Source organism: Peromyscus leucopus, chromosome 20, assembly GCF_004664715.2.
Source record: "Peromyscus leucopus breed LL Stock chromosome 20, UCI_PerLeu_2.1, whole genome shotgun sequence".
In the NCBI taxonomy this organism is placed as follows: Eukaryota; Metazoa; Chordata; class Mammalia; order Rodentia; family Cricetidae; genus Peromyscus; species Peromyscus leucopus.
Genome location: NC_051080.1, coordinates 13383038 through 13671395, shown reverse-complemented (window position 1 = coordinate 13671395; position 288358 = coordinate 13383038). Strand labels below are relative to the sequence as shown.

Sequence of the window (288358 nt, the reverse complement as noted above, 5' to 3'; positions counted from 1 at the left end):
CATGATCAGCCTGTGCTTCATGGGTGGTGCTGGGCAGGGAGTACTGTCCACATGCATAACAAAGTGCACAATCATTCTGATCCTGTATTTGCACCAGAAACATTTCCAACACCTGCTTGTAAATTCAAGTCTCTCAACCTAGGCACAGCCTAAGAGCCGCTGTTCGATGCAACATGGAGTCATTTAGAGGAAGGCATAGTCTCACCTCAACAAGCTCAATAAATAGTTTACAAATGTAAGAGAGAGAAGAGGAATTGGCACTAACACAAGTGCTGGTGGCTTGGGAAAAGCTGTATGGTGACTGGTGGTTGGTGGTTCATGCAGTTCAAGTCCGTGGAAAGAGGAAAATGGGAAGATCAACATGAAACAAGGCACTGGAACTCCGGAAACATGGAGAGTCACGGCCAGGCTGAGCAGCAGACGCTCCCCAACTTTCACTCAATTTTCTGTCCATGTACTTCTACTTGTAAGTGTGTCTCAGGCAGAACAAGACCTATTAGTTATGAAATTAACTGCTCTGCCAGTGGCCTTACATCAGAACTATGTCAGGGGTTCTGTGTGCTCTCCTGCATGTGCAATTTCCACTGCCTGAGATACACTCATCTTTTTTTACATAGCACACACACACACACACACACACACACACACACACACACACACACAGCGCCTCTGATTCAGGAGCAGTCTTCTTACTCCTGAATTTTTGTTTATTTTTTATAGTTTTCACATTTATCTCATTCGTGTTTTTAAATTTCATACACAAGTCTTACGTTTACATCTCTCAAACCCTACCTTCTCCCCCTTGTGTCTTCCCCCATTCCCTGTCAAATTCATTACCTCTTCATCTTTAATTATTGTTTTATACACACACACACACACACACACACACACACACACACACACACACACATACACATACACCACATACACATAAAACCTCTAAGTCCATTTAGTGTTGTTCATATGTTTGGGGCTGACCATTTGGGATCATTGGATAATTTGTCCCTGCAGAAGAATGATTGTCCCTCATTTAGCAAACACTGATTTCCTTAGCTCTTCGTGGAAGGGTGGGGTGTAGCTGGAGAATTCTCTCCAGGTCCCGCCAAGCCCCAGCAGTCCGACAGCCCACTTATAAAATAAACACACAGACGCTTATATTATTTAAACTGTTTGGCCTAATGGCTCAGGCTTCTATCTATCTAGTTCTTACATCTTAAATTAATCCATTTTTATAAATTTATACCTTGCCACGTGGCTCGTGGCTTACTGGCATCTTCACATACTGCTTGTTATGGCGGCTGGCAGTGTCTCTCTCCTCAGCCTTCCTGTTCCCTCAATCCTCCTCTCTGTTAGTCCTGCCTATACTTCCTGCCTGGCCCCTGGCCAATCAGTGTTTTATTTATTGACCAATCAGAGCACATACAGACCATCCCACAGCAGTGGGGCCTAAACAATAATTGAGAGTGCTGAGCTTTCCTAGGCTTATCAGACTTAAGGTGGAAGGACCAAAGTTCAATGTCTGTCAGCTACACTGTATAGTACTCAGAACGCATTCTGCTGTGGTCACCGAACAGCTTGCTTGCTGGCCCGTCCCCAGAGCTGCCCATTCCCCACCACATGAAGCGTACCTAGACAATGGTGATGCCTAAACAACCTCATGAGAGGAAAAGAAAGCAGGACCCACCCCCTTGGAGGAAGGAGTTCCCCATTCCAGTGGTGCATTGATGAGAGTGTGTCATCATCACTATGAGGAAGGAGGGAAGGAGACTTCATTCTATAACTTGCTTTAAATGTTTAAGAAAGAAAAGTAAATAAACATTTTATCTTTTTACCAGGGACCAATTTTTTTAAACAATAAATTTAGATAATCCAGATCACACCATAATTAAGTATGTTCCTATGCCCATGTGTACCTGGGCCCAACGTTCTGTTCAGTGGATAATATAGGTTCAGCGGGATGTAGGCCAGGCCTACATGTAAACAGTAAGAGAAAGTAAAACAAAAACTCACCTAATGCAGTGTACAATTTCTGTGGGTGGGTTTTCTTACCCACCCCACCCCCAAAATGAGAATCAGTACAATTTAATAAATATTTACACCTTGTAGTCCTACATACACACTACATAGTAGTTCATAGTAGAGTAGGAACAGTCACTAACTCTACCCCAACTGCTCTTTCAATCATAAGATTCAATGAAAAAGCTTCTTCATCACTGATGATATACATGTGTCACCGCATAACATAAAACTTACTTATAATTTGGTATCTTTTTGTGAATATACAACATACAGCTCTCAATATCTAAACTCCGTTTCTCAAAAGTATGCTAGTCCCAGGAATTCCATTTTTGATAAATTCATTATAATGCTTTAGAAATACTTCTAAATATGAATTAAAATAGTTTATATTTTGTAATAGTTTCCCAGATCTTCATAGGCTCCCAGACCTCAGCACAACTGACAACATGATAGAGGTACCATTCAGGCCTTGGAGCCCAGCAAGGACTGGCAGTACCACCTGGTAAAATGAGAACAAAGACCTAATCCATCAAATCCACAATTCTGGGGAGATCTCTAAGTGCACTACAATTTGGCTTCTGTAGTTCCACTTCTGCCTGACTACTCTTGTGAACTAAAGTATGTCAACCCTGGATATGGCTTTTGTATTTAAAAGCTCATCTTGAGAAAGGCTCAGGATTATGCTGGGATCCCAAATACCCACTGTAGACTTTCTGTTGGCTTAAACCTGTGTCCGAGCAGGCTTCTCTGGTTGATACCTCACAATTTGATCTTTAAAAGAAATTTACCAACCTACAGACGTAATATATTTTACAATTTTTCAGTTCCTTGATGGTACTCAAAGAAGCCAGCATATTTGTCTTTTCGCTTGTGAAGTCTATCTGATAGTTAAACTTCACCCCACTGCACATCCTAGCAAACACCACTATCCAACATTAGGAAAAAGGAAAATAGTCAAGTGTTTGGCTAAATCATAAGTGCTTATAAATGATGTATTCAATTAGGAAGTTAAATTCGGGGGTAAATTCCAGAGTATCTTATAAGAAAAGGAGAGAGAAATGATTCTATTATTAGAAACTAAAGAGATGCTAGACAAAATGGCTTTCCATGTTAGATATGGAATGTATATGAAGACACAGGTAGCCAGCCAGACATATATATTACAGCATATATATATATAACATATATACACATATACATATCTACATGCATATATACACATATATATTACATATATATTACTACACATCCTAATTTTCTTGTTCTTCTCAAGTCCCACCATATTTGGAGTACAATTATAGACAGACACTACTCTGTCTTAAGCTTATAATTCATTTCAGTATAGTCTTACTACCATGGACTGAAATCTCAGACACCACCATGAAGGCCAACGTGGACATTTAATGTCCCGAGAAACAAGAGTTAACAGTTAAGTGTTAGTGGTATGAAGGCGTGAATGAGAAATGTCCTCTAACGTCCTTTGCACTTGAACACGTGGTCCTGCTTTGTTGTGCTAACTGGAGAGGGTCAGGTCCCTGGGGTAGGCTTCGTGGTTACATACCTCACACTACTTTTAGTTTGTTCTCTCTTCTTCTCGTTTGTGTTTGAAGATGTGAGCCCTCAGCTTCCTGTTCCTGGTGTCATGCCTGCTGCTTACGACCCATGTCCTCCACTATGAGGGACTCTTGTGCCTCTGGGACCACAAGCCCAGATAAACTCCTTCTTTCACAAGTTGATCTTGGTCATGGTGACTTTGTCATAGCCACAGAAAAGTAACTAACGCCGGTGGTTAGGACTGTGTGACCCAATGATTTTAAGTGGGTAATAGTTTAAGTTCCTCATGGTGTACTGAGTCACTAACACCATACACCGACCCTGGTAGCAACCAAATGAGCAGAGTTAACACTAGGGCTTTAGGGGCTTTGAATCTCCTCTGAAACTAAATGAAGTCATGGAATTTCTTCCCAAACTTATTCTGTGGGTGTTATGCCCTAGAACCCCCAAACCCTCAAACCCTCTTACCTGCTGCCTCCTCCCTTGACTCACTCCACTAGAGAATATAATTTTAAAGGGTTCTAGTTTATTTAACTAATAAAAGTTGAACATGTTTAGGGAGTACCTTGTAATGTTCTGATGACGTATACTCAGCTAGAGAGGAGTTCAAAGGCTTTGCTGTGATATTATTCACAGTATGGTGATTATAAAAAAAAAAAACTTTTAAAATAGAAAAACTAGAATGCCAAGTTCCTTTTGGTATTTGTGATACCTAAAAGAAAAGAAGTGCATACCAGTATAGCAGAGGACCTGGGACTGGAACTCCAACATCCATGTAAAAGCCCATGTGGTGCGCACATCTGTAACCCCAGGGAGAGGCTGAGGGAAGGAGAACAGGAGGACCTCTGGAGCTCACTGACCAGACAGTCTAGCCAGAACTGTGAGCTTCATGTTCAGTGAGAGACACTGACTCGGAAAACAAGATAGAAAGTGGAGACATCCAAAATGGCTCTGGGCACAGGGAAGCTCATTCTTTGTACTTCTCACAATCATGCCTCTGTGTGTGTATGCACATATACTTGCACATACATATGTGTGCACACATGCACTAGCATGGGCACACATGCATGCAAACACATACATGCATGCAGGCACACATACACAGTTATTTCCATTTGTTATGCAGACTGACAGATAAGAAAAGATTCCATCCAAGTCCAGCTAGATGTGCTAGTTCATTGTTATTGATAGAAGCACGTGTAACACAGCACCACCAACCAGACACAATCCTGGACAGCTCACAGGCAAGTGTACCACTGCAGACTCCTACCTGGAGCATGGAGGATTTGTGTAAAACAGAACTACTTGGCCTTCCTTGGTCAGCTTACAGGCAGCTATACTACCAAAGCTGCCACTTCCAGCCAACCATCCCAGAGAGGAAAGGCTTCTAGAGAATCTTGTATACATGCCTGACCTCCATGAACCTCGTCTTTCCTTTCAAAAGGGAATATCATCAGGTTGAGCCTCATGAGAAACCCCTGCAGTTGATCACAACTGACTCACACAGCAGTGGTCATGTATAACCAGGAGGAAAAGATGACACAAAAAGAGTAATACCAATTCACTTGGTAATAAGTTCCTGTTACAAACCTACTATGTGCATTTTGATCTGATGACCTCTTCTGGCCTCTGTGAACACCAGGCACACACAGATGCTGCATATACACACATGAAGGAAAAACACATGAAATAAAGTCAATAGCAATAAAAAATACAATAAACCCCAGTAAAAGTAAATAAACTTGTCAATAAAAAAGTCAGTTGAATGAACAAAAAAATCGTGTGTAGGGATGAGTGGAGGCTGAGTGATGGTGAGGGGAACTCTCTCTACCAGTAAGACATGAAGCCACAAGAGGTATGCACCAAACTTTGGGACCAGTAGGTACAAAGTCTTAAAGCATTAGGAGGGAGATGATGTGGTTGACTTGTAACCAACAAAGCAGGTACTGGAAAAGATCAGAAAGACAGATGAACATTGTATATGACCATAACAGAAGTTGGGAACCTTCCTGGTTGCCTTTGTCTTATGTATACATATATGTTGACATGGAAGTTAATGAACTTGTGTGTAATCAATGTCAACAGTTAGCATTTTACCATATGCCTTCATCTAATTTTTTTATTCTTTTCTAACCTTTTGAGGGTATAGAATATAGTACTATTTTAAAGGAAACTCCTAAATTATGTTATTTTACCCCAAATCCTCAACTATTCTTTCTGAGTTTTGTAATTTTCTTTTTAAAAAAAATTATGGTCGATTTGTTTGGAAGAGATAGATTATATTCATGTTGCTGTTGGAGTCATTAAGTGAGAAATACAATCCGATTTTTAAAACATCCCTTGGCACTCTTGATCATGAATTACAGGAAATCACAGAGCAGTAAGAATGGAAAATGCGCAAGCTTTGTCCAGAGAAGGATGAGAAGGGCTTGAGAAAGAGGCTGATGCTGGTGGAGAAGGGGTACCACTGACTGCCCTCTGGAGAGAGCATCACAGATCCAGACTAACAGAAAAAAAAAAAAAAAAAAAAGACAACAATCAAAGACAGAACCAAGGAAAGCTGAAAACAACCAATTAGCTGTATAATAGGATGTCCAAGGCAATGTGGTTACTTCCTGCTGTGGTGTGCATAATGAAGAGGGGGGAGGTAGAAGTTAAGTTTTGGAGTTGAGAGGCAGGGACAACGATTCTCCTTGGGATGGGGAAGACTGAAGGAAGAGGAAGAGCAAGCATGCGAGTGAGAGATGGTACACACACCCGGTGCTGTCCGTTATACAGACATTCAAAGTCAGGGGATCGGAAAGTATGACAGGAAAGTGTTGACTGCTGTCTGAGGAAGGGCTGGCACTGACTTATGGGAGAGTGTGTCAGTCACCTCTTCCATCACTGGGACAAAATGGCTAAGAAAAACAGCATAAAGGGGAAAGTATCTGTGTAGGCTAATGGGTTCATAGGTTTTGGTCCATTAGCTCTTGACTGTTGATTCCAGGCCTGTGATGGGGTAGACTGTCAGTGACAGAATGGGATATCAATGGCACTCACATGGTGGCCAGGGGTCAGAGACAGAAAGGAAGGGACAATGGTACCAATATCATCTTCAAGGAATGCTCCCAGGGGCCCACTTCATCCAACTTGTTCCCATCTCCTAAGGTTTCCAGTACTTTCCCAAAATACCATCACCTGGGGACCAAGCTTTCTACACAGGAGCCTCTCAGGAGCATCACAGATCCAGACTAATAGAAAAAAAAAAGACAGCAATCAAAGACAGAACCAAGGGAAACTGAAAAAACCAATTAGCTATATAATAGGATGTCCAAGGCAATGTGGTATCAGATTTTTCTAGAAGTGACTCATTGTGTTCACATTCAATGTGAAGACTGGCTTAGAGGACATCCAAGACTGACTACTGCACTTTGTAACTTTGATTAGACATTCACACTGTGTGTGTGTGTGTGTGTGTGTGTGTGTTTATGAAAGTGTATATATTTTATGTGTACACTCATCACACACACACACACACACACACACACACACACACACACACACACACGAAACTGGAAATGTGAGAAAGTGTAGCTAGCCCGCACAGACACGTCTGGGAAGCTCTGCCACCAGGGGAAATTGTGGATTCTTAGGAGGAGTCATTTTCCTTCTGCTGAGGTAGGTGCTGGTCTTGCACATTTGTTGATAGGAACATCCTGACGCAGAGAGAAAGCCCGCTGACTCGGCCAGAAGGGAAGGCTGTGGCGAGAGTTCTTTGACAGCCAGGGGCACAGGTGCAGTTGGAGCACAGGAGGATTTCTCAGAGAGAAGCAGAGCCATTGCAGCAGAAGAAAGCCAAAACGCACGCTCCTGATGGTTGCTATGCCGATCACTTTGACGCTTGGAAAGCAACAGGGCATTTGTTTACTCGATTTTACTTTTCTTAGTAAATAATAAAGTTGTCAGCAGCTAAGTGGAAGGTGGTGTTGGGTGTTTATAGCAGATAGTGTGAAAGAGCAGCCAGCGTTACTAAGACTCCAGTTACCTAGACCTACGCACCTTGTGGAACTGTCACACAGCACAATGTGTTTGAGGTGAAATTAAACAGGTCGGTTCTCAACTCTACCAGAGCTGATTTCATCGTTTCCCTGGCACACACTTCCAACTCCATGTGCTGTATGACGGGGTTGACGGCACAAGCCTGAGAAAGTCTGCTTTGCTGTTTGTCTTGGGCTTCAATCTCTAACTCTTCACAGAACAGCTGTCACTCTCCTTTGTCTGATCCCATCACAGTGCCTGAACGAAACAAGCGTTTACTTCAGCTACAAACGAATGAAGGATAGAGGGCATCCACATCCATGGGTGATGGACACCACCCATCACCCACACTTGATGGGTGGGCAGACTGAGTCAGAAGTTCTATTGGTGGTTTGTCTGACTTAGCAATACATAACTCTTAGCCAAATAATTCCCGGACTACCACACTAACATTGGCAGTTGCCTTTTAAATCTATTTCTTTTCTTCTGAGTTTGTAGTAGTGATGAATGTTTTGCTTCCACTTTCTCAATGGCATAGCAACATCTCCTAAACCACAGGGAAGAGAGTGGAGAAGGAGGTCAGACCTGAGAACTAGCCCTGTGTGGTAGACTGCGAGCCACAACCCCAGAGGTCAGGAAGTTTAAGCTAGTGTCAAGACTCAGTTAAGATGAGAGAAAGAAAAAAAAAAAAGCAGTAGGACAATAAGGAAAATGGGCTTTTACTATCCCGGGGACCCAAAGTCACGTTCATCAGCTTTTCTGTAACATTACAGCACACATGACAAGAATTATTTCTACGATATCAACCTAAAGCAGTTAGGGCACTCACTAGACCACCTTGTTTTCAGAATTTTGTATTTTCAGAATTCCAGTCTCAATTTTTAACCACATCTCTATAACTAACCAATATGTAGTATAAGCATATTATGTGCACAGCATACAACTTAATATGTATACACAAAGAATATCTGATAAACATTTTTTCTGCTTTATACAAAAACTGCCAGCCTAATAACTAACAACCATAAATTGATTTACACTGGGATATTTCAGCTCTTTGATGATTTTCTTTTCTTTGTTTATTTGCTAGTAGAGACAGCAGTAGTGATTCCAGGCTGTACCATGTTTCATGTTATTTACTCTTTCCAGAAATACTACATGATAGACGGAAAGTATGCTGTCAGCCCTGTTTCATTTCAGAGGAGTCCAGGGTCCAACATGATATATAGCAACCACAGCCAGGTTAAAAACAGCAGGTGAAAAAATCATGGTGCAACCTGAGATCTTTTGTCTTTTGTCTCAAGTCTAACAGATCCTGTTCCCCTTTAAGCTCCACCACCAGAGTCTTCTTTCTTTCTTTTCCTTCCTTCCTTCCTTCCTTCCTTCCTTCCTTCCTTCCTTCCTTCCTTCCTTCCTGTCTTTCTTTCTTTCTTTCTTTCTTTCTTTCTTTCTTTCTTTCTTTCTTTCTTTCTTCCAGTTTTTTGAGGCAGGGTTTCTGTGTGTAGCCATAATTATCCTGGAACTCACTATGTAGACCAGGCTAGCCTCAAAAATAGAGATCCACCTAGAGTCCTTCTATTTCTCACATATTTCTTTAGAAGTGTGTATTGAGAGCTGCAAAAAAGTTAGAGACAAAGGCCTCCCCATCATTACTTTCTTCCTCCAGGCACGTTGCCTCATTCTTTCAGAACACTTGACTATAAGAACAACTTTTACTCAGTCTATTTTTTTTTCTCACCAAGTTTTACAGTTTCCCCTAGATAGAAAGCCTGTTCTCAACTAGACATTGTTTATAGGCAACAGAAGGATTCAAGTTCATAATTACAGCTTAAAAAGCCACACCTGTCCAGTATTCCCTCATCAAGGAAAAGTAAAACTATTGTGGGCTACAAATTTCCTTATTCACTGACTCTGTCCTATGAGCAAAGATGATCACCATGTCCCCTACAGGCAATTTCAGACCTGCAGTCGGTGGAGTGAAGAAGAGTTGCCCTTACACAGGAAGTTTCATCCATATCCCTCATTGCACACAAGTATTATTTGGCTCCAGGCTCTTGGCCATCTGCAAATGCAGCAAATTTACACAGAAATGCCAGAGGTGAGAACAATGCATTAAAAAAAATAGCAGCCTTCTGTCTAAGCATAAGAATCGCCTCGCACTCGCTAGGTGCTTCACTCTGTTGTCCATCGAACCTGAAATAAATCAGCCTCGAGGCAAAAGGGGAATGCCAGAAAGCTCACTTCCACACTGAGGATTTAAGAGTCCTGGGCTTGAACAATCAACAAGGGATCAAAAAATGCATCTTTAGCTTTTCTGGACTCGTCTCTTGCAGATTGTTATGAAGAACTGCATTTGCACAAAATAGGGTCAAAGCTATCAATCACTGTTTTACAAGTAGCAGGAGAAAATGTTTACAAAATTATGCAAACTTTCTACTTAAAATAATTATAGTTAGTTATAATACATTGACCAGTTATTGCATCCCAGTCAGTGTACATAAACTCACATAGACACACACACAAACACATGCAACAAACAAATAAATAATCTTAAATTATATTACTTTTCCCTTTGAGTGTACTCAGAAAAAAAAAGTATATTAACACATAATGTGGGGAATATATTTTTGGTGTGAGATGATGAAAAAAGACTGAATGTTATTCTAAATACGTGTTTCCCTACTGGTTACTCTTAGAATAGAATAAGCACAGAAAGAGAGAGAGAGAGAGAGAGAGAGAGAGAGAGAGAGAGAGAGAGAGAGAGATCAGCAGAGTAGCAGCCCTCACTTCTAACCATGAGCACAGGCCCTGCCCCTCAGTAAATGTCTAGATATTCTGATCTGGGCACCATAAAATCCCTGTAATAACACTTGACACATTTCCAAAGGCCTTTGTTTCCAAAATTGAGCTGCTTTGTGCTAAATTAATTCATAAGTCCACAAAGGAGCAGAGGATGTACTAAGGAACTGCCATTGCTATAGCAACCAAGAAGAGAATTATGACTAATTATTTTTATCCCATATGTATATTTTATAGGAAATCTGAAAGAAAGGAAGTGGAACTCTGGAAGCTCAGCCACAGACAGGAAAGTACACATGCCATGAAAGCTTTTTCCTTTCTACCAAGAAAAGGAAAAAGTCCTGGGAGCCTTTTTAGCATTGTTAATGGATGCCAATAGAAAACTTAATTCAAACTGAAATATCTCAAAGATGCTTTCACAGTAAAAATGGGTCCCATCCCCATACATTCTAATCTCATTAAGCTCTTGACCTTGAGTGCCAAATCATCCTGAGCTATTTCAAGACATTCCTAAGAGAATGCTAAGTGAACTGAGGAGTCCAAGCTTGAAATGTTGAGGAGTTTGTTTCCCGCTGTCCTAGTTAGGGTTTCTATTGCTGCGATGAAAGCATGACCCAAAGAAAATTGGGCAGGAAAGGGTTAATTTAGCTTACACTTCCATAGCATAGTCCATCATTGAAGAGACTCAGGATAGGAACTCAGACAGGGCAGGAACCTGGAGGCAGAAGCTGATGCAGAGGCCATGGAGGGATGCTGCTTACTGGTTTGTTCATCATAACTTGCTCAGCTTGCTTTCTTTTGGAACTCAGGACCAGCAGCCCAGGGATGGCCCCACCCACAATAGGCTGGGCCCTCCCCATTAATCACTAGTGAAGAAAAAAACCCTACCATCAGACCCCATGGAGACATCTTCCTAATTGAGTTTCCATCTTTTCAGGTAACTCTAGCTTTTGCCAAGTTGACATAAAATGAGCCCACACACCACAGCCACTGATAAATACCATCACCCTGGCCCAGATCTGTAGCAAGTCAAAACTTAATTAAAACCATTGTATTCCCTCCATTCACTATGTGAATATACAGATGAGAAAACCATGTACCAAAGCTAGTAGAAAGCTAAGTCCTATGTTAATTTATTATGACTTGGAATTTTGCAAACAAAATTGTGTTATCATTTTTCAACTCACATGCACACATTAACCTGTTCAGAAGGGGCATTTATCAGGAGTCCTTCTCAATGCTTTTCTTAGATCACAGAATCTTGTTAAAATTACATGCATGATGGCAGTCGAGGTGGTTCAGTGAGGGGAAGTGCTTTCTGAGAAAGCATGAGGACCTGAATTCGCAATCCCAGTACCCACAGAAAAACAAGGTATGCTGAAATATGTCTTGAACCCCAGAACTGGGATATAGAGACAAACAGATTCCTGAGGTTCACTTGCCCTGCCAGACTACCCAAAACAGCTGGCTCGGAACTCAGTGGAAGGACTTGTAGATGTATCCAATCGTCTTTTTAAAATAAAAAACACAGAGCCAATGTAAAAGAGAGAAAGCCGAGAGGTCAGAGCTCAGAGATAAAATCTTACCTCCTGCAGTGCTCCTAGCTTCCCCGAGAGAGAGCTTCTTCCTGTTTGTCTGTCTTTAAATACTCTTTCTGTCTGCCTTCTCATTGGTTGTAAACCCAACCACATGACTGCCTTGTCACTGCCTGTAAGTACCGCCCTCCAGGTCTTAAAGGCATATGTCTCCAATACTGGCTGTATCCCTGAACACACAGAAATCTACCTAGCTCTTCTAACCACCACGCTCTTGCTATGGCTCTAATAGCTCTGACCCCAGGGCAACTTTATTAACATAAAATTAAAATTACATTTCAGTACAAATAAAATATCACCATATTTCCCCTTTTCTATTTTAATAAAAAGAAAAAAAAGGCAAAAGGTTATAACTAACAAAAGAAAAACTATATACAAAAGTACAATAACTATATACAATATATACAAGTAACAAATACCTAAACGATGTCTAGTCCATTTGTATTTGACAAATCAGAGAAAATAATTCCCTTATCTATCCTATTTTAGTAAGTCCAAAATGTATCTAATTCACTTTCTATCCTAATTAATCTTCAACTATAACTAACTAATCTTCAACTCCCTCAGAGACCCAAGAAGGAAATAATATTAGCTAACAAAAATAAAAACAGGAAGTGCACAAAAGCAACTTCCAAAAATTTTGTGAGTTGACAGAAACAGCCAGCTGCCTGGACAGTCACCTGAGGTTTCTCTGCAGTGTTGGGGCATCATCTTCAGTCTATAGGCTTAGCGTATCTGACAGACTCATTTGTGAAGTAGGTTGTACACAAGGTCAACAGTTCAACCTCACATTGGGTGAGAGCAGTCCATGTACCAGAAACACCTGAATTCCACTAGTGTCATGTCATGATTCAGGATTTTAAATTCTGGAAATTGTTGATGGTTTTTGAATTCAGCTGTCCATTCTTCTTGGCTGTGTATATATGGCTTCGTCTCAGCATCCCCTTTTTCTCCACATCCCTCTATTAAATGCCAGTCTACTATTGAGAGGCATGAGCTTTCAGTTGTTGTTCCACTGCACACCAGAAGCCATCGGCCCACTGCCTGTTCAGCTGTCTTCGAAGAAAAGGACACTGTACCTTTTCTGGATTGTGAAGGCCACTTCAGGGATGGTGCCATATTGTCCTGGCCTCAGAAGATGCCTTTTGATAAAGCCATAACCACACTTGTTTTGGCAGGAATTGGTAGTCCTTTGTTTCGTGTTCTGTCTGTCCATTTTTTCCTGTTGATTCGAGGATACTTTGTTGTCCAGTGGCTAACTTTTGCCACAATGAAAATTAACTCCATATGCAGTTTCTTCAATGCCCATATTTTCTCTGAAGTAGATTGGTACTGCCAGGAGCCGACATGTCTCAAAAAAGAAAAATTTCTAAGTTATTAAAACATTTTAAATGCCATATTCGGTAGATCTCTGAAGGGTTTGAAGATGACCTGTCTAAAATATATCTGCTCAATTTTTAAAACATATCTAATATGACTGTAATTTCTATTGTAATGTCTAACTACTATCTTTCATTTCTTTATGTCCTAATAGTTGGTAATAATGTAAAGTATTTAAAACTAGTAATTGTCTTTTTCTTTTTCTTTTTTTTTTTAAACAAGAACCTTAAATCTAATCTCCTTTGCTTAGCCTTTTTCCTAACCCTTGACAACAACGTATAACCAACCCCCCTAAACAATGAAAATTATCCCAGACCCAAAACCCATTAAAAAGAACCAAAAAAACTACCCGCCCCACACCACCTCTTTGGGAATGTGGGCGTCGTATTCTTAAAATTGCTTGCTGCTGGGTATGGGCGAAGTTATCTTTATCCTGAAAGAAAAATTTAGGTTAATTGTCAAATTCTAGGAAAGGTAACTATATCCTTCATTATTATCCAGTCTGTGTATAAAGCCAAAGTTCAGGGTTTATCTCAAGTCCTTATTCAAGTAGTCTTTGAGACTGGATCATCTCAGCTAGTCATCTCAAAATTGCTCTGAGCACCTTGTAGTTCAAAGCTGATCTGTAGATGATGTTTGTCAGTTCAGTGATATTATTATTGTCCACGTGGAATTGTTGTTGTTGTTGTGGTGGGGCCCCATCTTCTTCCCGGAGACTTCAGTTGATATTAGGCCTGGTCGTGATTTCCTGCAGAAAACTGATAAGAGACTCGAACACAAAAACATATATATGCAGCTACCCTTTTTTCTAGAATTAGTTAGTACTCTATATGACCATTCATATCTTAACAAAGTTTAAAATGTATATGTATATATTAATCTTGTAAATTTTGATATAAAATTTATACTTTAAGAAAAGTTTAAAGAATCAGAATAGAATCAAAGAGTTGAGATTAGTAATAGAATAGTCCCTTAATTAATTTGGCTTTTGTCCTGTCCCATAGCAGAAAATGGCTCTTTCTAGCATGATACAGGGAGTTTGCATTTTCCTTTTAACAACATGCTTGAGTTTAAAGAAGGAGAGAGCCATTCTCCAACTCCAAAGTCAGCTTTAAATTTTAATTGAACTGGGACTATTAGAAGACCAATAGTGTTAAATCTTTAGAGAAAAGCAGAAACAAACATTTAGGAAGACATAAAAATTTTTTTAGATTATATATACCCATACGCCATTTCACTTTGTTTCCTGGGATAGATGATTTGTCCCTTTTCTTCAGTTGTCTCATTTGTCTTGTGTTCTTCAGATTCCTTAACCATCATTCTCCTAAAAGACAAAAACAAAAACCTTTCCCCAAGACTAATTTTGGGGATGTTCCTTTTTGGCAAATTATTATCTGATTAAATGAAAAGACGTGTTACTGGTACAAGTTAGTTTAAATTGGATGTTCATGCTGGTTGATGAACTATCATCTCCTCTAATTAAGAGGTTTCTCTTGTTCAAATCGAACCTTTATCAATTTTGATGGTACCCACAGCTTATCTTCTCCTGTAGAAACAAAAGCAAAACCTCGTCCCCAACGTAATACATACCCTGGTTTCCATTCTGAGGTCAGCACATCCTTAAAGTATATAGGCTGATTTAATTCTGTAGTTTTTTCTATTATCCAATGTCTCTCTGCAGCTGTTGTTCCTTTCTCATTGGCATTCAGAAAATTCAAAGTTAATAGAGCATTGTGCAGTCTATTTCTGGGGGTTTTTGTTACTCCTTTCTGTTTATTTAGCATATCCTTTAGAGTTCTGTTTGATCTTTCTATAACTGCTTGACCTGTAGGATTATGTGGTATACCTGTAATATGCTTTATTTTGTAATAATCAAAAAACTGTTTCATTTTAACAGAGACATATGATGGAGCATTGTCAGTTTTGATTTGTGCAGGTATACCCATGATGGCCATAACTTCTAGCAAATGAGTGATTACAGAATCAGCTTTTTCAGAACTCAGAGCAGTTGCCCATTGAAATCCTGAAAAAGTATCGATGGTGTGGTGTACATATTTCAATTTTCCAAATTCTGCAAAGTGAAACACGTCCATCTGCCAGATTTCATTCCTCTGAGTACCCTTTGGGTTACATCCTGCTGGTAATGGTGTTTGATTATAGAAGGAACAAGTAGGACATTTCTTTACTATTTCTTTGGCTTGTTGCCAGGTTATGGAAAAATCCTTTTTTAAACCTTTACTATTGACATGATGTTTTTTATGAAATTCTGAGGCCTCCAGCACATTTCCTATCAATAATTTATCAATCTCATCATTGCCTTGTGCTAAAGGGCCTGGCAGACCAGTATGAGATCGGATGTGAGTTATATATAAAGGATGACTCCTTTTCCTGATTGTATCTTGTAATTGAATAAATAGTGAAGTTAATTCTGAAGCATCAGGGATAAATTCTGCAGTCTCAATATGTAATACCACTCTTTCAGCATACTGAGAGTCAGTTACTATGTTGAGAGGTTCTGAAAAATCCATTAATACCAGCATAATAGCATACAATTCTGATTTTTGCACTGAATTATAAGGACTTTGTACCACTTTACTTAAATTTTCTGATTTGTAACCTGCCTTTCCTTGTTTGTTGGCATCTGTATAAAATGTACGAACTCCAGATATGGGTTTTTGCCGTACAATTCGAGGCAAGATCCAATCAGCTCTCTTTATAAAATCAATTCTGTTGCTTTTGGGATATTTGCTGTTAATTTCTCCCAAAAAAATTACTGCAAGCTCTTTGCCAAGGTTCACTTTCTGTCCATAATTTTTCAATGTCCTCCTTAGTTAAAGGTATGACAATTTCTGCTGGGTCTATTCCTGCTAATTGACGAAGTCTCAATTTTCCTTTCCAAATCAAGTCAGAGATTTTTTCTCCATAAGTTTTTAATTTTTTATTTGGTTTATTTGGTAAAAATATCCATTCCAATATAATATCTTCCCTCTGCATTAATATTCCAGTAGGGGAATGCCTAGAAGGTAAAATAACCAAAATGCAATCCAGCTTTGGATCAATACGATCCACATGCCCTTCATGTACTTTCTTTTCTACCAAGGCCAATTCTTTCTCAGCTTCAGGTGATAATTCTCTTGGACTATTTAAGTCCTTGTCACCTTCTAAGGTTTTGAACAAATTAGTCAGTTCTTCATTTTTTACCCCAACAATAGTTCGTAGGTGAGAAATATCTCCAAATAATCTTTGAAAGTCATTAAGAGTCTGTAGTCTATCTCTCCTAATTTGCACCTTTTGGGGTCTAATTTTTTGCAGCTCTATTTTATATCCTAAATAATTAATAGAATCTCCTCTTTGTATTTTTTCAGGAGCAATTTGTAATCCCCAGCAAGGCAAAATTTTCTTTACTTCTTCAAACATTCTTTCTAAAGTATCTGCATTTGAGTCAGCTAATAAAATATCATCCATATAATGATAAATTATAGATCTAGGAAATTTTTTACGTATCACTTCCAATGGCTGTTGTACAAAATATTGGCACAGAGTTGGGCTATTTAACATTCCCTGTGGGAGGACCCTCCATTGAAATCTTTTAACCGGTTGAGAATTATTATAAGTAGGCACTGTGAAAGCAAATCTTTCTTTGTCTTTTTCTTGTAAGGGTATTGAAAAGAAACAGTCTTTTAAATCAATAACTATGAGAGGCCATCCTTTTGGTAACAGAGTAGGCAAAGGAATTCCAGATTGTAGAGAGCCCATTGGCTGAATTACTTTGTTAATTGCTCTAAGGTCTGTTACCATTCTCCATTTACCAGATTTCTTTTTAATAACAAATACAGGAGAATTCCAAGGGCTGGTTGACTGTTCAATATGCTGAGCATTTAACTGTTCTTCTACCAGCTCTTCTAAAGCCTGGAGTTTCTCTGTTGTTAAAGGCCATTGCTGAACCCATACAGGCTTGTCTGTTAACCATTTTAAAGGTAGAGCTGTTGGTATTTTTGGAAGATTATCAGTTGTTGTGCCCTGTTCCTGTATAATATGGATGGCTGGTGACCACTCAAAATAATGCCTTCTAATATTTCTCTCAGCAACATGTGCTAGTTTATGATTTGTTTCTGAGATTGGAGGGATTTTAATCTGAGTATTCCATTGTTGCAACAAGTCTCGACCCCACAGGTTCATAGCTATGTTAGCCACATATGGTTTTAATTTTCCTCTTTGTCCTTCTGGACCTATACATTCCAGCCATCTTGCACTCTGTTTCACTCCAGATAATGTCCCAATTCCTAACAATTGAACGTTTACCTCCTGAAGAGACCAAGCTGGATGCCAAAATTCTGGTGCAATTATGGTAATGTCCGCACCTGTGTCTACCAGACCAGACAACAAAACACCATTTATTTTTATCGTTAATTTTGTTCTCTGTTCATTAATGGAAGTTTGCCAAAAAATTTTCTTTATGTTTTCTCCTGAATTTTCTATTCTCTCTGTTTCATCATCCTGACCAGCATGATTTATTCCAATAGTCATTTGGTTATTTAATCACTCTCCAGAGCAGGCATTTCCTCTACAGCTGCAGGAAAGGTTTGAACTGGTTTTGCTATGGGGGCCTGCATGAGGCCCCTCCGGGAGTTTCCCGAAAACTGAGGCAAAGGATTACCCTGTCTGTCCTTTGTTGATCTACATTCGTTGGTCCAGTGTTTTCCCTTACCACACCTTCTGCATACTCCAGAAGGAAGGGGCATTCTGTTGCCATTGTTCCTTGAAGAAACATTGCTTCTAGGAATGACCTGTTTACAGTCCCTTTTCAAATGTCCTTGCTTTCCACACCCAAAACATCTAACACTCCTCAAACCTTTTGAAATTACTTCTCCTACCCACGTATCATCATGCTCATCAACCTCAACATTAATTGTTTCTCTAATCCAATCTTCCAAAGGTGCAGATCTTGCCCTTAACGGCCTGATTATTCTTTTGCATGCTGCATTCGCATTCTCAAATGCCAAAGCTTCAATTATTGCCTTACTAGCTTCTGATCCTGAGACCATTCTGTTTACTGCTGAAGCCAGTCTTTCTAAAAAATCTGTGAAAGATTCTTTTGGGCCTTGCATAACCTTTGTGAATGACTCAGGTTTTTTTCCTGGTTCCTCAACTCTGTCCCATGCATTCAAGGCTGCCATTCGACATAAAATTAGGGTTTGAACATCATATAAACATTGTGTTTGTATTGAAGCATATTGGCCTTCTCCAATAAGCTGATCCTGACAAACTTGTATTCCTTTATCCCTCCATTGTTGTTCTACTTTTCTAGCTTCCTCCTTAAACCACGTTAGAAATTGAAGTCTCTGGCTGGGTTCCAGAACAGCTTGTGCAAGGTCCCGCCAGTCCTGTGGTATAATCCTATTATATGTTGACCAAGAGTTTAACATTTGCTTTACATATGGGGAATGCATGCCATAAGATACGATTGCCTCCTTAAACCTTTTAAAATCCATCAGTTCAATTGGAGCCCAGGTATTTTGTGTAGCCATTTGATCAGGCATCTGCTGTACGGTTACAGGATAAATTAAGGGTGACTGTGTGAAAACAGGCTTTCTTTCTGTAACCTTATGATCCAGACTTGAACCAACTTCACTGTTAAAATTAACAGGTTTTTCTAAAGCTGTTATCCTGGCACTTAAATCGACTATCTTTTTAAATAGTAAAATGAGAATAAGCATGGTGATAAACTGCATAATTCGATCAACATTAATCTTCTCATATAGTTGTTCCATTGTCAGACTGCCTAAAATTTCAAAAACCCAATTTTCTTCCAATGTACACAGAAAACCCATTTTTTTTAAATGTGGAAAAAAATTGTCTTTTAAATAGTTTCCTTTATGACTTACCAAATCTGCGTAGAACAGTAGAAATCAGAGCGAATTTCAAAAGAGCCACCTAGTGTCCTAGGTGTGAATCCAGAGAGAGAGAGAGAGAGAGAGAGAGAGAGAGAGAGAGAGAGAGAAACAGAGAGAGAGAAAGCAAGAGAGAAAGCAAAAGCGAAAGCGAAAGTGAAAGTGAAAGTGAAGGGGTAGCCGGCTAAAGCTTAAAGCCAGCCACTTGTTCCCTCTTGAGCCGAGTCAAGGCTTGGCTCTACAGGCAGGGGCCCTGTTTAGCAGGGCAGGCCTGAGCTGTTTGTAGCACTGGCCTTAAGCAAGCAGCTCACAGTCCGGCCTGAGCCCAAGCAGACCTGGGCCAGGGCTAGGGAGCCGGCTGCTCCGGCTAGGGAGCCGGCCCCAAGCAGTTTTTAATGGATTCTTGTCACGTTGGGCGCCAGATGTAGATGTATCCAATCGTCTTTTTAAAATAAAAAACACAGAGCCAATGTAAAAGAGAGAAAGCCGAGAGGTCAGAGCTCAGAGATAAAATCTTACCTCCTGCAGTGCTCCTAGCTTCCCCGAGAGAGAGCTTCTTCCTGTTTGTCTGTCTTTAAATACTCTTTCTGTCTGCCTTCTCATTGGTTGTAAACCCAACCACATGACTGCCTTGTCACTGCCTGTAAGTACCGCCCTCCAGGTCTTAAAGGCATATGTCTCCAATACTGGCTGTATCCCTGAACACACAGAAATCTACCTAGCTCTTCTAACCACCACGCTCTTGCTATGGCTCTAATAGCTCTGACCCCAGGGCAACTTTATTAACATAAAATTAAAATTACATTTCAGTACAAATAAAATATCACCATAAGGACTTGTCCCAAACGTAGAGAAAAGTAATAGAGGAAGGCACCCTAAATCAACCTCTGGCCTCTATGTACATACGCACAGAGGAGCATGAGCATGCACATGCAGACAAAAAGACAGAGAAACAGACAGATACACACACACACACACACACACACACACACACACACACACACGACAAAATGCATTCACAAACAACTGGAAATACTAGCAATTAAATGTGTATTTCCAGCACTTTAAATATAATAATTTTATAAATTCCTTGAGAATTTCACAAACTGTGTTTTGTGTTTTGATCATATTTGCTTCCTGCTTCTCCTCTGAATTCCTCCCAGAGTCACCCTTACCTCCCTACTACCAAAGCTTTGTGTCCCCTTAAAATATAATGCTCTGTCAAGTACAATGTATGCTGCCCATATACTCCTGGATATGTGGCTAACTACTGAAACATGATTCCCCTACCAGGGGCCAAATTCCTTTTTTCTTTTTAAAAAGTAGACTTTATTATTTAAAAAAACAACTTGCAAATAAATTTAAAAAGTCACATACCGGAATTAGCTAGCCCTAAAGTCTGTACGACTTAATGAAGTCATAGACATTTAGAAATGGCATTCAGAACGGAAGCTGTGAAACTTCCCAATTTTTACACTTTAGATATTGAATACATTCTATGCACTTATCCACCACCAAAACCATAATAATCTGCAACAGAATTACCATTGGAAAAGCAATTAGCTTCATATTCTCCAATCCCTTATGGCCTCTGTTTTTTCTTTCCCATCAATGCTCCTGTTCTTTATTTCCTGGATTCTACAGGTGTATCAAATTAAACATGCAAATCTAAAGATTCAGTGCTAAGATCCTCATAAGAGTGAAAAGGTTCAGTGTCTTTCTGAGCCTGGGCTATCTCACTCAGTATAATGTGCTCCTAGCTCAGTCCACTTACCTGCATTTTCTTTTCTAAAATATGGTGAACAGCTTTCTTCATGACTTCTATTTAGTTTATTATCTTGGTCTACAAGTAGACTCTTTTAAACTCTAAAATTAGAAAAATCATTCCTCCCACGATTTAGCACATGGTGATGATTTTAATTGAAAATGTCATGATTTCATTTTTATTTATAGCTTAATAAAATTTCATTGTATTATAGGTACCACCGTTGTATCATCCATTCATCAACTGATGAACATCTAAGTGGTTGTATCTATTTTGAAAGAGCATCCATGAACATGAGTGATCATATGCCTCTGTAGTATAAAACAGATTTCTTTGAGTATATGCCCAAGAGTGTGACAGTGGGGTCATATAGTAAATTTATTTCTAGATTTCCATAGTGGCTACACTAATTTGCACTCACACCAGAGCCAGGCTCCAACCCTGCTTTGTACCTGTGGCAGGAAAAAGACACCTGAGAGGTTGTGTCAGCGGACAGTTCGTTTATTCAGAGGGGGCAAGAGGCATTTATACCCTAGGAAAAATGGCTGGTTGGATTCATGGGGTGGTATATCATTGGTTGGGGCAAGAACATTGAGGGTGCTTCATTTGCATACTCAGGGGCAACAGTGAAGGAAGGAACCTTATAAGGTCATAGGAAGTCCCGCCTACGATGTTTTGGTAGTCAGATAAGCAGCAATCAGTGAGCCTTTGGTTGCTACTTGCCATGGGCACCTCAACACTTGGGGAAGCCTGACCGCTGGGGTCTGCTGGTACCTGGACAAAGCGGGGAGCAGCCGAACTCCTGCCGCTCTCCTGATGAGAAAACCCAGGGTTTTAGGCATGCTTTCACCCCTTCTTAGCTTCAGGCCAGCCCACATACCAGCAGTGCATAAGGGTTCTGCATTCCCCACACCCTCATCAGCATTGGCTGCCTTTTGTCTTCTTAGTCTTGGCCCTTCCAAGTGGGTTAAAATGAGATCTCAAAGTAGTTCTAATTTGCATTTCCCTGATGGCTAAAGATAATGAACACTTTAAAAAAATATCTTTTAGCCTTTTGTCTGAGAACTCTCTGTTCAGTTCCATAATCTACTTTTTAATTGAGTTGTTCTCTTGGTGTTTATCTTTTTTTTTTTAAAGTTCTTTGCACATTCTAGACAACAGTTCTTTGTCAACGTCTAGCTGCCAACAATTTTTCTTCCACTTTGTGGGCTGCCTCTTCACTTGACTGACAGTTCCCATTGCAGTAGAGAAACTTTTTCAGTTTTCCAAATCCCACTTGTTGACCATTGGTCAGCTCCAGTCCTATTCAGAAAGTCCTTAATGGAGCCTATAGCCTGAAGTAGATTCCCTACTCTTTCTTCTAGACTTTTTCAGAGTTTCAGTTCTGTAGCTCCAACTTTTGAGTAGACTCCAATATCCAGCAATGGTTCATTCTTCCAGATTACCTCTTAGGTCTGTGCATGAAGGGTAGAAAATTCTTTGCCCTAGCTTTTATACAAAATAGAAACTCAGGGAAGCATCAATTTAATATTCACAGATGTACTGAAAGATTCATAAGTAGTCATTGGCAATTACATACTTGAGCAAACTAATTTTCCTCATTGTATTAAATATGTAAAACTGTGGCCAACAAGTTGGAGGTAGCAATGCCAATATGCACAGTAATCATACCTAGCATTAAGATATTAGCTTTTTCAAAACGCTCATATATCACAGCATGATGCTCTTTTTGATCTACTGACCCCTGAAGGCATTGCCTACTTTACATTTGACCCACCTGCTATATCTAATCCACAATAGTAATCCAAACAGACTTAGAGAGTAAGGGATACCCACAGGACCATGACAACCAACGGACCTATGACAACCATTCAGGTTCCCTGCTGCTACCCCAAAAACCACTGGGTATCTATGTGGTGAATAACAATAAAACAGGCTAATTCCAATAAATTACATATTTTATGCTGAATATAGGGTAAGTAATAAAAACATATAAGGAAGGAGTAATTAGTAAAGTCAGTAGAGAGAATATAGGATGGCTTAGAGCAGTCTTGGCGTCACCCCGTCCTAACCACACAGCCTACCTTTCTCTTCCCATTAGTCTTTGCTGATGAGCTGTAGTTATACAGGTCTTTCCACCTGCTTTTCATCCCTGTTCCCGGGCCTTGAATGGATGATCTATAGGTCCTATTTAAGGCTGAGCACACAACAGTCACTTATTGCCAGGATTTTGAGAGGTTATAAATCTCTGCCTTAACCATTGCCCAATAAAAAGAGAGGCTTCTTTGACCAAGACTGAGAGGATAACTCGTCTATGAGTATCAACATAAATGTGTAGACAGCAGTTTTATTACATGTCTACTTAGCAAGTGTCAACAATTGACTTCTTAACAAGTCCTGTGGCCTCCCAGTCACATGTGTTTGACCTCCCATGGAGTGGGCCTCAAATATAATCAAGAGAAGTTGGTTACCCCCAGAATGGTCATGACACTCTTTCTCCAAATCCAGTCTTTTTAATACAAAGAAAAAAAAATCCTCCGTGATATGATTCTGGGATAAATAAAGAAGAGGAGTTGTTTAATGTTCAGTACATATCACTGGAATGCTGAGGACCCAGCTGCAGGGACAGATATTCCTGCTCAGTCTTCCTTAGGCAGCTCTGATGTCTTCAGTTACAGATCCTTGGTGCTAACTTGCCCACCCCTCTTCCTATCACATGACACCCTTGTATCTAGGGTCAAGTTATCTTTCTCGGGGGCAGTCATACTACCAATATATTTATTCATGTTCTGGGAAATACAACTCTTGCTTTCTGGCATTTTTGTCTTTGCAACAGCTTTATTGAGTATATAAACGGTGGGGCCTTGAGTTCCATAGGCCACCTGTGAACTTAAATATCTAAAGTAGAATTATTTGGGGGTCTCCTTTTGATTAGTTGATGAAAAGCCTCCCAGGAGTGAATTCAGAGAAGGGGTAAAGCTCATCCATGGGACCATTATCAGAAAACTCTGACAATGCCTCTAACTGGAGTGAACAGGTCATCAGTCAGGATGAACACCCTCAGTTTTACCTCTCCAAGGCTAGGTTGTCAACTCAGGTGTAGAAGAACCAGATGTTCTGGTTTTAAAGTTTCATTGGTTTTATATTTTTCTGGATAAAAATTGAAAGGTAGATGATTTAAAAAATTGCCATTCTTATATACTCACCATTATCAGTCCTAGAGAGATATAAAATCACAGAAGTCTTTCAAACAACCATTTTAAAGCATGAGAAAGTTTTAGGAAAGCCTCCTCAGAAGGCATAACTAATATTTACTGAGCATGGGCTATATACCACTTTCTTGCTGTGCATTGTGTAGCTGGATACTTATAAAGGATCTTTCCAGGGCTGATGGGATGCTTTGCCTAGCATGCATAATGCCATGTGTCCCACTGCCTGTACCATATAAAACCAGGCTCAGGCCTGTAATCTCATGTTATAGAGGCGGGGGCAGGATGCTAGAGTGTTCAAGGCCATTCTCAGCTACATAGCAAGTTTGAGATCATCTTTGGCTACACAAGACCCTGTCTCCAAACAAACGATAGAGTGTCTTTCCAGTGTTACAGGGAAATCTACGGCTTCAAGAAGAGAGATAACAAGACTCAGGAACAAATGTTAAAGCAGTAGGTACAGAGACAGGAAGCAAATGCAAGATTTCTTTCTAAATCACAGAATTAACAACCTTTGGTTCTGAACAAGCCAGTTTTTCTCACTTATCACAAGGTCTGGTCTGGCAGCCACAGCATTCTCCAGCTGGCTGTGTCCCATAGCCCATCAGTTCTGTTCCTTGTAAAAGGAAAGAAAAGAAGGGAAAGAAAAGAAAAGAAAGAGAAGAAACAAAGAAAAAAGAAGGAAACTTTTCAAATTAAACAATTAGTAACAAGACATATACAAGTGTCAGAATATGAACCTTTTCCAGATGCCATAGATTAAATGAAGTGGATGGGATGTAAGTATGGATAAAAGAATTTAGTGGACACAGGTTAATATACTCTAACTTAAAAAAAAAGAAAAATAAGAAGTTGCTTAGATTATCTGTTTCTTCAGTTTTACAACTTTCTGTAGTGGGTAGCCATTCCAGCTTTGATCTGGAAGTTCCAACCCCCATTGAGGCTTCGGTAACTGTCACACCTACAAGGCAGGGCCAAGAGAGGACCCTGAAGACCCGAGATCTGGATGCACCACCTCTCTTAGGTCCTGGACCCTGGATGCTGGAGGTAGACTGAGCAGAGTTCTCCAGAGAACACCGCCGGACTGCGCTACGCCTTTTCCAGACACTGCAACCTACCTATCCCTTCATTTGTGAGTTACGCCACTAAATAAACCTCCCTTTTAACTATGTGGAATGGCCTTAATAATTTCACCAATACCTTTCCAAAGCAAAGCCTGGATCTGACAAATCAAGAGTCTGAAGTTTCAGTCCTGCTGAGGCATTGGAATCCCTGGATGCACAGGCATCCTCGATCTCTCAGCGGGTGGTCTCTTGGCTGTGACACATTTGATTTGACACAACCTCATTGTCTGTCTCTGTTGTTGTGCCCTGTGCCTCACACTTTCAACCACAATAGTTCCATCTGAGCGCTGACTGTATAGTTTCAAGGCCTAGCCCTGCAGATGCAAACAACTCATGAGAAAAGATCTTTCTTTTTTCCATTTTAAATTTATTCTTTAGTAATTTCATACTTGAATATAATCCATAAGTTATAGCATATCCAATTTTCTCCATCCCATTTAAACTCCTCTCTGGCCCATCACACCCCCTTCATCCTGCTCCCAACCAAATGACTGACTCTCTCTTATTCTCTTACGGAAAATATTTGCTTCATACAATTGATTCTGATTACTGTTTCCTCTCCCTGTCCACATCTACACCAACTTCTCAGATATCCTCCCTATCTCCCCTCCCATCCAAATCCACATCCTGTCTCTCTCATTAGAAGACAAACAAGCAACTAAAGAATAATAGTAAAACAAAACAAAACCAGACAAAGAGCAGATTTAAAAATCAGTATGAAGGCTGGAGACACCTGTCAGCACTTTAAAGCTCCTGACAGTCTTTCAGAGGACTGGGGTTTGTTTCCAGTACCCACAGCAGGGTGCTTTACAACTGTGTGTATCTCTAGGCCCAGGGAACCTCGTGTCCTTGTCTGAACACTGTAAGCAAGCAAGCAAGCAAGCAAGCACGCACGCGCGCACACGCACGCACACACACACACACACACACACACACACACACACACACACACACATATACCACAGACACACAGACACAACACTCAAACATTCACATTTTAAAAGCCTAAAAATTAATATGGAGTTTGAAAATCTGGGATGAAAGTAGTTTGAATGTTTGTATTTGAAGTTCACTTTGACCTGTGTTTCAGCAGAATTTCAAAAAAGAAAAGTCAAGCATGCCACATCTATATTTTTTTATAGTAGAAGCCTAAATGCTTTTGTCTTCTCTCTTGACATGAAAAAGTTGGTCTTCAACATACTACTATTCCTCTAAATATAAAGTGTTAAAACTTATTTGTACTTAGGTTGTATAAGTTTAATTTTTTTCACAATCTGAAGTCTCTGGTATTTTTATTTATTTATTTACATATATAAAGTATATAATATACAATCTGTAAAATACACTATATAATTTATATAGGTTTTCAAGCCAGGTTTTCTCTGTGTAGCCCTAGATGTCTTAGAACTCGCTCTGTAGACTACACTGGCCTTATACTCACAGAGATCTGCCTGCCTTTGCCTCATGAGTGCTGGGATTAAAGATGTGTGCCACCACAGCATGGCTTGGAATTTTTAAATAACAATGAAAGAATGGTTATAAGGTGGATAGCTCTATTTTATAGACTGGAAACTCAAAGCAAGCTAACATCTAAATCCTTATACAAGCTTTCTATTTTTCAAATGAAACAATTAAGACTCAAAGATTATTAGAGTTTTGTAAGAAAGAAAGAAAGAAAGAGAGAAAGAGAGAAAGAAAGAAAGAAAGAAAGAAAGAAAGAAAGAAAGAAAGAAAGAAAGAAAGAAAGAAAAAGAAAGAGAGAGAGAGAAAGAAAGAAAAGAAAGAAGGAAGGAAGGAAGGAAAGAAAGAAAGAAAGAAAGAAAGAAAGAAAGAAAGAAAGAAAGAAAGAAAGAAAGAAAGAAAGAAAGAAAGAGAGAAAATAATAGACTCATGTAAATTGCCCAGTACAGTGTTTGGTAGAACAATGTCATCTGCCAGATAAAAAGGGATGACAAAGAGAGAAGCAGAGATAAAAGAAATAAAGATTAAGTCAATATGAAATACTCATCTACTAAAAATAAAAGTCATTGTAATATGAGGCAAAAGAGTCTCACTTCCATATTTTGACAAGAATCTCATTATCATATGGTGACTTACTTCCAAGTGTTGGAAGTGATGGAAATAAAGGGGAGATGGGAATGCAGTAACGCATGCCCACATGGGGGTGGGCACACAGATTAAATGCAAGGCTGAGTCCCTGCCCTCAGGTTATTGCTGGTAGACTCGTGTACCTGCATGACCATCCTCAAATGTCTGCTGCAGACTGAAAGTGCCATGGGCGTGAAAAGACTGAACTTGATCAAAATGTTGGTGAAATAGAAAATACACCTGTTGGCAGTCAGATGAGAAGCAAACAGAAAGACAAACTGACAGGCATGACGGAGACAGGTGCTGCAAGTGAGAGACTGCAGAGTGCATGTGAGCACAGGAATGGGGACCTCTGTGAGGCTCCGGAAGGTCACATGGCTAGAGCACACGCTACCCACCTGGGATAGAAGCCTTCTGTAAAGGCAGTGGTTACAGGCAGACCAGCTCTTAGCATGGGCTCTGCTGAACAAATGCTGTTTGTTTTTCCCTGAGTTTAATCTTCACATTTTAATTGACAGAACCACACACTCTTTCCTGGCCTTTTTCTGCTAAATATCTATTTCATGTTTCCTTTGAAGAAAGCTCTTAGAAACTTGGCCAATGTGACTAATTACGTATAACCTGAGCCGACGTGGGTTAGATGACCTTTATTTCTTACTCTGGTTCCGAATCAATTGTGTGCTTTCCCTTTTGATCTTCTCAACAGTCAATCTTCTCAAAAGCCAACACATTTAATTAAAGCCAAATTATAATAGCCACTCGGTCAGATAAGGAGAAACAATTAGATGATGAGTTTAACCTTAATGTAGCTTCATTACAACAAGCCATGACCAAATTCTGAGGCATCAAAGGGAAGTTGAGAGCTTGCCATGACTACCTACTTGATCTTAACCTCATCATGTTTCTCTTGCTTTACAAACCCTTGGGTTCCATTGTTGATATTAGAACAACCCTCCTGTATTGAGTGCCTGTGGCCTGGATGCTATAGGAGTTTTTATAAACTTTCTGCCAGGCATTCACTAGAACAACATGATTCAATAACACATTTTGCTTCGTTTTAACCAATAAAAAGCTGAAGCTGGGCAAACATATGTAACTTTCTATGGATTGCTCAGTCCACAAGAAGTAGAATCGTCAGCTTTGATTCCAAATCCACTAATGTTTCTGACAGGCCATGGTGCGTCCATCACAGGAGATTATAGTGGGATTTCAATCTTATTACCAATCAGCCTCAAGTAACTTTTTCATATAATCAATCTTTAACTAGTACCACGTGCCTAGGTTATTTACAGAGAAATAGGAATTACCCTTCCAAATAATTTTCCTCTATATTCAGAAAAAAGTTTGCATACCAAACTGTTTGTGGTACAAAATATGGTAAATACTGGTTGCAGTTTAATAATGATAACACTTTATCTGCTAAGCATCCTTCCTGCTTGTTCTGCTTCCATAATTTGGAATGTTTTAAGTATGGGGAAAAGTAAAGCTACTTCCTAGTGGACCATGGACTTCATTAGTACTGAGCAAGGACCTTACCTCTCCTTCCTCTTAAACAAATTAGATTCATTGTTCACCCAAAGTAGTTCTGGAGAGACGATGCACTTGACATGGGTTCAACAAAGATGTTCTGGGACCTGGAAGACTTCCTGGCTCTTTGTGTTTTCCAGTTTGCCATGTCTTGAAGCCCCTTGAAGCTGTTCTTCTTTTTCCTAGATTCGATTTGACAATGATCTGAAAGACTTAATTCATTTTTTCCCCTTTTTTGTCTTTTAACTTCAAAAGCCAAAACTTCGCAGACAGATACAGATGTCATCTTATCTCCATGGAGAGGCATGTCCTCAGTGGTAGCTGAGTGGCACTGGCATTGCTGAGAAGTGAAATGACCCATCACACAGAGCTCTTCCATTTCCATAATGCATAGTTCGTGGAGTGGTAAGGACGGTGGGGACCTGCCAGGGCCAGACTGGTGACAGTACCAAAGCCAGTCTCAGCAATGCACCGTAAGAGTTTGCCTAGGCTCTGTCTGGCAGAGGAATGCCTTGCAATTCCAAACTCAGAAGCTAAAGTGACTTTCTTTTTCCCCTAGTTTAATAGGCTATGGGGCCGGTTTGTAAAATGCATGGATTCACCCCAAGGTTTCCTTTAAATGTAAGGGCCCCTAATGAGACACAGACCTCATGACTCAAATTGTGTTATTTGCCTACATTTATTCTTAGTAAGAATGTAGGAGGAAGCTGTAAAAATCCGAGTGGATGCAATGGTCCTAATTTAGCTAAATTACATGCAAGCTTGAAAAGGCTCACCATGCATTTGTTGAAACTGGACAGAGCAGATATATCAGGGTGAATGATTTCTCCACAGACAATATCAACTACAGTTTAAGTTCAATGTGGTAATAGTTAAACCAAAAGGAAGCAAGGATTTGGGTACATGGCTGGAATTTAGAAGTTTCCTTTGAATATATAAAATATAAAAGTGTGTGAGGAAAAAAAAATCACTGGTATATTAAAGGTATCAAGAAGTTCAGGCTGAAATTACATGACCAGAGAACACAATGCCTATCCATATCAGAACACTTCAGGTCAATAGTTCCCAGCCATGCTATACTTAGGAGATGAAGGGATCAATGATGTAAGAAATTGGAATTGAAGAGAATCAATTTCTTACGAACATTTTTGTAATAAAACTAACTGAAAGTTACCTGCCTTCAACTGAATGGGGGAAGTGCCATATTAAAGTAGTGGTTTACTTAAGACAGAATTGACCACTGTCAACTGTTGGGTTTTACTACAAGCATATACAGTAGAACTATGGCCTATGGCCTCATATTCATTACCACCTCAGAACTTTTCAGAGAATTTTTTAAATATGCTTTCTTATTCCAGTGTTATTGGAATTCTGTGATGGGCCAAGTTGGGTGTCATTACCTCTGTGTGCACAGGGGAGGTCCAAAGGTCTCATCCAAATCCTACCAGTGAGAGGCAGAGTTGAGACTTCGGCCGACTTGTGCCCCCTAACTAAAGAAATGTGGTTTAAAATTGGTTCTCTGAAGTCTACCCGGATGGGATCGAGTCAGCATGTGGGATCCATCTCCATGCTTATGTGGACCTCAGCAGCAGCTCTACAGTTTTCCAAGATTCATTCCCACTGCTAAATTTGTGTTTGTTTGGAGACAGGATCTTGCTATGTGGCCCAGGCTTGCCTCAAATTCACTACTTGCTTAGTCTCTGAAGGGCTAGGATTAAAGGCAGACACCACTCTCCCAGCTAACATGTCTTAAAAGGGATTTTTATAGATCAAAAAGTACAAACACTCTCTAGTCAGCCTCCCTCTGTTTCAGAGGCATCATTTTCCTTTCTATCTGTCTGCAAAGGATGTCACTGGACTACATGATCCTTCGATAATTCTGGTTCAGGGAAAGAATAATAAAAAAAAATCTAGAAATAAGTTTGACTTGGGGAGCTAGTGACAAAGGTATAGACCTTTATATCTAACCCAGAAGTCACTGTCAGAATGAGCTGCCCAGCGGTCCTGCTTTGACCCCTGCAAACTCTGAATGTGTTAGAATTCCCCAGAGTATGTGCACTGCTCTCCCGTGCCAATCTAGGGTGGTACGATCATCTTAAAGACTGGATTTCCTCCGGGTAACTTCCAAGTCTAGGTAGGTGACGAAATTAACTCGTTCACTAGCAGCCTTGCTTTGTGTGGAGTCTATTCTCTGAAACAGGAGGCACAGGATGAAATCACTGATGGCCCCGCTGCGTCACGGGCCACTTAGTTCCTGGGAAACTCCCAAGCTGGAAAGGAAGCAGCTTATTAACAGACAAAGGCCTGTCGTTTAAATGGCAGTTTTCTGCTGCACTCCCTTCTCCCACTCACTCCTAATTTCAGAGGCACTGGCAAGCATTGGTCTGAAATGTCACTGCTAATCTGCTTGATGAAGTCTATTTGGGGCTTCTGCTTCAGAGCACCTCATGACAAGCACAGTATTGACTTTTCAAACGCCTCTCTTGGAATCTACCTTCAAAGCGTGGAGGAGTGGAGGGTGGGGTGGAGTGGGGGTGGGGTGGAAAGGGCAAGCTAACAAGTTAGGTCGAATCTCAAGTCTCAAGCTTCTTCAAAGCCAGGTCTCAAGGGCAGAATGGACACTGAGCCATACAGAAGGCATGGTACACAGCTGATAGATAAGTGACTTTTGCCAAGGACTGATGATGTATAGAGCCCAGCAATCTGGGATTTGACAAGCAGGACAACCTCACTGACATGTGCCAAAATCAGATAAGATCTCCAAATAAGCTTAGTTTCAAACTGGGGACCTTACTTTTAGAAGCTGAGTCCCTACTAATCATGCAAGACTCCATTGCTATGGTTAATTTAATAGTCAACTTGAGTGGATTTAGGATCACCATGGGAACATGCCTCTGAGTGTGTCTGTAAGGGGGTTTCCTGCAGAGGGAAGACTCACCAGGAACGTGGGAGGCACTATTTCATAGGCTGGGGCCTTGAACTGAAGATGAAGGAAAAAGTGAGCTGAGCACCAGTATTCATCTCACTCTGGTTCCTGGCTGCAGACATAATTTGGCCAACCGCCTCATCCTTCTGCACCATGATGGACACATCCTCAAGTGTAAGGCATAATAATCGCTCACATCTTACACTGTTCTGTTTTTGTCTTTATTTTTTCAGGTATTTAAACATAGCAACAAGAGAAGAAGCTATGGTAGACACTAAGGCTATGAGAGGAAAATCATAGTTCAGGGCCTATCTTTCCAGTTCCATCTGGGTCAATAGGAAAAAGTAGTAAAAACTTTGGCTCAAGATGTTGACATTGGCATTCACATAGATCTTTCTCCATACTCAGATTCCATTAAGATAAAAACCCAATATGACATCCATTCACTAATGGTGCTAAGTAAAGGCCCATGACTAAGGTATCCACCCAGTACAGAACCTAAGTGGGGATTTAGAGCCAGAAGCAAAGGATGTGCCCTTATAAACACATGGGAAGAGACAACAGTAAGAAGTGGCTGAGTTTTAACATCACATATCTTCTTAAGACAGATAGTTATGGAAATGTAAGGAAGGATGTTCTTTGGTATTTGCAAAGAGTTTATGGGACAGCGACACAATCTCCCAGAGAAGCAATAGGACTTGCTAATTTGCTCATAGGCTAACAGAATCCTTTTCTAAACAGATGGAACCCCCTCCCACAGAAGGCTCTCCAGGACTCTCCAAACACCTTGTGCCATGAAGGGATTGTGTGAAGGAAGCAGCCCTTTTTACAGTGAAGGGGAATGTTAACAGTAATTATTCTGGGTCAACAGGCATACATATGGACTACACAGGGCAAACCCTTCAGTATGACCACTCAGACACTGATGCTTTCAGCCCTGGGGAAACTGGGTACTGAAGCAATAGATCACAAGGCTCAGTCTTTGCCACAATGTGGCATCGAATATTGACATTTTCTGTGTGCTAGAAGAGAGGAAGACTGGGAACATTATGTTAATGGAAACCCTACACCCATGCTTCTGGCATATATTCTCTTTGGCTCTAGAGTATTTAAGAGAAATTAGCTTAGCATTTGGTTATCAGGAAATTGCATATAATCTTGTCAATCAAAAAAAAAAAGTTATCTGTGTGTGCCATCCCTCCATTTCCTTCCGGAACCGATCCTGTGAGGCTGCCTTGAGGCATTTTTCCCCCTGAGAAATTTCGGTTATCTTTAAAATGTGCACGTTCTAGACAGTCTATTATGTTGATGAGCCAGCACCTGTAGCTAAATCCCGCCCCCTACCTGGTGGTTGGGAGGGCACAGCTGACTCTTGCTACAAGCTGCCAGCTGAGGAAAAAGACACTTCCTTGGTGACAGGCTAGCCTTGCCTGTCATGTTTCCCTAGTCTAGAGCTCATTCTTTCAGGGAGGGAGGAAGGAGAGAAGGGGGAGGGGATCCCACAGCTCACCCACACCCTCATTTAGGAACACCATTTGCCACTCAAAAGCCTCAAGACATAAGAGAGAAACCAACAAGAAAGATATCTTACACTCCAAGAGGAACAAACCAATCAGATGGGCTTCCCCTCAGCACCTTTCCTGTGGACCCCCGGGCGGCAGGATCATCACAACACAGGGAAGCGATGGGATGTCCAGGAAGAGTACCTGTGAGGGCCCACCGTTGATGGTGTGCAGAGACCAGGGACCTCGAACCAGACCAATGATTCTTTCCAGTAAGCCCGAGCATATAAAAATGTATGGATAAAGGGGTTTACTGTGTGACTTACTATGCCACACTGCAGCTTCCATGAGATTTTCCCCTTCTTCCTCCCCCTCCCCCAACTTTTCTTCTGAAATTTATTTTGGAATTGGAAGGGAAATGGGTGGGATCAGGAGGCATGATGTGAAAGACACAAAGAATAAATAAATAAATAAATAAATAAATAAATACATAAATACATAAATAAATAAATACATAAACCAAAAACAGAACCTAGTTCAGACACAATACTTTGCCAATCAATATATCACTTAGTGTTATGAAAATAATCAATATAAGAAAATGGGCAAAGATACTTAAATGTGCCTCCCCTGGCAGAAGAAGACTAGAGGTGGGGATGAGGGAGAACTTTTTTTGTGAATCTAGAACACTGTGCAGGTTTTTTGTTATTATATACATATTGTATAACAATACAAAAAACAAAGAATACAAAGAAACTAAATAACCACTGTTTGCTAAGCTTAGAATTCTTCTCTCATATGATAACCTAAAATTCCTATCTCCAAGGAAACCATAAATTTTACCTGAACACTGAAATCAATTCTATTTTAGTTTATTTCTTTATATTTTGTGTCAAACTTCTCAAGCTGGCTGAAAGCAGATAAGTTATAGGCTTGGATTCTGGGTTTCCATCCTTGTTCTACCCATCTCAAGTGTGACCCCAGACTTCCATGCACCAGCCAGTGCACGGCCATAAGATGAGGCTGCAGCAAGGTTACCAAAAAGATCCCATGGAAAAGCAGTGGGCTGTGTCTGACACATTGAGTGCATTGATAAAAAGACAAGCAGCTTGTGTAATTGGGTGTGTGCATTTGTGTGTATGTGTGAGTGTGTTTGTGTGTTTCTGGTTGCTCAAATGATTCAAGTCTCTGACATATGTAATATTCCTTATCTGTTCTATGGTTGTTAATTAAGCACCAACTATATGCGTGCAGCTAAAATAAACCCTGCAGAGACAAACGAAGATACAAATACAAAGTATGACTGTTGCACTATCCATTTCCTTTGTTTCCTCCATGATCTTGTGTTTCTAAAGAGCTGCTCTGAGAAACTGCCACCTTGTCTGCACTGCTCTTAAGGGTCATGTCCATCTTAGTCTCTATTTTTCTGCCTATATGAATTTTAAGATTAATCATGCTCATTTTTCATATAAAATAAGTTGGTTTAAAATGTCTTATATTCTTTTGCTTTCAGATCTCAGGCACCTAGGTTAGGATAAGTTTAGGAACTAAAAATATTGACCAAAAAGAGAAAAAAACAATTCCTAGGGGCAATATTGTAAGATGTCCAGCCTCAAGAAAAGCAACTGGAAAAAAAGAAGTCCACTGAAGAATTTGGAGTTTTCTATACACAATCTGTGCACATATGCACATACACACACACACACACACACACACACACACACACACACACACACACCACATATACATAAAACCTCTAAGTCCATTTAGTGTTGTTCATATGTTTGGGGCTGACCATTTGGGATCATTGGATAATTTGTCCCTGCAGAAGAATGATTGTCCCTCATTTAGCAAACACTGATTTCCTTAGCTCTTCATGGAAGGGTAGGGTGTAGCTGGAGAATTCTCTCCAGGTTCCGCCAAGCCCCAGCAGTCCGACAGCCCACTTATAAAATAAACACATAGATGCTTATATTATTTAAACTGTTTGGCCTAATGGCTCAGGGTTCTATCTATCTAGTTCTTACATCTTAAATTAATCCATTTTTATAAATTTATACCTTGCCAGATGGCGCACACACATTAGCAAAGCAAAACAGCTCATAGCTACCAACTAGTAACAATTATAAAAAGAACAGTATCATTCCATAATCAGCATATTTCTCTTTGTTACTAATTTAATTCTGTTCTATTAATAGAAATAGGGGAGCTCTGAAATAACAGTTCCTGTGTCTTGTGTGTCCCCAGGCTTTAAAAAGGAAAAAAATAGTCTGTAATTTAAATGTCAATTGGACAACTCCAAGAGCCATCCCTGGTGAGTAACTTCTGAAGAGAAACATCAGTGTGAGAAAAAGCAAGACTCTGAAACAAGAAGAAAAAAAAGTGTCCTGCATAAAGTGAAAGTTACTCTGAGCATCCTCTGGGCCAAATGCCAGACTCTGCTACCATGGCTGAGGGTCTAAGTAGGTTGCTTGGTGAGAGCAACAAAGAAAATTGACTTTTCCACATACCTACTCTACATCACCCCAAGTTGACACATCACAATAATGGAGGCATATAGAAAAAGCAAGCCATGTACCAGTGACTGCAGAAGAACTAGGAGGTCATAAATGCGCCCTCCACCCCAACTCCCCTGTTTAAAAAAAAAAGGGGGGGGGGAAACAGGAGCACATTGTTTCTGGCCCCATTCCATCCAATCTCCTTCACCCATGTGTCCATTTCAACAGTTCAGTCTTGCCTCGTAAGTGTTTGAGCCGTGACCAATGTGCTCCGGTTGTCCTAAAGGTTACAGTGAAGTGAATCGGCTGTACCAAAACTTCATGTGACTATGTTGGTCACATGACTGGCTTTTGGGCAAGATCTCAATCAATATGATAACTGACTTTAAGCTTACGGCTTTACTACACCAATTGTTTGGCTTGCTGAGCCCCAAATTAACTGTGTGAGCCATCTAGCAAGAAACAGAAAAATTATTTCAGAAGATTCTCATGGTGTCTGTAAGTATGGGTTGTCCTATCTCAGTCAGAGGCTGGAGAGGAAGCGACAAATGCTATTGAACTGGAAAGATTTAAGTTGCAGGAAATAAGGTCTGGTAAAAAACTCCTTTCATGTCTGTGACCTGCATATTTCTGGTTGTACGGTACCAAGCAACAACTGACCCAGCTTGACCCTTTCACAAATTACAAATGGTTGCTAGTGCAAGAGACAAGAACTTATTTCAAGCCAAATAGCAAGAAAAGGTCAAGGAGCTACATGCAATAGTAGAAGCTCTATGTTGAGTATTCAGATTATACCAGTCAAATATCCTGTGCTGGAAAGACTAAAAATGAGATACACTTAAATAAAGTAAACTAGTGTTCTGAAATTATGTCCAAATTGGAATACTACACAGACAATATACTTTCAGTTTTTGTCAACACATGTGCTTAAATAACATAAGCTCAATCTCACAAGCTCAAAACTTAAGAGAATTCTTTCATTTGATCCCTTTAATAGTTTTCTCTAACCTTTCCAACTTGGGCCCAGCAGAATGGCTCCTGTAAAGAAGGGTGGCAAGAAGAAGAAGGGCCGTTCTGCCATCAACGAGGTGGTGACCCGAGAATACACCATCAACATTCACAAGCACATCCATGGAGTGGGCTTCAAGAAGCGTGCCCCTAAGGGCACTCAAAGAAATCCAGAAATCTGCCATGAAAGAGATGGGTACTCCAGATGTGTGCATTGATACCAGGCTCAATAAAGCCGTCTGGGCCAAAGGAATAAGGACTGTTCCATACCGTATCCATGTACATTTGTCCAGAAAACGTAATGAGAATGAGGACTCACCAAACAAGCTCTACACACTGGTAACTTACGTACCTTTTACCACATTCAAAAATCTACAGACAGTCAATGTGGATGAGAACTAAGCTGCAGAGTGTCAAAGTTGGAGAACTTAAAAAAAAAATAGCTTTCTCCATACAGTTGAAAAGAATACTAACACAGTTTCTGCATAACTCCCAGAATTCTTAACCAGTGGTGAGAAAAGCTAAATCACTGTTAATGTTATGCAGAAGAAAACCCACTGCATTTTTTAGGTCAGTGTAGCTTTGAAAGAAACAGTCTTTGTAATGTAGACTGCAGAAGTGTCTAGAAGATGTGAACATCCAAGTTACTTAGACTATTTTTTTTTTAAATACATGCTTCCAGGGGTTTTGCTTTTAAGATGTCAACTAACAAAAATGTTTCTGACTTAATTACAGGTTAATGATATAGGTGTGAAGAATTAGTTAAAATATTTTCAAAGGTATAACCTTTATAGGTATGTGAATATAAAAGTTCCTGAGGATGTTCCACATAGGAAAGTTCTTTCAGAGAGAGATTAAAATAGTGAAGTTAAATGAATATGCTAGAAAATCTGGAATATGTGGCCATCCACCAGCACCATTTACTATATACACAATGAGATGTAATGATAAAACATATCAAAATCAATAGGCAAAATAATTATTTTGGTGGAGACAGAAGAGAGAGGGAAAGGTATGAGTTAATAAAATTGAGGATGCATGAAAGAACCCGATGGAAACCTACTATTTTCTAAGCCTATTAAGAATATAATCAACAGATATCTGAATGGAGGCATTCTGCATGGGCGGATAATGTTATTAAATGAAAATCCCAAAACTAGGTGTAGGTCACCTCCCTATTGATCATTGGTCAGGGAAGCCTAGATTCTTCCCAATCATTAGCCAATGCCTTTGGTAGCCCAGCAGAACTAGAGTGAAAGACCCTATTGCCAAAGATATTACACAGTTGGCCTGCAGAACACTGAGAAATAAAACTGGATCGGAGGTGAGAGTTTGCTCCCTGCTGTCTTTGTTAGGGTTTTGTTGCTATGAAAAGACGCCATGACCATAGCAACTCTTACAAATGAAAACATTTCACTGAGGCTGGTTTACAGCTTCAAAGGTTTAGTCCATTGTGGTCATGTCAGGAAACATGGTGGCATGCAGGCAGGCATGGAGGTGGAGAAGGAGTTGAAATTTCTAAATCTTGATCCACAGGCAACAGGAAAAGAACTAATCCACTAGGCCTAGCTTGAGCTTCTGAGACCTCAAAGCCCACCCCTAGCAACCACACCTCCTCCAACAAAACCACACCTACTCCAATAAGTCCACACCTCCTATAACACTACTCTTTATGAGCAAGTTAGGGAGGAAAGGGTTTATTTGGCTTACATTTCGTATCACAGTTTATTATCTACGGAAGTAAGGACAGGAAGTCAAACAGGGAAGGAACTTGGAAGCAGGAGCCGATTCAGAGGCCATGTCTCAAAAGAAAGAGAGAGAGAGAGAGACAGAGAGAGAGAGAGAGAGAGGGAGGGAGGGAGGGAGGGAGGGAGGAAAAGAAACCCAGTGTGTAGGCAGGTGAAAAGTCAACGGTCCTGGAAACCAGCTTCCTTTCATTCAGCCTCATCACTCAGCAGGTCCCTCTGGATCTCAGGATTCTGGTTTGGACACCTTTCATTGTTTTCTCCTGAGCATCCCAAATGTATGAAGAAAAGCAGTACCAGGTGATTCTCTGGTTGCCATCTCACAGTTCCAGCAAGAGCTGGAATTCTGTTCTCTGGGCAGCTGATTTTCTCCCCACCCTCTCACTGTGTCTTGCATCCGAGCCAAACATTCACACAGGTGATAGCAATGCCAGTTAAAGCAGGTGTTGCGTCACTGGAGGAATGCTGTTTGGACACATGTTTGTGAGATGAAACACTTATGGTGAATCTGCACTTCTGAGTCCTGATTAGACTGGCGGGCAGCGCTCTACAGATGCTTATCTTGTGGATTTGTAAAGTTAGCCTGGTAGCATGACACCCCCAGAATCCATGTCAGACAATTCTCTACCTGAAATATTTGGAAACAGGTTAGGCAGATGGCACAGCACCCCAGAATGCTTTCAGGTGGATTTGTGCTGGGCCTTGCCCTCCCCCATTGTCTGCCAGCTTTCTAGCTAATTATCTGTAACCGCTTCAGGCCTCAGACATCCAGCCCAAACCTGGTCTCTGAGTCAAAGGAACGTTCAGTCAGCAAAGTGTCACAGGCATCTCTGGCTTCTGGGACCTGAGCATGTCTTAGAGACCTTAGCTTTTTTGAGGTCAGTGCCATTTTAAATGAACTGATGAGTACAGATTCACCAACAGAATTTAGAAATGCTGTCTTTATAAACTACATGTGAATCAGGTTAAATTCTTCTACAAATCTTGAAATCCAAGGCTGTAAACGGCATGGCAGCATTTTGAAATGTAGCGTGTTAAAGAAGCTGAGGAGACAGAGAGGTTAAGTGACTCCGACCATGACACACAGCTAATTAGAGCATCAGGAAGAGGACTGGGAGGCAATTCTCCCTGTGTCCGACCCATTGACCTTGCCACCAACAAATTATCCATCTTTAAGATCCAATTCCTTCCTTTCTATATTAATTGCAAATGGAAACTGATAATGTTTCACAGCATTTATTTGAAGAGAGACTATTGGAAGTAGCTGTCAAAACTGTAGACAGATATAGTCTGGAATCACTCATTGACCCATGCCTTTCACCTATTAGAAATGATCCTGCAGACAAAAGTACATGCTCAAAGATTTGTGAGCAAAGGTATGTGTGATGGCATTTGTGATATTCAAATCAGCTTAAATGTCACTCAAGACAGCTTTTGAAAGAATTATGTGGATCTGTGCACACGGGGATCTCCAACCCAGAGGCTAAATTAAAAACTGAAGGCACAGAAAAGAATTCTAATATGACTCCATTCATATAGAAGAGGCAGATGCAAATATATATGGACAAATCCATAGGATATGCCTGAAAGGATGTTAACTTAAAAGGAAACTTAAAAGTGAGCCTTTGAAATCACTCATCATGTACTTACTGAGAATGAGGGATGGAGTCCCATCAGCAAAACATACATGTGCAAGAAGAGAATCGACTTCCACCAGTTGCCTTCCAACCTCCACAGGCATGCCATAGCACAGGTCTCTTTTGCACATACATGTACACATAAAACAAGAGAACAAACTGCCAGCACACAAGAAGTTACAATGAGCAAATTAGAACATTGCCAAACCCTCAGTGCAAGAAACTCACATTTTTCTTTTTTTAAAAAAAAAAGAAAAGAAAGAAAGAAAGAGTCAGATACACTCTGTATTCACACACAAACTTGAGTTAGCTGTGTCAAAGCCAGGCACACAATAAGAGAAGTCACTGCAGAGTGAATATATTTCAAATGTTTCTAGACAAATTTGATGCTGAAGATTGACCTTGGCCATGTCTGTGTGGCTAAGAGGCACAGAGACTACATTAACATGACATTTTTAGGAGTCTTTGTTCAAATGGTTTCTGATTTTCAAATTCTATGCTTTTAGTATTGGGTGCTTTAATATTACTTTGTAATATTTTGGCAAGACTATTTATGTTAATTTAAATAATTTGGTGTCAGGGAGAGGCTAGTGAGATGCCCCAGTGGTAAAACCACCTGCTGAGCAAACATAGGGTTTTTCCTTTCCCAGAACCCACAGAAAAGCAGAAGGAAAGAGACAACTCCACAAACTGTCCCCTGTAGTGGGTAGCCATTCCAGCTTGGATCTGGAAGTTCCAACCCCCATTGAGACTCTGGCAACTGTCACACCTACGAGGCGGGGCGAGGGGAGGCGCCGGGGGACCCGAGAGCTGGATGGGCCAGCGCTCTCTCTGGGCGCTCTCTCGGTGCCCGGAAGCTGACCGGTGCAGTTTGACTGGGCAGAGCTCCGGAGAACACCGCTGGACTGCATTACACCTTCCCCAGACCCTGCGACCTATCCATTACTTAATTTGTGAGTTACGCCATTAAATAAATATCCTTTTAACTACGTGGAGTGGCCAAAATAATTTCTCCAATAGTCCCCTGACCTCTTGTGCATGAGGTGGCCTGTGCCAAGCCCCAAGGCACAACAATAATAAATAAAATTACTTTTTTTCCATTTTGAAACAAAATACTACATTGTAGACACTCCCTAACTCTCTTTAGTTCTAATTAATAAGCATTTAAAAGGAAAATGGCCAAATTAGCATTTAAATTGTGTATTTGCTCCTTTATAATTCAAGCAATCAAATTAGTTGAGCATGGAGGTTCTGGAGGACACCCAGAGCACTGGGATCTGTCTCTGTATGAAGGGAATAAGCTCTGTAAAGATTGCTATGTAGCTGCAGCAGCAAGAAGGGATGTTATGAGTTTTGATGGTTTATTGTCATTTTACCGTCTCACCCCCATGGAGGCCCGTAGCAATTCATAGCATCTTAAAAAAACTGATTAGTAAGTATTGTAAGGTGAATACAAACTGGTAAAATACAGTGGGTTTAAAACTTTGGACTTGTCCTTACGGTAAGCATAATCAATATGCATGCTTTCTGTGACTAATCTCTAGCACTTCATCTACTCCTCATCACCTACTTGTCTGTCAATGAGCATCCTCCTAGTATTGAGAACACACGTCCAGCTGTAACTGCTACAAGTCACTTAAGTCCATATCCACCACCTTAATTTCTGTAGAACTCCAAAAAAAAAAAAAAAAAAGGAAGCAGAAATTAGTAAAGGAAAGTAGGTTTATCCAAATGTGAGGAAGGCACAGATTACTCACCCCCACTACCACCACCTCCCAGAACCTATGGCAGTCTTGCAACTTATAGAAAGCCATGAGACAAAGACCAGAAGACACAACGGATTTAGCTGTGAGATTTCAAGGTTCACTTTCTTGGGGAGACACTGGGCTGTAGGTTCCTTCCATCTTTTTGCTCTCTTTTAGCAACTACTCATGTCTGGGGCACACAGGTAGAGCTTTGGTCTGAAGGATCCCCAGTTACTGAATGAGAAAAGCGTCTCCATGGTGATGCAGATGATAGAGAGAAGGCTTGCATCCTGTTCTGGGCCTGGCATAGTAATTCAGTCCCAGGCCCATTGCTTTGATAGGTGTGGACTGGAAGCCCATTTAATCTATTCTTTGGAGGTTGTTTTCAAGTTCCTCCCTACCTGTTAAATACATTAATTTTATAAGTGAAAAAAGGTGGTAGCTTGGTAGCCAAGGACAGGGCACAAGTGTCTGTCTCTAGAATTTGGAGTGTTGCCTCCATCCTGCAGGGCTGGGGTCCTTTTTCTCCATGGCTCACACCCATATTCTTACTGGCAACTGACTTCTGGAAAGTGCTCCATATTTGAAAGAATTTATGACATAATCAAAGAATGGATATGCCAGTCATGAACTCCACACTTTGGATGAATAAGATAGTAATCATCATTTTCATAATTGTAAAGGCAATATGAAGGCCTAAATTTGACTTTACAGACTCCATCTTAGGGAAGGGCCACCATCTTAGACCACCTGGTGACTGGTGGCCATACTCCGTTCCAGGAAGAACCTCAGGAATGTGCCAGGACAACTCGAACAGATACCCTAGAAGCAGCCAATTAAGAAACAGGGCAGTAAAGTTTAACAAGATCAGGATGCTTCTGCAGACATTGTGTCTGCGGTTTATGGCCCTTGCAGATATCCAGATAATCCTGTCAGCAGGTTGTGGTTCGCGCCAAAAGTCTAACCCAATAGTTTCAAATGTGGTTGCACTCCAAAAGTCTAGACCAATAGTTTCAAAAAATTACCTTGCTCCATATCCTTTCACCCAATCCCAAAATGCTAAGGAATGTAATTCCCGGCTTGTGGTTTTTCCCTCTAAAAACTCAACTCCTGGGCCAGCTGCCATCGCCACGTTTCCTTCTATCTGCTGGGTGGCAGCTCAGGTTCGAACCTGACAATAAAAAGACCCTTGGGTGCTTGCATCGGACACCGGCTCCTTGGTGGTCTCTGGGGGTCTCACAACATGGGCACAACATAATAAACTGGCCAGGAATAGTCAAGCTCCCAGAGACTTTCCCTTCGGCACAAGACAAGAAGCCTGGAAAGTGGAGTGACTTCCAATTCTGATTTTAAAAATCCTTCCAACTCAGCTCAATAAAAAGGGATAGCAGATGGAGTATAAAGACATATGATGGAACCGAGGAAGCATAAGCACCGTTTCCACAGTTTCATTTCATCTTTACAAGAGCCCTCAGAAGGAGACATTATCATCCCCATTTATGGAGGAAGGAACTGAGAATCAGAAAGGATAAAGCTGCATAACTTGTCTAAACAGCACATTAATAGTCGTGCCAGGAATTAGTCAATTTTACCTGCCCAAAGTTTATCAAAGTAGTTAATCTGTGGAAAGAGATGTTAAAGACAATGATGATGATGATGATGATGATGATAATAATAATAATAATAATAATATAATAATAATTACAAGATAATATGGCAACACTAGTCGGTTGTCTCAGGAAAGGAAGCTGACACTTATTCCCTTCAGAAAGTTCTGATTATTAGGAGATGGAGTTTCTTCGAGGTAGGAGGGTAAGCATTAAACAGAAAACAAGATGGGGCCTTCAAAGGAAGGAGAGCGTTCCCTTTAAGATCTGGAGAAGAGCTTTATTAAGATAGAGAGGGAGGGAAGGAGGAAGGGAGAGAGCTACCATGAGGTGTGAGGCTAGGGAGGTAGGGGGGAGACCAGAGCAATCCCCAGCACAAAGGAAATATTAGTAGTTTATAAGTATTGGAGGGTGGGAAAGAAGTTCAACATCATGTGATTTAGTTCAGCATGTCATATGGTGACTACAAGCAGGAAAGAGCCAGATACTGATGAGGACCATAAATCAGGGACCATAGCGCAGACAGTTTCGTAACCCTCAGACCCTGAGCAGGAGCTGTAGTGGGGTGCGGTCTGATTCTTTCAGGCTGTGTGACCTAACCTCTTAAGCATAAATGTTGCTGTAAAGAACAAGCCAGTGTTCTAACAGTGGGTCTGTCTTGAAATAAAAACAGCTGTGTTCAAATTAGATTTGGGGAAAGGTGGCTTATTAAAACTTAGATAAATTTCAGTTTCTTTTCTTTTCTTTTTTTCTCTTTTTGGTAGGACTTTTAAAGTTTTTAAGGAGCTTTGTATAATGTATTAGCAAGAGGGGACTTTCACACATGACATTAGGTCACCTGTTTTAGAAACCTTTAGTCCTTGCATGACTAAACATGTTCAGAGAGAGGAAGAGAGCAGAGGCCAAGGTGAGCAGGACAGCATCCACATGGTAGGGGGAAGCCATGCCATCCCTTGACCCAGCACCACCCCACAACTCCCCTGTAATCTTGTCCCTGACCCTCATCTGAAGGGTAGACAAGTGCCCCTAAACCAACCCCTAGAAGAATGCTCCTCTCACATTTGAGGGAGCCTGTTCATCAAGGTGACACTCCATCCACCCAGAGTTACAGACTTTTGGTAGCAATCATTTCTGTTTCAGTTCTCCGGGCCCTGCCTCTCGTTTAAGGACCATTTCCTGACTGCTGAAGCTTGCCCGGGTGCTAGAGAAGCAATGGGAACAAGAGGGTCCTGCAGCTCAGTGTGATTTGTGAAGGCGACATGGGAACATAGAGCACAGTCTCAGAGGTGGAGTGGGTGGAGGGGATAGGGTGCTGTGGGTGGGATGGGTAGGGTGCTGTGGGTGGGGTGGGCAGGATGCTTCAGAAGGACCAACAGTGCATTGGGCTTTCCCATGGCTCCAACAGAAAGAAGTCTCCAGTATGTATTTCTTGTGTTTGTCATTGAACGCAAGTTTTCCAGAGCTTAATAAACAAGAAAACTCGTGGAATTTTCAACCATCAGAAGCCTCTTAACATGATTCCGTTTTCATTTTTTTTTTCTATTACAAGTAGCAAAGACTGTACCTGTACTTGCCAGAGAATTTATTACAATTCCACTCGAGTTTCAAGACCTGAAATAAAATTCAAAATGCTTCTGTAGTTCTCTCTCATTAATTCACAATATCAATAGTAATCACTTGTTCAAAGACTGTACATAAGAACATTAATTAGGGGGAAAGTGCTTCTTTGGTTATTAACTCTCTGTCTTAAAGATCATATAAAATCATTAATTATACTTTTAAAATTACCCGGAGTTTAAGCTCTGAAGTGATCATTCAAAACACATATGGTTAGTGTTATGTGGAAGATATTAACTGTTAGCCTGGTGCATGCTGGTCAGACTGCATGGGCCAGGCCTGACATGGGGATCTGAAGGCCCCTGTGGTGGGCAAAACTGATTCTTTCCTGTATTTTGAGAGCTAAGTGGAGGAGGACAAAGAGCAGTATGAGGGACATGGAGCAAGCTCAGAGTAGCAGCTACTAATCCTTACGGCAGCATCTCCCTTGACCAGCAGCTATGGCCATATTGGTGCCCATCTGTCTCTAATGAATTCTCCCCAGGCCTTCAAGGAATCATTTTCTAGCTCAATTTTCCTATAAAATGTGTAGACTTAGTGGGAGGAAGAAAGCACCATTCCCGGAAACATCTTTGGGTTTAGGGATTTTTTTTCCCTTAATGTAAACAACCTAACAATTAAGTTTTACTAACACTCTATGAAAACTCCTTCGAGAAGCATTTACAGAACCTTGTCATTTCTATAAGGCAGGCAGAACCAAGGACAACTTGCAAATAGCGCATTTGTTGAGCCCCTAACCTGGTCAAGCAACCTCTGGACCATGCTGTGCCCAACTCTTTTCTAAGCAGGAATGAATCTAACCACATCCATCAAGTCCACACAAGATAGGGAGTTTGATGCAGCCAGGTTGCGGTAAATCTGTGGCCCCTGGTTGGTAGTGGCAGTGCAGTGGAACTGGCGTCCCTGATATCTCTGGTGTCCAGCTGTCTCTCCTGCTGCTGCTTCCAAGTTCCACCATGCCAAAAAAAGGATGCACCACAGCAGGGCCCAGAGCCATTGAAGCAGCCATCTACGCTAGCAAATATTCTATTTTTATTTCTCATTTGGCCTTGTAGCATTGAGTACAAAAGTACTAAAAATAGTAAAGGAAAGATAAACCTTGAATAAAAGGCCAAGTTTCATTGCTTAGTACAAAATTAACTATATTAAACATTAAAAGGAAATACTATCTTTTTATTGAATTTTATCTTCATATCTTGAATTGCTTTCATTATTTCATTCAGCTTTTGGTGGCCTTAATTTGTTCATAGCCTTTTCGAGTCCCTTAAACATAGTTTATAGTTCTTTCTTGGATTCATTGTTTTGCGCATTAATTAAGTTATTTTCTCAGGGCATGTTACAATCGGCATCCTGGTTTTTTGTTGTTGTTTTTGGAGTGTGTGTGTGTGTGTGTGTGTGTGTGTGTGTGTGTGTGTGTGTGCTGCCAAGTTGACAGAAGCTACAGTTATCTGGGAAGATGAACTTCAGCTGAGAAAACACCTCCATCAAATTGCCTGTAGGCAAATCCATAGGGCATTTTCTTGATTAGTGAGTGGTGTGGGAGGGCCAGCGCACTAAAATAGCTTCCCTACTTGGACAGGCAGTCCTGCATTGTACGAAAAGCAAGTTGAGCAATCTACAAGGAGCAAGCCAATAAGAATCATTTCTTCTTCCATGGGTTTTACTTCAGTTCCTGCCTGCAGGTTCCTGCCTTGACCTTCTGGAGTAGACTGTCTCAGGATATGTGAACCAATCTGACCTGGACTGTCTATCAATTGAGATTCCCTCAGGTGATTCTAGGCTATGTCAGGGTGACAGCTAAAGGTAACTAAGAGAAGCACAAATGAATGTTCAAGGAAAACTAAAATAATTCTAAAGCAGTTAAAGTAACAGTAGTTTTGAGCTAGGCATAATGGTACAGCACTTGTGAGGTTGAGGCAGGAGGATCAAGTTCATTAAGACAGCCTGGGCTCTGAGACCCTGTCTGAAAAGGGCAACAAATAAATAATAAACTAATTAAATGACATAAGATAAAAGTAAAATACCATATTTCTTTCAAGTATTTTATAAACTAAATACAACTAAACAGTTCAGATAAAAAAAAATCAAAGTTCATTTAAAAGTGAAGTAAACCTGCTTTTGTAATTCATGTGTTTCAAAAAAAAATAGAGTTGTTAAAGAAACAGTAAAAAGACAGACTTCAGGATGGAAGGGGAGTTAGCCAGCCATCCTTCAGACAAGCAGTTCACGTTTAGCATATGTAAAGAAATACAAGCATCAAACATCAGAAAACAGAAAAGCAAATCTGTCAGTCAGCATATAGAACAGCAGGTCATATGGTTCTCAAAAGAAGAAATACAAATGGCCAATAATTCTTTTTTTTTTAATCTTCAACATCCTTAGCCATTGGAGAAATGCAAATTAAGATTATTTTTGAGATTCCATCTTACTCTGTCAGACTGGCTCTCATGAAGAAGTTGATATCAACAAATGATGGTGATGATGTGGGAACTACTGAGGATACAGCTTGGATAAGGACCAGGGAGGCTGGACAGATGAGATGTGGGTAGGGAATATAAAAGAATCAATCAAAATTAAGTATGTAATAAAGTGGCATATGGGATCCTGCATTTTGTATGCTGGTTTAAAATTAGAGACAAAAACACAGCTCTCTCCAGTGCCATAATTATTTTTAACACTTCATATTTAGCTACCTTTCTTACTGACTCTTGCTGAACAATTAGCCAGAGATAATTATATTATGATTTCATGTGAGAAAATACTATTTTTCATTAGTGGAGTCCATCATGGTGGGAAAGTCACAGCAGCAGGGGTGTGAGGCATCTGGTCATATTGTGTCTTACTTGCTTTTCTATTGACGTGAAGAGACCCCATGACCAAGAAAACTTACAAAAGAAAGTATTTAGTTGTGGTATTTCCTTAAAGTTTTAGAGGGTGAGTCTATGACCACCATGGCTGAGCACAGGAGCAGGCAGCCAGGCTGAGAGCTTACATTCAACCCACAAACAGGAGGCAGAAAGAGAGACAGCTAACATGGGGTATCATGCGCTTCTGAAATGTCAAAGCTCACCCCCATTGACACACCTCCTCCAACAAGGCCATACCTCTTAATCTTCCCCAAACAGTCCCACCAAGTGGGGACCAATCATTCAAACATGATCCTATGGGAGCTACTTTCATGCAAACTACCATATATTGCATCCACAGGTCAGGAAGCAGAGTGATGAATGTTTGTGCTCAGCTCACTTTCTGCTTTTTTATTCAGCCTGGGATCCAAGCCCATGGAACAGTACCACTCATTTTTAGGGTGACTCTTCCCACCTCGACTCACCCAATCCAAATAATCTCTTGCAGACATGCCAAGAATTTGTTTCCATGGTGATTCAAAATCCTTTCAAATTGACAATCAATATGAACCATCATACTTGCTAAGAGTGGAAACACTTAGCAGATGTTAAATATTGAAATAGTAAGTACAATCAATGAAGTTCCTTCCTGATATGCCTCTAAGAATGTGGTGGGGGGGGGATGAGTTAATGAAAGAACAGCCATCTAACTCTGAACTGGTTATAAAACAATCTTAATCTTCTTGTTAGTGGAATAGAATGATTAACCAGAGGTCTTCCATCTTTGCTCAGTCAGTCCCCAGTGACTTCTGAAACACACACCTAGACAGATGCAGCATTGGTACTGAATGGTGTTCATGGGTGATCATTGAGGCTGCAGCTTAGCCCTCCTCACCAACTCAGGCAGGTTTTTCTCTCCCTGCATTTCTGTGTGTGACAGACAGTCCAGCTCCCAGAACCTCAGTTCAGAATGATACTGCTAACACCATCAATGTCAAGTCCAGGCAGAGAGAACCACTTCCTCTGGTCATTCTTTGCTAGATTCACTGTTTTGTTTTGTTTTTAAATAGGAAAGTATCTGTTGCATTATTTGACTCTAAAATGTTCTTCCCAAAGACTTCACTTGCAAAGAATCCTTTAAGATTTAGGAGCTGTCTGAATTTAGTCAGCAAGATGATCTGGTGGTCAAATTGAGACAAAAGAAGGTCCTTGAGCCCAGAGTTAAGCCCAGGGTTAGGTGCACATTGAAAGCAACCAGAGTGGCTTGGAAGATGAGGATGGGACACTAGAGTCAGGACACCTCACATTCTCCCGTTTCTCGGCCATTCATTTCATGCTAACTTCTGCTTCCCGTCACAGACTAATTGGGTTGCACTTGGATTTACATTACTTACTTTTTTCATTTGATTTTTATGGTTCAGGGCTCTGACTCACCCTGAGCTCTTTTTATTTAACTTCAGATTTTAATCTATGATCATACCATTTCCCATGATGGGCTCCACTAAAATCCATAAGAGCTCAGCCATGAGCAAATTTGGAATACCAGAAAACAGCATGTAAGTTAGCTCAATCAAGTTCTATTTCTGAACCTATGAAGTAAGCTGATTTCTTCAAAGCAGAGAAATTTCAAGGTCTGGAGCAATACAAACAAAATGCAATGCAATGCTATTTTTGTTCTTTTCTTTTGAGTTGGAGTACACTTGTTTTTGGGCTGCCTTGTTCTAGATGGTTGTGAGCCAGCTCTTCAGCCCAGATCCTGCCCTCCACTTCTGCAAGCGTCTCTACCAGTCATTTGCTGCTGCTGCTGCTGCTGTCCTTAAAGAGAGTGGTCTTCTAAATCTCTACTCCAAAGCATCATCATTAAATGCCACTTTACTGACTGAAAAGTAGATTCTGATGGATTCCAAGCCCTGGGGGTGAATATAAAGCATGCATACAGCATAATGTCTCACAGATCCCCAGTGGAGTGTGAGGTAAAGGCCACCTCATCACACCTCATGAGGTCCAGACTCAGTGTGTGCCATAATTTTACACATTCTGGGCATTTGCTCAAACTATTTAGTATTTCACAATTAAGAATTTCATCCAAATACCAGCAGATAAATACATTTAAATTTTTAAGTGTTTATTCTGTCTAGAAAAAAAAAACTAGTACTGGAGTCTCTAGAATCTTTTAAAAATATTTATTTGTTTGTTTATGTCAGTGTATTGGTGAAATGATTATGGCCACTCCACGTAGCTAAAAGTATATTTATTTAATGGCGTAACTCACAAATTAAGGGATAGGTAGGTCACAGGGTCTGGGGAAGGTGTATCGCAATCCAGCGGTGTTCTCTGGAGTCCTGCTCAGTCCACCTCCACCATTCAGAGTCCCGGCACAGAGAGCATGCTCGCCCATCCAGCTCTCGGGTCTCCAGATGCCTCCCCTGGCCCCACTTTGTAGGCGTGACAGTTGCCAGAGTCTCAATGAGGGTTGGAACTTCCAGATCCAAGCTGGAATGGCTACCCACTACATCTCCCCCTTTTTGTCTAAATAAGAAAGTTCTAAACTAATACAAGACTATATACAAAGGAATGGTTAACAAGTATTGACCAGGAATAATGAGGGATAATGACCTAAACTTTGAATGACTGTCCAGGCTGTCAACTGTCTCTGTCTACCCTGCAAGACTTCTGAAAGTTGCTTGCATCCTTCTCCCATTTCTCAGGTACTATTATATCCTTCTGAGGTCTTTGATGTGGTTAAAGACGAGATACTTACAATTTTCCTTAGTTATGATAAAAGATAAGTTAGATATAAAACCTTAAACTCACAAATATAAGATAGATATCTTCTTTAATATTGTAACTGTAATTCTTACGCGATAATTATTTTGTTATATGTAATTTTACTATATTGAAGTTAAAACTTTTCCTTTTTGAAAAAGAAAAAAGGGGAAGTGCTGTAGATATCACTCTATATAAATAAAACACTGATGACCAGTGACCAGACAGGAAGTATAGGCAGGACAAGGAGAGAGGAGAATTGGGGAAACAGGAAAAAGGAGAGGGAGACACTGCAGCCACCGCCAGGACAAGCAACATGTAAAGACACCGGTAAGCCACAAGCAACGTGGCAAGGTATAGATTTATAGAAATGGGTTAATTTCAGATATAAGAACAGTTAGCAAGAAGCCTGCCACAGCCATACAGTTTATAAGTAATATAAGCATCTGAGTGATTATTTTACACGTGGATTGTGGGACTGCGGAGCTTGGTGGAACCTGGAAAGAAGCCCTCCAGCAACATCAGTGTTTTGCATGCAGGTATGTCTGTGCACCATGTACATGCAGTACCTGTAGAGGCTGAAAGAAAGCATCAGACCCCTAGAACTGGAGTTACAGATGGTTGTGAGCCATCATGTGGTTGCTAGAAATTGAACTGAGGTCCTCTGGAAGAGCAGCCAGAGTGCTTAGCTGCTGTGCTATCTCTCCAGGCCCTCTAGACTCTTGATTAAAAGAATGTGAATATTTATCATTGTTATCTCATATGATTTAAGCATATCATTTACAATTGATTTGATTTTCTACCTGTTAGGATAGGTACCTTGATTTTAGATGCAATATGGTGTCCTTTAAAGACAGTTTATCATTTGTAGTTTATGTCTTTCCACTGAAAACTGGGTGCTAACTCATGCTTTACAAAAGCTATTCCAGAAAAGGAAAAGCTTTTTAAAAAGATCTGTAAATGATAAACAAAAACACAAGAGTTTTACCTTAGTCCAGATGATCTGCAATGGATCCCTTATCTATACGAACTGTGTTTCCAGCCAATGGTTGGGGCTGCATCCTGATTTAGAAACAAGAACATGGAGTGTAATCTCTTCCTCAACAGGAGATCTGTGACTGCAATTTAGAAGTGACAGCGGTTAGGAAGCTAAGAGCCACTGTATTTGTGACCTTTGATTCAGCATGAAAAGCTGAGCTCTCAGGGTATAGCAAATAAAAATAGAATATCACCTGTAGGGCAACGTGCACAGATAAACCACAGGATGGGTGGGAAAGGTTTGCTAGAAGTGCTTATTATGAGTTCTAGGAATGATATTGTGTGTATCCTAGAGCTAGTCTGAAAACTCACAAAGGGAGCTTGAAAACTTGCTGAAGGACCCCAGACAGGTCTGTCAGTCTTAAACTTTTCTTAGACACCCCTTTTCTCACCTGCAATTATTCCTGTAGCAAACCTTAGCTCGTCAATAGCTCAAACTGATTCATTTGAGACTTTTCAGCTAAAATATCCAGGTTAAGTAGGACAATTGAGATTCTCTTTCCCCAAGACAATCAATGGGTGGTTAAGAGAAACTGGATTAGACTAAAGGCTTCAACTCTTTCCTCTGCTACAATCTGTCATGTTTTAATATCTGAAACTGCATCTTCCACTGTTTCCTACTGTGCTTCAATTTCTCCTTGAGAGTTGTAGACCAAAAATCTTTTTTGTGGTGCAAAAGGGTGATGGTGAAATCTACTTCCCAGCTAATGATGGCTAGACCCTGCCTAAAAAGGATAATGGAAATCTCTCCTTATTTTGTCCATTGGTCAGAAGGGAGGCTCCATCTCAGGCTCAAGTCATTCTGGGTCAGCAGCTGGTTGGTAGCCTTGAATGTCATCATTTTTGCACACATTAATTGTTGGACTCTAAAAGACACAAATAGAGTAATTATGTTTGGGATACAGAGACCAAAAGCACAAGCTAGAATAAAAAAGTTGAGTCCTGGGCTATTATTACCCTTGTGGATGGATCCCAAAAGGGAGCCTTGCTATGACCATTGATAGATGTTAGAGTCTGGAGCTGAATATACCTTAATCATTTCCTTTAATTCTATAAAACTTGTTTAACTTTTGAATGAATTATTTATCCCCAAGTGGTATATTTCATTAAATGTTACACAAACTCCTGCTTGAACTGCCAAGATACCTAAGGCCCCATGGCACTGTGGGACAGTGTGTGCAAGAGAGTCAAGGCTCTCAAAATGTGGCTTGACAGCAACTACAGTGGCATGACATGTCCACTGTGATGCTGAGGACAAGTTTCTTGTTGAATTTTCTATGTTAAAAACTTCTATAGTTAAGAAACTCCTCAGTACAGCCAACCCACTCCTGATTGTTATGGTGCCTCAGTTTTTAGGACACTAAACTCAAGAATATTTGGTAATGCTGAGGTTATGTCTCGCCTTTTTCAGAAAGGAGGTCTTGAGAAAAGACACCAACTTGGTATTATTCCAAGAAGCTTGGATATTCCCTTTAGTAGACTTCAGTAGCCAAGGAAGGTGGGCACAACCATACATTGAACTCATCAGCTCTGGACAGAACAGAAAATATCCTTGTTCCCCATATGAAGTATCCAGAGTCCTATAAGCTCACAGTAATGGTTGGTCCTTGGAAACAAACTGCAATGGATTTAATGCATTAGAGGTTTCCTCACACAAAGCACCAAAATGTGTCAGTTCAAACACATAAATAACAGATTCAGTCGCCAATAATGTGTTGGTATCTCACTAAGGTCAGAAATCAAGGCACATCACCTTGGTGTCATTTAACCAAGAGCCAAGAGCCATCTCAGACTGAAATTCTGTACTTCCTTCTCCCTGTGTCCTCCATCATCCTCTGTCTGTCTGCTGTATCACTCTGAATCTGTACCTGCCTGAATGCTGTCTTATGAATCTGACTATCCCTGGCTCTCTCTCTCTCTCTCTCTCTCTCTCTCTCTCTCTCTCTCTCTCTCTCTCTCTCTCTCTCTCTCTCTCTGTGTGTGTGTGTGTGTGTGTGTGTGTGCACCTGTCCCTCACAGAGAGCTTTTAACTCTCTTTTATTAAACAGTGCAGAAAGCATCACATGGGGGACGGAACGAGGTATCTTGCAGAAATCTTTGATGGAGTTTTATAAGGGATTAAGTCACTGACTCCAACCAACCCCCACTGACCCAGATATCAAACAAATAAACACTATTACACAACATCCAAATGCTGCTTCCAGCATTTATGACGGTTATTCATTTCATAAGGCTGATTTCAGCCTATTTGCTACTTTCATTAAATTATTGTCATAATTTAATGACACATGCAAATATACACGCATTACTCTTGGGTCAGGGGCATGGAAGAGAGCATAATTTAAGATTATAGTTACACATTAGCTTGGGTTGTAAAAGTTGATTACTTGAGACATCCAAGGCAAGTAGGGTCAGTTGTTACACTGTTCTCTTAAAGGAAGATTAAACCAACAGGCTGAGTACACAGTAGGATAGCAGTCTTAAGTGACCTCAAGGTGTATTATTAACTCTGGCAGTGAGATCCAGCAAAAGTTCCAGGCTCTTAGAATAGAAGAGATATTTTCATAATAATACATTGCTACACCAAATGCATTTATAAGATGTAGTTATGGAAAAGTTCTCAAGTGAGCTAGCAGGGCTACATGCTCCCTTAGGACCAACAAGAGAGGGACAGGGCCCAGGGAAATTATTACATACTGGTAGAGAAGAAGTGCTAATGTGGGGAGCCTTATAGCATGTGGCCAGTTGACAAAGATGAGAATATTTAATTGTGAGAAATGGTCTGGATTGCCTTTGCTATGACTGAAGAAGATGATGTTTTTTCTGATGGCACAGTGGCTGTACCAGAATCTACTGCTGTTACTAGCCTGCTTACCAGGCAGTGGCTTGGTGGAATTTTTACATTCCACCATATCTATCTCCTGCTGCTGCCGCCAATTGCAGTTTTTTAACTAAATTTCTATTGTTTTATTTACCAATAAGACTTGGGAGTCAGAGGCTAGGGTGAAAACCTACTACCTCAGAGAGGTTGAGGAGCAACTAGTTGACCTTCTCTCTTCGCTGGCATCTCAGATACAGAGTATCCTTCCTCTCTGCCAAACCCAAAGTGACTGGCACACTCAAAGTCCCTCCTGTACATCTCCCTATCCATCTTTCAGACTCCCTCTGAATCTCTATGACTACCTTCTATCAACTAGTTGCTGGCTCTGCCTCCTGACCCAAGGTTGATATTACTTAATTAACATAGACACAAACTAGGGGTTCACAGTGTGATCAAATATCCTGCAACAAGAAGGTATTATTTTGCAGAGGTATGCAAAAGGTTCTTTCCTAGTTGAATTGGTTACTGAGGCAGATTCAAAATGGTTACTAAGAAACAGTTAAACATCCTGTAATTCTAAGAGTTATATCATAGGATTTTAGTCTGAGTTTCTATCACCCTCTGATTCCCAGTGTGGTTCTTCCTCTCCATTTGAACTGTATACTGAAATCACATGGGGAGACATTTAACATCACTGTGAATAGACCAGTTCCATCCAAATGAGAAAAACAGAAACTCAACTTTTTCTCAAGAAAATGTATGTGATTCACTGACTCAAAGATATGTTCCAAGGGTGAAGCCTTCCAGTTTGAATATTAAGTCTGGGGCTGCCACCCACCACATTGTTTCATTATAAAGGGTATACTTAAAACCTTTGTATAAGACCTCAGTGTGGGCTGTTCCCTCCATACTGATTGAGTGGCCTCTAAGGGATAGGTGCTTCTGATGTAGTTATTGAAGGTTAGGACAAACCTAGCAATCAGAAAAGGTGATGTCAGTCACCTTGTTTAAAATAGAAAGCATAAGATCTCTTAGTACTGTATAAGGGAGAAGAAAAAAATAAAAACAGAAGAAATGGTTTTACCTTGTTGAAGGCATACATGTACTTCTGTACTGTATTAGGAAAGGATTCCTAGAGAGAATCCAGAGTCAGAGCAGGGATGCTTCTGAACATGAGTCCATAGTTACCAGAGTATCATTTAACTCTGTAAACAGGTTGAGGGCTTCCATCAGCTCATAGGTAGGCATAGGCATTTGCCTCTGGATCAAAGTTAGATCAGGCTTGAGGTTCCTAGTTATGGTCTGAACATAAGAACCTAATTGATTATTCTCAGCAGCTTCACAGCCATAGGACGCTTAGAACCACCTAGTAAAGTCACTTCCATCAAAGATACAACAATTTTATGGCCAACTTTCCCAGTCTTAAGGAAGATTCAGTCCCCAGAATACACAACCCTTGTGGCCCCATCCTTTGGGATGGACATAACTTTCTTCCCAAATCCCAGGGCTTGTGGACTTGCCAGAGGTTTGTTATATCCTTATGTGCAGAATGATCTTCTACTTGTCCACAGAGTCCAAGACCAGAAACTGCGAAGCAAAGCTACTTCCATGCGGTAGTTTTGCATGCCTGAGCTTGGCATTAGAGCTGCTCTAATTCTCCTGAGGGCAATGGGTAATAGTTTTGGTCATATTTCAGAGGTTTCCTGGCAAAGTTTTGATAGGATCTGTTTAATAGTTTGGCTATTTCTTTCAGCTTTGCCTGACGACTATGGCCTCCAAACAGAGTGTAGATGATATCTTATCCAAAAGTTTCTCAGTGCAGACTTGGTCACCTGTGAAGTAAAGGAAATTCAATTATTGCTCTGTAGTAAGTAAAGGAGGCCAGACCTTGGAATAATTTCCTTTAGGACAGCTTTTGCCACTTCAGTGGCCTTTGCAGTCTTAGGAGGGAAAGCTTCTATCCAGCTGGTGTAGGTGTCTATAAACTCTAACAACTATTTCAAACTGGCCCAAGGAGGCATCTGAGTAAATTCTATTTGCTAGGCCTCAACCATATAAGTGTCTCTCCTCAGATTAGCTCAAGAGTAGAGGAAGAGGAGGGCCAGAGTTGTTATGTGTGCACAGAGTGAGGCATGACATGCCTTCTTTATGATAGTTAGACCCTGCCTTAGTTAGGGTTTCTATGGCTGTGTTACAACACTGTGACCAAAAGCAACATGGACAGGAAAGGGTTTGTTTCATATCACACTTCCAGGTAACAGTCCATCATTGAAGGAAGTCAGAGCAGGAACTCAAGCAGGGCAGGACCCAGCAGCAGAAGTCATGGAGGAATGCTGCTTAACTGGTTTGCCCCTTCCCTGTGACTCACTCAGCTTGTTTTCTTATATATCCCCAGGGCCAGGTACCTGCACATTGCTGGCACCACCTACAATGGGCTGGGCCCTCCCACATCAATCACTGATTAAGAAGATGTCCTTCCCTGCATGCAGGACAATCTGTTGGGGCATTTTTCAATTCATGTTCTCTCTTTCCAAATGACTCTAGCCTATTTTGATTGACATACTAGTCAGCACAGTTTGGGGGCTATAAATAGTTGTCTTAGCATTTCTGGGAGGGGGGTATCTCTCCCCAGGTGGCAAGAGTTATTATGCATTTTCTTAATTATTTTCCTCTGTAGTGCCTGGGATATTAGTATTTTAATCCCCAAGTAGATCCACAGTCCTCTTCAGTTGCCACAATGTTCTAAAGCTCATTTTTCCTCTTTGGAGATACACTTTGGTAATCTTTGGAGGGAATAGTGCTAATTCTAGGGAGATTGATAAAGCTGCATTTTTTTTTTTTTTTGCCTCACTACCAGCCTATTTCTTTGGATACATCACACATGTCCTAACTGATACTCTTTGCAATGTTTAGGTAGTTGGATAATTCCAGAATTATTGCAGATCCAGAATCTCTTATGTATGTTTTATGGGCAACTTGTTGGCTGTTAATATCATATTTTCTAGATGGCAGTATAGCATGTAAGATCATGCAGGCATACTTCAAATCAGTGCAAATGCTAGTTCTTTTTCCTTGCTCTCAAATATGTACCCATGACAGGGCCCTGAGTTTAGCACTGAGAGCCAGAGTAGGAGGGGATAACGGGGAAGACTCTGTTACTGACACTTGGCTGACCACTGCATGTCAGTGTCTTGTGTCCTCCACTTAGCAAATAACTGCTCCTGTCAGCAAATCACATCTGTGCTGAACTGTCCAGGGACTGGTCACTTGAGTCAGCACAGCTGTCGGGGGTGGAGAAGACTGTCTCAGTATGCAAATGTGCCAGATTGGAAGAACTCTCCCTGGCCAGCAGTAAAGCAAGATTTAGAGTGCCATGAGATTTGGTAACTACTTCTGGATCATCTAGGAGGACTGCCTGATATTTTATTAATCTGCTTCTGGTTAACTGAACATGCTTCTTAATTCTATATTGGTCTTTGCTTGGTGAGTTATGAGGACTTCTAGTTGTTGCTTTGAAAAATAGACTAGACTCTGATACCCAGACTCTGAGTCCCTTTTCCTGGGATGGTCAATTGGAACAATATTTTAATAAAAAAAAAAAAGTGGGGTCCCACAGAAACTCTAGCACTGGGCAGTCCCAGTCTCCAAAAGCCCTTCTTGTTATTTATGGATAAAATCAAATCTTACTCTTGGGGCATTGTCTCAATTATTAAATTGATCAGATTAAGAAACATCAAATTGAGAAATATCTAGATATTTGGGGAGTTGGATAATTCCTAGTAGATCTGGAACTCTTGTTTATGCTTTATGAGCAAGTTTTTGGTTGTTAATAGTCCCATGTTTTTCCAGATGGTAGCATAGGCATATAAGATATAGAAGGAAAGACAATAAAACAATAAAAATTAAAAGTTCAGTATGTTTGAAAACTCAATCTTCATAATGGCATAGTTCTGGAGAAACTACCCCTCTATCTTTGTAAACTATAAGGAAGGAGTTCCAGAAAAAAAAGATAAGGACTGAATAAATGTTCTTAGTATCTATAAGCAAATTACTTTACTTGACCAAACAAATTACATGTCTAGGGCACCCAAGGTTCTTGGTCAGAGATCAAAATGTCAGGAAGTGGGACACAACTATTCCCTGGGCATGTCCAGCCCTGTAAGGTTGCCAGAGTGTTGAGTTTTGGTTGAGTTTTGTTGAGCTTTGAGAGGAGTGGAAACAATCCACCCTTTAACACTAGGCCCTTGGACCGTTACACATGGGATGTGGTAGGGGGTGAATTAAAATCAGGTCTGACCTGGAACTTTTGATCTCTGAGACCTAATATAGGATTCCTGTGGTAGATAGATCTAACTAATGGCATCTTCAAGGGCAAGCACAATCATTCAGACTCCTTTCTCTACTCTCCTTTTTTCCCTAGTGTCTTCTTTCAGATCTGAATTGTTGACCACTGAGAAGGTAGCATTCGTACCTGAGCCTAAGAGGTCTGAGGTTCCATACATCCTTTTTGGAACTTTCTAAGGATGTCAGGTGAGGGAGGCAGAACCGCTGCATGTTTCAGATAAGCTAGAGCATATGCTATACTGCTCCCTCGGTGACTAGTCATCCTGCAAAAAATAGCCAAGAGGAGGGCCTTGAGGCCAGCAACGGCCAGCAGATTCCAGAACCTATCAGAAAGCACCAACTTCGCAATGGAGTGCTAAGGCAGACCTTTCCTCAGGATGGGGTAGAGGATATATAAGGCTTACCCTTTCCTAAAAATAAATGAGAGCTTGCTTGCAATCTCCCAGAGTCTGTGTCCTTGCCTCCACATCTCCTCCCCACTTCCCCCAGGGTCTAGAGACCTCACTAGGCAAACAGCAACAGTCAGGGACTGACTGGCTATTAAGATGCTTGCCTTAAAAGACTTGTTCTCTGAGAAATAAAGGATTCAGGTTTGTGAATTTCCTGAAAGACTCTAGATTCACCCTAGATATGGTGGCCAAGAAAGTTAAGCTGCTTATTATCCTATTGAAAAATAAGACAGGATTTTCTTCCCTTCCTTGAATGGTCTCTCTGATTCTGTCATTGTAAAGAGGTTTCTTTAGGAAGTTTTTCATTCCTACACTAAAGCTTTCTAGCATGATTCTAAAGCTGTATGTCTCTGCTGAACTATTGGAATTCCAATCAGTGGGTTCTTGATCTGGGGTAACCTGTACACTAGGCAGGTGGACTTTAGGATTTCTACTAAGTAATTCATTTTGCATGCTTTTTAGCTTCCTCCAAGTTCTTCTTGTTCTCACCAGGAATCTGGTAAATAGATTAAGTACAGGTCTTTCTATGTAAGCTGATAAACTAAGGCCAAGGTCTGGGAGTTATTGACACATCTGCAGGAGTGCTCAAAGAATTGTCTGCGCTGCTTGGATTGTTAGAGGTCTGTGACTAAGGAAAAGCTCAAGACTTGAGTTGTCCCCATGGAGTTAGCATGTCTCCTAAGGGACGTGCTACGAGCATAGGCAGGAATGGTTAATAAGAATCTCCATGCCTGGTATGCCCTGTAAGATTGGGCTCGCTCTCTCTCTCTCTCTCTCTCTCTCTCTCTCTCTCTCTCTCTCTCTCTCTCTCTCTCTCTCTCTCTCACTCTCTCTCTCTCTCATGACTTGGGGATGAATGTGAAAATGCAGGGGTGGGGTAGAGCTCCATGGAGAGGAAGGGGATACTTTCTCTGGTCTCCATCATCTGATGATTCTAGTCTGAAAAGTAGGGTTTGGACACAGCGTCATCTAAGGTATTACACGAGTCACTTTTTTTTTTATTTCTCTTTGTTTAGTCCCCTTTCCTGCTAGACAGTCATGATGTCCTGAACATAAGGCACATTTGACCTTTCCCTTCTTGCCTACACAACAGATCCAGCTGTATTAAGCTTCCATCCTTTGGCCAAATTTCCCCCATCACCCACTTTGTACTGATACCAGACAGTTGCTGTAGTAAAACATTAGCCTCCTTTTCCTTGGGGTCTCAGGATGAAACTCATCTTAACTCTTAAGGATGCATTGTAGCAAGGAGTCCACAGAAAGAGAAGGCCAATTTCTATGATAATCCTGTCTCAGTTAGGTGTTTATTGCTGTGAAGAAACACCATGACCACAGCAACTCTTATAAATGAAAACATTTAATGGGGATGACTCACTTACAGTTTCAGATGCTCAGTTCATTATCATCATGATGGGGAGCATGGCAGTGTACAGGCAGACATGGGGCTGGAGCTTAGAGTCCTACATCTTGACTCTGAGGCAACAGAAAGTCAACTGCGGTCACACTGAGGGAAGCTTAAGAAAAAGGGACCTCAAAGCCTGGCCCCAGAGTGACACACTTCCTCCAACAAGGCCACACCTCCTAATAATGCCATTTTCTTTCAAATCACCACAAATTCCAAGGAGGGAAATAGAGGCAAGAACTGGAGCCTCTAAAGGAGAGAAAGTTACCCCTATCTGCCTACTTCAACCTTCAAAGCATCTTTCACAATCTTCAGGTTTATACCATAAGCTTCTCTGGGGGTGCATCTCAGCACAGTCACAGAGAGATCAGTAACACTGATTGGTGCTTTGGATGTTTTTGGGGTGATTCTTTCACTAGCCAGAGTTTAAATGGTTGTTGAATCAGGCTACGCACCACCGAGGGAAAGTTAAATGGGTAGAGGCAGTTAGGGAGCGGAAAGCTTAGGCTCCGTAACACACCTACTCCCTTTCTCTTGGAAAAAATGGTGGTCAGGAAAAGCCTCACTCAGGGACAAACATTTGGGTAAGACAATAAGAAAATGGAAGGACACAGGGCCTTTCAAAAACACTTAACCCAAAGCCAGGCAATGGACTCTCAACTCTGGGTTTCCCCTCCTCTCATGACGGGAGCTGTCAGCTGCCTCGGTAAAACCTCCCCCACTTTCAGTCTCTGAATTCAGGTCTGTTGCTTTCCCAAACAGCCATTTCTTTATCTGTCTCAGGCAAGGAGCATGGCCAGCACCCACAGCATGGTTTCGGTACTCTTAAGTTCCTTGCTATTTCAGGATGCACGCTCTCCCAAGAGACTCCATTCTGCAGGCAGCCTCAGTCCATTTCGAGGCAGAAAGATGACAGAAGCCTGTGGGTGGACCCAGAAACTGCACTGTCTGTCAGGCACCACCTGTGCATCACAGATGTATGAGTGACTTATTCCTGGGAATAGAAAGGGAGCCACTCCATGGGTTTCTTTGGGAGAAATGAAAATAGGGAGCACATGGGTCTATTACAATTATATCGGGAAAACTAGGACTAAGAACATATCAGGTACACCAGACTGAAGAAAAGGTATAAGTTCCTCACCTGGACCCCATAAAGCGACAGACATCTAACACTGCGATGGCATCATACCAATCCAGCATCGGATACTTGGTGTGTGCACTAGGACCTGCGGACCTCCAGGCTCAGCTCAGTCCCCTGCTATTAACACAGCCTACTTGAATACCTGTTCATCACTTATTCCCTTGTCTAGCCCTGGACCTGACCTGCCAATTCCCTGCTACTGCCCTGCTTTCTGCCCTCAGAGTGTTTGGCCTCACAGCTGAACTTTGCACCAGTTCTCTTTCTGATTAAATCCCAAGACATTGAATTCACATCTCTGTTTTATTTCCCTCACATCATAGGCATACAATCTCTACCCTAAGAAGCTTTTAAAAGTCAACAAAAGTGAAGCGAAAAGAAGAAAACAATAAAAATAAACACACACACACACACACACACACACACACACACACACACACACACACAGTCCTGGGAAGATTGCTCTGCAAATCAAGCCCTTCCCATTCAATCATAAATACCAGAGTCCAGAACCTTAGAGTCACTAAAAGCTGGTCAAGCATCATGACCTCTGTATTTCTAGTACTTGGGAGATAAAGACAGACAAAAGGCTGAAATTGGCAAGCTTTGGGTTCAGTAAGAGACTCTGACTCCATAGAGTGCATGTTGAAGGACACTTGGTGTCAACTGCAGGGTTCTATGCATGATATATGTACATGCACTAAAACATTCATGTGCACATTCATATATACCACACACACACACACACACATGAACAGTAAAGAATTGAAAACAGCAGAAGTAAATAAACCTGTAGGAGAATTAATCATAGTCCTGAGGAGGAGGAGGAGGAGGAGGAGGAGGTGGTGTTTTAGCCTGACTAGAATCCTTCATTACACAGGCAGGAGAGATTAGCCTTCTGTCAGGGAAGCAACAAGATAGCATTCCATCTGGCATTTTGTCTTTAACCTTTGAGTCCACAGGAATAGGACCCAGACTTCAAATCCTTATCGCCATTGGAGACTGTCTCTAGAGAGAAAAGAAATGTAAACTGAGAGGGACTGGAAAGCACCAACATTCAAAGCCATGAACAGTTAAGATCCTGCAGGGAATGGAACCAACATTCAATTTACAAACTTCCTTCTTCCCCTACCTGGGCAGCCTCAACATGGGCTGCCTCAGCATGGGAGGGTTTCCAGGAAGGTGTTCTCTATGAAGAGGTGAAGAGTTGCTTTAGTGGCCCTATTGGAGTCCCATCTGGGTCTCCCATTTGCATGATCCCTGTAGGCACTCAGGAAGGTTAAAGCAAGAAGGAATGGAACCAAGAAGGAAACCAGAGCAAGGGAAATGAAAAGAGATCTAAAATACAACTATAACTGTGAGGAACGTAAATGAAATGTGCTGTCTTTTCTTTCAAATGGAGTCCGCCTTTAAAATGTGAAGTCTAAGTTTTAAGGGTTGAGACAATCTGCATCTGTCTCTGGTTTATTCTTCCCCAAAGTACACTGTCAGCTCTGGAGACTATGGATTCAAGACAAGTTCAGGAATCAACACTTGTCTAAGAGGCATTCAAGGTTACATCTTGTTCTAAAAAATTTTACCTTGCTAATCAATTGCCCCATATTTATGCCTTTATTTTTTTTAATCAGTTGCATAAGAATGCAAGGCTAACCTCTGGACACCCAGAGTGAGACACAGAACTCCCTTTGAACTAGGAATAAATACCCAGTGAGGCTTCTAGTAGGTGTGCCAGTCACCCTTCAGAATCTCTATTAGGGCACAGCACTCCTCTCCACAAGTACATCTGCTTTGCTTAAGTACTTCAGATTGTGTGGTCATTTCCCTGAGACCCCAGGCCCATTTCTAACATAATTAAAACCCCTTTAGACATTTTTTAAAAGATCTCTGTTACAGTATATCCCCTGCCCTGAACATAACAAAATCATCCTGTCACTGTTTTGGAGTACTGATCTTAGCCCAGCAGCCCTAGCAATTGATCAAGAAAACAGTACAAGTATCTAGGTCTGTGATAATAGTAATGGAGCTATTGACATTTCCTCAGTAGAAGAAGGAAGAGGGGGTCCACAGGGGTCTCCTCAGAGGTTGTAACCATATTCATCCATGTCCTCCTCTAGCTTCAAGTGCCCTTAGGAGAAGCTATTGTTGACACAAGACAAGAGTTAACTGAAAGAGGAATAACATTATGCAGCTTCCATGATGAAGTGGGATTTCATAGTAGCTGTACTGGGGTCACCCATGTTCCTGTAATAACCCCTGAGCCATGCTTTGTAAATAAACCAATAAACTCCGTAGGTTGTACTGAGCTGGAATCCTTGCATTAGTTTGCCATTGGTACCTTATTTGGGCTTAATAAATATTGGTTCATATCATCCCAGGGAACGGATAACACAGGAGTCTTTTTCATAATTCTTGGACCATGAATAGTTGGATATAAAACAGTGTTATAAATCTGTCAGCCTAGGAGAAATGAAGCAAAGCAAAAATGTATCCCTTAGGAAGGCAGAACTACATGTTTAAATCATTCTTTATGGTCTTAGCATGCATGTTCTTTCTTGTCTTTCAATCTTAGGTGTGTAGTCATTATAATCTTCTAGATGCTTCCAAATGAACACAAAAGTCAATGTAAATATTTCCTTTCTTTTTGTTATCCTATCTTTCATGTATCAACTAACTAGCAGTTTTCTGACCTCCAAAAGCATTGCCACAGAAAGGGCCATGGGTGGTCCCTCTAATGCAGAGGTTCTCAAACAGTCGACTAGGACCCCTTGGGAGGGGGGTTCAAACAACCTTTCCACGGGGGTCGCCTAAGGCCACCAGAAAACACAGATATTCACATTACAATTCATAACAGTAGCAAAGTTACAGTTGTGAAGCAGCAATGAGAATAATTTCATGGCTAGGGTCACCATGACATAAGGAACTGTGTTAAAGGGCCATAGAGTTAGGCAGGTTGAGAACCACTGCTCTAAAGGAGGGGTCTTTGAAGTGCTGTCTGTGATGCTGGCACTCTCTGCTTTCTTTTGTGGCTTCTAGGTTTGAAAAAGTCCAAGGTCCACATTGCAGCTTTCCTCGTCCTCAGCGTGTGGTAGGTCATTGGTTCAATGTAATCAATTTCATGCATGGCTGAGCTTCCTCTTCCATAAATTGGATCAAACACTGGAATGCAGATGCAATTCACTCCAATTCCAAACCACAATTTGAACAGCCATGGTTTAATCAGCTTTTAAATAGCAGTTGGGAGTAACATTTTGGTTTTTCTTTGGGTCTATCATTTAAAAAAAAAAAATGTCTGAATTATATTCCCCTAAGTGACATCTATGAAGCGCTTGCTCAAGCTGATAAACATGTCATTTGAGGAAAGGGTGTTCTTATGTGTACAGTGCCAATGGAGTGTGAAATCACATAATCACAGTTAAAGAGAATTGATAATATCGACAAAGCCTCATATGCTTCTGCTCTTTAATCAAAAATATCAATTGTAGGAGTTTATCACAATACAGTAAGATCATCAGTAAAATACTATTTGCCTTTCATGAAAGGACTAATTAAATAAATTGCACAGTAGGAAGTCATTTAAAAAGAGAATTGTGATCAGGTTATGCCATACTGATGCCATTATGGTGGGGTCATCTATGGGTGCAGGGACAGATTCCTTTTCTCTACCAATATAAAAAATAAAAAGTCAAGAAAACCAACATTTGAGCACTCAGCCAAGTTTTACTAAAAGCAGACTTGTACGTGCACACACACCCACAGCAGAGGGTGGGGGTGGGGGTGGAATGGATGGGTGGGAAGGAAGGGAGGGAGAGAGGGAGAGAAAGAGGGAGGGAGAGAGACAGAGTAGACACAAAGACAGAGACAGAGTAGAGACAGAGACAGAGAAAGAGCAAAGCACACAAAGAGACAGACTCCCCAGTGGAGAGGGGACCTGGAATCCAGAATCCATGTTTGTTGAGCAAAGGCAAAACTTTTATGTGTTTAAGGGTAAGATGGATTCTCTTTCTCTCTCAGAACTGGCTGGTTTGGGCTGTTGTGATATTGACTAATCCAAATAAAGAAGGGAAAGTGATTGGTTCCTGGCACAGGAGGACCCTCCTCATGTGAGAGACTTAAAAGTCCCACCAAACAGTTTTCTCTGGAAGGAAACATTCACACACACACACACACACACACACACACACACACACACACACACAAATTAGACACTAAGTTATCTTGGACAGGGAAAACAATCAATTAGGAAAACAGCTATCTTAAATGTTTAAGTAGATTAATCTACCTGGAACCTCCTTTTCCCATCTAATTCCTAGTCTCTCTCTACTCTAAATTACTCTAGAGTTTAAGAAACCATGGTTTTTAGGTTGCACTGCCCTAAAAGACTCCAGTTTTTTCAATTTTTTAATTCATTCATCTGTTTACTTTACATCCCAGCCATAGTCTCCCCCCATCCTCCCCTCCCACTCCCTCCCGCCTATTCTCCCCTCTTACTCCCAACCCCCTCCTCTAAGAGGAGACAGGAGACTCCATTTTACAAGTAGTTTTGAGCTCATTTTTGGTAGAAGAATGGCTGCCCCTGGGTGGACCCCAAAACTGAACCATCTGTCTGGCACAGACTGATAGATGAGTTATTCCTGTGAATAGAAAGGGGGTCACACTATAGATTTGTTGAGGGTAACTGAAAAGATGGGGGGTACACAGGCATATTAAAATCACATCAAAGAAACCAGGCCCAAGCACTTACTGGACACACCAGACTAAGAAGATGTAACTCCCTTACCTGGACCCCTTAAAGTGATGGACACCTAACACTATGGTGGCACAGCCCAACCCCAGTTTATCATCTAACATCTGGTATATATGAGTCAAGGACTTTGGACGCCACAGCTTGGCTTGGTCTACTGCTTTGGACAGCACCTGCTCAACTGCCTGCCCACCCATCTACCTGTCCCCTCATCAGAATACAGACCTGATCCATTGTTTTCTGCTCCTGACTTACTTCCTGCACAGCACTGGTTCAGCTTTTGCCCTCACAGATGAATTCTGCAGCTTTGCTCACAAACCTGACTCCAGCAACTACAGCAACAGCTCCTTCCAGGCACTGGTCTAGTTCATTATCTTATTAGTAAGATAATGTTTACTTATCATTATCTTAGTAGTTAATATTATTATCTCATTAGTAAGGCTCTTTCTCCGTCCACTTCTGAAATCTCTTGAACTCTGCTGCAGCCTCTTTAACTTCTATTCATTCTGTAACTCATTAGATGATTGATAGATAGATAGATAGATAGATAGATAGATAGATAGATGATAGATAGATAGATAATAGATAGATATATAGATAGGTAGATGATAGGTAGATAGATAGATGATAGATAGAGATAGATGATTGAGAGAGAGAGATCCTGTGTGCTGTGTGATATGGAAGCTAATATGAGTAATTAAGACTGGAATAAAGAACTGCTAATATGAGTAATTAAGACTGGAATAAAGAACTTGCATTTGCCTCAGCCAGCCAGAGGTGGATTTTGTGATACATTGCTGTCATCAAAACTGCTAAATCTTGCAAATTCATTGTTATCCAATTAATTCTGACATTGTAGAAAGACATAAGCATGTTCATTTATGTTTCAGGCACAGTACACTCAGGACAATAGGGATGAATAATCCCTTTCACATTTTTATGTAATGTTCTCTCCAAAACTAATAAAAATCATTACACATTCAGGGACAGAGAGAACCCTAGAAGGCTAATGATGATCTTTTCTGTATCTCTGATGGTTATTACATTGAAATCATTATGTTTATCTAATTAAAAATCAATTAATTTCAAGGGAATATTAAAAACCAATAGCTGTTATTTTAATGCATATTGAAATAAATTTTTTGTCATATTATTGTGTATGCACATTGTCTTAGGATTTCTATTGCTGTAAAGAGACACCATGACCACTGCAACTCTTATAAAAGAAATCATTTAATTGGGGCTGGCTTACAGTTTTAAGAGGTTTAGTCCATTATTGTCATGGTAGGAAGCAATGCAACTTGCAGGTAGACATAGTGCTGGAGAAGAAGAGAATCTTATCTCCAGATTGACAGGCAATAGGAATCAAATGTGAGTCATTAGGCCTGACTTGAGCTTCTGAAAAAGCTTGCCCTCAGTGATACATTTCCTCCAACAAGCCACACCTACTCCAGCAAGTCCACACCTCTTAACTGTGCCACTCCCTACGGACCTATGGGGGCCATTTTTTTCAAACCAACAAAAATGTAATGAAAATAGTAAACATTTCAAAAAATTGTAAAGCAAATATTTGTCCATGTCTCTCTAATGGTATTTAATCAAAGGGCAAACCCCAAAGAAATCTGAATCTAGATCCAGCAATCTTATTGTCACTAATATTGGCATCCTAAATTTGAAACAGATGGTAGTATTCAAATAGCTTAAAGACAAATGATTGACTTTAGCAGACTGACTGATAACTGTGTGTTTATAGTTGTCAAGGCAAATGCTGAGAATCAATTACACCAAAAACTATATCAGATGGAGAAAGACTGCATATTGACTCTCTCCTTTTTACAGACAGATTACAGGATTACTAAGTTGAATAGAAAGAACTAATGTTTAAAAAAATTATAGCTAATAAATGCACAGTAAGTTACCAAATTAGATACTGTTCCGATTTGAATGATTGCCCTCCCGCCCAGTTCACACATTTAAACTTAACCCATTGTAAGGTTAAGAGAGGTTTAGGGAGGAGATGAGGTTGACAAAGCTGAGCCTCTTTGCTTGGGATTATTGCCTTCTGAAAGACAGCTTAGGGAGCACATCTGTACTTTAACACATGAAGACATATAAAAGGCATCCTCTCTGAAAACAGGCCAACTAGAAACTACCTGTGGGGATTTTTATCATGGGCTTTTCAGTCTCCAGAATTGTGTGATAACTTTCTATTGTTTATAAATTATTCAGTCTAAGGTACTTTATTACAGTAGCCTGGAAAGACTCTAAGAGACACCATGTTGCAACTCCTAATAAAATAATTTATACAGTACTGATTACCAAGAGGTAGGAAAACAGTCCTGTTAGAATTGATGGGGAATTTTACAGTGAGAGAACCAACTTGCCACCCAATGATCACTTCCAGCAATTGATCTTAGCACTGATGAATCAAACCTCAGACAACACTGAATCTTTGGCTGAAATATGAGTGAAGGTGAATTTTTAATCCTTGCGAAACATGAGGCCATGAAGGAAGCTCTCTCCAGTCCATCAACACTGCATGGCATGCATGGGCATGTGTCATAGATCTACCCAACACTCTCACGTGTTTAAGATTATTTTTTACATGTATTTAGTCTGGACCTTGGTGTGCTTGTAGAGATTAAGAAACAACCATGGGAGCTTCTCCTCCTATACCATCTGAGTCATGGAGACTGAACTCCAGTCATCAGGCCTGGGAGCAACTGAGCCAAGTCAACAATGCTTTAAAAGGATTTTTGAAAATTTCTATTATTTGTTTACATTTAGAAATACACTTATAATCTTCATATTATGCCTGTTTTAACTAAAGATATTTTTATCAGAATAATGGATAGCTTATTACAGAGGTAGGCTTATCACAGACGTTTTCAGATTTCCTGCAATGAACTTAAATTTTTTCATAAATATTTATGTGTTCACAGATGGAACAATTATTTGTGGATATATTAGTTTATTGTTATTCTAGAAATGTGCTTAAGCTTAAGCTTCCCCATTGTATTTGCATATTTTCATTATTTATTTCTGTTTGCTTGGTACATTTAAAGGAAGAAACAGATGTGTGAAAAGAAAATTATTCTGTGGTCATTGGCATCTGAAGAAATAACCTAGCTCCTCGGGAAGGGAATTATAGGGCCCTTCCACCATTGTAGGCTGAGTTAAATCACAGGATAGAGTACAAATGCCTATAGACAAGGCAGATTGTTCCTCAAAGACATCTATGCATTTGAAATTTCATTACTATCTTTGGTAAAGGATATTTGGTTATGTATGTTATATGGGGGTTTGGCAACAAAGGGAAAACCCCAACTGATATGAATCCATATTTTATAGGAATTATGGTTTTTGTAAAAAAAAAAAAAAAAAAAAAAAAAAAGTACAGTAGATTGAGAGTATGGTTCTGCTCTTCAAAGTTAATACTGAAGAAATGTTACAGTTGAGGAAGAAGCTCATATTTTCAACACTTAGAAAATAAGCCAAGAGAAACATTAAAAAATGCAACAGCCTTTAAGGACATTTGAAGCTGACCTTGAGTGGTGAAGTTTTAGTTCCTTTTCTCCTCTGGAGAAGTTTATTACTGACACCTTACTGGAGAAGTTAGCCCAACGGAAAAAATATATCAGGGTTGTACAAACACCTTAAGATTTCAGAAACTAATAATGCTTTAGAGGGGCACGTTCCCTCCATGACTTTTCCTCCAAACACCCAGGGCTGATGCTTGATAAACGATGAAAACCCATTTCTCTTAATGATGCTTCTGTCTAGAATATTATTGGGGGAAAAAGGATAAATCTCTGAGATGATTGTGACTAGAATTCTTCCATCTCATCAGTACCCGAGTCATGAAATTCTCTGCTTCTCCCTTCTATGCACATCCAAGGCAGAGGACCCCACAGCAGAGCCATAAGTACTGCTCTCCCTCCTCAAGGTCAGTGAATGGGTTGTGGCCAATGAGATTCACAAAGAAAATATGATGTCAGCCCCTGGCTTATCTCTGAAGAATGACATCTTATAGATAGAGATAGAAAAAAAAAAAACATTAGCATGGAGAGTTTCACTGAGTGAAACTATGCCTAAAAGATTAAGTTTGCAAGACTACGTGTGTCACATCTTTTTTTCCAGAAGCAGCCCCGATACAACCTAGCTCCTCAGCTCCTTGGGAATCTCCTAGAGAAACTCCTCACAGGTGCTTTAAAAGTACTCTCACATACTTCTAATTTAAAAAAAATTCAATATAATCAATATTTACTGTGGTACATATTTACTAGGTTGGTGACAACATATTATGCTGATTATTTACAATGACATATTTTTATACATATTTACTGTGGATTTCTATTTTAAGTTTATGTAAACAGAATTCCAAATATGCCATCTCTCACTTTTCACACTGGCACATAAATAACAAACATCCTTCAGTTTCTAGGGTTCATTGTATTTAAATAAAAAACACCTGCTTGCGAGAACACCCTGGATACTACATCTAAATAAGAAAGACCTTGAAATGGAAGTCAGCAGACAGTCTAACTCAGAAAATAACTGGGTTCCAGAACGTTATGGATACAGAGAAAGGCCAGCAGTGATTTTGTGAAGAAAGAATGAGAAAGCAGACTGATAACAGATTTTCATTTATGTGCATTTAAATAATGCTGTGGTTCAAATGTGAGACACTCTTCATGGGCTTGTGTGTTTGAACACTTGGTCCCTAGGATGATGCTGTCTGAGAGGTTGTGGAAGCTTTAGGAGGTGCCTCACAGGAGGGAGGGAGTTGCTGGGGCAGGCACCATGGGCTATAGCTCAGCCATAGATCCAGTTGGAATTTCTTCTGCTTCCAGTTGACCCCATGAAGTAGCAGGAAGCCTCACACTCCTGCTACCACAGACAGGAACTAGTCCCTCCACCCTGCCATCCCACGATAGACTGTGTACCCTTTAGACCTTCCTCTTTGTAGCTGCTTCTAGTTAGGTATGTGGCCACAGTGGCTAGAAATTAACTAATGCAATATAACTGTGTATCTAACATGCATGCATAAATGTGCATATATATATATATATATATATATATATATATATATATATATATTTCTCTTTTATAGACAAAAAACCATGTTTACCTGGAGTGTGATTTCTGCCTAAATAATATCTTTCTGAATGGTAAGAAGTTACTTAGTAGCAGGTCTTACTGAGCATGTACTGGGCCATATGCTGCTCAGATACAGGGGCTGCAACTATGAACAGGACAGAGATCAGGCATGGTGACAAATGTCACCAACAGGGATCCCTCCTAGGTGAGGTCATAGGATTCTATCCCAGCCCCAAGCTGCAGCTCTTCCCATTAACAACCAGGAGATTTAATCATCTCAGAGTAGCATGGGATCAGAATATTTCTAAGAGACTCAAATCTGTGCTCTGTTCTCTGGGCTTTCCTGTTCTCTTGTATTAATGGATTGATGTTGTTGGCATTATTTGTATGCTGGTTAAATCATCCTACAAAGAATTAGCAAGGCTTAGCAAATGAAGAAAATGGATGGAATGAAAACAAACTAAGTCATCTTTTGTCAGTTCTAAACAAAGGAAGGGACTATATTTCTAACATAAATTACACAGCCTACCTCAAATTTCCAACATGTGGGAGAGGGCAGAGGGGAGATAGAAATGTTGCAGCTACATCTAAGAACAACTCATGTTTGTTTTCTGCTAACATGAGCAAGAGTTACTAGTGAGCAGAAGAGACAAAAGACAAAATATAATCAAAGGACCCACTTACAACCTTTGCTCTGTTTGATAAAAATACAAAGAAACAAACAAACCCCTTTCCCATAGAATATCCCATTAGTCTCTCACACCCACCAACAAGAGAGCTTTACTAAAGTGCAGGGAACTAAGAACACTAATCACAGAGCGAGCTCACCAGGAAGGGATGCCAATTGCCTTAATCACCACAGGTTCCCTGTGAGACTGGGTAAGGAAGGCCCCACTGAACACACTTAGCATCACTTTGGTGAATTTTCAGTTTCCGTTTTTCAGCATATGTACGAAAGAGAATTCATGGAAAGAAGCTGTATCGGCAAAGGATGACTGAAGGATTAGCACTGTCGTGATGTGGAAAGATGGAGTGTGGCAGGTCCAGAGCTTAATTACAATTTGTCTTGAGTTATCTTTAGCCCATTCATTGCTCAACTCTGTGTCAGGCCTTATAGGTAAAAACCTTTTGGATATATTGACTTAGATGGCTAAATCCCACAAACCCAAAAGCTAAGCATCCAAGGGCTGTAGGTGAGGATCCCCTGCTTTGCCGTCACCCTCCTCTCTGATGTTTTTCAAAGTATTTTGAAATATGTTTTGATCTACGACTTTCTTTATGCTGTTACTATAAAAATTTCATGAAACTGCTTCCAGAGTAGAACATGAAACTTTGGGTACCCTAAAACTATGTTCCTGGGCCATAGACACTCCTATCTGGCTCCAGTAAGTTCTCTCTTATCCTCTCTAAGGTGAGAGTTAAGTTTTTGCATTGACAAGTATAACCCTGTGCTTCATGGCCCTGTAGATTTTCCTTGGTCTTTAATTTTATTTGCCAGACACTAATATACAGAGTAATCTTTGCTGAACCTAGTCAGTTATGGTGTCCTTGTCCTCTCATTTCCTGAGTTAAATCATTCCTTGCACTCATTATGATAATCCTCCCCAAAGTAGCTTATGTAACAAAGACTCAACTAACAACACATCACAAACCAGCACAATGTATACTGCCATCTATAAGGTGACACCCTGGATAGGAATCAGACTGTGCAACTTGTGGGATTGTGACACTAGTTTCTGATGGTCAAATGGAATGTCTCCTTGGCTTCCCAGTCATTCACAACGTAGTTGTTATGGGTGACCGCTAAAATAAATGTATTTTCCAATACTATCTTTACATTTTCTAGTTTCTCATCTTACATCTCCCCAGATTCTCAAATTGAAGACTTCACTGTCCTACCTTGAGTCTGTCAATGTTCCAGGATTTTCTCCCAACCAAAATTGCTAGGTTCGAGTCCTGCTTCCGTGTTCTTGCACGGTCATAATAAGAGAGTGATAAAAAGAATTCTTTAAAATCATCAGCAGATTGGAATAGGTATTTGTAGTATGTCTCTCAATAATTTCCACCTTAAACAAAGGGAATCATAGCCTGACTCCCGCTGACCCTGGAGCCCACGCACCTTGCCCAGTCTCACTAGGACCACACATTACCCATGTTCTCTTAACAGCCTTAGTAAGATGCTTGCTTCTACTCTTTATTACTCCAGTCTGGAGTGGGGGAAAAATGGAATCTTCAAATACACAAAAATACAACAGTTACAGTGGATGCGTGAGATGAAAGGCCATTACTTTCCCATTGCAATCACCTTTATACACTTCCAAGCAGTATAGGAGAAATGTGCATGAGAAACTTTATTTATAAAAATCAGGCCATGAAACAATATATAACAACTGATATGTGCAAACTGATATGTGGTTTTTCTCTGAATGCATATTTTTGATATCTTAATTAACCTCAATGTCTGGTTCCTGATAAGACAAGAAGGAATGCTTTATATTGAGAAAATTGCTTTAGGTGTCTTGTACAACCTTTGGTTAGAAATCTTAGAATCAATAAAATTGTCAGTCTACATGAGCCTTAATCAAAAGCAGAAAGGACCTGATAAAAGCTTTTCTCTTTCAAAGGCCTTTGTTCAGAAGTTCTAAAGGCAAATACCCATTACTCCAGAAGAAAATTCCAGGAAAAAAAAAATCCAAACTGTTTCCTAGCCTGAGTTAAGTCCTAACAATTGTACAGTGTTTTGCAAAAAGAAACTACCATTAGCAGCTTGATTAATTAAGTACTTAATTAGATTAAGTGAGAAGTTGATGCTCCAGGGAACTTACTCAGTGAACTTTCTAGCTTGCCTCAGCCCTTGTTAGCAAATCACAACTGTGACAATTCACATCTACATGCGGAAGGCAAGTTTGTCACTGCTTAATGGAATGGAAACATTAAAACAATGATTTGAAGAGACCCACAGTTCAAACAGAAGACTTCATTAGGAATGAGGACACCATAGGATCAGATTCTTGAGGTCAGAATAGCCCTGCTGCTGCAGCTCATGGGCGTTCATGAAAGATGACAGGTGATAGCAAGATAGTTGTTTTCTCCTTCCCATAACGTCTAACAAATCACACCAGAAAGTCTCTAGCGAATTTGCTTTCTTAAAATACTCTTTACAGATCTCAGAGGCTATTTGTTTCAAACCAAGGCACATTGCTAAATTTTGCTATTTATGTATGTGTGAAGAAACACAGAATGTACAAAAGGTTGTCAGGAAAAACAGTAATCCAAGAGGGCAAGCTTCTGTATTCCTTTTTCAAATGAGGATGTTTATGCATGAATCTTATTTTTATTCTTCCATGTGAATTTCAATAATCCTATGAGAAGTCTGGCCACATTTAATATAGAGGTCAATTTGGAAAAAAAAGACATTTTATAATATTCAGTAATTCCATTTAAATGATGGAATGAATGTCACTCTATTTATCCAGATCATCTTCTACTTCCTGGGTTTGAACTTTCCTGGGTTTTAATCCACTCAGCCTTAGTTGTGTGTTCTTCATTATTAGTGCCTGAATACATTATGACTATTCCTATTATAATAGCAAAATTAAATTTTATGTCTTGTCTTTATGTTTTTATTACTTCTGCTTATTTATCTACCTATTTCTTTATTATTTTGTGAGGAGGCATGCACCCACCATAGTGTCCATGCGGATGTCAGAGGATAAATGCAGGAATTTGTTCTCTTTTTCCACCATGTGAGACCCAAGGATAGAATTCAGGTTGTCAGGCTTGGCTTGGTGGCAAGTGCCTTTACCCACCCAACCATCTCACTGGCCCACTTTTAAAACACATTTTTAAAATATTTTAAGAGAATTGCAGTCTCTTAAAGAACATTTCAACTAGTGCATTGCAGCTACAAAACATGCTCATTCTAAAAATATCAAACACCAAGTTGCCCATTAGAGTAACCCTTTTCTTCTAGCATTTCTGGAGACAGAGTAAGACATTTCTTTTGACACATAACAGAGGTGTGGAAAATATCATCTGCAGGTAAATAGGAAGAATTGTTTTAATTTCTGATCACATTTTAAATATCTATATCCCTTTTTGGTTGTTATTTAAATTAAAAACCTTTATGTGTGTATATTTTTAAATATATGAGGATTAAATTCTGAAGTAATTAAAATGATTATTAGCTGAATAGTAACTGGGTGGCCTCTCCATGCCCTGAACATTCCTCTCACACCCTCTGAGCTTGGCTTCCAACCCACTGTGTACTTTACCAGAAGCAGAGACTTTCTCCAAGCTTCAATATAAAGAAGTATAAAGATTGCAACTTCTTAATTTGTGGATGTTTATTACTAGAAATGAAATAGACCATATTATTAGCTTTCATTTATGAATAAATGTCAAACTCTTTTCATAGCACTGGAGGTTTATAAATCACCAAATGAGAAGTGCAGGCAATTAAATTCACATCACCAGGCTGCCTATTTGAGAATCAGAGCCTTCTGAAGACAGTGCCTCTGCGTGGACCCAGGTGGAAATAGATGTTTCCGGGGTGTTAATTTTATAAAGCTCTATATTTTATATTCAAGTCACCAATTTCTTTATCTAGCAAAATTTAGGCTTGGAGTACAATATACCTGTTGCATTCCTTGATTTATACTGTGTGGTTTGTAAAATTGATAATGATAGTTATCACCCCATTATCTCGATCATGATAATCTCCAAAAAGTCAAAGATGTACATGGAGGCAATGAGTTCTACATACATGCTCTTCAGTTAGTCTTGAATACCGATGCTGACTATGGTTCGAGCCTTTATCAGTACCAGGATTAGAGCTAGTAAGTAGAGAGTTAGTGGCCAGCAGAAGTAAAGTCTGTGACATTACGTCATAGATCTCTAAATCCTTCAAGATAGGGACCATTACAGCTGTTAACTCTTAGCTACGCCTCACTTGTAGGTTGTCCATCCTCTTCCAACTGCTCTTCAGCATTATCAACCTTGAGGGAACATTTCTTCTTCACAAACAATCTAAAAGATATTGGAAAACCCTCAGAAGGAGACATCTATAGAGAAGGAGCAAAATACTGTCTCATTCTTTCTCTCTCTCCTCTCCTCTCCTCTCCTCTCCTCTCCTCTCCTCTCCTCTCCTCTCTTCTCTCTCCTTATAAAGGAGGAAAGCAATACTCATCAATCCTACTCCCTAGCTCTGACTCTTGGAGTTCTATCTGAAATCAGAGAACACATAATGTTAAGAATTTAGGACTGTCCGTTGTTTCCTCCTCATTAGGAAAAAAAAATACAAGAAATAGAATTTTTGATAACAAAAATAGCCCCTGTTTACCTCAAGACATGTGAAGATAAAAATCAGAGGGTTTTTTCTTATTTTGTTCTCTTGTTAAAGAACAAAATTCTTTTTTGAAAAGAAAGCTGACACTAATTTTTCTGTAATTACAAAATAATGTTGTTGAGCCTGACTTTCCCAGTTTTTATTTATTTTTTTTTAGAAGATGAAAACTACATGCTGATTTTGAGATAGCTTTTAATTCATACTGGAATTCTTCCGCACCCCTTGCAGTGTAGAGAAAATTTTTCTTTCTTTCTTTTCTCTTTTTTTTAGAAGAAAATCTGCTCTGCGTGTGTGTGTGTGTGTGTGTGTGTGTGTGTGTGTGTGTGTGTGCTCGCTCAAGCGCGCATGCGCACGCACCATGTGCACATATGTGTTTAAGCCATTGTTGTCAAATAGTACTCTGAGATAGAAAGCTGTAGTAAAAGTAAAATAGGGAAAAATTTTAAGATAAAGCAAATTAAAGAAAATGCAAATAAAACATGGAACATGAACACAGTCAATGTAATTTCAAAAAGTATTTCACCCAAGCCTTAAGATAAAAACTTTCCCATCCAGACAAGACAGTGTGCTTTGGGCCAAAGGATAAAGGATAAAGGAAGCAACTGTTACTGCTTTGAACATTCGTGAAACTTTTAAAATGTTGCATCTGTACATGTCATCTCAGAAATCAAACAAGGACTTATTTCAACTACATATAAGATCCACTGAGGGCAAAAAAATATAAATGAACTTACCTCCCTCAATATGTATCCCCTTGTGTATATTCAGTAATCCATCAAAATTCATGATGGGCTGAACAGGCTCTCTTCCCAAAAAAGTCTCAGGCTCAAGTAGCTACACTGTTTTGTGGCACATGGTGGTTGGACATTGCCTCAATCTGTTTTCTGTTGCTAATAGCACAGTATCGCAAACTAGGTAAGTAATGAGGAAAAAGGATCATTTGTTGGCTGTCTTGTTGCCTTAGTCCCAGTAGGTACAGAGAATGACATGGCGCAGGACAGAGTCTGCAGGAGAATGTGTCTATGCTTGTCTCCTTCTTCTAATGAAGCCACCAAGGCTCACTCACTGGTCTCACCCCAATGGCTTTAGAACCAATGCCTCCCCAAGATCACAGCTTTAAAGTTCATGGCTGAGATTCTACTTTCTTAATACCTCTCAGGGAGCATTAAACTCCCATATGGAGGACAGGAGACAGGGAGCAAACTATGTCCAAACCACAACAAACATTCAAAATAGGTCTGAAGACTGGATATTGAGTGGCCCAGACTTACATTCTAGAAATAAAAGTTAACAAGGGACAAAAACAAAAACAAAATGTTGCCGGGCGGTGGTGGCGCACGCCTTTAATCCCAGCACTCGGGAGGCAGAGACAGGAGGCAAAGCTACACAGAGAAACCCTGTCTCGAAAAACCAAAACAAAAAAACAAAAAAAATGTTCCAAAAGAATAAAATAAAATGCTAATTGGGGGGAGGGGTGTCTGAAAACACTAAGGAAGAGATGGGAGTGTGTTTACAGGATTTCCTTCTAAGGGAATAAAATGAGCAATCCCAGCACTAATGAAAGTTACAATGTCAGGATAACACAGTATAGCCAATGCTTAGGAAACAGCAGTGTCGTGATTCTTAGTTGTGACAGTTCAAGAGGACCATAAATCAACCCTTCTCGATGCAATGTCCTCAGTGATTGTCCCTGTCTTATCTTCTAGAAAGATCTATACCACTACTCCTTTCCTGGTCTGTATGTGCCCACCTTCTGGATACTAGCTTAACGCCACACAACTCTACACAGGCCATTCTTGTCTTGGTCAACACATCTTGTCTTGGTTATGTACACATCTTAGTTATTCCACTTTCTCTCTGCATGTAACTCTGTTCCAATTAAGTACCTTACACTTATCTTTAGTTCATCTCTAGCCTCTTTCTTCCTCCTTGTATCAGCCCCATCATGCCTTGGGCTGTTTTTTCAGATCCTAGTTTCCTTCAGTACTCATTGTCTCTATTATCTATTCTTTCTAAAACCATTCAAATCAGGTTCTTCCCCCTTTTATTTCCCACAAGCCATCCGTGTTTCCAGTTTCCCCCAGTTAGGACTGACTTGAGGACTGTAGTTCATCTTGTGAAATGCTACAATCTGCATCTCAACTCAGCCCTTTCGTGCCAATCTCACTTCCCTGGGACAATGCATCTGACTCTACATCATATGTTCTCCTGAAATCATGTATAGAAATTATTTTCACATTTTGTTTGTTGTGTATTGTTGTTCTACAACCCCTGGAATCCAGAAATGACTGCCATGTTTGCCCTATGTGTGCAGAATTTCTGGAGCATGTTAATATTAACTGTTTGTTGAATAAATGAATCAGGATGTTGATGTGGGCATCATCTTCAAAGCTCCAGTTACAGTGGATTTCTCTGAGGACTCCGAAGCTTATCTTTAATTCTGATCTCTGCAGACTGAAAGAGTTGTATTTCTCTACTTAGGAGATACCTTGCCTTCAGATTGTTCAAGTGCAGTAGAAAGAAACTTTCTTTATACCTGCCATGTGCCCTGTCCGCTAGACTGTGAGGTCTTCCACATGGTACCTCATGGCCTGAAAAAATGAGAATCTTTCCTAGTCCAGAAACCAGACATCCTGGATCACAATGCTGGCATGTGACTAGCCATGGGCACACACACCAGCATGTCCCACTCAAATACAGTCACAATGGGAATTGGGGCCTGGACCTATACATTTGGAGAGGACAGACATACACAAGTCAGTAGCATTCAGCATCTCCTGTTGTTAGGAGGGCATGATTAAGAATGCAATAATCTATGCCAGAAACCTGCCGCTTTACCTGAAATCATTCTTCCTGTGTTCATTGTGTTTAACAAGGTTCTGAGCACAGTCAACTCCATCTCTTTAATATTTCTTTCTATTCTTTTGTCTTCTTTCCTTTTTAGCTTCCCCCATTTACCCTCCTCTTGACTAGTCTGTGGATTCCTACTCTACTCTTCCGAAGCCTTCATGCTCGGCACCTTCTTCTATCCTGGGCACCACTGACAGTGGGTTTTCCAAACCATGATTCATATATGTTATTTAGCCTCCTGTTCCCTAATGGAAAAGCTCATCTCAGGATTGCCATGAACTCACCACTCTTCTTCCGTTTCCAGCTGGGACCCTCTCTCACTTCTCACGCTGTACACCAAGTACAACAAATTATTTTACAGTTTCCCAAGCGTTCAGTGCTCCCCCCTGTCTTTACTCTGCACTCTATTTCCTACTTTATCAGTATTGGAGGTGCTTGTCCCCCTACAAAGTCCTATGTGAAGTATCCCGGCTTTCCCAAGCAGGGTCAGAATGTACCATCTTTTAAGAAGGCACCTCGGGCTTGCTGTGTGTGAGATATTCAGTCCTGCGTAGTAAACACCTGCTTGCGGGCCTGGGTTTCTTTGACTCTGTCCTCCAGTGCCTGAAGCCTAGATTCACAGCACTGAGCCAGCGACAGGCCTGGCACAGGTTTACTTACAGACCGGATTAAATGGGTTCCGTTTGTGGAATTGATTTTGGAAATGTTTTCCTCTGACATTTTTTATTCTTGGCAACTTGTATTTCTGCTATACCGAAAATTGAAAATAACATTCAGAGCAGTTACCACCGTTTTTCATTTATTTGCTGATTTCAAGTTCTTTGTATAATAATCTCACAGAGGTGCCGAACATCCAATTAAAGTCTAAATTAACTTTTTTCTAAAGTTCAGCTCAATGTGTTTTCAAATGATCATTCTAGCATGGAAAATAAGGTATCTGGTGATTGTGGGAAGATGTCCAGGAAAACCTGCAAATGCTGACATGCTGACACTCTCAGAGGAAAATGATGCTTATCTACACAAATATTATTCCCCATGCAACATGCCGGGCATGTAATACAATACACTCATACTACTTTGAACTTAATATGTGACATTAAAGGGCTTATTAAAAATAATGAACTTGGGAGCGCTGTTGTTGTATTTCCAGTCAAGAAATATATGTGTCATTTACATTTATGTAGTCATACTTTTTCAAAAGTATGAAAAATAAAACTGTGAAAATCATCAGTTAAAAAAGGACCTCAGGAGAGCTGGCAGATGCCTGCACTAACAGAAATGCTAATGCAATTGAGAGAGTACAGATGAGCAGAAGGAATGCAGGGACACAAACATGAGACCAAAGCTGGACGTAAAATCATTGGATTTTACAGCATTGGAGTTAAGGCATTGGACCAAATGACTAACCCATATGGAAGCCTGTAGTCTAGGATGTGTTAGAACTGAGAATGCCTAGTGAACTGCCACACAGCCCCCAAGCCACAGTCAGATTTCCTCAAATGTGCTTCCATGTTAGAAGGAAACTTTAATGCCCATTAATAGCCTTTCCACATCTGGATTTAGAAATGCTGGTGACTGGTAAGGATGGACTTTGATTCAGAATTTTATATCAGTAAGGAGGAGTCTGTTATTAATAAGAGCAGCAGAAGAAGGAGGAAAAGTCACTCAGCTATGAAATCTCAGTGCTTTAATGGGGGGGGGGAGGCACCTAGCTGGGGAGGGGGAAGGGAAGAAAATACAGAAGGAGAGGGAGGGAGAAAGGACAATAATACTAAGGATACTTGAAAAAGCCTCTATCTATCTCTATAAAGAGATAGATAGATAGATAGATAGATAGATAGATAGATAGATAGAGATATGTATAATGTGATATATATAATGTGATATATATGCCACATAAATGAAATTATGCTACTTGGTTGACAATGTCCCACCCCCAAGAATCATAGACTGTTTAACAGAAACCCCAGTACCAGTCATGAGAAATCTCTTTTCAAGTTGTTGGTCAGGTTCTCCAAGAGACTCCCCAAACAACATAAGCTATTGTTGTCCTTGGTTACCTCCCAGAGGTTGAAGGTTAGTCCCTATTGCTATAGACATCAAGTTCTTCATAAATAGGACTCGAAAGGTTTCACAGTACTGGAAGGGGCCGTAAACTCCAAGGGAAAGAATCAATCAATAGTCCTAGCTAGCTGTGATGACTATGAACCACAAGTCAAGACAAGATACCCTGAATGTGCAAGAGTGATGCTCATATTTTGGTAGTAATCAATAGCTATCTAATTGAACTCTATATCTGTTCAACAGGTGGGAAACCATTCCCAGTACTAAGACCCTCAAGACCAAATACTCATGGCTAGTGAGGTCACAGATCTTACAGGAGGACCTACCACTGCCATGTCACTGGACCACCATAATCCTAACTGCATTATAAATACTTATCTTTATACCAAAAGATAAGTGCAGTTCTCATTAAAGAAACCTCTGTTTGCTGCAGAGAGAGACCACTAACAGGTGTATCTACAATACAACTCCTGAACCTAAGGCTCAGGAAACATCACAGAAGAGGTGGGACATAGACTATAAAAGCCAGAGACCAGTAAGTCTGCTAGGGGACTGTGTCGAGAGATGGCAGAGAAGTTACAGCTATGATACTTCAACAGTATGGCTGCCTAAATGAGACATGAACAATGACAGTACGCATAGACATGCTAACCTGGAAGGGGGCAATATCATGAGGTCCCACCCCTAGACAAAGAAGTACAGGCAACTAATGACTGTTAAAAGGGAGAGAGCATTAGGATTTCCCAGGGATCAACCCCCTAATTAGTAATCTAATACCAAATGGTCAGTTCTAAAGTCATATACATACAAGCAACACTAAATGGACTCAGCAGGTTACATTTATGCATCCATGCATATGTATATAATAACAATAACAACAACAGAAAAGGGGCCCATGAATTTTCAAGGGAGTGGGGGAGAGGTGGAAGTAGTTGGAGGGAGCAGACATGGAAGGGGTTGGAGGAAGAGAAATGAAAGGGGGAAATGGTGTTAATTATATTTTAATCAAAAATCAAAAATAATCAGGTGAGTCTTTCCTCACCTACCACAGTTCCGTTAAGGCACACATACATTGGAGGCCTGAAATATGATGGGCAAAGAGGGGGGGGCAGGAAGACAGACAGACAGACAGATACCATGGCATGAATGTGCAGTTCAAAGGACAACTTGTGGGGTCCAGGAATAAAACTCAGGCTATCAAGGGCAAGTATCTTTCCCTACTGAGCCGTTTCACTGGCCATGATTTCCACACATTTTGACAATTGTGTTATGCTATTTGCACTTATAATTTAAAAGCCTTTGAAGTGCACATTCAATGCTTCACCACTGTGTTACACTGTGCTTGGTACCTTATCAACTCTATATTTTCAAAGTTATAAATATTCAACAAGACAATATATGTAGCATTTAAGTACTGTTTGCTAAATGCTGATAACTTACCTTATAATTACTGTTGTTGTTATGCTGATAAGTTAGCTTATTATTACTGTTACCTATTTTCTACAGACTGAACAACCCACTCTACTGGTCATCCTACTAATAAATATTCAGCGTCCATGAAGATCTAGGAGAGAACATTACTGCCCTCTGGTGGAAATACTGCATGGTTCCAAGAACATCTCCAAAAGAATGAATTTTACAAGTCACAAGGCAGTTCCCTTTAAGTTTAGAAAATACATTTCATTTGCTGACTGTGTAATTGGTCATGGCATGACTTCATTTTAATGACCTCTGTATTTCCCCAATTCCTGTCGACCTCCATCATTTCCTGTCATAACTACGAGCAGTAAAAACCACCTGCAATTGCTTAAGGTGATCCAATGTGTTCTACACTGTGTTTGACAAGGAAGTTTCCAGTCTACTTTTCTCATCTAGAGAATTGGGAGGGAGGCTCCTTGAAAAAGATTGAGTTGTATACCCAACTTCGTCTGCTCTGACTCCCCAAACAGAGTGCATATTCTCTGGGACACGAGAACAGGCAAATATTAGACCTACTGTTGATTTTTTTCTCTTCCATACTGGGTAACCACATTAAAATGAGGGCTAGGTGCAAATCATCCATGTGTCTACTTTGTCTGAGAAGGTGCCTAAACATAAATCTCTGTGCTGATTCTGTCTATTCTATTTTCTTTCATGAAGAGAACACTAAGCAGCCATCCTTTGCAAAAGAAACAATATACAAAAATGGTCAGATCTCCTCTTAGCTTGAGGTTGGACAAACTTGGGCATCAAATTTAACTTTAGCTTCCAATTCCTCTGAGTCTCAACTTCTTTATTTGCAGAATGAGAGCAACTATGCATTAAAAAGCTGCAAGTATTCAATGGGACAATACATGTAGCATTTAACCGCAGTGCCCAGTGCTTATCAAAGCCTGACCAAGTTAGCTTATTATGACTGTTGTCCTTTCTGGTCGAATGAAAAAGAGAAGGAAACTATTCCAAAATTTCTAACACTATTGGTACAAGAAGCGTTAACCTATTTGCTCTCCTATTCCAGTCTCCTAAACAGACCCCTTGCCAACCAGCTCTCCTTCTTTCCCTTCTGAAAATGGCTGCTGTTGCTAAGTGACAAGTCCCTGTTCTCTCACTTCATGTCTCAGCTCAAGCAGGCTCCTCAGAAGACTGAGCTACCTTCATTCTGTGCCCCTCCCCTTCTTGGTGAACCCTGGCTTCCAGCAGCAGAAACATCCACAGTGTATCTCTCCTGTTGTAAACTGTTTAAGAGTCAATGTTGTATCTACCTATTGTTACAACTTAGCATGTGATTGAACAGATGTAATTTCCTATGCAGGGAGAATATTTCCCTAAACCTTGATAGGTAATAGAAATCCCTAAAATTCAAGAATTGAAGAAAACTTGGGTTTTGTTAGTGTTGTTGATTGGTTGGTTGTTTTTTCTGAGTAACAAAGTTGCCTCATTCCATAAAAGAAGGATCTATAAATGACATGATCCTGTCCAAAAATCAAAGTGCAGTGTCATCAACATGGGCCAGGGATGATGCAATCAGAGGTCAAGGTAGTTGGGAATTTCATGGCCAGAAATTCTGACAATTTGCCCAGAAAGTTAGGGAAGAAGTTTCATTTCAACTAACTGATCACGAGTTTGCTCAGTTCATCCTATACCACAAAGTGTTTCTACAACAATGTATCAGGTTTGTGACAAAGGCAACATTTTTAAAATAACTATTACAATGAAATTAAAATAATGATGTATCTGAAGTGTATTATAATAGTATGTACCACTGATACTTGAATATACTTTTATTTATTCTTTGAGGATTACATGCATGTGTACAATATATTTTGATCACATCTATCTCCCATCTTCTCCCTCCAACTCCTCTTAAAACACTTCCCACAACCCACTCCCAATTCCTATCATTTTTTATTGCAATAACCCATTGAGTCCAATTAGTGCTGCCTGTCTGTACATGGTTTTAGAGCCATAAACCCAAGCATGAGTAACCTACCAGTGGCCATACCTCTGAAGGAAACAACTCTCCCTATTCCAGCAACTTCCAACTTCCAGCAGCTTCTTAGCTAGGGATAAGGCTTCTTAATTGTCTCATCCATCCCTTATAGATTGTTGACTAGATTGATTTTTGTGCAAGTCGTGTGCAAGGAACCACAGCTCCTGTGAGTTCATGTGTAGACTGCCTTGTCACATCCAAGATGACACTGTTTCTGGCAGTCTTCCCCAACTTCTGGCTCTTACAGTATTTCTTCTATTCTTGCATAATGTGCCTTGAGCCATGGAGGTAGAGAGTGTGATATGTATGATATAGATGTCCCATTTATAACTGAGCATTCCATAGTCAATTATTCTCTATATTTTTGCCAATTATGAATCTCTGTTTTAACTACTGTCCATTCCAAAAAGAAACTCTTTTGATGAGGGTTGAGAGTGATAGTGATGTGTGGTTATAAAGACAAGAATTTAGAAGGAAGTTTGATGCTATGTCCATTTAGCAAAATAATAGTAGTAGGTTTTCGAAGAGGGCATATTGCCTTCTCCGTACACGTTATTGGTCAGGTTCCAACCCAGCAATGGGAACTTAAATCCAATCAGGATGTAGTTGATTACTCCATAACATTCATGTTATTTATATACTAATGGGCATATCTAGCCAGGCCAGCTGTTATTACAGCTTGCAGGGTTCACAACTGGCTAAGACTGTTGATGACTTTCCTCTTCCAACAGCCTGTACAGAATCTTCTGGCACTGTGAAAATAAACCAGGAGGGAGAAGACTTCCAGGTACTAGCCTGGTTTCTCCATGTTCTGTGACCCAAGTGTGCAGTGACTTAAGCAATAGAGTCTCGGTGTGTATGTACCCGGGAACAGTGACAAAGTCTCTATTGTTCTGAGGAAGACTAGCAACAGGGTGAAAAGACAGTCTACAGAATAGAGACATTTTCTTCCAGCTACACATCTGACAGAGCATTTGGTTCTGGAATCTATAAGAAACTAAACAACACTAAACACTGAGAAAACAAATAATCCCAAATTTTGAAAATGGGCTATGGAACTGAACAGAGAATTCTCAAATGAAGAAATAAAAATCACTAAGAACTATCTTTAAAAGTGCTCAACATCTGGAACTATCAGGGACATGAAAATTGAAAATATTTTGAGATTTTATCTTACCCCAGTCAGAACACTAAGGACAAGAAAACAAATAGCAATAAATGTCAATAAGGGTTTGGGGAAAGGGGAACACTTATTTACTGTTGGAAGGAGTACAAACTGGTACAGTGCCCAAGGAAATCAGTATGATGGTCCTTCAAATGATGGAACTAGCTATATATCTACTACAGAAACACTTCTTCATTTATGTTCATTGCTGATCAAATTACAACAGGTAGGAAACAACCTAGATGTTCATAAACTGATGAATGGACAATGAAAATGTGCTTCTAAAATATGTTTAAGAATTGGAGCCAGGAGTGGTGGTGCATGCCTTTAACCTCATATATATAAAGTGGCGGGGGGGCAAAACAGCTTGACCACAGAGCTGCCATGACAGGCTTACAGGCCCAGACACAGCTTCTGGCAAACCCCACCCAGTGAGGCCTGAATCTAAGGAGAAATACCTAAGGCCCAGACACAGCTTCTGACAGGTAACACCTGGACCCAGGAAGAGCCATAAGCTGACCCCCACCCAGTAGGGCCGGCATCTAAGAGGAAATACCTGACATTCCAAACATTCCCTATATCCCTAGACAAATGTCAGCCAATCAGAGTCCTGAACCCTGGAAATCCCCTCACCCCAACTTCTGCTATGATAAAAACCCCACTCTGCCTGGCCTCTGGGCTCTCTGCTCTCACCACTGTCGGACAGAGAGAGACCAAGCCCCGGAGCTTGAAGATAATAAAGGCTCTTTGCTTTTATATATGGGATTTGGTCTCATGATGGTCTTTTGGGGATCCCCTCGATCTGGGCATAACATAAAGTATAATTTAGATGAAAACCTTTAGAGCCCACAGAACAAAGTAGGGGATAAAATTTTAGCAGAGAAGAAAGTAAACATAACAATCAAAACTGTTTGGGTATCCTCCCTCCCCTTAGAAAAATGGCTTCCTTCATTCCTGTTTTTCAGTTTAATTATCTTGGAAATGAATGTTTTTGCCCCAAAATGTTTTTGCCTCTTTTTAAAGGACATAAACACCCAGCCTAGAATAAAATACTTATGACTTGAAAAGCTACAAAAGAGGTGCTCCCGCTTATCATATTTTTGTATGTGTTCAGCATTCTCACCTTGAAAATGGGATTGCTACTACTTTATTCACACACAGTGTTAAAGAGATAACAATGCCCTCCTCTCACCGGGAGCTTTGCAGCTGGACTTGACTGTGTCTGATTTGAAATGTCAGTTTGACTTCTTAGGTACAGCCTCCCTGAGTCCAAACTGTCAAGCAGTCTACAAATTACCAGCAACCCACATTCCAGCATCCCTCCACCTCCAGCTGCCTTCTAACTGTGCTGAGTCCCTCTTCCCAAATAACAGAAGTGTGCTTTTCTCAGACAAATAAATGAAGACCTGGGTAGTTCTTATTTTGTTTTGTTTTTGTTTTAAGGCTCTGAATCTCAGTTCAAAACTATTCTTAAGGAAGCTTTCACTTAGGATTACCACTTTTAAAAGATGATATTCACAACTCAGATTCAGCAGAAATACAAACTTCCCACATTCTTCAGCTCCAACCTAGTTGCCACATTTTATGAACAAAAATGCAGAATGTGAAGTTCAAATTGAATTTCAAGTAAACGGGGTCATTTATTTTAGTATGTTCATGTATGCATGTATGGAACACACTTAATCTAAAACAAACAAAAGCCTTTCTTATTTACCTCACATTGTGATAAAACAGAGTCCCATGTGTTTTTGTTTTTGTTTTTTTCTGGCAACTCTATTAGTAATGCTCGCCTTGACCTCCTCCAAGTCTTACATAAAATCACTCAGCGGTATCTCACATAATGATTCCTTGTCTTTTCCCGCCAGTGATAAAGCAAACAGTCTGAGTAATGTCTACAGATATAATTATAGTCTCTTAGTAGGCTTCCACAGCAGGATTCATTCATGGAGAGGTGAAATCCACACGCCTCATTAATAAACTCCACTAAATAAAACAACTTTTGTGTGCTGGGAATGGTGGTTGCTTTCAACTCCAAGATTTGGTAGGTGGAGACAGAATGATGGCAGCAAACCCAAGGCTGCTTTGGTATATACAGAGTTCCGGGATAGCCAGGGCTACTAGTGGCGAGTCCCTGTCAAAAGAAAGAAAGAGACAGACAGACAGAACATTTTGCAGTATTCATATCAAAAGAGAGTCCTGTCACATTTCATAATAAATGTAATAAACAAATTCAATTTATTTCCTTATTTTGGAGCAGACTGTAAACATAGTTGTCACTGGAGGTGCAAACACAGTCGTCTGCCATGTTGCCCAGGGCTGATAGAAGTCATTTATCTATGACAGTGAAATCGGCATTTCCTCTGGCTTTGCTGAACCACCGCATAAATGCATCCTCAATTCTCAATTTTAAAAAATGGCCAAAAGTGGCATGATTTGTTTACTGGGAGATTTTGGTTTTGGAAGAGAACATTAATATAAATTTATATGTATCTCAGAGTGGGAAATAATTCCCAAGGGACTCATATTTCATAGATAAATGTCAAGTATGCTCTCTGAAGCACTATTAATCAAATTAAGCAGCTAAGTATATATGCTGTGCTTTGGTATATTGAATTTTAGACCATTTTACAAGCCAAAACTTTACGCTTGTAGAATACAAATGAGCACCAAAGCTAACATAAAGCATCCAGGCCATTTTAGTTCAGTTTAAAGCAATGTTGTTGCTTTAAAGGGACACTTAGAACATATCACTTTCCATTCTTGCTGCCTGGTCAGTGGAATACACCAAAAATATGAATGATCTCAGTGAGGTGCCTAGCCAGTAATCCAGGCTGCAATCATGGGGTGTTATGAGTGTCGTAATTGAAAACTTCAGCACAGACACCAAATTATTACTCATGAATTAGTTTAAGTGACTCTCAGGGGAGTCTGTGGCCCTAATCAGAAGTCATGCTGCAGGCCTCATCAACAGCATTCAGTCAGAAACAGGGATCCTCCAGGGTTGGCTAGCACTTCTCTGTCTGCCAGCATCAGCTCAGGTCAGTATGAAGCCCTGGAAGTCAGCACAGGAGATTCAAGTCAAGCCTCTGCTGAAAACGGGTGTGCTGTGAGATAGTAGCTGTTCCAAACCAAGTTCTCAGTGACAAAAACCGAAATAAATGGATTCAACCAAATAGAGTATATCTATAAAAATTCCCAGTAAAGCATGAGATTTTATTAAGACCTTCATTTAGTTGTTTTTGTGTGTATTAACATGTATTGTGTGTGTGTGTGTGTGTGTGTGTGTGTGTGTGTGTGTGTGTGTGACAACTCAGGTTGCCAGGTTTGATGGCAAGCTCTTTTACTTCCTGAACCTCCCAACCTGGCCCAAATTTCACATTTTAGGAAGACTGTTAGATTGATCTACTATATGATCTACTAAATGGTCTGACCATTTAGTCAAAACTTCTGGTTGTCTATCACTAATTAAAAACCTGACTTCTTTCTCTAGAATACTGCCCCATTTGCATTGAGTAAATATTTTATGCCATGTCTTGTTAGAATGCAGTGAAAAGCTGGGAAGTGGTGGTGGTGCATGCCTTTAATCCCAGAACTCAGGAGGGAGGCTGAGGCAGACGGATCTCTGTGAGTTCAAGGCCAGCCTAGTCTACAAAGCGAGTTCCAGGACAGCCAGGCTGTTACACAGGGAAACCCTGTCTTAAAAAAAAAAAAACAAAACAAAAAAGAATTCAGTGAAAACCTGAGAGCTCCAGATTTACTGTGTTTACAGAAGGAAGGAATGGTGTGTGTTATTTTAAGTGTGCCTGGTAGAGATTGCTTAGGGAGGTCTGTGGGGCTGACACAACTGTCCCTCTGTACACTGGCAGGAAGGTGGGAAGTGATTGTTTTCTGGTTAGCAGCTGAAGAAAAATTTAGGTCACAATATAGCAATGGGCACATCACACACAGGGTCTGGCCACTAGTTTTTTTTATTGTTTTTTGTTTCGTTTTGTTTTTCCTGACACACAAAAAATATTCTACTTCTAAATAGTAACCTGTTTCTCCAAGAAAATCTGGCTATCTGTCCTTGGACTATAACCAAAATGCTGCCTCATCTTTGGTGAACTTTCCCAATGACTTGCAATAAATATAGCTTGCACAAACAAGATTAAATTTCAAAGCCAATGTGGGCTCAATTTGCACCAAGGCAATGGTGAGTAAGGCAACAGAATGGGACTGTGAAATGTCTCCATGAAAGATCCATCATGTCTTGGGGTCTACGGCCTTCTGTTCCATGTTCCATAGAGCTCAGGGCTCTTGTTTCATCTACTCAGTTTGTAAACCCTTTTCATCATTAAGACTGTCCATAGTGTATAATATATATATATATTATTTGAAAAAAAGAGAGGGAAGAACAGAAAAGAAAACCATCATTTGATGGTACAGTAAAGCCCTGTTTGGTACTGTGGTTTGGAAATGGCCTGAGTGTGTCCCTGGAGGTTCTTGTGTGGAAACATAACCCCCATTGTCATGCTGAGGTTGTATACAACCCTACCTGGGGGCCACAGATGGACACTATGAAAAGTGATCAAAATTAGATATGGAGGCCAGGAGGTGGTGGCACATGCCTTTAATCCTAGCACTTGGGAGACAGAGCCAGGTGGATCTCTTGAGTTCATTCGAGGCCAGTCTGGTCTACAGAGTGAAATCCAGAACAGGCACCAAAACCACACAGAGAAACCCTGTCTCTGGGGGAAAAAAAAGATTAGATATGGAGCTTTTAAAACATTTTGAGGATTAAAAAATATACATAAAGCTAATTAAAATCTTGTCTTGAAATCTGGGCAATCGGTAATAAAATTTCTGGAAATCATGTTTTCTTAGAGAAAAGGTACCAATTCTGAACAATCTTTAATTAGCAACAAGAGTTTTCATCATAAATTATACAATCTCTTGCTTCTAAGAAGTATTCACATCAGCTTTAGAAGAGGAAACTTAAGTCAAGACCAAGTTATGGAATTTCTCCTTGCCACCCAAGAGGGTCTCATAAAAGACCTTCTGTTATTTGAAGAAATGAGATTAAAATAAGCATGCTCTTTATCAAAGGCCCCAGTGCCCAGACAGACTCTCAGTCTAACATGAGGAACATGTTTCAGACTGTCTTAGCCATGTTAAGTTTCTCTGTTTTGAAAAGAAGCTTGCTCATTTACTTTAGAATGTGCAATATATCAATAAAACGTTCTTCATAAAGAAATAGGTATGTATGTATGCATACATGCTCACATAGAATCCACTACAGATGTACATACAACATTCCTTATGAATAAAAGTTATGAAAGAGGTATAGTGAGAGATTTTTAGGACCTTCAGAACTCTGAGGACATGGTAACCTACTCAGGGCTTTTGGGTGCCTTACAGTGTCCATTGAGGAAAAGTCTCACAGGCTCTGCCTGTTCATGGCAGCCAACCCTGAGAACAGCAAGTTCTTTGTGCGATGGCCTCTGCTCGTTCCCTGCCTCCCCCTAGTCACACACACACAGGCAAATGCAGCATTAGGTTCCATTAGGGTCCTGGAAGTGGCTCACGAGAGCTTTTTGTGCATTAGTGTTACAGACTGCTCTACTTTGCTCAATGTTTTATTTGCCATCTACCACAATATCCACTACCCAGTGAGAGATTATTCAAAAAATGACTGGATCAATGAGGGAATGCATGATAGCTGTGTCAGGATCATTTTCCCTTTATCTCTTAGCCTTCTTTGTGTGATTATATTCATTAAGGGTTTTGTAGTCTTTAGAGGGTTATTGGCATTTTTAAATTGTATTATTTTTATAAAAATAGTACTCGTATATTATTAAAGATTTCAAACAATAAATAAGTAAATAAATAGAGAGAGACAGAGAGATAAGGTTGTTGAACATAACTTAAAATTTCATTTCAGGAGAACCAGCATTTTTCTGCTGGGGGATGTCTTTCTGTATGTTGTGAATATATGTTGTTCCCATTGGTTAATAAATAAGCTGCTTTGGCCTATGGCAAGACAGCTTAGAGGCAGGTGGGAAATCCAAGCAGAGAGAAAGGAAAGAGAAAGGCAGAGTCTGGAGAGACACCAGCACCGCCAGGAGAAGCAAAATGTGAAAGTCCTGGTAAGCCACAGCCACGTGGCAACTTATAGATAAATAGAAATGGGTTAAGTTATAAGAGCTAGCTAGCAAGAAGCCTGCCATAGGCCATACAGTTTGTAAATAATATAAGCCTCTGTGTGTTTTACTTTGGCTGCAAGACTGCGGGTGATCAAGATTTTTCTGGACTGCAGGGGCCCAAGCAGGACCAGAGAAACTTCTGGCAAACATTTCCTTAGGAAAAAAACTTATTTTATAAAATCTTACATATATATATATATATATATACATATACATGTGTTCAGAGTACATACTGAGTGAGTATTTTTCTAAAATTTTCTATGGAAAATGTATAAATGTAGGAGATATTAATACATGCTTTTATCTGGACATCATCTTGTGAAAATATAAGTGTGTATATAGAGAGATGTTGTTTTATATCAAAATGATTCTTCTAATTTAAATTTGGCACTTACTTTTTCAACAGGATGTATTTTGAACATTTCTATGTCAGTAAACCTGACTTACACATCATTACTTTTTATAGCATCCTCTATCTCTGAGGATTTATTTGCCAAACCTAGCTGAAAAGCCTGTTGTTGATTTTCACCTCTCTAACTAATAAAGAGTGCTCCAGTGAATATACAAGCAACACAAATTGGACTTGGTGTATTTTTCTTTTTAAGGGGAGGGCACAAGGGTGGGAGGTGGACCTGGGAGAAATGGGAAGTAAGTATGATGAGGTGCATTTTATAAGATTCCCAAGTAATCAATAAAAATATTATGTTGGAAAAATAACATGCATCTTATGTCTTTTTATTGCTATTAAGATTAAATAAACTAACTCAGTTTTTAAAAGCTCCTAGTGCTTAGAATTGGCATGAAAAGATTGTAGGCTTGCTATTTTTAAAAGGAATTATCGGCATTGTAACAATCTTCCAGATTGGTTTCTATGTTGTAATGTTAATTTTTTTACAGATTTGAAATCTAAGGCCTGATTTAAGGTATGATTGCATCACGATCAAGAAAATTAAACCACGAGAAGTTCAATATAACATATAAAAGTTATATGGCCATGTGTCTGACATTCATCTGTGAGTTTTCCTACAGTAAATCACTTAGGTTTTTAACAAGGTTAAGATTCTATTTTCAGAGGGGAAAACTGAGGCAAAAAGAAATTTAAGTGGCAACATGCCACTTAAATCCAGACAGTGTGACTCTAGACTACATGGTTACCTTCCTATTTATTACTAGTTTCCTGTGGGGATAGGAAACTGGTAAAACCATTAGGAATGAAGTTCAACTGTGTCAATTAACAACTGGGCTCCAGGTGGTGGCCTCTGGGTGTTGGTCACTCTCTCTGCCATCTTCCCATTGCTCCATTTGTCTGCAGTCCTCACTGATACTGGCCTCAAGGTATCTCTCTTCATCTTAGTACCTAACTCTGTCCCAGGGCTTTCTAAAATACCTTTATTGTACTCCTCAATGTCAAACTTATTGATATCATCTTTCTTGTTTATTTTCTTATCTTATACAATAGGCACAATTCTGTCATGACTTATTAAATTTGAACTGTAATATATATATATATATATATTACAAGGCTCAAACAACTTTCTCTGTGAGTGGAAAGCTGAATATTGTATGTATATATATCCATCTAGATAGATAGATAGATAGATAGATACATACATACATACATATATAGATATAATATATATAATAGGAAACTAATTTTAAGAATATAAAGCACAAATTTGTTAGAATTATTTAAATTCTTTTGTATGGTCCCTCATTTTTTGAGTTGCTACATGTCCAAATCAGTGCAAATCATGTGAATCATGCTATTTCTACACTATGGACACTAATATTTCATAGTCATATAAAGGAACAGGACAGACTCTTGCTTCTAAAATGTTATGTTTTGGTAAATGACAAGAAAAGATATTTCTAAGGACATTTGAGAGAACTAACTTAAAGCAGCTGGTCATAAACAATTCTCAGGTTCAGTAGCAGAGAACCTATCTATTCAATAAAATTTTCACTGGCCTTCCTTGAGTATGCTTACTCATGGAGGGAGGTTATAAGAGGGATTTTCTTTTCCAGGGAATTTTAAATTTTAACTCACTAATATCTGAGTAGGACCATGTGACTAAACTTTAGCCAATGAAAAATTCAGAGATAATTCTTGCACGTCTGGGCCAAACCTGAAGGCTTTTCAAGAGCCTTCTCTTTCTGATCTGCGTTTTAGGAGCAGGAGAACTGTAAAAGCATTTCAAAACACTATGGATGCCTGGATGGCTGTGGAGATGGGAGCCTGTCTCTCTCCCACGGCTACCACTTATGCCTCATGTGTGCACAAGAGAAACTTAAATGTTACTAATCCACTCGTGCCTCTAACTTCATCTGTTCTCTCATTCACACTACCCCTTTAGAGTAAAGCAGTGCTTGCCTAAGAATGAGCTACTCCTGTACCAAGACCTCAACCTGGCTGCAAGGACAGCCATCCTCAGACCAAATTCTGCCACATTCATAAAACAAAATTCCTTATAGTAAGTAGCAACGGAAACAAAATCCCTTTAGTAAACTCAATAGCATCCTGGATTCTTTATCCTTTACATATTTAGACTATCATTTTGATTGAAAAAAAAAATCCTCACAACATTCCAGAAAAGATTCTTTTATCTCCTGAAGTGGAGGTTATAAGGAAGACGGTATCTGGGGTTGATCCAGTTGACACCAAAATCAACAGCAAATTTCCTGTCCTGTGAAGACCAATTAGTTCAGTTTGAAAGAGAAGCAAATGTCTTTTATGAATATTATACTGGCAGATTGCCATGTGCTACTTAAGCTCATGAGAAGCTAGCTACAGAATGGTATTTGACCCTCCTACTTCAGACTCAAGTTCATCTCAAAGTAACTTGCACCTGTCCTGAGTCAGTGTGGGAGTACACAAAGATTCCAATTTATGATTTGACTCAAGGTCAGAGAGTCGGAGTTTATGTTGCTCTCCAAGGCTGTATAATAGGGTGCAAAGGCATGGCTACCAGGTGTCTTATACTTCAAGGCCTAATCACAAGATGCTTTGTTGTGTGGCATGGTTACCAGGTGTTTTGAAGGGTCTACGTTGTGCTTTGATCTTGAAAGTGGGAGGTCTTTTGCCTCTCCCCTTCCTAGTGTATAAAAAGCCCATTAGAAATAAACTCAAGGCAGCTGCTGGCTATTGATCCAGGGCCCTCCAGAAGCTATCCTGTGTCTCTTTTTTCTTTGACTACTTCTATATTTCCTATCTAGCATTTCTCAATTCATCACCCCCCCCCCCCGATGAAGGGACCCTTCAATAGGTCAGGGCTGGACCCTGACAAGTCAGACTGTTGCCCGACTCTGTGACAAGGAAACGGAGGACAACAAAATGACCCAAGAATAAGGCATTATGCACTTAAGGACAGCTTGTGGATAAACTATTTCCAGTAAAAACTATTATTGCTTATCTCATGATATAAAGATGTCTATAGAAACAGCAACTAATGGGCTGTAATGTAACTATATTACATTACAGAGGATGTAATGTAATGAAGAGAGTAGAGGGAACTTTTTGTCTAAAAGTTTTTTTAGCCAGTAACTCCAATGTACTAGTTCTAACAGGGCTCCCTTACTTGATTTCCAGGGGAGGTGGCAAACACAGATTTGAGGATATTTTGTCCCTGTCAGCTTCTCCCTATCTGATACTCACACTTATTCAAAACCCAAAGCATAACTAGAGATCATTCTCTGAACCACACAAACTAAAACAAAGGGAAAAAATAAAATGTGTGTCAGCGGCAGCTGGGGCATCAGAGCTCAAAAAACTTTCGGGTCAGAGAGGACAACAATGTAAAAAAGACATACGAATTTAAAAAATAAAAAAAAAATCCCAGGATGGTTAATAATTATCACAAATATTAAAAAGGGGGACACTTTTAAAGAGAATGTTTAATATAATATAATATAAAAAGAACAAAATTCCCTTCATAATCTTTATGAGGATGAAGGAGTCAGGGTTCTTTTCACCTGGTCCCACTGGGAACCCTTGATAGATTTCAGGACAGGACTTAAGGAAGAGAAAGTGAGGCTTCTAGCTCTGGGGCTGCATGACCCCCTCTGTTCCTGCAGAAATAAGGGAAAGACCTGTTTTCTGTCATCTTGAACTTCAGCACAGGGTTAACATGTGATGATTATCGCCTCTATGACGTGCCTCCTTTCCTGCCCTTTCCTGTTTGCAGGAGTATCCCCCTCATGTCGAGGTCCTTTTGATGGTGTGTCAAGGCGATGACACCCTAGGGGCCGGAGGGTGGGAAAGACATACACGTCCAAGCAGAAAGGTTTGGTAATTAAAGAAAAGTTACAGAAAGAACTCGGCCATTAAAAATACATGTGTGGACAATCTTAATTTACTACAGTGCATCGTGTGTGTGATCTGAACTCACTAAGGAAATAGAAAAAGAACAGTTGGGAGGTGAGAGGGTTTTTTTTGTTTTAAGGGATATAAAAAAAATAAGGGTATAAAAGTATTTGTTTGGAAAAATATACAAGCATAATTCCCTAAAATATGCCTTCTTTATAGCTTTGGTTCTAAAAGGAAACATAGGAAAGGAGACCAGCACTTACCAGTGTAGCAAAGACAAGTGACTAGCAAGTTCATGACAGAAGCACGCATGTGCAGCATGGTTACCCCTCACTAAAGACAGCATGGTGGCAGTGCCCTCTCCTCTAGCATTTCTGCATCGTTGGTGGTGTGGAAAGGCCACTTCTCCATCAACCCTTGCATTTCAGGCACAGGTCACAGGGAGCCAGGAGCACAGCCTCAGGCTTGCATATTTAGTCTTTCTTCCCAAATATTTTTAGTCTTCTCTCTCTCCATTGATGTTGTATGCAAGTGCTGGGACAAATAGGTCAAGTCTCCTGTAGGCCCGCGGCCTCCCTAAGGCTATGCTTGGGGGAAATGTACCATTATTTTTAGTCTTCTTACTCGTTTAGTACTATTTGAAGTTTCTACCATATAAAACCAATTCCAATTTGGAGTTGTGAGAAGAAAGACCCTGACAAGGGATCTGGCCCTGTGTCCTCTGTGTCCTCTGTGTCCCCTACTCTCACCAGAATGTATGGAGTTTTCTGCCTTGTGTCCCTTTCTGAGACTACTTTTCCTCCTAGATGCATTTTTTTTTTTTACACTATTGCAGAGAAAACTTTTGAAAACTCAAAGGGAGAGAAAATAAATGAAGGCCCTTTAGGAGCAACACCAGGTCTGGTGAGCATGCTTGCTCGTACTCCAGTCTCTGACTGTTTCACAGCTCTGCAAATTGAAGAAAACTGAGCCATAGAATTACAAATACATTGTGTAACGCTGGATTCTCAATCTATAGAATCGATTATTCTATTTTAATTAGTCCATTTTATTGCTCTTTGGGATGTCTTAAGTTCCTCTCAGTATTTCTGACTAGTACAGCTTTCGGTTTATTCCTTGGGCCAGTCAAAACATCTGTTTACATAAGTTAGTAAGTTAAAGGATTTAATGTTATGCAGACTTTTGGTATGCATTTGTTACATGTCTGTATGAGAATTGTGATTTTTATGTTTTGAAACGGTATTTTAGTATCGCCACCCATCTTTTATCATATAAATCAGCAGATGCAGTGTTTGAATCCTTTTCGTCAACCCCCAGACTCAGTGAATCACCAAAGTCAGGGTGCGTACACAGGACTTTGAAATCTGCTCAGGACCTTAATGTTAATTCTAGCTCCCATCCTCTCTACTCAGTTACATCTATCTCAACTTTAAACTTGCTTTTAAATCTAAATTTCATATCAAAGCATTGTACTGAAAATGTACGCCTAGCCTATAAACTAAATCCAAACTCACAACTACTGGAATGCTCTGACGTTGCAAAACAGCTTTGTCTGCTGCTCCATCAAAAATGCTTCGCTGTTTCCTGTCTCCCTTCTTTTCCTGTTGCTATGATCGAACACTTCATCAGCAGAAAGGATGAGTCTAGCTACATGAGTTCAAGTACAGTCCATCAAGGTGTGGAAGTCAATGTGACAAGAGCTTAAAGCAGCTGCCCACATTGCATGGACAGTCGGGAAGCCGAAAGTGATGACTGCATGCCGTTCAGGCCCTCTCTCCAAACAGCCCAGGATGTCAGCTAGGGAACGGCGCTACCCACAATGTTCCATTCTTCCTGTGCTGGCTAGTTTAATGTCAACTTGACACAAGCTAGAGGCATTTGTGAAGAGAGGCTCTTTTTTTTTTCTCTCTCTCCCATATATTACATCTCAACCACCATTTCCCCCTTCCTCCACTCCTCCCAGCCCCTCCTCTGCCTTCCCTCTCCCCCATTTCCACTCCTCTTCTGTTTCCCTTCAGACAAAAGCAGGCCTCCCGGGGATATATGGGAGCAGATGTAGAGACCCATAGTTGATTATTAGGCGGAGCTTGGGGAACCCCAAGGAAGAAGGGGAGGAAAGCTTGTAAGAGCCACAAAGGTAGAGGTCACCAACAGAATCAACTAAGCAGGGCTCATAGGGTCTCACAGAGACTGAAGTGACAATCTGGGAGCCTGTGTGGGTCTGAGCTAGGCTCTCTGCATATATGTTATGGTTGTATAACTTGTCCTTGTGAGACTCCTAACAGTGGGAGTGGGTGCTTGTCTCCAAGAGGGACTCTTGGTTGAGAAAAAGCCTCCATAAGATTTCCCTGTAGGCAAGACTGCACTTCCTTAATTACTGATTAAGGAAGAGGTCAGTCCATTGTGGGTGGCGCCATCCCTGGGCAAGTAGTCCTGGGTGATATATAAAAGCAAGCTGAGCAAGCCAGTCTTCCATGGCCACTGCATCAGTTTCCACCTCCATGTTCCTGCCTTGGGTTCCTGTGCTGATGTTTCTGGAAACAAGCATTAAGCTGAAATGAACTCTGTCTTCCCCCCAAATTGCTTTTGTTCCTGGTGTTTTATTACAGCAATAGAAACTCTAACAAAACCACTTTTCGTCTCAATTAACATAATCAAGATAATCCTCCACAACCGTGTCCAGAAGCCCATCTCTCAGGTGATTATGGATCCTCTCACACTAATACTATTCACTATCACAGCCTCTTGCCTCAGGTAAGTTCCTGAGCAAGGATCAGGATGATTTCCCTGCACTATGATGAGCTTTTTTTCACTTAGGTTGGACAAGCTGGGGTCACCCTCATTCTTCTGGGAACCAGCTCTCGATTTCCTTTGGTCGAAATTTAACATGCTCTATTGGAAAGAGTTTTTATTTCTCCAGCTCTCTCAGGGTTTTGTGTAAATGTTGAAAACCAGGAGCTGTGTCCACATGTGAATTAGCTTCCTGTTGTTGTATGTGGTGTTACCACAAACATCCTAGCATAAAACAACACAATTTGCTGTCTCACAGTTGCTGGGGGGACATTCCAGGTCTGCCTGTGAATGGCGCCTCTGCACAGTCTCACAGGGACACATCCAGGAATCAGGTGGCCGTCTGGGAAAGGCGAACCATGACGCTCCCAGAAGTCACTTCTCTGAATAGAATTCATACCGGATGACTTTCTCAAGCCCAGTAGAGAGCAAACCTGCAGGCCGAGCCTTCCAGCAGCACACAGTTTCACACAGTACAGCTGCATCGCTGACATGCTAGCACGCATTCCTTTTCACTAAGGTTTTTAGTCAGGAGTTATTATCATAGACTTTTTTTGTTTAAGATCGTCTGAGGATGGTGACGGAAGGAAGGTGAATTTGACAGTGGTTTGGGTACTTTATTGTTTCTGAGTATTTCCCTGCTACACTGTTGTCACAGACTCATTTAGGACATAGCTAACAGCCTCCCGGGGGGAGGGATGTGTGTGTGTGTGTATGTGTGTACATGTGTGGTATGTGGTGTGTATATGTGGTGTGTGTGTGTATGGTGTGTGGTAAGTGCGAGGTGTGTGTTTATGTGTGGCGTGTACATGTATGGTATGTGGTGTGTATGTGTGTGTGATGTGTATGTGATACATATAGATAGATATATAGATATAGTGTATGTGTGGTCTGTGATGTGTGTGGTGTGTGTATGTGGTATGTGTGTGTGGTGTGGGGTGTGTGTGGTGTGTGTATGTGGTGTGGTGTGTGTGTGTGTGTGTGTGGTATGTGTATGTTCTGTTCCTGTCTATCACACCACAGGTTTAGTCTGAGGAGGCAAAGGTTTCTCTCTATACTTCCTCTTTCCTGCCTTGTCTGTGCCTGTCTGTGGGATACAAACTGAGTTCAAGGATATTCTCACAAACCCTCACTTTCCAGAGGTGGGCTATTTCAAGCATAGTTGTTGATGTGTGCCCTGTGGTTATACCAAGAACTTTTGGACATCTGACAACATACAATTTTCACTCTCAGCTTTCTGCCTCAGCATCGCTGTGTTAGAAATCCCTTCTTCCAGGGTAGTAATGGAATTCAATTATTAGAACAAGTTGGGGTGCTATTCCTCGGCTTTTAAGCCACGGGTAAACTATAGATCTTTTGAAATGCATATTACTACCAAGCCTCATGTGCAAGCAGCAGGCTTCTCCTGTCTCACAGGGCTGTTTGAGGATCTAACTGCCCCAAACCAGCAACACTAGCTGCCAGCATACAGTCTATTTTAATTTATAGGGTTATACTCTATCTACATTTTTAATACTTTAAAATTTATTTTTTATTATCTTTGATAACTTCATATAATATATTTGATCACATTCTTCCCCCCTCACAAATCCAGATCCTCCCGCTTCTCGCTATCCACCCAACTTCATGTTCTTTCTCTCTTAAAAAAAAAAAACACCACAATAACAACCTGTGAAGTCCAGTTTGTGTTATCGAAGTATTCCTGAGCATGGGGGCTGCTCTGGAGCATGGTTGATGTGCTCCATTACACTTCATTGGAGAAAACTGTTTTTTCCTCCCCCCGTGGCTATCAGTCGTGAACAGCTTCTTGCTTAGGAGGAGGACATTGGGCCCAGTTTACCTTCTCCAAGCATTTTGTCTGGCTTGAGCTTGGGCATGTTGTCATGTTGTCCCAGTCTGTGAGTTTATATGTGCAGTTGCCCTGTTGTATATGGAAAACACTTTCTTTCAAATAATCCACCACCTCTGGCTCTTAAAAATCTTTCCGGATATTTAACTACATAACTCCTTACAGATGCTAATCATCTGATGTTCTTCTTACTCTATGGTCCAGGCTCAGGCTTCTGCCTGGAATGCTCCTCCTGCTTTTCACTCCACTTCAAGAGTCAGCCCAAGAGTTGCCACTGCTGAGAATTCTATTATAGCCGCTTAGTTGGTTTAGTATGGGGGTGGGGGTGGGAGGTGTCCTAGTTTGATCTCTATTGCTGTGATAAATGGGGGTAAAACGGTTTGTTTCAGCTTAAAGCTTTAGTCCATCATGAAAGAAAGTCAGGGAAGGAAACTGAAGGCAGGAACTGAAACGGAGGCCATGGAGGAATGCTGCTTATTGGCTTCTTCCCCATGGTTCACTCAACCGTTAGTTTGGTTTTTATAAACAAACCAAGATCACCTGCCCAGAGATGGCTCTACCCACAATAGGCTGAGCCTTGCCACATTAATTATAAATTAAGAAAATTCTACACAGGCTTGCCCACAGGTCAATTTGATGAAGGCATTTTCTTAATTGAAGTTTCCTCTTCCCAGTGAGGGATGACTCTAACTTGTGCCAACTTGGCAAAACAAAATCATCACAAAAATAATGTTCTCTCAAGGGGGTTACATGATTATGTATTTGTCTGCTCTGACAGATAATGAGGTTCTTGATAAGATAATGAGTCTTCTGTGCTTTGTCTCACAAGAGTGTAGAAGACCTGGATGGTCTTTTAGTAAATGCGTATTAAATTGCCACCTTAGTTACTTACAGACGTGTTTCACAGAGCAAAGATTGAATTCTATGGAATGCTTATTTGAACCTCAGTAAAGACTGAATAGAGATTGTTCAAATTAATCACTTTGCAAAGAGCTGTCATACAGTACATAATACTTATTTTATTCACAAAGATATTGTAGGACTTGGCTAAGTAATTTGATGAAAAGGTTTATCAGAGCATTTTCTTGAATTATTAACCCTATCATTAAGGAAACTGTGTCAATTTATATTATTTCTCACATTGTTCTCATATCGAGGACAAGTTGCTACATAATAGCTTTGATTGAGCAATTGACTTTCTACCTTCTGGTAATTGCTGACTTTTTCTTTGGTAATACTATCTCCTCCCAACCTCACCACCATATCCTAGTAGGGTTGGCTAAGAACGTCATTCATCACCACCTTCGAATAGGTTGGGTCCATGTCACAGCCCAGAGAAATCCTTTAGTCTCATGACTTAGCCTGATGAGTCACCAGGTCTCCAAGGATCTTTGGCATTAACTGAGATGGGTCTACCCTTCTGGATCATGATGTTAGACATGGGGGAAGCCCAAGAACGTGAAGCCTGCATACAGAAGAATGCAGCAATGAGAGCCTTATTTCTGTCCTCCCTTTTAGCTACTGAGGCCCAGGTCATTGTCCTAGTTCCTTGCTTTCAATGAGCAAGTTTAGTATGCTTTTTTTTTTTTTTAAAAAAAAAAAAAAAAAAAAAAAAGGAAAAGACTCCTGTGGTGGTTTGAATGAGAATGACCCCCATGGGCTCATATTTTTAAATACTTGATCCCTGGTGAATAGAACTGTTTTGGGAAGGATTAGGAGGTGTGGCCTTGTTGGAAGAGGTGTGTCACTAGGGGTTGGATTAGAGATTTCAAAAGCCCGTGCCAGGCCCAGTCCAGGCCCCCTTTATCTACAACTGATGGATCAGGTGTGAAGGTTCATCTACTTCTCCAGCACCATTCCTACCTTCCTGCTGAGTGACACACTCCCTGCCGTGATTACCATTCATGATACTATAAACAAGCCCCCAATTAATTGCTTTTTTTTTTTTTTTTTGGTTTTTGAGATAGGGTTTCTCTGTGTAGTTTTGGTGCCTGTCCTGGAGCTTGCCCTGTAGACCAGGCTGGCCTTGAACTCACAGAGATCCTCCTGGCTCTGCCTCCCGAGTGCTGGGATTAAAGGCGTGCACCACTGCTGCCCAGCAAGACAACCCCTTTTTGTAACAGCAGGTCCATGTTGCACTTCTTCTATCATAGGCAATTTTTTTCTGGAAGCTCTCCAGAGGATGCAGCCACAGTAAGTAACAGGCATGAGTCTTCCCCATAACAGACAGTCACTAAGTTTCACAGGCTGGGAAATATTGTTCAAGATTAAAATAGGTACAGTGATCCCAAAGTCATTGATTCATTCCTAACCAATAAAAACACTTCACTCACAAGCAGAAGTACACAAAACCAGCCAAATACAGTGTATAACCAATGATTCTTTCTAATGGTGAGATTCTGTGGAATGTTCAGAATGGAATTTGGCTAACTCAAAAAATGCTTTCAGAAATACATACTAAACAGCAAGTAGATTACTACATAGTAACAGGAAATGTATTGTTCCAAAATTTATAAAATGAATTGTCAAAATGGCAAAAAGTAAACATCTTGGGTCAAAATAAACTCATTTTTATTTACATAGTTGTTTTTCCATTATCAAGATAATATTCTGACAAGGTATACAAGTGTGTTTTTCATATGAGTTTAATGATATATAAATGAGATAAGAAAGAAAACTATATCCTCCATCAAGCAAAAATTTAAGACTACAGATAAAATAGAAAAGTATCTCCATCAAAAATAAAGAAACCCATTTCTGTCTAGACATCAACACTAATTCTTGGCATAAATGGATGCACCTCACTAAAACTAATCAACACTTTACACAGGGTAGAGACCATGGCACAAGTTTAAAATCTAAGCCTAAAGGAGCTACACATCTTTGACATTGATTGTTAGTCAATTCATGTCAAGAACATTACCAATAAACTGCTGTATTTCATTTTTCCATTTTAATATGGGAAGGAGCTTTAAGATATAGAAGTGTGTTCAAGCTTAAATGCTAGACAATTAAATTAAGGCTACAATTTAATCTATACTCTCAAAACTATTATAATATGCAAATCATCTCGGTAAACCGGGTGACAATTATGAGTGCTTTCCATTGTACTCCATTCAGTTTTCATCACAAAGAGCAGATACTTTTTCCTTTTTTCTTTTTTTTTTTGAAAGCTGTTTGACCCAGTTCCTGACATATGCTAGGCAAGAGCTTTACAGCTTAGCTACATCCCCAGCCAGAAGCAGGTATCTTACAATGTTAAAGATATTTTTAACAAACAAATACATAAACCATGCAACAACAAAAGTAAGTAGTATATGAAGTTAAATAGGAGAGTTGGTAAGTGTAGTGCTACTATTTCTTCAGCCACCAATGTTAACTGAAGAGCAGTTCAAAGCAGAGCAAGCCACCGTGCTTGTGATTATGGCGTTGTTAGCAGACATGCCTAGAAACTCTTCCTACATGAGCACCACAATAAACTACCATGCTCAGAGCCACCCATGGAGAACACATGATTCTACAAATGCAGTACCTCCCAAAATCTACTCAGCCCATTGGGAGTCAGGTGAGAGCAAGTTGAACACAGAGAGAGTTTAGGGGGGTAACTGATGGTCTGGGCTGGTGGTGGTAAGTCTGACTAAACTCTAAAACATCATCAACAGGGGAGCTTTAGGAACTGCTGGTGGTCAGGTTGCCCCTACCTCTAGCTGAGTAGGCCATGCACAGTGGGGTACCTTGCTCATAATTATGGGGTAAAAGAAGCCAGGAGCAATTTAGCATGCCTGTCTTAGTGGGTGCTATTATTTATAGGATTGGTGATGAGACTTCTGTGCCTCTAAAAAAATGATGCTGACACACACTGAGTTGGGAACCGCTGGTCTGAACCAGCTTTTCATTTCCGCCAAAGCTAATTACATGCTTTTGAGCCTCATGTTGAGAATGTTATTGTTTTCAATATCTTCCTGCTGAACAGAAATCTTTCTTCTCCATCAATAGCCTTAGAAATGTGTCTGTTTGACAGTCAGACGATCTTCCTTCCCCCTGGGATGCAAAGACACTTGTTTTTGCTCCCATGGTTATTTACCTTGCTCCACAATCTCCAACATTTGAAAAATCTAGTTGAAATGGACATTATTGTACGCAGCAAGATGATTTTAAGTAGCTAGTAATGAACCCTGGGCATGAAATGACAACTTTCCTACTCCTTACAAATTGTTCAAGCTTCGTTTGGGGCACAAGCACGGAGCCTGGGAACTGACTTACAACGCCCTGAGAATTTGATGTCAAGAATCCACAGTAAAGAGAGCCTGAAGAGTATTAACATGACCTAGAGAACCTGGGTCAGAAGGCAGGATGTTGCCAACAGTTTCAGGATGGGCCTGAGTAACAGGAAAAAGCAGCTTAGTTCTGAGAAGTGTGGATAGCTGTAAGGAACCATGATTGGACAAAAGAGTGTGAGCTGATTAAACAGAAAAGAAAGCCAGCATTACCTGTCTGTGCAAACTCATGACCCTTTCAGCTGTATAATTACCTCCTCCTGCTATGGAGCAGACTCTTTTGGAATGAGGTTCTTTTTTTTTTTTTTCCTGAGACAGGGTTTTCTCTATGTAGCTCTGCCTCTCTTAGAACTCACTCTGTAGACCAGCTGGCCTTGAACTCAGAGATTCGTCTGCCTCTGCCACCCAAGTGCTGGGATTAAAGGTATGTGCTACCACACCTGGCTTGGAATGGGGTTCTTATGATTTCCTATCAGACAACATATTCCAGCAAATTTCCTTATGGTCATCTCTCACACAGGAAAGAGAGAAAATGTAATGGCTATACTTTATCAGTAATGTTGTAGAAGGAGATGCTGGTCTCATTCCTTGATTATTTCCTAGCCACTAGCTCTCAAGGCTTGAGTGATATCTTCACCGTTCAGCGGCGCCTCCACATCACCTTCCTGACTGTGTACTAAAAGTCTTTTGTAAACAAAAGATCTATATATATAAAAATCACAGTCAATTTCTTACTCTACTGCAGAGCAGAAAGTGTTGCAACCACAGTGCTAAGGGAATTGCAGAGAATCGTGCCATCCTCAGAACTTAAAAGATGCAGCAGCTAAAGCGTAGCATGTCCCCTGTCAACTACTACAGTTAGTGCAAATGACCACAAGCGAAGTGGAGTGGTGGCTCCATTTGCTAGTGTGGTCTTCCTGACTACTACAAACTCATACACTGTCTGGCAAATGAAGTTCCTTTGTGAACCTACAGAACTGGTGAGTGTGAACAGTCATTTAAACATGTGCCCAAGAGTGCCACAGCTGCGTGACATGGTGCCTGTATTTTAGCTTTTTGAGAAACTTCCACGTTGATTTCCATTGCAGCTGCAATGGTTTCTGCTCGCACCAAGAGGGACTTAGGGCTCTGATCTTCTCATACCCTTGCCAGCCCTTGTCACCTGATTTCTGGATGGTGGCCATTTGAACGAGATGAAATGGACCTCCGAGCAGCTTTAGTTTATTTCAGTTTTACATTCCCTGATGGCCAAGGTTGTTTAAGGCACGTATTAGCCATCTGTATCTCTTCAAAAACTGCTGTTCCATTTTATAGCCCACTAAACTGAGTTGTTTGTTTCACTGATGTTTAGTTTTTGAGTTCTCGTATGTTTTAGGTATTAATTTGCTGCGAGAAGTGTATCTAGCAAAGATTCCCTCCATTCAGTAGGCTGCCTCTTCAATAAAATAAGTTTCTTTTGATGTAGAGCAGCTTTTTAACCCCATAAGGTCCCATTTCACAATCGTTGGTTTTATTTCCTGAGTGACCAGAGCCCTAACTAGAAAGTCATTACCTACCTCTGCATCTTCAAGTACACTCCACACTTTTTGTCTGTCATTTTCAGGAGTCTGGGTATTATGTTGAAGTATTTCATTCATGCAGGGTTGACTTTTGCACAGGGTGAGAAATGAAGATTCAGTCTCGTTTTCTATATATGGTTATCCATAGCAATATATGGCTTCTTCCTTTCCTATTTATGGCCTTTTATTCCCTTCTCCTGTCTTATTGCTCTAGCTAAGATTTCTAGCACTGTATTGAATAGGCGTGGAAAGAGTGAACACCCGTCTTGTTCCTGAAGTTAGCAGGAATGCATGATGCTAGCAATATGTTTGTCATGTATACTCTTTATTGTGTTGATATGTATTTCATCCATCCTGGAACTAGCGTGTCTTTTATTATGAAGGAATGCTAGATTTGTCAAAGGCTGTCTCTGCATCTAATGAGATGATCGTGTAATTTCTTTGAGTCTACTCATGAGATGAATAACATTTCTTGGTTTGTGTATAATAAGCCAGCCCTGTTGTTTGGAATGAAGCCAACTTGATCATGGTAAATTATATTTTCAATGTGATCATGAAATCTATTTACAAGTATTTTACTGAGAATATTTTGTCTATATTCATCAGAGAAATAAGTCTATTTTTTTTTATTGAGTCCTTATCTGGTTTTGGAATCCGTATAATACAGACTTTATAAAAAGAGTCAGGAACAGTCAATTCTTCTCTACTTGATGAAATAATTAGAGTGGACTTGGTGTTGGATCTTTTTTGAAGGTCTAGAAGAATTCTACATTGAATCATTCTGTCCCTAGGGATTTTTAGTTGGATGTTTAATATTGTTATTATTGCTTCAATCTCAATTGGAGTTCTACAACTTAAACTATATCATCCTTGATTTAATTTCTCAGATCATAAGTATCTAAAAATTAATTCATTCCACTTAGATCTTCCAATTAATTGGAATGTGAGTTTTTAAGATTGGTCATTAAAATTTTCTGAGGTCCATAGATTTCTCCTTTGTCTCCATTGTCACTTCTAACTTTACTCATGTGTGTCTTCTCTTTCTTTTAGTTAATTTAGCTACAAATTCTTAATTTTCACATAGCTTCTCAATAAATCAATCCTATTATTTTTCATTTGTATTTCATTAATTTCTGCTGTGAGCGTCATTGTTTCTCTTGTCTACCATTTTTGCATTGAGTTTGTTCTAGTTTTTTCAAGACCTTAAGGTGCATCATTAAGTTGAGTTTTCTCTTACTTTTTAATGTAGACACTTAGGGCTATATATTTATTCTTTTAGCATTGAATTCTTTGTATCCCATAGTTTTTGATACATTGTGCTTTCATTTTTCATTCAATTCTAGGAATTTTTAAATTTCCTCCTTGAATTCTTCAATGTTAAAGTCATAATTCAATAATATGTTACTTGATTGCCATGACTTGTATATTTTTCTGTAGCTTTTCTGTGCTGTTGATATCTAGCTATATTTTGCTGTAGTCATATACAATAAAAAAAAGTTACTTCATTTTCTTCCATTTACTAAGGCCTGCTTTGTGTCCTAATATGTTATCCATTTTTTTATAGTAAGTGCTAATAATGTCTGAGAAGAACAGGTATTATGTAGTGTCTGTATGGATTGTTCTGTAAATATTTGTTAAATCTGTATAACCTATGATTCCATGTAAATTCCAAGTCTTTCTGTTTGTTTTTTGTCTAGATGACCTGCCTATTGGTGAGAGTGGAGTACTAAAGTCACCAACTATTACTGTGCTGGAGTCAGTCTGGGAGTTTATGTCTAGAAGTATTGTTTTTGAAATTGAGAGCAGCAGGGTTTAAAGAGTTTATGTTTGGAATTGGAATGACCTATTGATAGATTGTTCTCTTTATGTATATAAAATGGCATTTTCTCATTGATTATTTTTTTCATTTTGTCAGATATTAAAATAATGACATCTTCTTGTTCCTTGTTCCATGTTCATGGGATATTTTGTCTATCATTTTACCCTAAGGTAGTACCTATCTCTGATGAATTATGTTTCTTGGAGGCATTAAAAACTGGAGTCTTTTTTTCTAATCTAATCTATTTAGTGTGTTTTGATTTGGTAATTAAGAGCATTAATATCTAGAGAATAATAATATGAAGAGTGCATACTAATTCCTATCACATTTTTGTTTGGGTTGTGTTTGGTATTTTTTATGGACTTATTGTTGCATCATTGTCCTAGTTTAATTTCCATTGCTATGATAAAACACCATGACCAAAAACAGTTTGGGGGAGAAAAAAGTTCATTTGACTTATACTTCTACATCACAATGAATCATAAAGGGAAGTCAGAACAGGAACCCAAAGCAGCATCTGAAGGCAGGAACTGAAGCAGAGACCATGAAAAAAGCAGGTCACTAGCTTGCTCCCATGGCTTGACCATCCTGCTTTCTAACACAACACAGGACCATTTGCCTAGGCAGAGCACTCACTGACCACAGTAGTAGGTTGGGCATTCCAATACCAATTGATCAAGAAAGTGCCCCACAGACAGACCCATGGGAAAATATGATGGAGACAATTCCCCAGTTGAGATTAACTTTTCCCAGGTGACTCTAGCTTGTATTAAGTTGACGGAGATGAATCAGCACAGCTGTTTTTACTTTCTCTTGTACTTTCTTGGATGTTTTGATCATTCTCTTCAATTTGAAGAGTTCCTCATAGTACCTTCTGTAATGTTGGTTTAGGAATCATAAACTCCTTTAGCCTGCTTTTATCATATCTCCTTCAATTATGACATATTATTGCTAGGTAAAAACAATGTGAGTTGGCGGCTGTGGTCTGTCAGAACTTGTAAAACAATTTTCTTAGCTCTTCCAGGTTTTAAAGTTTCTATTGAGAAGTCAACTGTTATTTCCTTAGGCCTGCCTTTGCATGCAACTTGGCCCTTCTCTCTGGAAGCTTTCTCACTATATATCCCTTGGCTGGCCTTGCACTTGTGTAGAAAAGATTGACCTCAAACACACAGATATCTGCCTGACTCTGCCTCTTGAGTCTTGGGGTTAAAAGTGTGTGCCACCATGCCCTGCCCTCAATATGTTCTGTGTTTTTAGTGATCTTACTGTAATATGGCATGGGAAATTTCTTCTGTGGTCTTGTCTACTTGGTGTCCCATGGTTATCTTGTACCTAGGTGGTCATTTCTTTGAGTACTTTTGTGAACTTTTCTTCTATGACTTTATTGAAGATATTTTTTATGTCTTGATCATGAATAATTCCCTCCTTCTTCCTTCCTCTTTCTTTCATTTTTCTATGGCTGTGATTCATGGATTTGGTCTTTTTATAACCTGAAAACTCACACATTCTGATCATATTTTTATAATTATTATTGATATTGACTGAGAACAAGAATTCCAGCACAAATGATAACAATTTCTGTGAAGATTGTGTGTATATATATACACACACACACACACACTCCTTTTAATATAGATTTTCTGTTCTATGACTATAAAACCTTCATCAAACTGTTAATGCATGGGAACATGGAATTTGGGGTCACCTAAATCTATGTTCCCAGACCATGATCACTCATATTTGACTCCAGAATAAACCATCTCTTATCTCCTTTGAGGTGAGAGCTGTGTTTTTGTGTTGACATGTGTGATTATGATTTGTAGGAAGGGTAACTCTGAAACCTAGCATACAAAAGGTTGTTCCTCAAATTGATCTGGTCAGTGCTTTGGATTGCACAAATCACTCCAAAAAACAGGAAAATGTCTGATCACTATCAGAAAGCAAAACCCAGTTAAGAATTCCCTTAGAAGACATAGAAACAAGCTCCCATCCCTAAATCAGAAGCTATCTCTAATTGATAACCATTCATAAAGAAAAAGTTAGGGTTTTTTCCTAACTCCCAGTGGAGTTTCACTGGGTATACAAACCACACTTAAGGGCAGGCCCCATGGCCAACAGTAAAGAGCCAACACAAAACAAACTCAATTACATTTTTGGAGGGTTTTTTGTTGTTGTTGTTTGGGTTTTGTTTATATCATAATGCTTTGTTTGGGCATTTTTCTCTCTACAGGTCTTTCGCTCATATGTTATGGTTTGAGATTTTGTGTCTTTATAGGATTTCTCTGTATGCAAATATGTGTGCAAATGTTTGTGTCTCTTTTTCTGCTGTCTCTGGTACCTTCACATTCTTTTACTCATCCATGTCAGAACTTTTAAATGTACATCTTTCATTTTCTCCCTCTGATCTTTCCTTGCTTAAATGCATCTAGGTTCTGTAAGAAATGTTTGCTGTGTTTGTGGAAAGTTAAAATGTTTCATGGACCTATGACAGTGTGGGGAATGTAAAAAGCCAGCCTTAACCTGATGGCACTGTGTTATTATTGCCTAGTCTATCCCTGTGGATTAGTAACACTTCCTGCAGAGTGCTCAGAACCTGTGTAATAATTTAAACATAACTCCCCTGTGGTGGCTAAAAAAGAACTTAATATGGTATTAGGCATCCCTCAAGGGCTGCTGACCTTCATCCTGGAATGCCTGTGAGATCCTGGCAGCCTGCAGGTAAGATGAGAATAGGATAATGGGGTTCCTGCTGTAGGGTGTTTAACCACTTGCTTTCTGCTTTTGTAAACTTGCTCATCCCTATGGGACTGGGGTGAAGTGGTCTCTTTCTTACTATACAATGGAAGAGAAAGACAACTGAAGATAGTAAAACCATTCTCTTGCCCAGCTGTGAATTCCACAGCTAATTGTAATGTATACCTTTGATATCCACCTTTATAAATCCTCCCAATAACCCTGCTTCAGTACGGCATGCCGCTTGACTCTAAGGCTGCTGCTGTCCTGCCAGCCGTAAGAATACATTCATTTAATCTAAGTTGGAATTGAGTCTAAGTCTTTTTGTAAATTCAAATGTGACAAAAAACAGATTATACTGTTCTGAACTATATGTTCTTCTCTAGTCTGCCTACTGACTCAGTTTATCCAGTCTGTTATTCAACACACTGTATGGACTTATAGGGACAATATTCCCTGGAAGCCAGAATCTATCCCAGGGACTATCCACACCTGACTACTGCTTGAGATAACGAGGCACTAACTATCTGTGCCCTCAACTCTGTCTGAATTGAAGAAGCCAATTATTTAAATCTGCTGCACCATTTCCTTAGGCCCTAGCTCCTTCTCAGCTTTCCTGCTTCATAAATCACCCCTCTATTTCTTTTTATATAAAAATAAAGAGCCTGGGAATGTTAGAACACAGCTTTATGTTCAGGCCAGATCCTACAGTTTGAATCAGACCATGCCTTCCTACACATCTTTCTGGGGCAGAGAGTTCAGGATCAGCCTGCACTAGCACTCAACAGCTCTCAATTTTTAATGCCTGGCTCCTCCGTGTTCTTTGTCACGTAAACTATGCTGAACTAAGTCACATAAATGTAAAACTTCCCACCACCCCTGACAGGTCATACAAAGTCAGACTCTTTCACTATACAGTCATCAGAATAGAAAGAAATGGGAACCCTGCAAACATTAAATGCTGGTAGATGTAACAGGAACTCTCACTTATTGCTAGATGGTAATCAGGATAGTACAATTACTCTTCTCTCCTCTTCTTCTCTCTCTTTCTCTCTCCTCTTCTCTCCTTCCTCTTCACGCACGTGTCTCTCCCACAGGCCTGCACACTCTCTATCCCTGTATCTCTAATAAACTCTTATAAGCGGATTCTGTCATGTTTCGTGACACTTCCTTGCAGGGTAAGAACACAACGCAGCTAAATAACTAACATAGCAAAGAGTTTGGCAGATTCTTATTAAATTATACATATTCTTACCATACTATTAAATGATCAATTACTTAGTATTTAGCCAAGTTGCTTGAAAAAAATATGTCGTGCAAAAATCAGTACATTAATATTTATGGGGATCTATTCATAACTGATAAAACTTATAAGCAAACAAGATGTCCTTAATAGATAAGCACTGTTACATTTCAACAGTGAATCCTAAATGCCATGAAAAACAGATTTCAAGGCATTTCACTAAATGAAACAGACAATCTAAAATGTCTCCTTTATGAATCTGACCATACAGTGTTCTGGAAAAGACAAAACACTGGAGACAGTAAAAGGATAAACGGTTGCCATGGGTAACAGAGAAGGAAGGATAAACAGAACCATAAAGACTTGTAGGGGTCGTGAAACTGTTCTGCATGATGCAACAAGAGTGGACCCAGCATTGTTCAAATCCTTAATGTGGAGTATCTGAGATTAATTCTATTCTAAACCTCTGGTATTTGATTAAAAAGGAGATATAGATGGTTGGAGAAGCCACATGTGGGTATTCTATGGGAAATCTGTGTCCTCTATCAGTCCTGTGGTAAACCTAAAACTTCTCCAAAATGTAACGAGTATTTGTAAAAGCAGTTGTAAGGAATAGATTATCTACATACATATGTATCTTATGTATATAGGTGCAATATGTGTGTATTGTACACATATATGCATAGATACATATATCTCTTACTCAACAATCTTGGTTGAATAAGTAGTCAACTTGAACATGTGTTAGAATCTTCTGTCTACTGGATAAGTTCCTATGTGTGGCATTAACAAACAGCCATGGGAGGTGAAGAAAGAGGCTCAAAGCAGTGTGTAAGGACATGACTGAAGTCAAGTTTTGACAAAAGGGTTCCATTGTATGGTCTCTGAAGCCTTGGTTCCTGTGACCTGTGGAGGGAGTGACAGCGCACCTCTGTCTGCCTGTGAGGTGGAGATAAGACGGCACAGCTAAAGATGGTGCACGGCACCCACACACTGAGTACAAATTCACTTACCTGCCCATTTATCCTCCATTGTTTTCACTATCCATTTCCACATGAAAGCTTGTTTCTAACTGCTTCGTTCTTCCTTATTTGATCCCTGAGCAAACATCGGAACTCCACATTTTTATGAAAAGTGCTTTCACATCAAATCTACGACAAACAAATGCCTTCTTGTAAGCAATGATATGAGTCTAAGATTTCAGAGTTCTCATGATCGTTCACAGGCAAATCTAAAGTCTCTAACATGTGTGTCTCTCTGAATCTCCCATGAAATTATTCTTGCCAGTGTTAGTCACTACAGAATCAGCACACCCATCCTTTTGTCTGTAAGGACGCTGCCACTGGGTAGCACTCATGAAACACTAGCTGAAAGCTTCAAGGACAACCAGGAACACTCGACTGTGCTCCCTATATGCAGCTAGACATGTAGCGCCTCTCTCTCCCCTCTAGACTCAAGTGTGACCCTAAAGCTGTCAACCATCTTCTCATCCTATGAAACACGGCAAGTTCCAGAAGTGACCTCCCATGCACAAGTCGATCTTTCTTCCTTCAACTGTATGCACTAGCCCATGATCATTTCAACAACTCTCCTGTTTCTGCTAAAACTAGTTTGAGTTGGATTTACATGGTCATTAGTGAGAAGCGGGTACAGAACTGCCATGACCAGCAAATTTGAGTTAGCAAACTGATTCTTGGTGCCAGTCACCCTGAAATCAGTAACTCTTTTTGTATTCATCATGTTGAAAGGTAAAATAAGATTGCATTCAGAATCAACATCAAGTAGAAAAAGCAGACCATGTTTTGTTTGGCCAGACACATGAATGGCATTGTTTGAAATGCTTTCTCCATGGAGCTCAGTTGAAATGTATCACATATTTCATGAACTAAAAATAATTCCAATTGATGTCATCTTTATATATTTTTCACTTCTTTGGCTGTTATTGTTTTCTTTCTACTCATATTTCTCTAGATGTGTGAAGAAAACAGCTGCAATTTTCTAAAAGAGTAACAAAATACTGGTGTGCTTTTGTTTTCATAGACAAACTTCTGCTTCCTTCTGAAGAGAATTGGTTCTGACTAGGATGTTGTCTTAGCCTGGTTTCTGCTGCTATAACCAAATACCTGAGACCAAGTAATTTATAAAACATAAAGGTTTATTTGGTCTGTGATTCTGAAGGCTAATAAATCAAGAGTAAGTAGAGGGTGAGCCCCTCCTTCTCTGTGGGACTTCTGCAGAATCCCTAGGTGGCATATGGCTTCATCACAGGACCACACAGACAGTTTCCTAGCTCAGGTCTCTCCTTTTAACCTTAATGACCTCCTAGGGGCCCCACTACACAACTCCCGAGTTTGGAGCCTCCTAACACACCCCACAGGGATTAACTTTCAAAGTATGGTTGGGGTGGGCAGTGGCATTTATGCCACAGCAGTTTTTTTCTTGCTGAAGTGCAGGGTAAATAGGAGTATGGAAAAGAAGAAAATAAAGAATGCATGTCTGGATTAAGAACTAGATAGAAAGAGGCAGAAAAGGGAGGCCAGGAGGCAGTGAGTAAAGGTGCAATTGAAGGACTTGGACCATGCTTCGTGTTATAGAATAAGTATGGGCAAGAAGTGTAGGCAGGATTAACTTCTCCTTGGAGAGTTTACAAGTCAGCATGCTTTCTCTCTGCTCACCATGGTGAGATGTCATAAACCGTGTGCCTTGAACGTCCTGGGTTCTAAGTCACTGTAAGTCCTTGAAGATTGGGCTTTTTGCATCACATTTACATCTTTGGTTCAAGAAACTCAACCTTGGAAATAACCCAAATTTCAGTACATTTTATTACAATTATGTAAACAGCGGGAAGCTCTTGAAATTTGACAGATAATGCTATTTCTGCAACTGTTTCACACTGCTTAGAACTTAGCTTTAACTCACCGCGTTGTCACAAGCACATGCCGTTGTCATAGCAACTTGAGAGAAGGTCATAATGAATGAGAAACTGAGTTGGTGACAACCCAAAGACATAATTTAATAATGACCGTGGGGACACCTGCTGTGAAGACAATGACAAAAATCAAGAGACTTGGCTTATTTCTGGGTATTCCACTGATGGGTTTCTCGGTCCTTAATATTTTCAGGCTAAAATGCAGTATGTCTGAGCAGAGATTTTTTTTTATCTTCTATTCTATTATTACCTACAACTTTATCTTGACAAATTCCTCCAAGGCTAGTATGTAAAGAATAAGAATCACATACTTTTATTTCCATTATTTCTTTAGTATTCCAAATGTGGAGACAGTACATAATTTTATTTTCATATTTATACCAATAATCCAAAGACAAATCCATAATTTCTATTTATGATGAAAAACGGCATTAAAACATGCTTTCACATGTAGCATATGTGTTGTAGGTCTTCCGAGCCAAAACTGCCACCACTTCCATGAGGTCACCTGTGTGCCTACTTGAGGGAGTCCATCGAGATCAAGCCTGCCACTATTAACATTCCCTCCTAGAAGAAAGGGGAAGAGAGGGTCACTGGACCCTCACTTAAGAGTTCAGGCATTCTTAGCCATTGATATAAAACTCTTCCTTAGCTGCCCAAGGGCCTTGGATCTAGGGGAGGGCCTAGAGTTCATATGTAGGCTGAGAAGACTAGAGGAAAGAGACTCATCTATGGGACATTAAGGAAGCCAACTTCCATGTTGGGTGAAGACTTTCCAGTGTAGGTGCCTCGGGGTTACCTACACTTCTTTCAACGTGTATGGCAGATATTTGTTTTTATAAAGTCACTTTTGGACCAGTTTCCTGTTTTCAGCTAATTACTTTTATAACATACATTTTTTTAAAAAAAAACATGCATTACTCTTGGGTTAGGGACATAGAAGATCACATAATTTAAAATTATAACTATGTATTAGCTTGGGTTATAAATGCTTAGTAGATGGAAAAACCAACGCAAGTAATAGTGCTTCTTGCATTGGTCTCTTAAAGGCAAGTTAACAGACAGACTGAGTACCCAGTAGGATATCTGTCTTAAGTCTTCAATGACTTCAGGCTGTATCATTAACTTAGCTATGAGGTCCCACAAAAGTTCTGGCCTCTTAGAATGTAAGAGATGTTTTCATGATTGTATCTTCAGACTCAATATACTCATTGGTATCCTAGGGTGAACTATGATAGAATATATATTGCTGTGTCTTTGCAACCTTAGGAGGGAGCAATGATATTCAAATCTCCTCCAGGGAAGAAATTTTAGCAACAACATGGATTTTAAACACAAAATAAGCACACAATAATTTTCCATGCTTCTTTGTTATTTTTTTCTGATTTCTTAATGTAGATATCTTATCAGAACTATCATTATAAGCTTGAAAACTAAAGGATTTCTTTTGTTTGATGTTTCTTTTGGAACATCATGTCTTAAGATCATTTAAGCAGGTTAAAGTTCTCCAGCCACACTTGTGGGTTTTTGTGGTTTGTTTTCTGCTTTTGTTTGTAAAGTTGAACCACTTTCTTCGTTTCCAAATGACTTTTTGCAGTGACCCACACCGGTAAGAAAAACTTGCTTTACTCTAAGGGCCTAATTAAATCAGTTGCAAGTTACTCAAATGCTTCAGGATTTCTGCATATCTTAAGTCAAGGAACAGCCTTCCAATTTGCTACCAGTCCCAACAAAAGCTACTCTGAGAAAAGTAGTTTTGCCTACAAGGAAGCACATATCAGTCATATGTTTAATCTTAGCCTGTCACTCCTTAAACACTTACATAATTCATATACATCTGCTGGACCAGTTTCTTCACAGATGATGTAGATGTAATATCCATTTTACAGGCTTATAAAATGGACAGGGATAATGATGGAAACCTTCTTTTCTGTCTTCAAAACAAGGAATTTTGGCAAACAAGACAGGCACATTTCATGATAGCTATTGAAAAGTTGAATTATCAATCATTAATCGCAATTCATTAATAAATAACATTTGTCTGATATTTTATTAATATATTAATTATTATTCATTTATGATCCATTGCATTATGGAACTGACTGGATCCTTTACTGATTTTCTAATGAGGGAACAGTAAGTGCACAGGGCTGTGTCCCAGGCAAGCAACACATTTGTCCCCAGGGTCCATAGATGCATAGTCACACCACACCAACATCTGGAGTTACTCTTCCTTCTAAGAATGTCCTGAATCTCGAATCGAGACAAAATAATGGTTTTTTAAAATATAAACTCAACTCAAACAGAAAGGGATCATGGTTCTGCTTACATGCACACCGTCATAACTGTGAAAATGGCTAGTACAATTGGGAAATGTTAAATTTGACCAGTCTATAAAGTACAAAAGTCTTAATGTGCTATCAGAATATGAACACTATGAATGTCTTAATGATTTTAATGGAAAACACTGAAGTTACAGCTTGTAAAAAAAAGCAGTTGGAAGAAGAGAGGAAAACAAAAACTAGAAAGAAGGCAGCTGTGTACATTTCCATTCCCACAAAGAGCTGGGAATGAACACAGTGATTAAAATAAATGTGATCATAAGTGAAAGAATATTCCCAATAGTGAAGACTGCTACCCAATGTGCTAGCTAAAACAAGCTGACCCTTATACTAAGGAGACACAGAAGTGTTTGATGGCATATGGCTGGTCTACACCTTTACTTCTTTTATAGTGGGGCAACCAATCATGATTTTCTAAAGATTACACATGAATATATATATATTCATGGATATATATATATATATATATATATATATATATATATATATATACCCATGATTGTATGCTCTAGCTTGCTTTCTGTTGTTGAGGTAAATGCCATAGCCAAAAATGATTTATTTAGTTCACACATGCCAGTCACAATCTACCACCAAGGGAAATCAGGGCAGGACCTCAAGAAGCAGCCCTGTCAGGAAGCACAGAGAAGCCTTGCTTTCTGGAGTGCTCCCATAGGCTTGCTCAACTCCCTTTTGTAAACAGCCCAGACCCATCTTCCTAGGAATAGCACCACTCACAGTGGGCTGGGTGTTCTTAGATCAATTAGCAGTCAAGACAGTGCCCGCATAGATATGGCCACAGACTAATCTGATGGAGGGAATTTCTCCAAGGAGTTTCCTGCATTCCAGATGTGTCTTCTTAGCATCTAGGAATAGACATGACATACTAGTAATTACAAACGTTTTTTTCAAAATCTCTTTTCAGGATATTGATGGTGAAGTTGGGAATGGAACTTAAGGAGTAATGGTCAGGAAAGAGTCATTTATTACTGCGAGAATCTTTCAATTTGTATAATTTACATGTCTTTATTTTTTTTTAAAAAAAAATTCAGATCATAGTGTTGAAATAACAGATATTTTCATCTTTAGAAAACTATTGGTAAAGGTGTTACCAGGCACTTAGGTCCATAAGTCTACCTCCTTAGATTCCTCATATTTTAAAATAAATTAAGAAATAAAAATTTGTAAAGGAAAATGAATTTGTTTATAGTTTTCAGGCAGGCAAGTACAGGATACTTAGCAACATGGGGAAACCCATGAACTGATTTTAGGTACATGCACAGGACAGAGATATCCTCAGAATGAACTACTAGGGAAAAGAAGCAATGCATTGTCTTAACTATGCATGCCTGGGCACTGAAGATGATTAAAATCAGATTCCTTAGACGGAAGCCCAAGTCAGTGTTGTCTGGCAATGAGTCTGACCTACACTTTTGCTTAGATTCAGAATAACAACAGCCCTCCTACTTTGCTATCTGCATGCATATAAAATTCAGAATAAAAGCCCCCCATCACCACCACTTTGTTCTTTGCGTGCATCTGGTCAATAGAAAGAGATTAGCATCTTCTGGTCCTGGCCGACCAAATTGGAGAGAGGAAAAAAGCCAAATTTCCTTGCCAATGTGCCTGTGGTCATCTTGTATGTGAGACAATGTTAGAATAGATGCAAATCTGGCTGAGCTAGTTCGAGTGGACAGGTCTATTTCTGGGGAGTGGTCCTGATTCCCACTTGCCTGCATCTATTACAGGGAGTTTTTCATTAAAATCTGAGCCAAGGAATGTTGGATCACAAAAGTCCCTATTTTTTATGTATTTTAATTTTATTTATTATTGTGTCTGTTCATGATATGTATACACATGTCCTGGCCTTTGTCTCTGGTCCATTTCTTTGATAGATATAGAGTAGAAACATTTTGAATCTTTTCTGTATGGGTCAAATTTATCTCTGAGTCCTGTATAAAGTGGAAAGGGGGATCATCTGGTAGTTGTTATATATAAAATGAAAAAACAATAGTCCCATCCAGTCCTAAAGAAGGTAACATAACATATGTCCCTGTAATAAAAGGGCCTCAAGGCATGGCTGGGTCTTAAAGTGGGTAGGAGAGCACTAGACAGAACCAATATGGAATGCGGAATTCTAAATATGATGGGATTTATTACTTTGCATTTTGTGCATCAGAGTCTACCCAAATATCTGTTTACCTCTGAAAGGGGAAAAGAACAGTTAAGAAGTAGGAAGGAATAAAGGTAAATAATACCACTCACAATTTTGTCATTGTGGGCTGCACTGTGACCCATTTTCCCATTCCAAACTTTGTATGTTGAAGTATTAACACACAGTACATAGACCCATGGGCTGTAATGCTATTTAGACATAGCTCTAAAGGTAATTGGTGTAGCAGGAATCTTAAAAGTTCTTATTAATAAAATCAAACCTGAGGCCAGTTATTGGGGTGAACACTGGAAGATCAGAGAGACAGAACAAGCCACAGCTATCTCACCTCACCAGTTCCTCAGCTGGTCCTGTTTCCTCAGACTGGAAGCTTCTGTGTCCTCATCCCAATGGCTCTCAGCTGAACTGCTGCTGGAAAGCCTGAAGCTTAACCAGCCACATGCTTAACCAGCCAAATGCTTAACCAGCCAAATGCCTCTAGTTTCTGGTCCTCAAGCCTTATATACCTTTCTGCTTTCTACCATCACTCCCTAGGATTAAAGGCTTGCTTCCTGGGATTAAAGGCGTGAGTCACCATGCCTGGCTGTTTCCAATGTGGCCTTGAACTCACAGAGATCCCAGATGGATTTCTGCCTCTGGAATGCCAGGATTAAAGGCGTGTGCTATCACTGCCTAACTAGTGGCTTTTCTGTTCTCTGACCCCAGATAAGTTTATTAAGGCACACAATGTTTTAGGGAACACAATACCACCACAAATTGGGTTTTAAAAAGTCTCTAGGTTAGGCTCCAATCCACTCAACCGGTGTCCTGATAAAGACGAGAAAGCTTTGGCATAGACACACGGGAAGAGGAGGCGAACTGAAGACACAGGGAGAGGAAAATGACCATCTGAAAGCCAAGGAGAAAGGCCACAGAACCGACACTCGCAGCCCTCCCGTCTTTGACCTTGCAGCCCGAGAAACCGTGAGAAAATCAATTTCTGTTACTTACACCTACAGAAACAAACTCACTCACAAGTGCCTTCATTCCTTGTGGCGATGGATACTCCTGACTCCTGTGCAGAAGTTAACACCCGGATCTTCCCGGGAAGCCATTTTCATACTTTTTTTAAGCTTATTTTGAAAGTAATGTTATTCTTAACCTTAAGTTATGAAAAGAATTAGAATCATACCTCTCTGTTGAAAAAAAAATACACAAATCCGGAGAAACTATTCTGATTTAAGAATTCCACCCAGCAACACAATTTAGATACAATTAGCAACTTCTTGGAAAGCAGAGCTGTGGAGTGGTGCTATCTGCAGAGGCTTTTCAATGCCACAAAGGAATTAGGAAGGAAAGTCTTGCGTTATTAATGGTAAAAACTTGAAATAATCATGAGAGAAACAGCATTCTCTATTTTATGTGAGTAGCACAAAGTATTACTTTCTTTCCACGTGGTGAATCTTCCTAGTACATAAAATCATTCATTTCCTAGCCCCCAAAATACAACTGAAAGGTCTATTTCTCTATGCAGCATTTTGTTTTGTTTTGTTTTGTTTTTCAAGACAGAGTTTATCTGTGTAGCTTTGGAACCTGTCCTGGAACTTGCTCTGCAGACCAGGCTGGCCTCGAACTCACAGAGATCTGTTTGCTTCTGCCTCCCGAGTGCTGGGATTAGAGGCATGTGCCACCACCACTCATTTTTATTTCATTTTATTTCACTATTCAGGATATTGCTTAGTGAACATTTATAATAATCTTGCCTTAGGCAAACCAAAGCCCAATAAATGAAACACAGGAAAATGGACACTATTTTAAAATGTACTGATAGGTAATGACAGTTCTCATAACACTGAAGATATTTTCCATTTCTTGCAAAACACAAAAAAGTAAAGATTTCTCCAAGCATATAGTTATAGTTAAACCATTCTACACAAAAGTCGTGTTTGCTAACCATAACCTGTAATTTTAATGCTCCCAAATCTAATCTATCTTAATTACTGTAATTTACTAATAAGGTACAATATTCATATGTGAGTTAATCCTTACAAAAATGGAACACGGATACACCTACTAGAAAAGGCTCTCTCTTCTTCATCCAACCCTTGGAGTCTTCTTAGGAAGTCCAAACTTCCTTCTTTTTTCCCAGGTCTCCCAGGCAACAGCCAGAACTGGAAAGCTAAACAAGGCAAGCAATGTTTCCATAGCCATGTGAAACTAGAGACAGTATGCCAAGAAAGGTGGTATCTCATCTTTACCCCTGTTCTCAGAACAACAGTGACCAGGCAGAATAAGTCTGCTTTAGAGAGCCAGGGTGGCCTGTCACGTGGTGGTCCGTCTGGGTCAGAATGCTTCTTGAAACTATAGTGAAACCTGCCAGTCTACAAACCTCTTCTGAAGTGGCAGGCATCCCAGGGTCAAATATGAGTAGACAGCCTATGAGCCATGAACCACGTAAGCAGAATGAAAATGAGAGACTTAAAAGAGAGAGAGAAATAGGACTGGAAGGACATGATGATGATGAATGATGAGGAAAAGCAGGGCCAAAGTAGAAAACCCCATCCTTCTATCCCTAAAAAAGAAAGAGAAGATACCATGCCCATAAAATGAGAACAAGGCTGAATGAATGATAAGGAAATGCAGGAACAGCAATGGTTTCTAAAAATGTGATAAATAACACATGTATTCCAATACAAATCTAAAAGTACGTAATCAAGATAATCAGTAAAAAGTAAGAGACAAAAGCAAGTAAGATTTAAAAAAAAAAAATTATGCCAAGAGAAGGAACATCTAAATCTTACTTCCAGAATAAAAATAAAAGAGTGAAAAAAATCACCAGAACAAAATATAAGAGAAATTTCCCAGGGGTAAAAAACACAAGTCCTTGTTTTAAAGGGCCCACTGTGCCTTCCTTCTGATAAAAGGCTTGTGCAGATGCATAGTGCTAAGGTCAGGGTTTGCCCTGCTCTAAGTTAATCCATAATATGTAAGTCCATTTTTCAGATCTTGACTTGTCCTGAGAGATGCCATTTGACAAACAGCTTCTGACTCCATTCTGAGGCTGAAACAGAGCCACCTGTCCAGCGCCACCCATGCAGCACAGAGTAATAAGTGACGTTTTCCTGGGAGTAGAACAGTGGCATACTCTAAACTTATTGCAGTGAATTGAGACTCTAGAGAGCATTAAGATCATACAAGTGAAATCAGAAAACCTAGACTTTCTTCACCTGCACACTATCCAAGAGGTGGATAACAGCACTGTCATGGTGATGACCCCACTGACATGTCTTCTGACCACATAGTCGTGATCTATTTCTAGCCTTTTAAGGAAGTTCCACACTGATTTCTAGAGTGACTGCAGTAGTTTGCACCCCCATAGCAATGAATAAATACCCCACTTTCCCTGAATCCACACCACCATTTCCCTATCATTTGATTTTTTTCTTATCTTAGCCATTCTGACTGAAGTAAGATGAAATCACAAAACAGTTCTGATTTGCATGTATCTAATGGCTAAGGATGTTGAACATTTAAAAATATTTTAAGCCATTTGTATTTTATCTTTTAAGAACACTCTTTTGAATTGCTTGCCTCAATTTTTAATTAGGTTGACTGTTTTAGTTTGTTAAATTCTTTGAATATTCTAGACACTAACCCTCTGTCAGATGGATACCTGGGAAATATTTTTTTCCTGCTCTCTAGGGTGCCTCTTCACTCAAATGATGGTATCCTTTGCTATACAGAAGTTTTAAACCTTTATGAGGCCCTGTAACTGGAGTTTTCCTGTGTCCCACCTAGCCCATGGTCAGGACAAATCTCTCTCACCCACCAGTCCTGCAGCCACTTGGACCCAAATAAAAACACAGATTATGTTAATTAAAACTGCATGGCCTAATGGATCGAGCTTCTTGCTAGCTAGATCTTACATCTTAAATTAACCCATTTCTATAAATCTATACCTTGCTCCATGGCTCATGGCTTACAGGTATCTTTACATCTTGCTTCTCATGGCAGCAGCGTCTCCTTTGTGTCTGGCTGGCGACTCCTGACTCAGCCTTCCTGTTCCCAGAATTCTCCTCTCTCTTTGTCCCACCTATACTTCCTACCTGGCTACTGGCCAATCAGCACTTTATTTATTAACCAATCAGAGCAACACATTCACAGCATACAGAGCAATATCCACAGCAGGTCCCATTCATCAGTTGTTGGTCTTGAAGTCTGTACTATCAGTTTCCTGTTCCAAACTTCATTTTGTGGGCTTATAAGTTGAAGTATATCCCCTGCTTTCTCCTCTATCAGATTCTGGGTATCAGGTCTTTATGTTGAGATCCTTGGTTCAACTATAAGATTACATATAACAAAAGAAAACTCAGACATTTTGGCTAGATTTCAAGGACAGATCACTGATTGTGGTTCACTTTCTGTAACTGCCCCCTCAAGGAAAGAAAGTGAAATGGCTTCAGTATTTTGTCTGTATTAAACGTGGAGGTGAGAAAGCAAGGGAGATAGAAAGGTGCCGGGTCAAATTGTCCTTCATGCAAGAGATTGATTAATGTCATAGCAAAATGCAGTGAGTCTCTGAAGATGAAGCTGCAGTCCCACCAGGCAAAGACAGGTTTCTACTCTAACAGATTCCCAAGGGGAAGTAAGGTCCTGCATCATGAGGAAGCAGTGATGAGGGGCAAATCCTAATGTAGCTGAAGTTTTCCTGGCCCCACCTGGCTCCTGCAGTCCCGCAGCCCCTCAGACCCAAATGAACACACAGAGGCTTAATATTAATTAAAACTGAGTGGCCATTAGCTCAGACTAACTACTGACTAAGCTCTTACATTTAAACTCGGACCATTTCTGTTAATCTATATGTCCCCACATTTTCTATGGCTTTACCTGTGTGCCATTATATGTTGCTCCCTGGACAGCAGGCTAGCATTTCTCCCTGCCTTCTTCTTGTCTCTCTCTTTAAATATCTCCCTGACTCTAAGCTGTCTTACCATAGGCCAACTGGCTTTATCTATCAACCAATTAGAGAAATATATTTGCAGTGTACAGAAAGACATTCCCCCATCATCCTAATTAGTCTTAATCAATAAAAACCTGGAGTCAGATGTTAGGGTAAAATCTGAAAGATCAGAGAAACAGAGCAGCCAGTCACTAGAGAGTTCTTACCTCTATGATATCTCCAGCCAAATGGGTGATCTTGTCCCAGACTGAATGAGCGGTAAGATGATGTCTCCACCCACCTTATAATCCTGCCTCTACCTCTTTAATGCTGAGATTCAAGATGTGAGCCTCCCATGTGTTGGGATCATAGTCTTGAGCCTCCCATGTGCTGGGATCAAATTCTTGCACCAACACTGCCCAGCTCTGTTTCTTGTCAGGGACAAGGACAGAATCTCTAGTTAGTGGAAAAATACAGACCCCTGATAAGACAGGGAACTAGATCATCTTACAGTCAGGTTGCCTAGCAACAGGACGTTGAGTCAGAGCCCTTGACCCTTTCACCCTGTAAACATCCTACATAAACATCCTGTTAGCTTGCCCCACCCTATGCAGATAACAGCTTCCTGTTCCCCCTACCCTGCAGGAATTATATAAACCCTCCTGGAGAAAAATAAAGTTGCACATTGATCAGAATATTGTCTTGGTGTATTTCCTTTGTGTCTCCCGTCCCTATCATTCCATCCTTAGGGTGGTTAAGAAACCATTGAAGCCCTGCTGGCCGGGGCAGTTTCTCTTTTAGAGTGGATCAATCTTGCATAGCCCAGGGTGGCCTTGAACTCCTGATCTTCCTGCTTCCTTCTCCCAAGTGCTGGGATTAAAGGTGTGTGCCACCACTGCCTGGCCAACTAGTGGCTAGCTCTGCCCTCTGATCTCCAGGAAAGCTTTATTTATCAGAATACAAACAAAATATCATACAACACAGCCCTAGTTCATATGTAATCCATTCTACCGGACAAAGATGGGGAAGGAGGGTTCATATGTCTTAAGCTCTATAATGGGTTAGCTGTTCTTTCTTTAAGGTATTGGGGCCTACTAAACGTGTGACCTATAGGATATTACAGTGCTCAACACTGCCTGTGGCTCCAATGTGGCCCAAAGGCCCAGGGGTGTGTGTGTGGGTGTGTGTTCTAGCCCTACTTGCAGCTTCTCTGCTTATATGAGAGAAGAAGAGATGAATGAATTTATAGAAAAAGAAGCTAAGTAGCCCCAAGAGGTTAGAGGTTGTTAGATAGTCAAGTGGGTCAGGGCTAGTGAGAGGACATACCCTAAGTGGGCACTACCATTCCCTGAGCTTGAGTCCTATACATCTTAGGAAGTAAAAAGCTAGCTGAGCCTGAATATCCATCGCTCTCTTCCTCCTGGCTGCAGGTACAATGTGGTCAGATTAAGTTTCAAACTCCAGATGCCTTAACTTTCCTACCATGGTGGACAGTATCCTGAAACTTAGTGCAGGGTAAACCCTTTCCTCAATTGCTTTTGACAGGGTTGTTTTAGCAGGAAATATAAGAGACCTGGTACTCGACATGAAGGACAAACTTATAGGGTAGTGAAACCTCCCTCAGCTTGCTGTTCAAGTTCCAAGCTAAAGAACAAAAAGGCTTGAAAGTGGGTTTAATGAGCACAGTGGCAGGGCACAAAAGCTTCACACATGGGAATTGATTTAAATGACCCCTCTATCCTAGGTTTTTGGCACCAACTGTTATATTTTGGAGGATGGTAGGGAAGGCAAGGTCAAGAAAGAGAGGAACTGAGTCAAACTGTCCTTCAAGTAAAATAGTTTTTGATATCACACCATACTGTACAGTAGGGATCTGAAGTAAGATGTTTCAGTCCCCCTAGACAAAGCAAGATAGAAGCAGATTAATGTAGAAAAAAAAACTTGGACCACTTGAGGTGGGAAGACCCACCCTAAATCTGGGCCACACCTTCTGGAGGCAGCCCACACAAATGGACACAGAAGAAGCAAGCTTTGATTTTTGCCTGCTTGACCTCACTCTTGCTGGCAAGTTCATCAACCCTGCAGCTGAAGTATTCCTTGTCTGGTATTGGAACCTACTTCTTTGGGATTCCAACATATACCAAAGATCAGCTGAGACATCCTATTACCAGATTCCTAAACTTTCCATAGTCATGGTTGGACTAGGTGACCATGGCATGTAAGCCACTGTAATAAAACACACATGCACGTGTATATATACATGTGTGTATGTGTATACATGTATATGCATGTATGTGATATGTATATGCATATGTATATGGTGTATATGTATATGATATTCATTCTACCACTTCTGTTGCTTTAGAGAATCCTGACTAACAAGTACTGTCATGGGGGGAAAAAAACGTCTTCTTTTCAGCTAAATGCAGCTTTCTTAACAATTTCTTCTGCTCACAAAATCTTCGTGGTAAACCTACCTAGATGTGCACAGAAATAGAAAACAGTGGCAACATGACTTGGAAATCTCCTAATCCTCTCTTACTTCCATGGAGAAAGCAAGCCAGCCTCATTCCAGCCATTCTCTGCCAAGAGGTTCTGAGTACTCACCATGTAATAATAAAGCAGGCTTTCCGGGCCACAGGAAAGGGAACACGAGTAAGGATAATTACTGCAGAACGCTGTGTATAATTACAGGACTCCTGTACTTCAACCAGAATAGAACTTCTAATTATCTCCAATGTCTAACTTCATAAAATCATGAACAGTTTACAAAGAAATTACACAGAGTGGTAAAACCTTAGACTATTGGAATATTAAAAAAAAAAAAAAAGATGATGATACAAAGAATTTTTGTAATGGATCAAACGGCCTGCAGGATCTTCAAATTCTCAAATTCTCCCGATACTTTTTGGACCTTTGCTCTTGTCATGTTTGCACCACTCTGCCTGACTTCAAGGTGCTATCATTGTACATTAATTTATTTGATGACTACAACTAAAATTCTAATCAGTCTTTAAACAGACACTTAGAGGGTTCTTTTTGTCAATATCACTAACTCCTCACTTTGGTCCTTAAGTTGTGTTTGTTTCCTCTACCTTGCCTCCTTTGCTTACAACTGCAGACAAGTGTGCTTGTCACTGAGTATCTAACATTCCTTTTTCTAATTCAAGCATGAAGAAACAGAGATAAGTCCTTGTCCTCAACCAGCAGTCACCTTGAATTCCAGGAACTGCAACACCTCAGAGGAGGCATGGCCCATCCCCAATGAAGGGAATTATCCATGAGCATGACATGCCTTGCCTGAGCTGATGTAATCATTTTATAGGAAAATAGATTCATCTCCATCAGGCAAAGACACCAATGAACAGATGAACAGTTAATTCTTCATATGACCATAGTTGATATGATGGTCAATTATGGAACAATAAAGGTTAGAAGCATCTTAATCAGGATTGCTTGATTATGACAATTTCTTAACCTCCCTCTGTTCTAAAATTTTATTTAGTATAACATACGTGTTTATGTATGGTGTGTTTTTGTATGTACATACCACAGTTCACATATGGCAAACAGTTTAAGGAGTTGGTTCCTTCCTTCCACCATAGGTTCAGAGGATCAAACTCAGGCCATCCTGCTTACACACCAAGAGCTTTTACCCACTGAGCCATCTTCCAACCCTTGCCTTCAATATTAACCAAAACTAAGATAACTGTCCCAATGATGGACTTCAGAGATGTTGGGCAGGGAATCCCTGGATCCCTTCTTCTGTTTCTCATCACAGTGAGGCCACTGTGAATAAGGCCATCTCTGTATTCCATCATTATTCATATCTATTATTGCCATATTAGGGACAAAAGGTTGGCCCTAACATGTTGGGGTGATAAAGCCAAGATTTTTGCCCTAAAAGCTCTTGTTGCAATCTTATCTCTTCCTTTCAAAGAATCCTTAATGTAGTGCTATGTTAAAAATTCTATCTTAGCCAGGTGGTGGTGGCATACACCTTTAATCCCAGCACTTGGGAGGCAGAGGCAGGCAGATCTCTGTGAGTTCGAGGCCAGCCTGGGCTGTCAAGTTAGTTCCAGGAAAGGCGCAAAGCTACATAGAGAAACCCTGTCTCGAAAAACCAATAATAAATAAATAAATAAATAAATAAATAAATAAATAAATAAAATAAAAATTCTATCTTTTTGTTGCTATTGTTCCATACATTTTCTCCCTGTCTACACTGTACTTTGTTAGTCCAGGAAAAAGGAAGACCATACATCTTTACTTATTTAAAAAACTGTGTATATGAAAAATGCAAACTTTCTTAAACTCCCAAATCCTTTTCTATCTAATAAGAATATCACTTGTATAATTGCTTGTTGGGTTTTTTTAACTGCTACAGAGCCAAAGGTGATCAGAAATGGTAGCTGGTACACAAGGAAGGAAGCTCCCGAAGTAACTGTAGTACTATTGAGCCGGTTTGAACACGACATAACAAAAGATTATTCAGCTGCAGCTGACCACCCTTCTGCCTGACAGAGCCAATGGTAGAGAATTCAGAAAAAAAATAAGCTGTTACAGCTCACTGCTTTTATATTCTGGAGGTTAAAAAAAATGCACCTTGCATGTCCTCATTTTACTGTTATTTTATTTTCTATTTTAAATCTGCTCATAAGTTTTGACTCCTCTTTATGTTTGTAAGTTTTGTTTAGACATTTTTCTTTACATTGCAGCATGTTTTTATTTCCTCCTCCGGTCTCTCTCTCTCTCTCTCTCTCTCTCTAGCTGCCTTCTCTACCTTCTGTATGTTTCGTCTTTATTTAACCCAATTTCTTCCCTACTTTCTCCTTTCCTTGCGGCATTACTTCCTTTGTTCAAATATTATCTGTGCTATTGCCCTAAATGACTATTAAGTATGTATAGTATACTCTGTATTGGTTTGGGCATTTTCCTTTCTGTGCCTATTGATGTTAAAACAGTTGCCTTTAAATTGCTTAAAGTATATTTCTGTATCTGATGTGGTTTGGTAGTAAGCTGTTATAATGATTTATTTCCTCCTCTCTGAGTGGAACTGTGACTTGATCCTTCACCTCTAGGTTTTTTCACTAAGAACATTCCCAAGTAAAACTGAAAAATATTCCCATCCCATGAAATATAAAAATTGTAGGCGAGAAACCCAATAAACACAGAAAGATGACAACAGGACTCTTTCAAAAGATTATAGTTCTCCAGTTACCAAATCTAAAGATATTGATATAAATAAAATGCTGGACAAAGAACTCAAAAGTTTGCTTGCAAAAAAATGAGCAATGTATTAAAAAGGACACAGACAAGCATATTAATGAAGTCAGGAAAACAATTCAAAACCTTGAGAAGAAAGGCAGCAATATGGATGAGAAATTCAGCATGGAAATGGAGATTTTCAAAAAAAATCAGGTAGAAATGTTAGAAATAAAAAACTCAATGGAAAAAAATTCAAAAGCATCATCAATAGATTAGAGAATCAAAGGAAAATTATTATTATGGATAAAAGATAAAGTCAAGGAAATACTATGTTAAGATTAATAAATAAGTAAGTATATCACACTGCCCTGGTTTTCTTTCTATTGCTGTGATAAACACCATGGCAAAAAGCAATTTGGGTAAGGAAGAGTTTATTTCACCTTACAGTTGTAGTTCATCATGAAGGGATGAACTTTCAACAGACACCCTAAAAGCCAGGAGAGAATAGAGCATACCTCAAGCCATAAAAGTAAACAACTGCCAACTAAGGTTTCTATATCCACCAAAGCTAACTCTTAAAAATGAACAAAGACAATTCAAGACAGACACAAAGTAAAGCAATCCATGGCCACAAATCCCACATTTCAGAAGGTACTTAAAGGAATCATAAATACAAAAGGAACAAAAGCACTCTCAATTATGCTAGCACAGAAAAGAATAAATATCATGAGATGAATAAACTAACAAGTAACAACTACTTAAGGACAAATCATGTTCACGGGGTAAGCCAGAAAACTCCATACACAAGTAGGGGAGAAAGAAAATTGCAAACAAGAATACAAGCAACCAGAAAAACCACCAAGAAGATAACAGGAATCTTAAAAAACTATCTCAGTAATAATTCATTAAACAGTCTTCACTATCCAATTAAAATACACCAGGTAACCTACTGGATTAAAAACAAGATCTGATTGTATGTGCTCTCAAAGACTAGCAAAGACAGCCTGAAAGTAGAAAGATGGAAGTCAATACACCAAGTAAATGGAAGCTATAAACATAACAGTTACTTTTCTATGAAATAAAACACACAAGAAGAGAAAAATACCACTGCACATTAAGAAAGAGGACAGTCCATTAACAGACAAAGCACTTACAAAGGTACATACACTGAGCATTGGGGCTTCCTATTTCATAAGACAAACACTAATGGAGAAGGGCTTTTGGGTCCTGAGAAGATGAGACTGGGTGATTTCAATAACCTGCTCTCAACGTTAGACTAGTCACTCAAACTAAAGACAGTCAACAAAGAAATTTCAGAACAAACAGATCAAATACATTTAACTGAATCTACAGAATTACATCAAACAACTGTGGAATGTACACAAAAACTTCTCAAAAATAAATTACGTTTTAGGACATAAAAACAAACCTTAACAAATAAAAAAAAAGAATACAAAATAATTTCTGATATCTTATCAGATCATAGGGGAAGAATAAGTAGAAAAAAACAAGAGAAACTATAGAAATTATGCAAATATGTGGATGATTTAAAAATTTCTAGAATAAAATGAAAATTTAAAAACCATTTTGGGGCTGGAGAGATGGCTCAGGGGTTAAGAGTGCTGACTCTTCTTCCAGAGGACCGAAGTTCAATTCCCAGCACCCACATGGCAGCTCACACCTGTCTTTAACTCCAGTTTCAGCGGGCCCTGACACCCATGGCAAAACCACAAATGCACATAAAAATAAAATACATTTTTAAAAAGTGTTTTGTTCTCAGAATATTGCAAGACAAGGAAATTCTAAGAGAAAAGTGTATGGTTCTAAGCAATTCCATGAAAAAAAGTATTAGTGAGACTCTGACTAATTAATTTAAGGATGTACATCAAGATCTTAGAAAAACAAGAACCCAAACACAAAGTCAATACCAATAAATAAAAAATAAAAGGCAGAGGTGAATGAAATGTGAACTAGAAGAACGATGCATGGTATCAACGAAAGAAGACTTGGCTCTTTGAACACACAAACAAGATAACAAACCCTCAACCAATTTAACCATGCTAAACACAGTCAGTCCGACCCAGGGGATGGGGAGTCCATGTCATCTCTCCTATGAAGAATGTATGCATGTATATACACACAAAAATGTGGGATGACTATGAATATATAGGTGGATAACTGTGTAGATGACAAGAGCAGAAGAAGGGAACCCTCAGAGGGGTGGGAGGGACCAGGAAGATCTAATTGAGCAAAGCACAACTGTAGCTAGAGTTGTCCTGCCTTGCCCACAGTCAGGACAAATCTCTGTCACCCGCCAGTCCCACAGCCACTCAGACCCAACCAAGTAAACACAGAGACTTATATTGCTTGCAAACTGTATGGCCATGGCAGGCTTCTTGCTAACTGTTCTTATAGCTTAAATTAATCCATTTCCATAAATCTATACCTTGCCATGTGGCTCATGGCTTACCAGCATCTTCACATGCTGCTTGTCATAGTGGTAGCTGGCAGTATCTTCCTCCTCCTTCCTGTTCTCTCAATTCTCCTCCCTGTTAGTCCCACCTATACTTCCTGCCTGGCCACTGGCCAATCAGTGTTTTATTTATTGACCAATCAGAGCACATACAGACCATCCCACAGCACACAACCACATGCGTATCAATGGAAATGTCAACAAGAAACCCCACACATTTGTATGTATACATATGAACTTAATATCCTTATAAAAAGTGTCATGACTGAGCTGGTAGAATTAAAGGGGGCTAAGAGTAACTGAATTGTGTATTAGAAACTCAAGACCTAGAGAGGGCACACGGCCCACAAAATGTCAAAACTGCTGAGTCCTGCTTTAACTTAAGCCTAACTTGATTTCTGATCTAGTGAATTTTTTTGCAACCAGCAATATCTTAAAGGTTCCCTATGGAATTTACATATAAAACATGAATGTGAAAACCTCATAGTAATTTTAAGATGCTGGTGTAGTTGGTATTTTTTTTTTACTCTTTACTCTTTTGCTCTTTTGGGGACCTACCACCCAACTCCCAAATAAATCACATGGAATCTTATTCTTACTTATAAATACTCAGCCTTAGCTTGGCTAATTTCTAGCCAGCTGTTCTTAAATTATCCCATCTACCTTTTACCTCTGGGCTTCTGTCTTTAGCCTATATACCTTTCTTTACTTCTTACTCTGTGGCTTGCTGTGTAGCTGGGTGGCTGGCCCCTTGAGTCCTCCTCTTGCTCCTAGATCTCTTCTTCCCAGATTTCTCCTCCTATTTATTCTCTCTGTCTGCCAGCCCCACCTATCATTTCTCCTACTTTGCTATTGGCAGTTCAGCTCCTTATTTGACCAATCAAGTGTTTAAGACAGGCACAGTAACACAGCTTTGCAGAGTTAAACAAATGCAACATGTCTTTGCATCATTAAACAAATGTTCCACAGCATCAACAAATGAAACACATCTTCATATAATATTCTACAACATCCTGGTAGCTGTAAGGATTGGAGTGAAAGCATGGAATGGGAGGTTCAATTGTTTTGTCAATATGATGTTAAGGAAGAAAGGAATTCGTAGCATTTTTTTAACTTTTTATGCATGTGTTGGGGTGGGCATGTTCAGGTATGTTCATGCTCCTGCGTGTCTGTGGGTGCATGCAGTACATAACCTCAGATGCAAAGCAATCCCCAGCTCCTTTAAGACAGGGTCTTTCATTAGCCTGCTGTTCACCCATGAGGCTAGACAGCAGCCCGTGATCCCTGGGCAACTTATCCGTCTTTTTATCAGTGGGACGGAGTTTTCTTGCACAGCTTACACTATTTGGGGGAAGCAAAGTCTCAGAAGCACCTAGCCGACTTTGAATAACAAACCACTCAACTCAAACAGCCCTTGGCAAAGAGATATGGCAACGGAACATGCTAGCAAAGCTACAGTCCCTTTACATGGAGGAAAGTGTCTATGCTGTGCACACTATACTTTCTCTTGTGAAAGTAGAGTTCCAGCTGGACATGGTGGTGCACACCTGTGATCCCAGCATTCCAATAGCAGAGAGCACAAACAGCAAGAGTGCAAGGCTAGCCCACAGAATGTCTAGTACCAGGCTAGTTACTGTGTTTGACTCATGTCATTCTCTTTTAAGCCCAACCATAAATCAATTAATAATTGTCTCTGGAAAGAGAGCTAAGACTCAGAAATATTCGATAACTTAATTAAGATTGTTAATAATCCAGAATCAGGGATTCTTCTTCCTACTAAACCCCTGACAGTGTGCATAAGATAATGAATGATAGCTAGACTTTCAGTGACATCTTGATTGGGGGGTAACAGATGCCAGCAAGGAATCAATCCACAACTGTACAATGAACAAATCAAAGAATAAAATGAAGGTCACCAGAACCATAAATAACTAAGTGACTTAAGGTAAATATCCTCTAAGCTATGTGCTTTAGTTTCTTAGGCAAGCTCATGCTGGTAAAGAAATTTGCTGAATAATTCATTTATTTGGAGTGGTACTCTGAGTGTTTGAATGTGGGAAGAAGTATTCATACCAGCTGTAGTCCTCAAACATGAATGCCAGCACTTTCCTGTAGCAGGAATCTTAAAAAGTTCTTATTAATAAAATTAAACCTGAGGCCAGTTATTGGGGTGAATGCTGGAAGGTCAGAAAGACAGAATAAACCACAGCTACCTCACCTCGCCAATTCCTGAGCTGATCCTGTTTCCTCAGACTGGAAGCCTCTGAGTCCTCATCCAGAATGAATCTCAGCTGAACTGCTGCTCCAAAGCCTGAAAACTTAACCAGCTGAATGCTTCTAGTTTCTGGTCCTCATGCCTTATATACCTTTCTGCTTTCTACCACCACTCCCTGGGATTAAAGGCTGGCTTTTTTGGGATTAAAGGCGTGAGTCACCATGCTTGGCTGTATCCTTGAACAGATGGATTTCTGCCTCTGGAATGCTGGGATTAAAGGTGTGTGCTACCACTGCCTATCCTCATGTTTAGCATTGTGGCTGTTCTGTCTCTGGCCCCAGATAAGTTTATTGGGGTGCACAATATTTTGGGGAACACAATACCGCCATACTTTCCATACGAGATCTATATGTTTTCACATAATGGGTTAGAGCAAGTCCCCGGTGATGGGTCAGTAAATAGTTTTCAGTTAGAAGTAGTAAGAGTCCACTTCCTCTACATGCAAGAGTATGCTTTTTTTTAATTATTGGTTCTCACTTAAATATCTTATTGGTAATAATTTAATTATCTTATTAAAAGTTATTCTTTAGGTCTGGATTGTTCAGTCTTTCTACTTTATTGCCTTTAGACTTGGGAGTTGGCTAATATGCTGCTATATCTCAATGGCTACTGAAGATACCAAGAAAACATTCTAGTATCATGAAATTAAATTTGAAAAGACACTAATGTCATTAATTTAGACATCATGAGTTTATTGTAGATGAGACACATGGAAGTTATTTATATAATGAACTATTTCAAAGTGTCAGGGGAATGGGCAGTTCCATATAACACTTTGTCAACAGTGATATCATGTTGTCCTAGGCTGTCATCCTTTCTAAATAAATATTCCTCTCCACTCAGAGCTGCTTTAGTGCTTCATATTCATAAAAACACTATCTCCAATTTTCACTGTAAGTGCTGAAATCTGTCTTGTACTTCAGAGAATGCTCCCACACCCACTGCTGTTACTTAAAATAGTTTTCTGTGAGACTGCTCTGGAAACACATACCTTGTTTGTAACCATCTCAGAGTGACTCCTTTTAACTCATCTTTGGCAAAAGATCAGACAAAACTTTCCAAACTCCTGAATGCCCTGCTCAAACTCTACTCTCAAGCTGCCCTGATCAAGCTCATGAGCTTTTACCAGCTTCAGCTTGATATCATGAGGCTGAGTCACAACAATGGTCTGCAGCTGTTAGTTTTATTCTGTCTAGGGAAGTTCTATTACAGGTGAAAGATTTTTCATTTACAGCTCAGACACAAGATATGTTTATTCAATCAACGTAAGGCAATTTCCACTGAGGCATCACTTAGAAATCCAGGCTGATACTGTCTTCAGTAGGCATGCGTCACCCAGGAACCTTGGTTAATACTATCTTTAGTATGTGTGCATCACTCAGAAACCCAGGCTGATACTGTCTTTAACATGTGTGCATCATTCAGGAACCAGGCTGATACTTTAGAGGATCTCTGCAAGTGTCAAGGAAGACAGCAAAATGATCCATTAAGAGGTGAGGATGAAAACTGAGTTCAGATTGACTTCATAACCCTGGATCAAACTTTGGGGGATCTAATGCCAGGTGGTTTAATGTCAGCATATTTAAACATAATAGACTTTGGGGGAAAGTTTCCAGGCAACAGTCATTCACATTCCAGGTTTCCAGACAACAATCATTGCAGATGCACAATAAAGCTTACAGTGTGACTACTTAGAAACTCCTTTACAAAGTACACATGGCCATTGAGGTGGGTTCTATAGCTTAAGGGTCTAGAATCTAGTGTGATCTCTAACTGAGATAGCATAGAGGTCAGTAGGCTATAAAGTACTTGTGATATATTCTATGAGGGTGGGTTCTATTAACTTGGAGCTAAAGATAAAGGTCTAGGGAGGGAGAGTCTGGGATAATCATTCTGGGATATATGAGTGAGGTCTTCCTCTACAGATAACAAAAGGTCACCAGGTCATTAACAATACCCACTCCCAACTTTATGGATGGAATGCAAGTATTTTTTATTTCCTCCAGTGAGGAGACACCATTGCATGATTAACATTCCTGATTTTCCTAGCCATTTGTGGGTGTAGGACTTTTGTGCCCCCAATAGATACTGTCTTCCATTATATGTATGCATCAGGCAGGAACCCAGGCTGATACTGACTTCAAGTATGTGGCTCCCGAAATTTCCCAGGGGACTAGCACATACAAAAGTCTGGCAAGACCTTTTATAATGGACATGGTGGGTTGGGCTTGTAAGTAGCACATACCACTTCCTCCAATACTTGACTGGATAAGCCCAGTCACGTGAGATACCTCTCTCCAGGACCAGGAAAAGAAACACCAACTCTTCCATGGCTTCTGTGGTCAAAATTGCTAAGATAAAGAAATGTTTCACCTCAGACTTTCTGCTGCTGATCTTAGCCTTTGATATGTTAACAAATCTCACACTATTTGCAATGACACACACATATTTTTTGATTACTCAAACTGATTTTTTTCATGCTACTCATTTCAGACAGGTGCACAAGGTCTAAAGTAGATCTATCTTAATGTATAACAGAATGACCCAACTTGACGAAACAAATTGTTGAGCCCTAGTCACAGGACTTCTAACTTGGTTCAAAATGATGTAAATGCTACTGGCCCAAAGACTACACTTTCCAGGAACACTTATGAAAAACACTTATGGATGCTTCTAATGGAATTTCTCCAGGTCTCCTGCCATCATCTGCCTGCCTGTCACCCCTAACCCCATGCCTTTGATCTGAATTCCAGCCTTCCTAGGCCCCCACAGCATCCCAATTTCAGTCTTGAGGAAGCTAGGGCCCCTCCCCCATCATCAACAGAAGGCTAAAAGGGCCTATATCTTTGTGACCTAACAACAACTAGTGTCTCAGGGTTTCTATTGCTGTGAACAGACACCATGACCACAGTAACTCTTGTAAAGGAAAATATTTAATTGGGGTGGCTTACAGGTTCAGAGGTTTAGTCCATTATCATTATGGTGGGACATGATGGTGTGCAGGCAGACATGATGCTGGAGCTGAATTCAGGCAGGCAACAGGAAGTGACTGAGACATTGGGAGATATCTTGAACATATTTGAGACCTCAAAGCCCACCTCCATGTGACACACTTCCTCCAACAAGACTACACCTACTCCAATGAGGCCACACCTCCTAATAGTGCCACTCCCTTTGGGAGCCATTTTCTTTCAAACCACCAGAACTAGTTTGCAAATATTTTCTCCCATTCCGTAGGCTGTCTCATAGCACTGTTGATCTTTCCTTTGGTTATAAGGAGACTTTTGAATCTAATATCTGTCATTTGTCAGGTTTTGGTTCTGTTGCTGCACTTTGGGGGTCAAATATTGTTCAATCCTTGCCCACATTAGTGTTCTGACTGGTTCTCCCTTGTTGTCTTTTCACAGTTTCATTGTTTGAGGTCAATCCACTAAGATATTTGCTTTTTACCTCCCCCCACCCTGCTTTTCTTGAAAAGTTTCTCAAGGATTTGTTCCAGCCAAGTAAGAGAATAATGGAGAGAATGAGAGCAAAGGAGTCAATAGAAGGCCATGGGAGGAAAGTGTTGGGATTTTCAGAGACTGTGTGTGCACTCAGTCTGTTTTGGAAAAGATTTGCAGGTAGTGAGAGAGGACTTCAGAGAAAAGGAGACTTTCAGAGACTACAACAAGAGACTGGTCATGAGTGGAATTGAGCATGTAACAACAGCAGAGTGAAAGAGAAAAGAGCACCTAGAAACACCAAGAAGAGCAAAAACTGAGTAAAAGGTAGTCCAAAAGCCAAGGTTCAAATATAAAGCAATATAGGTTGTAGTATTATTTTCTACAATTGGGATTATATCAGTGATAGTTAACTTTATGAATCAACTTCATTAGGCCTTGGAGTGCCCACTTAATCCAAAAGATACAGTTCAATTTACAATAATTTATCAGTTTTGGGATTTACAGAATTTTGATCTATTCCTGTGATAGCCATTGTCATTTTGCTGTTCTCTTATGGTATGGGGCAGTGGGGGGACAACTGCTGTCACATGATCACCAGGGGTAAACAAATTCAGTTCCATTTACTGCTTAGCCATATAGGCTTTATATATGAAATTCACTTTGTCTTATATATTTTCTACTTATACTGAGTCTATTGAGACCTATCTATTCTTGATGTTTCTGTTAGTGATTTTGGGTAACAGAAACATCCAGATAGGATCAACAAACTCAATTGCCCTTGCAAATGTGGGTGGCCATCCAAACAGTTAAGGGCCTGAAGAGGACAAGACTCATCTTTCCATGAATAATACAGAACTCATTTTGATGGACTCCCCATGGGACATTGGTCTTTTCCTGCCTTGGAGGCAAGCTGAAATATTAATTCTTCTTGGATCTCAAAACTGTTAAACTTCATGCCGCTCTCCAATGTGCTGAATTAAAGTTTCTGGGAATTGTCAGCTTTTGTGAGTCAATTCTTTATAATGTATATGTGTAAATATGGGTGTACAGATATGTATGGATGTTCAGATGTATGCACATGGGCATAGATACATATTCTGATAGTTCTGTTTCTTTTCGACACCCTACCTAACACAAACACAAACAGAAGAAATCAACAAAATCCAAACATTCTCTAGTCGCAGATTCAATTTTATTTATATTGTTGAATGGTATCATTTTTATTATTTTCTAGAATTGAACTCAATATATCCCCAAATATGTAAGAATTTGGCATGGCTTCTGAAATAGTGAGTTATTTTTCAGGACTAATGGAGTTCAAGTGGATTATAGAGCAGCACAAACCTAAGGCCGATATTTTCACCTCACGCGGTGGACAGGACACCTGCCTGCCAGAGAAGCAAACAAGGAATAGAAGGAAGCTCACCACTTAAAGTGAATCAGTTACGGAGGAAAAGTAAAAGAAATATAACATCAGACATGGGCAGTCACACATTGGAATAAAATTTGTGATCACTGAAGCCCAAGCATCATCATTCACAACACAGACCAGTGAACTGCTCTGTTTTATGCTTGATCTAAAGTGATCATTATCAGTGAACAAGTGTGGAAAAATAGAGACAATCATTTTCTGGCTTGACATGGAAACCATCAAAGGATAAAAACAGAAATTATATGATTTGTCATCTAAAATACATTAGATTATCCAGGTAGACGTGGCTGGGTGTTTAGTACTATCCACCTTGCAAGGAACGGAATGAGATATTAAACTTGCAAACAGTTGACAGGAGGAAAGAAAAAGCACATGGGCAGAGAAGATAAAGAACAAACCTTTGAACTTCAGCTACAGTTGCTTTTATAAAGTTATATGTGGGTTGCTAATTTTTAAAATAACTGTGAATTCTAAATAACTTGGCTACAGTGTTTTATAATAAGCACTTTTTTTACACTTTTAGGAAATGTTACATGGTTTTATAGGTTCCTAAGTTCTTTTTAAAAATTTACCCACAGTATATGAACATTCCTGCTGTTCCTTCTCAGCAGAAGCTGGTGCCATCATTGTTTTTAACTTCTAGACCAGTGTTTTTATATTCTATATTATATTCTAATATATTCTATATTCTGGTACCTCATTGTATTCCTTTTTAATTTTCACTTTTAATGGATATTATAAATACTTTCATATATATTTAAAAAAAAAAAAAAAAAAGCAAATGGGCTTAAAGCCACCCAGCATGCCCTGAGGTGGAGGGCGGGCAGGCGGGAGCTGTGGTGTCTGAGTGCTGATTTCTTGAGGGATCCCCTGCTGGCTTCTCGTGATTGTGAGAACTATCAGTCAGAAACAGAAAATGGTGCTGATGAAAATAAACCGTCCTTCAACTTCTGCGCATCTGGGGGGTAACAATGCCGGTTCTTTTTAAGGAAAGAGCAAAATCCACCTGCTCCCTGGGAACCTGCCTGCCTTTTCTCCCACCCTACGGGGTTCGTTTTACAAGACAGCGGGAAGCTCCAGAGTCGGAGTCTGGTTTCTACCTTTTATTTAGTGTCTGTCTTTGGGGAAAACACAAGCGTGCTGATTATCTGCCCGAGACTGAATTTCTACCTGTGCCACTTCTATGCCTCAGAAAGCAGGGCATTGTTTTGTTTTGTTTCTCAACCCTTTCTTTTGAGAGATGCAGTGGGTTTGTTGTCTAGAACTGTCAATAAGCAGTCAGCACAACACAAACACACAGATAGAAGATAGAAGTCAAGTTAACCCTTCAAAAAAGTGTAGATCTCTAAGATCAGATACTTTCTAAGAAGAAGAAAAAAACAAAATAGTAATTAAAAGGCATTTCTGCAGTTTGGGGTTGGAATTTGAGGTAAGGCAGCCAGAAACCGTGATAGTGGGCATCAGTTTAAAATGCTAAAAAAGCATTAGGCTGTGGGTCTCTGCATCTGCTTCCGTCAATCACTGGATGGTCATCTGCGATGGCAGTTAGGGTAGTCGTCAATCTGAGTACAGAGGAAAGCTAAGCCAGGCACCCTGTCCACCATTGTAGGAGTCTTAGCTGGGGACATCCTTGGGGGTTCCTGGGGGATTTCCCAAGCACTTGGCCAAGCTCCTGGAGTTCAATTGAAGAGAGGGAGAAGGGACTAGAGGAGCAAAGGGAGTCAAGATTGTGATGGGAAAAAAACACAGAAACAGCTTGACCCGAACTCCTAGTGGAAGCTTACAGACTCTGGACTGACAGCTGGGGAGCCTGCATGGGACCAAACTAGGCCCTCTGAATGTGGGTGACAGTTGTGTGGCTTGATCTTTTTGTGAGGCCCCTGGCAATGGGACCAGGACCTATCCTGGGTATATGAACTGGCCTTTTAGAGCCCATTCCCTGTGGTGGAATGCTTTACTCAGCCTTGATGCAGTGGAGAGGGGCTTAGTCCTGCCCTGGTTTAGTATGCCAGCCAGTGTTGACTACCCAAGGGAGGCCTTACCCCCTATGAGGAGTGAATGGAGGGTGGGAATGGGGGCAGAGGTATGGAGGAACTGAAGAAGGGGAGGGAGGGGGGAACAGTGTTTGGTATGCAAAATGAAAAAAAAATTAAAGAAAAAATAATTACTGGAATGAAGCATGTGGATTTATTTCTATGGGAAGATTGCTGTGGGTAGAGAGAGGTCAGTAAGTTTGAAAGCTCTGAGGTAGTATAGGGCAGGCCAGAGTCATATCAAGAATACTATTGTGCCTACAACAAAGGAGTGTAAGAAAGAAAAACTGAGTAAAAAGAAGTGATTGAGTAAGGCTCACGAAGGCCCATGTGACCACTAGGAGGAACTCGGTGTTACTACAAATAAAGTGAAACCCCATCAGGAGGGTTAACAGGCAAGTGAAATAATGGTGCTGTTTTTAATTTTATTATTTAAGTTAGCATACGAAGTAAATGCCTTTCTTATATCATTTTCACACTTACTCGACTTTTTGTTTTCATTTTATCTTTATTTTTTTTCTTCCTTCTCCATCTCCAATAAGATCTCTTCTTCACTTCTGTTAGATTATTAAAGAAGCAGCTGTAGATAGACAGAAGCCAGAAAGAAAGAGGCTTGGTCTAACCTTAAGCTGGATCGTGTTTATCCACAAGGGAGCATCTTGTCACCCACATGTGAGGATGACCAAAATGCCAACAGCGGAAGATTGGATGAGGACCCTTATAGGGCCAGAAAATGACTTCCATAGTCCACAAGGGAAGCTGGGAAGTGTAGTCTTTCAGCAAGAAACTATTACCTTCTCATGGCCTGGGTTTTACTTTCATGTCCGGCACACACAAAAATGATGATGTAAAAATCATAGCTCTCACCTCAAAAGGGATACAAAATAGTTTAGTATGTAACCAAATATGAGTGACCACGGCCCTCATAAGGACAGATTTAAATGACCCCAAAAGCCACATTCCAATGCAGTAATGGTTTCATAAATTTTTTATAAAAATAGAACAAAGAATTCACAAAACAACATACTTTTCATCTACCCTGGTGGAAACATCATGCAGATGGGCTTCAGCACTATGGGAAAAATCTCTGCTGTAAGAGTCAGATGTTATCCTGATAACATGCTTAGCTTTGGGGTTAGTGGAAACCAGGGGACCTGTTTATACATTCTCAAAGGGCTCGCATGATGCTGTCATACACAGAGGTGGGAAATAAATGGCTATTTACACGGTGAAAGATGTCTCAAGATACTTGTGCCCAGCTATGTGGCATTTCAAAATCTACATACTCACTGAAGCTCTATTCAGTCAGCTTTCACAGAATGTTTAATGTCAGTCTGATTTCCTTCTGGGAACTTTAGTTTACATGTATATGCAGACACATTGATAGATGAGCACACACACATATTAAAATTTAGGATTAGAATCTATATACATTGTTTTTATCTTCCTAAGGCTGGCTTGATGATGTCCACTTTCTTACACTTATTTTCGGGCAAATGCCATACTTTTATTTTTCTTTACAGCTGAATGAGACTCCGCTGTGCATATGCTGATGGACATCCAGGATTATTCTGTTTCTTAGCTATTAAACAGTACAGCAATAAATATGGCATGCAGGTGTCCCTGTTGTAGTGTCAGCAAGGAACAAAGGATGCTTTTTGCAGGTTTGGTAGAGATAAAACCTGTTTAAAACAGAGGCAAAGGGAAACTCGAAGACAATGAGATCAGAATTTGAGAGAAAAACAACAGGGCAGATAAGCTGGAGATCCTGGAAGCTGACAGGAGGAGGGAGATGGATAAGAGGAAGAAAAAAAAAGGTTTACATTCAATATCAGACGACAAGAAAGTAGGCAGCTAAGCGGCGGAAGTCTGTGAGTAGCTGCATGGGGGCAACTTCAGAGAGAGAGAGAAAACGCTGAGTGCTATGCAAACAGGCTTGGAATTTTGGCAAATATCAATAAAAGAGAGATAGAACGGGGGCAAAGAAACTATACCTCCCGTGGGCAGGCTAAGTAGCAAGGGTCTGTAAGCAACTGTCTTAAGGGAGGGCTTCTGGGCTGTGTACAAATAGCACAGTTCTCATTGAAGAGACAGCTGTTCCCCACATCTTCCTAGCATGTCTGTGATGATATTTTTTTTTTTTTGTGCTCTAACAAATAAAGCTTGTCTGGAGATCAGAGTGTGGAGCTAAGCCACTAGTTAGCCATAGAGGCCAGGTAGTGGTGACGCATATCTTTGATCCCAGTACTTGGGAGTCACACACCTTTAATCCCAGCACTTGGGAGGAGGAAACAAGAAGTGATAAGTCAGTGGAGACAGGAGCTTGGCCTTTTTCAGGCTGAGGAGTTGGCAAGGTAAGAGGTAGCTGTCTGATCATTCAGCATTTACCCCGATTGGCTCCAGGTTTTTATTATTAAGACCAGTTAGGAGTCACACTACACATGTCTTCAGATATTTCAGGCTTCTTGGCATTTCTAGAACAGATAATTTTATTCTCCAAGTGATTGACAGGTCCATTACTTAGTGCTGGTCTGTGACCCCTAGGGTTCTATCCCATAGATGATGAGGAATGATGCCTGTGAACTCAAAAGAAAAATATTGCAACCAGCCATTTATTAGAAGGTAATATAACATCCCCCTAGACCAGATGTGGGAGAGGAGAGGTTCCAATAAAAGATACTGTCTTCTTGGCAAGGATTATCTGTTTTAAAATGTGTCTTAGTTAATGTTCTATTGCTGTGAAGCAACACCATGACCATGACAACCTCTATAAAGAAAAGCATTTCATTGGGGCTGGCTTACAGTTCAGAGGTTTAGTTGGTTGTCATCATGGTGGGAAGCATGGCAGCATGCAGGCAGACATGGTGCTGGAGAGGTGGCTGAGAGTTCTACAACTGGATCAGCAGGCAGCAGGAAGATAGAGAGCCACCGAGCCTGGCTTGAGCATTTTCAACCCCAACGCTCACCCCCAGTGACACACTTCCTCCAATAAGGCCACAGCTACTCCAACAAGTCCATACCTCCTAATCCCTATCAAGTAGCACCACTCCCTAATGACCAAGCATTCAAAAAAAAAAAGTGAGCCTATGGAGACCATTCTTATTTAAACCACCACAAAATGGTTACAGAAGAGGGAGTAGGGTAAGAGGCAATGGGTGATTTGTCTTCTCCCAGGACAAAAGATGGCTGATTTCTTCCTGGTGTTAGAGCTCTGTCAGAAAAGGATATAGTTACCTAAAGGTCATCAAGCAAAGAGAAGCCCCTTTCATCCCATGGTCAGAAGACTCAGAGGGTGCTAAACCACAAGTCAGGACAAACAGGAAAAGGAATCCTACTGTTGTGACCTAGTTTGGCCAGATGTGGGCGAAGCACAGGGACTGAAAGGTGTTCCCAGATAATAGAGCAGGAAAGTCAAGAAAGAAGTTGGCAAGGGACAGGGAAATAAATATTAACCCTAATAGTGTGTCATTCTGATGGCACTCAAGTGCCACCAGTAGTTTGCTTGGTCTCTTGAAGAGACACACTAGGTTTCCTTGTTGTTCACAAGGAGGATGCTTTTCTAGAGTTAGAGTCGTGAGTCCTTTGAAAGCACAAGACAAAGAGGCTACCAGAAATTATCCCAAAAGGTTATGTGGTTTAGTTTTCAATTTCTTTAGATTTAAGAAGTCATTGGTGAGAAAAGGCTCCTTACAGCATCTTACAGGGCCCAAGACCAGAGGCCTAAGGGGGATTTCTAATTTGGACAAGGGACAAATGGAATAAGAAGTCCCAGAAACCAGACTCTTGAATCAGCTTCCAGGGATGTTCCCTGAAGAACTCATAATTAGTTCACTCTACCTCTCAAAGGACTGAGAACTCCAGGTACAACGGAGATGAAATTGTATTCTCGGGAAAGGTAGCACCTCTTTTGTTGCTGAGTCTGTGAAGGTCAAGTCCATTAGCAATATAAATACTCCATCACAGTCCAAATCCTGGGGTGATTCCATTCACTCAGAGGCCTTTTCTATATTGTATGGAAAGACCTCCAATCAATTGGTGAAGGGCTCCACCCATAGTGAGAGTAATTGGTTGTCCTCGTTTGGTGACACATGGGTGAAATCGACTGGTCATTCTTCCCCAGAGTAGGAGCTGGTCTTTTGTGTTTCCAGGTGAGCAAGCAAGGAAATCATTCCTCATTTTCCCTCACTGTGTGGTCCCCAAATTGTCTTTTTGTAAGCTATTGAGTTCTAGCTTTGACCTAATGAAACGCTTTATAGAGGGTGTGAAAATTCTTTTCACCAATCTGTGGCAAATAAATTTTCCAGACTCCTTCTAAACCACCCCAATTGTTAGATGATAATCTACTCTGTGCTTCTATTATTTCCTCACAAGAGCACTGGGGTCACCCCAGTAGAGGAGCCATGGTCATGATTTGATTAGCTGCCTCTTTGATGGCACTGTCATCCTTCCTGTGTACTTCAGACACCTCATACGTTCCCCTTTGAGGTCCTCTACAATGAACAACCGCTACTTTCCTGGGTTGAAACATGGGTAAAAATAGCTATTCTGTTTCTTGGCGACATGGAATAGGGGAGTTGGCAGCAGGAAGAAGGTGTGGGCATGGAGAACTGAGAAGACATATTTAGAGGCAGCATATATGGTGACCCCCTTGCTTTCCTCTGAATTCTGGGGCTCTGGTTAGGGCTATCAGTTCAGTCAACTGAGTTCTGGTCCCTGGAGGAAGGACTTCGCTTTCCAGGGAGTGAAGAAGGATCACTATAGCATACATGACCTGATGGACACCCCAGCTTAGTAAAAGAGCTCTCACCTATCGATGGAAGCTGATCAGGGTTTGCTGAGGGAGTTTAAGAATTCCCTATTAACCTAAGTTTGTAGAATTATTTATTCACAGTCATGTTTGGGTCTTGTTATCTTCATCTTTCTCTGGGAGGAAGAAGGTGTGGTTGAGGGAGGACTAGATTTTTCTTTCAAGAGCTGGACCTACTAAGGGTAAATCCTGGTACTTTAGAAGTCTATATCGGTTAAGTAGATACCTGTTTTTAATTCTAACAGTCCAGCCATACTATGTGGGGCTCAAAATCATTTCAGGCTTACTTTAGTCACTTTTGAAATCTACAATGTGGCTGTGGCTGTAGCTCTGAGCATGCTGGCTACCCATTCACTACAAGGTCTAGTTCTCAGACTATGGTAGCCTGTGTGTTCTCATGTGCACCCCTGAGCACTCTCAAAGCCACATATTTTTTCTTTTTTTTTTTATTTAAGAAATTTTTTTTATTCATTTTACATTCCAACCGCAGATCCCCTCTCATCCCTCCTCCCCCAGCTTCTCACCCCAACCCCCCTATCCCCTTCTCCAAAAGGGTAAGGCTTCCATGGGGAGTCAACAAAGCCTGGTACATTCAGTTGAGGCAGGACCAAGCCCCTCCCTCCTTCATCAGGACTCAGCAAGACATCCCATCATAGGTAATGAGCTCCAGAAAGCCAGATCATTTACCAGGGATAGAGCCTGGTCCCCCTGCCAGAGATCCCTCAAACAGACCAAGCTACATAACTGTCTCCCATATGCAGAGGAGCTAGTCCAGTCCAATGCAGTTTCCACAGCTGTCAATATAAAGTTCATGAGTTCATACAAGCTTGGTTCAGTTGTCTCTGTAGATTTCCCCATCATGATCTTGACACCATCACCACCCACCTTATCAAAGCCATATGTTTTCATTCAGTTGTGGAGAGATTGAAGTCTTTACCAGTTGGAAGACTTGAGTTGGGTCTGTGAGGAGTAATTGCTTAAGGTCTTAGAAGGCCCAGATTCCTCTAACCTCCAGGTCAGAGTTTGTGTTTTTACCCCACAGGTATCTTTTAGGGGCTGATATGGGGCACAGGCAATTTCCACATATCCTGGAATGCAGAGTTTTCAGAATCCTGCTATTCCTAAAAATCCTCTAAGTTGTTTAAGCATTTTTTGTAGAAAGAAAAAAAAATAGAATAAGGTAAACCCAGGTCTCATTTGAGCTCCCTCTTTCTCTCAGATATAGTAAATCCTAAATATTTGACTGATGGTTGGCACAGCTAGCTGAGCCTTGTTCTTAGATACACTACAGCCCTTACCAGCTAAAAGGCCGAGGCATGCCTTCCTTAGTTCCTTCCTGAGAATTGTGTATAAAGGCACAAAGGAGAAAGTTGTCCAAATAGTTTAGGACATTGGCTTGGGAGTTCGAAGTGACACAATCAAAATCCCACAGAATTAGTGGCAGAGCATCGGTAAAGGACAGGGGACAGGGAGCCACGGTCCTGGTCTCAACTGCTCTAACACCATATCCCCCAACTTCTTCCAGTTTTACTAAGAGCCATGCCAACCAGACTCACAGCAGAAACATAAGTCCATTCTACTTGCAGCCAAACCTCTCGTGACAACCTAAGGTAAAATTAATAGCAAGAACTCATTAAAACTCTGAGTTCTTCATAAGTTATTCTCTGGGAAGCTTACCTCGGTGGTTTCACGGGACAGGTACCTTCTTGTCAAAGCAAAAATCTTTCTGCCTCTTGCGGGAGGTGAACAGAAACATCAAGAATTATGAACTGTCAAGTCAACCCACTGTTCAAATTGCCACTCAAATTAGCCAAGCACAAGAGCTGATTTCCAAGTGGTCACTCTGCTGTAAAGTTGCTATTTAACCCCTAGGCACACCCACTGAAGTCCCAAAACAGGACAATGAAATTTCTAATTTCAGTCACCATCCTTACAGGGAACATCACTGCCCTCTAGTGGGATGGCCGGAAAGTGTTCCTGAGAATGTTTAATATTCAAATCTCCATGGGTAAGAATGTTCTGCAGCTTATCAAAAACAAAAACAAACAAACAAAAAAAAAAAAAAAACACCAGCCTCCTAGAATCCACAAACTAAAAAACTCAGGGTGTCCCAATGATCACGCTATTTCCCAACATGATTTTTTTTCCCTCTCTAATCTCTCATTCCATAGAGCAAATTGCTTCAGTCCCTGACAACTTTGCCTCCAGGAGCTGCAGGACAACGACACACAAAGATTGAAAAGTCCTTGGTGAAAGAGCATCAGCAACCCCATTACACAAAGATAAAGTTTGTGTGTGTGAGCTAAAACCATTGCACAGTTGAATTTTATGGAGAGCTTTAATTTATGTGTCTAAAATCTATGTGATTGAAAAATTTAAAATTGGGGCAAAGTTGGCAAATGTGTAAAATGTGTTTTTAATTCCTCTTTGGTTTTTGTTGTTGTTGTTGTTTCATTTTTGTTACCGCCCTGGTCTTTCTCCTGTTGAAAGAGTTGAGTTCCCCCACTCCCACCCCCAATTCCACCTGTCAGCATAAAGCACAGGAAAGCAGCTGGAGAATGGTTACCATGAGAGCAGTCAACACTGGTGACTTATTTTCTGAGCCCATGGATAACAACCCTGGGTGCTCAACAGAATCATCTGGAAAGTTGTAGTTTTATCATTAGTGTTACACGTTCTTGTGGTTTAATGCAGATGCTTACTAAGTCAGGGTTTCAGAGAACAGGAATTCAACTTGTTTTTATAAATGAGTAAAATGTCTAAGTACACTGTAAATTTTTGGAGAACATTTTCTTACATAACTGACGGGGGGGGGGATTCTCTTTCTCTTGATTGCCACTGCTTTTTTTTATTTTTAAGATTAAAGTTATGCAGTTATCTCAGGTTACAAAAGGTGATTTTTTGCATAAATGAAATGTGATCACTCTGCTTCCTAGCTCCCAGCCACTCAGCCTCATGAGTTCTTGCTGAAATGACTGAGGTAACACCATCCTGTTCTGACTCCATTGTGTGTTTGCATAGACAGTTCTCAGCCCTCTACCTGCTTCTCCCCATGGTCACACCTGCCTTGGCAACACTTTTGAGGTTTCCATGCTCTTGACTATGTATTATTCAAAATAATTGGCACTTTATGTCTAAAATAACTACTATACTCTGCGAGGAATACATGTTTCAAGATCACTCCGATCCTCATCTAACTCTAATGCAAATTATGGTCTTTGTGATTTTTTTGCCTTTAAAAACTCCATATCCCTGAACTTGGGCCCCAACAGACTTTTCAGAGGCACAAGACTGCTCTAGGTCTGGTCATCAATGAAAAGGATGTAAAACTCAATTGGCTTAGTCAGCATGATTGCCAACAACTGTCCTGTGTGGACTATTACACTCACTGCTGCCATGCCTTTCTCATATGATGGCATGCCTCTGGGGTTGTAATCCAAAATGTCTCCTTTTCTTCTCTAAGTTGCTTTTTGTAATTTAAGTTCTATCAAAGCAACAGAAAAATAACTAATCCAACCACAGAAGGCCAGAAGCCAAGGGACGTTGGCCTGGAGTAGCAGTGGAGATGGAGAAAGGATAAGACAGTACAAGATCACATACAGCACTAATCAGTGGTCTTCAACCTGTGGGTTTCGACTCCTTTAGGAGTCCAAGGACCGTTTCACAGGGATTGCCTAATACCATTGCAAAACACAGAGTTTTACATTATCATGTTTAACAATAGCAAAATCAGTTATGAAGTAGCAGTGAAAGTAATTTTAGGGTTGGGGGTCACCAGCACATGCGGAACTGTATGAAAAGGTTTCAGCGTGAGGAACATTGAGAGCCACTGCATTAGGTTATGGTGTCAAGGATGGCTTCCAGACTTTTCCCTCTTCCTCTCTCCTCTCAGGACACGACCAGCATCAAATTAATCCATGGCAGAGCCACAGGATCCTCTATCACCCACGTACTCCCACATCCAAGAGACCCCTTAGAATCCTTTCTCTCTCCAATCATGAACTTTCTCTCCATTTGCAAGCTTGGCACCTACTTTATGCCCAGGAAACACTCCAGCTGGGCCATTCCAACAGCCTCTAATGAGTTTGGCTACATAAAAGATCAGTTCCCTTCCCTCCGTTAGCAACAGAATAATGTGCCACATAGCAGAAGCTTTCTTGGCTTCCTCAGGGGATGTGAAGTCCAAGCCACCACCCAGTCCACCTTTCCTTACACTTTTTGGAATCTCCATTCTCCTTCTCTTTCCTTTGCACTTTTATTTCTCATGACTGTCTGCCTATGCTAGAATTCAAGCATCACCCCTCGGAGAGGGAGAAAACAATCTTTACCCTTCCATTTATCTGAAATAGAGTTAAGTGAAACCTGGCCCATAAGTTTTCAGCACAGTATTTCCAGAAAGCGGATGCTGGAACTATTCCACAAATCCCTGCAAACTGCCTCTCTGTAAATTGTTCCTTTAAACCTCCATCAACTGATGACATTGAGGTGCCTTAAAGGACCTAGAGAGGAAACCCCGGGCCCAGCACACTTAAGCAAGGGTGCTGACTGTCTCCCACAGTGGGCCATCACATGCAGGTGTGGTGTCTCTTCTCAAGCTGCTATCACAGTCCCTACTTGAAAGCCACATTCCTCTCACACATGGCCTCCAGGAACAGTGGGGGCTGCAGACAGGCGCAGCTAACTTCTCCCAGTCATAGTGTGGTTAATACTTCCTCTCAGATAGAGTAGGAATGAGGTCCAACCAACAACCATTGTGAGGAAAAGCCTGCATTTCAGCGGGTTTAAACTGCTCTTGCTGACTGGATCTCACCGCTGTGCAGAACAGAATCCCCTCAGAGCTGTTATTCTCAAGGCGAAGTCTGTCCAGGCATCACCTGTATTGTCTAGGAAGTACAGTATCTAGATAGACAGATTCTTGGAAATTGAATTCTGGAAGGAAGCCAGGAAATCTGAGCTTTAACAGGCCCTCCAGGTAACTGATTAACGCAGTTGAAATGAGAAGCACTGGTTTCAGCTAATTCCTACCAGTCTCGAGCTTTTCCAGTGCCACCTGGGCTGTGAAGAGTAGATCAGATTCCTGAAATGGAGATTGTGAATTATGTGGTACACGCTTGTGTCTCGGGAGCTGCCTCTCTTTTCTCTGGATGAGACTGGACTTTGATTTTTGTATTGTAATAAGAAACTCTTAAGAATAATAAAATACAAGGCAGTTTGCACATGTCTGTAAGTCCCTAACAAACACAAACGAAAAATTCAAAATTTTATCTAGATTGTCTTTTTCACCTGAAGGTGGGGATCCAGTTTTTGCTCTCACAGAGATGGGCACAAGTGGGCCATTTCTTACCTTTGCTTGATAGGGATGCTTAGATCGTGTTCAGTAATTAGTGTTCCTGCCCCATAAGATATTTTCCTTAAGTCAGAGATGTTGGTTTCATGGGGAAATCTATGTATAACTTTGCTTGATTCAGTATAAAAACAAATAAGCTCAAAAGGTGCAGAGACAGAGCCCTATAATCCCTGTACCTGGAAGGCAGGGGCAGGAGGAGCATACTTTTGAGGCAACCTTATCCGCATAGTGGGGCCCTATCTCAAAACAAACAGCAAATCCCCACCAACTAAAACCAAAACAAAATCCTCAACCTCAACCTTTTCCTGATTTATTTGAGGAAATATCAAAATCAAATACAACAAATAAGCAAGGATACTTTAAAAAAAAAGATTTTTAAGTAAGAGATTATAGGTTCAATTGTCCTCAGACCACCAGTCACCAGGGCAAGGTACAATCATCTGAATTTAAAAGTATCTTCATCCTGGAAGACCTGGTAACTTGGACACCTGGGGACCTTTCTCTGCAGAGTGGTTCTTTTATAGGAAGGTGAACTAGATGAGGCCACTTTACCTTAAGGAAATGTCTAAAGTAAAGGTTATTGTCATGGAATATTCCCTTTACACTGTGTAAAGATAGGTCACTGTGACTGGTTTAGTAAAAAGCTAAATGGCCAATAGCTAGACAGGAGGTATAGCAGGGACTTCTGGACAAAGACAGCTCTGGGAAGAAGAAAGGTGGAGTCTACAGCCAGAGGGAGAGAAAGCAAGGATGGGCAGTAAAGGTAACCAAGTCATGTAAAAGAATGTAGATTAAAAGAAATGGGTTAATTTAAGTTATAAGAGCTGGTGGGTCAAGCCTACATTATAGACTGTTTTTATAATTAATAATAAGTCTTTAAGTCATTTTTTATGAGCTGGCAGCCCAAAGAAAAATCTATCTATAAGTCACAGGAGAAAATCATCTCAAGTTGTTGATTCTTTGTTGCTTGTGTCTATGCTACTTCCAGGGACTGGAAACTCAGTTTCCAGGAATCTTCATTACTTGTCTTAGGTGCAAGAACATCAACCTACTTAGCCAGTTAAATCCAGAAAAAAACTTACTGATTGTTATTAGGTGAAGTGAAAAGTTCCTTAGTCTTCAGACAATGGGATTTGGTCACTGTATAGCCAGTGTGAATGTCCAAAATCATACCACATAGCCATAGATTTTGTCCACTAGATAGATACCCACAGATTGCACACAGACAGCAACACCTCCGTTTTGTTTACTACTTCCATGGGAAATGGTCTTTGCACTCACTACCCCCATCAAATAGATTCAATTAGTGCTAACACTTTTATCACCAAATTACAATGTGAAGTCGGTTTTGCTGTATCTGTATGGAGTCATTTCTAAGACACATGCTAATCTAGGCACAAGAGGAGGGGCAATGTGTAGTTGGTAAAGAATTAGAAGTGAGGGCTGAAGAGATGGCTCAGTGGTTAAAAGCACTAGCTGCTCTTCCAGAGGTCCTGAGTTCAGTTCCGAACAACCACAAGGTGGCTCACAACCATTTATAATGGGATCTGGTGCCCTCTTCTGTAATGCAGGCATATATGCAAATGGAATATTTGTACATAGATGATAGATAGATAGATAGATAGATGATAGATAGATGATAGATAGATAGATAGATAGATAGATAGATATTTAAAAAAAGAATTAGAAGTGCAATTCATAAGGAGAAATATCATCCGTAGAAAGTTACTCAGTGGTGCCAAGTAGTCCACATGGATGGCAAGAGTCTTAGGATCCTGTACACACAACTTTCTCGCCTTCTTTTGTTTCCTCCAATCAGGTATAGCAGTGGGGAGCAAGCACAGCCGTTACTATCAATTCATCCCTGTGGCCCCACGACCGGAGTGTGCATGGCAGCAGGCCAATGCCTTAACAGAGATGGCCACTGCCAAGGATTTGGACCCTGAAGACAGCATGAGGAAATCTCAATTAAACAAAGTTCAAATCAGAATTTTTTTATAGTCACATAATAAAGGGTTCTTGTTCCTAGACAAACTATTGAAAGTATTGTTAGAAGACGTGGAGTCTAAAGTTTGAATTTTTAATTAAAAACACAGGAAGTCAGAGTTTTCCAAGAAACTAATCATTTTAAAGGGAGAAATTCAGCATTTTGGACTGTCCTTGCTAGCTAGAGCCTACTTTAACCTCCAGTTCCAAAGACCAAAGACTAACGAAGCACCATTGTGCAAGATGCAGAACTCAACCCCCTTGAGCACCTTTTACTTTCAAGGCTGAAAACTTGCCATTGTATTGTTAGACTTAAGAACAAGCTGTGCACACATTCACTGTACCATCTGGAGTAAGTGGTGTCTTCCAGTGTTGTACAATGGTGGACAGTCCTGAAGATGGACCCTCAGCAAAATCCAGTTGTACTATGCACAAAACACTTCCTAGAGGGTTTTACATATACATTAACGACACAGGCTTATGCCATTTACATAGGGCTACTATGGAAAAGGATCTTAAAATTCAGACTCAAAGAGGTCAAATGTTCTTCTGTAGCTAGAGTTTTCCTGCCTTGCCCACAGTCAGGACAAATCTTTGTCACCCGCCAGTCCCACAGCCGCTCAGACCCAACCAAGTAAACACAGAGACTTATATTGCATACAAACTGTATGGCCGTGGCAGGCTTCTTGTTAACTGTTCTTATAGCTTAAATTAATCCATTTTCATAAATCTATACCTTGCCACGTGGCTCACCGGCATCTTCACATGCTGCTTGTCATGACGGTGGCTGGCTGTGACTCCTTCTGCCTTCCTGTTCTTTCTTTTCTCCTCTCTGTTAGTCCTGCCTACACTTCCTGCCTAGCCACTGGCCAATCGGTGTTTTATTTATTGACCAATCAGAGCAATTTGACATACAGACCATCCCACAACATTCTTCTCTCAACTCTTAGCAGGAAATGGAAAACTATAGTGGTGGGCCAAATTGGGTACCTCCCTCACCCACTTTAAATCTAAAGTCAGTCACTGAACTCATAACTTTGCCAACGAAAGGATGTCTCTTACATTTCCATAGTCACACACAGCTTTGCTCAAATCCTGGCTCCCTAACTGCCCCCCTCCCTCCCTCTTCTCTCTTTTCCTCCCACTCTCTATTATTCCTTCTTCGGCTTTCAAATAGACCTTTATAAACGTCCCTGCTGTTGTATGAAAGAAAACATCTGATACTTGTCGGCATGATGACCTCCATTCACATCTATTGCCCAGCAAATGACGTGATTTCATTCTTCTTCGTGTGTATACATGCTGTTTATTGTTCCATCTGTTGAAAGGCACGAATCCTATCTTAGCAACTGAGATGATTGCTGCAATTTCCTTCAGGTATATATTCAGGAGTGGTATCCTGGATTATAGGGTTGTTTTAGATTTCTGCTTTGGGTTTTGTTTTGGTGGATTATTGGGTTTTGTGGGGGAAAGGTTATTTGATTTTCATTGGTGTTTTGATGCTGATCCTCGCACATGCCAGTTCATTCTCCCACTGAGCTCTCTCTCCAGCACTTAGCTTTGGAAAGGTCTGGCTGGGGGCTGAAGCTAGCTTTGGACCGATTTCACTCAGGTTGGGCTGAGACTCTTGAAGCCCTACCTCTGCCTCTGAGTGTTGAGATTACAGGCCTGGACCACCACACCCAGCTAATTTTAGCTTTTGAGGAGTTTTCATACTATTTCCCACAGTGGCTGGACAAATTTAACTTCTACCAGCACCTTTTTTTGGTAAGTTTTACAATAGCCTTCTCATGGGTGTGAGATGACATCTCACTAGAGTTTTGATTTGTATTTTGTTGATTAACATGTTTTTGTGTGGTCCTCGGGTGAGAACCATCTTCACATTTTTAAGAAGCTGTAAAAACAAGAAAAGTAGAGGCTGGAACTAGGACTCAGTGATTAAGAGCACTGGATGCTATTTCAGAGGACCAGGAAGATACATTACTTAATTTTAAAAATAAATGTTTTTCTTATAAATACCATACATGTGCCCAAAGGAGGATAGAACAATAGATGTACAGCTCAACCTAAAACAAACAGGTAATATCTGGGACCTAATAAAAAATATAGCTTGGATCCTGGAAGCCTCTTCTGCAGCTCCTTCCTGCTCTGCTGTCTTGTGGAGATGCTGGGAGGCCTGGTCGCCGCCTTCACATTTATCACAATGATTTTTGTATTATTATCTATGTTCAAATTCCTCAGATTACATCAATTGATTTAATTTTTTTAACTAGTGCTTCCATGGTCCATCAAGCTGATGGTACAGCTGGGGTTTCTCAAAGCTGGTTCATGCCTCCCGAGCAAAGGAACAGTTAGGTAACAGTCTTCGCTCACACCACACACAGACAAAAAAAGTTTTGTCAACACTGGAATTTTCTCACAATTAGAAAAAGATTAATAGAATAAAAAAATTCATAGCATCATGTTTATTTAGGCACTAGCTAAACTTTCATTTACAAACAAATATTTTCAGGGCAAAAAAAAATAACACAAGACGATAATTTCAAAAGTTATACCATTGCATAAAATTAAACTTGCAGAATTTACAAATTAATATTCTGAGCAGACAGATAAATTATACATCCTTTAACAAAACCCAATCAAACAGCATTTAGAAATTCATACAGTCATAATGCAAGATAGTCTCTCTTTACAATCTACCTATTTACATTGTTTCCCACCACAAATGATAAAAGTCTACCAATGTGTGCAAACACAGTATATTTAAAATATATTTAGCAGCATATAAAAATCAGAGGAAAGAGAAAGGAGCTATTACTATTAAATAAAAAGAAATTAAAAGATAATAATAGAAACAATTCCATAGGAAAATAGATCAAAATATCTTTCTGTTAGGAAATCAACAGCTTGCTGTCACGGAATCCATGCCCAGCACTAAAAAACACAACAGTTCTGTGGCGTTTCAGTCCTGAGCACAGAATGGAGAACAACTGAAAGCTTTGGTCAATACAGGTAAACATGAGCATTTTAGCACAAACTGTTATCTTCCTTAGCAGACTAAGGCCAATTATGAGAAATTGATAACAGTTTCCAAATTTTATTAACCCATTACATTGAAAGAGCTTGAAATTTGGAACCCCTTACAGACTGACAAAACTCCTGAAGAGCAGACTACAGCCTGGTTAACAGTCCCAATGTATGTTTAACTGTGTAGGTTACGTGAACACATCTGAGTGAGTTAACAGGGAGAAGTGTTTTACTCCGGGTATGCTTCTGACTGTTGCAAGAGCAGACATCTTAGAACTCAAATAATTTGAAAGTATCTCTTTTATAGCTAGGCACAAAAATCCAGCCACAGTAAAAGTACTATTCAAGCAATACATCAATTGCAAGAAGCATATGTGTTGGTAGATATTAATATTATACATATAAGACAGTACAGTTTTATTAGAATACACTTTATCTAGCAGATGGGTTCAGATATATTTCCAGTTGATTCCATTAATAATAAGTGCAGGACATCATCTTCAATAAAGAACACAGAGCATCATCACAGTGTCAGTTTATGCTTATCTCCACTCATGTTTAATTACTGGAGATATCTTCCCCCAGATCTCCTGTGTCAGAGATTTGACCATCTTGCAAATTGTGGGCCTTCCAGATTCTCACAGTCCGATCACTACAAAATAAATTAAAAATGGACATATGAACAAGGGCAGAAATGTCCAAATATAGCTCTCAGAATGACTTAGGGAAACAATTTTCCTCAAAGGTCTTTGAATCAGGCAAGTAAAACGTATATAATGTTGCATAAGAAAAACAAACACAAATTCATAGACTGATTCCTGGAACTTTTCTAGATCACACAGGACAGAAAGGAGAAAAATGCACATAGAACCATACAGAGCGACCAAGCAGAACAGACACGAAGCAAGATCTGAAGTCTGCAGAGTTGGGACTTTGCCCAACCAAGAACAAAGGAGCCTGGTCTATTCAGGGAAGGATTTTGTAAATCTCCATAGGAGTCAAGTCTTGTGTTTCATTGGGACAACTGAGCACTGGTTGGACTGGGGCTCAAGAATCAGCTTAGATTAATAAGAGACCAGTGCCACCGGGTGAAATTTTTTTATACTTCATTAAGACAGTCAATGCTAACTTGACTGAGGCTGAAATATCATCTGTGATTTATTCATATTATATATTTTTTTAATTTTATTTTAAATATATATTTTCAAATTTGGATATATTTTATTTAAAATACACAATGAACATATTTTGTTTATATTATATATTATTATAAGTTTAAGTTTATTATAAGATATTAATTAAAATTATAAGAGCTCCATTGAGGTGCAATCTTCTGAGATGCATTGAAACAATGGAAAAGTATTTCCACAGGGTCAACACAGAAAAGAAGTGATTCAAAGGGGCCAAGACTGCACTTCAAGCTGGTAGCCACTGCTGAAGATGCAACCTCAGTTGCAGTGGAGAACCCAGGGTATTGAAGATGACAGGGCCATGAGACTTGTGCCAAGGAGAGTAGCAGATTTGGAATGGGGCTTGCCTGAGCCCACAAGACCAGCTTGTGAGCAATGGATGGCAGAGCTGGAGAAGTGAGCCTGCTCAAGAACTTTAGAACCAGAGGACCACCATGAGCAAGTCCAAGATGTCAGACATTGAGCTACAGAGCTGGATTTCAGTTTTGTTTTAATTTCATTTATTTCTATGTCCAGGTTTTCCCCTTTTGGAATAAGAAAGTATAACATTTGTTTTGTTTTTGGTTTTTTTTGTTTTTTTTATTTTATTTTATAGGAGGCCATGATTAAGAGACTAGATTTTTAAAGAGTTTGGAACTTATAAAAGTTGGATTGTGTTCTATATTATGATTTAGCATCCTATATTGGAGACAAAGAATTGAAAAATTATGAGATCATGGTTTAAAAATGGTGTGTCTGCATGTCAAGTGGACACCGGGAGAGTGCTCTAGTTAGCTTTCCCTGTCTGCTTGACACAGCCTAGAACAATGGGAGAAGAGAGCCTCAATTGAAGAACTGCCTAGATCATAGTGACTTGTGTGCATGTCTGTGGGGGAATTGTCTCAATTATTAATTGATGTAGAAGGGTCCGGCCTACCATCCACAGCGCCATTCCCAGAGCTGTAAAAGAAAGCTAGCTAAGCAAGCATGAGCCCGTGAACAAGCTAGTAAGCAGCATTCCTCCAGAGTTTCTGCTTCGAGCTCCGGCTTGACTTCTCTTGATGATGGACAGGAAGCTGTAACAACCTGCTCTAAGTTGCTGTTGGTCAATCTTATCACAGCAACAGAAGGAAACCCAAAACTCCTTTAGAAAAATGCTTTATGGATAGTAGGCACTATAAAATGTTTGCTAGGTAAACTATAAATAGTGCTAAGTTTAAAATAGACCTTTGGGGCTAGGGCTGTATCTCAGTAGTAGAGTAATTGCCAAGCAAGTGCAAGACCCAAGTTTCCATCGTAGTACCATCACACACACAAAAGAGAATTTAACTTCTTAGATTTTATTGACTATTTTCCTACGATGAAAAAAAAATTGTAGTAAATTTATTGGCATCTAATATTCCTTGAGTAAGAAGAAAAGTTTAATTCCCCCCCAAAAAAATGAGATCATCTCATGAACGGTAAGCATAGTTAGTTACTCACACATCAATCCCTGGGACCCAGTGATATATAACACTTAGTCTTATCAGTGAGTTATTAAAGGTGTAACAAGTTTATGGGCAAATAAGGAAAAGTGAGGACTTTTCAGGAAATAGTGCGTCTTAGAGAAAGCATCACTGAAGCATCTATGATGCCCAAGTTGGAGCCATCACTCAGTCAGAGAAGAGCCTGCATGGCCTGTGTAAGGTCCTAGGTCATCTGAGCTGAGGCTATCACTCAGTCAGAGAAGAGCCTGCATGACCTGTGCAAGGTCCTAGATCATCTGAGCTGTAGACATCACTCAGTCAGGGAAGAGCCTATCTGGCATTCATGGGGTCCTAGAGTCAATCCTCAGCATAGAAATAATAAAGAAAAAGAATTCAGCAAAGTAAAGCAAACACAGTTTGTTGTGTTTTCCATCCTGACTAGGAGCTGGTGATGATTGCTGTGTATTACATTACTACAATGGTCCCTTCTCCTTCCTTGTTTAAGCATCTTAAACGCCACCCCCATAAGGCCTCCCTCCATGGCTGCTCTGCTTCGTAATCCCACCCCTGCTCTGCTGTCACCATTGCAATGCCCCCCCTCCTTATTTCCTGCTGCTTCCAATTAGACTAGAAGGCAGAGTTTGTGTCTGTTCTGCATTCTGCTCTCTTCTTAAGAGCAAACGCGCAGAAGATCCATTATGAGTAATCAAATAAACAAGAAATGAATTAGTCAATCCAACTATTCCGAGGAGGGAGGAAGCAGATGTTACTACCACATTCTTATGTATTAAATGAGGAAGGAAGTGCAAAGACTGTTAAAAATAATTTGTTCTAAATATAAATAATAGCAAATTAGCTGCTTTTCTGATGACAAGAAATTCAAAATTAGTCATTAATGATTTTTTTTTAAGTTACCAAGCAAAGATCTGACGGTGGACTCCATGATATGCAGGATACTAACACAGAAGTAACCTAACACTTTGAAGCTAGCGTAAACTCAAGGCTCAGAGTGTATACCCGAAATTATAATTTAGGAACCAGGTGTGATGGCACACCACTACAATCCCATCTCTTGGATAGCTAAGACAGAAGGATGATGAGTTCTAAGCCAGTGTGGGCTAAACAGCAAGATCATATTAAAAATAAATCAATGAAAATAAATCAGTCATTTTGAACCAGTTGCTAGGACGACTGTAATGAGAGAGGGATCCCCACTGTTCCGTGTTTGGAAAACTTATGAACTACAGTATTTGTTAAGTCTGACCACAAGCATCCCACCCAGAGCAAAACCACAGGAGGAAACTCACTCGGCTGCAGTGAAAATGTGGGTGGAATTAACACATATGGCATTGATGGGACTGTCGTGGCCTCTCATCTCTCCCACTGGCACAAAAGTATCCACGTTCCAGAGTTTCAGAATGCCTCCCCTGCAGCCGCTGAGCAAAACCGGGTGGCCTGGCACCAGGCCCAGGGCACAGACCCAGTCCTTGTGTGCATTTGGGACTTGCTGGGAGAGAAGAGAGAAAGCAGCATTGAAGAGAAACCTCACAAAACCAGTGGCCACATCAAAATTGGTTACAGGTCTTTTAGTGGTCAACTCAAGAGTCAGGAATGCAGAACATTCTCAAAGTTACAAAAGTCCATTTCTACACAGTCAGTGATTTGAGCAATAAGTCTACAATTTGCTTCCCAATTTCCAACCCTGTTTTCAGTACTGAAGACATAGCATTAGCAATCTATAGCCTCTAAAAGACTCAGAAAACACACAAAAGTTTTCTCCTTTTTCCTTACCAAAAATATACATAATAAAACAAGTTGGGACACTACAAACTGCATGTGTATGGATTAGAAGAACTACCTCATAAAATCAGTTTTACACTCTGCTAGAGAATATGGAGGCCTAAGGAAAATGGGAGTTTATCTATTTCATAATGAACACAAAAATCTACTAGATGATACCATATGATGAGATTTTATGTATAAGCATTTATATTGACAATATAAACAATTACAACCACGAGTCTATGTCTATGAAAGAGTCTGAAGAGTTTTCTACTACTGTTCATGCTGCTTGGGCCCTTTGCCTCTAGTTGCAGACTGAAAGCAGGGGAGGGGTAGCAGCTATAATCCCTCCAAATGCATACATGCAGCAACAGGCGCAAAGAATTGCAAACGATTTTCTCTATTAACTACTTCCTTCCTGTCAGAGCTAGCAGTGAAAGACCGCTCCTCTCACTGATACACTGCAGCACCACTATCATTCTGTAGGAAATGGAAACACTGCCTCCTGGACTGAAGAAAATGCTCCCAGGACTGAGAAGTCTCTTGACTCCACATAATCTTCATGCAGCTCGGGGCTTATGTACATTTAGAAATGGTGAACACCTGCCTCAAGGTGGTTGTATCTAATAAAGAGATCTACACAAAAATTCTACATCTTTCAGTTTTCCGTCTTTTCTTACCTAGCATGTATTAGTTGAATGTTTACCTTCTCCCAATTTACAACTCTTGATGGAAGTAACTTTATTGGGGATAAAGTACATAAAATATATTTGATATTGAAAGTGTAAAATTTCATGTGAATCTACACAACCTCCATTCTCAAATTGTGAGTGGCAACCCCATTGGGGGTCGAATGACTTTTCTCAGGGGTCAGCTAAGACCATCATAAAACACAAATATTTACATTATAATTCATTACAGTAGCAAAATTATAGTTATGAAGTAGCAACATAAATAATTTTATGGTGGGGATCACTACAACAAGAGTATTGTATTAAAGGGTTGCAGGATTAGGAAGGCTGAAAACCACTGATATAGGAGACCACTGAATTTTTTAGACTGAGTTTACTTAAATTTGGTTTGTGATGTTTACATTTATTTGCAAGTTGTTTTTATAATAAAGACTATAACATTATCTTAAAATTAAAAAAAAAAATCTTTAAGAGAAACCCCTGATTAAACAATGAGAATCCATATAGACATCCCACAAGTGATTGGACTGACTCCTGTGTGGTGTTGAACTAGCCACTTGACACCATGCGGAGTTTCTGAATTACCTGAAGAAGCCCTTTCTGAGCCAAGTCCCATTTCTTGATTCCATTGTCTCTAGACCCGCTGAAGAGGTTATCGCCTTGAATGGTCAGTGCTTCTATCCCGTCATAATGAGGAGGCTCAAAGTTGTGGGTGGGACTTACAGTTCCAAGAGCCCCTTCAGTCACATCAAACATCTAAAGACAGAATCAGAAAGACAGCAGTTATCCCATTCAACTTTTAAATACGTGCATCCACGTGCTCATTCAGAGGGACACAAATGTGCGTATCAATGATTTCTTAACTGCACTGAATTTATAGGGATGACACCGAGGAATGCTCTGAGCCCTAGTTCACACTGACTTTGTTTGCATGTCACATCTGCAAACTTCAAGAAAAGCAACTGGATTTTTTCCCCATGTATGAATAAAGAAATGTGACAGTCAATACTAAAGATATTATGTGTCAACGCATTTGAAATAGAACTAAGCAATATCATGCTGTTCAGTTAAAGTTAGGTAGGCTTTCAATTCCAGATTCCTTCTCTACCTTCCCATAGCTGCCTTCCAAACCTTTTCACTTTTCTCAGTTGCTTGGCTAAAAAAGACAATTTTGAATGATTTTGATTTTTGAATAATATAAAAATGGGGATAAAGTTCAGTTGGTACAGTTCTTGCCTAGTATGCATGAATCCCAGTGTCAATTTCTAGAACTGAATAAAACTGATATGATGACTAATCTTGGTTGTCCAACTGGACACATCTGGGAAGAAGGAACATGAGCTGAAGAGTTTCCTCCATCAGATTGGCCTGTAGGCATGTCTGTGGAGCATTTCCTTGATTTACAATTGATGTGGAAGAACCAAGTCTGAGTGGGACCATCCCTAGGCGGGTGAACCTGGGCTGTATAAGAAAGCTAAACGTGAGCATTGGAAAAAGCCCATAAACAGCATCCTCTGTGGCTCCTACTTCAGCCCTACCTCCAGGGTCCTGCTTGAGTTCCAGCCTTGCATTCCCTTGATGTTGAACTGTAACCTGTAGTCTAGAGAAACACTTTCTTCCCCAAGTAGGTTTTGGTCAGTGTTTTACCATAGCAACAGAGAAGTCAAGAAAGACACTGGTGTGTGATGGTACATGTCTATAATCCCTACCCTTGGGAGCTAGAGGCAGGAAAATTACATGTTCAAGGTCATTTTTGAACACAGAGAGAGTTCAAGGCCAGCCTGAAAACAGCAACTATAAATAAAGATTATAAAACCAGAAAAGCAAAGGGTAGAAAGGCAGGGTAGAAAACTGGCTATGAGCAAGTGACCTTGCAAAGTTCTGAGAATAAGTGACTGCTGAATGCTCTCAGTCCTAAACAGTACCTCGAGGTCATGCCTCCAATGCTCAAGTAACATCACCAAAGTGGCGGGCAGAAAGAAAGAGCCAGAGGATGGGGAGCGTTATGAAACACTGTCTTCCATACATGACATGACCAGTGTGCTCATGACCTCACTCACAGCAGCCATGGGTGCCTGCAAAAGACCTGCTGAAGAGTGGGGCCTGTCAACACTCCACCATGGATGGAGGAGGTACTCATGAGAACGCTCCCCTCCCCAAGGAGAAAATGACAGCTAATACTTTCAGGAGGATGGGGAGTGAGTTTCAAAATTGGTATAGCCATTGAAGATCATGACAAGTTACCCATGATGCAGTAAATAATCCCCACCTATTCTCATGCAAAACAAAAACAAAAGCAACATAATTAACCTCAATGGTCACGAGGAGAAAAAAAAGAGAAGTGTCACAGGGCTTAGATTAGAGAACACATTGAACCTATCACTCAAGAAAATGCAATTCCAACTCTCTAATACACACTTTGATGTAGTGGTCCTTTGAGCCAGTGATGATCAGATCTTGTCCATTGGAGATCTGGTCTACAGTAAGGCACATAACAGGGCCCAGGTGTCCAGTTAGCTTTCCTGTAGACTGAAACCTTCAAAGAGAAATAAAATGACTGTTGAAAGTATTTCCTAGCATAATAGAAGACTCGTATAATCTGTATTTGTTCATAATATTGTTCATTAATTTTCTTTTAGATTTCAGTCCTGCCTCTTGAAACTCAGGGCAGAGTAAAGAGAAATGACCAAACCAACATCCTTTGATGGAAGCTGGGATGTTTAGATCTCATTCCGAAGCTTAATATAATGTATGAGAAAAGCAAAAAAAAAAAAAAAAAAAAAAAGAGAGAGAGAGAGAGAGAAATTATGAAAGGATAATCTTAATCCCTCCAAGGAAACTTTAGTCTATTAAATACATGCATTCATGAAAGACATGACTAATCCTTTTAGACTCAATTTGTATTTGAATAAAATATTGATATCAGTGCTTATAACATCAATGAAGCTATTGAGGAAGTGGGGTTATTTTATTCTATACATACATACTGTACACAACACATGTACATACATCAATGCACATAGTACATACACACATATACCAATGCATCCACATCTATGTGTAGCTATGTATATTAGAAAATAGGTTGAGCCATTTCATTAGTCATTATAAAGAATGAACATGACTAGAACTGATATCTGACAGGTGTAAGAATAAACAATGCTACCCAGGCCTCATGGTGCCTAGCTGTTATTCCAACATTCACCTGAGCTCAAGGAGTTCGAGGCCACCCTAGGCTAAATAGCAAGACTTTTTTTTTTAATGCATGTGGTCAGTTGTCAGAGGGTAACAATGAACTTGTGTGACAGCCCTATCTCAAATCAAGCTACTGGAATACAGCAATGCCTTCAACTTCTAGGAAGTTAATATTCCAGTTTTCTAAAAACTATTTCTCAGTCACTTTGTTAATATAAAGCTATATTTAATCCTGCTATTAAAAAAGAACATATTTGTATTAACAAAGTCATTAAAAGAACTATTGTTTAAATCTTATCAAATCATTCTTTTTCACTCCATTAATAGGCAGATTGCATTGCTATACACAAAATAAAATATAATTTGAAATCTTTTCTTAAATGTGAGCTAGAGGGCACATGGAAATTAGATTTCACGAGCATTAATCTTATTAGTATTTAAAGTTGTATTTGATATATGCATGACATACATTTTCTAAAAGTTCTACCTTTTAAGGTCCCACATCCTGACAGCGTTCCCAGAGGCCGCATAGAGGAAGGTGCCAGTCGGGTTTAGCGCAATCTGATTGATCTGGTTCTCTCCAGAGGGAATAGTGACTGTCCGGCTGGTGCTTGCAGAACAAGCTTCTCCAAGAGTAACTTGACCCGAAGACCTAGGAAGTAAGTAATAACAAAGTCAAATAAGTAATAACGAAGCAAAATAAGTTGTGTTTTCGGCCATGAGCTTGGCTCACAGCTTCCTAAATTCTTATGAGTCTGGCTATAGATGACAGCGGGAGCTATGTGTGCTCATGGCCACAATCACAGTACCCAATCACAGAACCCAGCACAGCACCCAATAGGTAGTCACACCATGAATAAGTATTGGCCAACTGAGAGAGTATGCGAGTAAATAAACCCGAGTAATATCATTTAAATTCTTAATGTGTGTGTCTCTTTTTTGTTGTTGTTTGTTTGTTTTTCCGAGACAAGGTCTCTCTGTGTAACAGCCCCAAATGTCCTGGAACTCACTCTGTAGACCAAGCTGGCCTCAAACGCACAGAGATCCACCTGCCTCTGTCATGTGTGTGTCTCTTGTGCCAGGAACTCCAGGCTCCGAGTTGGAGATGACTAAAACATCCTTTATAAATGATTCTATATCCAAGATCTCAACACAATGGCAAGGCCCCAAAGGCAGCTCAGTCTATTGCCAGAGCCCTCTGCTGGCCTGGCTCACCAGTATCCATTTATGAATCAGAATTGGCTTCAGGGGATTAAGAACATGGGGGGGGGGGGCTTTTAACTGCTCTCAGCTTTTGTTTAATGGACTCTCTACTTTGTTTTGAAAAATTAGCTATGGTTTACTTATATTTCCTCCAATAAATTTGCATGATGAGATGTTTTTAATTTTAAAATATTTTCCTTGCTACAATCTAAAATACTGAGTTGGAAACCAATCTTTTCAGATTTGACGTTAGGAAGTAAACTAACCTAAGAGCTTTCTGTCTGGAGATAGGGCATTCTTTCTCTACAGAACTCCCCTGCAGGGGTTTCTATCCAGTGCAGGAAACAGTAACTGCGGTAAGAAACTGTCTCTCAACAGTTAATCTCTACTGTTAATTAGAAACCAAGTCAGCGGTCCCTTTTCTCAAGTATACTATTACTGAGTTCACCTCAATTTTGAAAAAAAAAAAGGGGGGGTGTTAATTTTATGACCAAAATAATAATTGTTGTGTAGTTTTAACATGTGTATAACAACACACATTGAGAAAAGACTCATGCCCGGACTGTCCAACACAAACTTGTAGTTATAGAGTCTGTGCTAGCTGGAAGTACTGTCCATCCTAAAACACACTTGGTTATTTCAAGGTTAGTTACAGATTGTGAATCCTTCCTTACTACCAACAATGGTCAGTTTCATCATTTTCCTAGGAATGATACTTATTTAAACCAGCTTTTCTCTTCTCCTTCCCCTTCCCCTTGCTTCAGAGGCCTGATGCCGTTGGACTATTCCAAAGAAGAGGCCACCTCCAAAAAATTCCCCTTCTAGAACATGTAGACACTTGAGAAATGTTTCTGTTTGCAGAAAATAGAGGGGAAAACAGAAGTCTTAAATCTCTGGCACACTGTGTCTTCAGACAGTTTGGAAGTTTTAAATCATGAATTAAACATGTAAAATTCCAGTAAAATGTAAAAGTGGAATATGCATCGCTCTTAACCTCGAGCATAGTGACTTAGAGACACTGTACATCAGTTATGCCAATAAGACTGTGGACTTCATGATCATTGAACTACTGGGTCAAAACTCCAATGAGGAGAATTTTGCCTTTAAAGGGTTTACATGCTAAGAAGCAACTTCTAATAAGCTGTGAGATAATCAAGTCATAACTACCAGTACAGGTAGTGCATATATTTATCCATTAGCTCTGAGCTCTCTATTACATAGTGGAGCCTTAAATCTATGTGGTTTCTATCAATGGTTTGTTCTTTGAATGGTCGTGGAAACTGTAGATAACCTTAATGGAGGACTGTAAAAAACGTGAAGGTGTGGTCGCACACTTCAGGTTCAAGTGCTTGCGGCATTCTAAGTATGCATTTCACAATTAGATTGTATAAGGTATTAGCCGCGAAGAGACTCCCATTACTCAGTAAACCCTCATCTCACTCAGCAGGCACATATTGAACAGCATTGTCGTTGGTGTTAAATGGAGGAATGTGTTCCTTCATTGCATTTGGGCCTTTTATATCGAATTCTTGATATTAAATTAAATATGCCTTGAAAAAAAAATCACTGAATTGTATAAGGCAGTGAATAGTGTGCTCAAACATTGTCTTAGCATTTGGAAAAGGGAAAATACAAATCCACACTTAGTTACAGGTTGATCCAGTCTATCTTTTCCTTTCCACGGTCCATTCTTTGTTGTGTTCAACTTTTTCCTCCTTATTTTGTCAGTAGCTCTATGGTGAATACTTAAGCATCTTCTGAGAAGTAGGTAAGTGTTTTGTTTTTGTTTTTTTTTTTTAAACTAAAGTATGTAAACAGTCCTATATTTCCTTATGTTTTGTAAAAATACAAAACAACTCTTCGTGCTGTTTTCAAGGTACTTACGCTAGTGTTCGAATGCACTTTGCTGATTCTCTGATATCCCACACCTTAATATAAGATGTTGACACTGTAAAGACCAGACTGGTATAATTGCAGTATTTTACAGATACAACGTTGTTAGGGTGAACACCCAGTGACATAATTTCCTGTCCGGTCACGAGGTTCCAAACTTTACAAGTACGATCTAAAACAAACAGATAAAAGCAGAAGAAATGCTGTTAATATGAACTACTTTAGGTCCACCATGGACCCAACACCAAAGGATGATGGCGTTCTCCAACTATTGTGCACTACACATCATAGTACATCCTTCAACATCCGTGGTTATTTCATAGGCAAGAGAGGTGAAGCGGATCTAACATAAGTGAGGCATGTCTGGTATCTGCCTCGCTGTTTTAGTTTCTTATAATGTAGCAAAGGGGCTAATAGTGCAGGGTTGGAGGTTCCTAAATCTAGTTGGAACTACTAGCTAAATTAACACAGGAAAAACATTTTAAGATCTTGAGTTTCTTCATCTGTAACATGAGGCTGCAACATGTACCTCATGGGAGCTATTGTATTAATATACATTTGTATCATGCCTCACAATCTCTGACATGTTAATAAGAAATGAAGGTTGTTACTATCTTTTTGCCATGTTGTATATGTTAGTGGTCTTTTATAAATTTGTATACTGTCCATTTCAAAAGCTGGAACATGGCATGCAGTAAGGATCAATCACTGAAGGGAGGTGCATCCTTTCACCACTGCATTCACAAATACAAACAGTGGATTTACTCCCTTACCCACTAAGCAATGAGTTTATAGTTTTTGTAATTTAGGTACTAAACCAGTATATCAGACTCACTTGATTTAAGTAGTCTTTTAATGATCCTGTTTAAAAGTTAACTATTTTAAAATATATACATATGCACATCAGATGATGACTAGCATCTTTTATTTTTTAACTTTATTTTTAATTATGTGCATGTGTGTCTGTTTATGTGACTAGCACCTTTTGATCCAGTGAAGAGAAGATCATCGGTAGAATCCACACAGAGCACAGCTTTCGTGTGCCCTTCAGCTATGTGAACACACTGAAGTGAAGATGTTCTGAGTCCTTTGGAGGCAGGAAATGGGTTGATTATGCCCCTAAGGTGGGGGGAAAAAGATTGACTTCAGCATTTCTATTATGAAAGTAGGCTTACTTTTTCCCCCCATGTTTTTTTTTAAACACCTTATACGTTATTATTAATAATATCCAGACTGTTCCCTTGATTCCATAAAGTGTGAAGCAACAGTAGTGGAGTACATGAACTAACTAGGTGTCCATGAGTAACTAGTTCTGCAAGCAGTAAACGTGATGATGTACCTGAATTTTCTTATTAACCATTTCATCCCTCTGACAAGTCTTCCTTGTTATGACCATAAAGAAGGAAAAATGATTGACTGAAAGGCATGGCTTTACAGTGGGCAGAATGGCATTCTATGCCTAAAGAGAACATGCTGGAGAAAGTTTAACACATTAACATCCAAGCTACACAGAAAGCAGTTCTCAAAGAAAAATGGAAAAAAATATATAGATGTTGGATGGGTAGACATTTAAGGGAAGATGATTTTCAAGCACCAGCAACTTAAAGGGTAATAAACAAAACCTTTGATAATCTCAAAGATTTTAAAGTGAAAGATGTAAGTGGCAGTCAAGCTCTTTGGGAGCTGCTAACAGATACTCTTTCTGGAGTGTCTGGTCTCTGCAGTGGCCATCCATGCACTGGAGACTAATAAGGCTATCAAAATACTGTCTGGCCCTAATTTTAAAGGGGTTTAAGATGGGTATGAATTCAAATGACTGTCAGGAAGCATGAAGATGAGAATAAACCAAGACAGAACACACTAGTCACTCAAATGTACTGTTAATTTTTCTTCTTGCTATGAGCTACAACATTAAATGTTTCTGCTTTTAAATCACTAGCATTATTATTCATAATTCTCTGGAGGAAATTCCATTGAAGGAAAAAAAAAGCATTGTCGGTGCTCTTAGAAATGACAAAGGGGCCGGGCGGTGGTGGCGCACGCCTTTAATCCCAGCACTGGGGAGGCAGAGCCAGGCGGATCTCTGTGAGTTCGAGGCCAGCCTGGTCTACAAAGCGAGATCCAGGACATGCACCAAAACTACACAGAGAAACCTTGTCTTGAAAAACCAATAAAAGAAAAAAGAAAAGAAAAAGAAATGACAAAGATTAATAAAGGGGACAAAACCACCTCAGACATTAACTTCCTATTGAGTCTCACATGAAAAAAAAAATTGGATAAACCACTATAAACACTTAGAAAAGCAAATGTCCATCAGTAAGACATAACAGGGGCCTGCCAATCTCCTGGGGAGTCACCCTGTAGGGTTATTAGACAGTGAACAAGGGCATATAATACGCACATTTTGCGTTGACTCCAATGAAGTCTGAATACTAAGTCTGTCAGAGAATGCCCTTGAGAAAAGGTGAGGTAAATATGAAACTGATGTGCTATAGTACCTCCACTGTGGGCAGAGAGTCAATCTAGATCTTTCACATCTAATCAATCTTTCCCAGACCCTGAAAACAGAAATGGCTTGCTAATGAAATTGATAAATTTAATAGCTGGATAATGTGCTGTATCGCCTGGGAAACAAAAGTCACCCCAGCACGAAATCATTTATATGTACCACTAACATAACCATTGGGTAAAATTTAAATCTAGCACTAAAATCAAAGATAGAAGAGAACTATACAAGAGGAAAACAGAACTAACTTCCAGAGAGAGGACTGTACCTGTTGAGCACAAGATCAAAGCTTAACAATGGGTGGTCCCTCTACCAAAATTGCCAACGGTGTGCTCACAGAGGTCAACATGTTAGCAGGATGTGCCAAGCCATCTACATTCGGCTCAGGCCACATCAGGAATGGGCTTTAGCTCTAGGTGCAATGTTTTAAGAACACTGAATGTTGGCATTATTGCAAATTAAGAAAAAAATAAAATAGAATTATCAAGATGATAAAAGTATATACTCTGGAGAAAGGATATAATCATGAAATTGAAAGGCTAAGTATTTAGAGGGGTGTCATATATGCAAAAAAAGATACTAAATCAATTCTCATATAGCTTAAGAGGGTTTGCAAAAAATGGATAGAAATGTGATTGAAGTAAACAGACTTATTTTAAAAACATTATATTTAAGGTCTTGTTATACTGTAGTTCTTTTTTTGTTGTTGTTTTAATTTGGAATGAAAGAAATTCCACATCACTAAAAGTGATCCTTGAAATTATCTCTGATATAAAAAAATTTTATATATGTGTGTATGTGTGTGTGTGCGTGTATGTGTATGTATACATAAATATATTCATTCCAATTTATCTGCCTGTGAAGTGTGCAAAATTTCAGATTGAAATTAATGCCAATAGCTGGTTTGTAATATAAGAATTTGTATTTTTAGTTGTGAGCCTAGCCTCTACTGGCTGAGTCATCTCTCCAACCCTGTAATACAAGATTTTAAACTAATTAAAACTGGAAGGGGAGAGACACTGCTCTCAAAAGTCTGAGTCTGACATTTTGAAACCCTTTCGATGCAAGATGCCTAGCTATGAAATAATACTATTAAGTTTGTAAACCTCCTATCAGCTATTTAAGAGGTATTATTCTCCTGGTGAAGGCTACTATAACTGCATAAACAGATAAATGATTAATTAAAAACCAGGTTAGCAGCAGAAGAGTTGTTTGTGACTCTGGCACAAACCCTCCTCAGAACCCAAGTGTTCTGCAAAATCACTTAAAACCCTAAACCTCCAGATTTCCTTCCCATGGGGCCCTGCTGTGTCTCCTGATACAACATCCAGCATAAAGCTAACTTCCTGGAAAGCAGGAAGCTCCTGTTATCCTTACACAGTCTCTGTTGCTCCACGTATATGTGTGGAATGCTATGTGTATGTAAGTTCCCACATGTGGGGGCAGATGGAAGTGCTCACCATGTGGATGGGCCTAGGCTGCTTTTCCCTAATGTCAGGTGTCTTCCCAGGCCAGGTTCTGCCTTGTATGTTGAGGCAGGTCTCTCACCAAAATCTCAGCTAGTCTAGCAGGCCACCTTGCCTCAAGTGTTCTTTGTTACTGCTTCCTCGGTGCTGGCCAGGCACAGTCCTCCGCACCTGCCCAGGCATAGTGCTCCCCACTTGCCCAGGCACAGTCCTCCCCACCTGCCCAGGCATTACACAGGATCCAGACACTAGTCTCTAGGCATCTACATGAAACACTCTACCCTCTGAGACATCTCCCCAGACTATTCTATTGTGTTTTAAAAATTAAAAACATTAAGTATTCACTAGGTAATTAAAGTGTTCTAAAGCATTCAGCATCCTAGAGTTGTTAATATTTTATATAATTACCCTACCACTAAAGATGACCAAGAAATATGGGTACCGAAAGCATACACATAAGGTATCAGTATTGTATTCTAATTAATCTGTTCACATTCTGAAATATAAAGAAGGCCTTCAAGTTACATTAAATTATGCAAATTTGTACAATAAAGCTGATCTGAATGGAGGGAAAAAAAGACTTATTTTGTCCCATGCAGACCAGTAAAGTCATAATACTGTGAGATTGATCTCTTCTCCCTTCCCCTGCCTACCTTCTGGAGGATCTGCTGATGTTCAGAAAAATGGCCACAAAAAAGGGAAAACGGAGAAGAGACAAACAGGTAAGTGTGGAAAGAGGGAAAAGAGAGAAAGAAAAAAATATTAAGCCCTTCCCCAAATCTGTAACAAGAAAAAAAATGTAACGCTATTATTTTTAAAACTCCATTTATCAGTTTAAAAAAATTAAAGATTCCTTTACTTTCTACTTTTTGTTCTAATTTTGTCATGATAGTATCCTTTTTATAGTCTAGTATGCTGTTATGAAATAAACTTTTTACTTCAAAATGCTAAACCAACAAGAAAAGGTATCTATGTAACTCCTAGACTTCGAGGCAGAGCAGAAATGCTTAACCCTGAGGTCAAGCTCTCCTAACATGGGCATTGGTGAAACATAACTATCTTTTGCAGACAAAAATAAGATTACAGGCAGCAACAAAGTTTTCTAAGTTTTCATCAAAAATGTTTGCTACTACTTACAAAATATACTCACAAGATATGTTAAAATTAATGTTTCAAAATATTAGTTCACTTACACGGCTTACAACAAGTTACACATGCAATTAAAAAACGAGGTTTGCTTAGGATTTCTAGGAGGCATTTAGGAGGTCAGTGGAAGGAAAGAACGTAGGAGAGAGAGGAAGAGAGTACCTGTGCACCTCCGACAAAGAGGAGTCACTTTCATCAGACCTACAGCGAAAGAGGTGGAGGCGTGAGCAGAAGAACAGATATCAAAACAGGTAAAGACATCAGACTGAAAATCGACAGTGTGGATCACAGAATCTTGTAAACACTCCCTTTGTACTCTAGGCTTTTCTGTTTGCAAGTTTTGACAAAAAAATTAGACTCTTAGTTTTCTACCAAGTTTAGGGGGTAAAAATTATGTACCTATTATTGACCCATTGACTCTACCTTCGCCTCTAAAACTCAGGCCCTGGCAAGGAAAATTATCAAGTACCTGAGCTACATCACTACCAGGCTTAATTTTATGCTATCTGGAAAAAAAAAAAAATCCCCTTTCTAGTAACTATGCATGAATTCACCTTGATAGTTACAATTGTAGGTAAGTTCTAATGTGAAAGTTTGACAAATGCATTCTATATTTGCATGGAAAGTAAATCAATCAAATGTTTAAAACCCCATAGTTTTAACTCATTTCAAAAGCAGAGAGTTCTTCTGATGAAGTGGCCCCTCAGAAATAACTAGTCAGGCAAGACACAATCAGCCCTGTCCTCTGTTCCCTCTGTCTGCAGTGAGTTCGGCTGTTAGGAACTTAGATGGTGTAGCCTTCCAGGGGAGAAAGGGGAAGGTAATGGTGGCATGAAATATGAGAAGAACCGAACTGTGAGGCCTCCATATTACAGATGGAATATGACAGTTTTAAAACAGGGCCCCAAAGAAAGAAAAACAAAAGGAGAGGAAGGTTTTCAAAGTACAAATACAGTTGACTCAACAGATTGCTTATGAGGATCATAATAGTAAAAATTAGTGCAGTACACAAAATATATTAGTAAACTATATAGTGTAGTTTATATTAGTAAGATATATAGTAAACTCTGATGAGATTATCAAGATGATTAAGACTGACAGGTTCTTAACCTGTAGCTCAGACTGTTCGGAAACTCACTCTGTAGCCCAGCCTGGCCTTGAACACACAGTGGTCCCTTCCTACTTCAGTGTCTTAAGTGCTGGGTTACACTTGTGAGCCACCACACCCACCTTGTGACAGATAAGTTGATAACTCCTGTGAGCACAAGGTAAACAAAGCTTAGCAACTGTTCACGTACTAGTGAAAATGGACTTCTGCGATATATTAGGAGTGTCCTACCTTCCTCAGGTGATGGAACACCTTAAGAACATGAAGGGCTGTTTTGTTTAATAGCACATTTACCTTTCTATATCAATTTAAAGAGCATGTCATCTACCGAATATATCAAAAACAAAGAATATATAAATAGCTGATGTAGGAATTAAGCAGATTAAAAATGATTTCCAAATGATGAGTGTAATTATATTTATAGAGCCATTTAACACAATCTAAGTGTACTAGACAGATCTTTTAAATGGCATCCTATAAATTTCAGACACGGTACATGCGGGGAAAGAACAGCATAGGAACCTGACAGCTGTGGCTAGGAGGAGGAATGCCAAGTGCATGCGCTCACAAAGGTCTCGTTCAAACTCCAAGCAGACAAGCCAGGGCTCATAACTGCATTAGGACAGCCATATAAATACTGGATTTTTAGAGGAAAGATCCTGGATCAACATAGGGGATACTTTTTCACTTCTAAGTTAGTAAAAATTCTGTTTTCCACATCCTAGCCTCTCCCCTCAACTCCCTTCCAGTCACACATCCCCGACCCATAAGGGTGGTATTTTATTCCAGCGACACCATTGCTGAAATGTGTGGTAGAGTTATCTAGAACCACCAAGGGACAGGAGCACGTGGTCTTTGTAAGCTGTCATATCTACCAACAGTAAAACATTCGCCACATGTCAATATATTCCTGTCATGGTGAGAGGCTTTTGTGAGTTGATGGAAGCTGAGAAATCCAGAGAAGTTTTAACATCAGATGCTCAATGATTTTTTTTTTTTAATTCTAATTTACTTGTACCAGAGTAGGCAAGATAGGAACTGGAAGCAGAGCTGTGTGCAGTTATGGCAGGGAGCAGTGTTCAGCAGGAAAATAATCTCTTAAGTTTGGCTACATGGTTCCTTTCTGTTTAAAAATACAAAAATATGGCAAGAGTTTACTCTTCAGACTCCACCTCCCAGACAGCGAGGGCGGAAGGTCCGCACAGACTGCCGTGGGAGGTGCGGAGTCCTGGGTGAGAGACCTGGGCTCTCTTCCACGACTTACTTATCCTGCTGAACTGACGTGTTCCCCTGAGAAACAGTAAGACGATTAAACACGTTCAGTTCGTTACGGGGCCGGCTTGGTGGGGAGGAAGGAGGTGAGAGACTAGCCTCGGAAGCACCAGAATCCGAGCTACGAGAAAAAAGAACATTAAACAGGTGGCTTTAGTTGGTTACGCTTTGTTAGGAAGGTTCTAGAAACATGCTGTTTAAAAAGCTTTTTATTAGAGGACACCTTTTCTTCCTCTCTCTTTTTTTTTTTTTTTTTAGATCATGATTTCTGAACAATTTAGAAAATTATTTTACTGGATTTTGTCACACTGGCCACATGACCGCATTGTAGAAAATGAGTCTGCCTAGGGAGATCCAAAATCCACATCTACAAGGCAAGCCCAACTTAATTACAAATCTAGATAGACTTGAGAGCGATCGCTCACTTTACGGGTGAGGAAGCAGGCCCAAAGTTCTCAGGAGCAATTTGCCTTATCAGTTGACTTTGAAATGATTTTCTCTAGTCTGCCCTGTCTCCATGGCTCCTGAGACACCGGATTCAATTTTTAAAAAGGCAGGTTACTTCTTTAAAAGTATAAAAAGCAAGGATGAACAGAAGGATAGCGAGTGTGCCAATTAAGTCAGCTCCACTGATGGCCAGCGTAAGAAAATGTGTGAGTTACTTCTTCGCACAAGGGAAGAGAGCGTGTGTGTGGTCTGCGGCTGTCGGCTAAGGGACAGAAAACACGTGAATGTGTCTTTATGTTGAAGACTACACTAATGTTTACTGATACTGAAATGCAGATGGGCACAGTCGTTCCCCGCCACGGGCCCACCACCTGCCCCATATGGCATTTTGTGGAAATGAGGAAGCAGGGTGGCGGCGGAAGTTGGGGTACTTGCACATAATGATTTACTTATTAGCTTCTGCGTGTTGGGGTGGTGCAGTTCATAAGCACCTGGGTAAGAGGATCAGCAGACGACACTCTGCACTGTTACTTAAACCCTCGTAAATCATTCAAGAAAGGATTGAGAACGGTATCAACAATCCAAATGTGAGAAGCAAGAAAATGACCCACGTGCCACACCATATAATTAGTACCGAGTCTGGGGCCACTCAAGGATGGCGGGGGAGAGAAGATAGTCAAATCCGTTTCTGAGGACAGGCAAAATTAGTTCTGAGTTTTCATAGAAGACCATTTGAAATATAAGCTTGATGACTTTTGGTCCAAATGCATAGTAACTCTTTCAGGCATATTATGAAAATAACTGGGAAAACGTCAGTGACATGAACAGGGAGACAAGAGCTCAAGTGTATGAAACGTGAGTGAGAGAGACCATGAAGCCAGAAGACCACGTAGTCAAGCCAGTAGCTCACTTAATTGTCTGAGAAACCAGTCAGAAGCAAATAGCACTGTGCGGCTGCCCATCAGCATCGGCTGCAGAGGACCTTGAAGGCACTGAGTAGATAAAGAGCATTCGGAACTTACTGTTTCTGCTCCTTGGCCTTTGGCTTGTCTGCTTTCTCATAGGCCTTCCTCCTTGTTACAGGGGAAGGCTCTGGCATTTTTTTTTCTGATAGAGAAGACTGTCTGGAACTAAAATAGGAAAGGGCTTTCATTACTTTTATTATTTATTTATTTATTTATTTATTTATCAGTCTTATTTTTAATATTTTTTTTAAATTTAAAAGCTTCGACAGCCACTCTAAAAGTTCCAAATTTATTTTGGGGAAAAAAAATAAAAGTAAGATAGGAAAATGATACATGACTTATTTTTAGTTGATAGAAGCCTAATAATCACAAATTTTTAAGTTACAATTTTATTGATTATATGCAAGTCTATTATCTTTTAATGTAAACATAAGTAAACTGCCAAATAAACAAAATAAATATTTTGAGTATACAAATTTCATTGGAAATTGTTTGATCTGAGGGAAAATTATCTCTGAATATGAGAAGTAATACAATTTAATAAGTAAACATTGAAATGTGGTTATAAAGTAGCAATGTAAGTAATAACACAAAACCAATAATAAGAATTATTTTCACTGAACTAGATTTAGACATCAATTAGTCAGTTCGTATATTTTAGTAATAAAATATTCTTGTTATTAACTTTGAATAGTAAAAGCTAGGTGTGGTAGCTCAAGTCATTAATCCCAGCACTAAGAGACCAAGGGACAGGATGTTTTAGTAAACCTGAAGTCCACATCCACGAGGCAAGCCAAATTTAAAGTCATGTAACTTAAAGTTTAAAGCAAACCACTCACGTTATAGGTAAAGCAGCAGACCTTACCATCTTGAGAACTATTTTAAATTATTTATTTTCTCCAGTTTCCTACTTCTCAATTATTCTTGAGATACAAGGTTCAATGGAAACAGGAAGTTATATTTCTGGGTCCTGGGCTACACAGTGATTTTTCAAGCCAGCTTGGGGTACAGTGAATAAGACCCCATTTCAGAAATATTTATAAAACAAAAAAAAATGAAGTAGCTGATGAATAATTAAAACTTAAACACTATAAGTTTTGTGAATGCAATGATGAATATTATTGTTCTCAGCAAGTTACACTGATTAAAAAATATGGAATGGGTTTGCATAGCTGATATTCAAAAGTGAAAACTAAATATTATTGACTTTCATGTGCCAGAAGAAATCATATTTCATCAATTCTGCACTGTATACATGATAAGGAAATGAAAGTGGTGCAATAATAGTAGCTACAGGTACTCTCCTGTGCCAAGCACAAACCTTAAATCTGTAAGAACCAGGGCCTGATAGGGTGATATAGGTACGGAATCTTAGCACTTGGGAGGTGGAAGCATTAGCCTTAACTACCCAATGAGTTTGATGCCAGCCTAGGCTCCATGAGACTGCTTCAAACAAGAAAAGGAAAAGAATGTGCAAGGAATTATCAATGCAGCCCTCTAAGTTCATGAAAACTTAGGGGCAAATCGTATGAAGAGGCAAAGTCTAAAAGACACTTTCTATAATATGTCATAAAGGATACATTTGTAAATAGATAGATTACCTGAATGTGGATTCCAGGCCACAGATTTAGTCTTGAAGTTCCTAAAGTGCCTGCCATAAAGCAGACTAAATGCTGAACACATGCAAGTCCCTAAGGGTCCCTTCTCTGCGTCACAGCCTTGATTAAAAGCTTCTCTTCTGCCCTCATCCTATCACAGCACTGAAGCCATGGCTACACTGGTTAGCAGCATCCAATATTAATTACATAAGCTTCTTAAGCACATGCAAGAAAATTCTATCATGAAAATTAATTTTGCAACTAAAGGTAGATGGGACTGATAAATAGAAAATCATGGAAATGCCTTCATGAAATGAAGACTGTTATGGAAAACAGATAGAGGTAGCAAGTTTATTACTTGGGTTTTATCTGTAGAGTCATTTATTGCAAGCTGCTATAGGAGCAATAATTCTCGTATAGATGTATTCATATCAGAAACCATTTGCTAGATTATATGTGAGAGTTAGTTTGCAAAAGCATCATTAAAAATCCTTCCAAGTGAGGGGCTGGAGAAATGGTTCTGCTCTTTTAAAGGACCCAGGTTCAATTCCCAGCACCCACTGGTGGTTGACAGCTGTCTTTATAACTCCAATTCCAGAGTATCAGACACCATCTTCTGACCTCCACAGGCATGAGGCACACACATGCAAAACATTTATACCCATAAATAATAAATAAAAATCTAAAAGAAAATGTAATGTTTAAAAGAAAGATAAAGTCCTAATTTTAATGTAACTATCAAACCACACACCCCTGCACACACAACCCTAGCAAAAATGAGGAAAGTATTCAGGATACTATCCAGTGCAAGGAAGTCTCTCTTTGTTCTCAAATTGAAAAATGAAAACTGCTTTTCAGCACTTGTTTTAATAGAAGAGCTTTGCTGTTACAGCTGGTTTTCAAGAGAGATTTTCTTCAAATCCTCGTTGACAATAAAAAATGCCTTGTACTGACATTCGCCCCAGACACACAATGACTTCAAGGGAAGGGGTTAGTGAAGGTGGAATTGGTTGTGCACATCTTTAATCTCAGCACTTGGGAGCCAGAGGGCAGCCTGGTCTACATAGCAAATTTCATGCCATCCAGGGCTACATAGTGAGACCCTGTCTCAAAACATCTAAACTAAAATAGGAAATCCTGAAGTGCACAAAGTTTATAATTAGTTTTAGTTTTTTTCCTTAAAGGAGTCAGCAATGATTTATTATCTTACCGGGTTATTAGAACTAGACCCTAGATAATCTGGAGTAAACTTGAATCTTAAAAGCTTCTGTTGACATATAATTATTTTATTTGTGTAATTTTAACCTAATGTTTCTATATATACTGTGCCTATAACTATTACTCAGAAAATGATGAGCCCTTAGAATGATCCTAAAATTTAGAGATTAAAGTTAAAAAATAACACTGAATCATAAATTATTTTGATTTTCCAGATCACTAGAGTTAGGCTGACGAGCTTCCTTACTGGGGAAAGCATTTACTGTGTAAACATGACAGAGTTTGGATGCCTAGAACATACATATAAAACAGCTCTCCTGTAATCCCAGCCCAGTACAGGAAGAAAAAGGGAATTCCAGGAGCAAGCTAGCTGGCCTAGAGAGTGACCTCTGGGTTCAGTGAAGAACCAGACCTCAATATGTATGTTCAGAGTGACTGAGAGTGACACCTAATATCAACTTTAGAGGCCCCTCCCATACAGAAGAACACACACACACACACACACACACACACACACACACACACACACACATATATACACACACACAAATTATACACACACAAACAAAAATTAGGGCCAAAAATACCTAACAGAAATTGCTTTGAAAACAAGAGACTGACTGTCTATTTTTTGAATAGAAATAAGAGATTAGAAACATGCATATTAATAAACAAAACAAAAAGCCAAAAGAAAGGGAGTTAGTATAGCCGGGTCAGACTTACATGCTGCCTATCTTAGAAGGTAAGCCAGATGGGGGAAGAAGCTCTTTGTCCCTAGCGGAAGTACCACTTGTCTCTGTGTTCATTCCAATCTCTTGCCCTTCTGCCACAGGTGTCAGAGCGCCCGGCAAGGAGGCATCTCCTGCACTAGTGTCTGAGGCTAGGTCACTGCTATCTGCGTACAGCAACTCCATCTGAGTGGTGGTTCTCCTTCGGGCCTAGTTAGAGAACGGAAAGAGAAGCAATCAGGAGCGAACGTTTGCACAGAACTTGATTTGGGAACAGAGATTTTTTTTTTCTTTAATGAGTCTGAAATAGATAAAAAAACATTTAGCACACCTTTTCTTTGCAGGCAACATGTGTGATAATGACAAGGCAGCGTTACAGCCAGATAAGACCTTTCAAGGCCACAATAATGGCCAGCCTTTGGATTGCACATATGTGCCAGGGGCAGTTCTAAATGTTGGTGACGTCCGCAGTGGAGAGGTAGCTTATTCACAAGTGAGGATGTGAAAACACAGGGATGCTACACGTCTCTCCGTGGTAACACAAATAGAGGTGGCCTAGTCAGCCAAAGGCGAGTCAAAGGCCACTAACGTCACTGTGCTGTCCAGCCACAGGTGACCAGCTGCCTCAACATGTAACTGCTTTTAAAAGAGAGAGAGAAAAGCTAAGGAACTGAAGGAAGGATGTGGAAAGGAATGAAGCCAAAGGAAAAACCATTGCAATAAAGTTCAATCAGACTCTAATGTTGCTTATCTTTCAATACTTTGCTAATACAAATTTTTCATTTTTATTTTTAGTGGTTTTTTTCTTCTTATATCCTAAATTATGAGTTTACTGTGCCCCCTGGATAATACACTCGCTCGTTTTCAACTCTTTATTCTATGTTGTTAACACAGTACTTATTAAAATCACAAAATGACTTCATTATTCAAAGAATGGAAAGGAGATGAGACCTCATCTCATCTTTTCAGTTCAAGAGTAGCAAGCAGAAGAAAAGCTTTGGTTATTTTGAAATGAGAAAGCCCTGTGGACACTCTTTGCCCTCTCAATTCTTCTCATGGCAAAGGTAGTAGGGTAGAGCGCTCTTTGCCCTTGCAAATTCACGACCACAGAGGGTGGTTTCAGATCACTCTGCCGCCATTACTCCCCACGTCTCCTGGGCTTCTCAACTAGGCTTCACAAAGTAGGCTTTCACAGACTGAGAAGATGAAACCCTATGAGATTCTCTCTGCTTTCACTGGACCCGAACCACAAGAAAAATGTTCTGAGTTTTGGTAGCTTGTTTGATCACTGAGTGCAAGATACAAACTATGTACCAAAAAGCTAGTACTCCAAGATCATACAAGAATCTAGAGCTGTATTTTCATTAGCCTTACAAGTACTTTTAAAAATAAAGAAATTCTACTCTAAAAATCCATATTTAAGACTAATCATAGGGGACAAAATGGAGGATCTAATAGCCTTGGGTCCATAGTCCTTCAAAAAAAAAAAAGAAAAAAGACCAACAGTTAATGGTGTTTATTGCTGAGACAGGACACAGCTCCTAACTTCCTCTCCCTAAATTTTTATTTTAAATAATCTCAGAATACTTAACAAGTAAGGAATGATTTTTAAAAAGTGCTAGAATTTCACCAATCCTGTCAAATTCAATGACTAATCCCACACACAGTTGTAGAGTCTACTACTTAACGAACCAATTGTTTAAGACTCGGCTTCTGCTCTGCATTTTATCAAGTAGAAATAACCTAAAAACTTAGTCAAGCTGAAGTTTCAACTGAGAAGTTATTTCTCCAATTATGACTTACAGAGAATATAACATAAATTCCTTACAAACGAGAAAATTTGTGGCAAACCATTCCTCCTGCCACTCTAACAGCCGAGTTTGAGGCCTATCAACAGTTTGCTTTAGATGGAGAGCGACGGGAAAATGTTTGCCCGGTATTTTCCGGTGATTTTCCTCACCTTGTTCTTCGGTTTCACTTCGCCACAAAGTTTCATGAGGTCTGAAGACAGTGTGCTGCATATAAACAAGGATCAATGGTGATATTAAATTCAAAATCACTATACGGCATTGTGTGCCCTTTATGTTCACAACTATGAAAAAAAATCACTTCTATGGAAAACACAGAAAGGCAACATTTAAAATTCAGATGGATTTATTAAAAATTAATCCATTTTTCTTCCTTAAATATTGTATTTTAAAATTTATGACGGGCACGACTTTGGCTGTCATATTAATGCTCCTGGAGCTATCACCAACAATAAATTTCAAAATTATTTCTATTTTAAGATAATTGCTGCCAGACGGTGGTGGCGCATGCCTTTAATCCCAGCACTCGGTAGGCAGAGGCAGGCGGATCTCTGTGAGTTCGAGGCCAGCCTGGTCTAGAGAGCGAGATCCAGGAAAGGTGCAAAGCTACACAGAGAAACCCTGTCTCGGAAAAAATAAAAAAATAAAAAAATAAAAAAAATTAAAAAAAAAGATAATTGCTTACTGCAGTAAGAGTCACGTTTTAACAATCTTATATGATGGGCTGGAGAGACGACTCAGTGGTTAAGAACACTTTCTGTTCTGACAAAAACCCTGGTTTTTGTTGGTTCCCAGCACCGCAGTGAGTGGCTCACAGCTGCCTGTAGCTCCAGCTTCAGGGGGTCCAGTACCCTTTTCTGACCTCTGTAGGCTCCTACATCATGTGCACAAATCTCCACAGACATGCACAAACACCTATAATTAAAATGGGGAAAAAAAAAAAACCTTAAAAGAAAACGTTATAGAAGTAAGTCAGGTGTGATGACCTCTGCAGCGCTTACCTTCCCTCTGACCCCGGGCTGTGTAAAGGTGCATCCTCATCACTACTGTCCTCTTCATTTTCTACAAAAAAAGTGAAAAATGCAAGTGTTGTACAGGTCTCATGGGGACCTAATCCCTAGGCTAAACATATGCACTTCAGCTCAGCATCTCAACACGGGCACTTTGGTTTGGATTCCTGATTCAAAACAGATTGTAGGAAAACACTTCTAAGAAGCGCCTTTAGTTGCATGTGCTAGGGTGAGGAGAAATGTGTTCAATACAGGAAAATCATGAGTTTGAATGGCGAAAGATGGAAAAGAGCGAAGCGGTATTCAGAGAATGGGAATTAGATTATATATTTATCTGAGTACACACCTTTACATTAATACTTTTTAAATATCAGTCCTAATCAAACACACAAGCTCACTGATTAAAAACGGGAGCTCCCTGCACGCGCTCCCATCGGTTCTCTTGGCCAATCACTAGCACTCTGAGCATATAAACATTCTAACACTGTACCAGTTATGTGAGCTTAGTACAATACTTCCCCCCTTTAAAGTTTCAAGTAGAGAGACTATATATGAAGATATGCAGATGTCACACAATAACATGCATCTCATTCACAGGTACACGGAAGACAGAGACAACAGTAAGTGTGCATGCAACGGTTCTGCAAACTACTCTGAGTGAGAACTGCCACATCAGGAAAACCGTAGCAGGCTAAAAAACAAGGACACGGAACACAAAGCTAGGAAATCAGTAGCTAAAACAGCTACAAAACATAAACTACTTAACTGTCAGCCAGCCTCTACCACATGCAGCCTTTTAAACTCATGTTTTACAATAAAGTCATTCACAAAACTAAATAATATTATGACATAATTAAAATACATATGTGTATGGTTCACACATTTGCATTATGTAAGCACACCATGGACACTAGTTAACTAATTTCTTCCTCTCTTCTAATGTTCTCTTCCCTCAGCATTGAGTACACACCTTGGTGATAGTTTAGTAACGTTTGGAAATATTCTCTAAAACGAAACCATGCCTAGGAATCACAGAGAGGGGAGGAAAATGGTGGTCTTGAAGGCAATGTGCATCTCAAAGCCTTTCCTCTAAAAGAGTCCTCTGTGTGAGGACTTAATCCTCAAACAGAACACTGAGTTGCTAAGATAACTGAAGTAGTTAATAATACAAAAATGGGGTTATAAAAAAAATGGCAAGGGATGGGGGTTTTAATGAGAAATGTTTCTTACAGACTCGGGTATTTGAACACTTGGGTCCCCAGGTGGTAGAGCTGGATGGTGAGGTAGTGTAGCCTTGTGGGCAGAAGAATGTCACTGGGGGGTGGGCTTTGTGAGTTGATAGCCTTGTCCCGCCCCATTTCCAGTTTGCTCCTCCCTGCGTGGTGTTTGCAGTTGAATGTGATTTACTGCCATGTTTCTTACAGACAGTGGTGAAAACAAATAAAACTTGAGACATTAAGCAGAAGTTCAAACTTAATTTAAAAAAAAAATACCTAACTCCTACTTCTGAATATATGCCTTCCAGAGAGATAATTTATACTTCATATAAACAACCTGGTCAGAGCAAGAGGTCCCCACCCGAGTTGGTCACCAACTTAGATATGTCCTCAAACCTGAAACTGATGGGAAGCACTAGGTCTGGGTGGCACACAGTTCTGAACTCTACAAGACCATCGGATGTGTTCCTCACCAAGCAGCACTCAAAGTCAGGCAGACGCAGAACCCCTACTTATCCTGCTTGTCCACGGCAGGGTAGAGTTTTTACAATCTAATAACACTAGAAGTTAACCAAATGTTTGTGCTTTTTATTAAGTTTTTAAATAAAAGGTATATCTTTGTATTAAAAAGTAGTATATGAAATAGAACTAATACAGAAACCCTGTGACTTCTTCCTTTAGAAACACAGGCTTGCAAACCTATATACACCTTAGCTAACTTCCAAAAAACTAACTCTCAAAGTATCCCTGGTTAACAACAAACTAATAAAGGATGCTCACGAGGTCTAGACTTGCAAACACGTGACTGATGCTGACTATGTGTTTTCTGTTTGGGTGCCTAGAATCCGGTACATGTCAGGCACATATACTTACCACTCTTGGCCCCAATAATAACCTTGGGTGGTGATGACTGTCTAACAGATTTCCCTGGCTCAAACTGCTGTGTCTTGTTCCTAGGGCCTGCACTCTGTGTGATCACTCATCGAGGAGAACAAGCAAAGGAAGCTTGGAGGCCTACAGGCTCACCTGTGCCTTCTCCCTTCTACTACAGCTGCACATTCTCATCATTCTTTTCTCAAGAAATCTTAACCACAAATACAACTATACGCTGAGTTCCCTGGGGTTCCTAAAAAAATCTATAGTAGAGATAGAGGTATAGTACAATAATGGGGCCTTGGGGGCCCCCAATAAAAGTAGGAATAAGTGTAAAAAAATAAAAATGTTCCTCAAAGGCTGTAAGATCATAAGTGTGGTCAGAGGTGGTGGCCCTAGCTTAGCCGCTAACATTAAGTTTCATCATTATAAACCATGGACTTGTTCCTCCAGAGTACTGACCTGCTGGTACATAATCCAGCTGTCCCTCCCCATTCCTAAGCTTGTGTGACCCCTCATCCTCTTTTTTGCATATCAGTTTAAATTCCATCCGCTCCAGGCAGTCTTCATCAATATCGGCATTCTTTTGGGTAGTTCTACTCTGTACCCCAATGCCCTTTGTATTTACTTCAGGCTCTGCCCTCACTGAACTGTTGTAAATGTGTCATGGTATGTCACCCTCAGCAGAGCATATGCTTATGAGCAGATGATTAGGGTTGCAATCACCTATCAATCCTGTGGTGATATATGGTGTACCCTAATAAAGCTTGCCTGAGGATCAGAGGACAGAGCCAGCCACTAAATTAGACACAGAGCCAGGCAGTGGTGGCACACACACACCCTTAATCCTATTGTTCACTCGGGAGGCTGAGATCCATCTGGATCTCTGTGAGTTCAAAGTCACACTGGAAACAGAGCCAGGCATGGTGACACACACCTTTAATCCCAGTACTGGGGAGCACACACACCTTTAATCCTAGGAGGTGACTGCAGGGTGGAGAAAGGCATATAAGGCATGAGGAAACAGGAACTAAAGCAGTTCAGCTGGGACTCTTTCAGGTTAAGATTCAGAGGATCTCAGTCGGAGGATTTGTGGAGTTGGCGAGGTAATAGGTGGTTGCTGTGGCTTGTTCTGCTTCTCTGATCCTCAGGCAAGCTTTATTAGGGTACACAATATATCACCACATTTCCAGTTCTCAGCCTCAATGTTTAAGATGAAACTAGAAAGCTGAGTAAAGTTCACATAGATATATTCCCTATGACTGTCTAGCTCGCCAGTGAAATGTCCATTACTGTCATCCTTCCCTGGTTGACCTCCAGTTCCTCTGGCTTAGACTATAGCCCTAATCGCTAGGGAAACTTTCTGCCATAAGTGATGGGCTCTATCAACCGACAACATTTGCACTCTCTGCTTCTGTAAGCAGAAAACTGAAAAAACTATACTGTTTCTCAAATAGGCAGGCTGACATCTTTCTACACAAAATGCCATTAAATAATTTCTCTTCTAAGTTATGGAGCATATGTTCAGCTGAGACACTACAAGAACAGGAAGAAGAGATGGAAAGGGGCAATGAAGACGTAGACAGGGAAAAATGGAGAAAAGGAAGTAAAAGGGGCAGAGCGGAGGACTAGGAGAAAAGGCAAAACAAGGAGGAAAAAGAGAAGGAAGTGGAGAAAGGGACAGAAAAGGAAGAAGCAAGGATGAGGAAGGGAAGGAAGGAAAGAAGGAAGGAAGGAAGGAGAAAACAAGTCCATTGGACAACGTGTGGATGGCAGAAATGGTACTGAGGAGTGGAACACAGTGCCTTCTAGTCAATCCTAATTATTCCTAATTACTTTTTTATTTATCCTTGTCATGGCTTGACAAGTATCTTCAAATAATGGTGTTTCTATTTATATGTTATATTATATACAACACAGTTGCTCTCAAGGAAATACTATTTCACAAAAATACATGGTATAGGGGCTGGAGAGATGGCTTAGAGGTTAAGGGCACTGGCTGCTCTTCCAGAGGTCCTGAGTTCAATTCCCAGCACACACATGGTGGCTCACCATCTGTAATGAGATCTGGTGCCCTCTTCTGGCATGCAGATGTACATGCAGGTAGAAAACACTGTACAACTAATAAGTAAATAAATCTTTAAAAAAAAAACTATGTGCGATGATCTCTACAGTATCTTCTACATTGAAAATATGATGCTTATGATTATAACCACAATATCAGTGTGTCCAAATAAAGTCCTCGTATTTTATTTAATTTATAAAAATATATATAGCCCTAATTTTATTTTTAGAGGGAATAGATGATGAGACTGTCTACAAAAGAAAGTTATTTATGAGGTTAAAACAATGGATGAAAGTTAATAGATACATTTAAAAAATAAAAAGGAACACATACTCCATGTTTTCCTGTAAGAAAGAGGAAGAATTCAGAAAACGTATAGAATCCTGCCACTGAGTTCAAATGACTATTAGCTCAAGCACACCTCTTTAAACAGCTAGGAATTTCAAAATCAAGAATGTTTAACATGAAAGATTTAGTATTTTTGTTTTTATCATGAATATGTTTCAGAGAAGGTCATGCAAAAACAGTGGCTACCGATAGAACGTTTTCAGGTATGTGCCACAATTAGTGCACGGGACGATTAGTGACTCATGCAGCTGTTGGAGACACAGAAAGCTAAACATACTCACCTAGTGGGGCGCTATCTAGATCTGGATAAACAACAACAGAAGGAAACAAAAAGCAATACTCCAATCAAAACCAATCCAAAGTGAAAACTCTCACATAGCACAAGATTATGTCCCGATGTTTCAGTATACAGAATAGATGCCATAACAAACACGAATGCATTTTAGCACAGTTAGGTAGGCAGCGTAAAGGTAATGGAACTTGGTTAATCTTTTAAGTAATTGAAATCACCCATTCAGAAACTTTCCTAGTCTCCTGTATCCATAAAAACCAATGGTTTAATAAAGTGAAATAACCTTAGGTGGGTAATTTGTTTCTTGGAATGACAATTAAGTACTTTCCCCCAAATTTACATACACATGCAAATTAAAGTAAGAATGTTTATTAAAAGCCTTAAGTAAGTATAGCATCTATTCAAACAAGCCATAGAGGAAGGAGATAGAGATACAATGTCCAAAGAGCAAAGCCATCATGCAAGTCATCTAAGGACAACTTAATCCAAATTACCTTGCAAAGCAGGGCCTAGTAAAGCGTCCAGCTCAGGGTTTAACTCGGCTTTCTCTTTTAACATATGGAATAAGAGCTGGTTTTGCGTGGCACTGGTGATTTCGGTTTGTTTGAGGCGACCTTCCAGGACTTTAATTTGGGCCTCTTTCTGCGCAGCCTGAAGACCCTGCAACAATAACCAGAGACGCTGACTGTCTTACATCACAGGAAAACAAAGCCCACCACACTAAAATGCTTAGGACGCTGACTGTGACATCAGGCAGGCCTTAACGCAAATGAGCTCCTCCTCTACTTACTCTGTTCAGAGGTCTTAGAACGGTTTCCCTGTCCACAATATCACCCTCCAGATTCTAAGGTCCTGCGTGTGAAGTGCTGGGGAGCAAGACCTACTTTGCTGGCACATGGTACATAAGAAGGGTGAGAGCACAGTGTAAGGGTCTAACACAGGTCCAGTGTGGGGAGCAAGAGACCCAGCTGTCACCACCGTCAGCAACTGGGAATAAATGTCCTACTGATGACAAATTAGGTTGGTAGTCAAAAGAGTAGGGGGTACAACTTATTTTTTTTTCCTCTCTGATTTTCTCTTGAGTTGTACAGAGTTAGCAGCAAGCCAGCTGTGATACAAAATCTGCTTCCCCTGATAGTCTTTCACTAAAGCAAAATGGGCTTTATTTCTTCTTTGTTTATTTGTTCTAATAAACAAGTTTAACAGAGCCAGTTAAAACTGGTACAAATACTTATATAAACGTTTTATTGTAGCTCTAAAGAAAAAATATTTTATTTTTCACTTAAGAATTTTATTTCCTTTTACCAAGGGGAGGGTTACTGGAGAGAGAGATTGGAAACGGAATTGGTCACAACTCAGGCTTTCAAGGATAGAATAGATAAATCTCACCTTATTGATGCCCATTGACAGGAAGTGATCCAGTAGGTATCGGGCTTCAGTAAGTGTGCAGGCATTAATGACAGCAGTGACATCCAATGTCTCACCTTCTTCCTACATCAAACCAGTGGGGAACGACCGTTACTTTAATCTAGATATGTTTCAATAGAAGGCAACAGGCTATTGTATTCACTTGACAGTATGGATAAGTCAACAAAGCTACTCAGGAAAATATCACATGCTTTCCACACTAAGAAATACATGTTTCAGTCAAAAGCAGACACATCCGAGCAGCTAAAAATTCAAGGCAAGACGTAATAAATGATGCATGCAATATAATAAAGAATATCAGTAGAGAAAAATAGGAGAGTAGATCATTCTATGCATAAAACCTAAGAATCAGAGTAAGCCAATAAATAGAAAATACCTTCACATAAAAATTCAAAGTGCCCTTTAAGATACATAATACAAAAGTTCTTTTCCCTAAGCTATTAAATATCTAAGATCCCAAGCATCCTATCAACTCACACTTCTAGCATCTGGGAGGTAAAGGCAGCAGGATCATAAAGTCATCTTCATCTACACACACCAAGCCTGAGGACAGCCAGGGTGAGAGACTTTCTCTCACAAACAAATGAAAACAAGGAAAAAAGAACAACTGTCTTTCACAGTACACACCTTGGCTTCCTCCATCTGCATGATGTTAGCTTGACAGTCAGCAATACTATCGTTGATGTAATCTATATTCGCGGTTAGGGACTCCATCTCTTCACTGATGTTAACCACATTTTTATCTCCGTCTCCACTCTCTTTCACTATCTTCTCTCTCCTCTTTGAAAGTTTCTCCCGCCTTTTTGTGAGTTCTTCCCGTTGCTATGGAAAAAAAAAAAATCAAAGAAACACATATTGGATTTACATTTTAAGAAAACTCACACGTGGCGCGGTCAAGACAAAATGACAGTATCGAAGCATTCAACGTTTCCAAGGAACAAATACGAAACAGTAAGACTAAGAGCCAGCTAAGGAGGGCCATTCCAGCTTCTATTCTCCGTACCCTGAGGAGTCTGTTCATGTCGGCCTCCATGTTGGAAATGGTCATTTTCTGCATGATGATGTCTGTCACCCGCCGTTCAAGCAGCTGCCATTTCATGCGGGCTGTCTTGGAAGTGAACACCCTACCAGTCAAGCCTTTCCTCTGATATTTTTTCCTGTAAGCATTTACAAAGACAAATATAACTACTTACGCCTTTATTTGATTGTGCACAACCAATAACAGAGACCTAATGTGCTTATACAGCGGTCAGTCTGAACACGCACAAAGGACCGTATCAGGGCAACTAAGAATCGGCAGGACCTGCTTCCGTTTGTTGTGGGTGTTGGTAACGCCTGGACCCTTGCCACGGGGATCCTCATTTTCTGCTGGGTGCCTGCCCTTGATGCCTCTGCTTCCCCTGCAGCTGCACTGGAACCCACGTCCTGGACAGAGCTGTCAGATGAGCTCAGCTTCCGAGTGACTTTCCCGGCTACTTTATCAGACATGGGCCTTACTTGCCGACGGAGAGCTGTAACCTGAAAGAGCATCAGAGCTTGGTCTAAGTACGGTCTGTAGAAATGCGCATTACAGGGATGGAGTGGAGTGGTAGAGGATTTATCTAGCACACGCAAAACTCTAGGTTTAACCGCCCCCCCCCAGCATCACAAAGTGAGAAGAAAAGGAAGACATTATTTTTTCCCAACGTCAAAATGTTCCCTCCAAATGGTAAACCTGCTCACTGTACCTCTTCAGTTTTGCGTCGCAGAACTACTTCTTGATTTCTTTTCTGGGCTTCTAGAAGTCTAAGCTGATGCTGTAAGAGAAGATTTGGTATGTTGAGATGGACAACTGAAGCCCAGTATGTCCTACTTCTAGGCTAACACACTTCCTCTTACTTCCAGAAAATAGGAGTTCCTCACACAACCTGGGATAATCTCATACCCATCATACAGATATTGCTATGTGGTAATACTGTGTTCCCCAAAATATTGTGTACCCTAATAAACTTATCTGGGGTCAGAGAATAGAACAGCCACAATATTAAACATAGATAGAGGTTAGGCAGTGGTAGCACACGCCTTTAATCCTATCACTCGGGAGGCAGAGATCCATCCGGATCTCTGAGTTTAAAGCCACACTGGAAACAGCCAGGCATGGTGACTCACACCTTTATTCCCAGAAAGTGATGGCAGAAAGCAGAAAGGTGTATAAGGCGTGAAAACCAGGAACTAAGCCTGGTTAAGCTTTTAGGCTTTAGAGCAGCAGTTCAGCTGAGATTCATTCTGTATGAGGACTCAGAAGCTTCCAGTCTAAGGAAACAGGATCAGCTGAGAAACTGTCAAGGTGAGGAAGCTATGGCTTGTTCTGCTTCTCTGATCTTCCAGAATTCACCCCAATATATGGCTCCAGGTTTATTCTTACTAATAAGACCATTTAAGATTCATGCTACATTGCTACTTTACTGCAGCAAACAATACTGAAACCGCCGTCTCTGGGCTGGTGAGATGGCCCAGCAAGTAAAAGCAGCAACCTGAGTTCGAGCCCCTGAAACCACACGGTAGAAGGAGAGAACGGACCCTTGAAAGCTGTCCTCCGACCTCTGCTTGCATCGTGGCACACGCACCCCACACACTATCAACCAATCAAAAACAAAACAAAAAATACCAAACATCGTGAAATAGCCATCTCTAACTAAAAACAGAAAGTCATCTGTATACTTACTCATCTATCACTGTGGTGTTTACTAAGTACAAGTACTTTTCTAAGTGCTTTACAAATGTTTCTCAATCGATTGTTCTTAGACATTTTAAGGAATCCCTGGGGCACAAATAGGAAAAGACCTGACTATTTTCAAGAGTCTTTTTTTTTTTTTTTTGGTTTTTTTCGAGACAGGGTTTCTCTGTGTAGCTTTGCGCCTTTCCTGGGACTCACTTGGTAGCCCAGGCTGGCCTCGAACTCACAGAGATCCGCCTGCCTCTGCCTCCCAAGTGCTGGGATTAAAGGCGTGCGCCACCACCGCCCGGCTCAAGAGTCATTTTTAATACATACAATAATTAAAATTGTTTTAAACACAGATAAACATATAATCAGACAATTAGCACTTAATGGTAACTTGGGTGTGCTGGCTAGTTTCTGTCGACTTGACACAAACTTGAGTTACCAGGGAAGAGGAAGCTTTAACTGAGAAGTTGTCTCCTTCAGACTGTCCTTTGGGCATGTCTGTGGGGTGTTTTCTTAATGAATGAATGATATGGGAGACCCCAGTCTACTGGAGACAATGCCATCCCTGGGCAGGTGGTCCTGGTTGTGTAAGACAGCAAGGCGAGCAAGCCATGGGGAGCAAGCCAGTCAGCAGCCTTCTCCACGGTCTCTGCTTCAGTTCCCACCTTCGAATGCCAGGCAATCATTTTTTACATTCATTAAATAAGATTAAAGTGAAGACATGGGGCCAGCAAGAGAGCTCACTGAGTAAAAGGCGCTCGATGCCAAGCTTGACAACCTGAGTTCTATCCCTAGGACATGCATGGTGGAGAAGAAGGAGAACTAACTCCTGAAGGTTGTCCTCTGACCTCCATTTGAGCACCATGTCACCTGCACTTGCTCTTGGGCGCTCTCTCTCTCTCTCTCTCTCTCTCTCTCTCTCTCTCTCTCTCTCTCTAAACTAATAAGTAAAGATTTTAACAAGAAAAGGTTTTTTATGATTTAGACTACTTTTCAAAATCTGAATTCATCAAAGTAGAATTCTGAAGGTGAAGGCAAAAATGCTTTAAGTTCACAGAAAAAAATATTTTATTTATCAAGGACTGGTTATCATTCCAGGTGATGCATCCTGATATGCATCCCTTGCAATGAATCTGCCCTGAATCTTTATGCTGCATTACTATAATCCACATAGATAATGTCATCTTATATAACTAATGTTTATTTATTGTCCTCAACCTATACTTCCTATGGTTAAAATTTTTTCCTCCATTTACCAAACAATCTTGTACAGTGCAGAACACTCTTCCATAACAGAGAGACTCTACTCACATCTCTTCTGTGTGAGCGCAGAGCATTCTTCTATAACAGAGAGACACTACTCACATCTCTTTTGCGTTGATCCTTTTTCAGTTGAGCAATTTCCCTGTTTCTTCTGGATTCTGTCAGCCTGGCTTTCTCTTGTTCTTCTTTCATTTGCTTCATTAGACGAACCTAAAGTTAGGTATATATACATTATTAAACTTACTCCATCACCAGATACAGTTGGTGAATTACACAGACCGGAGTTCTTTCATTCTAAGCATTTCCCATGGAAGCATTTGGCATCCACAGTGTATTTTAGTCAACTGGTGTTTTCAGATGATTATATCCCCAACATATTTTTGTCAAATTCATTAGTGCTCCATGTATGTAGTTTTGATACTTATTATCAGTAGCTGAGTGAACCTGAACAAGTTACATAACCTCTGTAAGGCTTTGACTTTCTCATCTACAATGTCCTTGTGTACTGTGAAAACTCAATGGATTGATACCAGGTGTTTATAACAGAACCTGATACAGGGAAAGAACCTAACAAATGTGGCTATTGCTATGACAGCAACGGCACAAGATAATTTACTTACTTCTTAAGTCATGTCTGTGTGGTTATTTTAAGGAAACTGCCTTGATTTTGGTGCAAGAGTAAAGATAATCCCAACTCAAACACTGATACAAGCATCACCAGTCTCCTTGGCTTTGTACTACCCCACACATGGGAATAATACATCTCAAGCTCCAGATGCTACCTCTTGGTGAACGAGAATATGATCAGAGAGACATACCCAGGAAGCTGAGAATCTGTCTATATCTTAAACTGGTAGTAGCTACTTTTTTATTGACTCAAAGAAGAGCCACAATGATAGTTCTGCTCCAGGTTATAAAACCCGTGGCCACTCAAGCTGACCAGGAACAGTACAGTACCTTCGTTTTCTTCATTTCCATGACATCCTGCTGCAGTTTCTTTAGCTGTTTTTCGTACTGAGACTGGTTTTTGAGCAGCCTGGCATGCTCCTTCTGGGCTGTCTGCAGTCTTTGCAACTCTTTGTTCATGGCGTGGAGCTTCTTTTCATATTCACACTTGACTTTCTTTGCCTTTTCTTCTGAGTACGACTCCACTGAGCCTGGGGGCAAGGGGGGAAATGCAAAGTTTCTGTGAGACACAGATTTTTGTTTCGTAGACTTGGAACAAACACTCAGTTCCCAGGACACCATAATGCCTGAGCTCTTCCCTCCTGCAGATTTTGGCTCACTTGTTCTACTATCTGCTCAAGTCATCCAGTGGTTCCTATACTGTCTGATTCACGTGCCTTGACTACAGATTGAGACTCCGCAGAAGACCCACCTAAATTCTGCAGCACCTGGTCTCTTTCCAGCTGTGTGTCCCGGATCTTATGCTGCAACATCATCAGCTTCTCCTCATACTGCCTTTTCAGCGTCTGCAGACGTTTCTGGCTGTTCTCCAGCTCATCAATCAGCTTCTGCTTAATGGCAATTTCACACGTGATATTTGCTAAGTCGGCTTGATAGTTAGCTATTCACAGAAGATAAAAATACTGAAAGTAAGCCAAAAGATAATCATCATCTCAAGCCAAGAATGTATAGCTGTTATCGACATTCATGTAGTCACTCAGCAGCTGTGTGGGAAATTTCTTGACTATACTGCACTCTAAAAAGACAGACTGTTCACAGTGGCCAATGGCAGGTACTGTATACACTAAAGAAATGTGGAAATCACACAGGGACTAGATCTAGCACAGAAAGGAACATCTCTTTGGCCTAGAGCATGCATGAGTCTAGAGTGGTCTTACAGGTCATAAAAATTGCTTTCATTTTCGATAAAACAGAAAACGTTAACTTTCCCACCAAAGCCTGAACAGCTTCCCAATATGAGTCTTCTGCCTTCATGCTAAGGGGCAGGTACCTTTCTCGTCTGATTCAGAGTCAGATTCATCAGAGCTTTCTCCTCCTTCGATGTCATCCTCTTCTTCATCTTCCTCTTCCTCCTCTTCCTCCTCATCCTCATGATCACTCACTTCTTGATTCTCTTCCTGCAGTGTGATTTGTGACTATTAATGGCACAGTTTAGGCAAGCAAACCGACCACCTCAGTAAGAGAGGTGCAGGAGTATGGACCCCAGAAGCACAAAACTTGTCATCGTGCATGTCTATGCAGGCTCATGTGTGATATGCGCATCAACACTTATCAATGTGGATGCCAGAGCAGGCTGTCCAGTGTCTTCCTCTGTCACTTTCTACAATATTCCCTTTGGTGGGTCCTGTCATTGAATCTGAACTCACAGCTTTGGTTAGGCTGGCTGTCAGGTGAACTCCCAGAATCTGTCTGTCCTGACTCGCCAACTCAGGTTTCAGGCCATGCTCAGCTTTCACATGGATGCCAGAGATCTGAGAAAGTCCACACACTTTTACCCACTCAGCTACCTCCCCAGACACTGAATTATTTTTCTTTTCTTTAGTTTAAAATCATTATAAGAGTTTAAGGCTATTATGCCATAAGTTTGTCTTGAAGAATTCTTCATCTCTCATGGTATCCCATCTGTATGCACACAAACAATTTTCACAGTGCACTCGGTGGAGATTTGCCAGTACTTAACAGTTGGCCATTCTGAAAAAAAGTCCTCCAGGAAACAGGAAACCATAGCTGTGAGAACAACTTCCATTTAGTTTGTATACATTAGTGCCTACAATTTATAAGTTGTTCTCCCATACTTACCACTTCTAAACCATTATTTTCTTTCTCTGAAACGCCCTTCTCTTCCTTCTTCTCCTGGTCAGTGTCTGCATTATCCTCCTTTCCAGACACACTTTAAAAAATAAAAAAGGAGAAAAGGAATATGAGATAAGTACAAGGGCAAGTCTTCACTTTTTTTTCTTAGATTTTTTTTAAACCATCAACAAATTATAAAAACGAAATGCAAGGGTTAATCATCTAACTAAGCAAGGCTGCTCTGTCTGAAGATTAGAGAAAACAGATCTCACCACATGGCCAACAATATAAAAATTGACAGCACTGAAGGAAGTTTCTCTTCTAGAAATACTGACAACAGGCCACACACTGAAGTGTAAGATCTGATGAGACGGCAAAGCGGCCCCTCAGTAACAGCCGATTGATTACAATGCACCACAACTTAAATTTAAAAGAAATCAAAACAGAAAGTTTTGGCTCCCCATCTAAATTCATGAAAACTTCTCTCATATAAACAGAAAGCTATAAAATTATGCTTAGTAGTATCCTAATAAATTTAAGGTTAATTTTAAAGGTTCAAAATTACTCTGTCACAGTTGAGTCTGCCTCTATGGCTGCATCCATCAGTGCTGGCAACTTTTCTTAGGCCTTTCTGCATAGCACAGCATGATTTCTCGTTATATGAGCCCAGAGTGAACTCCAAAATTATCTGAAGTTCAGGCTGCCCTCTGACTGACTCAGAAATGCCAGCGTCTACTACAAGTTTCACCATGAAAACTGAAGCCTTCCTCTTCTGTTTACCTGATGCCTACAGGCATAACCACACAATGGTTATGGCTGAACTCATTTAGCCCTGATAGTCCTAAGCGAAGGTAGAAGACTACCGTGAGTGAATTTTTGGCACACCCCAATCGCTCTGATCTTTCTTGGGTTTACCAGGCATGGTAAACTATGAACAGAAGTTACACTTGGGCTCACTAGACTCATATATTTTAGTAAAACAGTGTTAATATAGCAAATCTTAAATAAACCATACAGTTTGTGTTATAGTGGAATTTTAAAATCATTAAGATTAAAAAGAAGAGCCAAATACAGCAATATTTCCAAACAAACTTCCTCCAGAAAGGACTTTATGATAGCCACTATTTCCACTAGATATTCCGCTAATAAAGAACTTCCTGATTGGTACTTGGGCTTATTTCTAGTTTATAAGTGAATAATTTGACCTCACTTGAGCTCTGTTATTATTACTTAACTCTAACATTTAACTCCAGGTCCCTATTCTTGTACATATTTTTATAATTAGAACAATAATATAAATATTTTTCCTCCTAATCACTTTCCAGTTTTTAATTTGTTTATTTATGTGGTTATTTATTTGATCTGCCATTCCCACTGAACTAAAAGTCTCTTGAGAGTAAGACTCATATGTATATGGCTTATCATTCATTTACCTAAGGCCTGCACGGGATAAATTACACTAGTGTTTATTAATAAGTCAATCCCTATGAGCTACATGAACACCTGTGTTTGAGTAGTCCTCTTGTGTTTCACATACCAGTCAAGTTAGAATGGAAAATAAGGTTTGAAATATTATAAAGATGCATAGAACATGGCAATGCCTTTGGAGGGAGAAGTAAAAGCCACTAAGAATAGCAATACAGTGGTCATAACTGGAGTCAACTAAAGTGCAACAGACTTCCATGAATGTCATTAAATCATTGTACTAGAGGAAAATAAAGTGGGAGAAAACTAGGAACCATATGGAGTGAACAACTATGACAAATCCAATCATATTCAAAGGCCAGCAACACATACTCAAATACTACTGTGCTAGAGGCTGGGATGCAAGCTGCAAGACACACAGGGGATGTGTGGAAAGAGGATTATTGTATCTGTCATCGGGTTTCCTCCTCTTCCCTGATGCTCCTTACTTACTGCTACTGAAGTATGACCTCCACTACGGCTGGTTTGTTACATTACAGTATCATCTGAAATCCCTTTCCTCAGGTTTATGGCCCCACAACTTTATTACGAATACTTGACTACCACACCCTCCTGCTCCGGCCTAACAAATGTTATTGTTGACTTATATCTCCAATCATAAATTCTCCTTGCACTCTGATACAGAAAAATCAGCATCATTGATATATATTATGCTTCTAAAAAATACTTGTGAAGTTTAAGCTTTACAGGTGATATTGATAAATATTGTATCTCAAGCACTCTCACTGTCTTTGATAAATGTTAACAAATTGATAACCCCAAATAGCTATCTAAGGGTCATAATTAAATTTATACTTTACACAAAAACAAAATCTTGGGAACTGGAACAAACATAAGAAATTAATCTCTTCATCTGACAAATAAAATAAATAAACTGTGGCCTTGTGAAGTTTTCCACACAAGGGACTAAGAGCAGATGTCTTGAGTCCCAGCATGAAACACCCACATCCCGGGGAGCTTGTTAATACAGAATGCCAGGCTTCATCTACATGCTACTGTATTAGATACATTCAGATACAGTTATGCTTGTGAATTGATGATTGAGATACAGTCCTAGAACACTAAGCTGTCCTGCATCTGCTGTCCTATATGATCACGTGACAGTCAGAGCAACCTCTGTTTACCAAGTCTGCATGTATATACTTCAAGGACGGAGTAATTTAATGTGGTAACAAGTTTCCACATATAACCTTAAAGATTCATTGTATTGTGAGCTTTCCAATTGGAGAAATTTTGCATGTATAATTTTTTTAGTTCAGCTGATAAACATGCTGTCCTAAACTAATGATGTTTAGTTGAGTTCCAGTGTGAGCTATAGGCAATTAGAATTACATTCTGGTTATAGAATACTTTTTAAGTTATAAACTTCTAGAATATAAGCTCAGAAACTTTAGACTCAGTATAGGATATAGAATACCACTAAGGTGAATATATTATAAACTCATTTATGATTTAATAGATTTAAAGTAAACTAGTCATTTACATGTTCTGTACAAGTTGTCAAGCTCAACTTTAAGTAAGAGATGATCTGTGATCTCTAAAGAAGAGCTTCGCGGATAACTGCATTTCTTTTGAAACTACCTCGTCAACTGGGCTATGTGATTTGGTGGCTTGTTTTAGAAAACTCGAGGAAGAAAGGCTCTAATACCAAGCAAACATTCACTTTTCTAAATAAATACTCATATTCAGGTAAGGCTCCACGAAATGGAGGTCAGCTGCTCACTTCTAGGTTGCAATGGGAAGGGAAGGAACTGTCCACATTTTAATATTTGCTTGAAATACTTGTGGAAAGTTAAAACAACATTTTTCTAGTTTAAATTTCAGGATTCCTTGTCAATCTGACTTGTAGGACAGCTGCAGTTCCTTTTGCCCTTCTACTATTTTAATGTTTCCTACAAAGATTCCAGCAAATAAAGAAGAAAGGCATCTGCCCACGAGTTAGCATTTGCTACGACAAAATGTCAATCACTGCCCAGTTACTTACTCCCACTCTGCTCACAAGCTCCCTCTAGATACAGAAATGCTGATATTTGTTTATAAATCTGATGGTGAAGGTTTGTCTAATTTTACTGAAAAAGGTTAAGTAATCATCACACTTCCGGCAATTTATTTGAAAGTTAATGAAATTGGATGCATTTTTAATTCAAGTAACCACAGAATTCATTATTTTTAAATACTTTTACTTTTTCTCTGCTATTGTTTTTTTTTTTTTTAAATAAAATATCATGACTTTAAGGAGGACCACAGCTAATCTAGCCTGAAGCAGTCTACAATTCTATGGCACATTTTCTTGCAAATGGAAATAACGTATTTAAATGACATTTGAATTTAGAAAACAGAACAAAACAAAACAAAAAAAACCTGGGAAATATTCCAACCTTCTCTCTTCTCGATTGCTTTCCTCAAGTTTCTGTAGCCTTCAAATCACGAGGCACAGTATGGGAAGGCCAAGCCAATGAGGGCCAGCCAGACAGCGAGAGCAAAGTGACAAGGAGGTAAAATGGCACATGAGCTTGAAGATGTTGAAACAAACCGCAAAGATATCATTAAAAGACAACACGTAGTAAAAAGGCAGTACATGCTCTATGACTACAAACTAGAAAACCAAGAGTATGACATCTAAGAAGAAAATACAGGTAATCGGGGGGAACCGTTTACAGTAAAGTGCAGTCTCAGTTCATATGAGCTGGTCAGTCCTGACTGGATGTCATGGCTGTTGTTACCCAGAAATAGACCAATTTTTAAAAAATTTTCCCCATAAGGAAAGGCTACTTTCAACAACATCCTCCTCCTCTTCAATCTTTCAAAAGATTTTTTTATGGTATCATCGAAAGACCCTCATGGAGTAATGCCTTTATACCATAAATGATAATACGACATACAAGGTACTACTTTAAGAACTTGCCTTCATTTGTGCTACGATACACATAATCATCACTAAATCTAAATTTAAAAAACGCATGTCAAAAGTATATGAGATGGTATTACAGACAAATGAATGTGGCTGTTATACGATCAGTGAAAAAAATACAATCTTGTTAATTGATAAAATTTTAACAAGGTTGGGATCAAAAATTCACTACTAAAAGGGCATATAACTAAGGCAAAGGTGGAAATAAAATGGGAATTTTAGTACTTTCCATTAGTAACACTGTTCTTTAATCAGAATATTAAAAAAACTATAAATTGATAGATACAGGTTTCAAAATATAACTTAAAGAATATCCAGTATACAAAATTAGGGATCTTTACTCAATGGAACGTACTATATATGAATATTTGTCACGTGGACAATATAGATGGGCTAGGCTCTGATTAGGCAAATTGCAAACTGCATCCAGCACACTGTCTAGAACCCCACAAAATCCTCTTGGAATCATTAATATTTACAATCATGAAGAGAATTATCTCTCTTAAACTTATGATGTATGGTTTCATGTAATTTTTATTTCTTGGGCAGTGGTTGTCTCTTACAACCAATTTACATACTGCTTTTATAATATCAGACTAGCAATCTGAGAAACAATTCGGCAGAGAGATATTCACCGGGGATCAGACAGTGGAGCACAGTGACTAGAAAAAGGGAGAGTCTACACAAAAAGACCCATGTTTCCAGACTTTCAAACCAACACCACTACATCCAAGTGCAGCACAATCTGGAAGATGACAGTGTTGTACCGTAGTTCATTTAAAGCTGGATATCCCAAGGCACCAGACTAAATGTGTGAGTGGTCAATTTTCCTTATCTCTATACACAAAACAGTGCACATAGACACGCCTCCCCCCTCCCCCCAGTGCAATCTAGGCTCGCACTGATGATAATGAACTACAGTGCTTAAAGTATATGGCTTCCTGGTTAAGGTTCCAAATTTTCTATTATTATTATTAATGTTATTATTGCTGAAACCCTTTGGTTTGTGTTTGCTTTGCTTCAGGCCTTCGCCTAAGACCGGAGCTTATTTATATTTTTAAAACAAGAATTTATATTGCATAGATCTAAAAGTTACTTAGACCTAAATGTGATTAGTGAAGTGCTTTTTGTTTAGGTTTCCTTTTTTAATGTGACATCTGTGTGTATGTGAGCATGTGTGTGTGCATATGTGCATACATGTATTTGTGTATACGTATGTGTGTGTAGCTGTGTGAGTGGTGTGTGTGTGTGCTGTAGCTGTGTGAGTGAAGTGTGTATGTGTGTGTATGCATGCATGCGAGTGTGAGCGCACATGTGTGCACACGTGTATAGTTGTGTGAGTGGTGTGTGTGTGTGTGTGTGTGTGTGTGTGTGTGTAGCTGTGTGAACAGGGTGTGTGTGTGTGTGTGTGTGTGTGTGTGTGTGTGCGTGTAGCTGTGTGAGCACGGTGTGCCTGAGGAAGTCAGAGGCTGCTTTCCAGAGTTAGTTTCCTCCCTTCACTGAGGGTTCCAGGGACTGCACTCAGGTCTTTAGGCTTGTCAGCAAGCGTTTTGGGTTTGTTTGTTTTTTTCTTGTGTGTTTCTCACTGAGCCAGCTCCAGCCTAGGTTTTCAGTTTTTTAATATAGAACACTTGTCTACAGAACAAGACAAATATCATTAAATTCTATGAATTGCCTATGCAGTTATGTGAAGTCACAAACTGGCTCTCGAGACCTTTCTATGTGACTAGTACACAAAATAAAGTCTTTAGGCACAAAAATCATGAGTGGACTTGACAAAGGGACACTGTATGTGAAATGTGTTCAAAAAATCACTTTCCAAGCACTCTGTGAGTGTTGGTTTTGGAATGCTAATTGGTTTTCTCATGGCAACCTTTCACTTACCTAGCTGCTTGATTTTGCTCACCAATATTTTGCCTCTAGCTACAGCTCCATGTACTAGGAAGTAACTTCTCTGTTCACTGGGCATCCTTACGTTTAGTCTAGCAGCTTGGGAAGTCATTATTATGAGCATGTACTATTGTCTTCACCTCACTGCCTGAGTTCTTCACAGAAAAACCACCTTAAATCACCTCTGCTTTGTCTCTTTTCTGTTTCCCTTACACTGGACAAGGCTTTTGGATTAAAGAAACCAACACAAATATAAACCAAGTATTTTCCATTAGTACTGTCAAGCCCAGTGCTTATTAGAATGCATTTTCACAACAATAAACTGAACCAGAGCTATTAAGTACCTATAGCCACTATAAAAAATATCAAAATGACTTTATTAGGATCCCTTTTTAATCTTTTATTACTCGTATTCAATAAGTAATTAAAGCAACATCTAAATTAAATTTAAAAGGAAAGTATAGACTCAGCCCATGACCTTGAAGACTGCACGCCTACTTACACTTACTTACTCATGAACACAAACTACCTCGGCCCTTACAAACAAGTCACACTATCCACAGAAGTGAACTTCGCAAGTCAATGATAAACCATGGGAAAGCATCTCATGTTCATTCAAGCACAAGGTGAACATTAACTCCCACAATCATGTGGTCCTTACAGGAGTGCAGCTGTACACCAAGAGAGACCTAGTCACGATCTATGTCCTATCGTTGCTACCATCATCCATGAAAAGCACCTCCGAAAACACCACTTGCTCAAGAAGCCATTGCCTCCTAGCCACATGCGCAACGTCCTGCTTTAATTATTTATCTTTTCTACCATGAAGATAGAAGGCAGGGTTAACCTAACAGATGGAAGTTTCTAATAACGTTCAACAACTGACTGTTCAAGGAAAACACAAATGCCTTGTTTTCTAAACACTTTTCTAAGTAAACGGAAGGAAACAGCCTGTAAAAAGGCAATGATGTTCCTGAGCCCCCCTATAACAGGACTACGGAAGAGAAGATTGCTTGGCCTCCTTTTAGACATCTAGCCAAAAACATTTAAATTGAGTTCCAGTGGCATGGTCAATATATTCGTGGTAAATAATTGGACTGTACTATAGAATCAATAGGTAAATATGCAAGTAATTTGAGGACTTAACCACTCACACATTACAATTGGTCAAATTTTCCATTTTTCCCTTTTCTTTTGGGCAAATGGGAGGTATCACGGCACGGGAAGCCTGCTGCAGTGGTAGAAAGCTAAATACTTCCCCGAGAGATTCAGAAAACCTGAGATACAGTGGAGAACGTTCATGTAACCAAATTAGAAACCCTGAAGGAAATATTTAGAGGCCAAATGACATTCGGATTGATTAGTCAGCCTTTAGTTAAACTAATCAGTTAACAAACAGGATTAGAACGCCTATGAGACTATGCAGTTCTATTAGGAAATGAAAAAGGTGGACAACACACTGTTACAATGGGACACAGAAGCTTCACAGAAAAGCAGGATGGATGGAATGCAAAAGCAGCGACTTTAAACAACAATCTAATAATTTCTAATGGTAAACATGCCTTGTCATAGTCTAAGCACAATACATTACTACATGCTTATCGCTAAACTTAATTTTCTTATATATAAGTAGAGATATAAGTAGAGATAAACCATTAGAAAGCATATAACTGTAGTTGTAAGCTAATTTAAATAATTTTATGTATTCATATACTCATGAGACTATGCACACATACGGCAATTATAAACTAAATGTCCTGGAAAAAAAATATTTGATTTTATAATACTACCTTTTTTTCTTCTTCTTCTCTTTCCTTTTTAGCTTCTCCAAATCTTTCTTGGCTAGATCTATAATTTCAATAGTTTCTTTGTCCGAAGACAGTATGGTAGGAGAGAAAGCTGATGACCCACTGAAATACGGTGATCTTGCCGTGGCTCTGGTCAAGGTTTTTCGAAGGTTCTCATTCACTGCTTCACTTTCTAGTAATTTTGCCCTAATGAATAAAAATATCTTTAAGTAGGAACAATTTTTATTACAGTAAAACATTTTTAAAAACTCTTGCCGGGCGGTGGTGGCGTAGGCCTTTAATCACAGCACTTGGAAGGCATAGGCAGGCGGATCTCTGTGAGTTCGAGGCCAGCCTGGGCTACCAAGTGAGTTCCAGGAAAGGAGTAAAGCTACACAGAGAAACCCTGTCTCAGAAAAAAAACAAAAAACAAAAAACAAAAAAAATAAAATAAATAATAATAATAAAACAAAATATGTCTCTTTAAAGAAAAAAAACTTATGCTGGCATCTCCAGGTATATCCTGCAGCCTTGAGCTCCAGGACACTGCTTGTAACCATCACTGCCATGAACACCAGAAACACATTCCCCCTATCTAATGTCATGCTTTTCTATATTTTCAATGTAGCACAAAGCCTAGACAGCACAAAAATGAAAGCTGAAAGTATATGAAAGTATAATAAACCACCTACCAATAATCTGTATTTCAGACTATTATGGAAAAACAGCAGCTGGTTCATTGTTTTATTTCTAAGGCTTGCATTTAGTAGGGGCTGAAACCTGGAGGGCTCATTTCCATTAACTCCAGCCACATGAACAAAGGCCAGTTTTTTTATAGACTAGAGAGAGAATAAAATGTGTCTTTATCCCTCTCTTTCCACTCCCTGTCCCCCAACACATAAACACACATGCTGTTGCTTGAGTTGTACTGACTAAATGATAGTGTGACAGGAGAGAAAGTATTAGCCATCTCAGGGAAAGAACAGAGTCATGGCATGGATTTCATCTGACACTAGATCTGGGCCATCCGTCACTAAAAGCCCCTACTGTTCCCTGTGTAAAACAAGGATTAGAACAGGTTATTTTCTCTAGGGTTGCTAGGAGAATCAATTATGTAAATTTAAATTTAAAACTTGCCACACTACAACTATAATTAAACACAATAAAAATTCTTATGAAAATTAGAAATATCATTATCCAACAGTAGTAAAATAAATTAATTATAAATACAAGGTAGTGCTATAGAATCCTGAAAAAAATGTTCATGATGCACCGTTGTATTGCAAAGAACAGATAAGACAACAGACACACTGTTATGAATGAATATATGTATATGAATACCACTGAAAATAACTGAAAAGGTAAAGCAAAATGCTAACTTCAGTTCTCAGCTCTGGAAAGAGTAGAAATTTAGTGATTTCAGTGTTCTCTTTTTATATTGTCATCCTCCTACAAAAGTTTTAATATCACCAAATTCAAGGATTAAATGATGAATGCTTCAGTCTATTAAAAGGTCACTCTTAAGATTTAATAATCTGAATAATAAGACTTAAAATAAATATCCAAGTTGTTATAAAATTCAGATATATTTCACATAGTTTAAGGGGTTGGGAATAAATCTTTAAAAGAGTAAATTCTGACAGAAATATGGAATAAAGAGATATTAGGGGGCTGGAGAGGTGGCTCAGAGGTTAAGAGCACTGGCTGCTCTTCCAGAGGTCTTGAGTTCAATTCCCAGCAACCACATGGTGGCTCACAGCCACCTATAATGAGATCGGGTGTGCTCTTCTGGCAAGCAGGCATACATGGAGACAGAATGTTGTAAACATAATAAATAAATACATTTTTTAAAAAAAAGAGAGATTAGTAGGTAAAAATAGGACTTGAAAAACTGAGCTAAGTGACACAATGGACATGTACAGCTCCTTTTGGCTTCAGAACATTCACACTCTATTGTTTCACTCAAGTCCATAATAAATTTGTGAGACTTAAGTATCTCTTCTTATAGACTAGCACACTAAAACTCAGAGATGTCAGGTAATTTAGAAGAGTCAGGTAATGTAGAGGTGTCAGAGAATGTAATGTACAGGTGTCAGGAAATGTAATGTACAGGTGTCAGGGAATGTAATGTACAGGTGTCAGAGAATGTAATGTACAGGTGTCAGGGAATGTACAGGTGTTAGAGGATGTAATGTACAGGTGTCAGGGAATGTACAGGTGTTAGAGGATGTAATGTACAGGTGTCAGGGAATGTACAGGTGTCAGAGGATGTAATGTAGAGGTGTCAGGGAATGTACAAGTGTTAGAGGATGTAATGTACAGGTGTCCAAGAATGTAATGTAGAGGTGTCAGGGAATGTACAGGTTTCAAGGAATATAGAGGTGTCAGGGAATGTAATGTAGAGATATCAGGTAATGTAGTGGGGTCAGGTAATATACAGGTGTCAGGGAATATAATGTAGAGGTGTCAGGGAATATACAGGTATCAGGAAATATAAACGTGTCAGGTAGCACCTTGTTAATAAAGAGGAGATTAAACATCAATCCAGGTTATCCAATTTGAATTCAGAGTTCACTTATGGCTACCTAATATGTCAATTATTGTCACATGGTGCATTATAAACCTGGGACTCTAGGAGACTACTCCTCAAAGCTGGCACACATCTAACTAAAGAGCCACCAAAGTGATATCAAAGTCAGGACTATTAACCCATTCAAGGAAGGGATTTGACAACTGACTGCCCTTGGCCCCTGAGTCATCATGAAGCACTGGTAAATGCTTCAAGGAAAAGACTCAACACTGTGAACATGAAGGTACTGGGTGCTGCTTTTAGTCACGAGGAGTGGAAATCATACTGGCGATCTCCTAGGAAATAATGATGCTGTCATACCATTGGGCCAATGGTGAGATCAAGGTTTACATGCAGCTTTTAGAATAACAGGGTGGAGGAGAGGAAACAGAGCACAAGAACCAGAACACAATCAGCAGGAATCGTGGCCAGAACCCAGGGAGTGAAGGAGAGGAGGAGCAGCTGTCTACAAATGGAAGAGGACCTTCAGAGACTGAGAGAGCAGCTGTTTCTCAGGGCATGGCAAAAGTGGGGGCGGGGTCCTACAAAGTGAGGAGAGATTGGTCTGATAAATTCTAGACAGCTCAGGGACAGCTCTCCTAGACAGAGTAGAACCTGACAGTTTAGGCTGAATCCTGTGCAGAACCAGGACACAAACCCAAAAGGCCTCTGTCCAACAGTAAGGCATGAAACTTCACACACACACACACACACACACACACACACACACACACACACCTGAAAGTCACAATCACGTAAATAACTTTATTGCCATGTTAACATTAGACTATCTTACTTGCCTTTGATTTCTGAAACATTTAAGAGACCAAGAGAACTTGGTGGAGGCAGGAAGTGGAGAGAGTACTTGTCACGGAGAACGACTAGAATAGCCCAGGGATGAAAGGGGACAAACAATGCAAATTCACGACAGGGAAATGTGACAGTCGTTATGAAGTGGGACCTCCTCCCACGTGGTTATTATCTGCAGACATTTCCCCACGGAGCTCAATGAGGTTTCACTCCATGAGAAAATAACTAAGCATCAGGGCAAACTCTGAAAACTATACCTGAGATCTTCAATTTCTTTGATGTAACTATGAATCATATTACTAATCTCTTCATTCCCTTCACCTGCAAGATAAAATATGAGATGAAAATTTTATTTTAAAATGAAGACTTCAGTATTGGGAGCGCAGCACAATGGACTAGTACTTGCCTGACATGTATAAGGTCCCAGGTTTGAAACTTACTACCAAAATAAAACACAATTCCTATAACAAATTTCCTGCCCTGAATGACATAAACAGATCATAAAATAAAACGTTGCACAGGGCACATTTTTTTTATATAGGAATATCTTATTTTTTAATTAGGTATTTAACTTGAAATTATAGGTTGTATATAAAAATGTAACATTTCAACTTCACCTATTTTGAGTAATCAACACAAAGAATGATGCCTTTCAGAAGTTAATCTCTCACCCACCCCACCCTAGACACATACCTGCTCTGGCAAGAACTTGATTGGCCTGATCGCTGACAAGCTGCGTGATTCTGGCCCTCAGCGCATCCACAGTCTCTTGCATGGCTTTTATTCTTACACGCAGGTTGTTATTTTCAGTCTGCAGCATAGCATTCTCGTGAAACATGTCATTGATGCTCTCCACACCCTCCTCATCAATTATTCTTTTGCCCTGGAGAAGAAATATTCCCTTGTTGGTTAAGGCCTTCAGTACACAAGCATTTTCATTTAAAGACACCCCAAGGTCACACAGTTCTATAACCAACAGCCTTTTTATCTTCCCTGCCCCAAGGCAAAAAAATCAATTTCCTCCAACTACAGTCTTTCAGGGTGCGTTAGTCAGGAGAATTACAGATTGGGTAAGAAGCCTTTTGAAGAAGTTTAGGAAACCCAACTCCCCAAAGACTACCTCCAAAGACAAATTTCTATTCAACCTCTCGAAAAAGACATGATTGCGTTCACGTGACATGGGCCTTCAGGGTGTCAGAGGACGGCCAGTCCCTCCTGTTGGCTTACTGTCCCTCCTGCTGGCTTACTGTCCCTCCTGTTGGCTTACTGTTTTGTACTCCATGAGCTCCATTTGCAGCCGTGTGATCTCACTTCGGAGCGCATTGATTTGCTGACTCGCTCTGTCTTGATTGACCATCACCTTGTTCTTGATATTTCTCGCTCGGTTGGCATATTTCAGAGTGTTCAACGTCTCCATAAAATCTCTGTCTGAAGGGCTGACGCATGCTATCATGATTGTTTGGCTGAAAGTTACAAACAGTAAGGAGTTGTAAAAAATAAAAAGCAAATAATGAAGTACTTACTTTAGAAGTCCTGCCATTTAGAGGCCCACAGCCAAACAGTAAGTGGAGAGAACGCCCAAATGGGAGATCTTCATTGGTTCCCTCCCCTCAGAGATGAGGAACCTTGCAGAAGAGGGGGAGGAAGAATTGTAGGAGCAGAGAGGTGGAGGACACCAAAGAACACAGCCCACAACATCAACTAAGCAGGGCTCATAGGGCCTCACAGAGACTGAAGCAACAATCACAGAGACCACATGGGTCTACTCTAGGTACCCTGCATATATGTTACGGTTATGTAGGTTGGTGTTCTTGTAGGAATCTTAACAGTGGGAGTAGATGTCTTTGACTCTTCTGTCTGCTCTTGGGACCCTTTTCCTCCTACTGAGTTGCCTCACTCAGCTTTGATATGAGGGCTTGTGCCTAGTCTTATTGTATCTTGTTACACCATGTTTAGTGGATATCCCTGGGAAGCCTGTTCTTTTCTGAAGGAAACAGAGGAGCAGTGATCTGGAAGAAGAGGAGAGGTAGGGCTGGGAGGAGTGGAGGGAGGGAAAACTGTGATGGTGATACACACAAAAGAAAGGAAGGAAGGGAGGGAGGGAGGGAGAGAGAGAGAGAGAGAGAGAGAGAGAGAGAGAGAGAGAGAGAGAGAGAGAGAAAGAGGGAGGGAGGGAAGGAAGATAGATCGATCCTGCCCTTCAAACAGCATCTTCCCTTAAAGAAAAGATTGATACTACTAACTTAAAAATAAAGTCAAGTTTAAAATTCCCCATGCTTTAAGACCACCTTAACAAAAGTTTGTGTTTACTTAGGTAACACAGGGGAGAAAGGATATATATTATGTTATCTGATCTATAATCCCTTGAGAATGCATGAGTACATACATTAGTTTCTCACTTCTACGTAAACATTTTGAGGCAATGTATACAATAATTCTAAAGCTATTTTAACTACAAATATGGCATGTTGAAAACAAAAATAATGCCATTGCGTTATTTTAGCATTTTAAAAAATTCGCCGGGCGGTGGTGGCGCATGTCTTTAATCCCAGCACTCGGGAGGCAGAGCCAGGTGGATCTCTGTGAGTTCGAGGCCAGCCTGGGCTACCAAGTGAGCTCCAGGAAAGGCGCAAAGCTACGCAGAGAAACCCTGTCTCAAAAAACCAAAAAAAAAAAAAAAATTCTTCCAGTGTTGGAGAGATGTCTCAACAACTATGAATACTGGCTGCTCTTGCAGAGGATCTGGATTCAATTCCCAGAACCCAGAGCACACGATCCTCTGTAATTCCAGTCCCACAGGATCCAACACTGTCTTCTGGCCTCCAGGGGTGCTGCATGCATGTGGTATGCAGGCATACATGCAGGCACTCACACATACATATAGAAACTAAATTTAAAGTGTCTTAAATTACTTAAAAACTTCTTCCTTTTCACTGATGTTTTGATTTGATTCAGCTTTGAATTATCTACAAAATGTAATCATATTCAAACAATGGAAGCATACAGTATAAAACCTCATTTGTGGTTGAATAATCTAGGTTTTGGGGTTCCTGACCAGATTACACTGGAAAATACTGCTTACAGTCATGATAAACTGACTCATCAAAATTGAACAGTCAAATGCTTATGTGCCCCAGCTATTATGTCTGTCAGTAAATCACATGAAGGCTCTCCCAGACACTTGCAATCCAATTTAACATGATGTAAGAACAGCAGAATACTGGTATTCTTTCTCTACCTCCTGGTGAGCCACAGGCTCCTACTGCCATAACGTTCTCCCTCATCACAAGGAGGTTGAGCAAACACAGACTGAAACCCTTTGGAACTGTGCAAGCTTCTCTCTTCAGCAGAAGCCTCACAGCTCACCGTATCCCCATCAGATGCAACTATTTATAGAGAAACATGCCGGAAACCTGAGGCGGCACGATATGAGTGTATTGATTTGTGTCTTAATGTCGCTGTTTCTGAGCACTGATCCCATTGCCATCCGTCATTGCATAAACTGAAATGACTCAGTCCATAATGTGCTGGGCACACAAGTATACAGAACCAAATCTGGATCCCCAGCAGTCACTTACGTGAGCCTGCAATCTCAGACCTTGGGAGACAGAAAGAGAGGATCCAAGGGCTTGCTGGCCAGCCCATCTAGCTAATCAGTGAGCTCCAAATTCAGTGAGAGAACCTATCTCAAAAATAGAGTGACAAGCCACTGAGGAAAATGCCCACATCAGCCTCTGGCTTCTACATGGACACACCCACACTCACAAATATGTGAACATATTTAACACACCCAACCTGCATTTACAGACCCAATTTACCTACCCTGGTAGAAAATTAATGGCAATGAATCCTAATCAGTAGTCTCCTTAACTGCTTCCTTCCTCTAGTAATCTCAACAAGTTCGTAGTGGCCCCTTTTAGAAGGATACTACCAGTTGTTGAGGAAGCTGATGCAGATTATAAATTCAAAATACCCTATGCTACACTGTGAGACCTTGTCTCAAAAGTACAGTAAATTAAAAGGTCTTATTCTGTAGTTCTTCTCCCTCTACCAATTTTTTTTCCCTCCTAGGGGTCTCATTGTATGTCCCTGAATGACCTGGAACTCAGCTATGTAGCTGGCTTCAAACTCACAGAGACCTACCTGCTCCTGCCTCCAGAGTGCTTGGATTAAACTTTAAGGCAGTGGTTCTCAACCTGTGGGTTACGACCCCCTCTGGGATCAAACAAACCTTTCACAGAGGTCACTGAAGACCATCAGACAACACAGATATCTATATTACATTTCACAACAGCAACAAAATTATGGTTATAAAGTAGCAACGACAATGTTATGGTTGGAAGTCACTACAACATGAGGAACTGTATTAAAGGGTCGCAGCATTAGGAAGGTTGAGAACCACTGCTTTAAAGGGATGTGACTTTACATCCTCTACAGGGCGCTTCTACCAGCTCTTACTTATTCCAGCCTATCTTTGCTCTTACTATTTTTCAGCATTCTATCATCTAACCCTCCATGTAGATGGACTTTTTCTCTGCCTCCTGTACCCTTTGCACATTTCCTTTTTATTCAGTAAACTTTTGTTGTTATTATTACACAAAAGTTTTACATACTCCACACCCTAAAGACCTGAAGGAGAGGGCCAACCAAGTTTTATTCATCAATGTACATCCAAATAGGTAATACAATATTTGGATGCTTTTTAGTCATTAATAATTCTGTTGTATTATTTAAATAATTTATTACATAAATAAGTAGGATGCACTAATAATGTTCTGGAGAGATCATTAAGTTGAGATCATTCGTATCTCTCCAGCTATGTCCTGATAATGAAGATACAGGAATCAAATGAAGGTAAGAACTTCATGGAATGCTGACTAGAGAACAGGACAGTGTGAGGCATGGCCTCCAGCCCAGGACCATTCTGCCAAGTACTATTACAATCCATGGTGAGAAGAGGCACTGAAAGCGAGCACATCGAACCCTTTGTGGTGTCTGAACTTCCTATAACCAATCAACTCATCTCACTGACAACAATATAGACCAGTCCAGACTCACACGTGGAGTCACAGGTGGGGAAAACCAAGGACGGTCATGGCCAGTATGAGTCAACTACAAAGTGGAAGGTGGGTGGCTTGTCTTTCACCAACATTTTGAAAAGTACTGAGATCTGGGGCTTCTTAAGAACTACAAAAGTCAGGAACGAGAGGAGCTGGCTATAATCCACAGAGGAAGGAAAACATCACATATTACACAAAACTAAAAAGGGTATGTCTCAAGAGTCAGTTTACTAAATACTCCAAGAAAATATCAAAACATTTACCTTTTATAATTTCATTTTCAAGAAAATATCATTAACTTAGAACAAACTATTCCTAATAAGGTGATCTATTTCTTCCAGGTGTACAATATAGCAGAGCATAACAATATACTTTAGAAATGTAATTATTTTTACTCATGTCTTATGTTCTCCATCATTTCCCAGAATTTTTGGCATGAATTTTTTAAGTTATGTTATTCAGTATCATAATTAAACATTATAAACATATAAAAGCTGGTTGAAAACTGTAACTCTAAATTATGTACATAAATATGTGAAATTTAAACTTTAAGTTTTAAATTTGATTTGGCTACAAAAGGGGGGGTAGTTATTTTACATCCCCAGATTTAAACAAAGTACATTACTTTTGAACTAGGTGCTCAATCCTGAAAGTTTAGACAGAAATTGAGGCACAGTAAAGTTGGAATCAGAAAGGGTCATCTCTTCTAAGGGTTAGCTGTCATCAGGAAACAGGTGTGGAACCACTACCTGAACCTCAGTAGGCAGGCAAGCCCCAAGTTAAGAACAGCTCAGCATGCTTGCAGAACAGGCAACATTTCAAGGGGCCAAATTATACAAAGCACGTAAATGTGTAAGGTGCAGACATGCTTCTGTTCTGCTTTGTTTCATAGTTAAAGAAATACAGCGCTGGGTGTGGTGGCACACGCCTTTAATCCCAGCTCTCTGGAGGCAGGGGCAAGTGGATCTCTGTGAGTTCAAGGCCAGCCTAGTCTACAGAGCTAGTTCCAGGACAACCGGGGCTATACAGATACATCTTGGGGAGAGAAAGGGGGAGGGGAGGAAGGAAGGGAGGAAGAAGAAGAAGAAAAAGAAAAAGAATAAAGAAAGCAAGTAGGAAAGTACAATTAAAAAATGTTCATTTGGCTGAAAAAAAGTTTTCTTACTTTGTTACGAAACCTAGATTGATTCAGAAATTCAGACAGAAAATAGTAAAACCAAGTTAAGAAATATGCAACTACAGAAGCCATATTGTATTCATACAGAGGATATACTTAAAGAGAGATAGGACCATGCCAATATTACATAAAAGGAAGAAATATTCTAAAACACTGCTGAATTTAACAAAGCTCTATTTTTAATCCAAACTGATTTTAAACCTAAATTCAAAAATCATTCAAAATTCTTTCAAAAATAACTGTCCAAAGAGATTTAATTCCCAGATCGTTCATTGTACAGCATCTATCTTTCAGTTAACATGACTTTTAGACCATTAGAACCACGATAAAGGAAATTTGCTGAGCATGCTTGTGATTATGCTATGGTTGAGTTTAAATGCAAAAGAGAGTTTCCGTTTATACAGTTAGTCGAGTAGAAAGGGGATTGCACAGCAGAAGGAAATGTAGCTTGGCTATGAAGCCCTACAGTGCAGTGGTTCAGAGGGGAAGGCAGAACTCAGCAGTCAGTCAGCAAACACCCTCGGTCACTCAAGGACATTTTTTTGAAAACTTTTCCCACATACAAAACAAGTTCCGATTTTAGACTGTAGAAACTTGTCAATAATATTTAAGCTACTTTGTACTGACTTAGAATGTTTTATTTTTCAACAAAATTCTTTTTTTTTTTTTTTGCTGAATGCCGTTAATTGAAGGAGGGAGGAAGTCTTAAATACAGGCTTACACAATGGGAGAACCCCAGAGAGCAGATCAACAAAATTCTTCTTTTACCCGTCTCCCATATGCTAAGCAGAAGCTACACTGTTGCAGAAAGAGTATGTGTTACAGATTTCCTTAAAAAGATATGTGAATTTGAAAAAAGTATTTAACGCCCCTGTACTTCAACTCATTATCAATAAGACAGAAATACTAGCACTACCCCAAAGAATATAAATACTGCTTAAAATAATTATTTATACATTTTTAGATACCTAATAAAATTACCAGTTTATCATCCTTTTATTTTGCTTTAAATTAAAAGCAGCTCTTATATATATCATCTAACAGGGATACCTAAAAATAATGAAAAATCAGAGCTCAGAATAATCAGGCATGCATACCTGTTACCCCCAAGGGAATCCTGCAGGAGCCTCGTCAGCTTGGAATCTCTGTAGGGGACATGGGTGGCCCTCTTGCTCTTGTCACCCAAGGCACTGATGACATTCCCAAGAGCCAACTAACAGAGAAAAGGAGAGAGGAAAGCCACATGTTTATTAATTGGAGCACTTTTAAATAATACGAACAGCCTATAGGAAATAAGATGGAAACAAGGCAAAATTAAGAACCTGTGTTTGTTCCAGGGCAGCCAGGGCTACACAGAGAAACCCTGTCTCCAAAAACAAAATCAACAAAGAACAACAACAAAAAAAGACCCTGTATTTGGATTTAATTCACATTTGTATTTTGAAAATACATGGAAGCTTAGTTATGTTTGTGTTATGTAACCTCATCACGGGGTTTAGCAGTGCTACTACTTACACCAGAACAAATTTCCAATTTTATGATGAGGACAAGAAGGGAAGTTTTGGTATGCTAAAGCTTGTTCTGAAATATTTTCCTTGCACATAAGGAAGCCTTATGCTAACTCAAACATAGGTGTTTTCCTGTCAAATTACCACTAGGTGGCATAGTATTTACATTAATTCCTAATACAAGCTATTTAGAAGAAAAATATCATTGCTAAAAAGCTTTTTTAATTGGATTCAATAAAATGACTATCACAAAATGTCAGCAGAGGCTACCTTTAAGTCTTGTCCAATGAAATGCCTAATTTTAAGTGTTTGTTTTGAACGTATGTTTTCAAATGTGGAAAGAAATTTTAAAATATTTTCCCCATCAATAACCTTTTGGACATACTATAGAAGTTGAGCAAGCCAAATTAACAAAGTAAGAGAGCCTGCCATGGGGGGGGGGGGTATACAATGTGGTCAGAGGCTCCATGAATTACCATTTCCTTCATTCCTCAACTTGAGTGATGAAGGGCTTCCATGAGATATATCATGACTAACAGCAGAGAAAAGAAAGCTGGCCCTGATGATAACGTCTGCTGTAACTCCAGTATGTCAGGAGAATCGCTGTGAGGTGAGCCTGGACTCCACACTGAGCACCAGTCGCAAAGACGTAAACAAAACAAACCAAGCAGAGAAAGGGCAGCGGAAGGACCACACGTCTCCGCGTGAAGTTTAGCCTTACCAGCCCGCAGTTGATGGAAATGCCCTCTTTCGCCCTCTCGCCCGTAGCCCCGGTTCTTTTCAATCTTTCTGATCCGGCCAGATCAACAAAATGAAACTTGGCAGTCAGAGTTTCAAATTCATTCATCTGCGACGATTCAGAAATCATCTTGTTATCGGTTGCGTTCTCCTAGGATTATGAAAGATAATTGAAAAGGCCTTATTAATGTGACATCCAACACCCTGTAACCTTGCCCACATCTCACTCCCTTATACAGCTAGAGAACAGTCACTTGGCCGTACAAACACAAATGACAACATCAGAAAGAGGTTTGGTAGGCAGAACCCAGCTGCCCTAACTCGGGCTCTCGTGACAAAGGGAAATGCAGAAACAGTCCTCACAGCAAAGGGTCCAGAGGACAACATCTCCACTTGGTCGCAACAAACAGACATTCAGTCAGTCTGTCTGTTTCCCAAAGTCTTTTTTTTTTTTTTTAATTTATTTTATTATGTATACAGCATGTATGACTGCAGGCCAGAAGAGGGCACCAGATCTCTTTATAGATGGTTGTGATCCACCATGTGGTTGCTGGGAATTGAACTCAGGACCTCTGGAAGAACAGTCAGTGCTCTTAACTTCTGAGCCATCTCTCCAACCCCCTGTTTCCCAAAGTCTTACACAACTGACCAGCTTCGGTTAAATAAACGAGAAAAGGAAATTAGGAGAAGGAAAAAAAATTAAGTAAGTTTAGATCCAACACCTCTCCTGAGATCTGTGTAATTTGAGGACAAAGGCTCAAAGTTTAGGAAACAAGGAAATTGAACTCACAGCATCTATTTGGGGACACACTCTGGTTTGACACACGTGAATGGTAAAAATGGCATGTGAACGAGAGCTCTGGACGTTCATCTGGGTACTAGCTGTGGTGCGGGAGAGAGCACCCAGCTTCAAGCACTGCATCATCTGCAAAGGGGAAGAAAGGCTTGACTTCACAACATTTAAACAGGCACCACCCCGTCCGCTGTCTGAGCTGAAACCCACTGCAGCAAAGGTTGTCGAGGAAGACTTCCCATCCTATCGTTTTGTTACAGGCACATTTGAGCTGAACTTCTCAGTATAATGGTGCATTCTCTCTTAACTAGGAGCAAACACTAAGTCCCATTGTCTGCCATGGGCTGACCTTTGCAGCTTCCATTCCAAACTGTTACAGTACAATGCTTTGGTACAAACTCCACAATAATCTGAATTAGTTAGGCTATTCTATTTCTTGTTTAATTTTTTTTCTTTTCTTTTTTTAGATTTTCTTTTTTCTTAAACGTTTCCCTCTAGAAGCCAAAATACAATCCTAAATGTCACAAGCAAACAGGACAAATGGATTGTTGTCTCATACTTCAGCACTATTTAGCCTTCTTTACTTGTGAAGCAATAGTATACATACACTGCATTGGGGTCTTTTGATGATGTGGTAAATATTATGCTAAGGAATTAGCATAAGCACCACATTAAATCTGGGGGGCTTTTTGCATTAATTTATTTTAGTGTGTGCACATGTGCCATGGTACGTGTGTAGGATCGGAAAAATTTAAGAGTTTGGGAGCTGGTTTTCCTTCCATTGTGTGAGTTCTGAGGATGGAAGACTCGACACCAGGTAACTTTACTTATACAACCATCTTGCTAGGCCTCTCACATTTTTATAATAATGCTCTTTCTGGGGGGAGGGGGAAGGAAGTAGACAGATTTTTAATTCTGTTATACTTAAAGAAAGTCATTTTGTGTGTTGACCTTAAGTGCACTATCAGTAAGGACAGTTCTCAAAGCCACCAATGCTATCTATATTTTTAAGGGCACAGTCACCTCTGGTTCTGTATTCACAGTGCGCGTTGTGACCCCCACAGTATAAATTCCTCCAGTTGAATCTTCATGAATTCTTATATTTGATTTTTTATTTTTTGCATCAATATCCCGAGTGGTATCAAACAAGTCAAGGACCTCTTCATTATAGAGCTATGAAAAAGACACATCAAACGGTGAATTTCGTAGAAGTGGTTCTGTGAGCCTCAACATGCTTCACATAGTGCCTTCCATATTAAATGCTTGACAGTCTGAAAAAATGACACCTATTTCTTCAAAATAAAACATAGCTATGAATTACTATATTATCATAAATTATGAATATGAAGTGAACGTCAGATTTAGCTGTAAAAATAAGAATAAGTGACTTAATCATGACAAGCAGGCTAGGCACAAGCTAAGATGACCTACGACCACTTTGCAACATACAAGCAAGGAAAAATAAGCAAGCCTAGACCAGTATGTACCAGACGCAGGCAAAGGCAAAGGTTAGGGCAGAGATACTTTCTATTTGGGGGGAGGAGGTCAGGGGGCAGGCTCTCACTGGGTAGTCCTGGCTGGTCTGGAACCTTCTATGTAGATCAGATTGTCCCTTGGGGGTTGGGGTGTCTCACTGGGTAGCCCTTGCTGACCTAGGACTCACTAAGTAGACCAGGCTGGCCTTGAACTCACAGAAGTCTTGCTTCAGCCTTTCAGATGCTAGGATTAAAGAAATGTGCCAGCACACTCACCCAAAGTTCAGAGATTTTAAGAGTTTAAAAATTTTTACAACTTCAGCTTGAAACTGTATTTCTTTTGCCTTATAATTCTCCCTTTCAGTGTCTTCATTTACTAATTGCTTTCTTTTTTGTTATTGTACAAACAGTAGGTTGTATTGTGACATTCCACATACGTATACGATCTACTTCAGGCATATATTCACTGGCTTTTCCCTCTTTAGCACCTTCCCCTCACTAATTCTTCAATGTCTTCCCTTCCTTTCTATTTCTTAAACAAATATAAAAGCCAGTCTGAGATTTCTCTCTGTGAGTCTGGTTCATTCCACTTAACATGATGATTCCATTTTCTCGCAAATTACATAATGTCATTCTTATAGCCGAATAATACTCCACTGTGTATATATGAGTGTGCATGTGTGTCTGCATCCCATTTTCTTCAGATCAATATATCTGTTAATGGGCATCCAGGCTGATTCCATAACTTGGTAATTGTCAATATGCTGGTTGATTCCAGCTGACAAACAGGCTGATAATTCTATCTTTAGTTGCTTACTTCTATCTTATTTTTTACTATACATATTTATTTATGTGCATGGGGGGGGGGCATGGAGGCCATGGTTCACATGTGGAAAGTTGGTCCCTTCCCTCCACAGGTATTTCCCAGGGATGTAACTCAGGTCATTAGGCCTGGCAGCAAGCATCCGTACACACTGAGAGATCCATCTTCACTATCTTTAGTTTTTAAAGGATCTTTTTTTAGTATGGGTTAAAAACACAATTCAGAATTATAAGGCTGCAGTCCACCTAACTAGAGTATTACTCAAAAGCCTACATTTTCTTCTACTGACATCACTCCCTATAAGACTAAGCTATCGTAAATCCATCCTAACCTGATAACCTTTGGACACTTCAGAGACACCATCAGCTTCTGAAGCGGTTTCTCAACTTGTCCTCTCCCTTTTGATAATAATTTCTAAATTCCCAGCACTTTATAAGCCCATCCAAATTACCCACAATAGTTTTTTTATGGTCACTTTATTACTTGGTAAAGAAAGGTTCTGAAATAGACAATATTAACTGTACTTTTAACCTATAGCTACTGTAAATCATTTATAATATAAATGTCAACATTATTACACCCAAGAGTAAGGTATATTTAATATCTATTAACTACTGCTAATTTACTCAAACAACATTGACTGAGTGCTATATGAAAACACTCTACTAAAGGTCAAAAATATAAAATTGTACAGATCTGGTGTTACGGATGAAATTTAAAAAGAACTGACAATGAATCTATTACCTCTAAGAATTGGGCATTCACTTTAAATTCAGGAGGAGGAACCCCATTTTTAATCGCTGTGGTTTTTTTTTCTTCAATACTCTTGAAAAGGTGTTTAACTGCACGAGAAATGATTCCCTGTTCTTCCTCCATGATGTTGACGTCAAATCCTGTTCCCATTGTGTATGTCTTCCCTGCTCCGGTCTGAACAAAAGAACAAGGTGGGGAGGAATGACTGTTCATATTAACAAGGCCATAAGACATAAAAATGGAAATGTGACTGAATTACAATTCCCACAAAAATAATAAGGTATTTACTTGTCCATATGCAAAAACTGTAGCATTGTATCCTTCAAAACAGCCTTCAATTAGTTTTTCAATGCACTGAGTGTAGATCTGCTCCTGCTGGGAGTCGATGTCAAACACATAATCAAAGGTAAATGCCTTGTCCTTCCCTAGGAAGACCTGAGGCTCTCCTGGTGTGACCGATGTACAAATATGGCATCCTTCAATCTTTTCTTTGGCAAGCTGTGGTCTTATTCTGTGAAGAACAATCAGAGAAGAAATAATAGGCAAAAGCAATTCTCAAAAAAATAATGACTTAAATTCTTGGCCAACACATTTAAGCAAGTCAACCTATACTGAATCAACTTCAGCATATAAATTAGCTTGCCTAACAACCCCAATGGTTTACTTAACAATCCCCAAAATAATGAACAAGAGTATAAAGTTCCTCTTAAAATCAAATCCTTATTGGGTAGATGTTTTTCATTAACTATAAGAAATAATCAAATCAACGCAACTACTCAGTTGTTACTTTCCTCTTTATTTCCAATTATCACCATAAAAATGAAATATTACAGAAACATTTAACCCTGATGCTCTGATGCCCTTGATTCATCCTTTCCAACTCTTCACCAGAGGTTTCTGAACACATTTAACCATGATTGATGGTATCTTAACATGTTTATTTCCACTATACATATATATATATATGATATATATGTATACATATATATAGCTAATCATTTACTAATGATATGTATGCATATACAGATTTACTGTTTGGTCATATACTAAGACATATCAGAATCAAGAGTTATCAAAAATAAATTAAACATAGATACAAATATAAGTTCCAATATTTTCTTCCAAAACAAAATCCAGTGAAATTATATGGGTTATTCTCCTTCACCTAGAAGATCACAGCATGTACCCATCCCACCTCCTCTGAAGTCTAGCAATTCCCTGTTCTGTATTCTGTTTGCAATTTCAAGGCTTGTTCTCAAAGAAGGAAAGTAAGTAAGTATGGTAATATGTTCATAACAGAATAAACTAGGCTTTAGGTACATTCTATTTACTCTTTAGACATAACATCCTGGTCACATGCACCAGTGCTCACTAGGGACAGATTCCCACTTGCCATGGAGAAACAGAAGTTTAACAAAGAAAAGACAACCACACATGAGAAATAGGAAATGATAAAAAACAGAGAAAGTAACAGATTTTAAAGGAATTAGTGCCACCTCCCTGTTTTATGAGGTCAAACTCAGTCCTAGTGACGGAGAACAAGTTCATCTGTTTACTAAGGATAAACTCAACCATTAAGTCCAGATGTGACTTTTAGCTCCTTCTCTTTAAAATGGAAAACAAGGATAGGAAAAATAATACTGAAGTAATTACACATTAGACTTACTTATGCAGCAATGTTTCTTTCCTTATGGTGTTGTTCACCTTTGCTAGGGTCGCCAACAAGGTTTGCTTTAATGGGCTATAATAGTCACCAAGTAGCTGGTTAGGAACCAGGGAAGGAGCAATGAAGCGCTCATTAAGAAGCTTAGGCTCCAGATCTCTCACACCAGTATCCTCGCTTGTGGAAGGAGATGGCAATTCCCATACTTCCTTCTAGATCTAACACTGTTTAGCTGCAGGATACTTTACTGTAGGAAGACAAAGAGGCTCTGCAGTAAGAACACTTGCTGCTCTTGCAGGGCACTGGAGTTTGGTTCCCAGAACCCTAAGAAGGCAGCTCCTAACTGCATATAACTACACCTACAGGGGATCCAACTTCCTCTTCTGCCTCTGCAAACCTGTGTGCATACACAGAGACAGAGACAGAGACAGAGACAGACAGACAGACAGACACACACACACACACACACACACACACACACACACACACCATTGAGACATTTGAATACACATGATAAAAATGATAAAAATAAATCTTTTTTTTTTTTTAAAGAAAAGGCAAAGAGATAGTATAAAAAAAGGTTCATTACAAGAAGCTATGATTAGAAACCATAAAAATAGCCCATGGTCCTAACTTTATTTATGCATGTATTTATATAGGTCTATATGGAACATAAAATTGAGGATCCTGAGGTGGAAGAAGATCTTAAGATCTATAATAAGAAAGCAGAAAGTGAGACTCACTAGGTGAAGAAAAGAGACAGCTTCAGGAAGAAGTGAGGAGAGGAACCAATGAGAATTAAAAAGTCCAATAACACGGTATAAAGATGAAGATGCCATGACAGAGGCTGTTATGCTGATCTAAAAAAATAATTTCAACAAAAAATAAATTTGTACAAACAGCCCATGGAATAACACCTTCGGCTGTCTTGTTCCGTGTTTAACACGCAGTGTTTCTCAAAATGAATATTCTCTTGTTTCCAAACACCTCCCATCCTACCCTACTTCACTCAATTATACAGAGGAAACCATATCAAACTCCAGCTGTCTTTGGAGAATAGCTCTTGATTGTTGTCAAAAACAGAAACAGAACAGTCTGAGGTACCTCACGGGAATATCAGTTCCACCCTCTTCTCTATCCCATCCATCTAATCTACCTCCGGAGCTACTAATTATTCCTGAAATAGCTCCTCAGTCCACCATGCTCTTTCTCATCAGTGACACCACCCTAATTAGGGCTCTCACTATCTCTTACTGAGAAGATTCCACAAGTCTCCTCCTCTCAAAGCCTCCACCCAGTCCTGCCCCCAGCAGCCTGCTCTGCACAACAAGCAGTTGATGGGGTCCCAGACCTCCACCCCGTCCTTCTCTGCTCTGGCATGCTAGTCCTTGCATTTGAAGAGGCTTTCCACCGGTGAGGAACGTGGTAATAAGGGTTCTCACCCTTTCAGGAACAAGCTGAACTCTGTTTCTGTGCCTCTGCTCTCTGCCAGCTTTAGGACCACTGTGAGAACACAACCAATTCCCTGTGGTAGAGCCCTGCCTTATAAATGAAATACACAGCACTGTGCTCTTCTTTGAAATCAGATACTAGATTTTAAGTAAATTATTATAAACATCAGCTGATTTCCCAGATTGTTTATTTTCTATTTTGTTTCAACATAATGAAGAAACATTGGGTGTCATTTGAATTTGCAGATCTGCCAGCCAATTTTAGAATGCCATTGTCACGCTGTCTTTACATTGACCTCCTAACCTACACTCATCTGATTACTACCCTTGCTAATAGAAGGGAGGATCTGTTTGAAATACCGACGATGCCCAGTTCTATTCCTTCGCATGGGTGGAGGACATGCTGAATCCTCCTTCTACCAGACCCAAGCAGAGGCAACTTCTGAGATGGTCCTCCACAACACAGAGAAGTAGGAACTATCTTCAAAGGCTTTTCTGTATAATTCTCTTTTAATCCTTCTTCAAAACTAGTCTTTGAAGCTGGCCAAATCCCTAAGCACACCCAAGTGAAAAATTTTCCCTTTAAATTCAAGGCCAAGCTAATTCATTGCCTTTAATAAGAAGAGCTTAAGATTTATGTAACTACAAACTACAATACTATCTGAGATTATACAAGAAAAAAAAAAATCCAATGTCAGTCCTTAGAAAAGAAAATAAACAAAGAAGAATCTGAGATTTTCCTCTACATAATTTCAAACTTTATTTTCTTAGTAGTTTTACATAAAATATCACACCATTAAATATACACATCTGACCCCACAACTATGAATTTTATATTTTTTACTATAAACATTTTGGTTAAAATATAAAAAAATCCTCACAAGTTTTTAAAATGTATAATCCTATAATGTGAAATATTTTAAGTAGCTTCTTAAAGAAAAATTTGTGTATAACAAAATGGCATAACTATTTAAGATAAAATATTCTAATATTGGACATCAAAATTATATTGTAAAACTATATAACATATAAATAATTATAGATTGCTTATCTGTAATTATTCTATCTGTACATCTAAACTATTATAAATATATAATTACACATATAATTATGCTACATATATAATTATCAAGTACTAAAAACTATAATCTGTTGTAACTAGGTTGAAGAATACAAGGTTTTGAATGTTATGGTGAAGAAACATGAACAAATACAGTCCTCATCTCACATCTGAACCTTCCCTTTAGCATGTAGCAGCATCTGCTATTCTGCCATGAAACTGAAAGTGTTGACAGAATGCAGGTCATCTTATCTCACCACTCTTGGAAAACTGTCTCTAGGCCAAATGTGGTAACAAGGGCCTTTAATTCCAGCACTTAGGAGGCAGAGGCTTGTGGATCTCTGTGAGTTCCAGTCCAGCCTGGTCTCCACAGCAAGTTCCTGGCCAGGGATGCATTGAGAGAGCCTGGAGAGAGAGAGAGAGAGAGAGAGAGAGAGAGAGAGAGAGAGAGAGAGAGAGAGAGAGAGAGAGAGAGAGGAGGAGGAGGAGGAGGAGGAGGAGGAGGAGGAGGAGGAGGAGGAGGAGGAGGAAGGAAGGAAGAAGAAGAAGAAGAAGAAGAAGAAGAAGAAGAAGAAGAAGAAGAAGAAGAAGAGAGAAGAGAAGAGAAGAGAAGAGAAGAGAAGAGAAGAGAAGAGAAGAGAAGAGAAGAGAAGAGAAGAGAAGAGAAGAGAAGAGAGAAAAAGATGTAATTTGATCTATAACCTCATATTTTTCAAACCTCTACTGCAACTAGCAGTTGAGACATCCATGTTTTCTAAATTCCAGTTACAAAACCAGTTGTGCAAACTACCTAAAAAGCTTGGGCTTTGCCAGAAAAACGTCAGCATGCGGCCTGGGATCTAAGAATTTCCTAATCTGGATTCTTTTTGCTTTTCTATGTTCAAACCAAGTCACCTTGGGCTGCTTTCACCCTTCTGCCATGACTAGGTCTCAACCTATGTCCTTCCCCATATAACGTATGTGGCTTGCCCTCTACCTGGAATGTCAGTCCCCTATTTATCTGCAAACTGCATGATGTTTTAGTTTCACAGACTGGAGCCTTTCCCTTTCTTCAAGATGAATGATTTAACCCTCCCAGAAACCTGTTCATGATTTTAGTATACTAGATATCAAATTGAATTACTGTTTCTCCACTAGTGAGTCTCTGCAGACAAAGAATATATCTTATAAATACATAAAACGGAGTAATTCTACAAATATTTCCTAGTGGACTCTGCTAAGCTCCATCTGCTAAAAAGGAGTCTGGTTCAATACTGCGTACTACTCTTGCTCAGTTGTCAAAAACAACTCATTCTTGGGCAGTACTCAATGACATTCTATCTCTAGTTTTCTAAGCTATAGGATAAAGAGCCTAGTTTAGTATGTCTACGGTTCATTTCAGGTTCATGTCATATTCTAATTGATCAAGACAGCAAAGCAAAGGTTTTCTATGTAGACCCTTTAAAGGTGACTGACTATACACCACCTTTTCCCTGCTGTACACTATACCCCCCACTAGTTGTATAATTTCTGCCTTCTTCCTTCATTTCTATTATAAACTCCAGCACAAGACAGTCCATGTTCTGGTGGTCACTGGGGAAAAGCCTATGACTCTAGCAGTACCATCAGAAAGTCACAGGACATTCTGAAACTGAGTCCAGTAAGTGTGTCAAAATTGTGCCTTGCTTTGTGCCTTCACAATAACCAAGCTATTTGTATCACTTAATACATTAAATAAACTGAGACCTAGTTTCAAATTTATATATATATAAAAAAATTTATATATATATATATAAACATACTTTAGGATGAAGGCTCATATTTGCTATCTTTTCAGCTAAAATTTTGGGAAGGAAATCCAGCAGATTCAAGTCTGCAGTTTAACCCTGCCATGTGATATCAACAATGTATGGAGGGACCTCAGTGTCACCTCACAGAAGGCCAGCTCCTGACTGCTCTTTCATGGGTCATCTCTCAAGTCTTGTTTTCAGCATGCAACCTTAAAAGGGAGCATCCTCCATCAGACAAAAGATGCTTTGCTCCTGCTTCCTGTATAAGCACAGAATCCCCACGCTTTCCACTTGCAGAGAAGCAAGCTTGACTGCTTGTACAGCATCCACATATTGAGTGCATCTGCATGCACCTAGTGGATCAGAGGGAATGAGAAACCAGCTTAAAACATGTAGATCACAGTTCTGATGATGTGGTAAGTAATGAAAGCACTTAGCCTCCAACTTGAGTATTGTATCTCTGCCACCACTCACAAAATGGCAAAAGGCTAGCTTGCCACCTTGTGAACAGAATAAAATATCAAAATCTTCCCAAGTTTTCACCCACACTAGCACTGGCTTTTGGCAAGTTATTCTCTCAGCCTCAATTAACTTACCCATAAGACAATACCGAGAAATCTACATTGCAGCATCTTGAACAAATGAGACACCATGTGGTAATGAAAGCCCATGTAGGTATAAAGTATTGGTGGTACTACTACAAGACCACTTGAAAATTCCCTAAGCCAGTTTCCTTGTCAGTCAGCATCACATCTCAAATGAATCTGGGTCTTCCATGAAGAATGTATGGTTTAGTTTTTGGTTCCTTTAACTACTGTTTCGTTTTTGCTTGTTTGTTTTGTTCTTTTGTTTTTTGTTTTTAAGCACAGTTTAAAAGTCCCAAGTCTTTGAGGAATTTAAATGTGAAACTGCTCCTCTAAACATATATACAATACAACACTGAACATTATGCATATAGATATACAACTGTATTTATATGCATCATATACATGGATCTAAACAAAGATGATGGTTGAATACCTTATACCTTCATTTGCAAAGAAAAGCCACAATTCCAAACTTATTTTTTTCGTAGTAATGATTAGTCAAGTCTTATTCACCCTGTCATTCGTGTCAGTATTAGGTACACGAAGGACAAATACATGTGTGTGTCTATGTGAGTGTATGCCATGAGTGTGGCTGCCTGCAAAGGCCAGAAGAGGGCATCAGATCCCCTGGGGCTGGAGTTCTAGGAGGCTGTAAACCACCTCACATGGATGGGTTCTGGGAGCCAAACTTGAGTGCTCTACAAGAGCAACAAGTTTTATCTCCAGCCCCATCAGGAATTTTTTATTTTTCTTGTATTCACTGGCAACCTCAGACATGTCTATAATAAATTCGGTCATTTTCACATACATCCCCACTCCCTTCTCTCACTTCTTCCCTCTTTCACTAAAACCCTTATCTGCAATTAGTCCCCCTCTATTTTCAAGCAGGGTGTGTTGGGGGGGGGGGATATGTATGTGCATGTTGCTGGAAACAGAATCGAGAGCCTCTTGCATGCCACAATGCAACTGAGCTACATCTTCAGCTCACAAAATGGGAGTTTTCTACTATCATTATTATTATCATTTCTATCTCGCCCTATAACCAATAAGAGAACTTCATTCAGAAAGGGAGAGGACTCCCCAAGTAACTAGTTTGGTTTAAAGGAGAATTGTAATCATTATAGTACAATAGGTCCTTATACCAAATTATGTGAATGAAATGTCAGTGACTTGTAGGTACTGGAAAAATGCCTACTAAGAAAAAATAAATAATACCATGCCACTGGAATTTATAGCATCCCATTGCATGTACAGGAACCCATATTCCCTCTCAAAGCTAAACAAGTAGCACATAAAACACAGGTACATGGATACAGACAATCAAACCTATATTTCAAAGGCATGAAATTTTCATCGTGCTTTTCAGATTTTCTCTTACAGTGTTACCTCTCGAACTCCTCTGTTCTCCATTTTATTAAAAACATCACAAGCTTTTCTTTTGCTAATTGATTGGTCACAATATACAAAAATACCTTCTTTTTTTAATTTTATAATTTAATTTAATTTTACATATCAGCCACAATTCCCTTGTTCTCCCCCCGCCATCTTTCCCCCAGCCCACTCCCATTCCCATCTCCTCCAGGGCAAAGACTCCCCTGGGGATTGAGTTCAACCTGGTAGATTCAATCCAGGCAGGTCCAGTCCCCTCCTCCCAGGCTGAGCCAAGTGTCCCTGTATAAGTCCCAGGTTCCAAACAGCCAGCTCATGCACTGAGGACAGGTCCCAGTCCCAGTGCCTGGGGGCCTTCCAAACAGATCAAGCTAAACAACTGTCACCCATTCAGAGGGCCTGATCCAGTTGGGGGCTCCTCAGCTATTGGTTCATAGCTCATGTGTATCCATTCGTTTGGCTAATTGTCCCTGTGCTTTTTCCAATCTTGGTCTCAACAATTCTCGCTCATACAAACCCTCCTCTTTCTCACCATTGGACTCCTGGAGAATAGGAAGAAGCAAAATGCTAGAGAGACCCACAGAAATCCACAAAGATACCTCCACAATAGACTACTGGCAATGGTCGAGAGAAAGCCCGAACTGACCTACTGTGGTGATTGGATGGCCAAACACCCTAATTGTCGTGCTAGAAACCTCATCCAATGACTGAGGAAACCGGATGCAGAGATCCATGGCCAGGCCCCAGGTGGAGCTCCAGGAGTCCAAATGGCAAAAATACCTTCTTTTTGCAGTTGGCCGCTGTGGATTCCTTACCATGCTAGAGAGGGCACTGTGGCCCCTAGTCCAGTTTCATGGATACTGTGACCTTCCTGTGGGCTGCATGTCTTTGCTAACTGTTTCACTTTGTTTTGTTGCTGGAGTTATTCTGATCTCATCCCCGTGCTACAAAGGTAGCTGTCCAGTTCACCCAGTAACCTGACCTGATTCCCACTCGGTGAGGCTCTTTTACTCACACCTGTCCCTAACCAGCTCTTCTGGTACCCTGTCCCACCACGGCTCTCCCTCCCACACTGCCACCACCGGGTCCTCAGCACTCATCACGCGTCCTTCTTACCTCTGTTGTCGTGCTGAATGATTGGCATCACTGACAACTACTTACTGGTTTTCCATCTGATGCTGAATGTGAATTATTTTTACTCACTTTTCATTTTCTACAAGTTGGGACAGCTATCGTGCTGTTACAATATCAAGGCACTGCAGTGGCTCACACCTGTAGTCACCACTCAGGAGGTAGAAGCAGAAGAATCCAGAGCTCAAGACCAGTCTAGCTACATGGCAGCAAGTTGAAGGCCAGCCTGGGACAGACAAAACTATCTCACATAACATAGAATAATAAAACACCTTAACACGTTACAATTGTGCATGGAATTTCAAAAATCCTCTTGTAAAGTTATAAATGAAACTATATATGCTTTTGGGAGATGGGTGAATATCGTATGATACTGCCTCATAATACTATCTTATTAGATCACTTCTTTATAAGAAAAACTGATATGGTTCTATAAGAGTAACAGACCAAAAGCCAAAGAATACATGAAGCTTCATAGACAGGAAAAAGCAACCACGGCAACTTCCAGAAAGAATGCAACCTTGCCAACCCACTTTAGGATTTTGAGCTCTAGGAAAAGAATCCATGTTCTTTAAAGTCACTGTTCTTGCGACAGTTTGCACTACTTGCAAGGGAAACTAATACTTGACCTTCAGCTTCCTAAAAGCAGGTAGCGAGTACCTAAAAATATAAGAGGCATAGTTACAACCTTTGCTGTTCAAACTGGGTCACTTTCTACTAGTAATCATTCCAAGGTAACAGTCATACGTTAGGACTGCCCGAGGTACACTGTGATGTACACTCAGTCTACTCTCGGGGCACTAATAACAGGTAATTCAATGAGATTGTGGCGATGCATATCTCAGTCACAAAGAGGGAGAAGCTTATTAATAATCAGCACATCAGAAATAGGTTGCAGCCACAGAGGGAGTGCCGACGGTAGCTACTGACAACAGATAACAGTAGTACCAGTTCTCAAGCCTGGCCCCATGAAGGAAGAATTGCCTGGTAAGTTCAGTGTGTCTACTCTGTTTTCGTTGTGCATTCATGCAGATTCCCAGGTCCCGCCCAAACATGTTAAATCATAATTTCCCAAGGTGGGACCGACCAGGTTCTACATTGTCAATTAGCTCTCTATGTGACTCCAAAACACTGCTGGGCCAGCACCAAACTTCTGAGGCAGTGAAGAACAGTAATGTTTGCAAGTAGACCCTGACCTTACCGGGTAGGGTGTTCTGCCACACCCAAAAACCAATGCTACTTCTTCCACCACATTTTTCCTATTAAATACAATCTTAGTGGGGCTGAAGAGGAGACTGAGCAGTTAAGAGCACACACTACTCTTGAAGAGGACCTGGGTTCAATTCTAAGTACCCACATGGCGGCTAACAACCAGCAATTAACTCTAGTTGTAAGGGCTCTGACATTCTCTTCTGACTTCTGTGAGCACTGCACCCACGTGGTACACAAATTTACATGCAAGCAAGACATTGGTACACACAAAATAAAAATAAATAAATCCTTTAAAAAAAAATAGGATCATAGTGCTGTGGTTCAATATGTCTCAAGTATCAAGGTGGTTGTCTTCCAAGGATGACACCCAAGGTTGTCCCTCTGGCCTCCATACACACATGTACCTTATACCCAGTAATGAACACACACACACACACACACACACACACACACACACACACACACGAAGCAATTCTAAAAACAATCAGAGGTAACTTGATTAGTACTAAAATCATAAACTGTATTTAAGCACTCTTGATATTCCACATCACTGTGTATTTAATTATTTTAAAGATCTGTTTGTTACTAGAGAAATTCCCAAGAGGTACAGTATACACTAGACACACTTTTAATCTACTTTTGTACTGCACTGGATTCACTATGAAAACATCCCTGGTACCTTGAGCCACCGTCCTTGCTAAGTGTAGTGAGGTGGGCCTGACCTGGGGAATAGCAATAAGACACAAGAAACAAGTCCATTGTTGTTAAATAATAATAATTTTCAAAAATCCCCTACATAAAATTAGGATACCATACTTCTTTTTTTGTTGTTATTTTGTTTTGTTTTGTTTTTAGGTTTTTCGAGACAGGGTTTCTCTGTGTAGCTTTGCGCCATTCCTGGGACTCACTTGGTAGACCAGGCTGGCCTCGAACTCACAGAGATCCGCCTGGCTCTGCCTCCCGAGTGCTGGGATTAAAGGCGTGCGCCACCACCACCCGGCTGGATACCATACTTCTAAAGACACACACAGAGACCATGTAATAGCGTGGGAAATGAAATGACTTTCAACAAAAATCATCTTTTCAGCAGTTCGGCTTCCATATACTTGCTTTGTTTTTCAGACTGCTCTCCATGTAGAAAGTCAGGCGAATCTCATTCATTCATGGAACTGGACGTGAACTCATGAGGCCTGTGAAAGGCCAACCGCAAACAGCGGTTCCTGTGAATCCAGTCCATTTCCTCTAAAACGCCCACTGTAATCAGAAGTCAATGCAAAAAGAGAAGGAGCAAAGTGGCTTTCCCTCTCAGACTTGTTAGCTCGTGAATGTTCCAAGGAGACATTAGAGAACAAAGTATCTTTGATAAATGCACTGGATCTTCTTCTGAATTGAAGGGCTGAGGAAATAATGTCATCCATTAGCTCCGGCACTAAAGGTCAGACCTGAGTCTCAGACACTGAGTAAAACCTCCATGAGAGGTTTTCTGTGTTTTTTTTTTGACACTAAGAGCTATCTAAAGCCATTAGCTTCCCCTCAGGGAAAGTGACTGTAAGGATTCTTGCCTTATCAACAAAATAGTGGTCTAAACTAGATTTGAGGTCAACTAGAAGAACCAATTGTTTAAAAAAAAAAAAAAAAAAAAAAAAACAGGAAAAAAAAATCTTCTCAGAATCAATTCCATTAAACAAATAATGTATTAATCCTTTATATAATACTATGCTAGGTAATATAGGAGAAACAAAGAATGAAATAAACTTCCTACCACCCGGAACTTTGTTATGTCATATAGGAAATAAGGCAAAACCAAAAACATCTGTAATTCAACATGATACTTGTCTATAGATCGTATGGAAGCTTATGAAAATACACATTATGATGCTGAGAACCTGAGTGGTACAGACATCTCCATCTCTAATTCTCTGTGGATAATACTGAGGCCATACTGTTTTAGAGCCTTAGATGGAAGATCATCACCCCAAATCAAGAGAGGGAAGAAAAACACTTGTGTGAGGCAGAGTGAGGCAAGAAAGGCAAAGAGCACTTTGATGGAAGCAATTTGAAGAAACAGAAACAAAATGAATCAACCAAGAAAGGTGGACTTTTTTTTCACCTAAGAAAACTGCTGATTATAATTACAAAACCTATCGTTTATGCAGAGCTGTTGGGCCGGTGAGATGAGTCTGTGGGTTAAAAGCCAATACAGTTATACACAATTTCAGTGTGGCCATTAAAATCTAACTAGCCCAGTTCATCTGCAATCAATCAATCAAACAAGCAAGTGGTTCACAGACTGAATTCAGACAAGGAACTGAAACAGAACTTGAAATTTGTAGATCCAACTCGAGGGTGTATTCTCCAGTCCACCAGCCTTGGCCAAGCAGCCCCAATACTGGTGGTCACACCTGGTATCCTCCAGAGGTAAGATGTGGAACATGAACTTTTTTTTTGCCTTGCAAGTAATCAAGACTTATAACATTCTTTTTTATAGCTAGGTAATGAATTACTATAAACTTTACACTTAAGAAAACACAGGGGTTTTTGAAAGATGGTCCAGTTGGTAAGGAGTTTGTCATGCAAGCATAGAACCTGGGTTAGGTCCCCACAACTCACATCAAGAAGCTAGGCAGAGCAATGCGCACCTATAAACCCCAGCACAGGGGAGGCAGAGACAGGAGGGTCACTGGAACGCGCTGTCCAGCCAGTCGAGTTGAACTGGTGAGTACCAGGTTCAGTGAAAGATCCTGTCCCCAAAAGTAAGGCAGTAAGTGATACTCAGGCCACAACACACACATGTCCATATGCATGCACGCCTCCACACAAGTACACACACACTAACATATACATACACACAAACCAAACACACCTGTCCAACCTTAGTTTCTATGGGTCAAAAGTCACAGCACTGCTAGAATTTCTGTTGAGTCTTTCCAGGCTGGAATGTGAGAATTAGGCTCAGAGTTGTTCTTAACAGGAGTTCAGCTCATTCAAATGGTTGAAGAATTCAGCGGCTTACTGTGTGGAAGTGAGAGCCTTGCTTTCTTGCTGGCACATAGCCAGTTCTCACCTCTTAAATGCCACCCTAACATGCAGCCTGATGGGCCTCCCATAGTGGGGCACTTACTGCAGGGGAAGCTCCTGTTCCAATATACCAAGCCCTCATATACATATACATATACATATATACACATGTATATATGTGTGTGTATATATATATATATATATACATATATATATATATATATATATAAAGGAACAATATCTCATCACTTTTGACTATTCTACTAATTACCAGCAAGCTATAGTTAACGCTCCAAATCAAGCCAAGGGGATTACACAGAGAAAGGAACAGGGGGCAAAGGTCACTGGATAATTGCATTGCCTCGGGCAGTATGCACCATAATCAAAGTTTTTCTTTGGGGCTGGGGGCAGAGAGAAACCTGATTCGACTTGAAGAATAGGAAATCGAATATACCAATGGGAAAGCAACCCTTGAACAAATAGGGAAGAGGACAGGGAGCCTTTGGAATTGCTGCCACTAACAGCCCCAGTAGATATCGTTTAGCTCCTCGTTAGTGCTAATGAAAGTGAATCGAATATGTAGTGTGAGTGTTGTATAAGAACTAACCCACTCTTCACAACCATTCCCTTCAGACTGAGCGCTGCATCAATGTCAAAGAGAAAAAAAAAATTCTGCAATTCATCCAGGAAGGTCAACTTTACGTTGGATAAAATGAATAAAAACTTTAAACATTACTAAGACACAGAGCTACAACACAGATACCAAATGGAGAATACAAAATGTACACCAATTTGCTAAATAAGACTTGAAGACTCAGAAATTTCCAGGTGAGCTATACATTATACATGTTATGTCATTGCAGTTAGAGGGATCTTGATGTAAAAGCTGAGACGCAATGCTATTCTAGGACTCTGTACTTTATCCCTCATTAAGTATTAATGAGAGGAGAAGCTCACAGGTAAAGGGATAAATTTTTAAACACATGGTTTCAAATGCAATGCGCATGTGCTTGTTCACCATTGTCTCTAGAAGGTAAATTACAAATGAAATTGTGATAAAGACAACTAGGTTTCCAGATCATGCAGGCAGGTGCTAGAACTTAGACTATTGTAGCTCACAACTCTCCTACCCAACCATTAATCTTCAATATGATAAAGACTTCCTGTTTGTTTATTTGGGGCTTGGTTTGCTCGAATTCTTTGAAATTCAAATGAGTACCTTACATTTTGTGGCATAAATTGCTAATCATACTCCAAAATCCAATCTCTCATTTTTCATTAATTTACCTTACTTTATTTTATTTGCTATGAATAGCATGTTTACCCAATTGCCCTGTATGGTGGTATTGTGTTCCCCAAAATATTGTGCACCCTAATAAACTTATCTGGGGTCAGAGACAGAACAGCCACTAGATACAAAGGCTAGAAAATGGTGGCACTCACACCTTTAATCCTAGCACTCCAGAGGTAGAAATCCCTCTGGCTCTCTGTGAGTTCAAGGCCACATTGGAAATGGCCAGGCATGGTGACACACGCCTTTAATCTCAGAAAGTGAGCCTTTAATCCCAGGGAGTGGTGGTAGAAAGCAGAAAGTATATAAGGCATGAAGACCAGAAACTAGAAGCTTTTGGCTGGTTAAGCTTTTAGGTTTTGAGCAGCACAGTTCAGATGAGAGCCATTTGGATATGAGGACACAGAGGCTTCCAGTCTGAGGAAACAAGACCAGCTGAGAAGTTGGCCAGGTGAGGTTAGCTGTGGCTTGTTCTGTTTTTCTGATCTTCCAGTGTTTACCCCAATACTTGGCTCCGGGTTTGATTTTATTAATAAGACTCTTTAAGATTCCTGCTACAGCCCTGCACATCTTAATTAAGCCTCCTTGCAGCTAGAGGGTCAAGTCCAGTGAATGGCAACAGTATATCCTTATGTACAAAGGATGAGACATCTTTTTCCAGAAAGCAGAGTGTAGTGATAAACCACCTTGAATCATGTGACTCTAGCAACACCTAAGGAAGAGTGTAACAACAGAACCGGATCCTGGGTCCCCAACACAATGGACTTGTCAGCTCTAGACTGTTTACAAATTACCTATAATGCAGAAGAGCAGCAAACTTCTGTTTTAATTGAGCCCTTGCCCCACCTACGCCCTAACTAACATGGAACTCTGGCAGCTGGAAGTAGTTGCCACCCTAACATTACTGACTTAGAGGTTGAACAGCAGGCAGTAAGGAAGCTGCCGGATGACAAGCCACTGAGCTTTACGGCAGCAGGACAAAACATTCATTAACTATCACCATGACCATTGTGTCAGCCATATCCATGCCAAGCACGGCTTTCTCCTCAGTGGGACTAAGAGATAAGCCAGACAGGAGTCAACATAGCCTGAGAACTTGGATTCGGGTTCTCTGGAAGAGCACGTTCCCAAATGAAAACAGTGACATGAGACTTTAGTAGTTACAGAACAAAGAACATCACATCAAGGTATTTACCAAATACACTGTTAGCAGACCACAGCGTCAATCACAGCAAAGTGGGAAAAGTTTACTATAGGCCTCGGATGCTGCTGATGACAAGCCTCAACTTTTGGGTTGCTGGAAGCTAGCAATCAGCTAAGACTAATTCTAAAGCTTCTACCTGATAGTCAAAACCATGTTTGGTCAGACACAGGGGCAGACTATGGATAGTTATTATGGGAAAGAAAAAGAGCCGGTGATGATTTGGATCTGGATCTACAACACTGTGACTCTCCACAATCATGAACTTCTGATTGGGTACTGAGCCTTGTAGAGTCTTTACACAGTTATGACTTGATCCTCTCTCTGAGAATGTCCTTTATATTTGTCTTAGTTAGGATTTCCATTGCTGTGATGAAACCCCATGACCAAAGCAGCTTGGAGAGGAAAGGGTTTATTTGGCTTACACTTCCACATCACTGTTCATCATCAAAGAAAGTCAGGGCAGGAACTCAAAAAGGGCAGGAACCTGGAGGCAGGAACTGAGGCAAAGGCTATGGAGGGGTGCTGCTTATTGGCTTGCTCTCTATGACTTGGTCAGCCTGTTTTCTTATAGAACCCAGGACCACCAGCACAGGGATGTCACCACCCACAATGGGCTGAGTCCTCTAACATCAACCACTAATTAAGAAAATACTCTACAGGCTTGTATACAACAGATCTCATGTGGCATTTTTTTAAGATTGCTTCTTCTCAGATGACTTTAGGTGTGTCAAGTTGACATAAAACTATCCAACACACACTTGAAGAATGAACTAAGGCCTCTAGCTTAAAGGGAAATTGTTAAGAGTAATTGATTAGGAACTAAAATATTGCTATATTTCATCTTGGTTTCTTTTTGAAGTTTCAAAACTCCTCCAAGACAAGTCAACTCTGAGTCTCCACTTGCTCCACAGCGAGTACAGCTCTGAAGAGAGATAAAACACCTGCAGCTTGAAGTTGGGTGAATGTCAAACCTTGGCCTCCCTCATGCAGGAAGTTTGAAAGATAAATTATCCTCCAAGAAAACAACAGTTTTCAGTACCCACTTTATATCAGACCATGAAAAGTAATATACATTAAGAAATTTCCCTCAAGATGAAGGCGAAACCATGGAGAACTGAAGAAGAGGGGAAAAAAAAACAACTTATATAGCCGAGTGGTGATGGCACACGCCTTTTATCCCAGCATTCAGGAGGCAGAGGCTAGCAGATCTCTGAGTTCAAAGGTAGCCTGGTCTACAGAGTGAGTCCAGGACAGCCAGAGCTATACAGAGAAACGCCATTTCAAAAAAACAAAAAAACAGACAAACAAGAAAAGACCTTATATAGAATAAAATTCATTCAATATCTACTTAAAATTGACTCACTAAAAATATATGTACATATTAGTATCTCCTGAAAGTCAGAGAACAAAAAAAAGTAATTAACACATAAAAAGCACATGTGCTTAGCATTTCACAACTCCCATAGTGCTTTTCATGTCTCTAAAATTCAGAAATACACTTTACACATTGAAGAATTAGATATCAAAAAAGGGCATATTCTATTATATACAGTACCGACTTAAAAAGAGGAACATGTGGTATCAACTCATAAAGAATGTGCCTTATGGCACATTATCACATTATGCCCCAATTGGCAGCTAAAAAAAGGTCTCTACACATCTGTTTCCACTGGGGTCCGCTTGCCATTGTCACATACACAAAATTCTCAAAAGCCAAATAAGATCTATAAGCCATTTAAAAGGCATAAAGGAGTTTGTGGCAGGGGGGAGGTGGGGGGTGGTGGAGGATTAAGAGACATTTAATCTAATAGATACAGCTATTCTAATTATTCTAATTCTGACCTGGGCATGCCAGATTGCTAGCCTATGGACCATCCTCTGCTGAAGGTGTATTCCCAGCCATTGCTTATCTGTTATCCTAATTATTCACATTTCTAATTCCTAAGCAGCTTAAATAAATTCAGTTCACATTTACTTGGTCTATACAGTTTAAAATGTGACAAGTGGTTTCCACCTTCCGCTCCTCAATCTGCTGGGCTATTACACAATTCTGGATTTAATGTTTTAACACCTTCCTCCGCTCCCCGCTACATCGTACTCACCTTATCTTTGTTTGATATATTTGCCATTCTCCCACCCACACAAACAAGCTAACTAATTTGTGTTTTATGAGACTGTAAATGGATCTCCCATACACTGAACCCTCCATATCTAACACCTTTCTTCCCACCCAGCATGTTCTTAGGATAGAGAAAAGCTAATGGAAGCTACTCAAAGTGGGAGGAAAACCCACATGAGCACTATCTCAGGTGTGCAGTCCACTCCCTGCGCAATCTTTACAAAGTATGAATACTCAGAACATTCTGCACTATTCTCATGCACCTAAATGACGTAAATAAGAGCCTTTGAAATAACTTTTATTTCGTTTACTTAAGGTATACAACAAAGTTAGGAGATAGAGTTACATTGTGTAACTGTTACTATGTGAAATAATAGAGGTCCATTCTAACAGAGTGGAAAACTCAACTCTACAATGACAAGCAAGCAAATTTTCTTTTCTTAAAGGTAGCTCTTGGGGGCTGGGGAGTTAGCTCAATGGCCAAAGGCATTTTCTGCTTTTGCAAAGGTCCCAGATTTCACTCCAGCACCCACATGGAGGTTCACAACTGTCTGTAAGTCCAATCCAGGGACCCAATGATGTCTTCTGAACTCTGTGTGCAAGACATAAATATGGTACACATACACATGCAGGCAAACACTCATACACATAAATAAAAAACACATGAATCTTTTTAAAAATAATTTAAAAGGTAGTTCTTCTTGGAGAGACTAGAATTCATTCAAAATAAAAAAAAAATAAGACAAAGAAAACTCAGGATCTAAATCTGGCTGCAACACACAACTATAGTATGAATTTCATGTATTAAACCATCATTTGTGATTCGTGTTATAGCATTTAAAAATTAACAAAAAATTATATGTGTAAAGTAAGCCGGTTTTCAGCATTTAAACCATAAAGCTTACTCACTAAAAACTGAGGACTAGAAATGGTGAACTATGCTTTTAATCCCAGCACTCAGGAGGCAGAAGGAAGCAGATCTCTGTGAGTTCAAGGCCAGCCTGGTCTACAGAGCAAGTTTCAGGCAAACCAGAACTTTACAGATTTGTTTTTATTTGTGCATGTGTGTGTAATTACATGTGTACAAGTGCTAGAAGAGGTCAGAAAAGTGTGTCTGATTCCCTGGAACTGGAGTTACAGGCAACTGTGAGCCATCCAAAGTGGCTGCTGGAATCCAAAGTTTGGTCCTCTGCAAGAGCAGCAAGCATTCCTAACAGCAGAACCCTAGTATAGCTGCTTTAAAGAAATGAAGAACTGGACTTGTCAACACCAAATGAGATGACTAATGGTACTGATGGATAGCAGGACACTAGTCTTTCATTAAGTATCTACTATACATGCAAACGTTTTACATATACTGTTTTCATGCTGTACAGCAATTTGAAGTAGCTATTATTTTTTACTATTTTAAAGGTGAGATAAGTAATAAATAAACTACTGAAAGCCAGAATTCAAGTTAACAGATGGCTTTTCTCCAAAACCTGTAACATTCCCTAGGTTACACTGCTTGCCTAGCTGCAGCTCACATGGTGGTAATAGTATGATTGGGTAACCATCATTGTAATAATAGAGTATAATTATCTACTAGATTCAAGACAGAAGGAGCCATGGCTAGGATCTCAGGCTAACACATGCTGACCTCATCTCTGAAGATGGATCTGGAGGAGGAGTATCTGTATTATCTAGACTCCTTTGCTACCTGAAATTGAATAGAGCTCTAACAGCCAACTTCAGGGACAAATCTCAAACCTCATGGACCCTCAAGTTTAAATGGTAAACAGCGAAAGTGTGTCTACTGAAGGATTCATTCAAAATTCATTAAAATTTTCTTTCAGTTTCTAGATTTGGACAGCTGGAACTCATCTGGCTAGTACAGAAAGACTTAAACCATGCTTTGAGTTCACAAAAGGTTACAGTTTAATTGGGAAACACACCTCTATGTACACACATTAAATAACAGTGATGAAGGGATTTCACAAAGACTACAAACTGGAATAATTGCAAATAATTTCAAAATTGCAGAGACTGATAAATATGGAATGATAAATCAGGGAATAAGATACATAGTAATAAATAAGCAGGACCTGGAGTTGTTGTTGTTTTTTTTTAAGGTAAATGAAGATATTTGATATTTTTAGTGAAGGAAGAACACAGATAGTTCAAGCTAGATGTGAGGAGATGGGCATGGAAAAATAGAGAATGATCAGACATACATATATCAAATTTCACTTTTCCCACCACAGCACCCATCCATCACCATTTCTTGCCATTCTCACCACTGATAAAACTGTTGGCCAGTGTCCTCTGATGGCAGTCATGTGGATGATGCATTTTGCTGTGCATAAAGGAGATTACGTTTGGGTTGCTTAGCATTTCCTCCCAGGCTCGCTCACGAGACCAGCAGCATTACAAGCAGTTGGCTAATCCTTTGTTTCTTTGTTGAATCATGTAATTCAGCACACAACTTCTGTCGATCATTGGTGCTTGCCAGGAAGCAAATGGTGAGTGGAAAGGCCAAACTGACCACAGGAGGAGCTCTCTTCAGCGGGGGACAAAAGAAACGGTTGGCGCTTTTGTTGGCTGAGAGCATTTGTGGCACTATGTTCTCATATGCCCGGGCTGAGAGGATTTACAACAGTCATCCCATTGCTCTCTGTGGTCAAAAAGTAAATAAGGCTGAGCTGGTGGGAAAATATATTCTATAAGACCGATATTACATACTTACATTAAAAAAAAAATGAACATTGTCACCTGAAAACCTTAGAGAAATAAATGGCATCATAAAGAATCAGCTGTTGGCTAAACTCAGTCTTGATCCTCCCTGGAGCTCCGAGCCCCTCCTACACTGCCTATTTAACCACGTGATCTGTCTCGGCCTCATCTACAGGGAGCCCAGAGCTCTGCACAAGCCCCGTGGCAGCTTGGCTACATGTCCTGCTCCCCTAGACGCTCAGAGGTCCTCGCACCTCCTACCACTTCTAGACCCAAATGCAGACCTGCTCCGTGGGTGGCAAGAGCTGACTCCCACAGCAATGCACAGACGCCCAAGTAGCAGGACCCATGAGGGCTGGGTGCAAACGTGAAAATAAGGGGTAAGAAAAAAAGGTCAGTGATTCCCTTTCCTTCCTCGAACAGACTGCTTTTAAGTGAGTCTTTCCATGTGGCTCGTTTGGAGTCAACTGTGAGCTGCATTTACACATAAATAAAGGCCGCTTGCCTTCCATTTGTCCTCTCTTCTCTGCTTTGCTTCATTTCTTCCCCAGTCTTGCCACACCAAGACTGCATTCCCGGAAGAGCATTCGTTCCTGGCTCTGTTGTCTTGGAAACCAAAACTAAGCTAAGCACGATTAAGCTAAGTGAGAAAATTTTCTGATACTTTCTTCAAAGGACTGATGGGAAGGACTGAAACTTTAATGATCACTCTGCCCACAGTGGAGTGAGGATAAAGGGAATTACAAAGTTGGGCAAGGTTGAGCATCTAAGCCCGTGCCATGTGCCTGCCACTGCAGGGAGCTTCAGAGTGACCCCACATACCGTCATCTCAGTCTCACACTGAACCATCCAACCTTGCTAGGAAGAACATGGAAAAAGAAGAAAAGTGGATGAGGTTTTCCAGCCACACAATGCTGAGCCTAGAATAGCAACAGAAACACAAGAACTTGGGTTTCCCCAGAACGGCAGACCAGATAAGTGCCAGCTCCAGACCCTGAGTATCTGACAACAATAAACCAATGGGCAGAAACCATTCCTGCTCCTCATTGTGGAATGCTTGGTTTCAGCTCTTTTCACTGCGCCATTCAGATGCTAATCATTGCTTAGGGGCCGCCAAGCAGGGCTTTTTTCTCAGCCATTTTTTTTTTAATAAGTCTGGTAGAGTCTGCGGTGCAAATGCCACATTAATTTCAAACGTTGTAGTCATTGTCTACTTATCTTTTTCACTAACTTAAATTTCATTTTCTTTAACCACATCTTAAAGGAAAGTATATGCGTTTCTCTCCAGACAATGTCCCTCGCTACTCTGGGCAAATCTCTTTACATATAATTAGACATAAATAGAACATTAACAGGTGCTTTTTGATTTACTTAAACATAAAACTCAGTCTTGTAATTTTGCTGTTTCCAACTATTAATATGTTTCCCAAACAGTATTCCTTAGCCTAAATAGTATCCAAGGTCAACAAAAACTACAAAGATCCCACAGATCTTGTTTATAAGAATCTGTATAATAGATATGATATATTATGTGCTGTTTTACTTTTATGAAACCATTCATACTTAGGAACTTGAACCACAGAGAAGCCTCAGCAAGTAAAGGTACCTGCCACCAAGCCTGAGGACCTAAATTCAGTGGTGGAACTCACATGGTAGAAACAATGAATGAACTCCTGCAAGCTGTCCTCTGACCTTGACTATGAAGGTGTGCAATGGGGTGCACATGCATACACAAGCATGCACATGCAAAATAAATTATGTGCATACATATAAATTTATGTATTTAATTTTTGTTTAGGTATGGTAACACACGTATTTAATATCAGCACTCAGGAGGGAGATGTGACAATATGTATAGTTTTGTTAATTCATAAGAAATCAGGAGCCAAAATATCTAAAGTGTTAAACAGCCATCTCTCTCTGAGTTCAATGCCAGCCAGAGCTACAGAGCTACATAGTATGACTCTTCCTTTTAAAACATAATAATAATTAATTTAAACTACAGTGACAACTGAGAATCAGTCTTCTCCAGAAATGAGCCCCAAAAGATCATCTAGAGGTCATCCCTAAACATACATACATATGCACAACATTAAATGAATTCAGCAGGTTATGTTTGTGTGTGTGTGTGTGTGTGTGTGTGTATTATACGTATGGTTCTTTTTATTATACATGTACTTACTTTAGTCTGCCTTTTGTAAGATGATAAAATACATCAAGTTTCTCTTCAAAAAAAAAAAAAAACAGAAAGAAATTGCTGATGGGAAATAATATACATTCCCAGTCTATAAAACAGAAATGATCAGTACCAAAACTAACTCGTGTAGGCTCTAGTGCTCAGGTCATTGGAAGGCTTGTAAAGAACCCAGAGACACAGACACAGGCTTTTGTCTTTATTGTATCCATTGCAGACACAATTCTCTGTCTTCCAGACTTATTTTCTCTATGTATGCAAGTGATCATGTGTACAATGTATGCATGGAGGATGGAGGACTAGCCCAGCTGTTGGTCCTCAGTCACTGTCTGACTTATTTTGTACTTATTGTCTTTTTCAAAATTCAGATATTTTGATGGTATTCTTTCCTCTCTTCCAACTCATCCCAGATCCTTTTCATCATGTTCTCTCTCTCTCTCTCTCTCTCTCTCTCTCTCTCTCTCTCTCTCTCTCTGTCAAAAAAAAAATCAAAACAAAACTAAAAAAAGCACATTAAAAACAAACAACAGCAACAAAAAAAAAGGGAGTCCATTCTGAGTTGGCCACTACTCGTGAGCATGGGGTCGAGCCTGAAGGGTGGTTGTTATACAGTGTTACTCCAATGGAAAACACTGATTTTCTCTCTCCTCTCCCAATGACAAATAGCTTTTGGTTAGGGGTATAACTCTGTGCCCACTTCACCTTCTCCATGCTGAAATGTTGTCTAGCTAGAACTTGTGCAGGTCTTGTATGCTGGCACAGGCTTTGTGAGTTCTTACGTGGAACCACCCTGTTGAGTCTGGAAGACGGTGTTTCCTTGGAGTCATCCACCTCTGGCTCTTACAGTTTTTCCATCTCCTCTTTCATATAGATCCCTGAACCTTGAGCAAAGGTTTTTGATAAAGACATTCTATTTACAGCTGAGTACTCAAAAGTCTCTCACTCACTGTCTGCCCATCGTCCAGTTATGGGTACATCTGTTCATTGCTATCTACTACGAGAAAAAGCTTCTCTGATGTATGCTGAGCAATGACCTATGGGTATAGGAGTAATTTATAAGGGGGCATTTTATTGTTATGTTTATTTAGCAGAATAATACTGATAACTTTGCCCAGTGTTCTTGGACATTTTTCAATGTCAATCATGGGTTCCAGCTCACGGAGTAGGTCTTAAATTCAGTCAGAAAGTGGCTGGTTACTACCATAATATTTGTGCCCTTATTGCACAAGTAAATCTTACTAGCAGGTCACTATTGTAGATCTTAGGGGGTGTGGTTGGATGATATTGACAATTATTTTTCTCCTCCAGTAGTATGCATAGTAACTTCCAGCACCGGGAATGCTAGTCAGTAGCGGTGAAGCTTCTAGTTGGGCATCAGCTCTGTTTCTTTGTGTTCAATAACAGTCAGCAACAGGGCCTTATCATCAGGTTGCAGATGGTAACCAATAATATTAGCAATAGTCTTTGACCATCAACTCAAGAAGGAACCCTTTCCTGGTACTGGGAATTTTACTTGGTAACATATGATGACTAGTGGGGCATTGTTGATGTTCGGCCTCAAAGAAACCTGGGACCAACCTCCCTCAGTGCCTGTGGCTCCTCCCAGCACTTTTTGCTCCACCCGCTACTCTAAATCTCTAGAGCCCTCTGGGCATCACTTCCCTTCCACCAGATTCTGAGACCCATATAACTCAACCATTTTGGCTACACACCTTCGTGGTTCTTCTCTTGGTTCCAGGTGCTCTCTTGGTTCTCTTAGTGCCCCTCTCTCCTCTCTCTTCTCTTCCTCTCTCACTCTACCCCCTCCCCCAACACACACACACACACACACAGCCTGGTTCAGTCTGGACCCTTCCAGATGCCTCTGTCTGTTTTCTCCCTCCTATCTAGAATAAAACTTCCTCTTTGACCATATCTAAAAGCAGTCATGTCATTCATCTGGTGTGGAAACCCAGGTGTGGCATACAAGGCTTCCTTTCTAAGCTGCTGATTCGACTCTCCTAAGGTATGTACAGACCATTTGATTCTGTTGGCTTCTGCCACCCATCAAATTTGACTCCAAAACCAAGAGTCTGCCTCTTCAACTACTTCTTCCCTCCATCTGCTCTAAACATTTATCTCTCCTCACCTACCCCATGAACGCCCTCCTGGGTTTCAGCACCAGATGAATAAAAATGAGGACACGACCACTCCTAGGTATGGTTGTGGTTTTATTGTAGATATGAAGTAGAGTACAACCAGAGACATCCAGAATAGTCTACACTGAACTGTGCCATGGGGGGCAGAGGGAGTGAGAGAGGAAGAGAAAGAGGAGGATAAGAGAGGGGACCAGGAGCCAAAAGACTAAGAGAGTGAGTGGGAACCAAAAGGGTGCATAGTCCAAATGGCTGAGTTATATAGGGATCAGAGGCTGAGGAAAGGAAGCCCAGCCCCTGGGCTGGAGAGGTTTAGTGTAGGAGGTGAGGTGAAAAATGCTAGGAAGAACCACAGGTACTGAGTGATATTTGTTCCAGGTTTCTTTGGGACCTGACAGTTACCCCAACTACATGGTAGCTAGATATGTATAAATTTTAGGAAGTTTCTACAGGAGTAGGTTTCCATATAGCTTTTCAAAATGCCTCTAGTGTTAGTATTCCTTCCCCATACTGCCTCATTTACTCTGTCCTCCCTTCCCCTTCCCGATTTAATCCTCCTATTCTAGTTTCTTCTATATCCTGCTGTAGCACTATATTCCATTTCCTTTGCTTGAGTGATGATGCCCTTTGCTGTACAGAAATTTTTTAGTTTCATGATTGTAGTAGGAATCTTAAAAGTTCTTATTAATAAAATCAAACCCGAGGCAAGTTATTGGGGTCCATGCTGGTAGATCAGAGAGACAGAACAAGCCACAGCTATCTCACCTCGCCGGATCCTCAGCTGGTCTTGTCTCCTCAGACTGGAGGCCTCTGAGTCCTCATCCGGAATGGGTCTCAGCTGAACTGTGCTGCTCGAAAGCCTGAAGCTTAACCAGGCCAAATGCTTAACCAGCCAAAATGCTTCTAGTTTCTGGTCCTCACGCCTTATATATCTTTTTGCTTTCTACCACCACTCCCTGGGATTAAAGGCTGGCTTTCTGGGATTAAAGGCGTGTGTCACCATGCTTGGTTATTTCCAATGTGGCCTTGAACTCACAGAGATCCAGAGGGATTTCTATCTCTGGAATGCTAGGATTAAAGGTGTGAGTACCACCATTTTCTAGCCTTTGTATCTAGTGGCTGTCTGTTCTCTGACCCCAGATAAGTTTATTAAGGTACACGATGTTTTGGGGAACACAATACCACCACACATGATGTCCCATTTATTAATTGTTGGTCTTAGTGACTGTGCAATTAATGTCCTGTTCAGAAAATCCTTTCCTGTGCCAATGAATTCAAGTCTATTCCCTACTTTTTCTCTAACAGAAAAAGGATATCTGGTCTTATGTTGAGGTCTTCAATCAACTGCACTTGAGTTTTGATCAGGGAAATAAATATGATTTTGGTACCAATTGTTAAAAGTGGTTTCTTTTCTGTAGTGTGTCTCTTTGGCTTCTGTCAAAAGGTGGGTGTCCCTAGGTGTATGAAGTTGTGTCTGGCACCTCAATTCTATTCCACTGATCAACATGTCTGTTTTTATGCCAACATCATGCTGTTTTCATTACTATATACTGGAACAGAATCTGAAATTGATCTGTGATGGTGATACCTCCAGTTGTTCATCAGTATTCAGGACTTTTCCCACTATCCTGAGATTTTGCTTTTCCTTATGAAGTGTAAGATTGCTTTTTCAGTTTCTGTGAAGAATTCTGTTTGAGTTTTGATGGGGATTGTAATGAATCTGTAGATTGTTTCTGGTAGAATGGCCCTTTTCACATTATTATTCCTAACAATCCACAACCATAGAAGATCTTTCCATTTTCTGACATTTTCTTCAGTGCCTTAAAGTTTTTAGTATACAAGTCTTCTTTGACTTGCTAGTTGTTCCTAGAATGTTTTGAGGGTATGATTAAAGTTACTGTTTTCCTGATTCCTTTCTCAGTATGTTTGTCATTCATATATACAAAGGGACTGATGGTTTTTGTGTTGATTTTATTATCCTGCTCTTTGTTGAAAAGTTTATCTACCATAGCAGTTTCCTGGCGGAATTCTTTATATAAAATTATATCATCTGTAAATAAAGATACTTTGACTTCTTCCCTTCCCATCTATATCCCCTTACTCTCCTTCAGTTGTCTTAATTGCTCTATCTAAGGGTTCAAGTACAATATTTCATAGATACTGAGAAAGCAAACATCCTTGACTTGTTCCTGTTTTTAATTGAAATGTTTGAAATTTCTCCCCATTTGAATGATGTTGATGGTGTGATTACTGTAAACTGCCTTCATTATGTTGAATTATGACCCTTGTATCATTAGCCTCTCCATTTGGATTTTTTTCAAAGTCCTTTTCTACTATCTAATGAATAATCCTATGGTTTTTGGTTTTAACATGTTTATGTGGTAGATTAAATTTATTGATTTACATATCTTGAACCATCTTTGCATCTTTGTGTAACAGCCCTGGCTGTGCTGGAACTTGATCTGTAGACCAGACTGGCCTTAAATTCACAGAGATCCACCTGCCTCTGTCTCCCAAGTGCTGGGATTAAAGGTATGTGTCACCACTGCCTGCTGGTTTTATCCTTATAGCTTGTTCAGTCTGTTTTCTTATACATCCCAGGAATACCTGCCCAGGGTTGGCACCAGCCACAATGGTGCAGGCCCTCCCACATAATTGTGTAAATACACTACAAACTTGCCTATAGGCATTTTCTCAACTGAAGACTCTAGCTACTGTCAAATTAACATAAAATCAGCCAGTACAGTTACTAATGAGACCTCTTCAGGCTTTGGTGTAGATACATAGTGAGTTGTTTAGCTAATAGTATAGTTTAGTTAATAGTATACTTTCTGCCATTTCTACTATTGTCAATATCCAGCTTTAATCCATGGTGGTCAGATATAATGCAAGGAGTTATTTCAATTTTCCTATATCTGTTGAGATTTGTTTTGTGTCTAATATGTGGTCAATTTTAAGAAAATTCCATGGACTGCCGAGAACAAAGTATATTTTTTAGTGTTTGGGTGGAATGTCCTGTAGATGTCTGTTATTCTATCTGATCTATGATATTACTCAACTCCAGTGTTTCTCTACTTAGATTTTCTCTGGATGATCTGTCTCTTGGCAAGAGTTGGGTACTGAAGTCATCCACTATCCCTGTGTTAGGGTCAATATGTGATTTTTTTAGACGTAGTAAGTAAAGTAGTTTGTGAGACATGGGCAGAATTCATAAGCTATGACAAATGAAAGAGTAGTTCTTGAGCATGGAATATAACCCTAGCCAGAGAAAGGGGGGGGTAAAAGAAAGGACCAAAATAAGCCCAGATTCATAAAGCCCTAAATACGCAACTACAACTAATATTCATGAAAACATAAACATAATAAGGTACCCAAGGCACTAAACATCCACAACACATTCAGTAGACATGACAGATCTGTCAGTCGGCATATATGATGGCTTTACCTGGTATCAAGCGTGTTCATTCTCTGCTCAGGCAACAGAACCTGAGGCATCTCAGAGGGGCTACTTTCAGCTGAGGCCAGCTGTACTCGTCCCTGTGTTTCCCAAATACACCAAGTGTGTGTCAGCTCTGGACATCTCCCATATGCGAAGGCCCCTCACTCACCTCAGATTACTCCTCTCTGTTGACATGGCGGAGAGAGAAACAAATGAACGCCGTGTACAATGATTAGGGAGTACAACCGTTCAGTCACTTGTGTCCTCCTCCACGTACGTTCAGTCTACCCCATCTCTCCCTTCTCAGGGTCCATTGTAAACTCACTAGACTACCAAATCAAGAAAGAAAGAAAGGCCATAGAAAATCCAGATACAGCCATGTCATCACAGGCACAGGCTTTGCACAGGGAGTCAGTATTGTACTGTGCTGATGGGCACAGGCTCTGGTGTCAGCTTAGAGGAACAGGATTTGAATCCTGGCTCTGCTCCTTCACGGTGGAATGAACACAGGCAAGAAACCAGTTCCCTTGTGCCATTACTTCCATGTCTCAAAAAAACAAGAGCATCTGCTCTCCGTGGTTCTCAAGAGGGCTAGCTGCCTGTGCAGGCTCCCTGTGAAATAGGTGTGGAGGTGGGGTACAAGGTCAGGAGCAGCCTAAGGCTTCACAAAAAGCAGAACAGTGAGTGCTGAAGCCTTCAACCACAAAGGCCGCTAGGATTCGCCTTAGTTTGATATTTGATTTAAAAAAAAAAAAAAAAAAAAGCAGTATCGTAAGAGGGCTCCAGAGCTGCTAGTGGTCAAAAACTGACGTGATGTAATACTAACCAATTTCTGGGCAATAGTGGAGAAAACAAGATATAAAAAGAGACTAAGAGATAGATATGCCTATCCAGGGCATCACAATTGCAAAAAAGGAAAACTAGAAAATCTTCTAGGCTAGGGAGGGAAGGCAGGTCCTGTGAGGAACCCAATGAGGGTACCCTTAATAACGAACAAGGAAACTGAAAATGATGGACAATTTACCCCAAGCTACTGCCGACCAGACCAGGATGTCAGCTGTGGTGCAGAATTCCATTTGAAAACAGCAAAATCTTTAGCAATAGAAAGTCAAACTTTCCATTAGGACAAAATTAGTATGAGATGTTTGATGTAAAACAAAGTAAAAGAATTCATGCCATTTTTTTTTTCTATTAATCACTTGTTAAGTCATAATTGACTTTCTAAAAAGACAGACTTCACATTTGAGAGTCACAGGTAGAAACATGAATTTAGTAGATATTGGAGGTAAAGGAATTCAGATATAGTCTGTATGAATCTACCGCAAACAATTTATTGCAAATATTAGGCAAATCAAAGGAAAAAAGAAAGGAGGGAATTAACATCATTGTCATCATTTGTGTACTTATTACATTTACTCCTGTGTCTCTTTGTGTACAGCATGGCACAGATGAGGTCTGCTCAAAGAGAATGAGAACAATGTAGGCATGAAGTTGCAATTTTTTAAAATGTGCTCTTCCTGTGAAAGCCCTGTATCAGTGCTCTGAAGCTCTTGTCCAAGGCTCACACATCTCCTTGCTCAAGCTGGATGCTCCCCAGGCTTGAGCACCCAGATCTTTTAAGGGTAGAAAGGGAGGTCTTCAGCTAATGCTATTTTCTTGCTAATTCTAGTGATATGCTAGAGTATCAAGCACTATTATTAGATACAAAATTAGAGAAAAGATAGTTAGGATGAAACTCTGCTTGCTACCTTATTCCTATATGAAGACTGGGGAAAAATATATCAAGATGTGGAGTTCTGAGAATCCATCAGAAACCAGGATCAAAAAGATCTAAAGTGGTAAACAGCCTTATATCCAATTTAAAAAATCTTCCCTTGCCTAAATTTCATAGGAAAATTTTCTGAAACAAGTGATTTTTTTACAGAAATATTAATGGTAATTACAAAACAAAGATAAGTAACAAGAATTTATGCTCAGTTTGCATTTCATAGAATGTCAACATGTTGCTTTAAAAATGCAAGAAAAAATGAAGTACTATAAAAGGAATTCATAAATGCTGTGGAAGCTTTAAATAATTGATTTAACAATCATGAAAGGACGGAAAAGCACAGTAAGGTGGAGACTGACGCATTTGCACAGAATAATTGCTGCAGGAGGAAGTTTGCAGAATCCTCATCAGAGCTAAGCTTAGAGAAGGACACCAAAACCAGAATTTGCTCCCAGGTCACAGGCAACAAGAAGAATAAGGGCAATGGAGTAATAACCAAACAAAGCTCCAAGGAAAGTCTTTACCCAACTGTCATTAAGAAGGAAATTAATGGAAAACATGTTTTAGTGTAGACAATGCTTTAGACAAAATCTTAGAATGTTAGCAGTTAAAGAGTGGTCACAATAAAATGTTATCATCAAAAGAGTAAAGGTCAACTTCCCAGGATTATACAGACACTGGGGCAAACTCAATCCAGGGCCAGAAACAAGTTGAGAGTGCATGGGAGGAACTCTTGGCTAAGCACCAAAAGCTGAATTAAACCAGTGCCCAGAATATTAAACAGGCATAACTTCATGTGTGTGTGAAGTATTTCCTCCTCTTAAACCTTCCCAAAAATTTTTCAAGAAAAAGGCATTTTAATAGACACATACGTTCAAGAAATAACATCGCAGGGTTGTCGATTACATGTAATATTAAAATAAGAACTAAGTAAATACACAGAAACCAGTTCATCCAAAACTTCATTGGAGCCACTGATTCAATAAACTTTCTTAAACTGGTTACAAATTGCAATTGTACATGGAAATAAAGAGACTATCAAAACATTGAATCCAGTTCTAGAAGGGTAATGTGCCTTTAAAGGGAATTTTGTACACTTTAGGAAGAGATACTAAGAAATTTGCATTATATATTAATAGATCTCTACCAAACACAGAACAAAATATAAGAAACAATATTGTGCTATTAAACTGTGTCAGAAATAAAGCAATTTCACTCTAGACACAATGGAAATAAGAAACTAACACAAAAACCAGTATAGTCGTGTGGTTAGGTTTAGAACTATGTCCTTTATCTGTTCTCTGAAGAGTTCGAAGATGTTTGAAAAATCATGCTGCTTCAAATTTAATTCTCCCCTGATTGTTACGTTTCTTTCTATTGTCGTGATAAACACCATGACCAAAAGCAATTTAGGAGGAATGGGATTACTTCACCTTTCACCATGAAGGGGAGGCACTGCAGGAACTCTAGGAAGAACCTAGAGGCAAGAACTGAAGCAGAGGCCATGCTTCCTGGGTTGCTCTCTATGGCTCATTCACCTTGTTCTTTTTTTTTTTTTTTTTTTTTTTTTTTTCCGAGACAGGGTTTCTCTGTGTAGCTTTGCGCCTTTTCCTGAAACTCACTTGGTAGTCCAGGCTGGCCTCGAACTCACAGAGATCCGCCTGGCTCTGCCTCCCGAGTGCTGGGATTAAAGGCGTGCGCCACCACTGCCCGGCTTCACCTTGTTCTTTTATACAGTCCAGGACCACCGGCCCAGAGGTAACACAACCCACAGTGGGCTGGGTCCTTCCACATCAATCCTTAATTAAGAAAATGACTCCAAGTTGGGGGGAGGGGTGCACGCCTTTAATCCCAGCACTCGGAAGGCAGAGGCCGGCCTGGTCTACAGAGTGAGTTCCAGGACAGCCAGAGCTACACAGAGAAACATTGTCTCCAAAAAAATGAAGAGGAGGGGGGGGAGGGAGAGGAGAAGAGGAAGAGGAATAAGGGGAAGGAAAGAAGGAAGGAAGGAAGGAAGGAAGGAAGGAAGGAAGGAAGGAAGGAAGGAAGGAAGGAAGGAAGGAAGGAAGGAAGATGGCTCAAGCAGATTAGCCCATAGGCCAGTCTGTGGAGCACTTGCTCAGTGTTTCCTCTTCCGAATGGCTTGAGTCAAGTTGATAACACTAACCAGCACACCTGGTAATATTTTACACTTGATCTTAGCCAAAAGGCCGAGAAGCGATCACACCTGGTAATATTTTATTTACTGGAGAGAGAAGTCTCCATAAGACTTAAAAGCTGTAAAACAATTCTATAAAGCACTGATATAGATGTACATCTCAACATGATCATATGATCACTATGCTCCTTCATATCTGACTACTTTGCCTGAGCTTGTAAAAATACAGTGCCACATGTACTCATGATTCAAGAATGTGTGTCATCCCCATTTAGAAACTGAGATTCCAACAATGAGCCCACTTTGGTGCAAGAATATGGATTTTTCAAATTCTCCTTCTTGACACAAAACCTGTGAGTCCTTCATTTACCCATGCATTTATTCATTCATAAAAGATTTGCTGAATACTTGGCCATTCTCTACAAAAGACCAGACTAGGCAACGAGAAACAAAGACGCAAGATACATGGCCCTTGACCTTATGGAAACTCAGTCCAAAGTGTTTAAGATGAGCAAGTTTATCATCTAAATATATGTTGAAATCATCCCTATCTCAAAAATTAAAAATAAAAATTGCTAAAATCTGAGCCACATAGTGACTTTTCTAATTAGAATTTTCTACTATGTCTAATGAGACTGTAATATAAGAAATACATACAAATATATGTCCATATAATTGCACATGTACTTCCAGCTTAGATAACTTACATTATGGTAACATAGAAAGAGCATTGGCTCAGGTGTTAAAACAAACGTTCTAGTCCGGCTCAGCTAAGTGGCTTAGGAGAGATTATTCAATTTCCATTAGTCTAATTTCTAGTATGGAAAATGAAGATGATAATACTTGTTTCCTACCCTACAGGCTTGCTGTGGAAATAAAATGGCAGTGTATTCTGGCACCTACTATAGATGTCTTAACAACACTGCAATGGTACTATGAGCTAAAACAAGATAACTCATAGAAAACTAAAATATTTAAGGAAATTTTTAAATAAAACAATCGCCCTAACAGCAAGGTATTGCACCTTTTAAGATTGGCATGGAACATGCATTGAAAACCTACTTGATGTTGAGTTATTGATATTAATGAATTCATTTTAAAGGTACGCCTCCTGGCCGAAGTTTCTCAAAGAATCAGGCATGTCAATCACATGGGAGAGGGCTTGTTACACATACCGACTCCTGCTTATGAGTTCTAGATGAACAGACTGAGAATCCATGTTTTATCAAGCACCCAAAGATTGATATACACTAAAATATAAGCTCCATTGACAGATGGTGAAGGCCACCTTATTCTTTTGACCTTATGAACAAATAAAACCAGAATAAAATATTTAGATTAGAAAGAAAACCCACATGAAATAAGTACTATATTTTCTAGCTCCTTTAAAGTATGTTGTTGTTGCTTGTGTTTTGTTTTGTTTTGTTTTTCCAAACAGGATTTCCCTATGTAACCCTGGCTGTCCTGGAACTAGCTCTGTAGACCAGGCTGGCCTCAAACTCACAGAGAATGCCTGCCTTTACCTCCCAAGTGCCGGGATTAGAGGTGTGCACCACCACTGCCCAGCTTGCCTTTTAAGTATTTTTAATTTAAAATGTATAAGTTCTTTTAGATATTGGGTTTGTTCCCTTAAGTATTGGGAAAAATAATCTGAGTTATTACATTTTCATAACTAAAAAGCATATCAAAAAGCAGCTAAGAAATAAGCCAGAAGCTTTTGGCCATAGAGGTAAAAATTCTCCTTTCCCTTAGGACAATACTCTTTAGTATAAATGCTTGTACCCTTATGATGTAATACACGACCATTGTCACAGTCACGGTCCTACTGCTGTGAAGAGACACCATGACCGTGGCAACTCTTACAAAGGAAAGCATTTAACTGGGGCTGGTTTACATGTTCAGAGGTTTAGTCCATTTTCATTGTGGTGGGAAGCATGGTGGCACACAGGCAGACATGGTTCTGGAGAAGGAGCTGAGAGTTCTACATATCGATCGACAGGCAGCAAGAAGAGAGAATGACACTGGGCCTGACTTGAGCATTTGAAACCTCAAAGCCCATCCCCATTGACCCACTTTCTCCAACAGGGCCACACCTACTCCAACAAGGCCACACCTCCCAACAGTACCACTCCTTATGAGCCTTTGGGGGCCATTTTCATTCACACCACCACAACCACCATTCAAGATAAAGGTAGCACTGTAAAAAGAGGTCAACAGTTCTGAAGGTGTGTCATACGTAATTTTAAAATAAATAAGACTATTACTATGTTCCTAAATTGAATGTTATATAAATATCAAGAAAATTATATAATCTTGAGTTCTTTTTCTTGGCAAATTGACATGATATCAATGATACTTGCACACCATTTTAGCAATATCTACATTATTCCAAGTGTGATGCATGCCTTACTATTTCAAATGCACAATGTTAAACAAATTCTGCCTACTGAAAGAAATTTTCCTAAAATTTTCTTCCAAATTAAAAAAAAAAAGAAGGTAGCTATTAAAATACATCATAGAGAATCTGAAACTATTTATATGGCAATGTTAAACATGACAATTTATTTTTTAATTTTCCTTAAATGGCTATCTTTCAAAGAGATTGAGTGGAAAAATACAAGATTATTTTTAAATCTTTACAAAATAAACATTTTTAAGAACATATACTTTTCATTTGTTTTTTTAAAAAAAGTTCATGTAAAACAAATCAATGATGTTAGCTACAATGTAACCATCTAGTAAAATTATGGTTGCGTTAAATGGTGACAGCCAAGGAAAGCACTATTGGAAAGTTTCATACAGTTCTGTAACTATTCCTGCTTAAGGATCAAAAGGCCATGAGCACTTTTCCTTGCAGCTGCTTTATAAGTGTATACACACTTTCCACAACTCACTGCTAAAAGAGTCCCACATCATCATCACATGTTTCCAACTAACAGACAGCTCTGTGTTTGAAACAGAAGACTGACTGTTCACCTTGGTTACCAAAAACATGGAGCTGGCCATCCTTAACTCAGTCATGAGGGGAAAAAAAAATCTGCAATAAGAGAACTACAAATTCACTCAGTGACAGACAAAATAGTAACTGGACAGTTACAAACTGTCATTATATGTATGACTAACATTTTATTTTGTATAAAGAACCCCAGCCTTCCTGGACACCCATCCTGTTTGAGTCAAAGCTGAGAACACCCAAAAAACCTTCGGTAGACTCTAACAGCAACTTGAAGTTGGAGAACATACTGTGTTTAAAAAAGGAAAAAGCTATTACTCCACCTCCAAAAAATACTAGGATACACCCAAGTGTCAACACTTTTTTAAGGTCTTATGGTATTTCGAGTTCATTGTAGTGTGACTGTACCTCATTTAGAGTGACTAGCTATAACAGTCTTCTCTTTTAGGCATTTGATTCCAAAGCCACAGAAAGTAGAATCAACTGGTCAGCAACTCAAGCACCACACTGAAAAGGGAGGTACTAAGTGAGTTTCTGTATATGCTTCACTACCCAATCAATGCTCCGTCTCTTCTTTCTCTGAATGGACACAGCCTGTGATGGGGGGGGGGGGATCTGTGGACATGTGCTATTTGCTTTTAGGCCTCTATCCCTTAACTTGGCAGTCAGACTTGGCAAATGACTATTTCCTTATTTCTTGACTTCATTTTACTAATTGATGTTTTGCTGTTGTTTGTTTCTCAAAAAAAAAACTTATTTTTTTTACTCTTTCCCCTCTCGCTTCAAAACTTTCACTTCTTTAATGGTTGATCTTTCAAATTCACATTTTCCTCATAGAAAACCCTAGTATTTAACTGTATTCAATAATGTTAACAAATTGTGGTTATTTGAATAAGACTGCCCCCCCCCCAGGCTCATATATCTGAATGCTTGGTTCCCAGTTGAAGGAACTATCAACTGAGAAGGATTAGGAGGTGTGATCTTGATGGAGGAGGTGTCATAAGAGGTGGGCTTCGTGGTTTTAGAAGCCCACACCAGGCCCTGTATCACTTTCCCCCTCTCCTCACCTGCTTCCTTTGGATCAGGATGTGCACCTTCAACTACTGCTCTAGCCCTATGCCTGCCTGCTACCACACTCCCCACTCTGATGGCCATGGAGTAACTCTCTGAAACTGCAGGCAAGCTCCTAATTATTAAATACTTTTTTTTATAGGTTGCCTTGGTCATAGTGTTTTGTCAAAGAAACACCAACCCTCAGACACAAATATCCCTCTACTCAATTCCCTCACAAGCAAAAGGCCTGTGATCTACCATATGACTTACAGCGATTTTTCATTCTCATGGATCATGCCTTATTCTGAAATTCTATAGAATCTCCCACTATTATCATATCTGGAGAAAATTAATTTCCTTCAGGAATAAAGCAAGAGGCAAAAGCTTACCAGAGATACAAAAGATTTCATCAGTAATATTACCTACATTGATCTGACTGGCATGCACAGAACACTAAACACGGCCACTGTGGAACACACACTCTTTTCAAGTATGTATGCAACAAGCTGTTCTGATGATGCAGTTTTGGAAGAGTGTGGAACCTTTTAGACATAGCACCTAGCTGTCAGAACAGTGTCAAAGGGGCAGACTTGAGGGTTCTGAGTCAGCTCTACATTGAGTCTGAACTCCGCTTCTTGTTAATGCTCCACACCATGAAGCAAAATAAATCCTTTCCTTCTTCAGTTGCTCCCTTGCAGCAATCTGCCACAGAAAAAAGCACTGTCTTCATTTGGGTTGCTATGGCTGTGATGAAACACCATGACCAAAGCAACTTGGGGAGGAAAGGGTTTATTTCAGTTCACAGCTCCATATTGCTGCTTATCATCAAAGGAAGTTGGGACAGGGACTCAAACAAGACAGGAATCTGGAGGCAGGAGCTGAAGCAGAGGCCATGGAGGGGTGCTGCTTACTGGCTTGCCCTCCATGACTTGCTCAGCCTGCTCTCTTATAGAACCCACAACCACCAGCTCAGGGGTGTCTTCACCCACAATGGACTGGGCCCTCCCACATTCATCACTAAATAAGAACATACCCTACAGGCCTACCTATAGCCTGATCTTACTGAAGCATTTTCTCAGCTGAGGCTCCCTCCCCTCCAGTGACTCTAGCTTGTGTCAAGTTAACATATGTCTCTGACTCCTTTGTTCGCTTTTGGGACCCTTATCCTCATACTGGGTTGCCTAATCTAGCCGTCAGGTTGATATGCCATGTTTAACTGATATCCATAGGAGGCCTGAATAGAAACGGAGGAGGAGCGAACGAGGGACACAGAGGAAAGATGGGAGGGTGGGGAGAGGAAAGAGGAATGAGAGGAAACAGAGGTTGGGTTGTAAAAATAGATAAATAATGTGTAATATAAAATTATATATAAAACTAGCTAGCACAAGTGTAGCATCGAATACGTAGCTCACATGATGGCCACTTAGAGGGCTGGAACCATCCTACCTCTGTCATGGTATGACTGAAGTGGAAATCAGCCACAGAAATAATTATGAAACAATATCCTTCTAGATATTAGAAAACAAAGAAACTGTAGAGCCCTCTCCCTCCCCAGAAGAGAAGGTGCCCTACGAAGTCAGCACCCGCATGTAGACGGGTCTCTGACTTTGAGTACCACCCTCTTCTCTGTAAAGCCTTTCCTTTCACCTTGCCCAATTCGTCCTGTCTTCAAGGCCAACCTTAAACAGACCTTTGTCATGAAGCAGTCCCTGACTGCTTCTGTCTGTACGCATGTCACCATTATCCAGCTTCCAGCTCAGATGCTGTCAACACCTCTATCAGCTCCCAATCACCTCTTGTCGTGAAGAATTATTTAAAGTCTGAAGTGTCTGAACACTAGTTCTTAAACAGAAATATAAAACTCTTTGGTGATATAATTTGTATCTTGTAGCCTCACTATTCATTGACTAACCAGCAATGAGGAGTTTACTAGGCAGCAAAGTCTCTGGTCCAATGCCAGACCTACTAAATTATATGTGTACCTTTTTGTATTTTGCAACAGTGTCGTATTGTTGCAAGTTGGCCTCAAGCTTCAGATCATCCTGAGCCAGTCTATTACCAAGGCCAGGATTACAGGTATCTACCACTATTCCCCTGTTTAAAGTATGCACTGTAACAAGAGCCATGGGTGAATAAAAAATGTATTAATGCCTTATAGTGCTTCTTTTGAATTCATCATAAGAAACTTTAAAGAGCAGCAGTTTAATAATTATCATTCAAGTTTAGGTAAAAATAAGTTGGGGTTTGTTGTTGTTTTGCTTTGATTTGACTTTCTGAGACAGGATCTCACTATGGAGCTTTGGCTGTCCTAGAATTTACTATGTAGACCAGGTTGGCCTCAATCTCATAGATCTGCCTGTTTCTGCTTCTGCCTCTTGAATGTCAAGGTTAAAGGGATACACCTCCACACCCAAAATGGTTTCATTTTTTAACAACCAAAGAATGCATGAAGAACTTAAGGCCAGAAAAAATTTTTTTCAGAAATACAATGTTTAATGGTGTGTTGGTAAGCATAGCTAAAATCCAAGCACATGACAACACAGTATGCCCATAGAAATCAGATTTTATGTCTTTACAACCTACTCTAGACATCTGCCAACAGATGGTGATGCTTAACCAGTCACTAAGAATAATGGCACACCATAGGAAATAGAAATTGGATGGTGATTTAAGCCTCTTCCACCAGTAGGTAAATGTTGACATTACAGATGTATCTATTATAACTAGTGCATCTGGTATAATTAGATGAGTAATTTTTATAAATATTTACTTCTAAACTGCCTCAGTTTCACCTTATGCCTCAAGATATGATGCTTTTGCTTTAAAATGTTATCCTAAAACTACTTCTAGGCTTACAAGTTTATATAGTTTATTGGAATATTAAAAACATGCATACTCATAGATAAGGGAAATATAACCTCTTGTTTAAACAAGCAAACGAGAGTCATCTTTATATTAGGACTTGTGATACGGTTGAAATTTAAAGCCAAAGTTACCATTCACTGTGCTCCCTTTTCAAGACCAAGCTACAATTTCTCTTTTATTCTTAAATTCAAATACAAATCTGAATTGCCTATCTCAATTTCATCTTTTAAAAGAAGAAAACAGTACTTTAGAAGGCACTGTACAGAATAACTAGAATTGGGGAGGTAGCTCATCAGTAGAGCAGTTACACAAGCTTACAAGGCCCTGGATTCAATAGGGAGAGGAAGAGAGACAGAACACACTAAAATTTTATTTGACATGGTACTATTTAAAAGAAGTTGTTTCTAGGTTAAACAGGTAAATCAATAGCTTGGATTGCATGCCCAGTTTCTTCCTTTTACTTTGGAAACAACTGGCCAATTCTTCCCTCTTGTTGCTACCTATTCTTCGCTACTCCATTGAAACAAAGCAACAACACCTAATCCCTGGTCTCTGACATGAAAGAATACTTTCAAAAGAGGTCTCTTAGGGACAAGCAGAAGGTGTCTCCAGATGTCCCTATCACACTGCATTTCTTTGTTCTGTGAAAACTAAAATCAGTTCTGACAAGATACTAAATACTAGAAGGAATCACTAACACAATTTTTTTCAAAACTGACCATGACATAGGAAGTAAAAACTCATACACGCATCAGGGGTTACATGTATTCAAGCAGCCTTCTGTTTATCCATTAAATGTGGACTATGGGTTGCACATTATTCTACACAGTTTTACTTTGAAGATGCAATATTCAATGTGGTCCTGATAAATAAAATAAAGTACCACAAAACAAAAATAATAAATCTGCTTAAAGCTAATAAAAGTTTCCCATCTATACTCCAAAATAGGTCTGAATCGTCCTATATTTTAACTTCACAAAGGATTCAAATTAAAATGGGGGAGTTTTCTGAGCTTGTTTGCTGGATCAAACTTAGGACCTCACAAAGGCTAAGTATGTGCTCTACTACAGAGCTATATTCCCAGCATCTGTTCAAAACAACAACAACAACAACACACACACACACACACACACACACACACACACACACACACACACAACTGAAAGGACAGTGGTACAGGTTGGATGACAAATTGACCAAAGTTTTAATAAGATATTCATCAATTTATACCCTTCAAAACTTGTCATTACCTTTGGTGACTTCTGATGTCTCAGCCTCCATACACAGCATAGAAACTAGGGCTTGTATACTCTTTCCTTTGTATAACAAGAGAAACCTTCAAATCCCTTCACTGAGTGACTTAGACATGTTATTCTTCCCGCTGCAAGGGGTAGTGACAAAGTTTGTTTCAACTAAAAATATTTCATTGTCTCTTGCACTACTGTTTATTCAATGACAACAGTGTAGCTGTCATGGCTCTGAGATCATTAACTACTTTTATATAACTGTTGCTGTTACCTCATCAAAAAATCTACTTGATATTTAGCTGACATTTGTGTGATCCAAACACAGTCAGAAAAATCACTCTTTTTAAAACTGATTTTAAAAGCTTTTAGATAGTTATTAAGGAATTTTATATGGGCATGAATAAACATCTGATCCAACTAAATGTGATACCTAAAGGACCAGATAGTTCCACAGGGTTAGACAATTAGTATGTCACCAAAGCACGCATAGGAAGAATTCTCCTCAGGCAAGCAAGTCAGAATCAGTAGACTCAGTAGTAAGCAAAGAACATCCTGAATACGAAGTGAAAGTTTCAATAGATGTACAGTTAGCCTCAGACAGATGCTGTCAGCAGCTGTCAGACACTCCACAATGGTCTGTTCTGATTGATAGCAAAATTTTAGTCAACCCAACAAATATTAAAGGTCTCGCCTGAATTGATCACTGTCCTGAACACTGTGGAGCTAGTTATTAATTGACAAAAGTTGCTTACTTTTATATATGGAGGAGCCTGTGCTGAGCATTCCAGGAATACAGTGATGTTTTGTTGATGATGTTAGTCTAAAACAAAGTTCAATGATGAACGGAGCAGTAAACACAGGCAGTAACTAAGGCACAGTGGATGGCAAAACAGTACAAATTACTGGAACAGCGAGACGAGACAGGGCCAAAAGTTCAGTTCCTGGAATCAAGCTATTCAAGGGCCAAGAATAAAGGTTTAGTTCATTCAGCAAAATAAGTTTATGCCTGCATTAAGTACAAAAAAATGAAACAGAAAGGCTGTACCATTCTTCTGAGTCTCTCAAGAGAGGGGTGGCCCTGTGTTTAAGAACAGGATCTGGCTAGATGTGGGAGTCATTAGAAATATGTTAGTGTTTAGCTGGCCTAACTTCAAAACATGGGCAATCTCTGGGAAAAAGGAGGCAAAGAGATCGGTAGAGATGTGTTCAAAGGGATGGTGGAGATTAAAAAAAACAATCTAATGGCAATGAAATGAGGAATCAGAGAAGCCCCTGGTACGGTTGGACAAATGGAAGGACATGTGGCTAAGTCAGAGGGCCTGACTCAAGTCCCTGACTTCTAATTCTTGATATTATCTAGATGAGTCTAACTCATCTTTTTTTTTTTTTTTTTTTCGGGGGGGGGGGTGTTGAGACAAGGTTTCTCTATGTGGCCCTAGCTGTCCTGGAACTTGCTTTGTAGACCAGGCTAGCCTCAAACTCAGAGAGATCTGCCTGCCTCTGCCTCCTGAGTGCTGGGATTAAAGAGATGGGCCACCACCACCCAGCTCTCATCATCTTAAAATAAGAATAACATAAGCTGATTAGAAGACTCAGAAAAGAAGTTATGAGTATTTGTTCTCTAACCCACAAGGAACCATGAGCTATTCAAAATTTATGTTTCTGTCCCTGGTTAGCAGACTGTAACAGCAAGTCAATCACTACATAATAAAGATCAAAACTAGAGTAAAGGCAATATGAATGCTAGACAGCGAGAAGAGAAAAATAAAGTACACAAGACTTTGTTACAACAAAAGCAACAGCATTTGGCATTTATTGGGTACATGAGAGAAAATTCCTTTAAAAACATAAAAATTAGAAGCTACAGTGTATAGGGAGAGAGAAAGAAAAAAATACTATCAATACTATCACATTAAATTGTGGCAAAAGACTTGAAAATATCAAATACAATATTATGTGGTTGCTGTAGGATAATTCTCTTGTACACTGTAAAGATTTGTCACTCGAATTGGTTTAATAGCCAATAGCCAGGCAGGAGTATAGACAAGGTGACCAACTAGGGGAATTCTGGGAAGAGAAAGGGCAGAGTCAGGGGTGGCTAGCAAACACAGATGAAGCAAGATAAGAATGCCATATTGGGGGTTGGGGATTTAGCTCAGTGGTAGAGCACTTGCCTAGCAAGCACAAGGCCCTGGGTTCGGTCCTCAGCTCAAAAAAAAAAAAAGAATGCCATATTGAGAAAAGGTACCAAGTCATGTGGCTAAACATAGATAAGAATTATGGGTTAATTCAAGTATAAGAGCTAGTAATAAGCCTGAGCGACTGGCAAAGCATTTATAAGTAATATTAAACCTCCGAGTCAATTATTTAAGAAGCGGCTGTCAGGTATTTGGGAACAGACAGGCAGGAGAGAAACTTCTGTCTACACCTAGTATCTACATCACATGACAGGAAAGAAAAGTCTCTCGAGTGAATACAGTTTTTGTTTGTTTGGTTTTTGATTTCAAGACAGGATTTCTCTGTGTAGCTTCGGAGCCTGTCTTGAAACTCGCTCTGTAGACCAGGCTGGCCTTGAATTCACAGGGGTCCTCCTGCCTCTGCCTCCCGAGTACTGGGATTAAAGGCATGCACCACCACCACCACCACCACCACCACCACCACCACCACCACCACCACCACCACCACCCAGCTTGCCACACTAGATTTTTAAATATGGAAAATATTAGCAATTATTTAAATTTTACTAAGCACTCCCCTGTTTCTATTATATAATGAAATGGGTGAAAATGTACGAGCTCATGGTTACTTTTTATTCAAATGGAGAACAGTTATGAGAGTCCTCTTTGTATTATTACTTTTCAATATAGTGAACAAGGAAATTATGCTTTTTTTTTTTTTTTTATCCTGTGACTTAAGTTTTTTAAAAAAAAAAAAAAAAAGTTACAACCAACCAACAGAACTGTTGAATTCTGGATCTAGAACTCCAAGACACCCCAGAGTGGAAGGCTTGACTTTAGAATGTTCATACATGACCAGTCTACCTCATTATTCAGGCATTGATAGGGCTGAGTAAGGATGGTAGCAGAGGGAATGATATAGATCCTGAAGACGATAACACTACACCTTATTGTGGGGGAATAATGTAAATACTGAAGGTGGCAACACTACCCCTTACACCCTGCATATTAAATGACAAGCTCTACCAGGGTTAACTTGACCCTCTTCTGAACAATGTCTATTCGGTCATTTAAATGAGCAAACACTAGCTACAGGCAGAAAAGCATGCAGAAAACTAATGTGAACCTGGACACTGATAATTAGTGTGGAGCTGCCCACTTAGCAGTTCCATAAGAATGGCCCACACATGTCAAGTGACATGCTGAGCAATTAAAACAGCAACACCCAGTGTGGTCCAGCATCCTCCGACACAGCCAGAACCTCTTCTCTTACTTGCTTAACTGAGATATTAAAACAAAGAGACTCCTACAGTTTTCTACAAGTTGTTGATCTGTAGCTTCTATGTGTCTATTGTGGTGGTATTGTGTTCCCTAAAATATTGTGTACCTTAATAAAATTATCTGGGGTCAGAGAACAGAAAAGCCACTAGATACTTAGGATAGGCAGTGGTAGCACACGCCTTTAATCCTAGCATCTCAGAGGTGGAAATCTCTTTGGATCTCTGTGAGTTCAAGGCCACACTGGAAACAGCCAAGCATGGTGACACACACCTTTAATCCCAGAAAGCGAGCCTTTAATCCCAGGGAGTGATGGTAAAAGGCAGAAAGATATATAAGGTGTGAGGACCAGGAATTAGAAGCATTTGGCTGGTTAAGCATTCGGCTGGTTAAGCATTTGGCTGGTTAAGCTTTCAGGCTTTGAAGCAGCACAGTTCAGCTGGGATTCATTCTGGATGAGGACTCAGAGGCTTCCAGTCTGAGGAAACAGGACCAGATGAGGAACTAGTGAGGTGAGATAGCTGTGGCTTGTTCTGTCTCTCTGATCTACCAGCATTGACCCCAATAATAAGAACTTTGAAGATTCATGTTACAGTCTATCATCCTAATATATAGTAGCTGATGTGATACCAGCCTGGACATAAAAGGGTGTTTGAGAAATACTGGGAAACTGCAGCACAACTTATAACCTCAAGACATTTGACTCAGAATACTCTTCACTGAGTGGTAAACACAATAGCATCTAAACAGTGTCAATGAGAATTATCCATTATCAAGTTAAAGGAAGGCATGGCATTGCAACAAATACAAGCTAGCCGGGCGGCGGCGGCGGCGGCGGCGGCGGCGGCACACACCTTTAATCCCAGCACTGGGGAGGCAGAGGCAGGTGGATCTCTGTGAGTTCAAGGCCAGCCTGGCCTACAGAGTAAGTTTCAGGACAGGTTCCAAAGCTACACATAGAAACCCTGTCTAGAAAAAAAAAAAAAAAAATATATATATATATATATATATATATATATATATATATATATATATATACAGGCTGCTAAATACCCATATCAAATGATGGTGTACATGATTATATTATGGTGACATACTAAGACTGCCCACAAATCCTCAAAATTTCTGCATCAACATAACAAAATCAATTCAGTCCGTGAACATGTTCAAGTTACTTCATTGACTTGTGTTTTGATGAGAAATAAAAGTTTACTGAGCGACTAAACTACTATGTACCAAGAGTCGTAGTAGAATCTTCAGTTAGGAGCTAGGGTTTGGCTCAGTGGTAGGGAGCACTAGCTGCCCTTCCAGAGGACCTGGGTTCAATTTGCAGCACCTATATGGCAACTCCAGTTGAAGGGAATTCAAAGTGCTCTTCTGGCCTCCATGGGCACCAAGCATGTACACACAGTATACAGACATACATGAAGGTAAAACACTCATCAATAATATTAATAATAATAATTTTTGAATATTTCAATAAAGAATCTCCACCTGTGGTAGCTAACCTTGGTTGTTAACTTGGCTACATCTGGAATTAACTAAGACTCGAGCAGCTGGGCACACCTCTGAGTGACGTTTCTTGATTGGATTAGCTGAGGTGGTTAAGACTCACCCTAAATCTGGACCACTTGAGGCCAGACGATCCATCCTAAATCTAGGCCACATTTTGGTGGCCGCCCACATCAAAGGCATCTTTTGCTTTTTGCCTGCTCACCACCACTCTCACTGTCCAGTCCATCTACCATGCTGCTGAGGTATTCATTTCTTCACTGGCAGTAGAACCTACTTTGAAATTCCAATGTAGACTGAAAATCAGCTGCTACATCCAACCTCTAGGCCCGAACAACTACTGGATTATCAACCTTTCCATGAGGAGACACTCACTGTTGGGACTAGCCAGACCACAGTCTATAAGCCTCTGTAATAAAGCTCCTTTTAATATATATAGACCCATTCTATCAGGTTTGCTCCTCAAGAGAACCCTGACTAATATACCATGGTATTGTAGTTGCTCAATTATTGTCTCAAAGTCTTTGGTTTTATTTTGGCATGTTGGGAGGGGTTATTTGTTTTGTTTTGTTTCTCAGTGTTTTAAGACAAGAGTCTCTTGCAGAACTCATGATGTAGTTAAGGAAAACTTCAAACTTCTGACCCTCTTGCCTCCATCTCTCAAGTGCTAGCCATTACAGAATGAGTCCACAGCACTTCCTTTATTCCATGGTAGGACTGAATCCAAGGCTTCCTGCATACTAAGGCAAACAACCAGCTAAGCTACATTTCTAGCCCTTGGGTTTTATTTCCATTGCTTTCTCTTTATAGGAAAATGGCCCATAACCACCTTGCACAAGAATGTGGTATGAGGAATATTAAGTGAAAGAAATGAGAGTAAAGAAATGGATGACTAGGAAGGAATAGAAAGATACGGAATAGCATGTTATATTGTTCTGATCTCCTTACCACTTGTATTGGATTGAATACTTCCTAGTGTGATATAGTTCTATCAGTAGGAATGCTTTGGAAATTGATCAATGAATTTTAGAGACAGAAGGAATATTATTATTCATTTTTTTTTAAAAAATGATGTGGAGTTGGAAGATGACGTGTGACTTACCTAAAGTAACTTATCTAGATGTTATGGGAAGACATAAAAGTGCTCCTGAGTAAGGCTATTTTTATTCTATGTAACATATGAGTAAGAAGCCTAGTGGAGAATTTTCTCATTGCTCTCCAGGGTAGCTTCTAATCAGTTTCTCTTTATCTCCCCCAAAGACGTCATATTCAGACAAGCTGGGTGACTTATTATCAAGCGACTCTGGAGTCCGAAGCAGGTGGATCAGAGAAAGTTCAGGCCTTCCTGGATCACAGCATACCTTGGGTCCTTGTCTAGATCTTTGTATGATGAAACACATCATGGTTCTACCCAGAAAAAAAAATCCTCAGGAAACTGGGATTGATGAGGATACATAACAACAACAAAGATATGCAAATAAGAGGGCTTTTAAGTTATATCAAAATAGTATTAGAAAGGAAATATTCTAGAAATATTCCACAAGGGTCTCTTGTCTATCTCAGTCAAGCCAAAGCCAGCCAAGTATATGTAGATTATGTCTGAGTATGTACAGGCATACTTTGATGTATGTGTGTACTTATATCTTTGTGAATATGAATGAGTAGTTGATAATAATTTTTTGCAATATATATATATATGTATATATATATATATATATAATGAACTTTATAGAAAGAAAATGAAAAACAAGACAGAATTAGTACAGAAATTGGGAAAGCATTAAAAAGGTTAAGCAGAGCCAGGTGGTGGTGGCACATGCCTTTCATCCCAGCACTCAGGAGGCAGAGCCAGGAGAATCTCTGTGAGTTCAAGGCCAGGCTGGTCTACAGAGCAAGTTCCAGAACAGGCACCAAAACTACACAGAGAAACGCTGTCTCAAAAAACAAAAAAACAAAACAAAACAAAACAAAACAAAAAGTTTAAGCCATAATGCTAAAGATTAGGAGATGACCACGACTGGATTTCATGAGACTTAATCATTAAGTACTTACACCACGACTATGGAACATATGAAGTTCTTCCTTCTGTCTACAAAGGCGGCTATTGTAATCCCAATGCCTGCTAGGGCAGACTCCTCCAACAGGTTGCACATAACATGTGCCCATTCGTTTTTGGCATGTTTTGTGGAATAGCCATTAGGTCTTGTATGGACATGCAGATTCTCCCAACTAAACTGAGCTCATCTTTTTTCCTTCCCTGTTTTTCTCCTTCGGAGATTAAATCCAGTGCTTCACACATGCTGTGCATGTAGTCACCTATGGAGCTACATCCCCAGCCCTTGGACTGAGTTCTTTCAGGGCAAAATCCATATTCAATTCATCTTGTACCTCCCTAACAAAGTATGTTAAGTTACTCTTTCTTAGCAGGTCTCAAAAACTAATAAGCTGAATTGAACTAAAGTGATACACATTGGTCTGAGTCAAATTTAAATGGGATGGTCAGAGATGAGAACTATTACTGTCCTTACAAATTCAATTATTTTGCTACCAGAATATGTCTAAGTAGTTCCTGCTTTACCATGAGCCTTTCCTGTACATTTTTAATGAATGTGAAGTGTACAATAAAAGTACTGTTCACTTCATACTCAAGATCTGAGTCGTAAAGAGGTATCACATTGTTTTTCTACAGGGCTACTTTTATAATATCATCACCTCAGAATGAATCAGGGGAACTGACATAAGTAAATTTGAACTCAAAGACCGACACTGACAAAGATTCAGTTATAAAAGAAACTTTATAATTAAAAAATAGTCATACTTAATATTCAAAAGTACCAAGATGGTGGTGGCTTTTAGAAGCAGAAATTCTTGTCAGTGCTTGGTTTTTTGTTTTTTGTTTGTTTGTTTGTTTGTTTGTTTTTAGGTGAATATAGATTGACTGATTAGAATATACAGAAAGCAACTAACAATATTTAAGCATGGTCTGGAGTATGTATGTGGAGAACTTAACTGTGATTGTGAATGGTAGTTACCTTTGCTTATACTCTTCCTAACATGGGCGCTCATTATTTCAGGAGCTTAGATTTGGATGATTCTTCTGCCCGTCAGAGGCAGCAAAATATCTTAGTTATCTGAATCACTGCATCCAGCTTTCTGCTCCATACACTCGTCTTTCATCACAGTGTTTCATTTCGCAGTGAGTCAGCTTGGATTACTGACAGAGCTCAACAGCTGAGCTTAGGCTTGATCCCTGTGGTGGTCTGAATGAGAATGGTCTCCATAGGTTCATATATTTGAATGCTGGTCCCTAGTGGAAATTTTTCAGAAGGATTGGGAGGTGTGGCCTTGTTGGAGGAGGTGTGGCCTTGTTGGAGGAGATGTGTCACTGAGGATGGACTTGGAGGTTTCAGAAGTCCATGCTAAGCCCAGTGTCTCTCTCCCACAGCCTGCTGCCTGTGGATCAGAATGTAAAGCCCTGAGCTACTGCTGCAGCACCAAGTCTGTCTGCTTCCCAGCAGGATGACCATGCACTCATCCTTTAAAACTGTAAGCGAGCCCCCAGTTAAGAGCTTTCCTTTATAAGAGTGTGCCTTGGTCATCGTGTGTTTTCACAGCAAAAGAACATTAACTAAGACAATCCCCAATACCAAGAGGGGAAAAGTAAATTTGTTTTCTGAAAAAGTTTATTTTAAAATAAGGAAAAGAAATTCAGGATCATTTAAGTTTCAGACTTCATTTGTTGACATATCTTATCACAAGGTTGTTTTCAATGTATGCAAAACTAGCCATGTAATAGAAAGTTTGGACAGTTTATACTATGTAAACATTGAAGAACCAATTATTGAGTAAGAAAGGAAGGAAGGAAGGAAGGAAGGAAGGAAGGAAGGAAGGAAGGAAGGAAGGAAGGAAGAAGGAGAGCCAGGGATGGAAGAAGGAAGGGAAGGAAGGAGGAAATCAATCAAAAAAAAATTGTTCATTTTACATTTAACCATGATCATTAAAATTATACAATATAATATGTCTCATCACTACAAAGAGGGCAAGCAAAATCAACCATGTATCTTTTTAAGTTAGCCAAGGAACCCTGAGACCTCATATCTTCAAAACTTCAAGGTAGGTATGTCACACAGAAATAATTAAATGTTTGCTTAAGAATTAAGTAGAAAATGTGTGTGTGCATGTGATGATCTCTTTGGGGTTATTAGCAATAAGACAGTTGATATAAGTAGAAATGTACTCAGGTTAACAACATACTGAGGGATAAATTTTAAGAGGTTTTACTAGGGATTAGCATGGCAGTCAGCTCACCTGATGAGGTAAGCAGCTGGAAATCACTAGCGTCCAAAGAAAAAGAGAAGAACAGTACAATTCTACCAATTGCGCATATCAACTGAGAGCAAAACCTATGAAAACATTTTTTCCAAAATGGCCCCCAAATTTAATTGTCTTGATCTTGACTGCACAACTCGCCTCGTCAGAAAAGGGGAGCCAAGACACCATTCTGCTGTATAAACACAAGTTGTATTCAGCTGGCGTTATCTAGGTCATGATCTGCTGCAAATGCACTGCTATTTTTCCTCATCATTAGAGGCAGGACAGAATCACTGGAAAAGGGCAGCCCAGGGCCTCAAATAGTTTCTATTAAGAAGTACATTTTTATCAACTAATCTAAGCTTATATTTATTGAGGGTTATCATGCGCCAGGCACTTTTCTGGGTACTTTATAAATATGTCAGTTAATTCTCATAAAAACTATAATCATCTTCATAGATAAACCCAAGGTGAAAATAGAATTAAATAAACAAGAGCTCACCAAAATACTATCTCTACCTTGAGGTAAACAATAAAGAAGTTATATGGGCCAGGTGGCAGTGGCACACCCCTTTAATCCCAGCACACAGTAGGCAGAGCCAGGCGGATCTCTGTGAGTTCGAGGCCAGCCTGGTCTACAGAGCAAGATCTAGGGCAGGCACCAAAACTACACAGAGAAACCTTGTCTCAAAAAACCAAAAAGGAGGAGGAGGAGTTATAAGGGATACTAGATATTACCTGAAAGAGGAGAAAAAGAGAATAGTCTTTCTAGAGGAGAGAGGGAGAAGGAAAGAGATAGAAAGGACAGGAGAAAGGGGAACAGGGATGAAACTAAAAAGGAATATAGCATCTCCCAAATATTCCTAAATACCAAGCACCTACAACGTTTTAATCCTGACTCTCTAAGACAGGGATTAACGTTTGTTTCATCCGTGAGAAAACTAAGGCTACCAACCATGAAATTCTGAATTCCTATCTTGGTGAATCTAGAGTCTGCTCTTTTCACTAAGCTATGCTGCAAGAGAAAAGAAAAACGAGGAGATGGCGGGTGGGAAGAAACAAAGCTAAGAGGGAAAGCTGATCTCTCAGGAGCAAAAAGTGGAACAGAAATCTCTGAGGGTGACAAGGGAAGCAGAGAGGGCAGGAAGAAGGCCAACGGGACTCAAACCCAATTAGGGGGAAAGTAGTTCAAGCACTGGAGGGCACTGGACGTCTACAGTCTACCACTCACTTTGCAGAGGCACTAAAGAACAGTCTGAAGGTTCCCAACACCTTGACTTAATGACTACACGTTTTACAATTTGTTAAATTATAATACTGTACCCCATAAATAAGCACAATGATGTCAACTTAAAAAAGAAGAAAACTGAATTAATAGGAATGTAAAGCAAAAGCAGAGAGGAAATCAATGAGTCCTCAGAAGTTCCTCAGTACAGAGTAAATTGGTACCTTCAACCCTTACATTCTTCTTCTGTATCCCACCCTGTGGTGGTATCAATGAGAATGCCCCCCATAGGCTCACACACTTGTATGCTTGGTCTGCAGTGGTGGAACTGTTTGGGAAGTATTAGGGGGTGTGGCTTTGTTGGAGGAAGTGTGTCACCGGGAGTGGACTTTGAAGTTCCAAAAGCCTATGCCATTCCACTCTGTCTGTCTGTGTGTCCGTGTGTCTGTCTCTCTGTCTTGTGCCTGTGGATCTGGATGTAAGTTCTCAGCTACTGCTCCAGCATCAGCCCTGCCTGTCTGCTGACATGACAATCATGTACTTTAATTAACCCTTTGGAACCATGAGCCACGATAAATTCTTTTAAAAGTTACCTTAGCCATTGTGTCTCTCAACAGCAATAGAAAAGTGACTAAGAGATACCCCTAATCAGTGATGCTTCTGTGAGAAAAGCAGACTGACCTAGATATGCCAGGTTCTCAGTGAACAACTGCAGTACATAAGTAGCTTGGCCTAGTACTGTACAGCCTGGGGAGGCTTTATCAAAAGATACCCAGCCGCCACTGCACACACATTAGAAAGCCACAGCAAAAGCCAGGCAAACCATAATTTTTATATTTAGGCAAAGGTAAACACAGTTTACAAATGACTAAAACTTTCAAAGTTTCTCAATAAACTTAATCTGTGAATATTAGGAAACACATATCATTTTATGTTGTTTATTAATGTTAATATGTTTTATACTATGTTAGCTAGGTTCATTCAACTTCTTAGTGAATTTTGTTCAAGAGTATGTGTATATGTGTGTGTGTGTATGTGTGTGTGGGGGGGGGACATTAGTTTCAATATCAAAATCACAGCTCCTTGATTTCAGGAGACTTTAATCTCAAACTATACTAGAGCTTCCAGGCTGTCATGGGATAAAAGAGAAAGTTGAATAGCTAACCAACCTCAGGTCTGGATGACATGGAAGTGAAATGATGGACAGAGGTGACCAAGGTTTAACTGGTGCCAGCACACACATACAAACACAGTCTGGTGGCAACTTCCAGTTTTGAGGAGCCCAGGTAAATGGAAAGAGATCCCCACTGGAATGAAAGACATTAAGTTTCTCTCGAAGAAAGGAAATTTTCAAACTTTCCCTTAGTCAATTGTGCTTGGTTTCTAAATCCAGAAAAAGTCACATAATCCAGACAACTAAGACAAAAACCAAGCCAGGACAAATAAAAATAAGTTTTAAAATCAAAGCCCCTAAAAGTACAAACATAATCAATAGTAAGTTGTAGTGCTTGAAACAAATTTTAAAACAATAGCCTGGTATGCCCAAAGATCACCACTCGGTTTCCTTAAGGGTTTTAGAATGATTCTTAAATTCAAAAGGGATGATGTGCCCATCCAAGACCATCAAAGACTACCCGTGAAAGAAATTAAGGGAGTCAGAGATTCAAATACAAGTTATGTCCAAGGCTCCTGATTCTCAGCACTGCTGAGATCATAATCAGTTAAGGAACCAAAAAAAAAAAAAAACCAGCCATTGGCCATGGTCTTGCTAAAGACTAGATAACTCGGGGTGAGGGATGAGGAAGAACCACACAAGACAACTGCCTTAACCAAAGTGCATCATCACTGAATAAACAGGTCCTCTGACAAGTTATTTGTCTGCTACTGAAAAAAAAAAAACTAAGTAATAGCAGTAGTAATTGCCGCTTAAGGCATCCTTGTGAAAAATCAGGTGGGTTATAGCTACCAAATAAATACATATATAAATATAAATATACACATATATACAAATACATATAGAAACATATAATGCACAGACACACATATCTACATACACGTACATGCTCATATACATATCCATATACCTACATACAGACAGGCAGACATTCAGACAGACACACATTTACTAAGTGCCAATAATATAAGGGTTTTAATACATTATCCCTTTAATTCTCACAACAAATGTATTATGTATTATACCCATTTATTTATTCCACATAGACTTTCAACATTTATTGAGCTACTAGAGCATAATTTTCACTTGAAAGGGAAGAAATCGCTGGGGCGTGGATGAACTAGTGTTCACCCACGTTACCAGACACATTACCAGGCTGCCCTGAGTCACTCTCATTATCTCCAGCCCCTGCTTCTGAACAGGAGCAACTGTCAGACGGTCAGAATGAGGAAGGCTGACAAGTTCATTGAGGGACGGACAGTCCTCAGAACCTTGCCTTACTAGGATGACACTGAAATCAACCGGACTGACAGATCACAACCACCCATGAGATCCAACAACATCCTGATGCCATTTTTTAAAATAGGATAAATATGATACAAGTGTGGAAAGACACTAAATGCCACAAAACTGGTATCAAAATATGCTCAAATGTAAAAGTCCAAAACTCATCAAAAGTCTTTCAATTGTTCTATATTGAAATCAACAGTCACAAAATACATGTAAGAGATCAAGGAAAAGTTATGATAGGATATGATATGCCATAACAATATAAAATTATGAATGAAAGCAACCAATTTTACATTCAAAGACAAGAATTGAATGGGAAGGGTAATAAAGCCTAATTGTATAAGAAATAAGTTTAAAAATAAAACCAAGGACAACTAGAATTTTCTGCCAATGAAAGGGTAAGTTGGCAAATGAAAATTCAAAATACAGTACACTACTGTATTGCATTGCATAAACTGACAAAAATGTTGTAGATATCACATTTGGGTTGAGGACACTTACACAAGCCAAAGAGCCAGGAATGAGATCTGTAATCTCAAGTTCAGTGGAAAATTCACAACTTCCAGTTTAGGACAGGATAGACTCAAACTAGGTGACCAATAGGCTGCTGGAACCAAAGCTCTCTGGGCTGAATGAAGATGGAAAGTAAAAGAAATGCCTTAAAAAGGTTCTCGTTTTCAAGGAACATGGCCCAGTTACAGCCCTGTGTCTGGCTCAACATCAATGGTTAGAATAATATTTGGGGGACAATGTTTATAATACTCTAATATCAGTATGTCTTGATCTGAGTATAAGTGAAAAGTTCAAATTAATCATCAAGATATCTTTCTCTGAGCAGCATGACCACTCTGGGGGAGCAGCACCCCCAACCTTTGACCCCTGGAAAAAGTCACTTGTAAAGTCACTGCTAATGAACATACATCACCAACAATCACAGGACAGCACAGCTCTTAATTCTATGTCCGTATGAAACAATTCTTGTTGATTAAATTACTGCTTAATTTGCTGGACTTAACACCTATCACATTAAATTATTGAAAAAAAGATGATAATATATATTTAAAATATGCTTCTTTAATATGTTTCTGGAGGCCGGGCGTTGGTGGCGCACGCCTTTAATCCCAGCACTCGGGAGGCAGAGCCAGGCGGATCTCTGTGAGTTCGAGGCCAGCCTGGGCTACCAAGTGAGCTCCAGGAAAGGCGCAAAGCTACACAGAGAAACCCTGTCTCGAAAAACCAAAAAAAAAAAAAAAAAAATATGTTTCTGGAAAAGTCTTATACACTGTAAAATGAAAATGTCAGGCTACAAAGGATACATGCTGATTATAACTGAGATGGAAAAACACAGAAACACAATGAAAACAGACTGAAAGAAATACACCAAAATTCTAACTGTAATTGTATTAAACAGTGAACTACAAGCTGGCTGTTTTTCCTCATCTTTTCTACAGGACTTCCGTTAATGTGATATTATTTCAATAATGGGGGGAAATTGAATAAAATAATTTCCTTATAAAATTAAAAACTGATTTAGAGATAATCAGACTGGACTTGAAAGAGCAACGGATGCATTTCCTGTTTCTAAGAGCCAATCCTCTTTGAAAAGGTCCACAGATAAGGCCTCACACAGCTCGATCTGGGTATCTGATTACGCCATCAGTGAACACAGGAAAAGTGCATGGATGAGGTCAGACAGCTCAGAGGCGACAGGCACTTGCTGGTTCAAGGTAGTCATTGCACAATCCTGGACCTGAGTTTGGTACCCAGATCCCGCACAAAGCCGGAAGAAAACAACTTACCCTACAAAGCATCCAAATACGTCATTTACATAGACACAATAATAACAACAAATACGTAAATCTACTGTACCGTTGCTATCTCTGGCCCTACTAGTTTACCCACCTAAAGTATTCTTGGGTCCACTCTACACTTTAGTGACTTGTTGCCAACATCAATGAGAAAAAGCATGGAAAAACACACTAGCTATAGTTTCAAAACTCATTTGTAATCAATCCAAAAAGAACACTCACAATTTGAGTATCTAATTTGGTCTTTATCCTCTTACATTACATGAAACAAGTAAACACAGTTCAACTAAAAAACTAATTGTTAATATGGTAGCGACCTACCTACCTCTCTCTCTCTCTCTCTCTACACACACACACACACACACACACACACACACACACACACACACACACTCAAAAGCCTGTTTGAGAAGAGAAAGAATTAAAATGATAGAAATCAGGTGCAACAGAGTAGGATGGTATGTGGTTCACATATGTAAAACTTGGGGGCTAGGCAGGGGTTGAGGGCTTGAGGATGTATAATAGATTGTTGTACCGTTCATAGTGATAAAAACACAGTAAGATGATCAAAAAAACAGACACCAATGGGTCACACGCTGAAGAATGACTAAGCCAGTCATTAGAGTTTGTAATATAATTGACTTATACACTCTAGCAAAGTCATCTCTAATATTACTTTTTCAGTCTATGGCAAAACCACTTTCCAAGTGCTTTTTTTACGTGTCCATCTCTTTTTGAGCCTTTCCTGAGTCCACTGAAGTAAGTGAAAAAGCTACCTAGTCAAGACCAAGTTTATCACAGGCAAGAATCCAGACTTAAACAGGTGTCTGACCATCTATCCGGTGTTCATCCTATTGTGTGAATAGCCTTGATAGCATTTATTTATTATTGATATTTACCATCACAAGAGCTTTTGTAAGATGAGTACATAATTGACATTCCATAATTATGTGATGAATAAACAAATCTGGATCCAAAAAGTAAAGATTAGAATGAGTACTGTGTGGGACAGAGATGTTGTGTGCCACATCAGCAGACCGTAATAATGGATATAGCTTTCCATTTCCTACAGCCTCCAAATTTTGCTCACTGGAAGAAAAGTCTCTCTGATTTAGAACACTAGCTGACTTTGTAGCTCTGTCAAAAAATGTGGTCTACTCTGAAATATTTTTATATTTCAGGTATTATACAATATATGTAAATATATTACATAATTTCTTCACCATATTCAGAGATCTGTGATACTTTCACGCCCATCGACAGACACAGATTTCCAAAGTTGAGAAGGATGTCTAATCCAAGAGCAAAGAACAAACCTTGATCTGCCTTTCGATTTTTTGCCACCGAGTGGGCCGAAGTCTTACCTTTCCTTATTCACAGCTGAACATTTTTCTTGTTCTTTCCTCTAACTGAAGCTGAGGATGGAGTTGAACAGTTATCCAGATAGATTATCCCTGAGGCTAAATTGTGAATGACCTCTGGACATTTAGATATCTATGTGCTTCATGTCAATAATAAAAACAATGACCTTCAAATAGTCAATTGTAATAATGTTGTCAATATAATACATTACCATCTTCTTTATAAGAAAGAAAGGAAAGAGAGAGAGAGAGGAAAGAAAGAAAGAAAGAAAGAAAGAAAGAAAGAAAGAAAGAAAGAAAGAAAGAAGGAAGGAAGGAAGGAAGGAAGGAAGGAAGGAAGGAAAGAAAGAAGGAAAGAAGGAAAGAAAGAAAGAAGTATTCTATTGAAGAGAAAGGAGGAGGACATAGTATAAAAAAAGCAATGTGACCATAAAGGGCAGAGTAGTTAAAAAAGCTTTCTATAAAGCGATACAGTTTCAATGACCAGCTTCCCATACAACACAAAAGATGTTCCATTCTTGCTTTCTCTCTGAAATAAGGTTGGGAAAAGTTGAGGTGACTAAAAGCTTCAGGATCATCTGTATAATGAAGCACCAAGCACACAGGGCCCTGCAAATCAGACTTCCATCTCTCTATTTCCTTTCTGAACTCTACAAATGGCCCTCTCAGTTCTCATTCCGCTCCCCAGACATCTTCTCTGAAGTAAGATTATTACTGGAATATGTGATAATTCTTTAGTATACTGGAGGGAGAAAACAGCAAAGAATCAAGATGGGGCTTAGGAAGTAGCCACATGGTCCAGGCCTAGAATTCACAGGGAGGAAGGGAGGAAAAGTATGTATGCTTTCAATTAGTTCCTAGTTACCTAGTGCATGTAAATGACCTCTGGAGAGCATCAATATTTTACATGTAAATACAGAAACTAGTTGGTATGATTTTTTTTTTTTTTTTACAAAACAGTCTGATATTTTTCATATTTTAATATGCCAGAATCCTCAAATTTTTAGAGCTGGGTTTCTGTCACTCAGGTCTTCCTTCACCTTTGCAAGGTCTTCATTCGAATTACTAGTCTGTAGCTAGAGTTTTCTTGCCTTGCCCACAGTGAGGACCAATCTCTGTCACCCGCCAGTCCCACAGTCGCTCAGACCCGACCAAGTAAACACAGAAACTTATATTGCTTAGAAACTGTATGGCCGTGGCAGGCTTCTTGCTAACTGTTCTTATATCTTAAATTAATCCATTTCCATAAATCTATACCTTGCCACATGGTTCATGGCTTACTGGCGTCTTCACATGCAGCTTGTCAGGGTAGCAGCTGGCAGTGACTCCTTCTGCCTTCCTGTTCTTTTATTTCTCCTGTTAGTCCCACCTATACTTCCTGCCTAGCCACGGCCAATCAGGTTTTATTTATTGACCAATCAGAGCAATTTGACATACAGACCATCCCCCAGCATAGCCAAGTACAGACCATCTCAGACACCTGCACTCAGACCCGTGGTGGTTCTAATCATCCTTTATGCGGACCTGATGGGTAAAGCCATGAGGAACCCGAGAACGGGCTCCCACAGGACATACAGAACATCCCACAGCACTAGTCAAGTCCTAGGCCTGAGGCATTCAGACAGCAAAACTAGCAGGCATCCGTAGTGAAGACACTCATCTCACCACCAACTAAAATTTCAATATATGTCCTTAAAGGGTTAAAACTACAGGAACTTCATTTTATCAAATATATGCTATTCTATTTCTAGATGTTTCAAACATCTATCCCTAGATGTTTCAAGAAAAACATCAAGTTCTAGACTCATAGTGCAAATCAACAGCAGACTGGACCCGACAGTGTGTGACATCAAATAATGCCTGGTATGTCTCTGATCCTCTACTGTCAACTCTCTGAATAAATGGCTCTGAGCAGCTAGCCTCATGAAAGGGCCTTTCTGCTTTAAAATCCATTTTGCCAATAATTCTAGGAATACCAAAACTATGTCTAACATAAAATTTCAATGATTTTTTAAAAGACAAATGGCCAGTGGATTTTAAATGTACTTCTTAACCATTCAGCAACACTTCATGATAATCATGGAGTATAAAAAATTTCATTCTCTGACTTGACAGTCATTTGCTTGAAATAAAGCTGCAACCACAGGAAAACTATTTTAATAATCTGAGAGGATTAAAGAGTTAATCCACTGGGAAAACCAGATGAAATACAGTTCATAAATGCCCTGTTCAGAAGGACATACTAAAATGCCAGCAAATTTGCTGCTCATGATTAAAATTGTTCTAATGATACATAGTATATATTGCTTCTTAACTAGTATGCATCTTGCTTCCTAATCTGAAGCTTGGATGATGCCAGAGCATGAATGATTTTGACACAAAATAATGTTTAAGTCAGAGTAAGTATGACCGGCATGTTGTAGTGTGTCTTAGAGAAGAACATCCATAACAATGAGTAAGTACATTATTTGGAGGAAAAAATGATGAGAAGCTGAAAGAGGAGGTGAGGATATTAACCTCCAGGGTAATTTCTGTTCTCATGACTTCGCTGAACTGAAAGCCTTGGTACACATTCACTACCCCATAATTACACATTAGAATAGTAACCAATTAGCAAATCAGAGGGCCGGAGTACGAGGAGCAGTGATAATTAAATATGAAACCTGAAGTCCTGTGTTATCCTAAAGAATAAACTTGTTCCACCACACCTGTTACACTTACGTGCTGGCAAGCTTTGGTCAACTTTACACAAACCCTAGAGTCACCTGCGAATAAAGCACCTCAACGGAGGACACGCCTCCATCAGACTGGCCTGTGGGCATTTATTCACGATAGACATGGGAGGGTCCAGCACCCTGTGGACGGTGCTACCCCTGCAGAGCTGACCCTGGGTTGTACAAGGAAACACTGTTCCTCCAGAGATCCTGCCTCTGTTCATGCTTGAGTTCCTGGCCTCACTTTCCTCAAGAATGGACTGTGATCAGGATGGGTAAAGCCAAATAAACCCTTTCCTCCCCAAGTGATCTTTGGTCATTGTGTTTATCATAGCAATAAAAGGCCAAAAAGGACAGGTATTAACCCATATTTGAAGGAAAAGAATGAACTCACGTTTTATAAATAAAAGGGTTTCATTGACTCTGAGAGCACATCACCTTTTGTCTTTTAAAGGTCTCTTCTCTCTGGTTTCTATTAATTCCTAAACCAAAAGCACACAAGGAAGAGGCCCACTTTATCCATAGGATGCCTTACAGAGAACGTCCTCCTAGCAGACAGGCTTCCGGGCTCAATTCTTCCATGAATATCCTTTAGAACCAAAACATGCATGTCTAATAACTGTTCCTGAACAACAAATGAACTTTTCAAATGTTACTTTTTAAAAAAAATAATAATAAAAGGAACAAAAAAAACTCAACTGCAGCAATTGTCTTTCATTTTTTAGTTTATTCTACTTTGTGTTGGTGCCAACCCATTATGTGTCCATGGTTATTCTAAGTTCTGTGAACAAAAGAACTCGGTGGATCAGGCAGATTGGTAGAAGGTGCTGAACACACAGGAGACACTCAGTAAATATTTGTTGACACGAAGAATAGACAAAGGAGCAAACACCGAATAATCATGTTTCCATGCAACAAGCCTACCCAGAAGTCTCGCACATCTACATCTTCTAAACATGCAGTTGTTTCGAAATGCGGACTTCAAATGTTATTTCGTGTTTCTACCAGGAAAACCTTTACTGGAGTTAGTAAGTAACATGTAACATGTGGAAATAAGTTGGATGATAAGAAATCTGGGTTTGAGTTCCAACTTCGTGAACTTTGAAGTCACCTAGTATTTTCCAGATTCATTTTAGTCTCACACAGTAGAGTGCATCTATCCAGGGCTTCTCCTAAAATTTTATTAGCAAATAAATAAAAGATTCATTTTTACCACAACCAAAGTAAAGTAACAAAAGCAATTTAAATAAGTAGATTACTGGAAAAGGCAAGTCTGAAGTTTTTCAACAGTTCTTTCCTGTCAATCCAGGGGCGTCATCAGTGTCAACAGTTTGTATCATTACCAATAAAAATCCCATTTAACAGATGGCGTACAAAAAGATCTTATGATCTTCATAGCTCCGGGCTGCCACCTCAGTGTGAGGGGCACAGAGGAAGAGCATAGGATGACTGTCCACCCCAGCCCATACGTCAGCTGAGCAATACCACTTCACAGAAGTGAGTTAGACCAGGTGTGGTGGTGCATGCCTTTAATCCCAGTACTCGAGAAGAAGAGGCTAATGTAGGCGGATCTCTGAATTCAAGGCTGGCCTGGTCTACAAAGTCAGTTCCAAACCCGCCAGAGCTACATAATGAGACGCTGTCTCAAATGAATGAAAGAATAAATAAACAGACAAACAAAGCAAGCAAGCCTCAGTAAGTTGAGAACACAGCAAACTGGGAAAAAAAAAATTTTTTTTTTTTTTTTTTTTTTTTGAGCCAGGCATGGTGGTACACACCTTCAGTCCCAGCACTCAGGAGGCAGGGGCAGGCAGGCAGATCTCTGAGTTTGAGGCCAGCCTGATCTACAGGGCAAATTCCAGGACAGCCAGGGCTACATAGAGAAACCCAGACTCAGGGAAAAAAAGAAGAAACACAAAGTTGATATTATACTCTAATCCAAACTCACTGTCAAGGATATTAGAGCCCTGCCAAAGCCAAACAAAGAAATGTTAGTTGCCATACAAATTATATGAAAATATAATGGTCCTTTCTGAATCTCCATTGTTAAGCGGTCCTTGGGGAATTCTGCAAGCTAAGGTTTTTGAAAAGGAAAAAGTAACAATTTTCTTGTCAACATTCAGAAAAAGGAAACAGAAAAGGCCACATCACCTCACAATGTCTCAATGTCTTACATGAAGAATTCAAAATGTTTAACTGATTTTACAGTTTTTAGAGAAGCGAATTAGTCAATTCAGTATAAGACAATTAAGATAGTAAGAATAGAATGTGTGCTGTATTTCAGTGTTCACTTTTGTCAATGTCATCTACCTCAGCTAGACATTCAACTTAATTGCTATGAAGTAACATTTTCCATGTATACATGTTCATATGGGCATGCATGTGTATTTGTGCGCATAGGACCACACACTAAACATAGATGTTCCATATTTGGTGTACTCTCTAAGGGTAACAGTTGGTCTGTGGTTCTTTCTGTTTGTAAGTAGCCGTACTTGCTACTTCCTTACATTTAAATTACAAAGTAGCATCCCCAGTAAACATATAAGCCACATGTATGCTTTTCAAGTCCCTACTACCCACATTTCTAAAGGGAAAAACCTGGATGGATTTCAATTTAATATCTTATTTAATTCAATGACACTTAAGATATTTCAGCATGTAAAGAAGATAAAATTATTGAGCTAAGTGCTTTCATTTTCTGTACTGAAACCCAGTACATGTACATTAATGCACATATTAACTCTAACATAAAATTTTCATCAGAAACACTTTACCAGTATTTAGATTTCATGAACTTTATAGCTGAAAAAAATAAATCCATATGACTAAGATATTCAAGCACACATAAAAGCTTCTAGTAACTGGATCAAAGACTAGCTTTTAAATTTAAATTTGGGCCGATACGCTCGGCAGGTAAAGAGGTAAAGGTAAAGCCTTGCTGTCAAGGCTTTAGACCTGAGATTGATCCTAAGAATCCACATGGTAAACTGGGTGGTGGCGGCGGCGGCGGCGGCTGCGGCGGCGTCAGTGGCGCATGCCTTTAATCCCAGCACTCGGGAGGCAAAGCCAGGTAGATCTCTGTGAGTTTGAGGCCAGCATGGTGTACAGAGCGAGTTCCCGGATAGGCTCCAAAGCTACACAGAGAAACTCTGTCTCGAAAAACCAAAAAAAAAAAAAAAAAAAAAAAAAAAAGAAGAAGAAGAATCCACATGATAGTAAGGAGAAAAATAAGTCCCACAGATTGTTTTCTGATTGTCACTAAGGTGTGTCTGTATATGCATGTACACATACACATACACCACAAATAAACGTAAAACAAAAAAGATTTAAACTTAAATTTTAGTTATGCAGCATTAACTTTATTTCAGGTTTTCAACAGCCGCATGGGACTGAACATTGGGACTGTCTTCTGAATCCATATCTTTTCTCAATTAAAAGGAACCTACAGACAACTCAAATGCCAAAATATTCTCAGAAACTGAATAAAAAACATTCTCCCTGAATGAGAAACTTTCTGTTTAGCGTCTTTTCCCCGCAAAGGCTTCTATGTCTCAAGCACTTATTTTGCAAAACCTCTAATGGCACAGTAACGACCTCTAACAAGACCGGGCCTCAGAGTCCAGTAACACACAAGCACCTTGACAATGTGTCTGCTGTTGTGGAATACAGCCAAGTCTCCCTTGCCGGCCATTCCATTATTCATTAAAGGAGAAAGATGGGCCAAATGCCTCTGTTGATGTTGTGTCTAGACACAACATTTGTGTAGATTTACTCCTGCTGATGAAGTTTGCCACAAACCGGAGGAGAGATGGGATTGAAGGACACTGGAAAAGTTAAATCCGGGCCCTCTCTTTGTGAACGGTCTTCTCCTGGATGTCAAGAGATGAATAGTCTTGCCAAGGCTGCTCATTTGTGAATGCACTCGCACAGGATGAAGAGGAAGCGATGACCTTTTAAGCTGAGTAAAACTTGGCACGGCATGATCTTGTCTCTTACCTGTGCAGGCTTCAGGGTTAAGAACCTGGGCCATAAATTTAAACTGTCTGGATTGGAACCCTATTTCTATCACTTGCTACCAGTTTAATTGTGGAAGGTTAACTTAATAATCTTCCTGTTCTCCGTCAGTAAGCTGGATAAAAAATAATAGCATTCAAGACACAGGTCTGAGATTTTTACCTGAGATAAAACAGGTGAACACTGTCTTGAGTCTCATACACGGTATATGTGCACCATTTATTATTAATTTTAGCTCAGAAATCAGAGCAACAGACATAGGACAGAACGTTCAATATATTTTTGTTGTAAGTGAATGTGTCTAGGCACTTTAGAAATATCATAATGGTATGTGAATATAAGCTATTTTTAGCCTATATAAAGTTAAGTTTAGAGAGTTAGAACAAGGTATTTAATGTGGGGTGGGGGATCTGATTTTCACCAAACTGAATCTTCACAATGTAGGCCAACAAGTTCTGTTAAAGTTTTTATAGCCACCCTTGGTGGTTCATACCTGTTATCCTAACATTCGGAAGGCTGAAGGACAGATAAACCTTTTCCTCCAAAACCAGACCCACATCATTCACCTGTACTACCACACACACAGTAATGTAAGGTATTTATAGGTCATCAGCACCTTAGGCCTATTCATGACTCCATTCACTTCCATTGGAAGCAAGATCAGATTGAACATAGTCGTCCACAAACTAGCCCATGACATAGAAGATGCACATATAAAATTCTCAAACCTTTATTTTAAGAAAAAAAAATGTTTCTCCCAAACAAATTTTCTGTTTTTATTAACAGTTTGTGGTTTGTTTGTTTGTTTGTTTGTGTTCCCATCATTCATAATCAGAGCTCCTAGTAAACTGGCTCTTAATGGCCTTCCTGCCTTCTCCTTCCATTTCCCTAGCCCTGATGCAGTCATTAATCCATATTTTAAGGCCAAAAGAAAGGTAGTAGAATGAATAGGAAAAACAAGCTCATCTAATAATGGAAAATAGCCCAGGAATAGCCAAAAAGGAGAATAAAATTTTTCAAAGTTTTACAGCTGTTGAGCGTAAAGAATCATAAAGCTGTCACCTCCATTCGGTGGTAATTTCATTATCTGCAAAGCAAATGAATCAAAATACCTTCCAATTTCATTTTATTTTTTAAGACAAAGATCCAGGGCATCTAAAACTGCCCACTTCTGTGCCTAATCAAGATTTGTCACTAAAATAACCATAGGAATGTGTACATTATGTAACTTTCAGTAATTTTCAACAAAGATCTTGACAGCGGAAGATGTTTACTAATTGTGGATTTCTTTGAAGACAGGTTATTTTTATAATCTTTAAATTGTAAATAAGTTAACAGTATTTCATCAGAGCGATGGAAGCCATGCACTTGGTCCAGGATGAATGCTTCATTAATTTTTCAGTGTGATGATGCTGCAGTTTTCCAAGAGCAACCGTCCTAGTTCCCCCCCTTTGCGATGCATCAAAACAGCCGAATTACATCAAATATCCATGCCACCGTCACTCACCACAACACAATAAACGTATCCAGGATTTCAAAACCCAACCCCAGGCGTGTGTGAGGTCACTGTCAACATCCACCGCGCTTAACTAACCTCAGGTGGTTTCTCCCAGTCGCCCACCTAAACCCTCCGTCTAGCCGATATTGTTTGCCTCCTGCAGACCTCCGCGGGTGAATGTGTCCCCCGCACCCCCAATACCCTCGCCACGACCACACCTGTGAGGCCAGGTGCCCCGACGCGCGGCACTGCGGGGATCCGAGGGGGCGCGGGCCGCCCGCTGTCAGCCCGACGCTTTGTCTGCGGCTCCAGGCCGGCGCGCCGGGGCGCTGGGGACAGACACCTCGGGCCGACCTGCAGGGCAGCGGCGGCGGCGACTCCCGGGGACGCCGGGCGGCGCTCACCGGACAGCCGAACGGGAGACGACCGTGCAGCGAGCGGCGCCCGGGCCGCAGGGGGGTGGGAGGGGGGTGAGGGGCGGCCACCGCTGTTCCCGGAGGAGTCGCGACGCACGGGCCCGGGCCAGGCAAGCAGCGGGCGAGCCCGCCGGCTCTGCTCGGCTGTCCCTCCCGCCCGCAGCTCACCTGACAGCCACGCGCACCGAGCTCTCGTCCGCGGCGCCCAGCATGCCTGCGGCTGCCCGGGTCTCAGCACCCTGCCGAGCGCTCCCGGGCCGGCTGCTGCTGCTGCGGCGGCGGCGGCGGTGGCAGCGGCGGCGGCGGCAGCGGTGGCGGTGGGCAGGACTCAGCGGCGCGCTCCAGCCATGTTGGGCGACTGAATGGAAAGGTGGCGGCGCCGAGGCGCGGGAGGGGGCGGTGACTCAGGACGGCGCCGCCCCTTGCCCCCACTCGCCGGGCTCCGCGCTGCCCTGCGTCAGCCGGCGGCCGGTCCGGTGCGCCCCGCCCCGGCGACACGGCCAGGCGCGGCACCGAGAGGAGGCGAGCGCCACCCCCACCGATCCTCCCCCGGGAGGCTCGGCTGCGCGCGTCCCCGCAGCCACCTGCCGGGGCTGCTGCATGGACCTTGACCACCCCCACCACCCACCACCCTACTTCCCTGGCTGGGCGCTGCCCTCTGCCCGGTAGCGTGGGACGTGGAATCACACACACACACACACACACACACACACACACACACACACACGCCAGCCTTCTCGGTGCGTTACTGTTCAGTCATGTGCACACTGGTAAGCGCACCGGACCCTGGTACAGCCAAGCCTTCCCACAACTGTTTTCCATCCGGGCGTGCTCCGTGGTTAATCCTTGCAAACGGATTTTCTTTCCCTGCTGGCCCTTCCACAGCTCCTCCCGGGATCCCAGGATTCTATCAACAGTGTTCCATTGTGTGTTCTGCACGTCATCATTGTCCTTCCACATGCCTTTAGATAGCACTGTGGAAACAGTCTTTGTTAGCTTTGCCACAGAGTATCTTTTGTGGACTGCTCCGTACATTTCTATAAATAAACATGTGGGTTCATACAAAACAGTATAATAGATTAAATGTCACTATCCAAATAAAAGCACTGGGCCAAGCAGATATGAGCTAAAATCACACACCCCATCGCCTTGTTCAAGGAAGGTTAAAGGAGACAGTGTACTTTGGGATAGGAATGAGTGTTAACCTTCAAGACCCATGGGAAGATGGCCCATGGGGTGCATTCCTTATAGATAGTTCTACGTGCTCTGTTTCTTGTCTTACTGCCCTTAAATTGTTACAGACAAGACACGTGAAAGTTAGAGAATGTTGTAGTGTCTTTCTGCGCGCCAGATTGGTGGCAAAGCTGTCCTCTGGCTTCCCTCTGGAGAACTTGCTTGCCTTCGCCTCGATATTTATCCAACATAATGGATGGAGCCACATTTCATCCCAACTTGACAGGTCCAGACCTGGATGGATCTGGTTTGGCCACCTTGCTTCTGTGATAAATGCTGTTTACATAAAGGACCAGAATAGCAGAGCATATTTAGCAACACAGCAACATACACAACCTTTTTAAAGTCTTCATTTCCAATAGCGCCAGTACCTATGCGTCTCAAAAAGAGCCGTCACAAACCATGTGCTACAAGAACTGGGCAGGTAGCTTACGTGAGTGGAGGGGGCAAAATCAAGAATATATAAGATGAAACAGAGAAGACAGGCAGGCCCTTTCCTGGGGTGGTAGCCGTCCCCTCTCTGTCTGGGCTTGCTCTATTGGAATGCGAACCCTGTGCTGCTAGATGTTTGGTTCAATTGTATGTTT

At 40.0% G+C, this 288358-nt stretch overlaps 1 protein-coding gene and 1 pseudogene across 21 annotated transcripts; one reads left to right on the top strand and one right to left on the bottom strand.

Annotated features, from left to right (window-relative positions):
* Positions 1-36910: 36910 nt before the first annotated feature.
* LOC114693088 lies at positions 36911-37307 on the top strand (annotated as a pseudogene).
* Positions 37308-157364: 120057 nt separating this feature from the next.
* On the bottom strand, positions 157365-287011 carry Kif21a (kinesin family member 21A). 21 transcript variants are annotated; one of them, XM_028869233.2, is made up of 38 exons: positions 286707-286977; positions 221631-221853; positions 221334-221516; positions 219315-219464; positions 218289-218423; positions 217482-217649; positions 216350-216465; positions 210283-210478; positions 209709-209898; positions 209273-209336; positions 205640-205843; positions 201427-201465; positions 197570-197660; positions 196761-196887; positions 196182-196370; positions 195761-195960; positions 194906-195013; positions 192564-192632; positions 192140-192354; positions 191840-191993; positions 191464-191658; positions 190798-190899; positions 189903-190068; positions 189398-189418; positions 184605-184665; positions 183756-183810; positions 181791-182005; positions 178309-178416; positions 176832-176960; positions 174622-174660; positions 173967-173981; positions 170324-170460; positions 169333-169513; positions 166733-166897; positions 165469-165586; positions 163636-163806; positions 161884-162083; positions 157365-158593 (listed from the first exon to the last, which is right to left on the bottom strand). In XM_028869233.2, exons 1-38 carry the CDS (start codon positions 286748-286750, stop codon positions 158500-158502), a joined length of 5037 nt encoding a protein of 1678 aa, XP_028725066.1. In that variant the 5' UTR covers positions 286751-286977; the 3' UTR covers positions 157365-158499. The 21 variants fall into 21 exon arrangements, with proteins under 21 accessions (XP_028725066.1, XP_028725067.1, XP_028725068.1 ...); XM_028869234.2 differs by having other exon boundaries at positions 173967-173978; XM_028869235.2 differs by lacking the exon at positions 173967-173981 and having other exon boundaries at positions 286707-287011.
* Between the last annotated feature and the right edge of the window lie 1347 nt (positions 287012-288358).

Bases quoted from the DNA above. Each gene is read 5' to 3' on its own strand.
- Kif21a (XM_028869233.2), bottom strand. From the start codon at position 286,750: ATGCTGGGCGCCGCGGACGAGAGCTCGGTGCGCGTGGCTGTCAG. The intron at 205,844-209,272 runs GTATAGTTTTCA...TTTATTCATTAG, and splicing joins AAAGAAATTGAAGATCTCAG to GGCAAAATTACTAGAAAGTG. The intron at 158,594-161,883 runs GTGAGTTTCCTC...TTTATTTTGTAG, and splicing joins CACATTTTCACTGCAGCCGA to TGATCGGACTGTGAGAATCT.